The sequence below is a fragment of the Hesperophylax consimilis genome, chromosome 23 (genome assembly GCF_061612785.1).
Source record: "Hesperophylax consimilis isolate HC1 chromosome 23, BYU_Hcon_1.0, whole genome shotgun sequence".
NCBI lineage: Eukaryota > Metazoa > Arthropoda > Insecta > Trichoptera > Limnephilidae > Hesperophylax > Hesperophylax consimilis.
This window is the reverse complement of record NC_142858.1, coordinates 20,491,027-20,779,384: the sequence shown is the minus strand read 5'-3', so window position 1 is coordinate 20,779,384 and position 288,358 is coordinate 20,491,027. Positions and strand designations below refer to the sequence as shown.

The window sequence follows — 288,358 nt, the reverse complement described above, 5'->3', positions numbered from 1 at the left end:
ACTCAATACAAATCAATACTGTTTGCCAGTTTTATTACATACATTAATAAAAATACATCCAAACATATAATACTTCGCCACAAAATTTAAAACTTCATTTTGACGACTTTACACTTTAAACATAATTCAGTATTCAATATTATCGAAGTATTATAAATATTATTTTATTTAATTTTTTATTTTATTTTATATTATAGAAACAAACGGTACATGATTTACAGAGATGAAACAATATATAGGAATAAGATACTTCATGTTGTGTATTATGATATGTTTCCTTGTAATGTCTGCTAGTGGTATGTTTATTCCTTAATTACCAGGTGACTTGTGTAGTTTATAGGTGTGTGTGTGACGTGTGTAATGCATGTGTGAATGTTTGTGTGAGTTTGTATGCACCTTTATTCGAGGACCTTCACAGGCCTTTAGACCCAGAATCCGAGGACTCACACGAATCCGAGGACGTCCTCGGATTCAAAATGCGAAAAACTGAATATGTACCTATAATCTATGCGTTCTGACTGTCGAAATTTTGGGCCGATCGGAGAGAGTCCTCATTTTCGTGGCGAAAAATATCGTGTTTAATTTGGCTAGTGTTTCATTAGTACGGATGTGTGACCACCAGGGCGGCGCCGCTAATGCTGGAAATCACACACACACCCTAAACCGAGGACTCTCTCAAAGTCCTCGGTTTCGTGTTAAAAGGTGCCGATTGCCGGAATGTGAACACCAGGAGGCGCTGCAAGCTCGAGTGTCAAGAAATCTCACCTACGCCCTAAACCGAGGACCCGTCGTTCGAAATTCCTACGTGCATGTGTATATAATAAGTATTGCACTATTAAGATTGTGCCGACAAGGAATTCAGTTTTTGACTGTTGAAACAAAATTCAATATTTCGTTTAGTTCGTATTGTGAACTATGTTCTGTAATACTGTTTAATTCGATGCACGGTATTGTAATATTTAATAAGTAATTAGGACACCTGATCAAGTATTTGATTAATCCGCGTCATATATTCTTCTTTCACTCCATTCTTCGTTAATCCGCTCTATGACCCTATTACCTACACCTCACAAAAACGCCTCTGTCTGAATTAAGGACAAGGGAAGAATATCGCCACCTGGATGAGTGATGTTATCAAGCGGGTTAAGGAGGAGCTGTGTGAAGGGTTTTATTAATGCGGATCTTGAAGAGTCGGAAAAAATTACCAAACGCAGAGTAACATTATCATCAAATAAAACATACAAAATCGTTAAAAAAATTTATGGTTTTTTAGGTAGTCTGACAAAAAAATTAAGACAACAAAGTCGTTTATAATTAAAATTATTGAACCAATATAATAATGAATTTAAACAAATATATGCCAAGAATATTCTTATACATCATTTTAAACACAGAAAATCTCCCAATGAAACTCGGATACATGACACAAGAGCCTCAAAAAGGATATACGAGATGTTCCAAAATTGAAGACAAGTTTTGGCCAAAGAAACCACATATATCTGGCAACCAAACTCTACAACATCCTTCATCCAAGTTTGAAAAAGATAGAAAAGATAAATAAGTTTAAGGAAAAAATCGAAACATGAGTAGAAATTAATACAGACATACTATAGAATGTATTAAAAACATAAACCTACCAGTCCGCCTCAGCACAGGACCACCTAGTGAGGAGGACTAAGAACAAACAGATGAAACATTTATATTTATATACACTATCATTTCTTGTATTTCTCATCAAACCTGTAATTAAATAGTCACTAATAAAAAAAATAAAAAAAATTTACTAAATGAAGACAATGTAAGCGAAACTCAATAAAAAATCTGGAAACAGAAAAATCAGAAAAAGATATTGGCACCTCTAGGACTCGAACCCAGGACCTCTCGCTCTTCAGGGCGAATGCGCTAACCACTTCGCCAAGGTGTCGATATCAAATTCGTCGTTGTTTGTCCTGGCTCGAGTCCTAGAGGTGCCAATATCTTTTTCTGATTTTTCTGTTTCCAGATTTTCGATTGAGTTTCGCTTACATTGTCTTCATTTAATTAAATGTTACAATTTGAGGTTTTACTCATAAAGTAGCCGATCTGCGGTTGCACCGGGCGGCGTATTTCCTTTTACGTGTTCAATAGGATTCATCATTGCCTCGAAACCCGCATGGGTTTGTAACGCCATTCTCCTTCCAAACCCGTGTTCAATATGAGGCACGCGTCCTCCTACTGAACACGGGTTTGTAACGCCATTTCTCTTTACAAATCCGTGTTCAGTACGAGGCATGCGTCGTCCAATCGTTTATAATTACCATGCGCATTAATTGAGCACTACGGATCCCTGTTGGTTTCGAAAGATTTTTGTTTTTTAACGCCCTAGTGGACTTTTACATGGAATTTTAGTAATTGTAAGAAAACAAGACAAATGGATATAATTAAATTTAGTGCAAATCAGTAAAATATCAATACGATGATTCAATATATAATACTGCTCTTAGCCTGAAATGATAAATAAAAGAAAATATTTATTTATTAATATAAACGCCATAATAGGCTTTAACATTAAAGTGATACATTGTATTATAAGTATGCAGTGGTACACAGAAGGGAAAAATTATTTTAAGTATTAAGGACAAAATAAGAATGTGAGTACTTAGAAATATTATCGCTGAAATGATACAGTTGTTATTAGAAGTACACTGAGATAATGTTGAAAGAAAATAAAAAAGAACTAAGTACTTTTGTTATTTTGATTGATTAATATAAGACATAATATAAAACAAAGTATGTATGTATGGAAAATCTAGTATTTAGATACAGGATACAATTATTTAATGTGGGTTACATAAAAAAAGAAAAAATATGAAGTACTCATAAGGTAAAGAATGTTATAATAATATAGAACGTTTTATGTAATTCCTTGGGCCTCGACAGTATTTTGTGAGAGGTTTAAAATATTGCCGTTTTGTAATAAAATCCCAATAATATAATATTTCTAAATATATCCGAAAACTAATAACCGTTTTGGAAAGGTTATGAAATGTCCTTTCAAATTTTATAATTCACAATAAATATTTAATTTTAAACATATAAGTATTTTGCATGCCAGCATAAGGAAGTTTTAAAAATGACTCATCTTACGATTTTTGTAACTAAAATTACTGATAATGAAAAAAAACGCATTCATATTGTGATAGACTAACGTATTATAGACGATATTGTCATCTCAGTTTTTGTCGTGCCATATAAAAAATAATCAATATAAAATGCTCAAAGTACATAATTATTTTTTCAAATAGCGTTTGGAAACTTAGGATTCGTTTATGTTGGACTTCTTAATTATTTTGCGGTAAATTTTTAGATTTTTTTATAAAGCGTCATTTTTTCTCTTTTTAACACCGTTAAGATCATATCCTAACCATGAACCATGAAAGTAAGGGAGATACAACGATTTCTATGAGACATGAGATTAAAAATGTGTAAAAAAGGTGACTTGTTTTTAAGTAGAATAGATCAAAATTATTACCATCAAGTATATCTATTCATACATTCGCATGTTTTTAATTGAGTATTGAGATTATTATGAACTTTAAAATTATATTTGTTTGAAATGTTTAATCAGGTATTGTTAAATCAAGGCTATCAGTTGTAATAATAATTTTGGATTAAAAATCATCATTTTGGAAAATCATAATTTTGAATAAATTATAACATAAAAAAGTAACTGTGTGCTCACAATTTCTGCGTTATAAACCAATAAAACAGAATAAATAATAATTTTATTTACTCGTCAGGTATATAACATTATAATAGAGATTAAAAAAAAATAAAATATGACGAGTTGTACCTATTAAAAACCAAGGATAGAAATAAAACTACTTTCAAAGATGTATACGTTATGTGAGGTAATCTACATAACTAGGTACCTACAAATAAAAACATAATAATATTTTTTTTTAAATCAATATTTTTTGGCAGGAGGTTCATTATCATCAATATTTAATGCAATTTTGTGAATACGTTTTCTCTTGATCAATTAAGACTTGGCTGGTCGTCCTGATTGAATCCTTCCTGTAGCCGCATGATAGACCCTTTCTTTGCGGCGAGCGATCGATATAGGTTGTACATTAATTTTTCGAGATCTTTGCCGGCTATTTTTTTTTCCACAATATATATATATATATATATATATATATATATATATATATATATATATATATATATATATATATATATATATATATATATATATATATATATATATAGAATAATGTTCTCGGTTTACCCGCGTAAAGTAGTCCTTAAAAGGACTTTTTAATTTCTGACGTTTCGGACAGATCTCACTGTCCATCTTCAGAGGCCTTATGTCCTGAATTTCGTCTCAAACTGAACGCTTTCGCGTGTCTGTTCGGTCCGGAAGTCAAGATACAAGTGGGTGCTTATCAATTCTTATGTCTAGGACGAAGTATGCGTGTTGATAGTGATTTGACGGTAGAGGGGGTCAGGACATAAGGCCTCTGAAGATGGACAGTGAGATCTGTCCGAAACGTCAGAAATTAAAAAGTCCTTTTAAGGACTACTTTACGCGGGTAAACCGAGAACATTATTCTACATCTTACACCCGTGAAAACCTTAACCATAACATATATATATATATACATATATTTTTTTTATAGTAATACCGCACAAGAGTCCCAACTGCTCCCGTCTGGAGCCAGTGAGACTATGGTATCCCCAATTGGAGTATGTTGTGAGGCTGAGGGTATTGGGGAGGGGAGGGAGATGGGGAAGAGGAAAGTGGGGAAGTACCTGGCTATTCAGATCTGGTCACCAAACACGGCTAAAGCCATTTCAAGCAACGTTTCAATTCTGAATGGTGGTCTTACACCAGGGCGATACTGAGAGTATCTTCCACTCTGGAACGTACCGCAAATATACTATATATTATTTAAATTAATTAATTGTGAAATAACACAAATTAATCAAATAAAATTTATTTGCGCACGCCGGGTTCAAACCCGCGACCTTCGGATCTGTAGTCAAAAGCGTGTACCACTAGACCACGCCGGCATAAATGATAGTATAGATACTCAAATTAAGCTTTGACAAATCACATCCAAACTTGGTAAGAATTTTTGTATGTTGAGCATTTGAATTCCTTTCCAAGATATTAGTAATTCTTTGCCACTGGGCTTGAATATTTCAGGCTAATAGCAGTATTATATATCAAATCATCGTATTAATATTTAAATAATTTACACAAAATTTATTGCATTCATTTGTCTTGTTTTCTTACAATTACAAAAGCCCACTAGGGCGTTAATAAATAATAAATACCTAATAAAAAGGTTCCTAGATTATGCGTTTTATTGCCCATCCTTAATACATAACAATTTACACATACAAAAAATGTCTCGAAACAAACATGGATCCGTAGTGCTCAATTAATGCGCATGGTAATTATAAACGATTGGACAACGCATGCCTCGTATTGAACACGGATTTGGAAAAAGAAATGGCGTTACAAACCCGTATTCAGTAGGAGGACACGTGCCTCGTATTGAACACGGGTTTGGAAGGAGAATGGCGTTACAAACCCGTGCGGGTTTCGAGGCAGAACTGCCTCCTATTGAACACGGAAAAGGAAATACGCCACCGGCGCGCGGGTGGAGGGGTGCATTGCCTGTCGGGTGTCAGCCGTAATGATCTCTTACCAAATTCATATATATTTAGATAGGCAATTCAATTTTATTTTGAACCTTTTTTTAAGTTTTGTGCAAATTTATATTTTAAATAAAATATTTAGCAATACGATGAGGCGTATACTTTTGTTGCCTGTTCACCGAACGAGCGAACGTTAGGACGAGCCGCGACGCTTCCAAGATACGTGTAAGAAATTCGTTCCACACTATTTCGAGGACCCAAGACCTCCAAAAACTATAGACCACTAAATCGAGGACCTTCCGAGATCCGTGTATTTTACGTATGTGTAATCCTGAATACGTGGACAGGCCTCGGATATGGGAAGTCCTCAGTTACCGGCTGTGTATTCCGGTTTTTTGAGGACCGTTTTCTAGGTGCTTACCGGGTGTATGATGAAACCGAATAGACAGCAACGATCACGATTAACTTGAGTATACGTATAAGTGTAGAATACATGTCTACTTTATATAATATAACAGGACCTCGAATTCGGGTAGCCAGTTGAAGTCCTCGAAATCGGGATTGGACAAACAAGGGTGTGTGTGTGTGTGTGTGTTAGGGTGTGTGTGTGTGTGTATGTGTTTATGTATGTATGCGCATTGAATAGTTTAGATAATTGACAATTATTATCAAGTTTAATGCGTAGAACTCCATTTAAAATTAAAGTATTTCTTTTACACAATCAATAATATTATTATTCAATTTACTAAAAAAACTGTTTATAAACAAGTTATGTTGTTAAATTATTATTGCAAATAACAAAACACTTAAAATAACATGACTTTTTGTAATGCCTTCACAAGGCGAAATAATAACTACACAGCTGAATTTTTTATATATAACCTTTTTTTATTTAATTATGGAAAACATAAAAAAGTTTATATATTTAATTATGGAAAACAATATTAGCGTTTTATTTTCCATAATTAAATATATAAACTTTTTTATTTAATTATAAACTTTTTTATTTAATTATGGAAAACAATATTAGCGTTTTAAAAATAAACACACAATCATAAACAGAAAAAGCAACATAAAAACAAAAACTGTTTATTTTTTAAGCTTAAAAAATTTGAGAAAAACTTTGGATCTACTTTAAAAACTTAATAAATGTATGCAATAAAAAATTACATTCCTTATAAAATAAACAAGTTGAAGTACAATCATTTTGGACTGCTTTTGAAGATAATTCTAACATGAAAATATATATAACATAGAAAATTCAGGTATTCTACCTTACGTAAATATTTTTTAAAACGAGGAAAAAAAAAATTGATTTTAGGTATGATTTTAGATTTTCACGGCCAAAAGTATTATAGTGATTTGTTTTTGGGGTAATATGCCGTGTTGCGCTACCTCCTTATTTAGCCAACGCCAAACACGCAAACCCTTCACCACAACCTTAGATTACACATCTGCCCTGATGATGGTCACTGCAATGCTGTCCGAAACGTTGACTAAATAAGGAGGTAGCGCAACACGGCATAATACCCCAAAAACCAATCACCATAGTTATTGATATTTTTTTTTTTCATTTTTAATCATTACGACTTATTTTACTTGTTACGATTTTTTAACTCTCATTATTGTTGGTAACAGAAGTCGGGGACGCCGGATGGCACGATCAAGTGAATCAGATACTTGAGTCGAGCCATGTCAAGAGACGGAATAACAAAGATAAGAGCATTATGAGACTATGTATGAATGTGAATTAGGCAAGGAGTGTGTATCAAGACCGAGTTGTTTGGCGGTACGTCCTCTCTGCCTACCCCTGCGGGGAAACGGCATGATTGTTAGTTAGTTAGTTAGTTTAATTCAAGTTGTGAAATAGTGGAATTTATTTTATTTCAAAGAAAATTTACATCGGATGATACATTTTGAATGTTATTTATAGAGTATCTATTTGCGAAACGAACATTGTTCACGAGCAAAAAAAAATGCACACTGATTTTCATTTTGATTCATAAATCCAATTTATTTTTAGAATATACGAGTACGATTTTGCGTTAGGACATGCGCCAAAAAGTTTGTACGAAATAGGTCAAAGCACCGATGTATATTACGGTTACAGTATCTTTATTATATATAAGCAGACAATTCGGGTATGATAAGAGATTTTCACTTCCAAAATTATATTCATGATTATTTTAGGGTTATTATGTGTTGCAGTTTATTATTCCACAGTCAACGTATCGGACAGCATGGTTTGTATTATTAATTGGTTGAATTCATTGTAAATTTGAAATATGTAAAGAGTAGGTATAAAGTCGCATTTAGATAGGCAAACATATTATTATATGATTATGTATTTAGGAAAAAAGTACAAGGTTTCGCCTTAGAATCTTATATAAGAATCATAGCTATACACGATTCAGTAGTTAGATAAACGAACAAGCAGCTTATTAAAGTTTTGATGCATGAGACAGCATAACTGTAACATTTCTGAAATTATAATACAAAGCATGTAACAGACGAAATAGTTTTAAATTCCAGAAAGTTTTCCAAGTCGTCAAGATTGCACGAGAACAAGATGCTAACATCGTGATTTTGAAATTATTTTTAAAGTTATTTTCACGTGAGATAAGCAAAAATTAGTAGTGATATCTGACCTTGTTGAGTTCATCTTCAGTGGTCTGGTTGGACTTCTGAGAAGGCTCCGGACTCGCCATATTGGACAATGGCTCACCCACTCCCCCTTATCTCTCAACACACTGCAAAACTTTAATTAAAGGATTGCGCCAGATTGGATCAGGTTACAGGAAACATGTAGCGGCCGTGCTCAAATGGAAACTACATTAGTGTATCTTTATCAACAGATATTACGGGACATGAGTTTGGGACTAATAAAATATCGTTATGGTTTCTATATTTTGTTGACTATATTAGCAATTTATTTACGGCGTATACCAACGAACCAACCAACCACCGTATTCAAACATTCGCGGCCACGGGCGTGCATCGACAGAATAATTTTTACCCGCGATCGCATTTAGATAATAAAATATTTTACACCTACAAAGAAAAATGTTGGCAATTTTTTTTTTAACCATTTAAAGACTTTTTATTGCAGTGTAAATTTTCGACATGAACGTTGAACATTGAAGGCATTGAATTTGTTCCTAATATCGGTGATCTCACGATAGTACAGCTGAGAGCCGCGATTAGTTCGAAACTCGCGAGCTTAAAACATCAAACATTTAATTAGCAATTAGCACGAAGGCGGCCGTTGCGTCAGGGTGGAAGACGGGGGACTTAATGTTATTCAAGTTGTAGACTCCAAAGTTAGACGTTTTGAAGTGTCGGAAATCATGAAACGAATAAGAACTTCTTAGCGAAGGGTTTACACGAAGGATTTACACGAAGGAGTTACACGAAGGAGTTACACGAAGGAGTCAGAAGGTAGAAAATTGTAAGCGCAATGCCACGGATTTTGAAAAAGAAGAAGAACAAAGGAAAATAGATAATTGAATTAAATAAAACGAGACATCCACCACTGATATCCCTAATCTAAATACAACGACCAAAAGTTTATGCCGACCAGACATGCAATCTGTATTAGCAAGTTTTAATTGAATAAAGCACAACATGGGAAACGATAGCAATTTGCAGGAAATCTATCGTTAGCTTTTATTGATTATCTACTACCCGGAGTTCGACAAAGGTTCGGTGCGGATACTGGCCAGTCAGTTCGGGTTCCATGGGTGATACATCATCTTCGGGACAATCACTATCGATGACTTTCCTGCCTATCTCCATTGCCTACGGATCAATCGAAGCAATCCGGCACGCGAAGGAATACATTACGTGCTATGGCGGATTTCCAAGGATTTCTGAAACCCATTGTTTTAAACGAAAAAACGAATGAACCATGGTAAACATAAATAATACGGACATATGTCTAGTGTGGTAGTCGAAAAGCATGTATAAAACTGTATACAAATATATTTTACGAATAAAGGAAAAAAAATATTTATAGTATATAAATATTTTTTTGAAATGTTGGAAATGAATTTTTCGAGGCAATACTAAAGTAGCGTTATGACTCAATGGAGTATCTGATGTCGATGTAGATCTTGAATACTCACATGTTATTTTATTTACACCCATTTAAGTGATTTTTTATGATTCACGTATTTACCGCAAAAGAGTCTTAACTACTCCTAACCATATGTAGGTAGTCAGTGGGTTTATGATATCCCCAGTTGGTATATTTATAATCAATCAAACCCGATACATGGATTGGAAGCCTGTTACTACATAAATTGGATGATACTGCAAACCAGTAATTGGGTGCACATTCTCGGGGCCGGCCTAGTGCAGGTGCAATTGGAGCAGTCCGCTCCGGGCGCCGACATGCCAAGGAGCTGATAACACCACAGCACCATTGAGGTTTTTACCCTGCATATTATTTATGTTATTCGACATCATACAATAGCCTAGGACCAGTAAGACTATGGCACTACAATGGGGAACTGTTGTGAAGGAGACGAAGATTAATACAACTAATTAAATCTAATATTACTGTTTTTGATACTAACAATTTATGGTGGAATTCCATTATAGTGATATATAAAATAGGTTCCATGCTAACTCAACACAGTGACAATTCAACACACTTTTAAAAAGTGATATAAAGTCATTAAAAACTATGAAAAAAAATGTTAACCTAACCTAACCTACTTAACCCAGTTGATAAAATTTTTGTTTCATCACTTTCCATGACTTTATATAACTTTTTAAAGATGTGATGAATTATCATTTTGATGATGTATCCGGTCACCATAAAATATGTGATGAAATCTAGTTTCTTGACAGCCTACAGCTATCAAATTCTCTTATTTATCATACCATTCTGAATGGGTTTTTTTACCAGAGCGATGCAGATAATAACTTCCACTCTGGTACCAAACGTAATTTAAAAATGAAGTATGTAAGTAAGTATATCGGGTTGGATATTGGATACCTCCCCCTCGCCTTCGTGCTGTAGAATAACGTGTTTGTTTCAAATTATTGTCACCTTGAATGATTGCTACGACATGGCATGGCGCCTCAAGGAAAGATTTGATGCTAAGGTGGTTTTAAACTGTGACAAGAATTGGAAACATTTTTTTTTTGCGTATGCGAGCTCTACTAACCAAAATACCTTTTATATTATGTTACACTTTCCATAGATTATTCTACATCAAAGTATAATAGCGGGCTCATCTCCAGGTGACAATTTCTTCCAGCCAAACCAGAATTACAATTGGAATGTCAAATTATTTTAATTATATAACGTTTTCCACAACAAAAACAAAAATACTCAAATGCGAGACTTCATTTATTCAATGTTTTCTATTAAGAGTGGAAGGTACCTATTTTAATATCAGCATGATTGTGCAATATATTGTATCTTGATATCAATTCAATTTACTATTTGAAATATATTTTTTTTATTTTTTTATTACAAGATAATACATTACAAAATGATAAGAAAGTAATAATGTATTATTCCCAGTGAGTTTATAAAACTCATTTCGGGAAAGACAACATTATATTAAGGACAAGACAAATAAATAAAATACTTCAAAATAAATACATTAAAATAAATAAACGCAGATGTTATTATGGAGTTCCAGAGAAAGATTGTGTTAGTCATTAATGAAACTGCTAAGGAAATAGCTTTTAAGAGCTTTTGCCAATGTTTTTTGTTCGTTGCCGGAAGTTTTAAATTACTAGGTAATGCGTTATATTGTTCATATTGTAAGAAGTTAATTCCAAATTTGGTCGTGCAAGTAGATGACGATAAATGTATTTGATTTTCTGATCGTGTTTTGTGCTGGTGTATGTCAGAATTACAAGTATACAAACTTTTTCTTCAGTTAAGAAAAAGTTTGTATAAAAAGAAAATTGTTACTGTTAAACCATTTACAAGCGTTGATAATTTCGTAAATCAGTTCCGTTTTTTGAACAAAATTTAAACTTTAAAGTTCCAATGACTCACGTAAAACTTTAACAAGATCGAATTTTGTCGTGAGAATATAGTGTTTTAACTGTTTTTTTTTTTTACTTTCGAAAAAACGTACGATAGTGAAGGTATTTTTATGTTGACGAATACATTTTTAACAGCCATTTAAAATGTGGAATTTTGATTTGCCGCCAAAACCATATTTTCATTTTTATACGTGAATTTAGGGGCGTTGACGTCACAATGACGTTGTAGCCAGTTGGATCCATTTGGGAATATACGGTTTTAGATCGTTTTTAAAATCAATAATTATTAATGAAACTATTAAACATTACACATATTTAGTATGTATGACGATCAATATCAGAAAATAAAAATTTAATTTTCCTCACATTTTTAACGGTATTCATAGTTTGTGAAAATATCCGATAGTAGTTCTGAAAAATAATAAATTGTTCCTACCATATTACTAATTGGGTAATTACAAATTATGAAATACATTATATGAAATTGGTATTAATAATTTTGTATACATTGGTGATCAGTAATCTAAAATATTTACAGTAGTTAAGACAGCAAATAAATAAATAAAAATCCAGTCATTTCCTATCAAGTTTGGATCCATGCGTCACTAAGAAGGTAGAATTTTTCAAAAATAGTGCCTTATTGAAACGAAGTTTTAAATTACCGAATGCATCTGTTTGTTGTCTGAATACCGCAAAATAATTCCGAGATTTTTTTTAAAGAAAGACACAAACAATTCGGGTTTCGAATAACTTGAAAATATTTTTAAATGTCCTACTACCACAACAGTAAACGGAAAATGTTGCTTGTGTCGTGATGTAGGACTTAGCCAGCCGAAGAAATGAATGGTTCCATGATAACTTAACACAGTGACAATTCAACACACCTTTAAAAAGTGATATAAAGTCATTAGAAACGATGAAAAAAAATTAAACCTAACCTAACCTAACCTACTTAACCCGTTAATAAAGTTTTTGTTTCATCACTCCAAGAGATTTTTCAACTTCGTTTATCCCGAAATAATGGTTCAGGAAAATATTATATCTTGGTTTTAAGCTATCGAATATATGTGTTATCTTTGAGTAGGTACATCAATTTATGAATCTAAACATTGGGAAAACAATAAATAACAAAAAAATACAAAGTTTACAAAGATATATTTTGAAAATAATTTTCTAACACAACTATTTATTTATTCGAGACACAAACAGGATACTTATAAAAATATTAATTATGTTTTACAAAATAAAAAAGTACAATTATAAATATCCCTAGACTAATGTGTCTGCAGCAATCAAATTAGCACATACACATAAGCAAACATGTAAAACAATAACAGTATTTATTATACAAAACATAAAACTTAATTACAAAGATTGAAGCACATAATAAGTAGAAAAATTTAAAGAGTACATATTAAAAAAAAATTCTAAACCACTAAACAAGTTTTTTATTTTTTGAAGTGAAACTTCTTTACGCGCGTCATGCAATTTCGAGGAGTAAAACCAACTCATGACCGAAACGAAAATGCGGGACCGATTAAAGTTCATTTGATGTAGTAAAAGTTTTGAAGTAAAATATAAATGCTTCTTAGCTCATCTCGACAACTGGCGTTGGTGGTGTAATGGTCAGCATAGTTGCTTTCGAAGCAGTTGATCCGAGTTCGATTCTCGGCCATGGAATATTATTTTTTTGTTTTCAAGGAATTTTTTTTTTTTAATGGTTGACCATAATATCAATCCACTAAGTAATATTTTAGGCCTGTAGCATAATTGAAAAGTTAAAGAATGATATAAAATTTTTTATGATGTTAACGATAAAAAAATGAAAAAAAAAATGGGTGTGTCAAGCCTACGCAAGACAGAAGTGAAACTTCTAGTATTCTTCTCTCTCTCTCTTTTCATTTCATTCTCTCTTTTTTTCTTTCTATTGACATATTTATAAGTAGCATGTGATAAAAAAAATTAAAAGTTATAAAAAAAGAAAAAAAAAATTAGTTAAAGCGGGGATCGAACCTCGGTTCTTCACGACCACAGTCGTGCGCTCTGCCTGTAGACAGCGAAGATGAGTTAGGAGAGTGAGTTAAACTAGGTATATAATATTTACACCTTGCTAATGTTTTCAGTATTATTAGGGCTTTTTTATACTAATTTTCATATATTTATTGGCAGGTAGAGTAGAAATTAATATTGTTTAGCGTTTGCCAACGACCATACCATGTTGAACACACCGGTTCTCGTCCGATCACCGAAGTTAAGCAACATTGGGCGCGGTCAGTACTTGGATGGGTGACCGCTTGGGAACACCGCGTGCCGTTGGCCTATTTTTTATTTTAATTTCATGTTTTTTTTATTTTTTTATCATTACTATAATTAATAATATCATAAAATTCTTTAACTTTTCAAGTATGCTACAGGCCTAAAATATTACTTAGTGGATTGATATTATGGTCAACCATTGAAAAAAAAAATTCCTACAAACTTATTAATGTAATTACGATCTTTTTCAAGCGCGTATGTAATGATTATTTTTATCAACCTCGCACACACCTTGCTAATTTTTTCAATATTATTAGGGCTTTTTTATACTAATTTTCATATATTTATTGGCAGGTAGAATAGAAATTAATATTGTTTAACTTTTGCCAACGACCATACCATTTTGAACACACCGGTTCTCGTCCGATCACCGAAGTTAAGCAACATTGGGCGCGGTCAGTACTTGGATGGGTGACCGCTTGGGAACACCGCGTGCCGTTGGCCCATTTTTTATTTTAATTTTATGTTTTTTTTCATTTTTTTATCGTTAACATCATAAAAAATTTTATATCATTCTTTAACTTTTCAATTATGCTACAGGCCTAAAATATTACTTAGTGGATTGATATTATGGTCAACCATTAAAAAAAAAAAATTCCTTGAAAACAAAAAAATAATATTCCATGGCCGAGAATCGAACTCGGATCAACTGCTTCGAAAGCAACTATGCTGACCATTACACCACCAACGCCAGTTGTCGAGATGAGCTAAGAAGCATTTATATTTTACTTCAAAACTTTTACTACATCAAATGAACTTTAATCGGTCCCGCATTTTCGTTTCGGTCATGAGTTGGTTTTACTCCTCGAAATTGCATGACGCGCGTAAAGAAGTTTCACTTCAAAAAAACATAAAATTAAAATAAAAAATGGGCCAACGGCACGCGGTGTTCCCAAGCGGTCACCCATCCAAGTACTGACCGCGCCCAATGTTGCTTAACTTCGGTGATCGGACGAGAACCGGTGTGTTCAAAATGGTATGGTCGTTGGCAAAAGTTAAACAATATTAATTTCTATTCTACCTGCCAATAAATATATGAAAATTAGTATAAAAAAGCCCTAATAATATTGAAAAAATTAGCAAGGTGTGTGCGAGGTTGATAAAAATAATCATTACATACGCGCTTGAAAAAGATCGTAATTACATTAATAAGTTTGTAGGAATTTTTTTTTTCAATGGTTGACCATAATATCAATCCACTAAGTAATATTTTAGGCCTGTAGCATACTTGAAAAGTTAAAGAATTTTATGATATTATTAATTATAGTAATGATAAAAAAATAAAAAAAACATGAAATTAAAATAAAAAATAGGCCAACGGCACGCGGTGTTCCCAAGCGGTCACCCATCCAAGTACTGACCGCGCCCAATGTTGCTTAACTTCGGTGATCGGACGAGAACCGGTGTGTTCAACATGGTATGGTCGTTGGCAAACGCTAAACAATATTAATTTCTACTCTACCTGCCAATAAATATATGAAAATTAGTATAAAAAAGCCCTAATAATACTGAAAACATTAGCAAGGTGTAAATATTATATACCTAGTTTAACTCACTCTCCTAACTCATCTTCGCTGTCTACAGGCAGAGCGCACGACTGTGGTCGTGAAGAACCGAGGTTCGATCCCCGCTTTAACTAATTTTTTTTTTCTTTTTTTATAACTTTTAATTTTTTTTATCACATGCTACTTATAAATATGTCAATAGAAAGAAAAAAAGAGAGAATGAAATGAAAAGAGAGAGAGAGAAGAATACTAGAAGTTTCACTTCTGTCTTGCGTAGGCTTGACACACCCATTTTTTTTTTTTTAAGTACAGAAATCGTGGAGATATTTCTTGAAACACGTTATATTATTTGCAAAAATATCTATGACAGTGTGTATTTTAGCAAGATCATTGTATGATCGAGACATTCTAGACATAGGATTAAAATATCCAGTGTTATTGGCAAAAATTTCGGTCCAAAATATGTTCATATTTCTAGTATATTTGGGCCTGACGTAAAAAGTGATTTGATTGACTAAGTTACTATTAACACGATTATTCACAATTTTGTAAAGCATTAAGAGGTCATTTATATTTCGTCTTTTAACTAAACTCTCTAATTTGAAATATGTAAGTCTTTGTTCATACCCATTTAGAAGATGGTAGACACCTGATCTATACAAATTATCTTTTTTTTCTTCTCATGCATTAAAAAAAAAATGGTAGCGGGATCCCCGAAGTTGTGAAAGTAATTTCAGAACTCAATCTATAAGCTATTGACATATTTGTGCACACTAGTTACAAAGTGTTCAGGCACGTGCCGCTAACTTCGCACAGCGCTCTTGGCGACATAGTTCGCCGGCAGATCAAAGGCCACGCACTCAACACGCAGAGCGGGATATACATTGTTTTGTATATTATGAAACTTATCAATAGTACAAAAATACCCACAAGCAGAAAATCATTAAAGTGTATATTTACCGTCTCAAGTATCCAACGTAAACCCGAAAACTTATTTTATTTTTACATATTATTGTATATTCAGGTATGCCTATAGGTACACTTAATGTAATATAACCACACACGTGCCACTTAAAAATCGAATTTAAGTTAACATTGTAAAATTTACATACACTTTAAGTCAATGAGGGTTGTCGATATTAATGTAATGTAACCACTTAAACACCTGCCACTTAAAATGCGAATTTAAGTTAACATTGTATATTTACATGCATTTAAAATGAATGAAGATTGTCCATGTTATTGTATTGTAACCACTTAAACACCTGACACTTAAAAATCGAATTAAAGTTAATATTGTAAATTAACATGCACTTAAAATGAATGAGGATTGTCGATATTATTGTAATGTACCCACTGAAACATGTGCCACTTAAAGAACGAATTTAGGTTAACATTGTAAATTTGTATACACTTAAAGTCAATGAGGATTGTCGATATTAATGTAATTTAACCACTTAAACACCTGCCACTTAAAAAGCGAATTTAAGTTAACATTGTATATTTACATGCATTTAAAATGAATGGAGATTGTCCATATTATTGTATTGTAACCACTTAAACACGTGACATTTAAAAATCGAATTAAAGTTAATATTGTAAATTAACATACACTTAAAATTAATGAGGATTGTCGATATTACTGTAATGTACCCACTGAAACACGTGCCACTTAAAAAGCGAATTTAAGTTAATATTGTAAATTTACATACACTTAAAATTAATGAGGATTGTCTATATTAATTTATTGTAACCACTGAAACACGTGTTAACATTTATATTCAAATACACTTAAAATTAATGAAGATTGTCAATAAATGTATTATTTTTACTATTAGATCAACTTTTCTAAGACTTTGGCACTAGAAAATGGTTGGACCCAAATAGGGTAGTATTTGTTGGTTATACCCATTTGGTGTTAATCTCCATACTGAATTGCATTGGCTAATCTTGCGAGGTGTTAAACGATTTATTTCCCACCCCCCGCAAAGGCCAGATCCGCCTCCTTGCGCCAGTCACTTCCGCGAGCCCCCAGGGCCGGATTAGTACTATATAGCTAAGATTGTTATATTGCTTACTACACAATGATTTTGAGTCGTAAATATATTTAGTTCTGTTATTTATGGTTTTGATCTTTTTTAAGTTAATGTAGGGATATCTAAATAATAAATAAAATCAGTCAAATAATATTCTGTAATGGCGCTGCAATCACCGATGATATTAACATTATCATTTTTCGAGCGTCTGAAAATAAAATTTAATTTAATTTTAAGTAAAGTACATGCAAAATTGACGAGCTGATAGTTTAATTATGTGTAGATGGTTCAATTATAATTTGAAGCTTTTTTCCAGCTGCTTATATTCTTTAAGCATATCACTTAAAGCCTAAATTTACGAAATTAACTACTAAATTTAACTACTAAACTTAACTACTAAATTTAACTACTAAATTTTTGTATGTTAGGTTGTGTTAGGTTACGCACTTTCCGTGAATTTTGTGTACTTTTATTAAAATGAAAATACTCTTCTGATAAATCTCGAGAATCGGAAAAAAACATCTGTCATTGGCTGCCCATATACTGTTTTATAAACCCTAATATTCTACTATTCCGACTCTTGAACAACAGAAAAAAAAACATCTGTCATTGGCTGCCATTTTATACTGTTTCATAAACCCTACTATTCTACTATTCCGACTATTGAACAACAGAAAAAAACATCTGTCATTGGCTGCCCATATACTGTTTCATAAACCCTACTATTCTACTATTCCGACTCTTGAACAAAAGAAAAAAAACCGTCATTGGCTGATCATATACCATCTGACGCTCGATTTTTTATTTAGGGACTTCGGCTGCTCACAGCCCATATATCAGCTTATCTCTTTCTTGCAAAATCAGACGGTCACCGCGAGCGTGAGCGGTTGACGAATCTCACCTGTGGACCCACCGACGTCTGATTGCACCTGTGAGGGACTTCCGACTCGGAGAATCTGATTCCACTTGTACATACTTGTTTTGCGTTTATCTGATGTGTAAAACTAACAATGTCCCATATACACTATTAACACTTATACTAACCTGAGCATAGTGCTAACTAACCCCTCTTGCATGGACATTTGAGGTCTAGAATCGTTATACACCTAGAGTCTTTTATCAATATAATAAAATAGAGTCCTGTTGTGTACCTTGAAGGAGTAACCATTTGTACTTATACCGGGGTGGGAAAGTGGTGGGAGCCTCAAATGCCCATATACCGTTTCATAAACCCTACTATTATACTATTCCACTATTCCGACTCTTGAACAACAGAAAAAAAAATCCGTCATTGGCTATCCATATACCATCCATACCATCATAAACCCTACTAGAAGCGCAAGAGTAGTCTAACCCTCACGTTGTCAGTTATTGACCTAATCTTCAGCCAAAGTTGGCACACAATAAAATACAAAATCAACAACCTTCATTTAAAGATGGCGCCGTAATCATCGCCTGTGAACTCGATATTTTCAAATCTTTCAAAATAGCATTCTTTAAACATCCACAAAACAAACATTGAAGTTGACCATTAAATAGAACACAATAAAAACATGCAAGGTGTCCGGAAATTCGTAGTAGGTACAGACGGGAAAATGGAGAACCCAAATAAAGCTTTTTTTTATATGAACATTTATTATTTTATATAATATTTTTGTTTTCGGGAAGAATGAATGCAAATCTTGCAAGCGGAAATTAACCCACTTACCGACATCCGATCCATCTGAAACTCGACAAATAGACTCGTTGTCGATGAAAATGCATTCAATTAACTTTTGGTGGCTATCATAACAAAATTTCGAAATGATCAAAAAAAATGTTTTTATGGGTTTCCTATGATGTAGATCAGGGGTTCCCAACCCCGTGCCCGTTCGTATAATTCGTATGTGCCCGCCACTATTCGACATTGAAATAATTTTTTCATAAACATTAATTAAAAATGTGAATATTTTTATTTATTTGTTAGAGTTTTAATTTTTTGAGTGCCTAGGAGTGATAGCATTCTTCGCCTGGAACCGCGTTGTTGTCATTTTGATTGCGATTGCTGCCCCGAGTTTGTCGATTAAAAATACTACCTACCGATATTTAAGAATGTGCTCTAGAGTACAAAAAGGTTGGGAACCCCTGATGTAGATACACCAGTCTCCCCACTTATACTACGATTTTTCGGACGCCGTGTATGTTTACATGAATAAACTTTGTTTTGTTAAAAGCTTTCAAGCCACATTTTTTGGGAATGTCACTTTTCAGTTGTTTCATATGGAATAATTGTCATAGAACAACATTGTAAAGTAATTTTTGCTGATTAAGCCATTTTTAATACTAAAATCTAAATTCAAAAGTTTGAAATTTCACAAACCTCACATTTTTCAAAATTATAGTAATAATAATAATAATAAAAGTGTTTATTCCGGTATGTGGGGAGGTTAGTGCAGTCCCACACATTCCATATAGAGATACAAAAAAAAATATATGATCAAAAACAAAAAGATAATAGAAAAAAAAACAGAATAAATTGAAAGTAAAATAGAATAAAATGATAAAATTATAAATAGTATTGTAATATTTTACATAAAAATTTTAGTAAAACATATAACAACTTTTATATGAAGTTTAAGATTTTTAATAACTTTAACGAATCCGTAAATATTTTTACCGTCTCAGTATACATTATGTGAGATGGCCATCATAGCCAAAGCACTTGATGAAGAAGAAGAAGAAAATAGAAGCGACGATGGCGCAACGTAAGTGCGGTGACCTCGAGTTGACTACGAATCGTATGGTATTCACTAGCTTGTCCGAAGCACAGCAATGCCGCTACGATGCTGAGTAGCGTGCGTTGCAGTATGTAGTTTCATACAAAGAATTCTGAATGGCACGAGCTCCTACGATGTTGGTCTGGTGCTGGGGTTATATGTGTGCGATATGTTAAAGCTTCATGCCACATCCCACCGTTAACTGTTTTAAATGCTGACATTTTTTTTAATTCTGAGTTTTCGATAGTCTACTGGGTACCCATCAGACTATCAAAAGACTACACCCTTAACTAGTAGTCGGACGATCCAAGGTCGGTACCCAAATCGGTTAACCGACTTTACCAAAAATTCTCAGTGAAAACGTCTGTTTTCAAAATCTTTGGATAATACGTTTATTTGTGTTTTTTTTTTTTTATAGTGTAATTTAAAATATTTACTCACCGAATGATTGGAAACGGTATTATTAATAAAAAAACAATTATTCATTTACTATTGTTAATTCACTTCCTCTAAAACAGCCATAAGCAGTAAAACACAGTAAGAAATGAAACTTTAAACAGCTCTACTGCAAAACTACAAATTTGCACATCCAGCACTTTTCTTCGGGACCGTCAATATGTAAATGACATTTTCCAACAGAAAAATAAAGGTGAATTAATCTCTTAACTACGTTAGTTCCAAAACTGTACCTGCCCGGTAGTAGGATTTTTGGCATTGCACGCATTGGAAAAAACACCTGTTTTTATTATTTCTATTTTAGAGACCGATAATTCGTGGTGGAATTCCATTATAATATATTATAATAAAACAAATAAAAAACTTTATTCCACTTAATTTTATTTTGACCGTAACCGGTTTCAGCTCGTCAAAGCCATCTTCAGACTGGTCATTGTAACAGATTATCAAGGTGAAGGGCACGTTGCGCGCCATTTATAACGGGATATTAAGGTTGCAAGGCACTTTGTCGCCTTTGTAACAAGTTATGTGGTAACATAGTGTAGAAGTAAAAGAAGGAAGGAAATGATTCCAAGATACAGTATTTGTTTCTACAACTTTAGATACATGAGAACTCTTTAAATCAACAGTAAATATCTCAGGGGTGTGCATCATCCAAAGGATTCAATGCACGGTTGGAAAATTTAAAATTACATTGAGAGATTGACAATAAGGTTGGCGACATTAAAAGTCTGACCAGTCTGAAGATGGCTTTGACGAGCTGAAACCGGTTACAGTCAAAATAAAATTACGTGGAATAAAGTTTTTTATTTGTTTTATTATAATATATTACCTGTTTTTATTTTAAAACGAAGCGCTACATCATAATTGCTTATCTATAATTTATCAATGTTTGCAATTGTTATTAGTTTGTCTTTCCATGTGCAAACGAATTTTTTGTAACTTATTTTGTAGTTCTACTATACACGCTTACCTGTTCATTAACGATTTACTGTCGATCTTAAAGACAAGGTTCCATGGTACATATATAATTCTTCTGCATCAAATCTATACCAAAGATCTCTGAAGATTAAAATAAGGTTTTATAGTTGGACTCAATTTAGATTGCTGTGTGTTATCATATTAAAAATGCTTAATTTTTGTCCTCAGATAAATGATTGAATCTAAAAAATATATAGGCAGTACGATTATTTGAAGTTTGGCTTCATTCCATCATTATTAAACAAACACCTGCCCATGTGCTTTTTATGCAACATTAATTAAGCAATGACGCTGTGAAACTATCCAAGATGTAGGATAATCTGCAACGGTGTCATCCTGATAAAATAGATGAAGATTTGAAACCAGGTAAAGAAGAAACACTTTAGAAATCACTCGCCGAGGAGATTTAAAGTTAAACCTGACTAAATTGAAACAAACTTTGAAATTTTGATATCAAAGGATCAGGTTCTTCCAACTCATTAAAATAAGTGTTTTTTGTGTTTTTGTGCTCGACTCCCCAGATTGTAAATTCTGTGGTAGAAGTGGGAACTTTAGATAATATATTTTTTTGGTTGTTCCTCTCTAAACAAATATCCTCTCTTCTATCGAGTCTTATCTAAAATTGCCTCCCCTCCATTTAACATCTCATCTCTTCTAAGTCTGAATTTGACTCCTAGCTTCCATATAATTTTGAAATTTGCCCATTTAAACAAAATAGATGTATAAATTCACCTTCTCTCTTTCGATAATTTGAAATGATGGCCTAGAACACCCTTGAAGGGTGAAAGCCAGAAATAATTCTAAATATATATGTATACTTAGATATATATAATATTACTAGATATGTATTTTGTGTTTTACTTAATAATAACTACAAAAAACCTATATATTTATAAACACATATTTTTATTTAATTTACAACTATAAAGTAAACCCTATCAAAGGGTAAGATTCAAAAACACATTTACGTTGCTAAAATCAATATTTGGAAAACAGGAGGTCCATAGAAAACGGAAAAAAATCGGCATGTGGTCTAGTAAGTTTGGGGACCTCTGCTCTCAAGCTACCATTATAATTCCAAGTAGACACCAGTTGAGTAGGTAACTCGGCCGAGTAAAACCACAGCCCCCTTGAGATGATTTTTCACAAAAACGGCGCTAGACAAACCAGAAGTGGAAGAGAATACAGTTCTGAAGCTGAGAGTTTATTGTGAATTAAGTATATTGTTTAAATATCAGAGCGAATTATGTACATTTTTGTTCAATGAATAAATTTATGCCAATATCCAGTCTAATTATCCATGTAATACATTGACAAACTATGTAATGTAATTAAATTTATTCATGTCAACTAAAATACTGATTTTGGTGTGGTTTATTAATGAATTACAACACACAAACTACCCCTCTACACAAACTACCACTCTCCGAATATTCGGAGTTGGAGTCGGCCTCAGTGTACTGGTACCATGACAAATTCAGTGAAACTTATTGAAAGACCTTTGAGTTTTTTTTGAGCCGGTCTGAGATACTCATTCCAAGCATTACAATAGTCTTTATTTTAGAGGATACTCCATACAGTCACTGATCTCCCTCTTTGGTAAAATCAGACAAGCTTGGGTTTTTGAGATGTTGAAATTGACCTGGTGGCCCAGGCACGAACCTTCTAGAGGTGGTAGTTAAATTTTTATCTCAAAACTTCCCCAGTGCTTGTAGAGGGCTTGTTAAAAGAAAACTCTTGTTAACGGTGCTGTCATAAGCATAGTGATGAATTGGGGCACATTCAACGTGATCATTATGACAGCACGGATATCTGTGGCTTATATTGCATTGTTTTGGCGTGGAGAGGAAAAAGAACCATCAACTAAAGTCCGAATCGGTCTTCCCTTGAGAAAGAACGCAGTACTACTATGCATACATAGGATGAATCTCGTAACTCGTAATCTCATAATCATAGTAACTTCCCGGGAAGCGCCAGGTTCAATTTTTAGTACATTTTATTTGTATTTAAGTTAAGTATTATTTTATTCTTTATGGCTGTCTATATCGTGTTCCCCTCAAGCTACTGCAGATCATGTTTTCCCTAAGAGTAAATGTTACAAAGCTCAGGCACTCAATAAATCATATTTTGTAATTAACATTCTTTAAAAATATACTAATAATAAAAATAAAGCTAGACCGGTCAGTGGCTGAGTTGACATAGCGTTTGGGTCCTACCCAGGCGTGGTGTGTTCAATTCCTCGGCTGGTTAAGTGCTCCATCATAACACAAGCAACATTTTCCACTGTGGTGGTAGTGGGAAATTTTCAAATATTGTTAGGTTATTCGTAACCAGGGAATGTTTTTTGCTAAAAAAATTAAACAAAAAGATAATCTGAGGTTATGCTTGGTATAAAAACGGGCTTAAATGCTGCTGTCGTGGAACTTAGGTGATTTTAGGCATTTAAAAAGATAATATGTATAAATGACCATGACTATGAATAATTAATATATTTGATTTGGACTCTTGACTCTTTGGATGAATTACCGCTGACTGATAGAAGTGATTGATTAGATGAATACATTGATTAGTAATGAGGGGATTAGGAGCCAGACAAAGGCAGCCAGCATTACAATTACAAACTACCCACTTAAGTGAATCTTTGTTCAGGACGTACTGTGACTAACGTATGACCGTTGAAATCCAAAATCATTAGATGACGTTCATGATTGCGAACAGGGAACAAAGGTCACCGACAATTAGCAAATCTGCAAAAAAATTAGAACTAAAACCACTTAGGGTGACCTATGGCAGAGGTGTTAGTTATCCCGGTAAATGGTACCCGCCTCCCAAATTGAAGTACACTGCAAGGTAAATTCAAGATGTAGCTGGTGGAACCCTACTGAACTAGTACGACTGGGACAAATCGCAATGCATGCAAAAACTTTTAACACAGTGCATAAGTTCATCTGCCTTTTATTTGTGAAAATCATAATACTAAAATAATTAATCTAGAAAGTGGCTGATAATGTGATGTCATCATGTTATGACAGCCATTAATGACAGCTGTCAGCGAAAGCCATAGACATAAATAAACCACTCTCGCCATAGATATACCACTCACAGAAATAATCGAATAGACAATATTTTTAACTCTTCAGCCAATAGACTAAATAAAGAGAATAAGTCAAGGTTTGTGAAAAAGGAAATTTTTCACGAACCTTGGTAATGTATCCGTGTTCTGAATTAAGTACCAACCTACCTATATGTTTTCCAAATGAAACTGTTAATAAATTATAAATATTTATGAAAAGAAGAAAAAAGCTATCAGACGATAATAAAAGACTAAACATTTTTAAATACCGCATACGATAACGAACGAAAGGTAAGTAAAAATGATAATTATAAAATAAATGCTAATTCTTTAAATATATACAGTAATACCCAGTTTCTTTGTTTTTTTGCTCACTGATCACCCCCCTAAGGAGATTCAATCATTTCTTTCTCTTTTCCTGTAGCTGCCGAATCGAACAAAAAAAATATTTTGACCGTTTCTTTGGTTTTTTAATTACTTTTCTTGTACTTATTAGTACTCTAAATAAAGCACTTTCCCGGGAATTGTGTATATTCCAACCGAATGAACGCTTATAAAAAATTTCCGATAAGAGGCGGGAAATTTATCTCGGAAGCATTGGAATGAAATATATTTATGTCATTCTTCATCAAAATATTTCAATCGAATCCATCATTACCTAGACACCTGGACAGTGGACTTTGGACCTAGCCACAATTCATAGCCTATAGACTTTCAGCCCGCCATAGACTCGCGGATTTACCAGTGTTGCCAACTCAGTTCCTTTAGAGCTAGATTTGGCTCTAAATTGAGGCTGGCAGTTCCAAAAAAGTGATTTCGCTTCTTAGCTCATTTTTCAGATAATCTAGCTCTTTTATTTATACTAAACTGGTCAACGAAAAATGACAATTTAATAGTCATTTCTTTAGGAATCGGGTGTTGAAATCTTGGTTTTATACCTCAGAATTTCTCTATCCGCGATCTCTACCCCTCCAAGGAAAAGAAAGGCTACACAAGGTTTTAGCTCTTTTTTAACTCGTTTTCGAGTGAGCTTTATTTAGAAAATCGAGTTGGCAACACTGAGCCCGACCCGTGCTGTATTCCGAGCAGCGAGCAGCGCGCACCGTTTACCACCGTCGTCACCGAAAAGTCATTCAGTCAAAAGTAGTTCGCCTCGTAAAGAACGTGTCGGTCTGAACGCGTTTCATATTCACAGTTATATTTCGTCTTACTGAATGAATTCGGCATCTTTAGACAAAGTAACATTTTTTAAGCGTTTTTCTGTCATCTATTAAAGTTTTAGTGCACGTACTACTCTTGTGAGAGGGTATCCTAGACAGGTGTTTCTGTTCATCATCTGTTCTGGTAAGTGTTTTTGGAATAGTTCCTACATAATATTACGCACCTAAGATAGTTTTTCGTTACGATAGTTTTTCATAACAACCGTGACACGTGGATCTAACAAATCACAGTTTCTGCCTTGCGTTAATATTTTATGTATACAACGATCAATGAGCATTACAAATGTCATATGTATTCAACCATAACAGAAATTTGTGTCAAGATGTAATGTTTTTATAGTTTCTTATTTTCTATAATAAAAAACCGTCGTATTTTGCTTGCTTCCTGAAGTAAAGTCTATCGTTGAACTGTAAGGTACAACGTCAAAGAGTGTGGAGTTATGTTTTAGAGGTACAGTTTTTTTATAAAATAGATTTTTCTTAAAATAGGATATACCATTAAAATAAAATACGTACAACACTAAATGTGATAAATACGTCTGTCGAAAACTAAAATAATCACTTCTTGGGAAGCCCTGATTTGATCTATGTGCAATAATAATGAATTCTAGACATTTTTCAACAAACAATCCTTGAGAACATCTAGATCGATGTGACCATTGGTGGATACTAGGGAAATTGGGGATATTTTCATTTAACAATCTTTATAATATTACAATAATTAGTTGTGTGGTTAATTGAATAACATAAATATGATGTTCTGGGCCTGGTCTCATGTGTTTTGCGGTACCACTATAAATAATATTTTGGCGAAGTGATATGTATATATATTTATTGAATATTATATTATCTAGTTACTTATGTAATTCTGTTTTCTCACATTCAAAATAATGATGCCGAAGATTAGCTCGAATTTTAATGTACACCATTGTATTGAAATAACTGATACATCATTATCATTCATTATTGTTACTGAGATAGAATCTTTAGCTGAATTAAGATATTAATTATAAGATTATAATACCAAGGTCTTTCAAGGACTTAAATTTAGTGAAAATAATATTTTAAATTATTTAAAATAAAAGATGCGCAATATTAAGTTGTATTGAGTTTGTTTTTATCTCCTAATAATCCTAATAATATTGACAGCAGGCCTTTGGCCTATTTAAATCTTTTGTTCGCTTGGTTTAGGTCTTTTTTTGTTCGGTTGAAAACAACATTGTAGAGACTAGAAAAAATAAAGGCCCAATAACTGATCCTTGAGGAACTCCACTCGCAATTTTGGTACCTAAGTTCTACTGCTGAAAAGCGATTTGTGCTTACGGTTGTATAATTCCATTTTATTTACACGTATTTCTAGAATAATGTTTTGTAATTTGCTAAATAGGTAGGTACCTACCTGTCTTGTATCTACATTTCTTGTTTGTTTTGCATATTAACTAATTCCATTTAATAATAAAAGTAGTTTCATTTAGTAAAAAATGAAGCAGAAAACGCGGTTATAATATTAAACAACTTACTCATGAGTATTTAATTCACCAAGAACTAGATACAAAATCACGGATCATGTAACTAGACTAACTAGGTAAAAAAGTTTTGAAAAGGTGTATAATTAAGGCGAAGCTTAATGCCAAATCACTATTTTGATTAATCTGTACAACGAATTGGCGTACATTATGAATACCAAAACACATGCGTTAGATAAATTGAAGGTTTTCCTATCGCTTCGCTAAAGTAGAATACAAATAAAAAATAAATTATTCAATAAAAAATATAAATGTAAACTACTAAAAAAAATCTTTTTTCAATAGAAATGTATGAACGCATAAAGGAAACAACTTTAAAAAATACGGTATTATAGCCATGATTATCTGTGACAGTTTCACTTGATTAACTTTTTTGCTTTCTTACAACTTTATTCACAAAAAAATTTAAAAAAAAGTTTTTTTCTTAAATTCGAACGTTTCTAGACTCCTTTTTGTCAAGCGATTTTAATGCCTATTACCTACGATATAAGGTATACCAAGAATATACACATTTTTGGCTTGTAGCTTCCTCTTAATTGTGCATCAACTGTTAAGTGCCCCTGAGGTGATGTCTCACAAAAGCGGCGCTATATAAATTAGCCAGGAATAAATAAATAAATAATTGTTTCACATTTGTTTATATATGATGAATACAATCTTAAATATATTTTCAAAAAGACCTATAAAAGTAGTCCAAACGTAGATGTGATTTCCACCTTGGAAAATAACTTGCGAACTATTTATAATGGATTATGTTTGTTTGAAGGAAACGCTAATAAGGAATACGGAAATTATTGTGATCGACCTGAATAACAGTAATATTACGTGACTAGACATCTAGACAACTTAAAAAGGTGTTGTGTGTAAACACTATCATGTTTATTTACTATGTGAACACATTGTCCTTTCAATGAATGATAATTAAAAACTTAGCATCTTGACTTTCCTCACCCGGATCACAACGATCACCGGATAATAATTATTAATTACTATGACAAAATAAAGGCACTTAGAAGAACGGCTACTTTGACAACACCACGGCTTGGTCAATGTTTTTATGAATGCTTTAACATTTTTACACGGATTCTTAAATTTGACTGATTCTTTTTGTTTTGGGGGCGATTTCGTGGGAGAGATCGACACACGTGATGAAACCGGTCCGCGCTGAACTTTGGACTCGGATGCCCGATATAAACCACAAGTTCTGGGCGCTCTCCACAACACAACTAACTACTGGCAGCTTTGCTAATTATCACGCATAAGAAGCATTATTTCTTAGAAAAGTAGCTGGTTCATTTTATACATCACATTGTTATTGTGTGCTCCAATGTACATCTTATAAAATGTACATAAATTGGACCATGTTACGCAAAAACCATCCAACCCATAAATTGGCTAGCTGAAATAATAAATGGTTGCGGATTTTATGTATGAAAAAATATTACAATGAAGAAGCATTGTGTATTGTGTTATATTCAAAATCTTGATTGACTAGTCCTGTTTTAAATCGACCGTTTTGCATTTCGTATGTCTGTAAATTTGTTTGTACGTTCCGTTTCCGGTTCAAGACTGACAGGAAATTTTGGTTTTGATTTATTAATAAGAGAAAATTAAAGACATATTTTTTGACGCGAGGTCTAATATTCACAAAACTACTAAGTAGTTATTTTGTCAATGAGGTAACATTTTATAAATATGTAGGTTGGATGCCAAATTTATAAAATGATGTTTTTTCAAAGATTTTGTATGGTCTCCCGTGTCAACGAAGTGTTTTCTTCTGGTTCAAAATCGAGCACATACAAACAAACCACGTGAATGTCTTCTGCAATATTTTATGTATGAAAATAATTTGAATGTGAAAAAAGTCCAAAGCTGCCAACCCACGTGGATGTTTCTAATATTGAACTTTTCGTTTAGCTGTCTACAGTAAATGAAAATATCACTATTGATGAAATAGGATTCATATAAAAGTCGAATTTAGCAAATTGTGGGTTGGATGGAAATGCATAACATGGTCCAATTAATTTTTATGTTTTACAAATTTTCTTACGTAATTTCTAATCAGTATTTTTTTTCTGATTTACCTTGATCTACCGAGTCATTTAAATATTACATTATTAACACTTTTCAAAATACATCGTTCAATGACCGCGTATGTCGTGACATTAGTTAATTCGTTCGTTAAATTCCTTTATCAACATATTGACCGGTCAGTGGCTGAGTTGGCATCGCGTAGTGTGTTTAATTCTTCGGCTAGCTAAGTCCTCCATCACAACATTCAAGCAACATTTTCCTCTAACTGGTGTGGTAGTAGGAGATTTTCAAATATTGTCAGGTTATTTATTCACAACCGAGGAATGTTTCTCTTTCTTTAAAAAAAACATTCATTGTTTATTGTTTGCATAAACAATAAAGAAATAAATAGTTTGATCGCGTACCAGATTTTACAAACGATTCGCAATACCCTTTTTATATAATATATATAAAAGAGAGCGATAATTGAACTTGAGTTATATTTAAGTAATTCAGTTCAGATATGTTTAACTTTGTCCTTTTTGAAACAGAATCCAAATCGCTGTTTATCTTGTCGTGAGTCAGAAAGAGAGACTTTTCACGGTTGAGAGGGACTCTCCGTACTACTGCACCAACCGCAAATTCAAGGCTAAACCTATTTTAAGAAATTAACCTAATATTTATAAAAATCGGGATAGTTTTGGACTCGGTAGGTGACTCTGATGTAAGAATTGAACTTGAAATTATTTAACTTTCCTACATAGAAGGCGGTTTGTGGCAGGACAACGTCTTATATTATAAAATACATTCCAAGTGGTTGAGTTAAATTCTACCTGGTTTCTAATCTTATTATATAAAAATTTAGCTTGCGTATGTCTGTGCTCGCAAAACTGTAAAAATTGTCGACTGATATCTTTTTAAATCTAAAACTACAAAGTTTAATAATATTATATTAAAAATTTGGACTTTACAACATTGAGACACAACCCACGAAAAAGTGTGTGTCTTGTAGCTTCCTTAACATTTAAAAGGAATTCATTGAACATTTAAAAATCTCTAGAGTAAACATTGTTTGGTGTTGTCGATAAATTTGTCTTAGGAAGTCGAAATCGCTGAAGCTTCTCGTAGGATAGGCATGAACTATACTATTAATATTAACGCTTTTAACAAATAAGCTGGTAACATTTTATTTTTTACTTTATAAATAAATATTAGCGTATTATAGACTAAACGTTGCCACACACTTAGAACATTGAGTTGGCGTTGCTTGTTTTTTTATCCTGTATAAAGACCTAAAATTCCCACCACACTAACAAACTCAAATAGTGTGTACTATAAACATGTATTGAATCAGTTAAGCTAATAATTCTTACACCTTATATGAACATTAAAAAAATTAAGATGCTTACCTAACTTATCTCATATATTGTAAACATGAAAGAAATTTCCACAATGCTATGTAAAAAGTAATTTTTTCCAATGATATGATTTTATTGTATGTATTTGTGTTATATCAAAATGACAATTCAACACACCTATGAAAAGTGTTAAATACGTTAAACAAAAACTATGTTAAATACGTTACATAATATGTAAGTCATTTTAATGACTTTATTTCACCTTTTAAAGGTGTGTTGAATTGTCATTTTTTAAATTTAATTGTCATTTGGGGAGTTATCATGAGTTCCATGGAACCGAATTAAACCTACAAAAAAGAGAGGAATAGCGGGTGGCGTGGCATGGTTTTTTTTATACCAATCTACACTTTTATTCCGATATTGACATTCAAAACAAGAGCAAGTTGACTGTCTACATGAGATTTCTGTTTTCATTTTTATAAACAAATTCCCGCAATTTCTGTATGGCCATTAACGATTTTGGCAGAGTGATGGGTTAATGAATTAATAGGCACTTCAATCGATGGAATATTGTAATCGAGGGGTTATATTATGAGATAAACCGAATCCTTTGCATAAAATTCTAATTATCGCAAAGATACCAGCGATTATATTCGCGTCGATAACAATCTGAATTGATTAAAAATATTAATAAATGATAAGGCACTGAACCATTGTACTTGACTGATCTCTGCTTGAATGTCAATAATATAACTAATAGAGACAACTCTCGCTCAGGTGAGCCAAGTAAGATGCACGAACATACTACATACATATACTGTAACAGACAACGCTATATTTTTGGGCTTGATATATTTCAGCTTATCTCTTGCCATACGTTCCATTGGTAGTGTATAGCGAGCGATGTACTAAAATAGACCAAGCCATAATGCGTATAGCGTAATGTGTCGCCGACGCCCTATAAATATTGCAAAATTTCAGGACAGAGCTTTCAAATAACTTTGTCCGAATTCTTAACATACCATTATGTTTGAGCCCTTGAAGTGATTTTATCACAAAACGGTTATAAATAAAGTTAAATGTTTATTAAAAATAAATTAAATAGCCGTCACGGGATGCCTGGCAGATGGAAAATGGAAGTAAACAAGCATTCAAATTTTGATTTATGATTTTTTATATAAATTTTGATAAATAAATATACTACTTATGTTTACAAGACAAGGTTTTTATGCAAAGCAAAAAAGATAACAAATTATTAAAAGCAATAATTATTAGCCTGAAAAAAAAATTGATATATATTTTCCGAAAAAATAATGTCGCTGACGGGAATCGAATCCGCACCCTTCTGATTACCGGTCAGGTGCACTAAGCCACTGTGCTACGTCGGCTTATTTTTAACTGCCAAATAGTTCAATAAATAGATACTAGTATTTTATTCAATTACAAATTATAAATTTATCATCATTTAGAAGTTGCTGCCATTAGCAACAACCTATCTTTGTGAACAAGGCTTTTCATTTTTCATTCGAACATTATTTGAACAATAATGACAATCTGCTGAAATGATCGATATTAAATGAAACGACTACAATATCTACGACGGACGTGACTTGCGCATGTATTCTATGTATGTCAAATGCATAAAATATCCGACAACAGATACACGGTATATATAAAATAAGGTCTACACAAAAGAAGAGATTAATATTTTTTAATTAAAAAGGTGCCACACCAAAATAAGCTTGCTGAATTCGAAGAAGTTATATATTTATGTTTACGCATTGTGTTGATTGTTAGAGAGAAGGTAGTCTTGGGCGTCTATGCATCTATTACCGTATTATTCATAGGTATAATCAGTACTGGGGCGTAATGCTATTTGATATTCACGGTCGCTAAACCTGTTTCATCGCACTTGCTTTGAACGGTCTTTAGTTTAGAGGAAGTGTTGCAACAACAAGAGCAAATACCTCACCAGTTCTGGTGAACTTTGTATTCTTATTAGATTATTTTTTAAATACATCTGTTAGAATTTTACTTTTGTTTTCGGTAATGAATGCAACCGATATTGCAAACATTGGAATTAAGTATCTAACTGCTCAAAAAATTTTATGTTTATTAAATTAAGAAAAATGGTAGAACCTGCAAATTACGTGACTACTTTTTAAAAATTTATCGATAGCCTCGTTGTCGATGTAAATAGATTCTATCAATCACGTAAATACGCGGACATATATGGATTACTCTGAAATCGGATGACAATGCCGCAGTCAATATACGAAATAAATGTTGGTCCTACCGGATCAGCATTTAACGAGATTAGTAGAGTTGTCGACTCCAGTTCCCGTGTAGGAAGAATGAATGAATACTGAATCCTCAGTCAAACCAAATTTTAAAATATATATTAGAAAAACTTCGGATTTATTTTTTCAATTTTATGCACCGATTCTAGTTTGTTGTTTGAGTATTTAGTGGGCCAATTTCGGTCAAGATCAATTTTTTCCTTACTTCCGGTGAAATTGATCAAACCTTTTCAAATGTTGAGGCGAACACATCACTTTTATTTACCTGTCTAAGAGTCAACTGTCACTGTCATCAATTCAGTGATGTGTTCGCGTCAACATTTTAAAAAGTTGACGTGAACACATCAGTTTTATTAGCCTGTCTGGGGTCTAGGTTATTTTTTTTTTGGAACCAACAGTCATAATATTTTGAATAGTAAAATATATTACAAATAGCATGCTGTGTAGTAAAATATTGTATTTTACTACACAACCAACAAAAGGTTTTAAATTATGTGTCTTAATTTAGTGAGTGTAAAGTAGAACAGAGTTACATTATCCTATGTATTTTACTACACAACCAACAAAAGGTTTTCAATTATGTGTCTTAATTTAGTGAGTGTAAAGTAGAACAGAGTTACATTACCCTATGTATTTTACTACACAACCAACAAAAGGTTTTCAATTATGTGTCTTAATTTAGTGAGTGTAAAGTAGAACAGAGTTACATTACCCTATGTATTTTACTACACAACCAACAAAAGGTTTTCAATTATGTGTCTTAATTTAGCGAGTGTAAAGTAGAACAGAGTTACTATGGGTTATTATTAGTTATTATATTTAGCCTATGGGTAGGGGATGGTGGGAGGGAGAGAAAAAGGATGGATCTAGTTTTTATTTTTTGATTTTACGTTTGCACATGTGAGGTGCTGTGTTAAATAAGTCGAATTGATTTGGGGAGACCCTTTGATCTCTCCAACTGGTCACTCTTGACCCATCGCCACTCGTGTCACTCCTGGACACACTGATCCCAAGATTTCCATAAACCCCTCATACCTTTTTCCTTCCCTCCTTCCTTCACTTGAAAATACCCTCCACAAAATGTTACGTGTGTATGAAGCGCGGTGAGTGAATGTGTTTTTTGTTTTGAGTTAGTGTTACTTTGAGAGATGTTTGATGTGTTTTGTCTGATGGCCACTCTTAATTGCATTCTTTGAAGTAGTTCCGGACATTCAATCATAGTTTGGCTATTTTTTTGTAAATGGAGTTCTCCAAATATTTCACACGTTTAAAATATTAATGTCGTTTATTGAATTAACATATTAATGTCGTTTATTGAATTGATACACTTCATTTAATAAATACTGTTATTGCGAACTTTTAACTTGATTCATGGTGTTGCATAGAAAGAGGCAGAGCGCTCCTCCTCTGGTATTGTCATCTCATTCTACACTAATTAAATGAAGTTAGTTTTTGTATGCCCCAATGCTGCTTTTAATGTACATATTTTTCTTCTTTGCCAAGTAAAAAGTCGCATGATATTTACGACATATCAATCTTAATTTCTGTGGTTGGTGCATTTATTTTCAAACTTTTTCAATATATTTGGTCTTTTCGCTTGGCAATGGCAAATTTCCGATGGCGCGATTTTCCACAAAAAATAGCGTATTAATTATTACAATTTTCCACAAATTTAGGTTGTGTGTCTGTAACTCCGGTTCAATGAACTCTAAAACTCGACATTTCTTTGAAGTTAAGTGTCATTTCCAAAATTTAAGTTTATGTGCAAATTTAGACATGCGATAAATACCCGCCTATAATATAATATTTTTAACAGAAATCTCTATTCAATTGCCATTCAAAATTGGAACTGATTACATTACATAGATGAAACACGAATCGAAAAAATGGTTCAATTTTTCCAATTAGTCCAATTTGAACTGCTACTCACATAATCGGCGAGATATTAGCACACAATAGTGCCTCTTTAAATATCCCATTGTGTTCCCAATATTATAAGTTCTTTTTTATTATTCTTTGCTAAGTTAACTAAACCACTCGAGTGGTTGCTATCCAATTTCGAATAGGTGATTTTTATTAATTAAAATTAATTATAAATTTAACGATTTTTTAAAGAATTTTATAAAATCTAAAAGTACAGGATAAACGATGAAATTAAGGCGGATTCATTGACTTTAAATCGCAGAAACCAGTTCATATGTTCCTGTACGAATATTTGGAGATTAGATATTAATTAAGGCGATGCCATACGTAGTAATTCAAAATCATGTGTTTTTGGTTTGAAAATTTGGTCGCCTAGAAATGTTTCAGATGCTTTAATTAAATACTGCGAGTAGAATACATCTTGGCCTTTGAAATAATCGAATATTTTTTAGATAAGTCTTTTTATAAGCCCCGAAAAAAATAATGTAAAGGCCTATGAAAACTGCTTTAAAGTTCAAAATCTCCCACTTACGAACCCATTTTCGGTTATGATTTTATTGTATAATGTGGAAAATTAAGTTATTTATAAAATGATCGGAAAAAATTAAATATTTATGCCTGAACATCCACAAAATAAAATAAAAGGCACTTTTTGGCCATGTTTTTTTCTTGCATAAATCAAAACAGGCGGATGGTGTTAAGCGGGAATTTAAACCTTATCGCCATCTACGTAAGGGTTGTTATTAATAGCGGTTCAATTTAAAATATTACACGACGTAGTGCATCGCCTTAACACGAAAATCGAACACCCGGAAATCTCCATCGCTCGAATAGTTTTAAAGTAATGCCTCATAAAGTGTTTAATGTATGTGTGTTGTGTGTTCCAGTGAAGGGGGAAGATGGCGGAAGCGCACTCCGCCGTAGCCTTCTCCTTCGCCATCACCCACGAGGGATGGGACGTGAACTTTGACCGCGAGGTGCTGTACCTCGTCTGGGAGTCCGGCGTGCGCTCGTGGAAGAAGCGCCTTGCCAGGTTCAGGGTGAGTACTCGTACCCAGTACCTAGCGTACTACCCAAAGATATTAGAAGATATGCTATGTTGGCCGCCGGACCGTAGGCGGAGTACTACCTAATTAGGGTACTTTGAATACTATCGGGACGTGTACGCACAGAAATCTGTTCTATGTATTAGTGCGGATACCTTAGCGTAAGCGAAGGTGTGCAGTAGTATTGGTGAACAAAACCGGCGACACTGGACAAAACAATTCCACACAGTATGAACTGCTCATAGCACATCTCGTTCTTCTAATATCTTTGGTACTACCTAATTCCAAAGGCGGCTTGTGACTTTTGGGTGTACTAGAGTGCTAATATTACGAAATGGCATTATTGATGTTGTTTGGCCGTGCGTCGCACGGATTTCCTGAAAATCTTCATACAACAAAAAAGAGTTAAAAAAAATTAATAAAATCGTTTTCAGCTACAACAACATCAATTAGGCCATTTTTGTAATATTAGCACTCTATTACACCCAAAAGTTACGAGCCGCCTCTGCCTAATTCCCTTTCTTCGTGCCTTGAAATGTATATAAATATAGTCTTGGTGATTAAGAAATCGTCTCCGCTCTTCAAAGTACTTCAACTTTACTGTTTCACAGAAATTCAAATGTAACATTGTCATCAAATGGCCATTCAGCGCCATTTTGTGTTTTTGACATTTGAAAGTTCTCTTTAAACGCCGATTCTCGGTGCCTTTCAGCTTTCTATCAAATTGTAATAATGTGACATACTTAACAACGTGATAGTTGTCCCTTTCTGCTTATCACAATTTACTCAAAAGCTAAAACTTACTTTTCGAATGGACATTTAACGGAAACCTTTCCAAATACCTCGGCGACCCTGACGATCTAGGGGGTTTTGCCCTGACCTCCTGGCAATGAGAAAGTGCATCGAGGAATTCGTACTTATTTGAAATACATCGACGTCGATGATAATAACGGAAACGAGTTTTACACATTTTGTATTGTATAAACAAGTCGTTTATAATGATTTATTGATCAATATATTGAATGGAAGGATGTCTCGTGATTCGTAGTCAATTTTTATAATCAATTGTAACTTCGACATTCTCTTCGGTGGTAGGCAAAAAGGTTTACGAAGGTACGACAAGAAATTAAGTACCTATTGGCACTGTACTTGTTTGTGACACATAGCCTCGTGGGCATTATATTTCTTGATCTAGTTTTCCGTACAATATTCTACGCATTATTATGGGACGACTTCAATTGTTCTGGAATATGAATTATGTTTTATACGTCCAATTTATATCAATTGATTTATACTAGTTAACCTTAACCACTTTGAAGGGTATTTATTTAGTCATACTTCATGAAATTTCTAAACTTTTCTAGACTTTAAGACTGTTTGTTATCGATAAACTGATTTTCAAACCAAGGACATTCCTCTTCTCGCATGGCTGTGGGTTAAGTAAAACTGGATTCTCGAACCCATACACTGCAATCACTCGTCACTCCTTCCCGTCCTACTCCAATCGTCTTTCAAACAGTCTCATTTCTTCCTCGGTCTTCTTGTTCGCTTACGCTGGGGCACCTCAACACTCGTGTACCGTCATCTGGCATTCTTTCATTGTCCAACCAATCGCAGTCTCAGGACCTAAAGCATCTTAAGGTGGTATCATGATGAATTAGAGCTGGGTCGTTCACAACCCACTGGCGAAGTGTTCGGATACTTTTACACGTGGAAAAAATGCTATAAAGTAGAAAGAGAGATCGATTGAAAGTAACCGTACTTACGTTTGACATAGGTAGAAAGTAGGTAAACGATAGCCTATTTTAGATTTCAGGTAAACACCATCTGTATTTGTATGTCACGAGAAAGAGATTCGTGATGCCCGGTCTACAAAATTCAGATATCTATGGTCGCTCGCCACAGCGGCATTCATAATTGGACACGGGACTGGACGATCGAATCTTTTATCAAAAAGTAAGCGACACTCGTTGGTGTTTGGGTTACTATTAGCGGGTAGATCACAATCGACCCAAACCTATGATGAATGAACCCGAAAATTGCATCGAGATCGGTGAAGTATTCCATGCGAATACTATTTTCACCTTTTAAAATTGTATGTAGGTACCTACATTCACACAACAGTGTTATGGTACATAACGTAGTCAACCGTGAATATCTGAAATCAGATTATGTCATGTGACATATCGTTAATTATTCAATGCAACAAGTAATGTTGTTGTATTTTGGTGGAATTTGGCGTCACGGTTACGTCAGCTTAGTTCGGGAAGAATGCCAATGGCGGTTTTCCGAGATATCAACACTTTATACTTGATTGCTTTCAAAGTTCAACGAGTCGATGACTTTACAGATTTATCTCACGACGCAGTTCTACATGCTCATCAAACTCCTGACCAGGGATATCATAATAGCTTAGCTAAGTCGCGTATTTTTCACTCTCATTACTTGAGTTATTCGCCGCAATTATCCAATCTCACGACTTATCGTAATGAGCGTTTTACACAGTACTTTTTTTTGCCAAATTTCCATTTAAGGTTTCGGGGTGAAAAAAGTATATATAGTTTGATAAAAATACTGTAACAAGTTTTATTACTGATTGTGAGCGTGTATTACTGTTCAATATTTCGAATTACGTTCGTACTTTTGATGATCGGTTGCCGGCAACACTAAAGGCAAATGACAGATGCTGAACGGGGATCGGTGTGGAAAAAAAAACATCGTGTAAAACGCGCATTAGTAGTTCTGAAATATGACCCTTGATATAGCTGCCACTACAGGCGTAAATCTTAGGCGTATCATTATCGATTTGTCTATTATATCAGTGAAAAGGTAAACAGACAGAAGTAAGCTCATTTTTATCTTACTTCAGATGAAGTTTGATCAAAAGTTGTATGTTTGATTCTAGAGAACAGATAATCAATTTCATTGGCTTATCTATTGGGGTATCAGTTGAAAAATCTTATTAAAACTGGCGACATTAGGTTCCTTTCAATTCGAGATTGGGTGGATTATCTATTCTATGTATACAGGGTGTATCGGCACGTACCCGACAAACTTTAACCAGCTATTTCTTAGCACATTTGGAGTAAAAAATGTTATGGGCACTTTGCTGTCCGGTAACATTTTTTTTAATAAAAAATTTTTCATTCATATTTTCACTACATGTCACCACTGTTTTATCCTTTATCAAAGTTTGAAAACCCATCCGGCAATATTTTATTCGAATTCGTTGAATAATGTACGTACGTACCTACATTGGCGCGCTTTTACAATCACAATGAAATGGTATGGCACCATTCGTCTCATTTTTAACTATTATTATTTAGTGTGTATGAAAGAGCGAAGATGCTTTTTGACACCCTTGATAATAACAGCCGTTGAACACGAGAAACAATGACAGTGACGGAGTGTGGATTTTTTATATTTTTTTTGTTTTTAATTTTTAAAAAATGTTACCGGACAGCAAAGTGCCCATAACATTTTTTACTCCAAATGTGCTAAGGAAAAGCTGGTTAAAGTTTGTCGGGTACATGCTGATACACCCTGTATACACAGTAGCAAATTGGCTTCCAAATGAGTGCGCCGAATCCCAGCTTGCTTGCCACATAACACATTACGAATGTTAGCTAATGCGATGAGCAAAGCAAATGGATTGAATTGAGTTTGAAGGACTTTTATAATAATAGTAAAGTCAGCACACATTCGTTCAAATTAAGTACTTAGGTCATGCTTACCAACAAACAATACCTTATTGATTATTCATCAACTTCCGTATCTTATGCCTAAAAATATTGGGTAAACACAGGAAATATATTGGACCTAAAAACGTGGTTGATTAATTCTTGATTCACTTACATGTAATTTACATTCACCGATAAAATACAAATATTATACATGGTTTGGGTAAACAATGGGGGTTATTTAAATATTACAGCATTAAAATATTCTGTGTTCATTGTGTCTTAGTATATAACCCAGTGCCCAGTTTTATTGAAATAGTTGACGGCCTCCGTGGTGTAGTGGTTACGAATCCCGAGTTTGCGGGTTCAAATCCCTGATTGGGCACATAAATTATATTTGATTAGTTTGTATTACCTATTTCGAAAAGCATGAAAATAATATATGTATTATATTGGTGAAAGACCATTATTCAAAATTTAAACGTGGCTTGAAATGGCTTTAGCCGTGTTTGGTGACCAGATCTGAATAGCCAGGTACTTCCTCACCTTCCCCTTCTCCATCTCATTCCCCTCCCCACTACCTTCAGCCTTACAACATACCCCTATTTGGGGATGCCATAGTCTCACTGGCTCCAGACGGTTAGAAGCAATTGGGACTTTTCTGCGGTATTCACATAAACAAATATAAAAACAGTCAAATGTGGTTAAATTGTGGTGTACGGCCATTGATGTATTATATTTAGACTGGCAGATAAAACCCATTGCCGTTGTTGGAGAACATCGATAGTTATTTTTTAAAATAACAGATGACGCCACTTCCATTGCCAACAATCCTTAACTGTACGGTCATTCAAATATAATATATCAGATGAGGCATGAAACGAATGAATGGGTTACTTCTTTACTTGCAACTAACTGACCTCCAACGCTCTAACTAAAACTATCGAATCCGTTCTACGCGCACCGCATATCCCGTTCTTATAGTGGAGCACGTTTCAACGAGATATTGGTAAGCAAGAGCGCCTCTAATTGTATAGCTCTATGTTTACGGTTTTATTTTTCGGTAAGTAAAAGTTATACTAGAGCAAAATCATCTTTATTATGGAAAATAATTGGACCAGTTTGACGAGGTATCATGTAATATGACTATTTTACTTAAGCATAGTTTTGAAAAAGCCAACAAATTTATTAATAGATGTATTTAAAAATATAATTTGACTGAGGATTGAACCATCCTCCCCATGGGCTGGAGTCAACCGCGCTAACAACTGAGTCAAATCCCGATTGCAAAGATTTCGTATATTAACTGGTGTAATGTCGTCCAATTTCAGAGAAAAGCATGTATGTTCACGAGTGTATGCGTCATTGACACAAAAGTTGATAGAATGCATTGTCACCGACGAGTCTACCTGCCGAGTCTCAGCTCGATTGGATGTCGGGAAGTGGGCTGATTTCCGCTTCAAAGATTTGCGTTTATTCATTCACGAAAACGAAAGTGAAATTCCAATATATATATATATATATATATATTTATTTATTTATTAAATACAAATTAAAGATTAATGAATCCTTGACTGTCCAACTGTGAAAGTTTCCCTTTTCAGGACAATCAAATTGATAGGTTTAATTCATATTAAGTAGGCATTTTTACATAAAAAACATATGTTATTGAAATTCTACTCCAATGAAGAGTGCTAGCTCTTGAGCTTGGCGTAGGAGTTATTTCACAATTATTTCATGTTTATATCAGTAATTAACATAAATACAGTACAATAAATATAAACTTAAAAGAGGATTGCGACGTTAATTTTGGTTGTAACATGAATTGAAGTTATAACATTTGAAAGGTGATATTAATTTTTTTAAAGATAAATTTGACCTTTTTTTTGAATAAAATAAAATCTGGTATTTTTTTCACTTCTTCGGGAAGACTATTAAAATATCTTATGCCTTTGTAAATGTAATTATTGTGCATTTGTTGATTTGAAAATAGAGGAATTTGGATGTTAAAATTATTAAAATTATTAATTTAATTACTTGGTTATTATAAGTGATAGAACAGTGAAATTTTCGTTCGCGATAAACTCATTACGAGTATTATTTTTCGGTACTAAAATAAATAAAATATTATCTGTAGTTTTCAAATGTGGCTGAAAAATAGATTGTATGGGAATTGTCACATCTGTTTCACCTTAAGGATGAGTTAAATTTAAGTTTTTTTATTACAGTTTCTTTATATATTTGTAATATTGCATCTTTTTTATAGAGGTCTTCAATATTTGGTACTTCGAAAATTTTGAACAATGATGCTGAAGAGAATGTTGGTTGTTTTTTCAAAATTACTTTAATAATTAGTTTTTGTACCACTTTTACAGAGCTTAAAATTTTTTTATATGCACCTCCCCACCCAATGATTCCATACTGAAGTAATGATTGGACTAGTGCGTAATAGACTTTTTTCAGGTTGTTTAGCTTGAGAACATTTCTTAATTTTTTTTTTTTTTTTTTGTAATTATTTTTTATTTTTAATAATATGTTTACATGGTACATAATTAATTTTACATCTTGTATTTTTTTACTACTCTTCCATTGAAAGCATTTGCTTGTGTAATGTATATTTTTAATCTAATGAATATATAGATACATTTTCTAATGCGCTTAACAAGTTCACATATGTGTCTGTTCCATTTCATATGTTGGTCTACAATTACACCGAGGTACTTTATTTCAGTTGTTTGGTTTAGTATGGTACATGATTTATTACAAACATCTTTGTTACATTTTTTGTTGTGTATTATTATATGAATGTTGGGGTAGGTTTAATAATACAGGGTTTTCCAATAAGAGGTGTTATTTTGATATTAAATCGTAAAAGATCAATGGTTTCGTTGCTTGTGTGGCACGTAGCGCCGTCTTGTTGAAAGTAAACGTTGTCCAGATCAATACCACCCAATTCCGGCCATAAAAAATCATTAATCATCTCTCGATAGCGCAATCCATTCACCGTAACTGTTGCTCCAGCCTCATTTTCGAAAAAGTAAGGTCCAATGACTCCGCCGGACCATAAACCGCACCAAACAGTCACACGTTGAGGATAGAGAGGCTTTTTCAAAAATAACTCTTGGGTTTTCCGAGCCCCAGATGCGACAATTTTGCTTGTTGACGAAGCCACCGAGGTGGAAATGGGCCTCATCACTCAAGATGATGCATTTGATTCACCCAAGTGAATTTTTATAATTTCAATGCGTTGTTGAAGCGTGTATCGTTCTATTTTTATTAATGGCGTAGTTTCTACTTGTCAAATGTCAAAAAATGACAGCTTCAAAGGTAACATCTACCGAAATAGCGGGCTATTCAAAATAACACCTCTTATTGGAAAACCCGTTATAAGAGATAAGTTAGGTGAGCAACTTTTTTTTTCATTGTTTCTACAATGTGTAATAATTATATGAACTTACTAAATATTATTTGTTTATCCGTAAGTTAGTATATGTTCATATAAAAAGAGTTTAATAATATTCTTTAAATATGTATCTCTTCTGTATAAATTGTCATTTACCTGATCAGTTTTGGGCTTATGGTGACGATACCCCAAATTCCCCATATTGTTTTAATGATTGTCGTCTGTCTATCGCATACTTACGCCAGGATTAATTTATTTGAAATATTATTTATGGAGTAACATTGCTGATAACAGTCATAACCGAAACTGCACATTTTCTAAATGACGAACATTAGTTCCTTATCTGACTTCTCTTACAATAGTATTCATATCTAAATTGTGTTATTATCTGAAAGGTAATTTTATAGAATTTGCGCGTTTTGTGTTAGTTTACGTCCATGGAAGAAAATGTAATCCTTTATTCTTTCTTTTGTATTTTTTTAACAATTAAATTCATTCAGCTTGCAAACTATACAATACACTACCAGCCACGATTAGACAAACAGAGTCAATAACCAAATTCAAACATGAAATAAAGAAATGGATAACAAGTATTGGGCGTCCCACTATCGCAAACATCTATAAATCAAATTACACGTAAACAATAACAACAATTCAAATACAAAATAAAATATTAGAATCAATAATTTTATAAAAACTCCTTTGTAACTACGTCCTCCAACTAAATGCATTTATATTGCATATATATATTTACAATATTGTCGTACCTGTACCTACTCTTTCTATTACCTGTCTATTGAATCCATAGTTTAAAATGTATACAATTTTGTAATTCGTATTTTGATTTAGTCATGCATGTAAATATTCTTTAAGTATCTGAATACGTCTATCTCGACACAGGTGTACCCTAGTGAGACAGATGTCGATAAATACACGTAAAAAACTTTATATTGATAGATAAATAAATTTAAAATATATATATATATATATATCTTACAGCTAAGCCAAAAGTAGATAGAACGCCGGAAAAGTCGCGGCAACAAAATTATTACCATAAACGCGCTTTTGTATTTTTGGTCATTTTCAGGGTTAGATTAATATTCAATGGCAACCAACGGTTAACCATGGCAAAATGTTGACACCAAAATTTAAATAAGTATGTAAATAAACGACGGAATCCGAAGGTGGTCTTGGGAAATCAGCATTTGAATATCTATTTAATATGTAAATAACTTTTTTTTATATTCAAGACATTGTATAATTTTACACCTCGGCATTCAAAATATACAATATTTATGATTTGCCTAATAAAATGTCAATTGGTGCGAAAAACTACACTTTGTTTTTCTTTCAACCCAAGTTGAGTGTTTCGAGGCTATCACGAAAAATATGAACTTTTCTTCCAGTTTTTTTTAAAGTAAGACCCTTTGTGTGTTTGTGAAGGTTGCTTGTTAGCGATTTCCAAAACAACATAATTATTTATTAGGACTGTAAACAGCTCGTAATATTATTCGCATCTGATTCGACAGTGGCTTATCTTATTTATTTAGTATTAACATCTCTTGTAAATAATTGACTGAGTTATTCTTCATAGCGAAGTCCTGTTTTAACTCGTCTGTAAATTTCGAAGGTTTACTGCCAAAAAAAAATATTAAGAGATAGCGATGTTTTTAATGTTTATGTATTATAATCTGTCTGGAATTATATTAGGTCCCCTCTTATGTCGTGAAGTAGAATTTTATCTACTGTTATTTTAATTTTAATAATAGATAAGAAAAATATTGTAAAAGCACTTATTTTTGTTTATGTGAAAATGAAATACTTTGTATACACCAATTTTATGGCGAAACTTAATGCTAAATCACTATTTTGATTAATCTTTATAACGAATTGGTTTACATTGTGAATACTAAAAAATATGCTTTAGATAAATTGAAGGTTTTCCTATCGTTTCGCTTGAGTAGAATACAATTAAAAAAATTACTCAATAAAAAATATAAATGTAAACAAAAAAATATTTTTTTCCATAGAAATGTATGTACACATAAAGGAAACAACTTTTAAAAAATACAGTATTATAGCTAAGATTATCTGTGACAGTTTCACTTGATTAACTTTTTTGCCATCTTATGAAATTATTTACAAAATAAATAAAAACTAGTGTTGTGCTTGAAATCGAACGTTTTTAGACTTCGTTTGTCAAGCGATTTTAATGCCTATTACCTACAATATGAGGAATTCCAAAAATATACACATTTTTGGCTTGTAGCTTCCTCTTAAGCATTTTGTTTAAAAAACAACATTAATGATTTTTTTTTAAATTAACAGTTACACTATTTCCCAAAACCGGGTTTACTCCAAAACATGTTTGTGTAAGTTACCAACTTTTGGCAACGATTTGTTTTTTACATTCCGGTTAAAGGTGGTGGCCGTGTTGGGTCATTTTAATATAATATTGCTTTAATAAGTAATACTTTGGAGTAGGTATGTTACCTTTCATCGTATATACATAAAGTAGGTACTCTGGGCCTCGGTTATCGACGAGAAGTCATTCCACTCGAACCCCGCGGTTCGACCCACTCGTCGTTCGAGTGGAATAACTTTTGACGTTTGGCGTATGTAATTATGTACATCCGACGAGACTCGAGAATAAGAATGTCGACCAATCTATGTACTTTCGACAGCGATTGCGAGCGGCCTGGTTTGCGATGGAGAATCGATACCCTATTGATGCACCGATATGGTTTATCTGAAGGTCGCAGTGTCTCCGCCTCGGGCACTGCTCGATGAGAAACTTTCCCTTATGATGTTGTCGATGTTAAAAAGTGACTCTGCAGTTCTTTACACTTTTAACACACCAATAAAAACATGACATGTACATGTAACACTTTATAAGTAAAAGAATTCTCGGTTATTTTATCATCTAGACACACTATTTATTTATTATTTATTTATTGGATGATTTATATAGCGCCGCTTTTGTGAGATATCACCTCAGGGGCGCGTTGGGTAGGACACGATCATTCCCAAAACTTGTTAAATAACCTTGTTTTGCATCACATTAAATATTTTCAAGTAGATCTATTTGAATTTAGATTTTGTTTTCTAGAAAGAATGAATACATTAATGAATTAATGAAATGTAATCTTAAACCACTTCCCGAAATACTATCGACCTGAAACTCTGCAGATAGCCTCGTTGTCGGTGACAATGCGTTATATAAAATATTGGTAGTACTCACATACACACGCGAACGCACATGCATTTTTCTGAAATTTGATGAAATGGTAAAAAATTGCATCTGTCAATATACGAAATAAATAGGATTTGGCTTAAGTTATTGCGGTTTTCACTCATTTTTGTCGGTCTCTGAGGAGAAAGGTACAATGCTTAAGTCAAGCCAAAAAATATGTATTTAAGATTTAAAATAAATTTTAAAAGTAACATCACAGCAGTTAAGAGCCAATCCCGGGGAGGAAGGTTCAATTTTAGTCAAACAAAAAAAAATAAAGATGGATCTATTATTTAAAAAAAAATGTTTTTCACGGGTTGATTTTTTAATGTAATATGTAATATATTTTGGTTATATGATATTGGCGCAAGCCCGTAAAAAAAAATGTGAAGAACACTTTCTTGGAAATGGACTATGTTCAGAACCTTGAAATTCACGAATTGTGACATTACTTATAAAGATTAATCCTACCAAATTTAAACGAAAGAAATATACATTTCAAATATGGAATCATAATAATTTTCTGTAGGTATTATAGGTAGGTACTTTATCGCTTGTCTGATTTGTGAAAATGACAAATTAAAATATTATATTATACATAGACGGACACTTTATCTGTCTAAACTAACTATGTCTGAATTATTTACAGTTTAGTTTCAATTTTGAACCGACCACTTTTACAGACAGACCCACAAACAAAATTATTATTAAATTATTAATCAATTATCATTGATTATCAGTAACCAGATAATAATTTAGCTCTCTCTTCAGCGTCGTGAATTAAACAACATTGCTTTAAACAATTCAATTAACTAAAATAATCGCGATCACTGATTATTTATAAGCGGCCAATTGACGTAAGTAATGTGGGCCACAGTTGATAAAATATTATTAGTCTGGGTGCAAGTTCACATTCCTTCTCTACGACGCACAGTGGACCGTATAGAACAAGCAAACTTGACAAAATAAATTGGTTGTCATTAAAAACTAACTAACCATCACGCCGTTTCGCCGCTGGGGTAGGCAGGGAGGACGGACCGCCAAACAACTCGGTCTTGGCACACACTTCTCGCCTCATTCACATTCATACATCGTCTGATACATACTCTTCTATTATTATCACTCTCGACATGGCCCGACTCAAGTATCTGATTCACTTGATCGTGCAATGTCTTCCTTGGGCGTCCCGACTTCTTCTAACATTCGCATTTGCGTCATATATTCTCCTTACACTCCTTTCTTCGCTCATGTCTTTTATAGCGTATTAAATTGTCATTTATGAAGTGTCATAGTTAAAAAGAATTTTCGCTCTTTTTTAATGATATACATAATATATAGCCTTATTTATGATTTTTAATAGCACTGAAATTTCAGTTGTTGTAGAATACATTTTATGAGTGCATTTTGAATGGGTTTTTTTTTATAATTATGTAATTTAAATCAGTCCAAGCTGAAAATTAATCATCTAGGTGATTTTACCTATATGAGTAGACATTATTTTGAAAATAATAATAATTTATTATTATTGATCTTACATATTAAATTGTACTTAAAAATGTGAATACCAGTGATAGATTTCCACTTTATTTGGAAGTACTTAACACATAAAACATGGGTAATGAGAACATTTCAAGTACTTACAAATGAAATAACCTTTACAAAACTCGTTTCTGAAAAATGATAAAAGTTGTATTGTGGTGCAGTTGGGTGAAAGTTGCGGTATATGAATTATAGTTAAAAATAAGATATTATTTCATTTGAACTCAACATTTGGCTGGGAACTACTGGGATAAACATAGTAAATGTCTATTTAATACATTTTTTTTTAATTGTCGAGTAAAATTTCACATTCTCTTTCAAAATTCAATATTTTGTTTACTAATCAAATTTTAGTAACAAAATTATCCTTAAATAGTAGAAACATACCCATTGTAATAATATTTATAACAAAATTACAATCCACAGCACTGCACACAGAAATATATGTTGTCGATTGAAGCACTAAAATCAAACCAAAAAGCAGTCGGTAATTGGAATATCTCATTACCTCGACTTTGGTCACTCGCCGTTCCTCCTGGCTTGTGACTAATTATGAAATACTTAGAATATTTTCTGTTTAAATATTCCTTAACGTGTTCCAATAATCGATTTGTTAATATCGTTTATGACCTTTGTCCAGCTGGCTTGTTCTACACGGTCTTCTGTGCGACGGCGTGCTCATGGTTGATTGTTTGATAAACATTTATTTTCGCTAGTACGAGCTACCTACTTTCATGATCTTCAGACAATTTAATGCTGTAGAAATTACATAATTTGTAAGTTGTCAACACGAGGAAGCTAGCAGTCTAGTTCTGATTCCAATCAGATGTATGCCAAAAATAGGAGGAACTGGCAGAGGAATGACGAAAGGAGATCTCCGAGTTGAATTAAGCAGATTAAGTACGTGAGAGTTGATGGAATAATAAGTCGAAGGCTCCCGACGAAGACATTACAAGAGCAATGAAAGTCAAATCGGGGTCGAGTCATGTCAATAGTCATAACCGAAGAATAAGTATGTGTTGATGAATGAAAGAAGGTGTGCCAAGACATCAATGAAGAGATTGTGTGATGATCAGTTAGTTTGTTTAGCTAAATATCCACGGCAGGGGTGCAAATTTAAACAACCTAAGCTTGTAACGTTATCGTCCGAACTGTGGTTTCTCTATCTTTTATAAGTAATATTGTACTCTTTGTGTTCCTAGTTTGTTTTCTTATACTTTCCGATGATATCTAATGTCCCCTTTGAGTTATTTGATGTTCTCTAACGTTCCTCTTGCTCCTGTTGCAGAACAGCGTCCACAACGGCGTGTACCCAGCTCACCTGCACTCGCTATGGGCCGTGTGTGCAGTGTTGGGAGCTATTCACTTCGGTGGCTTCACGACGCCCTTCGACCTTGTCAATCGGATATCTGGCTACATAGACAGGTGACTATACCACTGCCATCTACTGCCGCACTACACACTCTTCTGCTATGCGATCTGATATGTCACTTAAATATGTATTTCTCATTGATTCTTGCGCCGTCACTAATGTTTTTTTTTTGTTCGTCGGATATGTTTTCTAAAATATATTACGCTTCTCATAGATTAATGTAGCGTAGCGTCGTTAGTTTATACATGCTTTTCAGATAATAGTATGTGTTCCTCGAAGATGTTTTTAACATAGCTAGTTAGTAGTTAGATTTATATTCTAAAATACGTATGTCGGTTGATGCCTGTCTTTCAAATATAAGAGTGCGTATAAGCAGGACAAAATTTCCGCGAGACGAGCCATGAATTACGGGAAAGGAATAAAGCAACCGTAAGCGGCATTTCGCGCCGTTTGCGCTTGCTTCGTTCCTTTACCATAATTCGCGGTTAGGCTCGCGGAAATTTCGTCGTTTATACGTAGCAATATTCGACAACCAAAAACACAAAAAACATAAAGTTTCTCGTAGATTTGTGTGTCACGGCGTGGTCCTCTTGTAAGTTGAAAATTCATAAATACAAGTCATTAAAATTTAAGTGACGAACCTGTATTCATTGTATGTGGTAGTTTCAATTTTGGTATCAATTATTTAGATCTAAACTTGGTGCGTTTTTACCATAGCCCATTCAATTATACAAAGTATGTTTTGTAATTAATTGTACGTGTATAAATTAAATCTGTGGTGTCTAATATAGCCTACGTAATACATATTTTTGAAATATACAATATTTACGTAAATTCGGACAAACATTGAAAAAAAACAGTTTGGTTTCTGATCTAAAATTCATTGTTCCAATTCCGTAACCATATTTATTTATACTCTATTTTAACGGCTTTTACACAGGAATATTTTGCAATATTATGTACAATACTATTACTATTATACAGTTTTTTTATATCCATAACTGAACTGCCCCAGCAACAACCTTTTTTAAGTGATAAATGGTGAAGATGTCCACTGAAGAATCCACATTATTACTCTGCATCAGTATTCTGGGCAACGAGGAGTACAAATTTGGTATTTGGTGTAAGCTGCAAAAAATCCAGATTTCTAGTACAACTTTGGTGAATATATGATAGTTATGTTTGATAGTATTATAGTATTATATTTGACAGTTATGTTCTCGTGGATTCTTGTTACATTGCATGGTCAGTCGATAGTAATCAACATAAACGCGTTTCTCTTAGATGCTTGTAACATAACGTTGTGATTTTAATCCCGTTTGCAGATATGTATTTCAAATATGTTGTCATCGTCGATTCTTATACATTAATATTAAGTTTACCCCCGTGTGTCACTAGATTTTTGGACTAAATCCAAGAGCCTACCGTCTAATGAAGCAAAATATGACATCTCGTTGCATAAAATGACTTACAAATAAGGCGCTCTGTTCCGTCAGCTCCGGTAAATATTAAAGTAAAAATAAACAACTGACATGCTGGTGGAGATTTAGATCAATTTTAATTTTGTTTTCGGGAATTAATTAATGCAAATCTTGGAAGCGGAAATTAACCCACTTTCCGACATCCGTTCGAGCTGAAACTCGGCAGATAGGCTCGTTGTCGATGACAATGCATTCTATCAATCATTGATGGCAATCGCGCATACACACGCGGACATATACGCAATTCCATTTACAGCAGTTTATATATGAAATAAACATCGGTCATACCCAATTGGGATTTGGCTCAGTTGTTAGTGCGGTTGACTCCAGTCCTTTGGGAGGAAGGTTCAATCTTTAGTCAAACCAATTTTTTTTTTGTTTTTGTTTTAAAAGACATTTTAAACTCAATGATTTATGTTTAAAAAAGATTAAGGTTTGATTTTTGTATTTGCAGCTGAAAATAAGATATTCAGGTATTAGGATCGATATAATAATATAGACGTTCTTTTTTTTCATCAATTTGAACCGTATAGCTCGAATAAAGTTAGCAGTAGCCAATAAAATTATTCATAATGTATCTTTGTTTGGATAGAGATATGTTTGTGCAATATCTGTGCTCACCTTAGAGAGAACCGATAATTTGGGCTACAGCAACAGTGTACATATATTACATATGCAAGCACGCAGTTAACTCTCTTTAGCAATGGTGTATTATTAATATTGCTGTATCGCAATGCTCCCTTGGTGGATGTGGTACAGTATTGCATAGCGCAACACTCCGCTGCCATATCCGTCCTGTTCACTGCGTTTCAGTTATTACTGTATCGGTAAAAACAAACACTCCCTAAATACGAGATATTCTCAATTACGGAGGTGTTAATTAAATAAATAAAAATTACTATATATTCTGGGAATTATGAAACAAATAAATTATGAATAAACAAATAAACTAAAAAAAGACGAACATTCTCTGATTTCATTTAACCTTACAATATTTTTATTTAAAATATTCCTGTTTTTAATTTAAAAGAATTTAATTGAATTTATTAATTTTAAGTTTAGTATCCCCTTGGAACAGGTTAACTACACTTTGTTTTATTTAAACCTCAAGAATACATACACTTGAGGAACGACGTAGGATATAAGCGACCTGTGCTTCGTTAAAACAAAATGTAAATTCAGAGCTCGACCGTTGCGAACTTGTGAGTCTGGTCAATTTTAGAGTACCTACTCGAAACTAGGCATAAGAACTTATTCCAATGACATGTAATTCACATACAAATTATGTAGCAAACTCGCCAATTTCTCGCCTACATAGATAGAGTTTATCAAATGAATATACCAATGATATTGACATTTTATATGTAACAAATTCGATGTTTAGAACATATTTAAACATTTTTTTTAAATCAATGTATTGTTTCTGATAATTTAGTATTTATTATTATTACTTTATTTTTATTTTTATCGAATGCAAACTAACGTAATGCAAGATATTATTTTTGCATCCATCGTTTAAAATCCTTATTTATTTATATATTTACGCCCTATTGGGCTTTTACAAAAGTAGTTAACAAGTAATACAGGTGTGTTACATAGTTTACAATAAATTATGATTTTTGATTAAATTAAGGTAAATTCAAATTAATAGTGTGGATTACGGAAAGCTAAATATGTATTAAGGAACCTAAACAAAAGTGTATTCACTACAGAGTTGTGAATTCATACATCTCAGTAAAATGATTAAAAATATTTCGTTTTATGACTAATACGGAATCTTTAAACATGTCTACAATATTCCCAAATTTATTTCCAAAATGGTGTAGTCTATTTATAGGTGTATGAGCTTATATGTGCAAATTGTAAACTTTTCTATGTCCTTTGAACCGTTCAACCAACTAACGTAAAATTTAATTGATTTGACATTTTTACGACCAAAAGTATTATCGTGATTTATTTTTGGGGTTTTGCGCCGTTTGCGCTTCTTCCTTCTGTAGCCAACATTTTAGACAGCGTTACAGTGTATATCACTAGGAAAGATGTGTAGATTATTTTTATGTACTCAAAAGTTTGAAATTTTGTGGCGGGTTTGGGTACCGTCGCTCTGGGCACCATTTATTGGATAACCAACACCTCTGAAATAGGCCAACCCACAAGTGGTTCGCTACGTTTGGTGATTTAGCGGGGTTGCCCGGCTTCATCGGGTGAGGTGTGTACACACTGATCCCTAGATTCCTACCCATCCCTCATTCCTCTTTCCTTCCAAGAACTTCCTCTCCTTCCTTTCCTTAAAACCCAAAAACCCTCCACACAGCATTGAATGCTGTGCGGAGGGTTTTTTGTTGTCTGCCTCCGTAATTAGGCGTGCTCGATGCGTTTTTGGCCTTCCCAGGACTTCGTAACAAATCCAAAGCAATGGCAGGTTTCATTCGACCTAAAATTATTTACATCGATTTTTTATTAAATATACAAACACATTACAATAATTTACAAATGTAAATTTTTGAGGCTAATTGCGAAGAGATGATATTTTTTTAACGAAACTGACCAACTCAATTGAGAAATTATTTGTCGTGTTTGAGTTGGGGAGTTATATATACAGGGTGTATCGGCACGTACCCGACAAACTTTAACCAGCTATTCCTTAGCACATTTGGAGTAAAAAATGTTATGGGCACTTTGCTGTCCGGTAACATTTTTTTTTAATAAAAAATGTACTATTCATATTTTCACCACATGTCACCAATATTTTATCCTTTGTCAAAGTTTGAAAATTTGTCTGGCAATATTTTGTTTCGTTGAATAATGTACGTACGTACCTACATTGGCGCGCTTTTACAATCACAACGACATGGCACGGCACCATTCGTCTCATTTTTAACTATTATTATTTAGTGTGTACGAAAGAGCGAGTACACTTTTTGACATCCTTGCATTAGCAAGTTATTAAACAGCTGTTGAACACGAGAAACAATGCTAATGACAGTGACGGAGTATGGATTTTTTATTTATTTTTTGTTTTTAATGGAAAAAAAATGTTACCGGACAGCAAAGAGCCCATAACATTTTTTACTCCAAATGTGCTGAGGAATAGCTGGTTAAAGTTTGTCGGGTACTTGCCGATACACCCTGTATTATTATTATCTATATATTATAATACAAATGAAATCGTCAACTTAGGCCTAGTTGTTTGAACCCGTCCCATCTCATTAGATTATTCACAAATTATTAACAATTGGGACGGGTTGTTTAGAGAATTTGAATAATTCATCAAATTTCACAGTTAATTTTCAAGGACTTTGAAAGTTATATTCAAGTTCTATTATTATTTCAGTTCTCTGAAGCAACTGGCCCATGTTGATATAATAACAGAACTTTCACAGAACTTGAAAATTAACTTTGAAATTTTCTGAAACAACCCGTGCGTGGCTTAATTTTGATTTGAACGCCGATCGAATTATGATTAGCTGTCAAGCACAACATATTAACCATTACCCTTGACTGCTGATCATAATTTGATGAAAGCCTGAAAAAAAACTGAATATTAATAAAAAAAAACGGAATGTTAATAAAAAAAACGGAATGTTAATAAAAAAATTGAGCTGAACTTGTTGGAACTTGGATCACACCAACCTTCATTTATCACAGTACGTAATCTATTTATTTTCAAGTATTATGGAATGTAATGTGTGCAGCACTATTATTGTTATTTGAATGTGGATATCAGATTATTCTGCAACGCACAGCGTTATCAAAATGAATTGTGAAAGTAGTTGCTTATGTTATTTCCATAATAACTTATTGCACATTCCAGCACTTCTTCACTCTCTGGTATAGTGTAACATCAAAGCACTCGATTTTTTTTGTATTCAAAACCGGTAAAACGAGAACCAACGCAAATATATATAGTACCTAAAACTGGTTTCAGTACTTCGGTAGCAAAGAATATTTGAAGAGGTCTTGCGCATCGATCATTTTGTTATTGCTTTGTTTAGAATTTAAAATTGTGTCATTCTTTGTTACAACCACGGAATTACTTCGTATACACTGCGATACACAAGAGCTAGAAGAAGCAACGGGAAGTTTTGGAAGAAACGGGAAGGAGCGATAAGAAGTCAGAAAGAACCAAAATAAGCAAGAAAGAGAAAGAGCAAAATTAAGTAGAAGCCGTGGGCCTAAAAAGCCCTTGACGGAGCAATTCGAGAGCCATTTGAAGCCAAATGATGAGGGGGAAGATGTTTGCAAAAAGCCAAGACCTATTTAAAGTTTTTTTACTGTTTTTTCGAATTCTGTGTCTCATCAAAAACATCAAAAAATCATAAGCCGTTATAACTGCGTTAACAACACAAAAATAAAATAATAATAGTTCATTATGCACCACTGTGCAAAAACTTGCAATTCGGTTCAAAAGTTTCTCTCCGGGCCTTTTTATAACCATGGTAGAAGCAGCGCGAATAATAACATAATGACAACAATGCCTTATCCATCTCATAATACCTTTCTATCCTACATTAACATATTGGCCCTCGGCCAGCGGCCCGTAACCCCGGGTTCGCCACCCAAAAGGGGTCACGAATCATAATAATGATTGTATGAAGCATACAAGATCTTACACTAGTCGAAGGTTATTACAGTTATTTTCACTGACAAGTAATTAGAAGAATCGTGACTGAAAAAGAGTTTCCATTGTTATTTAAAAAACCTGATGAAGTTACATGTACATACTATGTGAGACAGTTTTTCCGCAATGAATGCCTCAAAAACTAAATATCGCCACAGACTAAACATATAACCGGATAATAAAATATATCATCAAGAATCAATTTTTGACTTTTAAGTCAAAATATTGATTTTGCCTGTACGCTTCGGTATGCAGGCACAAGTTCACACTAATTTTGTAGCTAATTTAGTGTATTGAATAAAATGTTGAGTTAATTCCGTTAGTCCGCCTCGGAACAGGAATACCTAGTGAGGAGGACTGCGAATAATATACTTAACTTTGTAATTATAATTGTCGTTAATAAAAAAAAAAAAAAAAAAATTGCGCGTTTTTTTTATATATAACGTAATAATATATTCGTAATTTACTCAAAGTTTATCAGGAAACCCGTTAATTCATTCGTTAAGGCCTGCAATCGCGTTTTTAACCAGATTACCAATCATTGAAGAGATTCTTAATGAATTAGCAATTTACTGATTTTTCTTCGTGTAGGTTAATTAGGTTACGTTTATGCGCTTTTAATGACTTTTTAAAGCTGTGTTGAATTGTCATTGAGTAGAGTTACCACGGAACCATTCATAACAAATGGCTTTGAGTTAAAATGTTGTATCTACAAAAGATAATTTGAAGTTATGATATAATAAAAACTATTCATTGTTAGAAACAATATAAATAGTGTTAAACAAAGGAGATGCTTCAAGTATCAAGAATATTTTATTAAACTTCAAAACTCATCATTTTGTAGTTACATCATTTTAACTCTAAGCCATCGATATCTTTGATGATGACTACCAATACCTTTTACACATCGTCCTGGTCATATTATGACCACTCTCTTACTTCACGCATACGTGCATAATAGATATTGCAATCAATTAACACTAATCGACTCGCCTGTAAATTCCATAAACAGCCACTGATATTGTGGTTTGTGGTTTGGCTCGGTATTTCAGGGCACCTAAACAACAACAAACTTCTATCAGTGGCTCACTGTGTCTTCAGTTGCTTTACTATTCCGCAGCCAAGTGGGGGAGTAAGTAACATTTTTTTTTAATAAAAAATGTACTATTCATATTTTCACCACATGTCACCAATGTTTTATCCTTTGTCAAAGTTTGAAAACCCGTCTGGCAATATTTTATTTCGTTGAATAATGTACGTACGTACCTACGTTGGCGCGCTTTTACAATCACAACGAAATGGCACGGCACCATTCGTCTCATTTTTAACTATTATTATTTAGTGTGTACGAAAGAGCGAGGACACTTTTTGACACACTTGCTAATAACAGCTGTTGAACACGAGAAACAATGCAAATGACAGTGACGGAGTGTGGATTTTTTATTTATTTTTTGTTTTTAATGGAAAAAAAATTTACCGGGCAGCAAAGCGCCCATAACATTTTTTACTCCAAATGTGCTGAGGAATAGCTGGTTAAAGTTTGTCGGGTACTTGCCGATACACCCTCTATAAGTTATCATTAATAATTGACTGAATAATTGGGATTTCTATAGTTTAAAAGCCCATAAGACAGAAAAATGACCCACTTGGTTACATACGTTTTGTTTGGCATCTTGGCCTGTCAAGAGTTAACATAGACTTGATTATCGTGAACGTGATAGCCCGGTGCCGACTGATGAGTAGTGCGAGGGTTTCCCATATGAGTATCTATACTACTTATTACATTTATGCACGACTTTATACGATAATACCATCACCACAGACATCTTCATGATAATATATCTGACGCTATTCATTAGAAAAGTGTCGGTTATCCAAGGTTTCCAACGGTGCTTGTTTTGGAAAGCGGTTTTTATGACTGTTATATTAGTTCCACACGCTTAACAATACTAGGTATGAGCTATGGCCTAAAATTTTAGGCATTTAGGCACAATAAATGACTTATCTGTGCTACACAGGCAAATGAGTATCAGGCTATTCGCTGGTTCGGATCACGGCGTGCGCAAGTAATTTTAATGGAATTAAATTGTGTTATTTCACATTTAATACAAATAAACTTATAATATTATATGTATTATGCTGGTCGAGCGTTCTAAAATGTTGCTTTGGTGTAATACCACCATTCAAAATTGAAACGTTGCTTGAAATGGCTTCAGCTGTGTTTGTAACCAGATAGGTAATTCTACACCTTTTTTATTCCCCCTCCCCCCACACACCCTTCAGCCTCAAAACACAGCCCAATTGGGAATGCCATAGATTCACTGATCCCGGTAGCAGGGAGCAGTTGGGACTCTTGTGTATTTACAAAAAAATGTTCCCAAGAAAGGTTGACTTAAAGCAAATAGATTTTGCCGTTATTTCTACATTTCTAAGGTGTTTCACAAAATTTGAATAATTCTTTAAATTTTAAAGTTAATTTATGAGCTCTATTCAAATTCTGTTATTATCTTTATGGGTGAGTTGCTTCGCAGATCTCAAAAAAATAACAGAACTTGATAATTAACTTTGTAAGTTGATGAATTAACAACCCGTCTTTAATTAACTATTCTGTTTTTTAACAGGGTTAATACCCCTTTCCTAGAGAGAGTCACAAGCCTCCCGACGTACCTAATACTAAGTTACGTCGTAGTTAAATGGGCGGGTACCTTTGTTATTATAAATATTATATTGTATTGACATATGATAACCCCTCGCCGGGCGATCATCACCAACATGACTGGGCCGTGCAAAGTCCAAACCCGAGCCGCCAACTCAAATACCAACACGACTTCATATTAACGCAACATCCCAACACAAACAACTGCATAACTTACTTTTATTACTAACGCAACCAACCTTTTATTACCAACTAGCGCAGAGCCGTTAAAATCACCGGACATTATAATTGTAGGATTGATAATTATTGCATATATAAGCTAAAAAGCGATGACCCTTGAAAAACAAAATCCGTGTTTATTTATCAAGATTTACCTTATAGAAATTTATACAAAAGAAATACATTCCATCAAATATAGCATTTATTAATTTTCTGGTATAAAATATAATTTTTTTATTAGTAGGTAAAGTACATACTAAAGAAATGTATACAAATAAAATCTGGTAAAAAAATGTAATATTGTATGTAGTAGATACTTTATAGATTTTTCGTTTATTATAATCAGTTTCAATTTTGAAAATGACACTTAAATTGAGGGCAAATCCGAGTTATGTAGTTCATTGAGCCAGAGTTACAGACATACAAACAAACTAAATTAGTATTTTTTTATTACCAATACTCTATCTGTGATCTGTACAAACTGACATAATAGTAGGAGGGAGGCAACTTTTTACATTTGGTGTATTAATATTTCTGTGCCACGCGTACCGTCGGTAGACCGACGACGACGACGTAGCACTGACGAGATGGACCGATGGTCCTCGTACGCAGCGCGTGGCACTACTGCTCTTCAATCATCCACCTAAATATTGGCACTATTTCCAGAATTTAATATTTTTATCGGTAAACGGGCAACCAAAGATATTAGAAGAACGAGATATGCTATGTTGGCCGCCGGACCGTAGCCGGAGTACTACCTAATTAGGGTACTTTGAATGGTATCGGGACGTGTACGCACAGAAATCTGTTCTATATATGTATTAGTGCGGATACCTTAGCGTAAGCGAAGGTGTGCAGTAGTATTGGTGAACAAAACCGGCGACACTCGGCAAAACAATTCCACTCAGTACGAACTGCGCATAGCACATCTCGTTCTTCTAATATCTTTGCGGGCAACCATTACACTGGCAATTGAACACACTTTGAAAAGTGATATAAAGTTTTGAAAAGTGATGAAAATGAGGTTACACTTCTAATAACCGAATGCATTGGAACCATTTTATCACTACTCTCCCTCTGGCTGCGATCTTTACAAGCTGGTGGATATTATTGAAGAAGGAATATTTTATCGTGTGTATTAATTTTATATACAATATTTTAAAAGTGTATTCTAGAACTACTAGTGACCCAGATTGAGCAAAAAAATGTTTACTAAGCTTGCTTTTGTTTACGAGTGCGGCACGTCTGTTTGTCGTGTTAAATATAGTGATGAGGTACACATGATAAGTGGTTTCACTTCCTCCATAAGGAGCAATACGAGAAGGTTATTATGCCCAATATCGTTAACTCCTGCGAGCTGGTATCGTAGCTGCGAGAAAGCCCGTCGCTTGTGATAAGCTCCGTTCTGGGGTCGCTGTCGAAAGTGGAGCATCTCTGAATAAGCAATGATAATCAGAAACCAAGTGTGTATATAGTACACACATATAGTATTTCACACTTTTCACAACTAAGGCACGAACTAAACTCCTTGGCAAAAATAAAGTTACATCCCGGGACTATCAATAGTATTATACAATATTAGAATTATAATACTCTCCAGCCTTCGCATTCAGTTCAAGTTCGAGAATATCGTACCAAAGTACCAATGCTGTGTTTTGTCATAACCATGTTGAGATTAGCTCAAGATAACGGCACTGGTAGGATATGAAATATTTAAAGATTGATGTATATTGTTTTTCTAATTCAATTTTTTACTGTTTTACATACGTATTGAAATTATATACATTGTCAATATAATATATTATACCTAGAAATAATCGCTTCATCCGTGTATGTTCATCATCGTCAGTATGTGTATGCTTTTTTGAATTGTTGATGATTTATAATTGAGAACTCACCTACATAACACGTATCTAATATATTTTTTGCGAAGTCGTGGGTTTGACATTTGACAGTATCTAGTTGAAGTATTACACGATCAATGAATTAATTTCGGAATCAAATTTGGGGAGGCGGTAATGGGTACCGCCGGCCCGGGAACCATTTATTGGATAACCAACACCTCTGACTTAAGTTACCACAAGTGGTACGCTGCGTTTGGTGACTTAGCAGGGGTGCTCGGGTTCATGAGGTGATTTTTTTCTAGGTTGGGGCGGGTCGGATCACAAAAGACTGGTTGAAGAAAACCTTTTGACATCGCCTTGTGGGAGGGATGATTCACACGTCCGTCACTCCTTGACCTACTGACTCCCAGATTCCTACACAGCTTTCATACATATTTCCTTCCAAGAACTTCCTCTTATAACTTTCCTTAGAAATACCCTACACACAGCAAGGGTGTGTCAGGGCGTTCCCGGCAGACTTTAACCAGTGATTCCTGGGCTTATTTCGAGTAAAAATGAAGATATTATTTTGCTATCCGGTGTATATTTTTATATTTCAGTGCGATTTTTCGGAAACCTCGATAATTCACGACGCCTTGCAGATATGAAACGCCGAAATTGATTTTTATTGAAGGCAGTGAAAATGAAAGCAAACAAGTCTTAGAAATAGATCCTTTGCCAATTTTAGTGAGAATAGAAGCAAATATACCGCACAGAGTTTTGGCAGCCGGGCGGAAATAGCCGAAGAGTCACTGGGTTGGCAGAATGAATCGTCGTTCATCGTAAAAAGCATCGTCCCGTCTTGCCACGCTTGATGTGCAAGAGTAGGTTTTACCTCCCCGGGCGCGCCAAAGATATTTCACATCAAAAATGCTAATGCAAATTTTCTAACAGCATGTAATTTTTATTTTCTTATCAGAATCTTGTGCTCAATTGATGTATTGTATTTATATATACCTCCAATTGATCTCCAACTCTCCCAACGCTCTAACTAAAACTTCCGAATACGGTTTACGCGAACCGCTTATGGCGTTCTAATAGTGGAACAAGTTTCGACGAGATATTTGTAGGCAATAGCGCCTCTAATTATAGCTCTATGTTTTACTAGTAGCTTACCTGCCCATTCGCATAATAGGTAGATATGTGCATACCCAGTTATTAATTAGGTTACGTTCACGTTTAACGGGTTAATATTGGTATGTGATGGACGTTGCAATGTTTATGATAAAGTTATTTTATCTAAAAAAACTCAATTTTTTTTATTTGGACCTTATTTAAAAAATATGTTTTCCTTAGATTTTCATGAATATAATAGATTACCCCCCTTAAGCACGGTGTATACAAGCCACGTGCTTCAACAAAAATATATAAATCACATTTACATAACATAATAATGATGCTTTTTAATCGCAATAAATCAAATATGGAAAACAACCAAGACTAACAACTAAGACAATCAAATCGAAGCAAGTCTTGTTAACCTTGCAGAGATTAGAATCTATAAAATTATCGTCGTTTCAATCAAAGCCTGCGGATTTAGTAAAATCACTGACAATAATTAGCTAAAATCGATTAAGTTCATCGATCAAGAGCACAATGCGTCGTTACGATATATTAGGGGATAAGGTATCTCGCGATAGGTGTTTGTGTGAAGGCAAGTCTTGCAATTCTGCGATAGCGTGATGAACTGTCGACCGTTGTACCCGGGCCAAAGCGGTGTCTCCAGTCTTCAAGGGGCGCGCTGTGTCCGTCTCAGCTGATTGTGATATCGACGAACGGGTTTTGGCCAGTTTCACGGACGCATATTTATTTTCGGTCTGTTAGGGATTGCGATACCACAACTAAAATACGGTGCCGATATCTCAAAAGTTGTAATCATGCATATATAGCGGTTTTATTACATACTACGTCATTGTATTATTTTGATTAATATAAAAAAAAAACTGAACATAATCTCTTCGAAGAAGCAGAGTTCATTACGCGATTAAAATCACTTTCAATTTATTACTGCAAATCACATGTATATTTCTATATTTAAAACTGTTGATTCGTGATGACATTTCATCATAATATTATTATAAGGAAATATTTTGTTTCACTTATTTATTTGTAATCGGAATTGCTTCACCCAACGTACACCTCCTATCATAACATGTGTCACTTATACCTGTGTAACTGCAGTTCTGTATGTTTCAAGTAAATAATATTAATACAACGTGTAGGTCTTTGTTTATTTAACCCCTCAGGTATCTGGCATATTAACCCTTTTATTATTTGTCGGAGAATTCACGTGTATTTCCGCTTACGAGTATTTCTGTACGCATCCTAAAACTAAAAACGGTTTTTGAAAGGTGATGAAATAAGCTTTCAAATTTTAGGGTTAGAAACAAAACATGTCATATTTGAAATACATATTACATTTTTTAATGCAAAAATATTAAAGTTTATAAAATCCCACCTTTAGTATTTTCCAAATAATTATAAGCAATAATTAGTCGCCTGAAATATCAATACAAATTTAAAATATCTCCCGAGTGAAAATAAATGCCGCCAACGGGGATTGAACCCGTACTTTCTGATGTCCGGTCAGGTGCTCTGAACCACTGAGCTACGTCGGCTAATTTTTTTTAATTATTTTCGGACTTGTCGGACTAATTATTGCTTAAATTTTTTTGAATTTAACCTTCATGCCATGCATAAAACCTTGTCTTATAAACATTAGTTTCTCATTAAAAATAATTTAGTATTTTCGTATAAATGCTTAACTAAAATTACAGATAACGAAAAAATACATATTTTATTAGACAAATGTATTATAAACATTACTGTCATCTCACTTTTTGTCGTTTCATATAAAAATTATTTTTTATTTATTTATTAATCTTAAGTTAGCTCACATCTTCGTGTGTGCTAATAGTTTTATAAACATGTACATTGTTTGGCAAACATAATCTTTTTTTAAATATTTCAATAAAGTCACAAAAAAGAAACATTAATAATTGAGATAGACATATTTTCTTAATTCATAGAGGTTTGTTTCATAGAGGCGTAAATTTTAATTATTCTATAAGTAACTTCTATAATATAAAGTATAGTGTTTTCTCTTTCTAACACTGTTTAGAGCAGGGGTTCCCAAACTTTTTGTACTCTAGAGCACATTCTACAATATCGGTAGGGTGGCGGGCACCACCAAATATTTAATCGACAAACTCCCTTTATAACTTCTCATTTTCCCATAATTTATTTTCTTATATTTATAATTTATTAATAAATAAAAAATTCAAAATAATAAAATTACTATTTAAATTAAAACTCTAACAAATAAGAATAAATTATTTTTTTAATATTTTTTTTTTCATTAACATCAATCAATCAAAGACACAATCACGAATAATCTTTCAATAAAATAATACAATTACCATTAAAAAATTAAGGCTATAACAAATAAATAAAAATAATTCACATTTTTAATTAATGTTTAAGCAAAAAATTCTTTCACTGTCGAATAGTAGCGCACATACGAATCGTTCCGCGGGCACCATGGCGCCCGCGGGCACGGGGTTGGGAACCCCTGGTTTAGAGCATATTTATCAGTAAGATAGTAAGGGTAGCACATACATTTCTATGAGACCATATATGAGCTGTTCCCAAAAGCGAACAAATTGACTCCACTCCACTGGTTTGCAAAACCGAAAAAATTAGCCCGAGTTAAAAATGAGTAATTTTTTCAAAAATTATATTGTTATTTATAATAATAAAATTTGAAAGCATATTTTATCACCATTCTAAAAAAGTTTTTGGTTTTTGGAAACTTTCTTAAATATTCTATTCATTCGGATTTTATTGCAAAGCGGATTTACTTCGACCTTCCGTCAAAATATGGCAGAAGCCTGAGGAGTAAAAGGTGTGTTGAGTTATCATGGACCACCTAGTATTCTTGCTGCAGAATCTTCATCTTCCATATTCGTCGAACGTCACAGCGGTGCTGCCAAGGTCTGGTATCTATGTATAGGAACATGAGGATATTGTGTCCGCCCTTTATTAGCAGCAGACACATACCTGGACGGATGACGAACCTCGTGCTGGCACTGTTGGTGGACGAGGTGGACTCTCTCGCTGCAGCAGCTGGTCCAGTTTCTTTACCACCTAGGATTCTTACTGTAGAGTCTCCATCTTCTATCTTCGTGTCACCTGTTCCTTATTACTTCATTTTACTTAACTTAACTTCACTTTATGTTTGTAATGTTTATATTTGTTGTAATACCTGCATCAACTGTAAAGCGCCCCTGAGGTGATATCTCACAAAAGCGGCGCTATAAAAATTGTCCAATATTATTATTATTGTAACCACCTGATGCCTTGCTGCAGGCGTTATCATCACTAGTCTACCGCAGAGTCCGAGACGGGAACCGGGGCCGAAGTCCACGAGACACAAACACAAAACAAGGCCGCCCGAGCGCGGCAGACGCAGCTAACGCGTTATTTGGGACGTTATCTCTTGCTCATCGCTACCGCCTGTCTTTATAAATAATAATAATGGACAAACAGCTCTAAAACAAACATACTTAGGTACAGTTCAGATGTAAGCGTTACGTGCGAAGAAATTAACGAGTCTAGGATTTTTCCACCTACGCTGGCGCGTGAATCCCGCGAACCATTACATCCATTCTTCCGTTTATAATTTGTGTTCATATCCCACTGAAGTCTGGAGTACTGGAGCCGGGATAACACCCTAGATAATTTTATTTTACATGCAGTTACTTCTACATCTGTAACGTACCAAATTTCTTGTGACATATATTATTTCGACGAGTATTATTATTAGAAGAGCTTATATTCGTGTAAATGAGAAAAAAATCTCTTTTTTTTAAATAATTATCGTCTTACGTATTAGATTCTTACAGGCCCGTTGAACGTGTATGTGGTAGAGCCGGCCTTGAGCCTGCTTTAATACCGTTTCAACCAAACAAACGCTATGGTAATAAGCCATGTTTTTCACTTTTTTAATTTTATTTTTTTATTTGAAACCACACAAGAGTCCCAACTGCTCCCAACCGTCTGGAGCTAGTGAGACTATGGCATCCCAATTTGGGGTATATTGTGAGGCTGGTGATGAAATAAGCCTTCAAATTTTATGGTTAGATATAAACATATAATTTTTGAAATCTAAAATTTTTAATGCTGACATAAAAAAACTTTTAAAAAATATGTTCACCTTACGTTCTTCGTCTAAACAATGAACTAAAATTAAGTATAATATTTATTTTTAATAAAAGTTGTACTTTATAATTGTTCGAGTAGTACGAGTAGTTTGAGTCAAAACAGTACTGCTACGCTCAGTCATTTATTTTATCGGCAAACAGTGTTTTTTTTTAAGAATAATTCAGGTTGAATCTTGAATAGCTGCGACAGATCTCCGGCCGTGTGACGTCACCATAGGTGCGACGGTCGCGCACACACACACACACACACACACACACACACACACACACACACAATGCACATGCACACTTACTTACCCACTCACACACGGATTCATATCGATACCTCAGTTCCAGAGTCTAACTACTAAAAAATTTGCAGTTTTGAGTAAGTATGAGGAAAAGCTTAGAATACCAATATCTACAGTTCCAAAATGTGACAAGTGGTAATCTGTGGTTGTTTTAGAATGACGGTGGCTATTAGTCTTTCGAATTTTACGATTTTAAATTATTCACCAGTTTCATACGTAAACAAATATTGTTCAAGAAATATCACAATTGGGTACTTTAGTCCATTCGCTCACGGGGCAACTGAAACGAAAGTGAAACTGGTCGGCAACTGCCGGTAGCCAACTGGTTGCCAAACAATCTTCTCTCACGGCGCAACTTAAGTTTACGATTTCACAAATTATCTAAGCTTGTTTAACCATAGAATGAAAAAGAACACTTTAGCTGTCATCTGTTATACTGCGATAAAACATTTCTGCAGAATCAAGTGATGCTGAAGCCGCCATTATTTTTTTCTTACATAATCAGGAAGCCTATAGTCTGCTGCTGAGCAAATTTAATATTTTCCTGCTCGGACATAATCTGACCCCTCTTGTAACTAAATTCCGTGCAGTTGAACACATCTACCATTTTTTATGAGCTATGTTATTATAACCTTCTTGTAACTAAATTCCATGCAGTTGGCCACATCTACCATTTTTTATGAATGTTATTATAGCCTTCTTGTAACTAAATTCCGTGCAGTTGAACACATATAACATTCTTTATGCGTTATGTTATTATAGCCTTCTTATAACTAAATTTAGTGCAGTTGAAAATATCTACCATTTTTTTATGAGTTATGTTATTATAGCCTTCAAATTCCGTGCAGTTAAGCACATCTATAATTTATAGCCTTCTTGTAACTGAATTCTGTGCAGTTGGACACATCTACCATTTTAATGAATGTTATTATAGCCTTCTTGTAACTAAATTCCGTGCAGTTGAACACATCTACTATTTATAAGAAAGTATTGCCAACGGCATTCAAAATAGCTACAACGAGTATCTAGATATAGTAATTTATTATGCATTATGAACTCTTGGATTGTGTTTATTCTCTTCATCAGTGTGTTTATTCTCCTACATTTCTATCGGCAGTTACTTTTGCATGTTCCATGTAATATATTGCCGTTTAAAAACCAATTTTGGCAACTGTTGCGTAAGCAAATATTTTAACTATGTTTATGCAATTAAAAAATACCATTATTTATTGCAAATAGTATTGCATTAAAATATTGTCTGATAATTTGTTTATATTTTGATTGATAGCGAGCCTGGTCTGCGTTGCTAAAATAGACTATTCTCATTGTCTGAGTTATACGTCTTATTATTTTATCAGTTTGTACCCAGGCAAAGTTCAGATTGTGTAGGAATATATATTTATTTAAATGAATTACAACAATAAGTAAAATAATAACATCGGGTTTAAAGGTACACAATGATAGTGAAATTACATACCCAGGCTCAACATAATATTATTAAATGGGCATTAACTTTTTTACAACATATTTATTCACTTAAAAAACAAATACCAGGTTTATTTTATATATGTATATCACATACGGCCAAAGGTTTACCTTCGTAGTGATATATTTAAAATATTTTACTTTTGGGTATGTGTCTCAGTGCGTCATCTGTCTCTGCGTAAAAATAACAAACAGAAAATTTCAACAATGTGAAATGTGACAGGCATCGTCTCAAGGTTTGATGTTTTTGGTTATAAAGTTTTAAGCGACTATATTAAAACAAAATTATATATTTACAAAACCGCTTTAATGATTGTCACACATAGCATTAAGACTTTAATTATACTTAAGAATGCTGCGTGTTTTTTGCGATCTGTTACTTTAGTTATTATTTTTTTGATAAATTAATGTTTTAAAGACAAGATTTTATTTATGTATAGTGAGACGATCAGGCGAACAATTATTGCTTATAAAAATAATTGTTACTTTAGTGTTTTAACATACATGCAAATTTTTTTTATGTGAGTACTTTACAAGAGCCCAAATGCTCCCAACCGTCTGGAGCCAGTGACACTATGCCATCCCCAATTGGGGTATGTTGTTAGGCTGAAGGTAGTGGGGAAGGGAAGAGGAAGGTGGGAAAGTATCCGGCTATTCAAATTTGGTCACCATTTCAAGCAAAATTTCGCTTCTGAATGATGGTATTTGATTAGAGCGATACTAAAAGTATATACCACTCTGAAACGTGCCTCAAAAATACAATATTTTGTTTAAGGCGATGCACTAAGTCGTGGAATATTTTAAATTGAGCCGCTATCAATAACAACCCTTACGTAGATGGCGATAAGGTTTAAATTCCCGCTTAACACCATCCGCCTGTTTTGATTTATGCAAGAAAAAAACATGGCCAAAAAGTGCCTTTTATTTTATTTTGTGGATGTTCAGGCATAAATATTTAATTTTTTTTCGATCATTTTATAAATAACTTAATTTGCCACATTATACAATAAAATCATAACCGAAAATGGGTTCGTAAGTAGGAGATTTTAAACATTAAAGTAGTTTTCATAGGCCTTATACATTATTTTTTTCTGGGCTTATAAAAAGTCTTATCTAAAAAATACTCGATTATTTCAAAGTCCAAGATGTATTCTACTCGCAGTATTTAATTAAAGCATCTGAAACATTTCTAGGTGACCAAATTTTCAAACCAAAAACACATGATTTTGCATTACTACGTATGGCATCGCCTTAACCACTTATTGCTAGGGTTTCTTAATAATTTTTTTTTTTTTTAAATCAGGTTTTTTAAATGATTTATTCAAAGTTTATACATTTTTCAATTAAAATATAAATAAGAACGAAATAAGCAGCTCAAAAACACGACCGATCTCAATTCAAACTGAGTAAAATACATCGCTAACTTCCACGAGCGTTACTCGTGTTAGCTAAAAATAGAACACTGCAAGTCGAAACCGGGGAGTTTCACTCGGGCTAGCAGAAATTGGAACGCATTTAGCGCGCGAGCGTGACTCGTTTAAAAGAATGAAGCGGTTAAATGAATAAATAGTGAAACAACACAAATTAATCAAATAAAATTAATTTGAATCTGCGAACTCAGTATTCATAGCCAAGGATCGTAAACACTCAACCATGGAGGTCTTCAAATACAGCTACAACTAATTTATACTCTCAAAGTTACTGTCATGGTTGCGACAATTTTTTTGTAGTCCTATGTTAACATTTGTTGTAGCACATAAAAAATCATTATGATTAAATAATTTTTTATCTGCTTTAATATTTAAAATTACTATTACAACTGTTAGAGATTATAGCTGTTTTTCTCTGGCTATTAAACTGCATACTTTGACTGTTCTGTTTGTTTAATGGTCACAGTTAAAGCATGTAAAGAAATCGGTACGACAGATTAATGTTTACATTCATTTTATTTAGTTTAAATTTTATTATGTAATGAACAACCACCTGAAATTTAATTGCATTTTTTGTTAATTAACATGTTCCCATAAGTGTATGTGAATGACTGCGCTTTGCCATCAAATCCTAGAACTCTTTATATTTGATTATTATGTTCATATTATATTATAATGTATGCGAAGATCTCCAAGTTGCACCATAATCTTTGACCATGTTATTTATTTTCTTGAATTATTGTGCCCTTGGAACAACAAAGTTCTATCTGACACTGCAATGATACTCGATATTGGGCTCTAGAGAGTACTACTTTAGGGTTCAATAACACTTAACTTTGCGAGTCAGATAGAAACTAGTTGTCCAGGGCCACGTTATGTTGTGCGATAACCAAAATGATTTTTTTTTCTCCTTTCTCTTTTCTGATCGCTTTTGCAACCAACTCTTTGCCTAACATGCACTTATGTATTTTTAAAGCATTGGCGTCAAATGATTTATATGTATAATGTATACCATCATTCAGGATAGCCACGCGTCAAAATTAGGAATTCAAATCTGGCGACTTTAATGGATAACACATTCAAAGTAATTGGATGAAACATTTGGTTTTTTCTCAGAGCTTATTTCCCAAGCCCTTGTTCATGAATACGAACGCTTAATGTAATTTTTATCGCTTCCTTTTGTCAATCAGATCGACGCTATTTTGGGAAGTGGTGTCATGTGCGCTGGCAGCGCTGGTCATGTGGCTGACTGTGATCTTTGCCATCCGCTACACACTCAAGGTGCTGTTCATCTACAAGGGCTGGATGTACGAGACACGTGGGCCCGGAGGGAGCGTGTCGTTGCCCACCAAGCTGTGGATCGGCGTTGTCAGGCTACTGTCTGGCTGGAATCCTCCCAAGCTCTACAGCTTTCAGGGCTCGCTGCCGCGCCTACCTCTGCCCACCGTCAACGACACCATGACACGGGTAACTTTGATAGTTATTTTATGTTACATATTATGGGCATTACAAGTTATCCAATTATTATTATTCTTATCTGTGTAACATTACAGACATCATCACATCTGATTCGTTATTAATGTACAGTTGTTACAGTTTGCATGAATAATTAAAAACATATTTCAAATATGTACCTACGGTTGTGGAACTACGGCAACTCCATTTTAATGTTGTTCGGCTGGAGGAATTGGAGGAAAATAAAGATCGGTAAGCACCTGTTTATTCAGATACGACCACTAGAAAACTACCCGATGAGGGGTTACTAGGGGGATAGATCACGGAGTGATTACGACTCTTAATATTCCTTTTGACCTTTCCAGCAACACTCAGATGTTAGTTATTGCCTACAAAATATCACCCAGAAGTCAATCAAAAAACTTTCATTTAATAATAATAATATTTGGCTAATTTATGTAGCGCCGTTTTCGTGAGAAATCACCTCAAGGGCGCTGAAAACATGAGACATGTTTTTTTACCCCGCTTTGGAGCGGCAGTTTTAAGCAACAATCAATTTTTAATTTTGGTGGTATCTTATTAGGACGGTACTGAGGGTATCATTCCCTTCTTGAAAATATTGCCAATACACTATCATGTTAATATGATTTTCAATTTTGATTTTTTTTTGATGCCGACCGTTATAGTTTCCTCAATAGACAATGTCTGTTCTGAGGATTGCAATTTTGTTTATAATATTATCCATCTAAATTAAATAAGTCATTTGCCCACACTTGGGCAGTCAGCTCCAACGTCAACTTCAGCAGTGGGAATAATGATATTGTAATATATAGTATTAATTGCTTTCATTATATTTATTTCTTATCAATCAAGATTATGCACAGGTACTTTATCTTATATTGCATCAAGTTTTGAGCCACTCCACATTTTACACAGTAAAAAATTTGCCAAAAGATTTAATCAGATATATTAACTACCATCTTATTTTGATAACAAAAATATTTAATACCTACTAAACTTACTGACCAGTAATAAAATTTTCGTAAAACACATTCATGAATTCAGGGTACAAAGAATTGCGCATTCGTATGCCCATGAAGTAAGATTGACTTCACTTATGGCCTTGTGCTTCATTGGTAGTTTTGCAATATGGATTATTGATTTTTTCTCATCATCCAAATGTTTTTTCCAGTATCTGCGAAGTGTCCGGCCATTGCTCGATGATGAAAACTACAACAGGATGGTCAATTTGGCCGATGAATTCAAGAAGGGCATCTCCGTGAAGTTGCAGAGATATCTTGTACTGAAATCATGGTATGAATATTCAAACAATTTGAATACCTAACTAATAAGCAGAAACGCATATTATACTTCAAATAACTAATAATTTAAATAGTTAACACTTTACAATGTACAGTAAAAATAACAAGTTTCCATTGTAAAAATGTAATATGTATTTGTACAGCGCCCTTGAGGAGATTTTGCACAAAAATGGCGCTACGCAAATCTCCCAAATATTTATATTATTATTAAGAACTTCAATGATAACGAATTATAGTTTTTTTGTTCTGGTGCCAATTCCTTGTAACCATCCCAGATTCTAGGTGGGAATGAATACATGTATGGAATACCTTGAATATGTTATGTCTTGGGAATAATTGGAGTCCTCTCACATTTGAAGAACGATTTTGGCTTTGAAATCTGTAAGGGCCCCCCCGTTACTGCTGTTTCTTGACCCGTTTCAGTTATAGATCAAATCAGCTGTCCAGCACATTTGCCAAGTCATGCCATCAAAAGTGAAACTGGACAGTTCAAATGTAAAAAAAATGAAAATGGTGATAATCTTCATTTCTCACCCATGTCAGAAATTTGTACACGTATTTATTTAAGATTACTCAATTCTTTTTTTTAAATCTAAAATTATTGATTGTAGGTGGTCCAGCAACTACGTGTCTGATTGGTGGGAAGAGTACGTGTATCTGCGAGGTCGTTCCCCCCTGATGATCAATTCCAACTTCTACGGCATTGACGGTCTGCTGATGCACATGACCACGGTGCAGGCTGCACGTGCCGCCAATGTCATCTACCTGTGCCTCAAGTTCCGTCGCCACGTGGACCGCCAGGAGTTGGAGCCCATCATGGTGCAAAGCATGGTGCCGCTGTGCTCCTGGCAGTATGAGCGCATTTTCAACACGGTTCGCGTACCCGGCGTGGAGACCGACAAGATCGTGCACTACCAGGAAAGCAATCACATCGTGGTCTACCACAAGGGGCGCTACTTTAAGGTGGTCATCTACGTTCGTGGTCGCCTGCTCAAGCCTGCAGAAATTCAAGTGTAATTATCATCATTTTGCTATAGGCCAGTTTAAGTGCCACCTCATCAAAGAACTGTTTTCACCAACAGATGCAATCGGCTTAGTCTGAATGAGGAGGACAATTACACCCTATGCAATGAACTAATTGTTCAGCTGTATTTTTTTACGTGTGTCATTAATTAAAGTTGGTACACAATTTGAATGCTTGTTTACTCAAAACAACGATTTTAGGGTTAACATTTTTTGCCAGTACGCTTGATATATTATATTTTAATTGTACCTTCTGGGGTCTTATTAATAGTGAACATTATTTGGTTGATTGCTTGCAGGCAGATGCAGATGATCCTGGATGATGTGTCAGAGCCGCTGGATGGAGAGGAAAAGGTGGCATGCCTGACAGCCGGCGAGCGCTCGCACTGGGCGCATGTGCGACAAACCCTCTTCAACAAGGGCCACAACCGCACCTCGCTTCACCTAATCGAGACTGCCGCCTTCACAGTCACCCTTGGTCAGTTCTTCATTTTTGAATGTGTTTTAAATTTCATCGCTTTTTATGACCATCGCATCGAATATTGGCACCATTATGAAATGTGTTACATTTTATCAGTACCCGTTAAACACCAATTCTCGGCTCATTTCAGCGTTTGATTAAATTGTGATCAGCGTCCAGCATAACGCCATGCCACTATGCTTGTCAGCTGATCACAATTGAATTAAAATCTGCCGAGAATCTGCATATAACGGAGACCGTTCAGAATGGCGCTGATTGTCGATTTAATGGCCATCATTGAGTTTAAAACTCTTGCCATATTACTGAAGTGCCATTATTGTGGAATATCACTTCAAGGGCGCTTTCTATTATTTTTTCTTTATGTCAAAATTATGTTATTTGTTCAATTTTCTTACTTAGCAAATACAGTATTTTGTACAGGGCATCATTAATTGTGTACTGCCTTATTTCTATTGCGTACTGCCTTATTTCTATTGCGTCTTTATCTGTTATTATCTGGGTTTTTTTTTAAATCAAATATTTGTTTTTTGCTCTAAATTTATTTGTAATTTAATCCTTAGATTGTATCATCATGATTAACTGATATTGGCAATGTTTTAAATTTTATTTTGTATCTTATCTGTCCATTGGCATTCTGATTTTATTAATAACAATTCAGAGGTACTTGTGTATTAATTGCTACCTATAGTAATCTTATATCTATAAAATTATTTAAATACCCTTCATAACTAGTAGTTCTTTGAACATTAGATTTTGCATAATGTTGATTTGACAGAGTGCACAAGCGCGCTCTGGCAGATCAAAATGGTACTATTAATAATGGCTACAATCTTGACAAGATTGTCCGGACCCGGAACACACAAAACAAATTTAAGCAGACGAAATGAAAAGTGGTCGAGTTGAAACAGGACTTTACAACACTATGAAATTTGAAAGACAGCATGCGCTCACATCTGATTTCGCAATAAATTTAACAGTAATTAAGTGGTTTTAAATTTAATATAAGTTAATCCTTTCTTTTCTCTAAATAAGAATCCAACGGAGCTTTAAATTGGTTAATATTAGTAGCATCGATGACATGTTCTGGAAGTTTGTTCCACGCATCCACTACTCTATTTGGAAGGGAGTGATTCCTAGGATTGGATGCGAAAGGTGTTTATTAATTTTTTTTAATGTCCACAGAGATTTATATTTTTATTGGTGGTGAAGATTTCTTGGATGCCAGGGCAACTATAATCTCCAAATAAAATTTTGAAAGTCTCAATCAAGTCACCCCTTTCTCTTCATTCTTTTAATGTTAGTAATCTTGGTTCCTTGAGTCTATCTTCATATTGCCGGTCTTTTATATTTCTTGGTATTTTTGTAAATCGTTTCTCTTCTCTCTCTATTAGATCTATATCTTTCACAAAATATGGACTCCATATTTTTAAAGCATATTCCAGGAGAGGTCGTACATATGTTTTATATATTTTTAACATCAAGTCCGGTGTTAGGTCAAGGAAGGTTTTCCTGATTAAATATGTTATCGAATTTGCACTTTTAACAATCTCAGCAATATGAGGTTCCCAATCCAAGTCTTCTGATATGGTAACTCCTAGGTCTTTTCCTAATGTCACTGCTTTTGGGGTGTTTCATTTAATTTGTATGCAAGCTTAGGGTTAGTTTTTCCAATAAGTAGGACAGTGCATTTTTCAGCATTGAGTTTTAGAAGCCAACCATTTGTCCATTGATATACTTCTTTTAAGTCGTTTTGCAGTTGCTTGTGATGTATATGTGGGTTGGCAAAGAATTTTTTATTGTTTGCAAAACAGCTGGAATCTGATTTTATTGTGTTATTTATATTATATGCTCAATTTATGTAATTGTTGATTTATTTACATCAAGGTGAAATAATACATGTGAACCATGCGGTATAATAAAACATTACTTTGATGGCCTACGTAGTCAACTTGTAAGGCTCTATTTTATGAATACCGAGATTGCGGGTTCAAATCGGCGTGAAAAAGTGAATTTTATTTCATAAATTTTTTTATTCTTATAAAATACTGTATTTTAGTATACTTGCAGCACGTTCCAAAGTGGAAGATACTCTCATTATCGCCCTGGTAACAGACTTCTATTCAGAGATTCAGAATTGTAATGTTAGTTGAAATGGAATTAGCTGTGTTTAGTGACCAGATCTGAATAGCATGCACTACCTCACCTTCCTCTTTCCCATCTCCTTCTCATCCCTACCTTCAGCCTCACAACTTACCCCAATTGGAGATCCCATAGTCTCACTGTCTCCAGACGATTGGGAGCAGTTGGGATTCTTGTGCGTTTACATAAACTATTATTATTATTTACATAAAGCGCAATTGTGATATAAGAATTTATTTATCTTGTTTTAAAAAATATATTATTTGAATTAAAATCATCATGTGTTCAAGAATGTTTTAAAACCTTTTCTTTTTGGCTCTGAAAAAATAAATATACATGAAGTTGACAAATATTATTTTTGTATTGTGTACAATAACGCTGTAGCGTTAATATTTTGTATTTAATTATTATTTATTAAACAAGTTTTTTATAAACTAAACAATGCGTTGCAGACGGTCAGTAAAAAAAACACAAACAAAGCTTTTAGTGTACTGATAAATTGGGGCAAAGGTTGCAATGACGGAACTCTCTAGGAATATACACTTAAATGGCGTTAGATTAGCAAAGATAATATTAATGTGTATTAATATTTTTAGACAAATTTTTGTTACCTTCGCACCGCAGTGGATAGTTAATATCCGATCTACACTGAAGAGGTAAAAACCTAGAAGTGTGTTGTGGGCGTGCCAAATATGCTCAATTTCCTACTAGCCGTAGTAGTCACCGTGACTTGTTCAAGGTACCGCACAGCAGATCAGATGCGTGTCATGAGGAATGGTGCTATTAAATTAAATTTCTAAAACAGTGGATATATGTAACTACTAACTTTTTTGAATATATATATAATAGATGATTAATCTGTTGCAAACTAAAACACATAATCATTTTTATCAACCTGTCTGTTGTCTTGGAGTCGAAAAGTCTTACACAAATTGGCGAAATTAGTTTTCTTTAACCTGTTAACTGTGGATGGGACACCGGTGTCCTCCATAAAAATCTTGGAAAAATGTCTTTTTAACCCTTACATAGAAAGGGACTGTACGATGCATATGTTTAGAATCGCTTGTTCGAATATTGCTTTAGAAAATATTTTTGATTTGATGTACGCAGCTTCTCTGACGGCTTTGGAATAAATTATGCGGGAATTTTCAGGATGTCATTTTTTCTCAAGATCACGGACGTCACGATGGTCAATTGGTTAAATGGGTGTAGATCACTAATCTTGGGATGATTAATTTATTTATTTTACTTTGTTTTTACAGAAAAGATCGAACAGTGTAAAGAAAGATTAAAAATACAATACAGGTGTTTTCATTGTTTGTTTATTTGTTGCAGATGACATCCCATATGAGTTTGACGAGAGCCAGCCCAGCAAGCTGGACCGCTACGGTGCGATCTTGCTGCACGGCAAGGGATACGACCGTTGGTTCGACAAGTCTTTTACCCTATGCTTTGGAAACAATGGAAGGGTATGCAATATACAACTCTTTCATATATATATCTCTCTTTTGAAATTTCAATTATATAAAAACATTAAGAGGAATGCACTCGTTTTTTTTGAGTATGGGCAACAAAAGATGCAGATTTTTCGTAATTGTGAAACAAATTTGGAAATTATTTGTGGCTAAGTGGAGGTTATTTTTGAAAAATGTGATTTGTGGAAGAACATGTTTTTTTTTCATATTCCGATAGAAATAATTTATTTTTACACATATTAACTATTTTATAATATTGTTTTTTTTTTAGGTTGGCTTTAATGCGGAACACACATGGTAAGAATAAGACCACTTTTATATTGGTATTATACAATATAATAATTTGAATTGTTCTTTTTTTTAGAAAAGGTTTAGGTAAAAAGAGATTCAATTTTTTCATTGATTTATTAACCACCTCACTAGGCTCAGCCTGTTCCTGTTGATATAATGATCATACTTTAAAACGTAAATTATCTACTCTAACATAAAATTCAATAATTTATTGAAGATAAATAATTCAAATTTGTTTGGTAAAGACTGAAGAATGTCATCTTTGATAGAGTAATAATCCATACTTTTTTAATTATGTATATAATTCTACTGGTCAAAAAAAGGATTTTTATTTACCTGAATAATTAAAGATTCTTGGTTCGATTCCTGATTACGAGTTAATTTGTGTTTTATCTCTACTTTTTAGTACTTACTTTAAATACCCCTCGAATAACTTTCCCAATCCATCAGATAATAATGTAACATAATATGTTGTTTTAAATGTTAATAACATTTAGAGTTAATTGTTAAAACTAAAACCTTTGAATGAAATATTCTGACATAGGCAGTGAATAGACAATAAAAAGTTACCGTTCTCCAGACTCTGAGGGTACTCGGTGACTCGGTGGTAGTATCGAGAGAAGAGTGACAGTGGTAGTGATGACCTCTCTATATAATGTGTCTTCTATTCAATCTCTCTAGGGGGGATGCCGGAGTGATGTCTCACCTTTGGGAGATAGTAATCATGGACGAAGCCATATCCGACCTGTGGGTATTTCCAAAACCTGACAATGTTTCGCTTACCTTAATATAAGTCCTACGGTTTATGGAAGATAGCACCAACACTCAGTACTTAATATTTCAGCGCCTTGTGGAATGGGAATCTATAATTATTATTACATATATTATACTATAAGCTTGGTAATATTATTTAAATATGTATGTGTAACTATGTGTAAAGGAGCTTAATCTGTATGTTGCTTTGTATCGTTGTACAGCACGCGACATCGCGTATTACACTTTGTACCAAAAGTGAGGTTTTAATGCTGTTCGCGCAATATATATGGGATTGTTAGGTATGCATCCACAGGCTTAAAGGACAAGTGTAATGTCAATACCAAATCCTGCAAATGTCCTACCTACCTTTTTACCCATCCCAAAATGTCACCATATTAAAAATATTGTTGCGACACATGTAAAATCTGACAAGTGGTGTCAGTTGCTTATCAGAGTTCGGAGTGATAATTAATATCAGACAGGGCGAATATACATATAATTTGTGAAGTGAAATCAACTAATACTCCTGGAGACGTGTGATAGTCATCAACGGGTGAGTCCATCTTTCCTGCATTCCAATCTGGGCTTATCTTGTGCTCCAGAAGCCCAGATTTATACCTTTGATTATTGCACTGTCCATCGGGTTTGTCGGATGCATATATCGTCCCATAACCTATCATTCGGAGTAGTTTGGGACTGGTCCTTTGGGCGTGTGGCATATCACACCACCTTTAAAATATATAGTGGAGTCGTAGCTTCGCGACACCATTTTTGGTTCTTTCGAGCCGGATTACCAACGGGGTATTTAAAATTAACATATTTAAAGTTATAAATAAATATTATTTCCTCTTTATACTTTGTTAATTTGTATGTACTAGGTTGCATTTGTAATTATTGTTGTGTTTAAATTCCTACATACAATTAATCATGGCGACTAGCGATAGTACTCAGGATATTAAAATCAAGTTAGTAGAATCGAAGATTAATTTGATGCATAATCGTGTTAATGAATTATACGAGAAAGCGAAAAGTATTGCGGACAGGGAGACGAGAAGTTCGGAGGATTTTCTTAAACAAACGGTTAATATAGCTACATATTATGCACAATTTAACACATTTTGTGATGAATTTCATACACTTCAGTTGAAAAAGGATTCAAATTACAATATGAATTTCGATTTATGGAGTAAATTCGAAAATAAGTACTGTTTTGTAGTTTCTATACGCGAAAGCATTATAGCAAAGCAAGATTCATCACGCGATCGACAGAAGTTAAATAATTCACCATTAATTAAGCTCCCACCGATCGACATGCCATCGTTCGATGGTAATCAAGAGAATTGGTCGATATTTTATGAAGCTTTTAAATTAAACATTCACTCAAATGAAAATTTGAATACGTCGCAAAAGATGCAATATCTGATAGGGAAACTCCAAGGAAAGGCGTTATCAGTTTTTGCGGGAATACTTCCGAACGAACAAAATTATTTTTTAATTTGGGAAGCTCTCGAAAAGAAATATCAGGACAAACGCGTGCTAGGTACCTTTTATCTGAACAATATTTTGAATTTAAAATTATTGGCACCTAGTAACCCAAATGAGTTAAATAATTTTATCGAAAGGTTTGCGTCTTCCATAGCTGCACTCAAGGAATTAGGTATTGATGACCTAACCGATTTTATAATATTACATGTTGCACTGAAAAAATTAGATATACAGTTGGTGCAAAATTTCGAAATGTCTATACGGGAGAAAGCTATACCTACATATACCGATTTAATAGAATACATTCGGTCGCATGTCAAAATCCTAGAACGAACTGGGCAAAATGATAATAAAGTTGTTAATAATAAAAACAAAGTTACGCATTCATTCGCTGTGGTCGAACCGAAGTCAAGTAATAATAATCGTAACAGGTGTCGGAAATGTAATCATTCTGATCATGTTGAATTGTTTAAATGTGAACAATTTAACGAATTAAGACCAAATGCTCGCTTTCAGTTTGTGAAATTAAATAATTTATGTGTAAACTGCTTAAGCGATAAACATAAAACTGTGAAATGTCCATCTAAATCGGATTGTAGAATTTGTAAAAAACGACATCACACCGCTCTGCATTTTGAGAGCACGGTGAATACTGAAAGTCAATCGAAAAACGAAGCCATTACATTAATAGCGCGTAATAATAAACATTATAATAATTTTTCTGCGGGTAATATAGCTACGAATGTACTACTGTCAACCGCGCAGTTATTTGCTTATGACAATAAAAATAATCAAGTAACCGTAAGGTGTTTAATTGATTGCGCCTCGCAACAAAATTCAATCAGTTTAAACACTTGTAATGAATTAAATCTTAAAATAATTCCTTTAAATAATTCAGTAGTTAAAAGTGTTGGTTCAGTAGAGACACCAATATTGGGACACGTTGCGTTAAAAATTAAATCCCGCGTTTCAGAAGATACTTATAAAATTAGTCTATTAGTTGTCGATAAAATAACTGATAAGCTTCCTACACAACATGTTGACACAAAGTCATGTGAGCATTTAGTGGGTTTAAACTTAGCGGATGAATCCTGGAACGTTCCATCCGATGTTGATATCTTATTAGGTGCACAGTTATTTCCATATATTCTGCTGGGGAATAAGGTTTTATCTAAACATAATACGAATGCACCACCGGCTATACAGACAGTATTCGGGTATATTGTAATGGGTGAAATACCTACGTGTACGCCGGAGGTTTCGTGGACGTTCGGCCCCATAACCAATGTAGATTTATATAATGCGTTATCCAAGTTTTGGACGATGGAAGACATGCCTATTAAGTCGTTGATGAGTGCTGAAGATGCAGAATGTGAGAAAATGTACCTCGAGTCAGTCCAACGGGATGAATCGGGAAGGTATATTGTATCTTTACCGTTTAAGATAGATCCTAATAATTTAGGTGATTCGCGCCGTGTCGCGCAGCGTCGATATGAATATTTAGAACGGAAATTTAATACGTCGCCAGAATTGCATTGCAGTTATAATGAAGTAGTTTCTGAATATCTGGAAAAGGGATATATGAGGGTTGAAGTTCCGTCTTCATCTAATATTGATGAGGGATATTTCATTCCTCATCACGCAGTAATTCGTAAAGATAAATCAACAACTAAAACTCGTGTTGTATTAGATGCAAGTACAAAGACCAGTTCAGGGTTATCACTTAATGATATTTTGTATACAGGTCCAAATTTGCAATCTAATTTATTTACACTTTTAATTAAATTTCGCTTATTCGCTGTAGCATTAACCGCAGATGTTAAGCAAATGTATCTACGTATAATGGTAACGGAAAGCCATCGAAAATATCAAAAAATTCTCTATAGATTTCACAAAGATGAACAAATTGGAGTTTATCAATTTAATTCACTCGCGTTTGGGTTGAACTGTTCACCATTTCTAGCAATGCGAACTATACGGCAGCTAGCGAGCGATGAAAGAAATCGTTATCCGAAAGCGGCGGAAGTTGCAATTAATGATTTATATATGGACGATTTTGTATATTCTGTAAATACTATAAGTGAAGGCATCACTTTGGCTACAGATTTAATGGCGATGTTCAAGTGTGGAGGATTTGAATTAGTCAAATGGTCGAGTAATTCTCCTCATTTACTGGCCCAATTACCAGAGTCGCACCGCGCGACAATGGATTTTTCGGATAAATGTAGCATTTTAGGATTAAAATGGGATCCGATATCTGATTGTTTTCAATATATGATATGTCCGACGGAGGAAAAAACTATATGTAAAAGATCAATTCTTTCCACAATAGCTCGTTTATTCGATGTATTAGGTTTGGTTGCTCCGGTAATTTTATATGCCAAATTACTTTTACAAGAGCTGTGGTTAGAGAAAGTAGGATGGGACGAGGAACTACCCCAAAGTATTGTTAATAGATATGTCAAATTCAAGGAAGAATTACCGATGCTTTCTAATTTATATTTACCTCGATATTTGGGAGTAAAGGAGGACTGCACGATAAATATTATCGCCTTCGCAGATGCGAGTATGAAAGCATACGGTTGTGTAATATATCTTCATGTCACGGATAAGGGTGGCAACACTACAATGAATTTGATATGTTCTAAATCCAAGGTGGCCCCTCTGAAAACAGTATCGCTCGCTCGATTGGAATTATGCGCTGCGCTTATTTTATCTAGACTCGTTAGATCTATTATAGATACTTATAGAAATCGCGTTTCGATAAACGATATATTTGCTTTTTCAGATTCAAAAATAGCACTTTCTTGGATTCACTCGTCCCCGCACCGGTGGCAAACTTTTGTAGCTAATCGAGTTAGTGAAATTCAGGAAAATTTACCCGCGAAACATTTTTATCACATAGATGGCGTTACCAATCCTAGTGATTGTTTATCACGAGGACTACTGCCTGCTCAGCTGGTCGATCATTCTCTTTGGTGGCACGGTCCGCCCTGGGCTGCGAACCCAGTATCCGAGTGGCCTGTCGAAAGATTTTCCCCCTCACGAGAGGAGGAGAATACTTTGGAATTGAAAAAATCGCATACATTTACGATAACGTCAATAGAGGAAAATTCTCCGATATATAATCTCGCTTTAAAAATTTCCTCATGGCCAAAACTGCTGAGAATTGTGGTATATATTTTACGATTTATGCGAAAGTTATCACGCTCAACAGTTATAAATTCCACGGAATTAAACATTGCTGAAATGAATGTATTAAAAGCTTTACAGAATAGGTATTTTAGTGCCGATATACAATTAATACAGAGGGATAAATTATGCTCACCTTCAATCCGAAAACTAAACCCGTTCCTAGATCATAATGGCTTGTTACGTATAGGTGGTAGATTAACAAACGCGAATATACCTTTTGAAAACAAACATCCAGTACTTCTGCCAAGACAGGATCATATTGTCGATATAATTATAGACTTTCACCATCGTGTGAATTGTCATACTGGTGCACATCTCCTTATGTCAATAATTAGACAGCGTTATTGGATCTTATCGGGGAGAAATCTAATACGCAAAAGAGTACATGCTTGTAATTTCTGTTTTAAAACTGCACCTTCTAATATTATACCGCTAATGGCAGATTTACCTACAGCTAGAGTTCAGGAAGCAAAGGCATTTACACATACGGGTGTAGATTTTGCCCTACCAATAAATATAACCCTTTCTAGGCGTCGTGGGGTAAAAAGTCAAAAGGCATATATATGTCTATTTATTTGTTTAACAACGAAGGCTATACATATGGAAGTGGTATCAGATCTAAGCACGGACAATTTTTTAAACGCATTTAAGCGTTTTCTATCCAGACGCGGACCGGTTTCATGTATGTACAGTGACAATGCGACAAATTTCATAGGCGCAAAGAATTGTCTGGATGACTTATATAATTTTTTAGAGGAAAATTCAACTAAAGAAGTTCTTCGCAATGAATTTAACATTCGGAGAATTGAATGGAAGACGATTCCACCCCGCGCTCCTCATTTTGGAGGATTATGGGAGTCAAATATTAAATGCATTAAATCGCATCTGTATAGGGTTGTGGGTACTCAACTTTTATGTTATGAAGAGCTTCTCACAGTTCTGACACAAATAGAGGCTGTACTTAATTCACGGCCATTATGTTTATTAAGCAGTTCTCATTATCCAGAAGCTCTTACTCCGGCTCATTTTCTGATGTCTACCCCGATTCAGCATCTACCTGCTTATGATTTGACTAATGAACGCATTAGTCTACTGAAAAGGAAAGAGCTTTTGGACCACCTCGTTCAATCTTATTGGAAGAAGTGGCATATAGAGTATCTTCACTCTCTGCAGATGAGAAAAAAATGGAATAGTCCCGCGAATAACATTCTAGTAGGTACCATAGTATTGGTGCATCAAGAGGATGCGCCTCCACTTTATTGGCCGGTGGGTGTTGTTGAGGAGGTGTTCCCTGGTAAAGACGGAGTGGTTCGTGTCGCACGCGTAAGGACCCCTTCCGGGAACTTTAAACGACCAGTCGTAAAATTGTGTCCTTTGCCTACACAATAATTATTATTTCTTTATTTCATTATTTTATAAATTTTCGTTTTAACTTTGCAATATTAATAGCGTATTGATAAGAATATTTATATTTCATCTTTCGTTTTACATTTAACTTTTTACTTTATTTGAAAGTACTTAAAATTTCGGAAGGTACTTTCAACGCCGGGAGAATGTTCGCGCAATATATATGGGATTGTTAGGTATGCATCCACAGGCTTAAAGGACAAGTGTAATGTCAATACCAAATCCTGCAAATGTCCTACCTACCTTTTTACCCATCCCAAAATGTCACCATATTAAAAATATTGTTGCGACACATGTAAAATCTGACAAGTGGTGTCAGTTGCTTATCAGAGTTCGGAGTGATAATTAATATCAGACAGGGCGAATATACATATAATTTGTGAAGTGAAATCAACTAATACTCCTGGAGACGTGTGATAGTCATCAACGGGTGAGTCCATCTTTCCTGCATTCCAATCTGGGCTTATCTTGTGCTCCAGAAGCCCAGATTTATACCTTTGATTATTGCACTGTCCATCGGGTTTGTCGGATGCATATATCGTCCCATAACCTATCATTCGGAGTAGTTTGGGACTGGTCCTTTGGGCGTGTGGCATATCACACCACCTTTAAAATATATAGTGGAGTCGTAGCTTCGCGACACCAAATGCCTAAAACTTGCTGCTAAAACTGTATCGCTTTAAGCTTTCATAAAATGCCAGGAATAATACCTGTTTTTTTTTGCAAGGCACTATTGTGTGTGTATCAAGTGGCCCAGTGCCATTGAGGTGGATTTTTCACAAAAACGGCGCTATACGAATCATCCAAATATTATATAAATATTATTGCGCCCGACTGTATCGTAAGACAATTTATTGACTATATTATGTGGCTACGCAAGGTAAATATTAAACCTAGAATACAATGTGTGTTACAAAACAGTCCAATTGTAATGTCCGATGAAGTTTCATGCTTCATATGCAGTGTTGCGTGCCGAACAACGATATGTGTATAAATTCTCACTTCAAACACTTCTTCAATGTATATTTTCTGCAACCCAAACCCTGTGACTGACTTTCCCCAAACCTAACAGAACCTGGGCCCGGAGCAGTTCCCTTTAACCCTCCCAATAACTATCGGCTTTGCCGAAATAACATTTTTTTATTTGAATTGGCCGCCAATTGTTATAGGGCTGATGCTCCTGTGATGGGTCACCTTTGGGAATACGTCATATGGTCCGAATTGGAAATGGGGTAAACTGCCACTTTTTACTATCTTTTCTGAATCTCGCCGGTGCAGCTCGGTGTCGCCAGTGCGTACTTCCTCACCTTGCATGCTTCTCACCTTCCGTCTCTGCGGAGAGACCACTGACTGCGCTGGACACATTGAGCGGCCTTGGCCTTATATAGTTACACTACAAACTATCATAATCTTAGCCCGCTGACAGACTGCGAAGGATTTTGAACGGAATATAAATTCCTTTGTTCACAATTGTCATAATTTAGTTTTTAACAAAATGGTTGTTATAAATAATACCACCTTATCATTTTGAATAAGATTTTTATTTTTAAGCAAATAAATTAATTGCATTTGCACAAGCGAATCATCTTCCCGCTGCTGGCCTGCTTCCGGCTATGCTCTCAGTTTGTATATCACCGGGACGGTCCCGGGCCGCTACCGGTCTAGGTGTGCCTCCCTGCGTATTTTCTATACAAATCAGCACCGGCCGAAGGAAAACGACCGGCAAACTGGCTGCAGTCTGCCAGCGCGCTTAGATTCAAGTTACCTCCCTGAACATTAACACCCTTGTGGAGGTTTTTTTTTATATTTTGTAATCTAGTCTTGTTACACTTTACACATTTATCGAATTATGAATATTTTGCTCTAATAATGCATCGCAGTGCTTTTCTATATTATTCATTTGTGTGTTTACCCTGGTATGACAACTCTACTATGACCTGAGTATGGAGTTAAGCATTATGTATTTCACACCTCAAATAATGTCTGCCTTTTTTATAAATTTTGCACTATATTATTGTTATAAGTTTGACAAAAGTGATGTTTATTTATGATTGTATTGATCGAGAATGACTTAAAAATAGCATTATTTCTGGCCTGGGTGCCGATCAAGCTTAATGTGTTGTGATTGAATCATGTTTATGTTTGTTACATATGTGTACTATAATTTTGTTTTATAGTTACTTTCATAACATCTAAGTGCATTTTAATATGAAATTATTTATATAACTGTCTAAAAAAAAATCCATAATAGATAGCATGGTGTTTAAAAATTTTATTGCTTTAACCGTAAGTAAAAACCTTATTTTATTGTTTTGATCGAGTCTGCACTCAAAATGGCGTTGTACAAGCCAAACCAGCATTGCTACAAATGTTTTAACTATAAATTCTAAATGGCTTAGATAGGAAAATGCCTGAATGATTTTTAAACTTTAATTATTTAGATACAATTTTAAAATCAAGTGAAGGCATTTTCATATATTTTTTTCCTAAAATTGCAGTATGTATTTCATACAGAATTTAAAATATTACAGTCTAAGAATTATATGCACTAAAAACTTTTGCGTGCTGACTATTATTAATATCGTTGAATTTGACTAATCTTCATAATAAATGCACTGTTTTTTAATGGTCGGGTGGCTTGAATCCCCCAAGTGCTAAATTAAAGTGTCGACGCAAGTCAGTTTTGCAATGTGAAAATGTGTGAGTGGCAATATAAGTGTGGCGTTGTTTTGGGTAGATATGATGCGAATGGCAACTCCAAGGGAGAGGTGACAGTAAAGCCGCCCACGCCCACCCGCCTGCAATGGGACCTCACCAGCGACGAGTACAAGGAGGCGGAACAACTCTCCTACACCGTCGCCAAGAAGTTGGTCAGCGATCTGGATCTGAGGATCGTCATGTACTCTGGATATGGAAAAGGTTAAAATTAAACTTTTTATTATTTATTATCAAATTATCTTTTCGTAGGGTGTGGAGGTTAGTGTACAGCCACATAACCCGTATAATATGGGTTCTATAATAAAACAGAACATTGAAGAAAAATGTATTTTACCATGTTTTGTTTTGTGACAGTTCTGTTTTTAACCACTTACCCCATAATATGTAAATGCAATTGAAGAGATAAACTGATAGAAGTGTGTCGGGGAAGGGTTCGTGTGCCCGAAGTAAGGTCAATTTTATTTTAACATCATTCATTCACTAAAATTTACATACAATCAACGCCTTAGTTTTTAGCCATTGTTGTGAAATTGGCAGTTTTCTCTGTTAGAGCACACTTCTATGGATTATAATATATTTGTTATATTGTTCAGTTTATTAATAATTCAATAAATACTTCTATGCTATGTTTAAGTATCATTTACAATTAATTATAACCTCTCGCCTCGCAGGTTTCATGAAAAAGTGCCGAACGTCTCCTGACGCCTACATCCAGATGGCGCTGCAGCTAGCGTACTACCGCAACGCCGGGCGATTCAGCTTGACGTATGAGGCGTCCATGACTCGCTTGTTCCGTGAAGGCCGCACAGAGACGGTGCGCCCCTGCACCATCGAGAGCGCCGCCTGGGTCAAGTCCATGGAGAACTCCAAAATTCCTGTAATTGCCGTTATTATCCACCCTTTTGATCTGTCAGTTTTCAGTTTTGAAAAACCTTAATGTTTAAGAATAATAACTCCCAATTTATTTAATAACAATTTGGATATTCTAAAGCGGCATCTCCTGCAACTGTTTCCACAAACAATACGTCAAATATTAATCAAAAAATGTTGGTTTCGTCCACATTTCGTCTCCTCTCTTCTTTAAAACATTGGGGCGTGGAGAGGAGGCCATAGACATTTTCTAATTATTTTGTAGATGTCTGATGAGGAAGACGTGTGTGCTATCATTTTTGATGTCAACTGTTATTATGAGTTTTGACGAGGAAGACGTTCTTGCAGTTTAAGCGATTGCAAAAATTATTGCACCAGGGAGGAAACACAGATTTCGGGTTCGACCATTTCTTCAACCTCGAAATTTTAATTTATGTCAGCAACAATTAAACTGATTGATCAGTTTTGTAAGATCTAAGTAAGAGAAAATAATGTACAAATAAAAAAAAACTGAATAAAAAAAAAAAAAAAAAAAAAAAAAAAAAAAATTGAAAATAGAGGTAGGAAACATGGCACGATCAAGTGAATCAGGTACTCGAGTCACACCATGTCAAGAGTCAGAATAACAGATGAGTATGAATGAAGCCAGGAATATGTCCCAAGGCCGAGTCCTTTGGCGGTCCGTCCTATGCCTACCCCTGCGGGAAACAGTGTGATGGTTAGTTAGAAAATAGAAGACAGATTTGGTTTAGGTAATTTCATCCGCGTATCGGAAATGGATTTCAAAAATTAGTTTTATTTAATCCGCCACAATTAAAAATATAAACAATGTGGCGTAGCAATTTCTCACAACTGGGGAATAGAAACAATCATCGGTATGAAGTTACTTATTTACAATTTATTAAACTCATAATTATTATTTTCGCTCATTGCCCATAACCTCAAAAACTCACATGTTTTAAGCTCTGTAACGAATCAATATAATAAAGTGCGTGAAATCATTTGTAACTATGTATAATTGTATGCATAGCAATATGTTTGGACATTTCTGATAGTGGTCGTCTAATGCTAGATACTTGTTCGCATCTGTAAATCGAGAAACGCTTCTCTGGACGAGCCTATTGTCTTTTGTATGTCATACAAATTTATTCCTTAAGTTTATGTTAAAAAATTATTTTTTTACAGCAAACAAAAGAAAAATTCCCGGTTGATGCCACTATCATTTATCATTTTTTTAATCTTCATTACTAAACTGCTAAAAGAGTTTGTCAGCAAGTCAATAAATAAATTATTTAAAACTTGGGTTTTTCGGTTAGGGATTTGTGTTTCTTGAATCTCTCAAAAACAAGTTTAGTATATTACTTTGATTCTGGAAAGACAACTTCTGTCTCTTTAACATGAAGTTTACAGTTAACAAGAACATTATCACACAAAGAATAATTCCTTTTTAAGTTTAATTTCTGTTGTTTTTACCTATAAGCAGTATATGTGATAAATCTAATGGGTCATAATGGAGAAGTATAAACATAACTTAAGTTCATTTGTCAATATTATGTTTTTATTAAAATAAAAACTGATTTATTTGGAATTTTTTGTGTTTGTAGGTGGATGAGCGCTTGCGCTTATTCCAGGCGGCAGCAGCGCGGCACCAGTTGGGCTACCAGGACGCCATGTGCGGCAAGGGCATCGACCGCCACCTCTTCTGCCTCTACATTGTGTCCAAGTACCTGGAGCTGGACTCGCCCTTCCTGCAGGAGGTGCTCAGTGAGCCCTGGCGCCTGTCCACCAGCCAGACGCCCCATGGTAACCAACCAACCACCCTTCACTCAAACTTCCATTATATGTACATATTGAAGTACATGAAAACTGTTAAATTATCAAAATTACATTATGTACAGGTCACACAATTAGAGTCGAGTCAAACAACATAAAATACTGAGGATTGTGGGTATTGGTGCAAATGTACACAATACCCACAATCTTGCGTGAATACGTATCATCAAATTTGAATATTCGAAAAGTTTTACAGTGTTATTTTTAGTATTAAAAAAATGTTTTTTTTTTAATTTTCGCTGGAATTTTCTTTATAGCGATACCTATACCTTACCCGGCATCTCCCAAGTTTCAACACTCTTCTCGAACAATATAAAAATTTGGAAATAACAATTCTGCATCTTTACATATTTTTAAATACATCCATTTCAATTTCGATTCTGGTTTCTGGAATGAATGAATAATTAAATGAAGTAGAATCTCGAAAGTAAAATTAACCCATTTCCCGACATCCGATCGAGCTGAAACTCGGCAGATAGATTCGTTGTCGATGACAATACACTCTATCAACTTTTGGTGGAACTCAATCGCGTACAGATCCATTTCTCGGAAATTGGATGACAATAATTTACTAATTAGGATTTGGCTTAAGTGATAGCGTGGTTTACTCATTTTAGTCAGTCCATGGGAAGAAAGGTTCTTTATATATATATATTTTTATATAACAATTTTTTACTATGATACATCTATAACAATAGATGTATTGTAGTAAAAAAACTTTTATGGTTGATTTTTTTTTGTTTCATGCCTTTCATAAACTCAAGATGGATGCTAGAGATCAGTTTTTAGTAGGATATATAAAATCAAATTACTCAATGCAATGATGTGAATATTCCAGGACAAACTACGAAGATGGACTTGAAGAAGTACCCTAACTGCATCAGTGCGGGCGGAGGGTTTGGTCCAGTGGCTGATGATGGCTATGGAGTCTCCTACATCATCGCCGGAGAAAACATCTTGTTCTTTCATATCTCCAGCAAGAAGAGCTGTCCTATTACAGTAAGCATCTAATCTTTTGGTTTTAGATGTCTTTTCATCCCATCCAAAAGGAAAAGTCACTAAATTATGTTCACTGCTTTATACAACCCAGTAAACATGTACATTTGTATAGAATATGTATACACAGTGAGAAAACCATAATGGTGCTGCCAGACGCAAAGCTCACATCAAAAGTTAATGTACAGCGCATCATCTTTTCTACCGACACACGACGCTATCAAATATTTCTTCCTATGGTAGGAGAGGGGGTCAGTTGAATTCGAGAGCGGCCGAGGAACATAATTTCATCTGTCAAAGTGACAACTTTACTTACTGACAGCTTGAGCACGTTTTCGAAATGGATGATACTTGTCGCCTATTGCTGGATCTGTTGGACAGCTCATCCTCAGATGATGATGCCGCCAACTATATAATTATAAATGCTATTTATAAACTTTTTAGATTTTAAACAATCTGCGCGTATATAGCGCATTTTCACATAACCTCTCCGTCGAATCAGGAAATTCGCAGTTCGCACGCCGATCGACGAAAGCGACATATAATAAATTATTGTAAAATAAGCTCAAGTCGATTTCCAAAAATGTCGAAGGCAAAGGCGGCAAGGACCAACACCAGGGCAGGGAACGAGAAGAGAGCACGAGAGCTGACGAGAGCAAACCAGATTACCCAGGAAAACAATTGAAAACAATCAACAAACGAACAAACTAGAGGCTTCTCTATGTAGGTATCAGGCCGTCCAACTTTATCAAAAAACCGAATGATATTACCATATAAACATACTGAGTTAAAAATATGATTAATTTTGAAAGGGCGAAAATTTGTTTACTTCAAATTCAAATATTGATTATATTTATATTTTAAATATATGTGAAGTATGTTTGCCAAATAAAGTTTTTTTTTATGTTTCTAAATTTACTAGCACACATGACGATATGAGCTAACATAATAAATAAGAAATGCATTATTAGGCTGCTTATGTCATGGCTGTCAAAGGGAACACGGAACTTAGTTGGTAGCTCCGTAATTAAAATGACCCCCTCTCCTTTTTACGGCGGAGAGGGGGACGCATAACTTTTCAAATATCGCGTCGGGAGCGGTTACGTAAAATAAATTCGGTTAGCGAAGTTCAGAACCACACTTATAGCGCGTTATCTTTTTACGTGTGTCGGGTCTGTATGGGATTGTATGGCGAGCGCTATTGTGCTTTATATTATCTGTTGATGTGAGCTTTGCGTGTGGCAGCACCATAAGTCTTGTGAGAAAACCAAAAGTTAGTTTAAAGACCATGCACATATATTATGTAATATTTGTTCGCAATAGGAAAATGATAGGAAAGGACACATATTAAGTGCTGAAAGGCAGGACCAAGGGATGATTGGGATCCTAATTGGTGGTTGATCACCTACGATCTTCTGATCAATGTGGTTTCATTTGAAATCTCACCACAATTATACATAGTGGGACTGATATTGCAATTCGATTATAATCATATCTTTCGATCTGTTATTATTATATGGTACTAGCAGTATTGATTCCCGGTACACCGGTGCACGTGCGTGAAACTCTCCTACCTTTACACTGTACAGACAGGGGTACTCTTGCGAGGTATCACAAAAAATGGAGTTAATTTTGAATAGATGGATGAAGCGTATGTGTGGTAATTGTACGACCTTGTGAAAAATTTGGAGATTCGAAAAGAATGCAATGCTGGTGTAAGCCATTAATGATTAAGTTTAAGTTAGTAACGGATGAACGAAGAAAGGAACTAATGAAGAATATAAGATGTGAATATGTTTGGTAAAGAAGTCGGGGATACTGGATGACATGACACGATCCAAATACTTGGATGGGCCATGTCAAGAGTCAGAACAACAGAAGGGTATGTATGAATGTGACTGAAACAAGAGTGCGTTCCAAGAGAGTTGTTTGGTGGTCTATCCTCTCTGCCTACCTCTGCGGAAGAACGGCGTGAGGGTCAGTTAGTTAGCTAACTTTTAATTTGAATGCGTTCAGTGTCTAACCAACTAAACTGTTCAAAATATCAAACCTTATTAATTAGGTTCCTACATATACTAAGTCTACAGTCTAACCCTACATATACTTTTTTTTACAAATTCCCAGTTCCGTACTTAATTTTATCATAACATAATGTGATGTGGAGTTATATACTAAACTTAACTTTTTAATAAACTAAAGTTTTTGGGAAAAACAAATAACAAAAATACTTTTGGCCGTGAAAATCTTAAATCATAATAATAATTTTATCATATTGTGTTATTTGATTGCATTGCAAGCATCTAGATAATCTCAAATGATTGCCTGTTATGTTTGAAACATGTAATGGGTATTAATTAATGAACTTATTTTTCCATTTTCAGGACTCGCAGAAGTTTGCCTCTGAGGTCGAGGAGGCATTAAAAGATATTAAAAAAATGTTTGAAGAAAGCACAAAAGTGAAAGAAACGAACGGCGCTAAACGTAAATAATGTGATTCTGAATAATTAAATACTTATTGGTTATTTCATGACAGTTTCATCATATCATAATATTTTTCAATAATGGCTTTGGGTCATTGGACTTACATCATAATTACTGATTTGAACAACAAAAATATTTGATTTTCTAATTATAACTTTTTTTTAAATTATTTCAATTGTAATAAAAACTGTCATGAAACCAGCAATGATTTAGTAATTAAATCATAGAAATAATATTAATTTAGTTTTTGTAGATGATAATTCAACAGCAATGCAATTGTTATGTATAGATTAAATAAAACATTAAGTTGTTAATATATATATTGTCATGTGAACTGTGTGAATGCGTTAAATCAATACATAATTACACTTTGCATTGGATAAATGGACTAAAGTTTTAAATTCGGTGCCTAGGCTTCTATAATGATGTGAAAACACAATTTATTTATTTTGTTTATTTTGTGATTGCTGTAATTTCTCCTGATCTATCTACTTACAAGGGTGCTAAATCATATAGTAGAATTTATGTGTGAAAAGGAAAAGATTTAAAATGAAGCCATCACTCGGAGGAAGAAGCTGGCAGGTACTGCACCGATGACCTAAATGTACTAGTATCAGACATTCTACAGTGATTGCGTTTATTCTTCATTTGGTAATGTTTGATGTTTCATTTTGCGGTTATGGTTTTGATGTTATTATGTAATTTTATATTATTATTAAAGTTTATAGAATAAAAAATCAGATATATCTGAGAGTATTGTTTACTAGTTAATTATTAATGTAAAAAGTATATTGTTCTAGAGCATAAGTAATCCAAAGTTTGGCTCGAGGTGTGAACCTCCCCACACGCAACTTTTAGTCAGTATTGTGGACTAGAATTAAATGATTAATCAAGGTTAGAGATCCACTTGCAGGGTAGTCTTCTTCTTCTTCTTGTACCTACAGTTCTCAATCGTACAAACCACCCAAAAGCCTTTCACTTAGGCTTTACAGACTTACTACCTCAAAATGAGATATTTTTGTAAAAATATACCTATCGTAATGTAGGATGCAACTTATTGTAATAGATCAAATTTAAATAAAACATATTCAGAAGATATTATTTGGGATTAAGGATTTTATGTGTTCATCGATGCATTTTTCTAAAATCACTGTTTTTTTCTAGCTTCGTTGTACTTTAGTTTTATATCCATGGAGATCTATCTGCTTGAAAATCAACTTTTGGCTTTGTCCTTTTAAACAAGTAATGTAGCACCATTGTTATGATGAAATTTAAACTATTTATTTATTTACGTAGGTACTTTAGATAGACAGAAAGATACAGTTTGAATGTTCTGAAATTTTTACAAAACATCTTTAATCAATTTTCTAAATTTTCACTTATTTATACTTCAAAGATTGACCATTCATAAATAATGGAAAAATAATATACATAGAATAATGTACGACTTTTTGGTCAATAATCTTAGTCAAGTTATAATATGAACATTAGTATGATAATGCAATAATTCTTGTCTGCGCGCTATTTTCACATTCAGATTATGAATGCTTTATCGAAGACTGTCCATATTTAACATATTGTAAAACAATTTAAAATTATGAATTAATAAAACAATCTACTTCTGTTTAAATATGTTTTCTTCATATGCCAATGCTTCCTACCCCTTTCCCTCAACACCCCCCCTGTTGGGTCTTCATTTACCGATCAACATAATATATGAAAATGGCAATATTTTTATTTGCAGGTAAATTGACACTTGCAGAAAGCCATTTCTTTGTGATTCTCTTTCGAATAGACCAATCCAAGATATTGTACTGCACACCTATCTATAACTTACTGACCCATAATTTTTTGTCCATTGACATTGTTTGGAAAACATTTTTTTTTAAATATTAGTATATTAAATAACATACTACCCGAAAAACAATGTCAGATCTGCAAATTGTACTTTTGCAATAGAGCTGTTTAATTTTTTTTTTAAATAATAAACTTATGTTTATAAGACAAGTTATTGATTAAGGTACTAGTACATATTGAATTATTTGGCGGGTTGCAAATAAGCCTACATAGCTCAGTGGTTTCAGAGCACCTGACCGGACATCAGAAGGCACGGGTTCAATCCCCGTTGGCGGCATTTATTTTTACTCTGGAGATGTTTTCAATTTGTATTGATATTTCAGGTGACTAATTATTGCTTATAATTATTTGTTAGAGCTGTTTAAAGTTTCATTTCTAAATTTTAAGAAATGTAGTGTTGTTTGACATATTGACTATTCATTTAAATGGAGAAATATATTATCAAAAACAGTAAAAATGACATTGTTTGCTAATCAGTGTCTGTATTTCCTTACAAAATTGTGCTTTCGAAATTCAAATGGGATGGAGATTTAATAGTGCGGTTTAGTCAAATCAACACGCTACCCTCGCACCCGACCCGCACACCGCCACTTCCCAAGGTTCGCCCTTCTGACTGTCGTTTCCTTTCATCGAGCCCATTATTTGATCCCTTCCCAACCGACCTGCACTCCGGGTGGCTCAGTACCCTAGCCCCATATACTGTTAATATTGTTGTCATAAATATTCTCACACTCTTTTATGCAATTAATGTTTAGAACTATTACTCTTTAAATGATGTTATATGTTATAAAAGATAACAATTAATATTAACTATCATTGATGGGAATAACCTTCAAAAGTTATTCTAATAAAATAACTTATTTTTTTAAGAATTTTGCTAACAGACTTATTTTCTCAACTACCTAATAGGAAATAGGCAACCTTGTTATATCACTATTGTATTCTTTTGTCTTAATATTATTTTCACAATGTAGCATAAGGCTATTATGAGAATTCTCAAAGAATAATAGTGTGCTCTTTGGATGAATTAGACTTAAATAATTATATAATTAAATTAAGTACCATCAATGAGAATTACTTTAGCCCTGGCGGGCAACTTTAACACAAATCGGAAATAAAGTTTAAACTTTTAAGTTAAAAGTGTGATCTTTTTCAGATTTGGGTTGAAGTGATCCCCATCGAAGGTATCGAAAGAAAAAATTACTATTATTTTTTTTTGGTAAAAATGAGAGAGAAAAATATTTTTAAAAGTACTGGAGTCAATTCCGAGGCACACATCTCTGTGTCTCACAAAGGGGAGGGGAATAAGGTTTGGATCAATGCACCTGGAATAAAAGTACCCAATTGTTAAAATCAGCCAAAAATAAAATCTATAATTTTATTTATTAACTTGTATGTAGAATTATATATTTATTTATTTTATCCCATAAACACGAGCTCCTGGAGCTCAACTTATGGAGAAATAGAATAATAATGAACAAATTATTTATAAGTCTGCATATTGTTATCATTTATAATGTTAAATAATAAATAAAAAAATAAAAAATAAAAAAATTATTTAAGTACTTAAAACAGGCATCGTGCCCAAAAATTTACATACATGGATGTTTAAATACATAATGATAAAAAAAATAGTAACAAAATGAATAAGCTAAATATGCAGAAGTAAATGACAAATAAGAATGGGTAAAAGGTAAATACAAATATGTTCATAAACGATTTGTTATTGTCACACCTGTACTGGTGAGACGCTGATTAGGTAGGTACAATGTTGCTTCTCTTTAAATAAAGGGCTTCATCACAATATCAGCTTAATATGATTAAAGGTAATACTTTTTTTTTAAGTGTTTAAATTGGTCATTAAAAATGTCTATTTCATTATTAGAGCCATGTATAATGTTATAATTTCTTAATATTATATATTACAATATATATAATATATATGCAATATATATATATATATATATATATATATATTACAATCATATAATATATATGCAATTTATGAATATAAAAATGTATTATACAGGGTGTCCGGAAACTCGTAGTACAAGCGGGAAACTGGTGAATCTACATCACATTTGGAGTCGATTTTGTAGTATATATTTTTTTTATTTGAGCTTTCGTTATCGAGTAAATCGAGTTTGAAGTTGATTTTTTTTTTTTAATCAAATTCTTATAAATTATTACTGAAGATCAAAGTACCCAACTAATTAAAACTATTTGAAAGTAAAACAAATGAAGAAACTCGGATTTGAAGCATTATTTTGAAATCATCCTTCATTTAACCCGGTGTAATCATAAAATATTTCTGCTCTGCAGGGTTAAAACATCTGTTATTCAACCCTAAACACCAGAAAAAACTTTAACCCTAAAATAGCCGAAAAATATTTTTTTTGGTTTTTTTTTTTTTTTGAAAATGCTCAAATCAAAAAACTTTATGTTTTTTTGGGTTCCCCATGTGGTGTAGATTCTCCAGTTTCCCGCTTGTACTACGAGTTTCCGGACACCGTGTATACATTTATTGAGTGTATCAGGCAAGGGTGGTCCGTGACTTATCAGTGGGCTATAGTGCTAAGATTGAAAAATATGTCATTATTGATGTTGTTGTAGCTGAAAATTATTTTTTTTAAATTTTTTGCATGAATATTTTATTTTTATTTTTGGTTTTTGCTAAAATAAGAAATCTTCATACAACTCAGCTATAACAACATGAATAATGCCATATTTTTCAATCTTTCAGCACTCTGTCTCACTGAAAAGTCATCAGGTATCAGGACGTACCCAACAGACTTAAAGACAAACTTAAACTTAAAAACTAGTGATTCCTGAGTTTATTTGCAATTCAAAATGTGCATATTGTTTGGTTATCTCTTGACATTTTTTTCAACCCAAAGAAAAAAATCCAGAAAACAATGCACTTTTTTATGAATTTTTTTAGATGGCAACTAGTATTGGTATTATACTGGGTATTTAAAAAAATACGAAAAAATCGATATAACATTGGAAGGGTTAGGAATCGGACCACCACATATCACAGCACTTCGTTTTATCCACAGCTGTAAAATTACATATGAGTATGAGTATAATTTAAATCTGAAAAGTTGTAAAATATCAAATATCCAACAAGAGGTACAAAAACGATTTTTGGCCATTTAGTTTTTATTTATTTTTTGGAATAACTTTACTGAGTAAAACCTCAAATTGTAATATTTAAATATTGAAGATAATATTAGTGATTTCTAAACCAAAATCTGAAACAGAAAAATCAGAAAAGGAAACAGTCACATCTGGGACTCAAACCCAGGACCCTTGTCTTTCCGGGACAGTGACAGACATATTCGTATAGTGCTTTATAATAATATGTTGTTTATTGCATCGCTTAGAAGTTTTTATTATTATACATGTGATTACACTTCAGGCCTCCACGCAGAAAAGTCTCACATTGAACTGGGCTGTAAACCGTTATTTTACTTTTGGTCTTACTTTTCTGCGCGGCGGTCAGCAAATAGCGTTTTCAATACCGTGCCCGGCGGGAGAAGCAAATATTCTAACTTAAAATATTAATTGAACTATGAAATCTTAATCAATTTTCTTTTTTTTTTAATAACATCAATTCTAATAGACGGTTAGAATTGGTAAAAAATTTACTGGAATTCCTTATTGAAGAATTAAATTTTTTTCCATACAAAATGTTTAAGCGACGTGGTTCTCACAGTTTGAATGACGTCACACCCACACCCCGCCTCTTACCGCTCGGATTCCGCTCGTTTTGGCGGGCTTAATAAAATTTAAACTTTGAGAATTAATTTAATTATGAAAACAGACTTTAAAAAAAAAAATACCAGTATTTTAGTTTGAATGCGAACATTGATAAAAAAAATTTAAAAAATGGACTCAACTTCCTTAATTGTTCAGAGGTGATAAATAGGTATGTGTTTTTGTATTGTATGGACTTTAAAAAATGATGTATCAGTGTTTTATATTTACATATATATTTTTGTTATAATGAGATTATCTATTGATCAACATATCTTCACTTTTTACCCTCCCTAAATCAAGGAGCCAGTCGTTGACCAATTTGCGCAAAACATTTGTACTTTTCGTTTTCCAAGCATTAGGCATGATATTAAATAATTTAGGTCCTAAGTACGAGAATATGGTCTACAAAATTCACCAAGTCAACATTTAACATATCAATATCACCTATTGTATCAATAATACCAGTATTGATTTTCCACAGTTTGAAACCTTTGTATCGGAGAATTAGCAAAATAGTTGCACCTCACACTGCAGTGGAATAGAGTATTGTGTCGTGTTGTTCTAGTGGGTATGTTCGGAACAGTTAAATTTAGAGTTTAGAATGAGAAAGTTAAATCATTTATTTATTTGAGGAAACTTTTCTCAGTTTACGACTTTAATAAATAATGTTTTTTTTAAATAGTTAAGTTATTGAACATTAATAATATACCCTTTGTAATAGACCCAGTCCACTAGGAAACGATTTTAATTTTCACAAACAATTTTTTTTTTAATGAAAATATTTTAAAACTTTAGACTCTATTTTTGAAGTATTAACCTTTACATAAATTGCCTGTGTGAACAGACCTTAAGATAACGAAGACATGAAAAACGAAAGAAAACTCTAATCTATGGCAATAATTTTGCGTATTTCCATAGAAAGCGAAAATTGTCTTTGAATTATAATTATAGTAATTTTACCGTGACATTTCGTACGAGCTGTTTAGTTGCTGAGAATTGAAATTTAGTTTTAATATTAATTAGTGCAAGTATAAGTTAAATTATTTGTACACCGCTACATACAAACACGCCAATGGTAAGTAATCTCACTACTGAAGAGCTTTAAATCATCGAATCCATAGTCCTAATTGATGTTGTTAGAGTCAAGACGTATTATTAGCATCCGACGAAGTTGATTCGTTTCAACAATACACAAACAACAAACAAGGCTTCATTATTTGTGCCTTATGCCTGGGGATTCCATGTTATGCTGCATATAAAGCGGATATTAAAATGCAGGACCAATACAATTGACCTGTCCTGCATTATCTACATAATGATTCATCTGAAACAGCTGATCGAGTTCGATTCACTTTACTGTTATGCTATGATGTTGTTGTTCTTTCGGTTGACATTTAAGTTTCTTGCTATTTTTTCTTCCTCGCGATGAATTACTTGAATAATTTTTCATAATGCGTTGTGCACGCCATTTCCTTTTGTGTTAATTTTCTTGACGTTTTATCTAATCGAGCATTGTTTTTACACGTCAAATTGTTAGTATTTGTTATTTTAAATGTGTAAATATTTTTGTTGCATGAGAATTCGTATCAAAATGCATTGTGTTCAATAAAAATTACTTAGGTACACTATAAATAATTATCAAAATCTTTTTTCCAACCCAAGCTATAGGTTTTAGGTTCTCAGATTGGTAATAATAAGAAAAGAAAAAATAAACATCCTAAAAACCTATTTTATAATACATTATAGGTTATGGTTCTATCGATATGACAGATGGCCGCCAAACAAAAGACATAAAATATTAATTTTGATTTTAAAGTAATAGCCATCAAATTACACTACTTTTCATCTCTGAAAACTGAAATAATTGTTTCTTATTATAGTTAAGTTGAATCAAAGTGTAGTTTTAATAAATATGTGTAAGAAGAATGGAAGTTGTAGCAAATTGCACTATTTTCCATCTCCGACAACAGAAATAGTTGTTTCTTATTGTAATTTAGTTGAATCAAAGTATTGTCATTGAATTAGGTACTTATTGAGACTCATTTTTTTACCTCAGTTTGGAGTATCTTTTTAACCTTTGGAACACCAAGTTCCTGCGACTTAATACTTCGGTAGTCAGGGCCGGCCATGTCCAGGCGCAATTGTCTACTCCATGTGCCGACTTACCAAGGAGCCAAAGTGCTGATAATATCTAACAGCTATTACAGCGCCCTTGTGACGACCCTGTCCGTAGTGTGCCGATAGTAAAAATCACAAAAACTGAATCTATTAATGTCAGATTACCATATAGATATGCCGGCGCTCAACATATACAAATTTATCATATCCAATGGGTACTTTGGCGCTTGAAAAATTAAGGAAAGGAAGGAGTGAACTTGGTTATTTCTTCATCATTTCATTCAAAGGCTCTTGGGAGTTTTATTTAGGGTCCGTATCCAAAAATATTATACTCAAAACCTCACCCTCAATACCTCCATGGTCGAGCCGTAAAGATCCTTAACTATGAAAGTGGAGGTCTACTGTGGAGTGCATTAGCTTATAACGAGTGTAATATTTGGAATGAAATTTCCTTCACTGACAGTGAATTGCCTTCCAGTAGATTGGGACCCCTGGTGCGGTGCAGTAGCGGCTAACACCAGTATGCTGCTTCTACAGAACGAGGAAGGGTCCCCCCCCGACACGGAGGGGCAGAGCGCCTCCCAGAGAGAGTCAGCCGATGACTCTGCAGGTACTATATTAATGTCTACTATGGGTAGCTACTAAGCTATGCCCAGTAGAAAGGTAGGCTTGCCAGGAGACAATTTCATTCAACCAACCCAGATTAATATATAAAAATCTTGTGTCACTTTGTTCGTACATGCTAATCTCCGAAACCGCCCAACCGATTTCAATGAAATTTTGTAAATGCGTATGATTGGTTCCAGCTTGAAAAATAGGATAGTTTTGGACCCGATATGTGGCGAAATCTCAGTGTTGTTGAGATTTTAATTATTTTTAAATTTTATTTAGATTTCTCGTCCAATAATACATACAACCTCAAATTTTAACTTCCCTACACCAAACTACATAGAAGGTGGTCTGTGGCAGGACAAAGTCTGCCAGTGCCCACTAGTTATTATATATATTTATATTAATATTCTGTCATTATTCAATTTGTTCGATTTTGACTCGCATTTCCCCACATCACTGTACTGTATTAGGGTCTATTATGACAAGAACTGCATTTGTGTAGCGACAGAATTACTAGATAACAGAGGATTTTCGGAAAGCTGGGATCAGGTGGAAGGGGAAATGGTATGGAGATGTTTGTTTTGTTACGGTTTGAGATGGTTTACGTAGTTCCTGTGAGCACTCAGGCCAATGGCCTGTTGTGCCATCTTCTATTTTACCTCATTCCTTTGACAGTAACCGAGTCCTTTTGTTAATGTTTACCTGGGTTGTTGTTGGATATTAAGCTGTCTCCTGGTTCCATAATGTTTTTTCCCAGGTACTTGATCCTTGTTCCCATCAAGGTTAGACATAAGCACCATAGATAAATTGCAGTTTCTTAGTCTCTATTGATGTTTTCTACTCCCATCAGCTGCGTGTGTCTTTTGAGGTGGCAGTGGTTAGTAGTCTTACCAGTTCCCTCATTGAGTTTTTGTCCATTTTGAGTATTTGTTTGGACCGTTTATGAGCACTTTGGATTATATCATTCCGGGTGCCCTCTCCCATTCCTTCCACTTTCCAATATGTAGTTTTTTATGGCTCTTTTGTGCGGAAAATGCGGGGATTCTGGGCATTTCTAGATTATCCAACCATATTGAAAAATATTTTTTACAATAATTGTGGGAACGCACTATATTTCGTTTTCGTTTGTAGCAAATTTAAAAAAAAAGTTTATTTCTAAAGCTTTTCGTTCAGAAAATTACTAGAAAATAAAAAATAAATGCTAATTTCAATAGAATTTTCTTTCATTTTGAAGGTAAAGGAACTTAGTAGAACTCTTGTAGGTATGTTAGAACATATGTATTAGCAACTCTGGTCTACATTCACATTTGATGAAAATGCTTTAATGCAGGTTTTTGAAAACCGGTAAATTGTTTATCAGATGCGATCATTGGTACATTTTTATACTTTGATTCAATCCGATAACATTAGTGACGAGATCTTAACATAAATCTTAACAAATAAAGCTGCTTCGTTACTTTGCTGAAGGTCCCGAAGAAATGTCTACGACCCTGTCCAGCGAGACCGACTCAGAGTCCACGATGGTGTCTTCGGGCCAGGTGTCATTGTCGGATAGCCAGGCATCAGACCCGCACAACGATTCCACGGGCACGCTGGTGCCGCCAGCCGCGCTCAGCCCCCGGGCTGAGAGTTCGCTGTTCATGCCAGAGCACAGCGGCATGATGACCATCATGCCCACGCGCGGAACCATGCTGCCGTGGGGCGCACACAAGGAGCGGCCCAGCCACCCACCGGCCGCCGTGGACACTGACCTGAAGCCCGGCGAGTTCGTCATGCGGACATTGTTCGTCGAGTTCACCATTCAGGCTGAGAGGAAGATGGAGATTGTGATGACTGAACCATTGGTAATAATTTATTTATCTCATCCATTCAGTGATTGATGTCGGTCGGTGGTTGAGTTGGCATCGCGTTTGGGTCCCACCCAGGCGTAGTGTGTTCAATTCCTCGGCTGGCTAAGTCTTCCATCACAACACAAGCAACATTTTCCGCTTACTGTGGTGGTAGTAAGAGATTTTCAAATATTGTCAAGTTATTCGTAACCTGGAAATGTTTGTTTGCTTTAAAACTAAAGTTAAGTTAAGTAAAGGTGATAGGACTTTGAGTCGTTTAATTAAATACATAGGTATATAATAATGCCAAGTCTGATTTTTCAAAAATTACTTATTTTTCCAATGAGTATCAGTCACTTTGAAACAAATTCACTGGAATGTGTAAAAAACATTGTGTCTATCAATATTTCACAGAATTTTTAATGATATTTATTATTTAGGTTGTGTGTCTGTCTCTGGTTCAATGAATTCTAAAACTCGGATATTCATTGAATTTAAGTGTTATTTTCAAAATTGGAACTGTTTCTTTAAGGAATTCAGACAAAAGATAAAGTACCATCCTGTAATATAATGTTTTTAAAAGAAAATATTAAATTGTCCTTTTCTAAATTGAAATTAAATTATCCTGTGATTTTTCACAGATCTGCACAACTTTATTATTCCGTCTTCAGTTCAAATTCATGTACCACATATTTCATTATAATAAAGAAAAGGCTTTTTATAGCGGTGGCAAAAAATATCCTTTTTGGGAAGGAAGACTTCCCAGACTTAAACAAACTTTTAAAGACTTAAATTATTATTATTTTTTTGGTAAACTAATGTTTAAGACAAGATTTTTTATGCATAGCACAAAGGGTAACAATTATTTTATAAGCAATAATTATTAGCCTGAAACACTCATCCACATTGAAAAATTCCCGTTGGCGTCATGCATCTTTTATCAGGAGATTTTTCAATGTGGATGAGTGTTTCAGGCTAATAATTATTGCTTATAAAAATAATTATTACTTAAATTATTAACAGAGCGTAGCAAAGTCCTGTTTTGACTCAACCACTTTGTATTTTATCTGTCTGTAAATTTCTTTGTGCGATAGTATCTTTCTATTACTCCAGAGCGGATGAGTGTTGCGAGCTATCAACATTAATCAAGTCGGAGTAATAAACATTACGCAAAGTCTACTGTTTCCAGAAATACTAGGTTAAGAATAACATTTAATTGCTCAATCCTTCATGGTCACTTTCATGCTTTGCATTGCACTATAAAGCTATGCATACACACAATGTCAAACCTGTGCTTTGTTGACAAAATAATTTGTAGTCAAACCTAATAATCAGGTCAACAGATAAACAGTACAGTCATACTACTGTTTACGTAAAAATAAACATTTTGTCGAGAGGCTTAAAGTATGGCGGCCCGAAATAATAATTATGCTCAGAGGGAATGGGTTAAGAAGTTTTCCAAGGGAAACCGTGACATTTTTCAAATTCAGTCATTGAGGGACCGAAAACCAAACTTCTTACGCCTACTTGTACCCCAATTGAATGCCATGTATGACCGTATTATAAGTGTGGAGATCCGGAAAGAATGCAATGCTAATGTAATGAAAGGGATCCTTAGATATTTTGGACATGTAGGATGGATGAACGGAGAAAGTAGCTTATATGAAGAATATATGACGGGAAAGTGAATAGTAGAAGAACTGGACGGCCGTGGAAGACACAGCACAATCAAGTGCATCAAATAATTAAGTCGGGTCATTTAAAATTAATTTAAGACAGAGTTGTTTTGCGATCCATCCTTTCTGCCTATTCTATTTTTATTCAGTCTGTTTGAATATTTGTAGGAGAAACCCCTCTCCAAAACACTACAAAGAGGCGAAGACCCTCAACTGGATCAAATCCTTTGTGCCTTTGGGACGGTGGCGGAGCACTGCCTGCCCTCCCTGCTGCGGGCCCTGTTCGGCTGGCTCGAGAGGCAGATGCAGCACTCACTGCATGTCAGCGACCAAGCTAAGAAACCACAGCAAGAGAAAAATAAAAGGTAACATTATTTCCCATTATTGTTGACTTCTCAAGGAAGTACTAATTAATTTTAAATAACTATTTGTTGGCTTCATCGCGGCTGTCTTGCCTGATAGTTCATTAAAGATTCCTCATAAAACTAAATGAATAATGATTTTTGATAGTGATCCTTACTGCAACTATATGTGATGTCTAAATGGCAAGCAAACTAGTTTTTTTTTCAGAATGTTTTGTAGAAATTGTTTTGAAATCTAAAACCTTCTGGACAATTAGGGTATTTGAAGAAGTAAAGTTAAGACAATTATTCCATGATTTCTCATTTAATTAATCAATTATTATTATTAATTGGCTGAGCTTAGCAAAGTCCTGTTTTGACTTGACTCATTTCATCTGACTGTAAATTTGTTTGTGTGTTCCGTGATAGTACCTTTTTATTTTACCAATGCGCACGAGCTTAGCGTCTGTTTCGAGCTGGCAGGATGGAGTAATCAACATTACGCAAAGTCTACAAAGTCTCAGAACTAGTAGTTATTTAAAGAACTTTGACTTACTGGTAGTATAGGGAATTAACAAGTAAAATGACATGGTTAGAGTCTTGTCTCATCTTCTTCCCTGTGTCCTATCGCTTTGACAATCCTCTTCCAGGTGTCTCTGTTTTGGGCTACTTCAGCAGCTTTCGTCCATAGTAGGCCCAGCCTCTCCCCGCGCAACCTCTGCAGTTGCTTTCCCCAACTTTGCCCAGGGCGGCTACAGCATATCTCCAGTATTTATTGTGGATGTTGATCTTCTGGCATTCTTAATTCATGTCCAAGCCACCTCATTTGTGACTTCTCTGGTGGAGTAGCGGAGGTTCTATGCTAAGCAAAACTGATGGTCGAGGTTCTCACTTGGATCACATTTTGTGACTCTTGCCACTCCTCTCAAAAATGTTACGGGTAATGATTGTGTTATTATTACGGGTAATTATTGATTGCAGCATAATGTACATCGTGTCGGGCAGCGGGCCCGTGGCTGAGGCGGTGGAGCGCAGCCCGGAGGAGCTGCAGGCAGAGCGTCGTGACCTCGCCGTGGAGTTCCTCTTCTGCCTTGGTCTCATTGAGGTGCTCAAGCAGCTCACCTTCCACCCAGGCCATGAGGACCTCGTGCAGTACATCGAGAACCTGGCCTTCAAACACTTCAACTACAAAGAAGGGTAAGTACCTACTCAATAAATTAACAGAGAATCTAACATAGTACACAACATATTTCTGTTAAGTTTGCTGACTTTTGTGTGATAAATACGTTGTTGCACTATGTTTTCCTTGTCACCTGACAATTCGCGGCAGCCGTGCATTTCCTCAAAAACTCCTCAAATTTGAGCCTAAAAACTACAAGCCCAACATTTATCAAATTGCTTAACACAGAGACAATAGGAATCCACGAAAACGCCGTCAATATTAATCTGCCCCGATGGTGGACACCGCAAGCCTGTCCCTTTGGCTCAAGAAGAAAGAGTGAGAGCAAAACAATAGCTTATTATCTGAAAAGTCAAACAATGTTGATACAACAATAACAAGTGTTACAGTGATCACATAAATTTTTTGTTCCACAAAATATAAAAGTAAATACCGATTTTTAAACTCTTAGCAGTGATTTTTTTTATTCAACTAACATCTAAAGTAATTTTCATATATTAAGTTGCAGTTGCCAAGCCAAAAGTACGGTAATTTCTTTTATATTTAACCAAAAATCTCAACTGTCATCACAGTGTAAACAAACAGAACGAAGTCACTACTACTATCATAGATATACCAATCACTTCACCTCGCTTATATCGTCAACATGAATAACGCCTGCCAAGCATGTTCTGAACCTACTATTTCCGCCGAGTCTGTGTTTGTGTGCACGCTGTGCAAAGGGACTTATCATCTGCAGTGTAGTGGAGTAGCTGAGAGCTCCTACCGTCGCCTAAGTAAGGAGCGGCGTGCCCAGATTAAATGCAAGCAATGCTTATGTGTCGTGCCTATTGTCAAAGCCAGCGGTAGTACACCCTTGGATAACGAACTGCTCACTAAACTACTAGAACAAAACACACAAATTCTCGCCACTCTAGAGCGCATGAGCAAACAGTATGAGGAAATTCTACTCCGCGTCTACCAATTAGAGGACACAAATAAAAAACTTTAAAAAAAGAACTGTGACCTTGAAGCCAAAATTGACGTAATTGAAAGTCAATTAGATCAAATTGACAGGCAAAACAGATCAAAAAATGTAGAAATTAGGGGGATCCCTGAAATAAATGGGGAAAACCTACAAAATATCATTTTTAGTATTCAAAAAACTACTAACCCTAGTATACAACCCAAAAACATTGATGCAGCGTACCGCGTCACCCAAAAAGTCACCAAAGAACAAAGGAGGCATATTATAATAAGGTTCAAAACAAACAATGACCGTGATGATTTCCTGAATGATGTAAAAAAGTACAACAAACAAGCCACCACCAGAGAGGACAATCTCAACACCACCGCCATTGGAATTGCAGGACCCAGCTCACAGGTATACATATCGAAACACCTGACATTTCGAGCAAAACACCTATGGTTTCTTGCAAGAAAGGCTACGAGTGATAACTTATTTAAATTCGCCTGGACCAGGGGAAGTCAAGTGTATGTACGAAAAGACTTTGGAACTCCTGTCATTATTATTAACCTTTTGAACGCGTTAATTTGCTCCGTTTTATCCAAACCCGTACGCGGTACATATTTTCAAATACCTATGCACGCAATTAAATGTCAAATTATAGCATTCTGGCATGATTTATTGGACTATATAGACAGAATAGATTATTCTCCACAATATGAAAACAAATCCTCGTATGTCAACACTCTTAGATGTTTATAAAAACAAAAACATAAAATTTCATACAAAGATGTACCATATCTTTTGAATGTGGTCCCGCCATTCACTCGGCGTGTGTGTACTTAAGCCACTGCGTTGATAGACACAAGTGGGACACCATGATCACTTATCATTTTTAGTTATGAAAAGTTATGAATGACATACTAGTACTAACGCCATCCGTTGACAAAAATGTAAACTAAAGGACTAAAAGGCGCGAAGAGGCGCACTTGATTATCGATCTTTTTTTATGAAATACAATTTTATTTTTGAGAAATTCTTGTAGATGTCAGCATCGTGATAGTTCTACGAATGTCCAAGTGAGCAAGAAATACATTTATGACGAAAGAGCGCTGGAATATCGGCCATCAAAGTTTCCGTATCAACTGTTGATACAGCCGCGTGTGAGTATGGACTTTTTGCCGTAACAACAGTTGATACGGCCGCGTGCAAAGAGTTAATGACAAAACCAAACACCTCTTATCTCCCGCACCCAACAACCTGTAGGCTAAAATTACCTAGCTACATAACTTACTTTTATATATTTTTGATGTACCTAAAATTCTTTATAATAATCAGCAGTAAAATACTGCTAGTTACTTCCAGCCCAAAGATATTCTATATGAACACGAGAAGTATGTACCTCATCACTGTCTTAAATCTTAATCTCAATCTCTTCAATACATGTAAATATTACTTTAAATAATGCGTCAAATCTGCGACATATTTTATTAAAATTTCTATTTTTTTTTTTAAACAATATAAATGGTGGAAATAGCTGATCAATTAGATAACTTGCCTGTACTTCCATGTACAGAGACAAATAATGCTCTCGTAGTTCAACAAATATTAACTAAATCTGCCCTAAAAATATTCGCAATGAATGTTCGAAGCATAAACCGAAATTTTATTGAATTGTTGTTAGTACTCACAGACCTGAATTCTGACTTTGACATAATCATTTTAAGTGAATGTTGGATCAATGAAAATTACATTCCTAAAAACATAACAAACTACACACACTACAACACACGGAATAACCTAACTCAAAATGATGGAGTCATCATGTACATAAAAAATCACATATTTCACTCAGTAAACGAAATCGTAACCAATCACTCTAACTGTCTAAAAATTGTTATAGATAAACATGTAACCATTTTTTCTATATATCGATCACCTAGCACATCTAACATAACCCCTTTTCTAAAGTCCCTAAATCACTCCTCATCGTGCGTGAATGATTGTGATAATATCCTTATTATTGGTGATCTTAATGTAAATATAATTAATTGCATTCATCCTCAAGCCAATGGATATATAAATCAATTAACTCTACAAGGTTTCGTTCCAGCCATCACAGCACCCACCATAGTATCTGTCTCTCAGCAAGTTGTATTGATTATGTATTTTCAAAATGTAAATTAAAAACCAGATCCCTTGTATACCAATGCACGGCCACAGACCACTACGCTACCATAACCTCTCTTTTGCACAAAACACACAAACCGCTGCCGCGTGAAATCTCACAAAAGAAAATATCCTATAATACACTATTTCAACTGGTCTCAGAAACATTGGTCAAATATTTACAAACAGAATGATCTCAACTCTACCTGCAAATCTCTTGTCGACACACTACATAATCATTTAACCAATGCCATATCCAACACAACTCACAAAATTAAACGCCATGGCACTAAACTCAAACCTTGGATAACTGCTGGTATAATTCATTCTATCCATAAGCGTGATAAACTTCACGCAATCTGTAAAAAAAATCCCAAAGACTACGAATCTAACTTATTCTATAAAAAATACAGAAATGTGTGCAAAAAAATTACCTCAAAGGCCAGAGAAGATTACTATAAAAAACAAATCAATAACGCCGAAAATGACAAGAAAAAAAATGGGATATTATAAAGGACATATCTTACACCAAACAAACGACAACACCCATCAATAAGATCAACATTGGAGCCATTTCACTTACTAATACAAGTAATGAATCTGAAAAAACGCAGACCATTTCAATGAATTTTTTACTTCAATCGGTCCTAACCTTTCCAATCATATCTTGGCCAGATATAATGTTTCAGAACATGACCTTGCTAAAGAAATATCCCTGGCCCTCTTGAGATATAGTCCATTTATTTTCAATCCCACCACAGAACTAGAAATTATAGAAATTATTTCAACATTAAAAAGTAGCCACTCAACAGGAATAGACATCTCTACTAAACTTACTAAGCACCTGAAAGTTTTTATTTTGAAGCCTCTCCAGCATATTATAAACTTAAGCCTCCAATCTGGCATATTCCCAAAATATCTTAAACATGCTTCAATAATCCCCATATTCAAATCTGGTGACAGATCCTCCCAATAATTACAGGCCAATATCCCTATTGAGCACAATTTCCAAAATCATTGAAAAGGTAGTAAAACTAAGACTCCTCAAGTTCCTTGGAGATAATAAAATTCTATCAAATAACCAGAATGGTTTTCGCAAGTATCGTAGTACCGCAGATGCAATTGCAACCTTTACCAAACTGATATCTGATAACCTTGATAGAGGCAATAAACCTCTTGCTGCTTTTTAGATCTGTCTAAAGCTTTCGATACAATTTCAAAACTACCTTCTCACAGAGACGATACTCACATATCGCACCTAAAATATTCAACGCACTAAATAATGACATCAAAACATCAAGATCAATTACTAATTTAAAACCGGTGTCTATAAACGGATATCTGAAATTTTTTTTAAGGAACATATGAATCCATACCATCACTAAACGTTTTCTTTAAGGGAAAAATGAATCTATACCACCATAAAAAGTTTTCATTTTTAAATTACCATAATATTAACAGAAAGATTAATTATTTTTTGCATTAATTATTTAAATTGGTTTGACACCACTGAAAGGTTTCATTTACTTTAGGATTGCTTCAGTATTTGTTAACCGCTTCTGTGCCAAGAGCGAGTTTACTCGCATTCTTGGCCGTGCCCAGCAGGCCAGCCATAGAAAAATAGCGAGTTTACTCGCTCTTCTTTGAGCCTCTGTATCATACATATGTCCCGTTTTTTTTTTTAAATATGTTTATCTAAGTGAAGGGAAGCAAAAACGTCGAATATTGAATAAATTTGGTAAGTCATTTAAATATCCTTTCAAGGTGTAATGTTTTTAATTTTTAAAAATAAGATTTTAAAATGATTTATTTTGATTAAAAATTCACGGCCTGCTGTGCACAGCTACACTTCTACCTACTGGCATTTAAAAGGTTAAGAACAATATTGTGACAATAATTTTTCACTCTAATATTATTAGCCGGAGTTCAAACAAGAATCTATAATGCTGAAGAATAATGTATCCGTACATGTCACTGTAACTCGCACATAATTATCAACAGTTTACCAGATTTTTACATTTGCTTAGCTAGTAATATACATACTCATTTTGATGCTATAGGTATATAATTTTAATAACTTCTTGTACATATATATATATCCCGCTACATTTGTTGCGTCCGACCCCTAAAAACTCCATAGCATTGCAGCGTCCACCGACTTACAGCGTCCGATATACGGACGCTACAATGTTTTGAGCTCAAAATTGGCCAGAACGATGCTTACCCGATGTAGAATCGTATGGCAAAAATTTTTGTGGAAGCAAAAAATCTCTCAGAATGTCTGGAAACGAATATTGAACGGTTGACATTTTGCCGACAGGTTCGCTACACGATGTATATATTGAGCAGTGTATGTTTTTATTCATTTCTACGATCTTGCCGCGTCCACGAAGTAATATAATTTTCGATACATAACGACGATCGTGCTGCGTCTACGCATTATGTCGATAGTATTGCGTCCTCGAGACGGATTACGAGTAGATATTATTTTATATACATAACGACGGTCGTGCTGCGTCCACGCATTACGTCAATAGTACTGCGTCCCCGTAGCCGCTCATGAGAATATACTATTTTTAACACATAATGACAATCGTGCTGCTTCCATGCATCACGTCGAAAGTATTGCGTCCCAGTGAACGATCTCGAGTAGATATTATTTTGAATATACGACGACGGTCGATATAATTTTCGATACATAACGACGGTCGTACTGCGTCTACGCATTACGTCGATAGTATTGCGTCCTCGAGACCGATTACGAGTAGATATTATTTAACATACATAACGATGGTCGTGCTGCATCCACGCATTACTTTGATAGTATTGCGTCCCCATGGCCGATAACGCTGAAATATTATTATGAATACATAACGACGGTTTTGCTGCGTCCACGCATTACTTCGATAGTACTGCGTCCCCGTGGCCATTCACGAGTGCATTGTTATGTATTATTTGAGCGTTTGGTTGAGTAAATCATCAGATTTGGCAACATTGGGTTAATTTACAACGGTGCCGCTTGACACTCAGAACTAAGAAGCGTTCTGTGTGGTTTTTAATGCATAACGACGATAGTGCTGCGTCCACGCATTACTTCGATAGTACTGCGTCCCCGTGGCCATTGGCAAGTACATTGTTGTACATTATTTGAGCGTTTGGTTGAGTAAATCATCAGATTTGGCAACATTGGGTTAATTTACAACGATGCCGCTTGACTCTCAGAACTAAGAAGCATCCTGCGTGGTTTTTAATGCATAACGACGATCGTGCTGGGTGTACGCATTACGTTGGTAGTATTGCGTCCGTTCACGAATAGTTATTATTTTTAATACATATCGATGGTAGTGCTGTATCCACGCATTACATCGATAGTATTGCGAACCCGTGGCCGATCTAGATTAGGTATTATTTTTAATTAATGAAGACAATATTAGCGAAACTCAATCGAACATCTGAAACGGAAAAATCTGAAAAAGGCACTGTCACATTTGGGACTCGAACCCAGGACCTTTGGTTTTCCATGCCGTGACTCAACCAACTGAGATAATGTGTCCCTATCCGATTCGGTCATATTTACTGTAATATACTTCGACTGAGAATTATCAACAGTGTGGAAGTTACTCCCAGTATCACCCGGGTGTAAGACCACCATTCAGAATTGAAACTTTGTGGCTTTACCCGAGTTTAGTGACTATATCTGAATAGTCAGGTACTTTCCCACCTTTGTCTTCCCCACCTTTCTCTTCCTCATCGCTTCCCCTTCCCCACTTACCTACAGCCTCACAATATACCCCAATTGGGGATGCTATAGTCTCACTGGCTCCAGACTGGAGCAGTTGGGACTCTTGTGAGGAATTCAATATAAAAATAAAAATAAAACATAATCTTAATTTTCTTAACGCATATTTTTATTGGCTGCTATCTTTATGTATGATTGCAGGATTCAACTCGAACTAAATGCGTGAGCAGGTACCTAAGCAATTCCTTCAGAAACTTGATCAGGGTGCTTAGGGTGTGAACATCTTGGAATAATTATCGATAATAACATCAAATGGAAAAGTCAAATTAACTCCACAGTAGACAGAATGAGAAAACTCATCTTTATATTTTTTCGACTTAGAAATTCTGTATCATTAAAAATACATAAAGATATTTATTTTGCACTTGCACATTCTACACTACTACAATATATGGAATCGTGGCTTGTGGTGGGGGGGGAGGGTGCATATAAATCTTGCCTACTTCTATTTGTGACAATTCAAAAAATATTATTTATTTATTTATTGACGCCCTATTGGGCTTTTAAGTACATAAAAATTACAAATTTCCTTCTTAGCAACAGTATAAAACAAACAATAGAAGATCGAAATAAAATATAATGATTTCTTATACATTATTTACATTTAAAAAGTGGTGGACTAATTTGGCTTTAAATGTATTGAAGTTTAAATTAAATATGTCAGCGACATCACTTAGTTCATTGCCCAACCTATGTATTCTTTCTAACACAGAATTCGTAGCGAAGTTATTGTTGTAGAATAAAATATTCCGTCTAGTATATTTTGGAGGTATATGTAAAGATAGCAAGTTTATAGTGTCAGGGCAGTCTAACCTTGAATGAACAATTTTATATAATAAAAGAAGATCAAATATTTTTCGCCTTTCAGATAATTTCGATAAGTTAAGTTTACTGCGTAAATTGACATAATTGATTTCAATAATAGGAATACCAATTTTGAAATTAATAAAACGTAAAAATTTATTTTGAATTTTTTCAATTTGTAAACAATGAGAGTTGAAATGAGGACACCAAATGGTTGCATTGTATTCAACCTGACTTCTAACCAGAGACGTGTACAGTAATTTTATAGTTTTTATGTTATTAAAGTCTTTAGCGATTCTGAGAATAAATCCAAGCATTTGTAATCCCTTACTGGTAATGCTATTAAAGTGATTCAAGAAGCGTAATTTGGAGTCAAAGATAACTCCAAGGTCATTGAATTCAAAAACTCTTTAGATTGGCATTGTTAATTGAGTAGTCGAATAATAAAGGGGTTTTAGATCTATGGAAACTGATCGTTTGACATTTGTTGATATTAAGATGTAATTTGTGTACGATGCACCATTCATAAAGTTTATTTAAGTTCATTTGTAGAGTTAAACAATCAGAAGAATTACCGATCGATTTAAACATCTTTAGATCATCGGCGAATAGAAGAAAGTGAATATTATCGAAAATTAGTGAAATTTCATGAATAAATAGTAGGAAAAGAATTGGTCCTAGGTGGGAACCTTGGGGGACCCCACTTAAGGCAAAAAAAAGTTTAAGAAGTTGTGGAGGTAATTTTTACAGATAATTTTCTGTATGATAAGTAACTTCTAAGCCATTCGAGAAAGTTGCCGCTTATTCCCAAGTGTTCTAATTTTTCCATTAAAATGCGATGAGAAACAGTATCAAAGGCTTTGCTAAAGTCAGTATAAATTGTATCAACTTGAAGACCCTTGGACAGTGCATTAGAAATAAAATTTTCGTAAAGCAATAAGTTAGATGACGTAGATCTGTCTGGCATAAAACCATGTTGAAATGTTGATATAATTGGTTTAATTTGATGCATGATTTTACTTAATATAATCTTTTCAAAAAGTTTAGGTAGTGATGACATAATACATATGGGTCTATAATTTTCAATTTGACATTTATCTCCTTTTTTAAAAATAGGTGTTATAAAGCTACTTTTCCAAATTTCAGGAAAACAACCTGTAGATAAGGATAAATTGAAAATTATAGTAATAGGAAGAGCTAGAACATGAATACAGTTTTTAAGTAATATTGAGGGAATCATATCTGGCCCCGAATTCGACCTGGTATCCAGCTGTTTGATAAAAGTCACAACATCATCTACTACCACATGGATGTTATGCAAGTTGAGTGAGCTTTCGGTAAATTGGGGTTTATCAGATAATATGTTGTCATTGTCTTCAACATATACACTCTTGAAGAAATCTGCAAATAAATTTACAATATCGTTTTTGTCATGACCCACTTTTTTCCCATAAAACATTGTACCGGGAAAGTTAGAGTTATTTTTCCGAAAGGAGTTAGCGTAATTCCAAAATTTATTAATATTTGTTAAAATAGAATTTTCAACATTGTTGGTGTATTTCTTGAAACATACTTTCGATTTCCTAGTACAATCTTTACGCAGAATGGAGAATGCGATATAATCATCTAGCGTTCTATTTATTTTATAACGTTTGTGGGCAATTTTTTTATCGTACGTTAGATTAATTAGTTCAGAATCGAACCATTTAGGGAATTTAGAAGTGTAATATTTTTGTAGGGGTACAAATCTATCGATTGCTTGATAAATTACATTGTAAAAGTATTCTAAGGCCTCATTTAAACTTGAACTTTTACAAGTGAGATCATAAGCCCAATTATAAGTAGATAAAAATTCTATAATCTTTGGGTAATCTGCTTTTTCAAAATTACGCTTGACAATCGTGGGGTCAATTACCTTAACATAAGTATTGAGGTAATTGATTATTAGAGGGGGTTGGTATTTATCGAATGGAAGAATCATTTCATCAGAGGCATACACATTAACATTAGAAGAATTTGTAAAGACAAGATCGAGAATACGAGAATTGATGTTGTACACATGGTTTTTCTGATGCAGATTTAAAAAGTTCGACATTTCTATAATTTCATGGGAGCCATGATTGATGTTGTCCGGACTCGAGGACGCGATGTTCTCAATGTCCCATACAATATTTGGGAGGTTGTAGTCACCCATCAGAATAAATGTAGCATCAGGAAATTTTCTTCGCATAGTTTCAACTTCAAGGTGGTGCTCCTTATATGTTTGCAGGCCGGAGGATGGTGGTATATATGTGCAACCGATTATAAGTTTTTCATTTTTTAAGGAAACCATTACAAACACTTGTTCAAGATGTTTGTGAAGGCATTTCAGTTTCTTCGAATTCAGTTTGGTTGATACTAACAATAGTACGCCGCCACCTCTTGTTTTATTGCTGGAACTTTGACATCTGTCGTTTCTGTAAATGAAATGATCTAAAAACCCCAGTTCTTGATCGTTTATGCCAGCATTTAGCCATGTTTCAGTAAGAGCATAAATTTCGTAATTCATCGTTGGTAATGTACATTTTAGTTCTTGAAGTTTCGTTGTCAGTCCTCTTACATTTTGATAATATATTATTAGTTTGTGGGTCAGTTTTTTGGATTTAATTTTACAATTGTTGGGTGATTATTAATGTACTTGATTGTAATGTCTTGCTCACCCGATGATTGCCTATTTTTTAGTTCGATTCGCAAATTATTTAGATAGTTCCTTTGAGCAACTGATTGATCAGGGTACATGCGGATGTTATTCTTCAGCAAGTGTTTTTTGCCGAGTAAGATTTTCGGCCATTTAGACTCAGGGAACTCGACTTTTACACCCCTCGGTTTATTAGTATCCCTTTTCCCGATTCTGTAAACTTTCAGGTCAAGAGAATTGGTAGAGTTGTCCAGGTCGAAAATGATTTTTTTTATGCTGGTAGTGTCGTCTTTCATAATATCAGTCTGGGTTATTGCTTTGCTTTCGGGGAAGTTACATATTATAATATTTTTTTCCCTTAAATTTTGATCATTCATCTCAGCAATAATATCGCAGATGTTATTTGTTTGCAAATTAGTAGTGGTAACAGCAGAAGGAATATTTTTGTACACTGATAATTCGCCTTCTAGGGTAGCCATTCTTGCAGCCATTTGGCCTATGGACCCTAGGATATTATTAGTTTTGGGCATTATTTTGGCAATATGCTCCTTGGTAAATTTGTTATTGGGATCCATCACAATATTTGTTAGTGCATTGATGGCATCTTGTGCAAGGGATATGTATGTCTGCGCATTCATGATGAGTTCGGATTTAGGTTAATAAAAATTAAAAATTAATAGTAGGTTGAACTCCCCTGATTACTGTCTGGAATCAAGTTCACAAGTAGTAATGAGTAGGTATCAGTACCTACTACGGTCACAAGGCGTGCGGAAATGCAGGTTACCTGCCTTTGGTGTAACAATAATATTAAATATTGAATTTAAGTAAAGTTATTATTATTTGTTATTAAAACTTGGTGCTTTTATTTTATTGTTGAGGACACAAAGAAATGAACAGATTCACAACTTTTACACTGGAACACAATGGCACAGGAATAGTGTGTTAAGTTTTATTGTAAATATTTTGTGGACAGAAATAATTTGTGACTGGTTTAGTTTACTGTTGTTGAGTGAGTGTGATATTAATAAAAATTATCTTAAACAAGCCATATTACTATCCAACAATACATGTTTCCCAAGGTTTTCCCTCTCACAAAAATTGATGAAAAATACTCGTACATTAAGTACTTCAATTACATAAAGATTTCTTTGATAAAAATAATATTCCACAATTAATTTTAAGCAAAATAATTATTTATATTGGAGGACTAACCGTACCACTAGTTTGAACTACAACAGCACAACATCACTATTTAACGGTATAATTTTTTTTAATAAATTACTCCTAGATATATCAGAGAAAAATTATAACAGTTACAAAAATAATCAATTTAAAATTCTCTAATACCACCTCATAACTTTTCTTATTGTTTGATATTATTTATTTTATTTCAGGGAAATCAACAGTTTACAATGTGGTTCATTTATACATGTGTAATTTACCTAACTGAGGAATCAATTACAGATTTCCTCAACATACTATTCTATAATGTATCTAAAAATTTAAACACTTTACTTAAATTTATCTAAAAAATATTAAATTTATCGAAGAAAGCAAACACTTTGTGGCTTGACATTATACAAATGAAACAAATACTTTTTTTTAAACCACTTTATTTTAATTTATATTTCGTCGACCGGTTTGGATTGAACCCAAATATTGTGTTAAATAAATATAAAGTGGTTTAAAAAGAAGTATTGTTTGCTTTTTTGTAAAAAATATAACGTTATTCAAGAGGGAGATTATTAAAACAGGAGATTATTAAAACAGAAGATTATTATAAAATAATACTACATAATATATGTCATTACATTTTATGCAGTTTGGTACACGTTTAATACATTTTTAATTGAGTTTTTATATTTATTTTAGTGACATTGAAGATAGAATCAGAGAGAATGTTATTATACATATGTTGAATATATTCTTCTAAGACAAGAATTTTTATTTGAAATGGTTTTACAGTGTTTTTCTTTAAATAGATTACATGAGCGTGTGTGCCGTGTAGGTACTTTTCAATTATGTTTAATAAACTCCACATATTATGTTTCTGCTTATCATTCTTAGGTATTATTTAAAAGCTTAGAAATAACGTTTCCATTCGGAATGGTTGTCTCACACCAGGGCGATACTGAGAGTATATTTCACTCTGGAACGTGTTGCAAAAACACTTTATATTGTGTTAAATGTATTAATTGTGAAATAACACAAACAAATAAAAAATTATTTGGGCACGCCGGGTTTGACCGTCAGATTACGGGATTCGGATTGCGAGTCGAGAGTCTTACCTCTCAACCACAGATGCTGTATTTAATTGATTAATTCACTATGAACGTGAAAAGTTCACTAGAAGAGTAAGAAATATTTTGTGTTGTTTATTTATTTATTAATTTATTTATTACACCTGATAGACTTTTACATTCTAGTTTAATAGTTGAGTATCGCAGTTATTATAAATTCTTCAAAATTAAAACTATAGAGAAAACAAAGTACAATGAAAAAAAAATTTACAACAAAAGCGTATAATAAAATAAGATACATTGGTAAAAATGATAAGAAGTCTCACATAAGTAGATATTCAAAATGAACAAAAGATTGCAAAAAATATAGATGTCTATTTGTTTCGATATATAAAAGAATTGAAATAAACAATATTTATATTGATTATTTTTAAGGTGAAATATATCTCCCATATCAGAATAAGTCATGCAATCCTAAGGGGTTTTATAATATAAGGGGCATAACAACGGCCTAAATGTACCTTTTGAAACTCTCAAAACAAATCCAAGAGTATTAAGGGCCTTATATACGGAAGACGTAAAAATGAAATCGACCTTCAAAACGCCATGTAACAAACAAATAATATACACTCGGACGCCAGAATAAATTATTCAGTATGGACGTGAAACCTTTATTAGAATAGTCAGCAATATACGGAAGACGTAACAATTGAATTAGAGTGAACGGACGTGAAACCTATATTAAAAGGAACCTTCAATATATAAAATTATACACCCGGACGTGAGTATGTACGTGACGCTAGAAATGTATGAAAGTGTAATAAACATCAAAACCTGCATTATTATGAATATTAAAAAAATATGATATTAGCGATTATTGTGAGTAAAACATAGTGCAATATTCACAAAAACAATCTAAAAAAAAGAACTAGAAGTGCTGGACGCCCAAAGACGGATTTACGCACGGACGCAATAAATGTTGTGGGACCTGGGAAAAATATATATATATATATATATATTTTTTTTTTCTCCTTTAAATTCTTTACTTTTTACTGTATGTCTTATATTCTATACTTTAAAAAAAAAATTCTATTGTATTTAAATCTTTTGACATATTCTTTCAAATTATTTTAATGTATTTTACATACTATCTTAAACTATATACTCTTTATTGTCTTTTAAATTGTATACTTTTTTGGTGATCAGGGGTGAAGGCACGAAATGAAAGAAAGTTGTGAAGGTCACATGTGTTTTATTGATGAGTCAGTGTAGCCGTAACGAGAGTTGACGCTGGACAGAAGAATATACCGGATGCTGGCTGACGATGTGCTGGTCAGGCGCGGGTCAGTGAGTCGACGCCAGGCGCTGGTGACCGGGACTCGATGGAGGTCAGGCACTGGCGAAGAGCGTAGGTCTTCAGGCACTCCAGTGCTGACGAGACGGCCGAAGGTGCGACGGACCTTGAAGGCGGTTGAGCGGGAACGGCGTGACCAGTGAGGATGCAGCGTGTCCTCGTGGTGGTCATGGTAGCGTGGAAGAAGCGCTGGTCAGAGACACTGGAACCAGGGCGCTTGTAATCCGAGTAGTGCTTGCCAGGAACGGCGATCTGGACAAGGCACTAAGATGATGTCCCGATAGAGTCCATGATGATACGGGCGAAACCGGGTACGTTGTCTTTCGCGCTAGTAAGAAGAGCGCGGGCGATCACTCGTTGAGCCTCGTAGACTGACGGCTGGTAGGTAACTAACTGACTGACTGACTCGCTGCGTCGGGCATATTTATACTACACGGCCGACGGCGGCAGTAGGTAGATGGATGGCAACTAAATCCTAGGCACTCGCACAGACTGGATGTTTCAGGAACCTTCGATAGCGTGGCAATTATGCATAGGCGGCAGACTCGTTCCTTCTGGCGAGTTCTCGTAATGTGTAAGACTGATAGCGCGATAGTATTGTCGCGAGTAGATACTTGAAACAGGTAGGTTGCTTTGTTTTGATTTCGGCAGCGAGTACGTACCTAAGTAGGTCGAGCGGTTTATTATTAATTATTCAATGGATTATTCTCGACGCCACAGACACCCCCTTCCCAGCAGCTTTGCTGAGGGCTGCGATAGAAGAAATAGCTCGGAGACGAACGTCTTTTAAATTGTGACACTTCACAAAAAAAAATTTTGCAAAACACATGTTCACAACACAGGCTAAAGATTCACTCAGATAACCATGGTGGCACTACTATCCGCGCTTGTGCGGAGATGGTCTGGTGCGTGATGCTCCGTGATGCCTTAACTGATCACCCATTTTAGACGGGGTTACCGGTGAGTTGAGGTAACACTATCACGTCAGGCTGCAGAATTACGTCAGGCTGCAGATCACGTCGGGGTCACCACTTTGGTGATCAGGTGGTGAAGGCACGAAATGAAAGAAAGTTGTGAAGGTCACATGTGTTTTATTGATGAGTCAGTGTAGCCGTAACGAGGGGATGACGCTGGACAGAAGAATATTCCGGTTGCTGAGATGTGGTGGTCAAGCGCGGGTCAGTGAGTCGACTCTGGGCGCTAGGTGACCGGGACTCGATGGAGGTCAGGCACTGGTGAAGAACGTAGGTCTTCAGGCACTCCAGTGCTGACGAGACGGCCGAAGGTGCGGCAGACCTTGTAGGCGGTTGAACGGGAACGGCGTGACCAGTGAGGATGCTGCGTGTCCTCGTGGTGGTCATGGTTGCGTGGAAGAAGCGCTGGTCAGAGACGCTGGAACCAGGGCGCTTGTAATCCGTTGTAGCGCTGGCCATGGACACGGCCGAGGCGCTAAGATGATGTCCCGATAGAGTCCATGATGATACGGGCGAAGCCGGGTACGTGTCCGACGCGGGGCGCGGGACGCGCCGATCGTCACTCGTGAGATTTATTCACTGGCCGCAGATTGATAACTGATGACTGACTGACTGACTCGCTGGGTCGGGCTTATTTATACTACTCGGCCGACGGCGGCAGTAGATAGGTGGATGGCAACTAAATCCTAGGCACTCGCATAGCGCTGGCCATGGACATGGCCGAGGCGCTAAGATGATGTCCCGATAGAGTCCATGATGATACGGGCGAAACCGGGTACGTTGTCTTTCGCGCTAGTAAGAAGAGCGCGGGCGATCACTCGTTGAGCCTCGTAGACTGACGGCTGGTAGGTAACTAACTGACTGACTGACTCGCTGCGTCGGGCATATTTATACTACACGGCCGACGGCGGCAGTAGGTAGGTGGATGGCAACTAAATCCTAGGCACTCGCACAGTATATTATGCATAGGCGGCAGACTCGTTCCTTCTGGCGAGTTCTCGTAATGTGTAAGACTGATAGCGCGATAGTATTGTCGCGAGTAGATACTTGAAACAGGTAGGTTGCTTTGTTTTGATTTCGGCAGCGAGTACGTACCTAAGTAGGTCGAGCGGTTTATTATTAATTATTCAATGGATTATTCTCGACGCCACACTTTTGATATTATTTTAATTTCTTCTATATTTCATACTTGATATATTATTTTTTGTACTGTATATTTAATCAACCACCATAACACGGGCATGTGCCTAGCTTGGTGGTTTTAACACACCTAAAAACTGTAAAAACCAATAAAAACACTGAATAGCGAAAAAAAAAAAAAAAAGTAATATTTCAACTTGTGTTTAAATCCTTTATTTGGTACTCTGTTTCTAGCATTCAATCCAGTCCCAATGCAGCCAACATTCACATAATCGCTGATCTGTATGCTGAAGTCATTGGGGTCTTGGCCCAGTCTAGGTTCATGGCGGTTCGCAAAAGGTTTACGGCTGAGTTGAAGGTACTTCATAATCTTTTTGTTTTTTGGTATTAGAATTTGATTACATACGTGCATTTGAGTATGCGTTATGCATATTTGAGAATTTTTAGTTGTTGTTGGTGCATATTTGAGTTTTCATTATCATTAGTGCTTAGTTCAGCTATTTTATTCTTCATAATATACAATGACAAATATATAATACAGTTTTTGTCTTTTCTGAGGAAACATGTTATTTTTGGAACCTGTTCTCTTGAAATGATTTTTTCATAAACTGTTTATTTTTATTCACAATCAAAATTTGCCAAAGAACTGAGTTCCAAAAGGTATATTCCTGTTTTATCTTTTAATTTAGGCATGTATTTTTGCATTGATAGTGCATTTTTCGACATTTTAATAGTGCATATTTCAACATGTTGATAGTGCATATTATAATGGATGCCTAGTTGTTATCATCATTATGGTGCAACATCCCAGGGTGGGATTTGGCCTCCTCCACAAATATTCTCCAAAGTCTGCGGCCCCACACAACTCGCCTCCAGTCCTATATCTATGAAATCTTTGAACAGTGAACATAAAAATAATGTTATCTTTAATATGAAGTAAAAACTTGCTATAATAGTGTTTAAACATATTTAAATAATACATCGTTGTACGAAGAAAAGGTTGACAAATCTATTGAAATTATAAGTTTCTCGTTTATCTTAAATGAATAAATTGCATTTTAACTCTCAAAAAGTTTTTGACAGAAGTAAAATCACTGTAAAAATAGAAGTATCCGCAATTGGAAACAATAAATCAAAAACAGTATAAGAATACACAATATATTTGGATGTAGATGCACAAACACATGGAAAAATAGTAAAAATGCACAAAATAAATATAGAATGGGAAAGGGTCAGAGTATTTGATGCATTTGACATTAAACGCTGTTATAAATGCTACGGTGTCAACCGTAAAGGGACTGAATGTAAAAAAGACTCCTTTACATGTCCCAAATGTACAGGTGGTCATAGAAGTGAAGAATGCAAGGTTAAGGAACAGAAAAGTGTAATAATTGTATCATTACTAAGAGCAAGTTAGAGATTCTAATATTAAGGAGCTTTGAATGTCCAGTGTATAAGAGGAAATTCAAAAGAAAGAATTCAGAAGAAATCTGTTTTTATAAAAAGCAACCAACTGAAAGGAATCACATATTTAAATATCCAGAGTCTGAGTTAATTTTTATTCATAAAATTATGAATAACAAATTGCCTTAATACTTTAAGGAAGAAATAGTATTTAATAAAAAATATTCATAATTATGAAACCAGAAATGTTAATAGAATTAGATTGCCCCTATGAGAAAAACAGCATCACAGAATTGCTTAATGTATAAAGGATTAAAGACGTAAAATGAAATGCCTGAAAGTCTGAAGAATGAATTGTATTTAAAAAAAATGTAATTTTTCTGCAAAAATATAATTTCATAAATAACGAAATGTTATCATGTACATATTAATTTTATAGAAGTAAAATGTTATGTCAACTTACTCAATATACAATTAAAAAAATATCTTTAAAAGTCCTGCGTCCTTCCTGTCCTGCCGCAATCCTCCTCCGCGGAGTCTAGCCACCTCTAGCTCGGTCCGCCTCTGGGTTTTATCAGTTATAAATAGTTTTAATCTTACTGGGCACACTAACAACACTTCATGTTTCCAGGAACTCAAGAGCCGGGAGCCTTCAACACACACCACTCAAAGTATTATCTCGCTCCTAATGGGAATGAAATTCTTCCGTGTTAAAATGGTGCCCATAGAAGAATTTGAGGCATCATTCCAGTTTCTACAAGAGTGCGCCCAGTACTTCCTGGACGTCAAAGACAAAGATGTAAAGCACGCCCTCGCTGGACTCTTCGTTGAGATATTGGTTCCAGTTGCTGCTGTAAGTATCTTGGACTGGTTGATTTATAATGTCACCTTTCTGTTTCAAACGGCATCAAGTTAAAATAGACACAAGAAGAATAAAGTACTAATTTTGCATTATATTTTTTTTTCTAGTCGGTGAAGAATGAAGTCAACGTCCCATGTTTAAAGAACTTTGTTGAGATGCTGTACAGCCAGACTGTGGACTACAGCATCAAGTCCAAGCACCGGCTGGCCTTGTTCCCACTGGTGACCTGCCTGCTGTGTGTCTCCCAGAAGACATTCTTCCTCGCCAACTGGTACTACTTCCTCGCCATGTGCCTCCACAACCTGAAGAACAGGGACCCTAAGATGTGCAGAGTGGCTCTAGGTAATCTCACTAACCCCAACCACCAGATTCACATATTTATCTATCTATCCACCACTGCATACCTTTTTTTCTATAATTGTATGTTTTGTTTCAGAGTCCCTCTACCGCCTTTTGTGGGTTTACATGATAAGGATCAAATGTGAAAGCAATTCCGCAACACAGTCCCGCTTGCAGAGCATCGTCAACTCTTTGTTTCCTAAGGGATCAAAGGGTGTTGTCCCTAGAGATACTCCCTTGAACATTTTTGTAAAGATTATTCAATTCATCGCTCAAGAGAGACTGGACTTTGCTATGCGCGAAATAGTGTTTGATCTTCTGATGGTGGGTCGACCCATCAAGATGATTTTGACTCCAGAGAGGATGTCCATAGGCCTACGAGCCTTTCTGGTGGTGGCGGACAGTCTGCAGCAGAAAGAAGGAGAACCCCCCATGCCCCGCACCACGGGCACCATGCCTTCAGGAAACACTCTGCGGGTGAAGAAGACATTCCTCAACAAGGTGCTAACTGATGAAACTGCCCGTTCCATCGGAATGAGCGCTTACTTCCCGTATGTCAGAAGAATCCTCGTTGACATCCTGAGAGCTCTGGATCTGCACTACGGCCGACCTCTCATCATGACCAACACACAGAACATCACCAAAGAGCAGGAAATAAACACAGGCGACAGGAAGCCACGGATTGATCTATTCCGCACTTGTGTGGCCGCTGTGCCGCGGCTGATTCCGGATGGGATGAGTGGGGTAGAACTGGTGGAAATGCTGTCTCGTCTGACGGTGCACATGGACGAGGAGTTGAGAGGACTCGCGTATCAAAGCCTTCAGACTCTAGTTGTAGATTTTCCTGATTGGAGACAAGATGTTCTAGGGGGATTTACCCAGTTCTTGGCCAAAGAAGTGCAGGTATCTATTATTCTTATAAAGGTAATATTTAAATATGTATGCACTAGCCCTCAGTGTTGTGACTTTTATGTTTCATTCCAGGATACATTTCCCCAACTAGTGGACAATGGATTGCGCATGCTGCTGCAGCTGGTGACGAGCTGGAAGAATAGCGTGGCTCCCTTGGCAGTCGGCGTGGCCCCTGCAGTTCCCGAGCCCTCGGCCTCCGTGGTGCGCATAGTGGAGGCGCTGGCCATCGCCATGCTGTGCCAGTGCCGCCTGTACCCCAGGAAGCTGGCTGTTCATATCCTGAGGTCGATTTTGCTTCCTTGGCATTATTCTTATTTGTTTTTTTTGGACTTAAAGTTATCGCAATCATGCTTGCACTCACAAATATCGAGTTCCCAACAATTGTCCCATCACCCATATAGTCCCACTTCTAGCTACTAAAAAAATCGCAGTTTATTTCATCAAGTCAAGAAAATGGTATGTCGATAGAATAATATAACATTTATTTATTTTATTTTCATGCTATCTTCTCCTTCTTTAATTTGTCTGATAGAGATATTTATACCATAATAAGCAGTGGCGGTTTTCTCTAAAGTGCGTTTGTGCGGCGAACCCCCATTAAAAATATGAGAAAATAAAACATCCTTGTTTTATAATAATATAAGCACATTATAGATAGCACGCTATTAAAATTTCGCCTTCAAAACCCGCGCCACCGAAAAATACGATGCCTATTCCAAATTTGTGCGAGTTAAAATCCGCGCCAAACTCTCCATACAAAATAATCTTAGCCGGTACAGACCCTATGACGGTGATATATACAAAATTTGGTCTTTCTTTGCAAAAATAAGACAAATTGTGTGCGCCGAACACGCGTTGTGATATCACGTGACCTCCGAACATTGACGAATGTAACCGAAGAAACCCGAGAACTTCGCGGCCGACGTTTAACCTTTGAACCATAGGGATGCAAGTTAAGTGTTATTTTTTTATGTTATATTATGGTATTTAACTTTGTAGTCATTTTTGTACATATTTTTGTTTTCTTGTTTCTGCATTTCTCCAACCGTTTGCTTATGGCATTTGTAAATCTACTACCTATTTTTAAATTTATTTCGTGCCACCTTTATTTGTTTTTTTGATGTTTTAAAATATCTATTATATATTCTACGAAATTATTCTTCTCTAAAAAACAATAATAATTAGCAACGTACCTACATTGAGTGCTATAAAAACATTAAACAATTTAATTCCTATAAAACTTTTCTCATTATCTAATAATTGTGTCTAGGTAAAGTGATTTAAAAACAATAATATGTAGGTACCCCTCCCACTAACTTTATTTAAGTTGTGTGACTGCTGCCGTATTCGACTATTTGACGTAGGACAACAGTAAGTAAATTTTAATTAGATATGTTTATCTTCTCTTGAATTTCTGAACCCCCTGTTAAAAAAACCACGAACCGCCACTGATAATAAGTAATTGAAATTAAAAAATTACAAATACTTAGATATGTTCTAGACCAGGCTCAATAGCAAATTTTCCATTGTCCATTGCCCAAAGTACTATTTAGATAGGGGCACTAGTAATACTTTCGGAACTCTGAATTTTAGTTCAGCATACTTAAAAAATCCCAAATTTGCTATGTATTTACGCTGCATGTTGATTTCAGGGAGGCCAAGTTGCTTTTGGAGAAGCTGGGCAGCCTTGAGGAATCGAGTGTGGTGGACGCCATGGACGCATGCTGCCCTCTGCTGGCTGAGCACTGCCTACCGCTGCTGCCGCCCGTGGAGAAGCAGGCACTGGCGGCCGCCTCGCAGCTCGACCTGCAATGGTTCTGCGACCGCACACACACCGTCTGGACACCAGGTGATTATTTCAATATGACTAGTTACTAGTTGAACAAATCGTGTGATTTCTTTTTTGAAAATATTAATGGTTTATAATAATTAAGTATTTAAGTACCTATTTACAAATCTAATAATTTCAGAGGAGATTTTGGTTTTGATGTTATTAAATAACAGAAAATTAGAAACGTACTTTGATGGAAGCGAGGTCTACTGTTCACAGAATTACTAGTTTATTGGATAATTTGTGGCATTGTTTTTGTGAAAAATCACTTTAATCCCTAAGGCCTCTGGCATATTTTATCAGAAGGTCGAGGTATTTCCGCTTTGCAATAATACCAAATAAATGGGGTGATTCTAAACACATCCCATAATTAAAAACCGTTTTGAAAGGTGGTGAAATTCGCTTTCAAATTTTATTATTAAATATAAACATACCATTTTTGCTAAATGTGTAGAATTCTTTAGATTTAGTCGTTTTCACCTTTACAAATCCAAATTAGCAATTTTAGTTTGTGAAAAAGTAATTTTTATGCAATATTTTATCAAATACCTTTGTGAAATTTGTTGACTTGATTTTTTAAAATAAATGCATTGTTAATGTAATTTTGAAATAGAAGCAAATTTGTGGTTGTTGACCCACCTTTTACAAATCCATGTTGATTTTTTTTTTAATCTATAACACCAACTACATAAGGATATATTTGGTTAGGTTATTAACTCTTTGCACGCGGCCGTATCAACTGTTGTTACGGCAAAAAGTCCATACTCACACGCGGCCGTATCAACAGTTGATACGGAAACTTTGAATGCCGATATTCCAGCGGTCTTTTGACATAAATTTATTTCCCGCTCGCTTGAACATTTGTAGAACTATCACGATGCTGACATCTACAAGAATTTCTCGAAAATAAAATTGTGTTTCATTTAAAAACATCGATAATCAAGTGAGCCTCTTTGCGCCTTCGAGTGCCATAGTTTACGATTTTGTCAACGGATGGCGTTAGTTCAATTTTGTTATTATTTTGTGACATAAAATTTACGTGTCCAGTTTTAGAAAAAGTTTTCATAACAAAAAATGATAAGTGCTCATGGTGTTCCACTTGTGTCTATCAACGCAGTGGCCTAATTACACACACGCCGAGCGAATGGCGGGACCACATTCAAAAGATACGGTACGTCTTTGTATGAAATTTTATGATTTTGTTTTTATAAACATCCAAGAGTGTTGACACACGAGGATTTGTTATCATATTGTGGAGAATAATCTGTTCTGTCTATATAGTCCAATAAATCATGCCAGAATGCTATAATTTGACATTTAATTGCGTGCATAGGTATTTGAAAATATGTACCGCGTACGGGTATAGATAAAACGGAGCAAATTAACGCGTTCAAAAGGTTAAAGAGTGTAGTAAGATGATGTGCTGGTGCTTTTGGGCATTGTTTTAGAAAAATTGGTGGAATTTTATCTGACACCGCAAACTTATTAATGTCAAGACAATAATTTTTTTTTTTAACTCTTCATCAATTTTCCATGTTGATAAAATGTTTGTTTTTTTCAAATTTATATAATAGAATCCCATCGTCAGGCATAGTAAGTTTTCTGAGTTTGGTCTAATATCTTTGTACAGTAGGTTATAACAGTAGGCCGTGTTGGTTACAACTAACTGGTTCATTTGGAAGTGGCATAGTCTGAATAGCTGAACGGTTCTTAAGTTGAAAATAACAGTTATTTCATTGTGACTTTGTTTGTAGGGATGTATGATGAGAACAACGGAAAGAACAGCAGCATCAGCGGCACGGTGGGCGCGCTGGGCGCCGACCCATGGGGAACGCTGCTGTTTGGGCTCATGCACCGTAACCGTGTGCCTGCCACTTGCCCCACAGCTGTGCACCACGCCTGGCCCATTTTGTATGCGCGCATCAACGCACTATATGTGGTCATCGATCCCACGTAAGTCATATGTCAATGTTTTTTTTTTTAATTTTTGTGTCATGATTTTTTCGAATTAGGCCACTTTTCAATTACGAGAATTGCAAAAATAATTTCATACATTTTAATACTGAATTTTTCTCAAGTCTAGCTGTATCAGCAATGTTTTTGTGAGCAATATTGAGCAATATAAGAGAAACTTATCATAATATATGTCTCACCCACCGTAGTATTCAAATGGCCCGATTAGAATTGTAAAATGTCCGGCTTGACTGTTTTTGTTCTGTTTGTCCACAGGCCCGTGAGCGACAATCGCGCCTCCCTCCTGCGCAGTGCCACGGCGCCGCGCAAACCCGCAAACGAACGCGACATGTACATGCATGTGTGGAAGAACTACCTCACTCTGGCATTCCGTGTGGTGCCGGCCACTCCTAGCTCCGTGGTGCGTTGCGCCAGCCCCGACCTCAGTCTCAGGTATGTCCTCAAACTAGCAATGACTTGGATTCACAACTATAATGCATAATTACATTGACACAACAACTTGTCAATGTTTTCACTGCGGTTTCTATTAATTTTACATATTCCTATATATGTACGCATAAACTACTGTCAATTCTGTCTTTATGTGTCCCGTAGAACGATGTTGTGTTTCATAGTTTGTACGTATTTTGGTGTTTTGTAGATGTACCTACCTACCTACTGTTGTATTTGGTTTGGCTTATTTATGGTTGGTTGGCTTTATTATATCTATTGTTTGTTTTACTAACCCAGAGAGTAGCAAATCTTACTTTTAACTCTTTTACTCCAGCCCACATAATTAGCAAGCAGCCCTTTGATCCACTTTATGAATGATATGTTCTATAAACTTAATGAGGTGTAAGCACACCTAACAAGAAGTTTTAAAATTACAAAATATTGAGTTTGATCACCGAAAATTTAAGAAAGAATTTCAATATATTATGAAACTGCTTTCATAAATTAAATGATTTTATACTAGTATTACAATTATTAGAGAATTCCAATTCTTTCAGATTACTACAAACATTAAAATTAAACTCAACACGTTAGAAAAAGGTTAAACTTTGCAATATCATGTTACAAGATAAATAAAGTGAAGACCTGGTACTAAAATGTAATAATGATTGTTAATAAACCAAATTATTGTTGATAATACCAAATACCCTATAATATGAATAATACGTCCAACTCCAGTGAAATAGTGGCAATATCAACAACTCTAGCTGCTAGGAGGCGCTAGTGTAGCAGGTTACCATCAGAACATATGGGAAATGTCAGAAGTTGGAAGTATTATTATATTATAGGATATTTGATAATACTAACATGCACGTCTACAAACTAACAGAATAACACTTTTAATGTGATATGGTGGAACCTTACTTGATCCGGTTTAGCCCATGAGCGTTGGATGCCTCAAGGAGAAGGTGAATATTTGAAATGAATGTGATTAATTGATGGTAGTTTTCCAAATGTCCTTAGCCACATATTCCAAATGTCCGGACCACCAGAAAAGGGAGAATTTTGAACACTGAAGACTTTGTTAACTAAATTGTTCTATGGTACATTCACAAGTATTGCTTCTGTATTATTTGTTGTCCTGCTTTATGTTTTGATTAAAATATTATTATATTTTATTATTATTATATTTTATAACTTCCACTCCTAATCCTCTCATGGATGAAAGACTGACTTATTATTATATCGACTCCAGGAACCATTTCACAAATAAAAACGAAAAAGGTATTGTCTTTAAATTGAAATAAGAAACTTCAACTAAGTTTCAATTTAAATTCAATTAATTTTATTTCTTCCCCTTACCATATTTGGTTACACGTGACTTATGACTCAGCTAACAGTTTGTAAAAATGTAAACATGTTTTTTATTATGTATGACCAAATTTCCAAAAGGCACTTGTGCGATTTCGACAGTTTGTGCTTTTGAATGCACTTTAGTTCGTTATTTGTTATTTTATTTTAAAACTATCTGTACTCGTTCAGTCTCCTTCAACGGAAGCAATCTTCTGAACAGGCCTTCCATTGATATGCTTGGTGTAACTATAAGTGACCAGCTCAGGTACGGGTGCTCCATCGAAGCCAGAGTAAAGTTGGCCTCTCAGAAGCTGGGCGTACTGTACAGGGCCCGCAGATACTTTAATAGTACACAACTGCTCACCCTGTACAAATCGCAAGTGCGCCCTACTGTCGAATTTGGCAGCCATCTCTGGTCTGGAGCCCCAAAATACCTGAAAAAACCCTTGACTCTGTGCAGAAACGGGCGGTCCGTTTGATAGATTCCCCAATCTTAACAAACGGACTGCAATCTTTAGAGCACAGGCCTCAGGTAGGTATGCTGTCCTTGTTCTATCGGTATTACAATGGAAGATGCTCTGAGGAACTAGCGTCTATGATCCCTTCGGCACCGGTGCGTAGTCGGGATACACGCCAAACGCGCGCCCAACATTTGTACACGGTTGACATTTGTCACATGAGAACGGGTCGCTTCTACGATTCGTTCTTAAGTTCAACAGCTCGGCTGTGGAACGAGCTGCCGGCCTCTGTGTTTCCTCCCTCCTACAACATGGGACTCTTCAAGACCCATGTTCACTCCTTCATCTCCACAAAAAGACCCCCCACACAGCATCCCCAAAGATGACATAGGCCCTGAGGGAAATTATTTTCTTCAGGGCCTCCTGTGTGGAGTTAATATAAAAAAATAAAACCCCGCCACGTGTTGATGTGGCTCAGTCTGTCTGTGCAGATAGAGAAACAATAGTGCGTGTTGCTTTTACGTCCAACAGATGGCACTGTTTTTCAAGAAAAGTATGTTTTTACCTGTAGCAGGTGACATATATTTAATATAGATATATAAAAACACACAAATATTCTAACGCAACGTTGTGTCAAAATTTCAAAGCAATAGGTGAAGAACTTTCGGAGATTTAAGTTTTTGAACAAACGAACATTTACATTTTTATTCATACAGATAGATTGTGTGTCAATCTTAAAGGAATATGCCACATGTGGTCTACAATCCATTACTAAATAATTAGAAATAGCTTGCGCATGATTATTTTCACTCCATAAACAGTTAAAATGCGTTGTTCTCAATAATAAATTTTTGTAATACAGTCAAACTTGGTTTATAACGAGTTCACGGCTATAATGAGTAATTACAAAACGTTATTTTAGTTCAAGTTTATCTTCATATATTTGTTGACTGTTATAACGAGGTCGATTCACTGATATACCGAGCAAATAATTTTGTCATAACAATTTCTGAGTACATGAATTGGTCGACAGGTCTGAAAATATAAAAAAATTTATTCAATAATTATTCCCGGAGTAAGTAGTAACAAACAAAGGGGCGGGAATTTCCTATCCCGTTAGGGACGGATTAATATATTTATGGCACTACCTGTGTAAGATTGTCGGATATGTGAACCATCCATCGCGCAATGTAAAATTGTCATAAAATCTGCTCAAAAGTCATGCGAAATTTGAGCTTGGCAATTTTGTTCCCTTTTTACGACTTCTTTTGTATTACAACTCATCGTCAATTTTGTTTTAAAAACCAATAAATATGTTTATAAAGGTACCTAGTTACGAGTACCTACATCCCTGCACGGGGTAAATTTGTGATAGAGATGTACAACTTTTTCAGCTTTGGCTATTTTTCAAACGGGCCGCGACCTACAAACAATTTTTTTTTCGTTTCGCTGAAATTCAAGAGTTAAGGTTTACTTTGATATTTTTTTTATGCAAATCGGTTCTTCAATTTTGGTTCCTTTAGGAAATTCAGTGTAAATTAACCAAAACTCCTTAAAACAAATGTCTCAGTCAGGGTTTTCAAGAGTTTCGCCAAACATTTAGATTTTTCTCTACAGCGAAGTGGGCGGAAACCAAAACAATCCCACAAGCTAGTTATTTATGACAAGTGCGATTTTACAAGCGGTAGGTACAGTACGCACAAGCTAGTGATAATAAGTCGATTTAGTGATTTTTTGTTGGAAGCCATGAACCAGGTGATGATAGTTATAATGCGTTGGTTGTTATGTAGAGGAAATTGAGAAGCATGAAAGTGAAATCTTTAAAACAATCATGATAATAAATTTGAGTAAAATAAGTTTATTTTTCTAATTTATTTTTAATAGGTAAATACCTACTCGTATTTTGAAAATATACTGTACTTTGGCGAATATATTGATAGTAGAAGCAGGTAGGTAGGTACTTACAACTTTTATATAACCAATTTTGGATATAATAATTAACGGCTATAAGGAGCAAATTTAGTCGGTCCAGTCGTGCTCATTATAACCAAGTTTGACTGTATACTTAAAACTTTTTCCACTTATTTTATTTTTTTACTATTACCGGTTTCAACTTATTATAGCCATCTTCAGACTGGCCCAGACAAGATGAATGATGTCTGAAGATGGCTATTATAAACTGAAACCAATAATAGTAAAAAAATAAAATAAGTGGAGATATTTTTGTTATATGTTTTTGGGGTGTTATGCCGTGTTGCGCTAACTCCTTCTTTAGCCAACGTTTCGGACAACATTGCAGTGTCCATCATCAGGGCAGATGTGTTATTTTAAAAATAACACATCTGCCCTGATGATGGACACTGCAATGTTGTCCGAAATGTTGGCTAAAGAAGGAGTTAGCGCAACACGGCATAACACCCCAAAAACATATAACAAAAATACTTTTGGCCGTGAAAATCTTAAATCATATTTAAGTGGAGATAGTTTAAAATCCTTTCAATATACAATGTCTCGGGTAAAATGTGCTAACTTGGGGGTGATTTTAGTTGATTTTAGAAAAATTAAAATAACTTTTTTTCGAAATTCCAATGTTTTAAGGTAGTTTTTAGGCAAAAAAGTTCTAAAATTTTTTTTGAAGTGAAACTTCTTTAATGAAATAAAAACAATATTTTTTGTTTAAAACCACGAATTTTTATTAATTTTAAGACCGACCGGTTTCGCTACACTCGAGCATCGTCAGGGTACAAAATTAAACTAATCAATAATACAAAATGTGTCATTATATATACATACAGAGGGAGATAGAAAGTAAAACCAAAATGAAACAACAATATATTAAAAGAAAACAATTAGTGTACATATATAAATAATAATAGAGAATAGGCATTAATAATTGTAAGGTGAGATAAGGATAGGTCTGGGAAGTTTAAGGATGAATTAATGCCTATCTCTAATGTAAATTTAATATGTTTATGATAAGAATTTATAAGGTTGAGGAAGGAATTTAGTTGACGTTCCGTGCCTGTCCATATACAAAATATGTCATCGACATATCTTTTCCGCAGAAAGACCTTTTTTATAAGTGGTGAGTTACCGGCAAGTATTTTACTCTCCAAGTTATTCATGAATATATCGGCAATCAAAGGGCTAGTGGGAGCACCCATAGGTAAACCTTCTTTTTGCTGATATATTACATTATTAAATAGGAAATAGTTTTGACTTAGGCACATATTAAATAACGACGTGAGATCATTTATAAAGTCTTTGGATAAATTAGAAGTATTTAATAAGTCTGATATTAAACATTTACTTTCCCCAATGGGAACATTAGGGAACAAATTAACCACGTCAAACGAAATGAGTTTACAATTATTAGAGTTTACAATTATCAAACTTCTTTACGTGCGTCATGCAATTTCGAGGACCGGAGTAAAACCGACTCATGACCGTCACGAAAAACCGTGATCATTTCGCTATAGGAGCCTAGCTAATATTATATACCTAGTTTAGGTCACTCTCCAAACTTAGCTTCGCGGTCTAGAGGCAGAGCGCCCTACTGTCGTCGTGAAGAACCGAGGTTCGATCCCCGCTTTGATTAATATTTTTTTTTCTTTTTGTGATTTTTTTAATATGTACGAGGAAAAGTGATAAAATGCTCTCGTACTGCGACTTTTAAATATTTTGACTATATGATATTTTGGTCGAAATATAGCTTACAAATCGAGCCGGTAGAGTCGCTCGGGGTATTTTGATTAATTATTTTTATTTTGAATCATTAAAATTACTAATCAAGGCCGATAACGCGACTAATTACCCTCGCAGACGTGCGTGACAAGTTTTTTTAGTAAAAAACACAGCCGTAAGTGAGTTCTTCAAAATTTGGAAATGTTTTTCAAATTCAGACTCCATACGGGTATGAGACTGTTAAAACACGATAGATCTTTTCCAAAACGGACAAATATACGGAAATATTTTGAAAAACGACAGATATGACTTCACACTGCCGATATATCTTCGATTCGACCCTATATAAAGCGTTAACGAGACGTTATGTGATATTATTCATTTGCCGTGTTTGAAAACGAAAATTTGTCCGGGACAAGTCAATTGAGGAGTACACGTTGTATACGCGGTTCTCGTCGCGCGAGATACCTCTCCTCGCGGTCTAGAGGCAGAGCGTTCGACACTCGTTATGCAGGACCCTGGTTCGAATCCCATATTTTTATAACTTTTTTTTTTTTTATCACATTCTACTTTTAAATATGTCAATAGACAGAAAAAAAGAGAGAATGAAATGAAAAGAGAGAGAGAAGAATACTAAAAGTTTCACTTCCGTCGTGCGTAGGCTTGCCACACACTGTATTTTTTTTTTTACTTCTATCATCATGTATTATCTTCTATCACCTCCCGACACCCTGTATAATTATAATTAAATTCTACCACGAATTGTCAGTCTCAAATATGGAAAAAGGAAATTTTTCCACTTTTGCTTTAGGGTTTATGGTTAGTAATATAGGTAATTTCCAGGTTCATTATTTTAACAAATGTTCATATTTAGTTTTTTTTTTTTCAATAGTTATTTTGTAAAGAGTTGTTTATTGCTGACTTCTGCCCTTCCACTTTAGATTTTTGCATCTTACATTCCATTTTTTCAGTCAATAAAATTCAAAACATTTATTTATCAACATTTTATATGCTGTTTGAAACTGCACTGGGGAAGATTTTATTTAAAAAATGGTTACAGATTACATATTTCTAAATCCCCCGACTACCATATATTGATGGAACAATGGTGACCGTTATGTCGGTACTGAATTAGATATTTAAGTTATTCTATAAATAATTCATAAGTTTACGAAATACATTATCGTATCCTTTTCATATATTGAACGAAAGTGAGATCGATTTGGCCCTTGACATTGATCAAATAATGAATATTCTTTGGCTCGCATCACATTTGACAGAAAATAATATACAGGGTTTTCCAATAAGAGGTGTTATTTTGATATTCAATCGTAAAAGATCGATGGTTTCGTTGCTTGTGTGGCACGCAGCGCAGTCTTGTTGAAAGTAAACGTTGTCCAGATCAATACCATCCAATTCCGGCCATAAAAAATCATTAATCATCTCTCGATAGCGCAATCCATTCACCGTAACTGTTGCTCCAGCCTCATTTTCGAAAAAGTAAGGTCCAATGACTCCGCCGGACCATAAACCGCACCAAACAGTCACACGTTGAGGATAGAGAGGCTTTTCAACAATAGCTCTTGGGTTTTCCGAGCCCCAGATGCGACAATTTTGCTTGTTGACAAAGCCACCGAGGAGGAAATGGGCACTCAAGATGATTTGCATTTCAATGCGTTGTTGAAGCGTGTATCGTTCCATTTTTATTAATGGCGTAGTTTCTACTTGTCAAATGTCAAAAAATGACAGCTCCAAAAGTAACATCTACCAAAATAGCATGCTATTCAAAATGACACCTCTTATTGGAAAACCCTGTATGTGTCTTCGGTCATAGATGACATATTGTTAATCTTTATATTTATCTCGATTGAAAGAATGCTCGGCTTGTAATTAAAACGAATAAATTATAAAATTCATGGGGCGTACAAATTAAACCCATTTCCAGCAAACGCTTGCACTTATTTGAAAGGTCAGTAGTATAAATCTTAGTTTTGTAGTTTTTCGAATTCCATCACGTTTGTTGAATAGAGCCATTTTTAATTTTTACATTTTAATAGTTCCTTTTAAATGCCGATTCTCTGCCTGTTTCAACTTTTAGTGAAATTGTGATCAAATCAATCAACTGACAAGCATAACTGTTATGCTTGACAGCTGATTGCAATTTGATTTGAAGCAAAACGTGCCGAGAATATGAGTTTAACAGTTATTCCTGCTTGAAATTTTTCACATTAACTGAACTCAAATTTGTTTTGAATTTAAGTGTCATTTTCAAAATTTGAACTGATTTGTAAATAGGTACCTACCTATGATCATTAATAAATTAATAATAATTTATAATTGATATGTGAATTTCTTATGTTTAAATATCGGGTTCATATTTTTATGGCACTACCAGTGTAAGATAGTCGGCTATGTGAACTAGAACTGTATCAAAATAACGAGTCCACGATACCTATTGTTTAAGATGTATTGACGCCTAATAAATAAAAAGGGTGAAGTGTTTACACTTCCTAAGTGACATTACGTGAAATTTAAAATGGTCTTTTGGTTATGCAACTCCTACTAGACGTTTTTTTTGGATTTTCCCATCCAAAACAGCCGATGACTAGCGCCAACAGACAATCAAATGTATCAATGGCAAGCAAACTTCCAACGCAGGTCGTTGGTTATTATTCGTATTATAATGTACCTAATATTTCGACAGTATTGGCGGTTGACGCCTGATATATAAAAAGGATCAAAAGATTTCACTTTGTGAATTATATTATGCCTAATTTGAAATGATTTTTCGGTTATGTACCCAACTACTAAACGTCTTTAGAATGTTCCCATTCGACAGGGCCGCCAAGTGTAGCGCCAAGTGTCAAGTAAATTTATCGGTGACAAGCAAAATAATGATATTATTTTTACAAAAGGACTAATTATATTTTCAACACCAACAAGCCAAACTTCCAACGTTATTACGGGATTGTTGTTAATGTGTGGGACGCGGGGCGTAGGAGACATAATAAAGCAATGACCCGGGAATCACACGGTAAGGGGATTCCTTAATACGATTATGATCTCTTTTTTTGTTTGTTTATGTTAGTTAGTGTCGTTTCAATCTCTTGAACGTTTGGTTTGATTGTACTTACAAAGTGAAAATAGCATTTAATTCAATGACCAGATAAATTTATAAGGTTTTATTTATTTATAATATTAATTATAATAGTATATAGTAACACAATACCTACAAAAATATACTCTGACCTAATAAAATTATATTTAAACGTTTGTTACTAACAATAAAGTGAAGATAACAAAGTGCATACTAATATTTTTTAAAGTTTTAATGAAGATTGACTTCACTAGTATAAATAAACACGTGAATAAATTGTGAAATTTAATAGATTCTTGTAAATAATTGTGATGAATGAGGATTCATCAGGTACGGAGCAAAAAATAGTCATATGAGTTAATAAATCACTATAAATAATAAATTATAGTTGCGTCAATGTCGACGTTATTTTCAACAGTTGAAAATCGTCAACGATAACGGCGTTGGCGTTGGATGGAATTATCGTCAACGCCCAGTACTATTGTGAATCACAATGTAAAATTGTCATAAAATCTGCAAAAGTCATGCGAAATTTGAGCTTCGAAAATTTGTTACCTTTTTACGTCTTGTTTTGTACTACGACTCATCGTCAATTTTGTTTTAAATACCAATAAATATGAAGGTACCTGGTTATGAGTACTTACAACCCTGCAGGGGGGTAAATTTATGACAGTGATGCACAGCTCTTTCACCAGAGGGGCCGCTTTGCTTATTTTTCAAATGGGCCGCGACCTACAAGGGGATTTTTTTCTTTCTTTTGTTGAGGGGGGGGGTTAAAGGTTTCTGTTGATTTTTTTGAATTTCATTTTTTTATGCAAACTGATTCTTCAAATTTGGTTCTTTAGGAAATGCAGTGTAAATTAACCAAAACTCTATAAAAAAATATTCTCAGTCAGGGTTTTCAAAAATTACCCCAAATATTTAGATTAGCTGCAAGAATGGGGCCGCATGATGTGCATCACTGGTTTGTGATAAGTAATATTTTACAGGCGAAAACATAATAATCCCGCCAGTTATTTATGAAGAGTGCAATTTTTACAAGCGGTAGGTAGTAGGTACAGCACGCACAAACTAGTGTTAAAAAGATACACAATTTAGGGCTATTTTTCTTGGAAGCTTTGAACCAGGTGATGATAGTTATAATGCATCGAAATCTTTAAAACAATCAATCATTGATAATAAATTAAAGGAATAAAGGTGTATTTTCTAATTACGAGGGTGGTCTGAAAAGTTTCCGACCTCAACGCAAAGATGGCGGTACTCGTCAATAAAAGCTAGTGAATATAGTTGTGCATCTTTTGACAGTTACTCACCAAATTTTCAAAGAAATTTGACAATATTTGTTTTTGAACCGCAATGATATTCTATAAATACTTTCAGTCTCACAAATCGTACAATTATAATATCCCATAATTTTTCACGAGTCTGTGCTAGTTATTAATTACGTGAACAGTTAAAGTGAAGCCATGTTTTATTGAATGTATGCTTTATTAGTATTATAAATATATGGATATGCTTCAACAATAAAGTACAATAATATTCTGATTATTACTTAATATATAATATGTAAGTATTACATTGAGAATAAGAACATTTTTTTCAATTTTATGATTGATGTCATTTTTCATAAACTGTTAAGTACAATTATAATTGATTTGTCAACATTAGTCACTAAATTGATGAAAATGAAATATTGCTTTAACAGTTTGAAATTAAACATCAATTAATAAAACCTTCTGAGACCCAAATTAATTCCTACAGTGATAACAATGAACAATATTGAACAATGCTTATAATTCTTTATGAAAACACAACTTGTTTTTCTTATATGTCTATGGCCAATGATTTTTTTTTTTTTATATACAAGTTATTTGAAACCTAAAGTCAGACAAATTTGTCCATTAAAACAATATTCCATTTTAAATTCGTCTTTTTTTTCTCCATTCATTGAAACTATGGTCAAGAACACAGAACGACTGTTGTATCTACTTAATCCTAAGGTTTTTATCGTAGAAAACCTCCACAGGGTGCTTGCAAAACGGAAAAAATACTTAATTTTTTTTTTTAAACTTCCGAGGTTGCATTGTTCTACCACAACTCTGGGTCTCAGAGGTGAAATGTGTGGAAGTGAATGTCGGCAGAGTCTGTAGGGAGACTGGTATTTGGTAGATAGTAGGTATATGTGTTGAGACATTTTGCATGCACACACGTTCAGTGGCACAACAAGCGAGAACCCCGAGGCTTGGCTGGAGAACAGAACCAACCCGGGCAGCTCGCTGAGTACCTCGCTGGAGAACCTCAGTCTGCAGAGCTCCTCCACGGGCCGTTTCACGCTGCCACTGTCATATGGCCGCAAGGACAAGCAACACAAGCGCACCAGGTAAGCGCATGTCTTATCACTTTCTGCCATTAATCTTAATTTGCATGACTAATACAGATGCATGTAGATACTTTTAACTCACTTGTTAAGTTTTGCATGCTCATGTAGTGTTATGTAGGTACAAATCAGTTCCGTATCCCATTGGCTTAGTAAAGGGATCATTTTTTAATGAAAATTTGTTGGAATCAACAGGAAAACGAATGAATTCCAGAAGTTGGCTGATTGATTGGTTGGCTTAGGTAGGTGATTTTGTAATTTCCATGATATTCAATACTATATCTCGCTGTGCACGGTGCACTGTTGTGAACTCGACTTCATTTAGTTACATGTACCACGTTGAACATACTAGAAGCAAACAAGGCCCAGTTGTTCAATGTCCTGTAATTTAGTTGGTTTAGCTTCATTTCAAATCCATAAACACAATATTGTTTCATTTTTAACCTTTTCCTGGAGAAAAAATCCAATGACTTACCCTCACGGATGTCTTTTTCAGGGAAGTTTAGAAGTTGATTAAGCATTACTTGACCATTCTAGTTAATAACTTATATTTCAAAGATTTCAAACATATTAAAAACAAATTTCACTCTGATTTAAAAGAGTTAAACACATAAAATTAAACATTAAAGTTAACATATAAAATTAATTATGTTCATGGGATGATAACCAGGAAATAGTTAAATTTAATATCCATCCATATTACTATCATGAGAGTAAGGTTTAGATTCCACCTGCATTAAATCATGTGCACGTTCCATGCAACATGCCGTGTAGACACATTGAGATGACAGCCGAGTGACAATGATGATCTGATGAGTCTTGCCGTGTGTTCCAGTTCCTCGCCCGATAGCCTCAGTGGCGAGCGCAGCGACAGCAAGTCACCTGGTGGCGGTGCTTCACCGTGCGCTCTCTATAAGCTCGCCGTGCCACTGCTGAAGTGCGAGCTATCTGACGTCCGAGACGTGGCGGTGCACGCCATTGGACATGTCAACTCAGATGCCCTCAAGTGAGTTTATTATTTTCTCTGCTAGGCAGCTGGCGAAGTATGTTTGCTGACAATTTTTTTTTTTCAGCAAAGATTTCTTTTTATTTATTTATTTATATATACGCCTAAAAAGGCTTTTGCATAGAAGTGATACATGATGCAGTGTACATAGGAGAATATCTGTATTATACAGGAGATACTGACAGTAAATAGATGTAATCCATTGTAAAGAAGGTACAAAATACACAATTGTAAAATTGTGATTACAAGTATGATGAGAAAATATTAAGAAATAATTAAAAGAAAAACTAAATAAAGAAAAAAAAAACTTATCTAAAATACAATAACTGAACTAGACTTGAGCTATTCTTTTAGTTTTTGAAAGCGAACCCCTCAGGTCTCTGGCATATTCTGACAGAGGGTTTAAGTATTTGAAAAGGAAAAAATGTTTTTGAATTTGGTATTTTCTTTTTCTAACAGTGTTTAGATCATATTTCTTACCGTGACGGTAAAAGAGACACAACTATTTCTATGAGGCCATATGAGCTGTTCCCAAAAGTGAACAAATTAGCCTGAGGGGTTAAAAGCTGCAGTTTTTATTCAATTACAAACTTGTCATTGTTAATTATGTTGCAGAGTAATTGCAAGAACAATGTGATAACATTACATAGTTGGCTCCTTTGTGAACTCATATTTGTGTATCTGGAAGTAATTAATATCTTCCCTTTAAAAGCGGATGTTGCTTATCTTCCACACACTTTGTGTGTTCCACAAGGAGTCCTTTCTCCAACTTTTATTATATAAAATCAGTTGAAACAGAATCGATTCAATGCATTCCTTTGCAGAGATCTCATGGAAGAGTTGATTGGGTTGATTCGTGAAGCCGTGGATAGAAAGCAGGAGAACATGAGGCGACGTCGAAGAAGGGATGCGCTTCGACTGCATCTGGGAAGAGTTCTGCAGATTATTGCGGAGAACGGTACCTTTGCAAGCAGGTATGCATACACATTGTAATTTTATTATTTCACTAACTAATTCTGAATCATCTTCAACGAGAAGATTTTACTAAATTGCCTTTATCAAAATAACTACATATTGAGAACTTGTATTTTAGCTACTGCTTCCGTTACAATATATTTTTTTTATTTTCAGTCTTTCCCAATAACAGTGCATTTCTCTTAGGTATTGATCATGTATGTGTTGCAATTTATGTTCCAGTCCCAATGTCCTGGAGAACGGCTCGCTGCATCCGTCCTTCGTGGAGTACATTGACGGGGCGCGGCTGTGCCTCGAGGCAGAAACGGAGAAAGATGCGCCGGCCGTGCAAGAGATCAAACTGATCTTCTGCCATTTCGTCAAGAAGATAATCAAGAGTTTCCCCTGTGAGTTCATACATCCATAAGTGTCGAAAATTTGATCTGTCCTGTACATGAAATCCTGCTAAATACTTTTCTCCGGGATTGCAGAAACACGATAACGGGCCGTTTATATGAATTTTCTTGTGTTCAACAGCTCGGCCATATAATGGTATGCCGGTCTCTTCAAGACCCAATTCACTCCTTCCTTTCTTCAATAAGACCCTCCATACAGCATTCCCAAAGATGACATAAGCAAATCATTTCCCTTATTTTTTTTTTTTTTGAGCTTCACTAGTATTATGGTAATCTATATGTCAATGTGTTTGTTTCTTTACAGTGGAAAAGTATATGAACTTGCTGAAGAAGGACTTGCGGAAAAACCTGTTCCAGCTATTTGCCGGTTGGTCGGGTCACTTTGGTAAGGCGCTGGGTACTCTGGTGTCCCCTCCCCTCGTGCCCCCTGTTCCTCTCGACACGGACAAGACTCTGCAGTTCGCAGCCTTACAGGTGAATACAACCACTTATCGTCCATGCTAGTTCAATACCGTGTATGTACCAATATTTTCAAAGTACATTTAGGCATTTTCAGTTGAACAGCGCAAGCCACATTGATTGGTTGTACTTAGTTAAAGTCAATGAACAAATCCCCAGTAGTTAAGCAAGCAAGAGCGCGTATATCCGTAGATAATTTTTGTTCCTCCTGAACATTTTTTACAAATGATTCTACCGCTGTATTGCACTTATATTGTTATGTAGGAACTAATGTGCTATTTTTATACGTAGACAAAATGTATTAAATAATTTTCTAAAAACTCGGCCTGATTACAGGTTCGCTTAGCGAGGCGGATTGTGTCCAACTTTAAATATACTATATTAAATGCCATTTTCTTATTACTTTTCTCATATATAATTATTTTCATATTACTGTTCTTATTTAAAATTAACACTAAAAGTAAATAGCATGAAGAATACTTAAATGTGTCATAAATTTATTATTGTAATACTTAAAAATAGTGTGCTGCAACAATCCCAAATGAGAACCAGCTTAATACTAATGGTTGTGAAATCATAAAATGATAATAATATTTTCATATTTTATTATCCTCTATAATACCGGGACATCCGTGACGGGCGAAAAATGCACTAAACAGCCTTAATTTGGCTTTCAGTTCCTTGATTGTTGAGGCATAGTCAGCTAATCATATTGTATCAGATTATATATTTATAATTCTCATTATTTCAGGCTATGAGCGCTCTGCTGTATTGTGGACCTTGCTTCGCCCCCAATGGGTTGAGTGAGGATGGCCTGTTCTACCCGTGGCTGCATCAGCTGCTTGCTTCAGAAGATGAAAAGGTATGCATTATAAAGTCACATTTTTTACAACCATTTATAGTAGACTCTGCATAATGTTAACTATTCCGATTTAACAGCTTGTGTGACAGAGCAACAATCAGTAACTGTGTCTGAAAAATGTTGAGTTAATATCAGCATAATGAACAAAATTATAAAACTTAGATGGTTCCAAAGTGAATGGTAGAAGAAGTGAGAAAGCCTAGGAATACATGGCACAGTCAGCTAAATAAAATACTTGATTTGGGTTATTGTTTGTACGTACATGTATGAAGCGAGGAATTTGTATCGAGAGTGCATTCTGTAGTGGTTAATTCTCTCTATGTACCACCTAGTTAATTAGTTAGTTAATATTAACCTGGAAACTATTTCAGATCTACGAACTGGGAAAGGAGACCGTTGTGCTCCTGTTGGATATGAATGTGGACATTGGTCCGCTGCTGGATTGGGTCATTGACAAGTGTTACACCGGTGAGCCGCGCGTAGCTGATGGGGCCTTTCTCGCCCTCGCCACCATCTTCAGTACCAAGTAACTTATTGTTCATTATTACAATATATTTCTATTTATTTGTGATAAAATAATAAATCAATTTTGCAATTATCGTTATTATCCAGATGATTAAATCTAAGTGCTTATCGGGGAATGAGCAAGTTATACATTTTTTTGTATTTTTACAATTAAATGTACCTCGTAAATCAGGGCAGCTGATTAAAAATTTCATAAAGAATGTTGTCAGCTAAATTTTTGCTATTTGTTTTTGGGGTGTTATGCTGTGTTGCGCTAACTCCTTCTTTAGCCAACGTTTCGGACACCAAACTAAGAAAACCACTTTAAATAAAAAATGATACGTTAATGTTAGCTCAGAGGGTTGGAACTGGCAACACGGTATCACAACCTCATACATAAGCTCACATTTTAACACAACCTCAAATAACACATCTGCCCTGATGATGGACACTGCAATGATGTCCGAAACGTTGGCTAAAGAATTAGTTAGCGTAACACGGCATAACACCCCAAAAACAAATAACAAAAATACTTTTGGCCGTGAAAATCTTAAATCATATTTGTCATCTAAAATTCTTTTAGCTGATTTTATTAATTATTACATTGGTGTTAGATCTCTAATTGGGTACATAGTTCAGAATTTCTCAGAATTGTTTGTACATTGAATTCTTTAAATTCTTGTGTTTCAATGAAATATTCGGGCCCTTGAAGACTGAAATTAAGAAAAGTCTGATGCCTGATATGAATATTATGCAATATGATTGTTATAATTCTAATTGTCTTGCAGGGAGTATCCGTGCGACCACTACACGGCCGTCATCAACGTGACGCTCATGTGCACTGGCTGCCCGCGCGACCGCGTCCACGAGGCAGCACTGCAGTTGCTGCAATTGCTGGACAAGCGCTTCTTTGGCAATGTCAACCCACTGCCGGCTGATGGAGATCAAGCTGGTGAGTTACAAATTAAAGTCATCTGATGTTGTGGATGGGAAGACAAAGGATAGAGATGTTTGAATTTGTACTTAAATTCTTGCATGTGTTCAAGTGTAGTTTCATCTATGAAATAAAATAATACTGTCTAACTTTTGAATAACCCCTCATGCCCCGAAAAAATATTCCCGCTTAGCATTCAATTTCAAATTTTTAAGATATTTCAAAATAAAATGCTGTTTTTGAAAGCAAATGAAAGACTATCAGATTTTAGTAATACAAACCGACATTTGCAATTAAAAATATTAAAATTTAAAGATAAAGTTTTTAAAGTAAATGGATTTGTAATTACCACTTTACATGAAATTAAAAACGTATTTAATTAAACAAAAGTATTATAAAAGTTATTGTCAAATCACTTTTTTTTTTATTTTATATAAATTTGGAAACTTTGATATATGAATATATATTTTCAGTTGCGTGGTGATCTCTCTTTCTAACACTGTTTAAATCATGTATCTCATCACAATACAAAATGAGATTTTTATGAGTGCGTGTCAGACGGGTATATCATTTGAATTCTACTATCCTAATGTTAAGCATGTTCCCCTGAAGGTGCAGACCAAGGCAAGGGCACACTGGACGTGCTGCTCTCCACCACCTACTGCCGCTCGCAGCTCTACTTGTCGCGCCAGCTGTCTCAGCTCCACCCAGAGCTGACCATGCCTATGTTCTCAGGTTTGTTCAAGTTACTCCTACATTACATTACAGCACCTTTGAGGTATTTTTCACAAAAATGGCGCTATACAAGTTATCCAATTATTATTATTCTATAAGCTGTCATAGCTCAGTGGTCAGAGCTGTAGACCGGAAATCGAAAGGACACGGGTTCAAGTCCCATTGGCGTCATGTATCTTTTATCAGGAGATTTTTCAATGTGGATGAGTGTTTCAGGCAAATAATTATTGCTTGTAAAATAATTATTATTCTACTGCTATGTCGACTTTCTCTTGTGTGCTCGAGAATATACCGTCTTAATGTGTGGTGTTTGTTTGCAGAGATAACCCACAGATTCCAGACAGCCCGCTTCGAGGTGCGGCAGCTTCTCCCGCAGTACATGCTGCCCTGGCTGGTCAACATTGAGCTGGTGGACCCCAACGTGCCTCCCGCAAACCCATTGTCATACTTTCAGGTAGCTTTAAATTTTACTTTATTTACTTCTATATATCGTCGCATTAATTCGTAGAATGCATAACTCCCAAATGTAAAATTTTACAGGAGGCACAAAAAACCTCGTAGTGAAAAAACATTTCGAACATAAAATATATTTGGAAATTTATTTTCAATCATTAAACTTTTGTAAGTTAAGGCTTTCTATTTCAAATCGGAGTTAGGAAGTTTACGTAAAAACCGAGAATGGAGATACGCATTTTACAAAAGATACATACTTTTCTGCGAACAGTTTTATGAACAACCTAGCGGAAAATTTGGGAGATAGGAATTTTACATTTACAAAATAAAACACAACAATGTATGTGTATGTCGAGGCAGTCTATTTAGATGCATTTTAATGATGCGGAAGGTTATCGTTAAAGGAGTGGTAATTCTTTTCTAATGTCTGTTTTAAGTCTTGTAAATGCTGGTACTTTTCCTTCCTTAAGGGATTAAATCTGACTCTCAAGTGAAATCTTCAAACTCTGGAGATCATTACAGATTCGGCGACGGTTTTGTGCTGGGTGAGATCTACACTGACCGGGAGTAGTCGTGTCAGAGATGATCGTTAAGTGACGTTTGGAGTTGATGAAGGAGATTGTAGAAGAATTTGATCTGACATTGTCGATCACCCTTGTTGTCCTGTAGAAATAAAACTGATGTACTTACTAGGGTTTGCAAGACCCGGGCAAAGAGTAGCCATGACAGGAAACGTTGTGAAAGAGACTCCTCAGAGTGTGAAGATAGGTGGGAGAGACTTGAAAGTGGAACTGGTGAGCAAACATGTGCTTTAAGCGTAGAAACTCTTCATGCTCAGCATCACTTTGGAGTAAAGTGAACGCTTCATCTTGCCCGGCTGGTCGATCCCGAGGCGAGAAGAAAGGACGTCGATAGATGCGTGCGTTCCTGCGTACAATGCAGGACAATTGACCCTCCACCATCATCCCATGAAGCGGGTAATCTTAATGTTGTGACAACCTGGAGTCGCTTGGCAGTTGATGTTACTCATTTCGGTAGGAAATGTTTACTCACATTTATCGATTGCGGTCCAAGTAGATTTGCCGTGTGGCGGGAAATCGAGTCAGATAATGCGGCTTCGATTATCAGACATTTGGAAGAAGTGTTTCGGGAAAGAGGCCCGCCCAAAGTAGTTCTCATGGACAATGGTACTGCATTTTGTTCCTACAGTGTTACAGATAAGTGTAAGAGATGGAATGTTCGTCAAAGATTTTGCGCGGCATACCGACCAGCTGGAAACGGTATAGTTGAACGACATCATCAAACAATAAAGAGAACTGCAGCCAGAAGTGGAAGCGATCCCCTGCAGGCAGTGTTTCGGTACAATCTTTGGCTGCAAAAAGTCAGGATGATCGAGGATTAGCGCTGTCTAGTATAGTTCACACTTCACACTCGTTGAGACACCCTTCTGCGCAAGTGAATATAGAAGAGGAAGTATTGACTGAGCTCTAAGTGGGCGATCTTCTTGCGGTTAAACCAGTAGATGGGAGATGCACATCGTGCATGGAAGGGTGACAGGACTTACTTCAGTCAACAACATCGAAGTAGATGGCATACCAAGACATGTGCTTGACCCGCGGAAGATGCCTGACAGAGAACGGACTGTGTCTGAGGAGAGACGAGATGGAATTGCCGCACGTTCCACCGTAAATATTTTGGGTTTGTTTGAAGAGGACAGTGAAGAACCGGATCCGGATATGCATCAGGAGGAGATCCACTTGCAAAGAGATGGTGACCTTGAAGAAGAGATAATCACAGAACAAGGACCTATTAGGTATTTACGAAACCGCAGAGGCACATAAAACAAGAGAGCTACGGCAGAGCGTCACACGGTGCAGAAGACGTCAGTTTAGACTACAGATATAAAACACTATTCGTGACTTCACAATTAAAATTAAGGTTATAAAATGTTCAAAATTGATTAATCAACTTATCTCAGTTAATTTCACGGTAAAACTATTACACCGTAAATAAATTTCCTCAGTCAAAAACACAACAAGCGTGCACGGCTCACCGGCCAATACTGAATTAAGGAGTTACGAAGTATTCGCGAGTAAAAATGGCACCATAATTTTACGCAGTTTCCTAATTTGTGTTTATCTAAAAGGTTAATTTTTTTTTAAATTTTCGAGTTTTACTAGTCGATGCGGGTCTAATTTTAACACCAGATGGCATTAAAAACGTATTTTCGAAAAATTTGGAGTTACGCAGTCTACGAATTAATGCGACGATATGTACCTACATACCATTGTACGTACATAATTATATTTGACTATCTTTTTCCTTGTGAGTCTAAGAACATATTATCTATCATTAAAGAAGAAGATAATACTAATAAATCAAAAAGAAACATGAAACCGAACAAGACAGAAAAATAAAAAGATAACAGTCACAGCTAGGAATTGAACCCAGGATTTCTTGTCTTCTGTGTCTTGTACTGTTTCGTGTTTCATTTTGATTTATTGGTATTATTTTCTTCAATGTAATATTACATTGATGGTCAAAATAAGTTGTTCCTGAACATATTATCTGTTTATTTGATTTAATTTCTTTTCCCAGTATTATACATCTGAGCCGACACGAACAAATGGTAGAAGAGAAGGAATGGGCTCTGCTGAAGCAACCGTAATGGTTTTGAATAACCTTTTCTACATAACAGCCAAGGTATTTACACTTATGTTATATTTTCAACCAAAACAAACAGGTATTTTACCAATGAATTTCAGACATATTCTGTTGCTATTTTCTATGTATTTTCTCTTATCCAGTTACATTGTTGTCGAATATTTCTGTTATTTTAGATACTGGTAATTTTTTGTAATCATACCTACTATATTTTAAGCAATTATACTGTACTGTAGCATTAGTAAATAGACTGGCTCCCCAGTTAAACCCGAGCATATTTCTCTGTTAACTGAGTAATTAAATTAGTTAATTAAGAATGTTATGTAACATATTATCCATTTATATGTATAATTTAATAAAAAAATAATATCAATGCCCTCAATATATACATAAAGTTATGATGGTTTTTGAATTATAAACATAAATTCACAACTGTTGTTTGTTATTTTCAGTTTTCAGACTACCATCCAAAGGAGATAGAGGAACTGTGGGCTACCCTGTGTGCCTGCTGGCCTAACAACCTCAAAGTCATCATGAGGTACCTCATCATCATCTCCGGAATGGCGCCCAGTGAACTGTTGCCTTACGTAAGTCAAGTTTTCTTTAGTGTTCTCCCTTTTCTAATAGGCTTAGTTTACTACAGTCCTTGGAGAGGAATGTTCAATCCTCAGTCATACAAAAAATAAATAAAATTGAAATTCGCTAGTTACCGGCCCAATGGATGGCGCAACTAGATCGTAAATTAAAAATAGATGTATTATAGTAAAAAAATCTTTGTTTTTACAAGTCGTTTTTTTTATTTTGAAATTACATAAAGATAACTCCAGCAAAGGGCCATCGTTCACCATTGACAAAGAATGTTTATCAACCTAAATTCTTCCACGATTATCCTCCTTCTCATAAGTCTCACATGAAAACAAAAACGATTGAAAATACCAGAATGTCAAAAGTTTTTAAACAAACCATAGAAATTGAAGAATATGCCTTCTTTCTATATCATACTCTTTTAAAACAACATAAGATGCACAGGTGATGGCTCACCACGGATCTTGCGTGAGTCCAACTATACCGCTTTTGATTTAATAATCAATCAATGAAGCTTATTTTGTTGTTTCAATACAGACTAGGATTGAATCTAATTCTAACAATGTTTATTGTCTCCAGGCGAAACGCGTGGTGCTCTATCTGGCGCGCTCGCGTCCGGAGCGACTCCTTGACGAGATGATGACGGAGCTGCAGACCGTTGAGACACTGAACTGCCTCATCGAGCGCACAGAGACGCCACCGTATTACCGCTTAACAAGCATGCGCAAGGCGAGCTCGCACTCCGACGGGGGTACCGCGGGTGGCAGTGGTCACAATGGCGGCGAACCCGGCGTACGCGGTGACCTCACCGTGGAGAAGGGCACCATCCACACCAAACGACACAGTGGCGAAGATCCCATCAAGCAAACGTAAGTCTATACATTTCAAAATCATCAATAAATTAATAAATCAACAGTATCAGTTACCCATGGTTAAAAATAAATCCTTCATGACATCGACAATACTAGTCCCAGGCAGAGATCGTACGCATGTCATCGACGACTGTCCTATTAAATGTTCTTCAATCAAGATTGTGAATTAAAACTCAAGGAAGCTTCGGTCACAAGCTGTTTATTGTTGAAGAGAAATCAAAAGAACACTGATTATCTACTAAATTAAATTGACTAATAAAATGGTTGCTATGCTAAAATGAATGTGACGTCTGTTGGCAATATTATATATAAACCTTAACCGCATTTGGTAAAATTTGTCTAAAATAAAAAAATATATTAAAATAAAATAATTATTAATAAGGATTATCAAAATAAACTGTAAAACTCATACATCACGGCTTAATTCATAGCTTAACTTACATTTATCAAATTTTACAGTAAGCACAAAAAAATTGTTTTTTTTAAACTATCATGAATTTTTAAATTTAACACATAAATTTTTATGTTATACCTCTTTTCTATACAGTGAAAAGTGAGTGCCTATGAGTCTATGAGTGCCTCTGTCTATACAGTGAAAAGATGAGGGAGCTATATAGCATTTTAATCATACAAGATTATTAAGCATCTCTTATATCAAGGCTGCCCAACCCCAGGCCCGCGGGCCACAATGTGGCGAATGAATTATAGGGCCACTTATGGTGAACCATTTTCAAAAAACCCGCCAATCCGCCAATTTGAAAAAGAAGTGTCGCGGGCCCGCAGTAAAACAAACAATCCAGCTTGCGCGCGGTCACCAGTGCTTCCAACGAAGGCGATTTATTGCTATTTAGGCTACTCAGAACGAGAATCAGCGACGAAAAAATCTAACCTGTTGAACTTACTTTTTAAACAAAAATACACCGGATTTTGATATAATATTTTTTGCGTCCGAAATGGAATCTTGTAGCCACCCCCCCCGCCCCATGGAATTCGAAAAATTGTTGTGGGGAATCACATATGATGTTTTTGGCTGCGCGGAATTTTTTCTCAGCGAAGTTCCAAGATTTCAAATATTTTGTGGGGAGCACTCATTTTAGTGGCCCGCCAGTGATTCAAAATCGTCAATTTCGCACAACTGTTAAAAAGGTTGGGCAGCCTTGTCTTATATGAATACATTGTATGCCTATTGCAGCCCCAAGGCGGACAGCGTGCTGAGGTCTTCAGTGCGTCCCTCCGAGCCACCGGTCGCTGAAAAACCGGCACGTGCTTCCCTCACCCCGGCAATCACGCGTACAATGGAGGAACCGGGCTCTCCCAATACGGACACCACTCTGGTAAGCTTTATACTAATACAGAGGAACTCCAGTCCAATTCTTTAATATATAAACCCCAACAAACCGCACCAAATCTACAGCGAGTGAGGTGTGACTTCACGGTGACTGATTTTTGTCATTTGATAGATACTCTATTTGATTTTGTATGCCAAATTCAAGTCATTTCTTATTCTTAAATTTAACTGTTTTTCTTGTGAAGCTGTGTGGAGTGCATGGAAAAACAGGGGTAGTTGGCTTCCCCCTTGGGTGACTCTAGCAGATAAACAGCATGATAGTTTAAATTCAATTAATTAATTTTGGTTTTTGATCTAGAACCAGTCGTCTGACGACTTCCCCAGTCAGCGGACGCCCACGGGCTCGCACAGCAACCTGCCCATGGACGGCAAGCCGGACAACCCCCAGCCGCACCCACTGCCCATGCCCGAGTTTGGAGGCTACTTCGCACCGCTCACAGAATACCTGCCGGACAGCGCACAGCCAATCTCTGGCTTCCACAGGTTCATATTACATTTACTACAACTTTTATTCATTTGTTACTACTCGCTCAATCTACGTAGCTTTAGGGTTTAAACCACATCACATTTGATGACCATCAAATCAACCATTTATAAATTTTGTGCATATTTACAGTCCCTGTCAAAATGCTGTTTCTCCATCTGTTTCAACCTTTGATCAATTTATGATCAGCTGTTAAGCATAAAGGACGTGCTGTTTTAATGGTCATTAAATGTGATAGAGTTTGAAATAACCCAAGACTAGTGTTCTTCTTAATCCTTTTATCCTTTACTCAATAAAGCCACCCCTAAAATGGGAAACTGTCCAGTTAGTGAAAGTGGCAGATTATAGTGCATACACTCAAAATATCCTAAAAATTAAAAATATAACAAATGTTATAAGCAATAATTAGTCGCCTGAAAATATCTCCCGAGTAAAAATAGTTTATATTCGTATGGATATTTCAAGCGACTATTTATTGCTTATAATAATTTGTTATCCTTTGTGCTATACATAAAAAACCTTGTGTTATAAACATTAGTTTATCATTAAAAAAAAATTATAGTATAGTATGTTTTTATTTAATTATAAAAAAATATATTTCTTATCTAGTATAAACCTTTAACAACGTATTTTCTTATAATTAAGTGTGTAAGGGTAAGATAACTCAACCCAATGGTGTACATAATAGCGGATTATAATGCCGTCATATGCAAAAAGGCAGCTAGGAGTTTTTTTTTAAATTCCTAGTTATTTTTTTTGCTTATAACAGTAGCATAGAAGTTGTCAGATAATCGAGCGGCGAATTACTCAAAAAATACTGTGCATGTCGTCAAATCTGTCAGTACCTATCCAGAGTTACCTAACCCCCTATCCACTCGAGTGATTTTAGGCATATTACTCTATGTTTGCAAAAACTTTTTGAGCAATCGCTTGACATAATATGCCAAATTTATGGAACATAAAAATATGAGTTAAACGGTAAAATCTAGGTGGATTCATTGGATTTAAACCGCAGTAAGCAGTTTCATATGTTTCACTATTAATATTTTGAGGAATGGTATTAAATAATATGGTAAATGTATACATATGATTAAATCGCTTGAGTGGATTAATCATTGACAAGAATGATAACTCTAATATTTATGAATAAAAAATTTATTTCCTAGATGCAACGTAGCGGTGATGCTTCTCTGTGATGTGGTGTTGGATGGAGTAGAACTGGATTGGTCCATTCACGTACCACTAATGCTGCACATTATATTCCTCGGTCTGGATCACACCAGGTAAATAATTCAAAAACATCATTCATAAAATGGGTTCCCTTATAACATTGGTATTGATTTTATAAATTAATATCGTTATGTATAATGAACACTCTAGGGCCCTGGTACATGACCATTGCCGCCAGCTCCTTCTGAACCTGCTGATCGCCGTGGCAGCGCACAACGACCACCTGACGGTGGCGCGCCTTCTGCTCAACAGCCAGACTTCCCGACTGGGACTCGGCCTGCCGATACCCCCGCTCCAGATGGTGGTGCACATATTCACCGGTAAGAACACTATTTAACATTCATGTATGTAACTCTGTGTGTTTATTTAAAATCTTTTTTTAATCTAATAAACTTTGTATTATGACTGATTACAGAACCAGACCTCGTGTTTGACAGTTATCTGCAAGGAAATATTCCCAATTTATCCACCGTCAACAACGGTCAGGGGCAGTCTGATGGTAAATTATTTATTCTTCTTCAAAATAAGTTTAAAAGAAATAGTTGTTCCTGTAAATTATTTATTTATTTTATTTTATGGAAATGTTAATCTAGCCATCCATACCATAAAAAAAGAAAAACAAGCAGTCCCGGTGTGCTTTTGCCCTAATTAAAATATCTGTAGATTGATGAAAACCTACTTCACCACCGACTTAGTACCTTACTATCTACCGACTTGGTTCTAGCCCGTTTAGTAAGCACTCTGTCTCTCTTAGGCTGCCTGACACCGTATATAGCCATACAAAATCTGTATTTAATATTTAAGCAAAGAATGAAGACTTTTGGAACATAAAACACGCCCACATCGTATTTCTTGTGTTCTTTATTCAATGCCTAAGTAGAAACAGAATTGAATATAAATATTGTCCAAAACATTATATATTATTGTATTATATTATATTGTATGATTTATTCAAATGGATCTTTTGTTGTTACATAATATTAAGCTTTACAATGCTGGCCATTTCAACGCAATCTATCCAGTCACATGTCGTGTTTTGATACAATGCATGTAATTGGGATGTACTTCAATTTGGGAGGTGGGTTTGAGTACCGCTTCTCCGGGAACCATTAATTGTGTAACCAACACCTCTGCCATAGGTCACCCCAAGTGGTTCACTACTGCCGGTGATTTGGCAGGGGTGCCCGGGTTCATCGGTGAGGTGTATTCAGGATGCACCTGCCCACCAGCTGGGTGGCGTACCAGATCAGGAGAGGCTGGTTTGGGGAGACCGACCTCTCCAACTGGTCTTTCCTGACCCATCGCCTTGTGCCGCAGTGGGAGAGAAAGATCATTTGTCCGTCACTCATGTGCACACCGATCTTTAGATTCCTACCCACCCCTTATACCAGAACCTCCTCTCCTTCCTTTCCATAAAAAGACCCTCCATACAGCATCCCTATAGATGATATAGGCCCCGAGGGAAATTATTTTACTCATGGTCCCCCTGTGTGGGGTTAATGTAAAACAAAAACAAAAAAATTGTTTATGTAAGTGGTTAATGTTTGGTTTCTAATAATGTAATACTTTTTTAGTGGAGAGTGTAGGCTACCCCTCCCTCCCGCCTGTGATCATAACAGCGGAGCCCGAATCGGTGGCCGGTCCCTCCAACAGCAGCAGGACTCCAGCCGCTCCCGAGTCGCACAAGTCCACAGACAGCATCACAGCGGAGATCGAGCCGCCCAAGGAGTCGCCGCTGAACATTTCTGCTACCGGGCCACCGGCACCACAGCCCGGCCCCGACATGGCTACGGCGGACGTCATTAAGTCGCTCATACACTTCCTCGCCACACGGCCGCACAATACACCGCTCTGGAACTACGAGGACATCACTGCTAAAGGTATGTACATAATATATTTTATCAAAAAAATATATTCTTTGGCTATTTTTTATAGAACCATTTTTAAAGAGGCGGTTGATGCAGAACTGGGAATACTTACAAATATAACCATATGGAAATAATTAATACGACTTGGAACTGATACTATTTTCTTAATAACTTACAAGTTTTTGTAAATTGTACTGTCTTACCAGATTTTTATATATTTTTTTAAATTCTATATAATTTCCCCAGGATATCTATTTACTTATATTCAGAAATGTGTTTTTTCTTTCTAATGTTATAAATTATATTATATAAATTGTCTATGTATGAAATATTTTTTTCAATTATATTAACCAACTAAATTAGCGACCTTCACAATAAAAATATGTCATATGAGGCTTTCCTGTGAAGGTCCTTTATATATAACTCATCACAATGATCATTTAACACACCTTCAATAGTTACCTATATAACCTAGTTTTTGTTTCATTACTTTTCATGACTTATATACATATAGACATACCACTTTTTAAAGGTAATTTACTTTACTTTGTAAAGAATTGAATTGTAATTGTTAGTATGACTTTTGAATATCGTAAATATATCATTTTGCAATGCGCTTTTATAAATAAATATATTTGCAAGTTACTAAATGATATTAAGATACATTATTTTCTTATCCGAGCGAATAAAATATATTTTAGTGTGCTAAAAGCATTTTTTAGGTTCAAAATAGCATAAAATCGAGATAAGTGCGATGAGCAACTAGCAAATCCACAGTGGATTCACCGGTACCCGGCGGGTACAAACGTCAGAAACATGTGAACACCATGGTTGAAGTCAAATATGTGCTTTTTTAAACTTATATCATTTTAGTATAAGCTATCTTGGTGTTGCCATTTGAAAAAATTTAAACAATTGCAGTGCCATCAATTTTTGTCTACTATTAAATCTCAGATTGTACGTAGATTTAAATAGCTTTAGATAATTATTATTGATACACATATATTTACAGATATGGCGTTTTCTAAAACGGTTCAGATTAGTGAATGTTTAACTAGAGATAAACTGTCAAAATGATTAAAATAAAGCAAGAACATAGTATGTTAAAGTTTGCACAACAGTGCAAAAATAAAATGTATAGTGTATTAACGTACTGCAGGTGGTTTTCAACATAATATGTGAACTTCGTACATATAAAAAGAATCATTTTAAATTAAAATAAATATCATTCTTAGCCCTGCTATTTCAGCATTACTGCGTAGCATCATATTTTTCTGCCCTATTTATTATAATAAATAATAATAACATAACATTTATATAGCGCAGTTTTGTGTTGTTTCACTTCAAGTGCGCTTAGGTGCCCCGGGTGTTATTGTATATTTTTGTGTATGCATATATAATAATGATGTAATGATTAGGGCGGAGTGATTTTTTTTAATTTTAAAAATCCCTATATGTTTAAACAGTAATCCTATACTATATGAGAAAAATCATGAAATTTTATTGACCTGTGACTACATCTTCAGGCGGCGTCTTAAATTTACAATATGTATATTTTTTTTTGGTACTTATCATAGTAATTCGGTAACACGTTGTATTATAAATGTTTTGGTTCTGCAACACAGGACACAACAAATCTTTTCTTGTGTTGGGCATTTTTTTAGTAAATAAGTGTCACATAAAAAAATCCATGCGCGGGAGTTATTTTGAGTTTTTGCATTTCGCATTGATGAAAATTTATGGATGCTTGTTTTACGGAAGTCACTTTTACCCATTTTTAAATCCATTATTACAGCTTTGTAACGGAGTGATTTCATGTATATAGTCATTATTTATTTTATGTATGAAGTCATACTTGCTACCAATGAAAATGTAATAACTATTAAGTATACAAGTTGAAAATGGCGAAACTTGGCGAATTGTTTATAATATTTATGTTTCCAACCTACCTATCCTTTATTGTAGGATTGTTAGTTTTTTTTGTCTTTTAACTCCATAGATGAGACCCTGAGGAAAATAATTTTTCTCCCAGCATATTTCGTCTTTCGGAATGGTGCGTGGATGGTCTTTTTGAGAAGAAGAAGGAGTGAACATGGGTTTTGAAGACACCCATGTTGTTAGGAGAAGGAAACACAAAAGCTGGCGAATCTGTAATCTGCCTTAATTTAGCATTGTTGATTTAACCCATTGCATTATAACTTGTATGTGTGTAATTATTTTCTTACTCTTGCCTTTTTATTGGGTATAGCATAACTTTCTTACTTTCATACCATGAAACTCGTAAATTTTTTAAGGTACCAGAAACTAGACATATGGGATAAATTATGCCATTTTTTTTAATCTCAGTCTTGAAGGGACCATAAAACAAAACTTCCCATTTGCGAACCTTATATTTGGTTTCACTGCATTTGTATAACAGGCGATTTTTTACTTTATTCTGCATAAAATGTTGGCTATATAGGATAGGGCGAAATTGCTTAACATTATTATTTTTGGTAAATCATGACAGAAATTTATTTAATTATTTAAAGGCAGATATTATTCCTAAACAGTTCAGTACTCAAAGAGTTAGAATATGACATTTCTTATTGAATGTTACTTACGTTTTATTATTGATTAAATGTGTTGTTTCAGTATGGAGTGTCCGCAGTTGTTGCCAACTGAACACATTACTGCAGCACGTGCTGAAGGTGTTCCGGGAGTCGCTCCCCCATGCTCTCATCAGCGAGCGCTGGGCGCAGACGGCCCTGCAGCTTGGGCTCTCCTGCTCCTCGCGCCACTACGCTGGGCGCTCTCTACAGGTACGCACTACATACACTGACACTTTGCACAACATCTCGTCACATTGTCGTTTTCTCATTTGTGTCATATAAATATGTGTGTGGTGGCAACTAAGAAATAAGATATAAGAAAAGATCGTTTTGTAAAATCTAGCGATGAAAGTTTTGCACTACATCTCATCACTTTATTGGTTTCTCATTTTTGCCATATACATATAATATGTGGTGGCAACAAATCAAGAAGAGGTGTTATTGTTTTGTAAAAACTAGCGATTACTTGCGACTTTGCGAACATGAAAATGAACTAAAGCGATTGTGTGTTGAATGATTGATTTCAGGGTATTTACGATTTGATATTCTTGCAGGTGTTCAGATTCATTGGCGTGGCCATGACAGGTCGTATGGTGTCTGATATCCTCTCTCGTCTCGTCGAGACCGTGGCTGAGCAAGGGGAGGACATGCAAGGATACGTCACCGAGTTACTACTGACCCTTGAGGCGGCTGTGGACTCTCTGGAATCAAACTTCAGGCCCCTTGACTTCATGAGGGAAATATTCAAGTCTACCCCCAACCTCAATAACAAGGATGCTCAGGGCAACATGCTATCTTCTGGAGGTATGATTCTTATTTATAATGCACTTTTTCAACATTTAATCATTTAAAATAAGTTCTAGAGGGGGATCTGCGCTGCTTTCTTAATGAAATATCTATTTGCAGGAAAACGGTCTCCGGGTGGCTGTGGAGGTTGCATGACAAACCACACTCGGAGCACTAGCTACTCCGTTTCCTACTGCATGAGGAAGAACGCACAATCCTCGCCCAATGACAACAAAGGTAAACAAAAGTAAAACTAATGAATTTTAATGATTCCTTCATCGATTACTTGTTCATTTCTCATGGTTTAACGGCTTATTCCAGAAAGAGGCAGAGGATGTGCCGAGCAACTGAATAGCAAGATTTGTCCAAACCTTTGTCGCTCCCGTTCTGCCCAGTCGCTGAAGATGCTTGGAGACTCTGCTACTCAGGTAGGTTTCAGAATACAACTTGTTGTTTTTTTCCAAATTAATCTCTCATAATAAGAAATGTAATTGCCCTAATCAGTTTTTTGCCAATGAAATTGTCTGCTTGGTCCAAATATTTCCAGTGAAGAGATATAATAATTTGATAAAATTTATAATGTACAATTTTACAGTGTTACATATATGTATTGGAAACAAAAATGTAAATAAATCGCTGAAGAAAATCATTGTCTTACCCACTGATTTGAACATATAAATATGCTCATTGATGCCGTGCATTGCTGTGTCACCAAAGGTAGGCTGTATGTAGTGTTTCAAGTTCAGTAATGAATAGTGTCCATTGAATATTTGAAGATAGCCACTTATTATCATCTTTTACTGATTGTTGTGGCCAACTAAATAAACGAGCATACAAGTTCTTTCCCATTTCTTATAAATTAGTCAGATTTAAAAAATTTTATTTTTTGATTTTTTAAAAATTTTTTAGTGCTTTCACACAAACGAAGTATTAAATTCTGTTAAGTCCAAATACAAAGGGGGTTACCTACGGAGCATCGGACCATTATATGGTTCATTGTTTTTCGTAGGGGAGGCTCAGCTTTTCAAGACTGGTACTTAATTCCTGTGTCACCAAAGAAAATTAAGATTAAGCTTTCTTAAGCGTCTTTCAGTTCCAAACGTGAGGCCACTAAATTGATTGAAAATTTGTAATATTATGATTTTAGGACGACAAGTTAACCATCCTGTCCACGCTGTTCTGGGTGGGAGTGTCGTTGCTGGAGTCGGACTACGAACACGAGTTCCTGCTAGGTGTGGGACTGCTGTCGCGTGTCATGCACCGTCTACCGTTGGACCGGCCTGACGCACGCGACCGCGTAGACCGCCTCCAGTCTCAACTGCGTTGGCCCAACTTCCCCGGTCTGCACGCCCTGCTGCTCAAGGTAACCACATGCTAATGCTAAAGAAGCTTCCAGACATATCTGATACCAAAGTGAAGAAAACATGGCTTTCTAAAGCAGATTCCTCCAAAGTGGGCGATATTGCCACACTAGGGGTGCTGGAGAGATCCAAGGGGAGGGTGTGGCCATAGTAGTAACGGGAGGTAACAAGGAGTAATAGAGGGTATTGAATGTCAGGAAAGCAGTGACGCTGACACAACTTTGAAGTTTTCAATTTCGAAAATGACACTTAAGCATTACATTCAAAGCAAATTTGAGATCATTTAACATAAATAATTTCACACAGGTATAATGCACATCACAGATAACCAAAATTAGTATGTATTTTTTTATTTATAAGTACATGTTACATGATTAATAAATTTATTTAGAGAAGATACATTAGAACACCATACTAGGCAGCTGCCTGTTTCATGGTGCCCAATGGAGGAATGGTTAGTTAGAATTTACGTCTAGTGTAAACATATTTTGGTAGAATAATAAAATAAAAAAATTTGGTAAAAAAAATGTTTTCAATAACTCACAAAGTTTTCTATAAAATATAGACAAATATATAAAATAGTACACATATGTACATACATACACATGCACACGCAAGTATATATACATACATACATGTATATATGCATATACATATACATACACATACACAACATACATATACTTACATACATGTATCATATTCCTCACACATGTAAACAATATATACACCTCTATCTGAGTACGAGAAGCAGGTTACCGACACTATCCCACTCACTCATCAAGAAATCCCCAAGCGCCTTCCTGAAACTGTCGTATTTGGCAATTGACTTTATTTCTATTGGTAAATTGTTGAAGATTTTAGGAGCAAGAAAATTAAATTGTGACTGCGCCATTGAGGTTCTTGTTGTTGGAATAGTATATGTATGATTTCTTTCTGTTGATATTTGGTTGTGTTCCAGGGCTGCACCCACCCAACCACCTACGAGCCCGTGGTGGGTCTGCTAACGGAGCTGACCCCGCTTCTGGAGCTCAGCGTGATCGACCCCACCCAGTGTCTGGCTTTCCCCATGAACGTGGTGGCCCTGCTGCCCTACATGCTGCTGCACTACGAGGACGCCAACGAGACCTGCGTCAGGGCTGCCCACCACATTGCCCAGGTACGCACAACTCTATTGGGAACTCTCATCCTTACCTCATGAGACGTTTGACAGAAAGTGAAGAACATCGGAACTCTCAGTGCCAGTATCAAATCAATAAATAAATAGTAACAATTATTTTATTGGATAAATAAGAGTCGCGTGTTATTTAAGTAACAAAGACAACTATTCAATATGGATAGTGCACTCTACTAGTAGAACTACTAACGGGACACTGCCACCTCAGGAGACACATGCAGTTGTTGGGAGTGGAAAATACCAAAAGATGCAGGAAATATGAAATGGATCAAGAGACTCCAATTCACCTATGAATAACCAAAGACAACCCCGGTAAACTTAATCAAAGGTACCGGGTTACTGTCAAAGGAATGAGGTGGCCTGAGAGGAACTATGTAAACTGTCTCCGTTTTATTAAAAAATAAATAGGTAAAAATGATGGCGGGATATAACACTTTAAAAATAAAGCAGGTGCCTAATATTATTTACATTCATCAACAAAATTCACCAACCTCAGAAACATGGAATGTGAAGGTAAAATTAGGTTTGTATCTTTTTAAAATTTATACAATGTACATTTTATAAATTGAATCTACCTTACTTGATAATGATTATGTGCACTTTAAAGGCAATCAAATAGGAATTTGTTTCCAAAATTGTTTTGTATACAGGGTTTGTTGACTTTTGCCTGAAGAATGGCGATATAATCGCTTGCTTGTTGCCAACAATAAAGAAGTTAAACTATAGCAGAAGTCAATTTGAGCACTGAAGAGTACTAATCAATGTGATGTTTCATTAGGTGTCGGTGGAAAAAAGCAAGAAGCTGGAGAACTTGGCCACGGTGATGACACTGTACAGCCGCCGCACCTTCAGCAAGGAGAGCTTCCAGTGGACCAAGTGTGTGGTGAAATACCTGTGGGATACCTACGCGCACCTGTCGCTGCAGATGTTGGCCTTTCTGGTGGAGGTGCTCGAGCGCGGTGCACCGTGCCTACAGCTGCCCGTGCTTTCAATCCTGCACTGCATGCTGCACTACATCGACCTCAACACCAGCATGTCGCAACCCATCAACGCCGATCTGCTGCGCGTCATCGCCAAGTTCATTGACGTGAGTGGCTATTTTCTTTCTCGCTTCTTTTTAATCGCTGTTCTATCTCTGAGGATTGTGAACCCTGCTCCTACTGTCCTGGTGAACTAGGCTCTGTCAGATATTACTACACCGATATCTGTACACTTCAAATAGAGTCAATAAAATAAAATCAGTACCATTACTGTTGAGCTGTAGACGTGTTTGTTTTGATGTAAATCACATTAAATTAAAAACTCGTATTATATTTAATATCGCCGTATTGAAATATGTGAACATGAGATGAGGAAGGCTACAGGAAACCATCACATGTGGCCCAATAGCTAACTTCCAATCTTCTATAAAGTATTGATAAAAGGATACACCTAAAGTAAAAGCAGGTTTTACTGTACTTGCTTCAAGCACTGGCAAAATGTTAGCCTTTTGCAGCCGTGTGAAGTTTGTTTCAATTTGTAATTTGTGTTTTAGGGAGGGAACAACTACAAGGAAGCGATGAAGATCCTGAAGTTGGTGGTAACACGCTGTTCCACATTGGTGGTGCCGCCCCACTGGGACACCAACACCACCTCCATGATGGACACTGAACTGCAAATCAAAAAGGTATGTAAAACAAATCAACATCCCGCCCTTTCGACGTTGTCTCCAGTCTACAACTATTTAAATAAAACTCCGGCACAACAAAACACTTGAACTTTATTGTGATAGATACAATGAGCTCAGAAGGCTTCTTAACAGGCAGTAGGAATAATTTGAACCTCAACTTTGAACTATTTACAATACCCTAAGTAACTCCATTACCGTAGAGTAACACTAGTATAGCTCTTATTTATGATTCCATAGGGTTGGGCAACTAACTGGTTGAAACACGTGTGTGTGTAGGCATTCCACATAAACAGCTCCTCCACGATCGATTGATACCGGTACCGTTCCAAAAACATTTATTTTCTGTCAGGATTTTTTCCAAGACAAATTCACACTCATATGAAGCCTGTTGTAAAGGGTTAAATAACCTATAGGATGAAGAAATTCTTAAAATATCTTTGTTACAAGTCATTTGTAAGATTTAATAACTATGCAGAGGCAGCTTCATACTTTAAAATTGATTCACTGAGTGTACGGAGGCATCATAAGGATGCACTATTCCTGTATAAAGTATTTAATAATAATATTCAAGGCCCAGAGTTGCTAAATAAGATTAAACTCAATGTACCTGCGCATTCAACACACTCTTCTGTCCTGTTCAGGGTGAATCAATGCAAAACGAACTCTAAGCAGAATTCTTGCCTGAACAGACTATGCAATAATTACAATAGCATATTAGAATAGAAGATTCATAGTATTATTATTGCTGTTCAGACGCAAAAAATTGTCATTACAAAGATATTTAAATTTAAAGAGTTTTACCGAAATTCACTGTAAAATTTTGGTACCTCGAAGTGGCGAAGTGTAAGAGCTTGCATTGTGCATTATTTAATTCACACTTAACCAACTCATAATAATCCAAAACTAATATTTGAATACGCCAAGTGTCAAACAATTTAGTATTTTTATTGTTAACTTTGTGGGTATCTACCTATACCGAAGCCGCAGTGAGTAGTGTATTGGCCAGTATAGTACCTACTAACATATTGGTTCCGAGTGCGCTGAGATATCTAGGCTGTCCCATTAGCCACATCTGCAAGTAAATAATTACAACTTTTTCTTTCCAAAAACCATTCTTAATATGGATGCTCAGGCATATATTTGTCTCGCAAAGGACGCAGTGAACTTACTGACCAACATGATTATGGATCCCAATAATAAATTCACGAAAGAACATATCGCTAAAATTATTCCTAGAACCAATGACATATTAGGAACAATTGGCCAAATGGCTGTTAAAATGGCGAATCTTGAGGGTGAATTAACAGCTCTTAAAACTGCAACCCCTAATGTGTGCACCCCCTCAGTTTCACAAACTCAGAGTGTCTGTGATATCCTCGCCGAAATCAAAGAACAAAGTTACAGAGATAAAAATTTGATTATTCATAATATTCCTGAGAATACATCGTTATCTCAGACTGAATCAATAAATAGCGACATAGTGTCAGTGAAAAAAATAATTTCAGATTTAGATATGTCAACATTAAATCTTGACTTGAAAATCTACAGATTGGGTCAAAGGCGTGCCGATAAACCAAGAGGAATTAAAATCGAGTTTCCGGAAGCTAAATGGCCGAAAATACTACTAAGCAAGAAACACGCATTAAAAAATAATATACGTATTTACCAAGATCAGTCATTTATGCAGCGGAAACCATTGAGTGACCTAAGAAATGAATTGGAAAATAGAAAATCTTCTGGTGAAACGGATATCACGATAAAATACATAAATAATAATCCGTCGATAGTCAAATCGAACCCAAAAAACTAAATTCTAAAATAAAAATATTTTATCAAAACGTACGTGGACTAAGAACAAAATTACAGGACCTGAAATCAACCTTACCTACTCTGGATTACGATTCTTACGCTTTCACTGAGACATGGCTGAACAAAAACATTGATACTACGGAATTGGGTTTCTTTGAACACACAGTGTACAGACAAGATAGAAGCAATAGCAATAAAACTAGAGGAGGTGGTGTGTTAATATCCGTAAATAAGAAATTCAACTCAAGAAAACTCAAATGCATCTACACTCATCTGGAACAACTATTCATCATGGTGTCTACCAATAAGGAAAAAATTATTGTTGGCTGCTTATATATACCCCCTTCTTCTGATGCTCAATTATACAAAGACCACTACCTCGAAGCTGAAACAATACGAAGAAAATTTCCAGGTGCCACTTTGATATTAACAGGAGACTACAATCTACCTAATGTAACGTGGGACACAGAAAACAATAAAACTTCATGCACGGACAACATCGATCATGGTTCCCATGATATAATCGAGATGTCAAATTTTTTAAGTCTCCGGCAGTTAAACTATGTCTACAATGTTAACGCTCGTCTTCTCGATCTAGTGTTTTCCAATTCTTCTTCTGTAAAAGTATCCGCATCTGCTGAAGATATTCTCCCAATCGACAAGTATCACCCTCCTTTAACGATCGAATGCTACAGTTCAAAAATAGAAAAAAATCCATCTCCATCAACAAAATTAAACTTTTTCAAAGCTGATTTTAAGCAAATCACAAATCTTCTATTGTCTACTGACTGGAACTTTCTTGACTTTGAAGAAAACCTAAATGTAATGGTAGACAAATTTTACTTAATTTTAAATAATGCAATTGAATTGTTTGTACCCGTCACTAAAATCACTGTGCACAACTACCCAAAATGGTTTAGCAACGACCTTATCAAAATAATTAGAGACAAAAAAATTGCTCATAAAGTTTATAAATCGTCATGTGATCCTAAAGATTATGTAAAATTTTGTGAACTAAGAAAGACAACTAAAAATATGTCCAAGTTATGTTACAAAAGGTGTATCGAAAACTGCGAAGAATTGGCAGCAGCTAATCCTCAGAATATTTATAAATTTGCGAACATGCTCAATAATAATGACTCTAGTATTCCGTCAAACATGTATTTAGATAATAAAATGGCCGATACCCCCCAAGAAGTCGTCAATCTGTTTGCTGAATTTTTCAGCAAAGTCTATGATACTGCAAACAACTCTCCATTATTCGATACAACTACAGCTAACAATGACAACAAGATCGATTTTAGCCAATGTATATTCAAAGAAAGCGATATTAGAACTAAATTAAAATCCCTTGATATTAATAAATCGGCTGGTCCCGATAACATTCCTCCAATTTTCTTATCAAAATGCTTATCAGTTTTAACATTACCTCTAACTAAACTTTTTAACTTGTCTCTAAAAATTGGTACCTTTCCACAAAAATGGAAAACCAGTTTTCTATTTCCAATCTTTAAGAAAGGAAATAGATCAGATATCTCTAACTATAGACCTATATGTATCCAATCGTCAATCCCTAAACTATTTGAATCTGCTCTGCTTTCTAAACTCTCGCCTGAGATTAACAAAGTTCTTTCACATCGTCAACATGGTTTCATGGCAAAAAGATCTACTTTTACAAACTTGATGATCTATCAGGAATACCTATTTAATACAATGCAAAAGCGTCTTCAAACAGACGTAGTGTATACTGACTTTAGTAAGGCATTCGACAAAGTCTCACATAAAATTCTCATACATAAACTTAGTGCCCTTGGAATAACAGGGAATATTTTGAGATGGTTTGAGAGTTATCTGCATAAAAGAAAAATATGTGTTAAACTCAACTCACACTATTCACACCAGTTCGAAGTCTTTACCGGCGTCCCACAGGGGTCTCATTTAGGACCAGTACTATTTTTATTGTTTATCAATGATATAACTACGGTTTTTGATGGAGTCATGATTCTCTTATTTGCAGATGATCTCAAAATTTATAAAACCATTACAAATATTCATGACTGTTACGTACTACAATTTAATCTTGTGAGGCTACAAGAGTGGTGCACCCACAATGAACTATTTCTCAATATTGATAAATGTCAAACGATAACTTTTTCCCGAATCAAAAATCCCATTACGCATCAATATAGCATCAACAACATTTTCCTAAAAAGAGTTGAGAATATTAAGGATCTTGGTATTATTTTTGACAGGCAACTAACATTTGTTCCTCATATAAACGAAATAACCAACAAGGCCATGAAATGTTTGGGTTTTATATTAAGGACAACGAAAGATTTTAAATTAATAAATTCCTTCAAACTGCTATTCACTGGTTTAGTTAGAAGTAATCTAGAGTATAACTCAACAATCTGGTCTCCATTTTATAAGATTCACCAATTAAAAATTGAAAGAGTGCAACATAAATTTCTGCGATTTATTAATTATAAATTAGGAATCCCAAACGAATATCTTAATTACACTTTCCTCATGAACTTATTAAATTTAACCGATTTATCATTGAGACGCACAGTGTGCGACTTAGTATCTCTCTTCAAAATTTCGAATGGCAGACTGGACGCCATTGATTTGACGAGTCTTATATCGCTCCGTGTACCTACGCGCGATACTCGGCAGACCGCTCTATATAATGTTCCCATATCTGCTAACAATTATTTTCAAAACTCACCTATTCAAAGACTTCTCATACTCGGTAATAAGTATAGCTCAATTGATGTTTATCATCATCAATCAGTATACAAACTAAAATACAGTATACTAGAATGTTTGTAACAGATTCATAATTTTTTTTCAAACGCATATTTTATTGTTTCATTAACTAAGCTTTGTTTTGTAAAATTCCCAATCGGGCAAAATAAAGATTGATGATTACAAAGATGGTTTACAACAAACTGTAGTGTTTATCTTTATAATAATAATAACAAACTTACCTGTCTTGTGTGTATTACCTACTTACATTATTGTACTCTTGTAACTACACTATATTTATATAAACTTATCGAACTCATTGTCCAAATTCCAATAACACCGTAACTATATATTTGAATTGTATCTACTTAACTACCTACCTATATCTGTTATATTTTTCTCAAGTTTATGTATTAGTTTAACCTATGTTCTGTAAAAAATTCAACCGACGTACTTTGTACAATAAACTTTGCTTGCTTATGTTTATAAAATAATAACACCATAACAATAACCCTACACATTGTTATGTAAGTTCATACTCAATTTATTATGCTATGTAATTAAAATATTTTATAATGCTACTGAACAACAAAACCCATAACATGTATATGTAAAAGCCTTCTAGGCGTTAATAAAATAAAATAAAATAAAAAATATTATCCAAGGTGGATATTTTCAGTTGCGAACTTACCTAATACAAGAAGTCCATAAAAGAATATTTCTCTGATGGTTTGTGAATAATGTTGTCTCTATTGTTTATATTTCTATTATGATTTGATTTATGTGTATCTACAACCTCTCTCCATGGCTATAAATGTTTTGTTTTGTAAATTTTTCGTTTTATATAATCTTTAGTTTTGTATAAATTTTTTTAATTCATATTGCTTTCTTATAAATTTAATTTGCTTATTCCCATTATGCTGTCTCAGTGGAGGTAAAGTCACAAAGAGGAAATCCATAATTGGTTTTATTTTGGCTTTATAATACTTATGTACAAACTGAAATAAATATAAACTGTTGATTTCCCGAAAATTAATAAATAAAAATATAATAAGAAGTATTTGGAAGCCAGGTGGCTAGATGGTGTGGAGGCAAACACCGTAGCTTGGAGAAAAGAACTGGAGGGAAACAGTAGGAGATTAGCAGGTGGTCAAGAATATTTAAATGTTTTATAATTCTAGGAACTACCAGGACGCACAATGGACTTCACATTTGACCTGTCGCAAACTCCGGTCATAGGGCGCAAGTACATTGCTAAGGGCAGCACAGGCCCCAACTCACTTGCCAGCATGAATCTGACTCCAGAGAAAAGTGGTTCCACAGCTGGCAGCGGGCCCAGCTCCGTCAGCGGGACGGTATCCAGTGTGGGGCTTTTAATGGGCGAGGAAATGGGCCCCAGCAGTGTGTCCAGCGTCGGGACGGAGGACTCAGGAGAGGCTGCCGCACCTGAAAGCGTGCTTTGCCACTCGCCACGCCGCTCCATGTCACTGTCCCCTGCTGACAATACCAACATCAGCGGATGGAAGCGCCCCTGGATGTCCCAGGTATTTCTTATTCCTTGTTGTTCAGTTTTTCACATTTTGACTATCATTTTATAAACATTTCTTTGTAAGATTTATACTTGTATTTCATGGACATTTGTTTACTAATATCGCCATAATTTTATACCAATTCTGTGAGTTATACAAGCTCGGTTAGGGTCTATGAACCTTAGATCTTTTGAATCATATGAAGATCTTTTGAAAAAAGGAGTAAAGAATTAAAGTGATAATTCTACAATTTTCATAATTTATATGTAATACAAATTTTTTAATTAATGACATTTATTTTCCAGGCTCGTGTCCGAGAGTGTCTCGTGAACCTCCTCACCACATGCGGCCAAAGGGTCGGCCTGCCGAAGAGCCCATCTGTAAGTACTGATGTTGGCTCTGTCGCTCCTTAAACTTACTGTCTATTTGTTGGTCTTGTCTATAATAACCTGTTCTTTACACTTGATGCTGCCACATAGGATGACCTAATATCCACTATATATTCTAAGGTAAATCAAGTCATAGGTGAATTCCAATATTGTTTTACATCACCAATCACGTTAGAAAAACATATTTCTTTTAAAAGATGCCTTCACGACTAAATTTTGGTAAAATATATAAGACAAACTTCATTTGAGGGGTATTTTTGCAATACTGACTTATTTCCAATTTTGATCAAATTTTACCTGTGAATCCTATATTTTCTAAATATACTATTGCAATACGATGTTGCAAAAGCTACTAACTCCCTTAGAAAAATAACTTCTTACAAAAATTGTTTTATTCCATCCAATTTCGCTATCAATACAGGCTTATTCCATTTTAGCCAATAGAAACATAGCAATGGCTGCCTAGTTGATTTGTATGAAAGTTGCTGTCAGTTGTGTTGGCTTTTCAAAATCAGCTAATTTCGGAACAGTTTGTTGCAAAATAGGATTATTCCAAGATTATCTTGCAAAACAGACTTATTCCGAACATAAATTGTTAAGATGGGTTGTTTAACTCAATTTGAACAATTTATCAAATTTCAATGTTGACTTTCAAGTTCTGTGAAGGTTCTATTCAAGTTCTGTTGTTATATCCAGTTGTATCACTAAACTGAAATAATGACAGAACTTGAATAGAACCTTCGCAGAACATGAAACTCGACTTTGAAATTTGATGAATTGTACAAATTCTGTGAAACAACCCGTCCTAAATATCTTTTACTTTTCAATATTTATTTATATTTTGTGATTCAAATCGATTATTATTAAAGTAATCTCTTATTAAGGTTAAACGCAATGCTCGTTGTATTCTACGTGTTCACAGATGGCGTTAATTAATTAATTTTGTTTAAATACGCTTTTGCAAGGTATTGCTTTACAATATTAAGACAAATCATTTGTTTGCGCCCGTATATACGCAATATGAATATGAATCAATAGTTTTGTTCGTTTAAAGACTTAATTCTTTCGAGAAAGGCACACAAATACAATATTTTACCGATGATTCAATCCAATATTGTATTTGTATGCCTTTCTCGATAGAATTGAGTTTTTTTATGGACAAAATTATTTATTCATATTCATATTGCGTATATGAGGGCGCAAACAAATAATTTGTCTTAATACTGTAAAGCAATACCTTGCAAAAGCGTATTTAAACAAAATTAATTAATTAACGCCATCTGTGAACACGTAGAATACAACGAGCGTTGCGTTTAACCTTAAGAAAAAACACAGATATAAAATCAGATATTTGACACTTTTATCAGTTTTTCATTAAAAAGTTCCGGTGGAATAAGTTTTGCAAAAATACCCCTCATTATTATGTTTTTAATTTGTCTTTGAATAGATGATTTAGATAATTTGTATGTTTTTGTTTGTGCCGATTCTATTATTCTTTTTTATATAATCTAAGATCAGTGTTTAAAAGATATATGTTTGTAACTTTCCCCTCACAATACGGTCACTCTAGTTGCTAAGTTTTCTGATGTGTTAAGTGTTTTTGTTTGGTCTCATCTGCACAAAGTAAAATTTACATTAAATATTATTCATTCAATAGGCTTCCATCTTTAATCAGCTACGGAATTTACTTGAAAATTAACATTAGTTTACCGCTTAAAAAGTTGACAGACTTTTTGTTTTCAGTAATGAAAACCGAGTTTTATTTTTAATCTATCGTCACAAGAAAGCAACATTGTTGTAACTTCCACTACATATCTACTTACATCATTTCTTAGGTGTGTGTGTTTTTTTCGATATTCTACAAACATTCTAGGTATTAATTACCACTGAATTAAATAGTTAGTTTTAAGATATGATTTGAAATTTTCACGGCTAAAATAATCATAGTGATTTATTTTGGGGTGTTATGTCTTGTTGCGCTTCCTCCATCTTTAGCCAACGTTTCGTAAAGCATTACAGTATACGTCATCAGGGCAGTTAGTTTTACCTCCGTGCAAATATTTTGGCTGTACAGGTTTCTTTTGGTGATTAGTCCTTCTCTTTAAGTATAAGTCACTATCTAATATACAATTAATCATAGATGTAGAGAAAGTACCTACAGTAATTTGATTACTCAAAGTGATTACAGGGCAAGCCAGGACAGTGGCAATTCAACACACTCTTTCAGAGTAATGAAAAAACCTTGTTTAATATGTTAGGTTAGATTTATAATACTGTTTTTTCATGACTTTTCAAAAGTGTGTTGAATTGCCACTGTCCTGAGTTGCCATGGAACACTCAAAATATACATTATTGGGATGTTTAAGCCTGTGACAGACCACGCTATATTCTCGTGGCTTGACCTATTCCAGCAAATCGCTAGCCGATATGCTGAAATGGCGAGCGATATATGAAATGGCGAGCGATATGCTGAAATGGCGAGCGATATGCTGAAATGGCGAGCGATATATGAAATGGCGAGCGATATGATGAAACGGCGAGCGATATTCTGAAATAGGCCAAGCCATGATGCATACAGCGTAATCTGTCAGCCCAATTAATGACACCAAAAAATCAAACGTAACACAATGAGATTTTATATTAAATATAATTATTATACATATTTTTTGTCTTACAATATTTTATAATATTCTTTAACATAATAATATCATTATTTATTCACAACATTACTATGTAAGCACACAGATTCTTCTAGGGGGTGCTTACGAAAAACTAGAATATATTATAAATCTTATTATTTTATTTTATTTTGCAAAAGCTGTTAGATCCTATACATTGTTAAAAATGAGTAAAAAAAAATATAGTTCAAATATTATTAAGGTTTCATGTAGGTACATATAGTTAAAAGTTAACAGATATTTCGTGCTAAAAGAACATGTGGAAAATATCCACATTTCTTACAAGGCACTTAATTAACCTAGTAAGTCTTCCGGGAGCATCAGCATTGGATAAGTTGAAGTTGGCGGCCTTGTGTATAATTATCTGGGACATAGAATCTAATTAATTCAGCCAACCAGCCTGGTCTGATCAGTCCTGTCTGGTATTGATAACAAAGTTATAAAACGTTCAGAAGTTTATAAGTTATCATCAGTAATGTTACATCCCACCTAGAATAAAGGCTGCAGATACCCAGCATTCCCGAGAAAAATGTTGTTGGAAACATCCATGGGTACTATCCAGACTTTCTCACGTAGACTACATAATATTTATGCACAGTCTATGTTATGTAATGACATGTTGTTTAGATTATAATCGGATTTAACTGTAAAATAAATAAATAAAAACTACCATTTTTAGAAGAATCGACAATATGTAGTTAAATAAGAAGTATAATAATTAATATCAATCAGCACGATATGTTATAACCATCAGTAAACAATATGTTTACTTGTACATTTACACAATTTATTTCCAATTCATCCACTGAGAAGACGCTTCCATCCCACGCATTATGTTGTGTCGATCCGACAAATTTTAATACCAAGAATAGGGATCACGACTCACCTCGCAATTCCAGATTTATTGAATATCTGCACCGTTTGTTGAAATATTTACTGGTGTTTACTATTCCAGCCACATGTAACAAAAGCAGAACTTGTTTATTTATATTATTACTGCTTTTTATTATGTGTTTTCAGATACTTCATAGACTTCATCGCAATATTCACTTAAGGACTTTGTAAAATTGTGTAATAATGTTGTTTGCAGGTGATATTTAGTCAAAGCTCGGAGCTGTTGGAGCGCGAGTCCTCCATGGCGTCCAGCCTGGAGGAGGTGTCGGGCGCACACGGCGACTTCAGCGGCGGCTCTCGCAGTCACGACGCGCCGCAGGACCACTTCGGGGTGTTTAAGGATTTTGACTTCCTGGAGTATGAGAGCGAGAGCATCGAGGTAATCATATTTACAATCATCATTATTTCCTTTTCCTAGTATTTACTGGGGAAGAATCACCTATCTGTAGCCGTTTTTGTGAAAAATGACCTCAACGGCGATGTGCGCCATATATAATACATTTTTACAGTGCTCTATCTTATTACTAACTATAGACTATACAGAGCATCATAACAACTTATCGCTAACAGATTGCATCCACAGTTCGTCGATCATTAATATAAAACTGTATGTACAATGCGTTTGACCACTGAATGTGATGCTGCATTAGAATGTATTGTTTCATAGTGCTTTCACACAAACAAATTACTGAATTCCGTAAGTCTAAACTTAAACTTTAGGGTGCACAGTTTATGCCCGTGGTGTGCAAGCGGGTTCCCTACGGAGCATCGGACCATCCCAATGTACATCTATTATTATTTATTTAAATTTTACACCCAGTTAATATATATGACATTACTTACCCGGGAGGTCACTTGAGATTAACACTGTTTATTATTTATTAGATACAATTTGCACGTAGAGGGCATAATGTTGTCTTCTTTTCACACAAAAAGTGTACATTTGAAAGCTCTATTGGATTCTTATTTTTTAAATTTTAAAATAACTCAATTACTGTTTAAACTTATTGTGAAATCAGATATGAGCGCATTAGCAGAATGCCTGCTCATTAAATTATAATGTATGTACGATGTTCAGTATACGACGGCTTGTTTGTGTTAGTGTCGAAAAAGGCCGTGCCTTTCGCTACAAATCACAAATGTAGCATCAGTACTATCTGTTGGTACCCCTAATAATTAGTACAACTTTACTGATTGTGTGTTCATAAAAATATGGAAATTTGGCAAATTGCATAAATGAATCGGTTATTAGTAGGTTTGCTAACCAACGTCGGCTGAAGCCAGTAGCTTAACCATTCTTAGCAACAACTTACCACATCTGTAGAAGGTTTTTATATTGCCGTTTTTCCTACTGCCTTCCCTGATTAAAAAGTATATGCACGTCACTGAATTATTGTCATAGTTAACAATAGTGACACAAAACCATGATGAGAAGATGACCCTACTGCTGCATTATACACAAAGAACTTTGGTAGTAAACAAATATTATAAAAATGTAAAATATTCATATGTATGAAGAACGAATAAGCACTAGAGCCTTGAGACCAAAGATATTAGAAGAACGAGATGTGCTATGAGCAGTTCATATTGTGTGGAATTGTTTTGCCCAGTGTCGCCGGTTTTGTTCACCAATACTACTGCACACCTTCGCTTACGCTAAGGTATCCGCACTAATACATAGAACAGATTTCTGTGCGTACACGTCCCGATAGTATTCAAAGTACCCTAATTAGGTAGTACTTCGCCTACGGTCCGGCGGCCAACATAGCATATCTCGTTCGTCTAATATCTTTGCTTGAGACAGTTACATGTAAAATCTTTCAGTCCCAGTAAAACATCCCAGTTTGTCAAACCTACAATGGACAAAAAAGTTTTAAATACAATGCTATTAAGCTATTGAATTCTTTTATACTGATTAAAAAATTGTGCCTACTGTGTATATATATGTATCTATGCATTTTGGTCAAACTGGAATTTTATTAACTTCAATAAAATACTGATTTTATTTTATCTGGCATTTTCATAATACATATTGTGTAAACAAAAACCTAGAACAACCACTCTAAATTGCCATCTCAACACAGGCGTTACACACCTAGTGAGATGGGCAATACGTCATTGTAATAAAATGTTAAAAAAAAATTAGATAATAATAAAAAAATGTACTTAATGTAATATATATATGTTACAGGGCGAGGGCTCAGACAACTTCAACTGGGGTGTGCGTCGCCAGCCGCTAGGCAGCGTGGGCGAAGGCACCGGCGAGGCCGAGGGCCCGGGCGGTGCCACCACGCCCACCCACCCACCTCCCCCGCAGCTCCCCCCCGCACAGCTTTTGACACCCAAGTCTAAGGTACTTATTTATTGTATACCCATTGCAGGGGTGGAAGCTGTCCGCCAAAGAGGTGCTTCTTTAACCCTGTACTTATGTTTAGGTGGATGAATGGTATTGTGCCTAAACACCACCAGCTTTAGGCACAATGATCTTGAAGCACAGCAACAGGAGTGGAGGCGGCTCCCAGATGTGACCAAGACTCTCCAAGAGTTGTTTTAATATTAAAATACATTTGATTAAAGAAAAACTATGCAGAATTAGGCCAAATGTAAACATCATTATTATTGCGTATCAATGACCTATACACGCTCCCAGAAGCCTAGAAACTAGATGTTATGCTAATCTTGCAATACTTAGTTGTAATATAATTAATAACTCCATTGATAGCCCTTTCCTCTTGGAATGCTATCGCTTATACATACCCGAAAACTTCAGCCTTAGTCGGTGCCATGACTTGTTCAAGATACCACGCGACAGAACAGATGTACTAGCACAACATAGCATAACACAAGGAATTACGCTGTTGAATGAAATTTCAGAAACAATAGTATATCATTTTTCTCTACATAGCCTTAAGACTTTTTTGTATAATTATCTTCCCAGAGTGTCAGAATCAGAAAATTGTACGGTAATTGGATTAACAATCTATTATATAATATATATTTTTTAAATGGTTAGTTGGTACAATATATCAATTTATGAAGATGAGAAAGAAATAAAAGCGAAGGGATTTATGCGTAATGTTCAGCATATTACTAAACATTGGGAATAATTTTAACTAACGTCTTTATGGTTATATAAAATATATACAGTGTTTCATGTTCGTACTGCGAGACTTTGGAGGGTGATTATTCATGAAAATCTAAGAAAAAAAATCCACATAAAGTCTTTTAAACAAAGCAGTTCTAATTGTAACTTGCAATTGCAGTAAATAGCTGACGGAGCACGGAGAAATAGTAATTATTATGGAGTTACGTTTATACAAACATTTTTTCAACTGCAAAAAAATAAAAATAAATTATTTGTCATCTAATGGAAAAAAAAAATTAAAACGTTTTTGCTGATGACTTATTCCCCCGCCCCCCCAATTTTTGCAGTAGGAGTGTGGAACACTTTTGGTTAAATACATTTTAAAATGATATTCTAAAGTTTGTACTTTTATTTAACTTTCGCCATAACATCTAAGCAAATAAAGATGTAATTAGATTTACCATTTACCACATTGTGGTAATATTGTAATGATAATATTTTTTTCAGCATGTGGGCGGTGAGGAGTCCTCAGATGAGGAGGTCGGCTCCGAGTCTCACCTGTACGAGAAGTACCTGCAGGAGTCCAGCTGTACGCCGCTCGGCATCCTTACACCCCGCACGCGCACGCACTCGATGTCTAGCGGCTCCAGCGGCGGTGACGTCACACCGTGCAACGCCGTGTCGCCAGGCCTAGTGGGGCGGCCGCTGTCCACCATATTTCGCAACCCAAATGAGGACGTGTGGCGCCAGTCCGTCACCGGTCTACTGCGCTGCTCGCCCAACATACAGCCCATGCTGCTGGTGCACCGCCTCAACACGCTGCTCAAGGTAATTTACCTTTCCTTTATCTGTATTCGATAATATATTTAATTGAAACTGAAAGTTACTACTCACGGCGTTTCCTGTCTCTGATTTTATTGTGCGCGATGCGATATTCGAGAAGATCGTCCAATGACGATTGTAATAGATGGGGTGAGATATACAAGACTGTAAAGGACCAGAGGTCCCGATTCGCAGAGGCGGAAGATGTCGCTCCTTCAGTGGCGTGTGAAGGAGAATGTGCAGTCTCTGTTTCCGGGTCTGGTCTAAAGAGGTAGAGAAGTCCGTGGTCCAAGATAAGGCGAGGTTCAGAAGAGAAAGAAGGCGAACAGGGGCAGAAGTCAGAGCGAGGTGGAGGGCAGAGCAGAGAGAGTTGTAGAGCTGACCATGTTTGGTGGTGAATCTCCCTTTATAAGGGCTTTGTGCCCATTTTAAGGGCGATTGTCAGAATTGCGCACGAGCAGAACGCGATGATGGCGTACGGCCGTTCGCATTCTCTATGCAACCTCTCTGTCTGCTTCCCTCCAGCCACACTCCGACGTTTTATTTATTATCAAAGAGCCCATTACAGTTTTAAATAATACAGTACAATTATAGTGTTTATCGGGAACCTGGGCAGAGCGGGAGCTAGTTCCCGCAAGGCAGTTTTGTATAATTATTTATTTACTAACGGACCAAGTCATGAAGTTAAGTTACATGAAGTTAATACAAGGAGAAATGTTACAATAAAGATGCTATGACAAAAGTCAGATATTATAATTTATCGGGGACCTGGGCCGAGGACGAGCTAGTTCCCGCTCCTTGGGCTCAAGTTTTGTTTTGTGATGTGTCTGTATATCCAGTATGCCCGACACAACGATTATTAATTCGCATAGAAGCACTTTGATCTTTTGTGTGAGTGCATGCCTAACCCATATTCGAGCACAATATTCAGTCACCGAGTAGACCAAAGCAATCGTTGCTGTTTGTTGGGTGTTTGAATTGCAAACGCAGCCTAAGTCTAAGGCTGGCTTTACACACTTAATTTTTTTTCTTGTAAGTCGCTTATGTAAGTGACTTGTGTGCAAATTATCAATATAAACGACACTGTAAGTTATTTAGTTAATAAAATTCTCCTTCACGTTACGTTTTCAATGTACTTTTTATAATACAGTAGAACCCCGTTAATTCGAACCCCGATAATTCGAACCCCGATAATTCATTAAGGTCCGAAAAAAATTGTTTTACGCCGAAATATGTGGTAGTTTTATGAATTTACACCAAATATCTGAATTCAAAGGGTCGGCTGCGACAGAATTCAAACGCCAAATTTCAATTTACTCGGAAATATGACATATTTTTATGAATATACTTCAAATATCTGAATAAAAAGGCCGGCCGCAGCGAATATCTGCCGAGAAAATTCGATTTACGCGGAAATATACCGTATTTTTACGAATTTACATCAAATATCTGAATTTAAAGGGAAGGCCGCGAATTCGCAATTTACGCGGAAATATATAGTATTTTTACAAATATCTCAATTTAAAAGGTAGGCCGCGACCGAAATCGGCCGCGAAATCTTGATTTACGTGTAAATATATAGCATTGTTACGAATTTATTGCGAATATCTGAATTTAACGGGCCGGCCGCTACTGTAATCGGCCGCGAAAATAAAGAAATAATTGGTATTAATACGAATTTACTCCTAAAATACCACCCGGATTTGAAGAGGTGGCCGAGAAAATCAATTTTCGGCGTAGGTATTTTTTTATTTTTTTTTCATAAAATTTCGAATTACGTGGGAATTCGTTAATTCGAAATTTGATTTTTGATGTCCCATGGATTTTGAATTAACGAGGTTCTACTGTACCAATGTTATAAGGGAACCATAGACATATGAATATTAGTAGACCTGCCCTAAGTGATTAAAAGCGTATTATCCCCACTCCCCATACCGGTTCCATTGGAGCCGGCTGTGCTCGCGTATGGCCTCAAGTGAAATTTGAAAACGTGACGTCATCATTCTTGTGCGAACTATGGTCGAGGCATCATCGGTTCATTTTACGAAATAACACTGCAAAATGTTGACTTGTGATATGAAAACTTGTAAAAATAGATGTGAAAAAGAGAATAAACCCAATTGTCGTATTACATTCCATAAGTAAGCATTATTTTACTTTATTTTAAGCTTATTCACACCGTATTATATGGATCAGTTTTAGAAACATATACTATCACATCACAATGTAGCTGTTTCTGCTATCGTGGTACGAGAACACGCCGTCAGGTGGAATGCAGGAAAACACTTCTTCTTGTTGACATATAAATTTATTAATTCACAATATATTTGCAGAGGATCTTATTTTCCTCTGCTAAAACTTAAACTGAAAGAAATAAAGGTCTAGTTTCCTCTATTCTTCAGTTTTCCCTAGGTTTACATAAACCTAGTAATTATCTCACGACTGACTGCCTAGGTACGCATGTACCTACCAGTTATATCAATACTAGCTCCTGCCTAGGTACGTCTGTACCTACCAGTTATAGCAACACTCTAATACTGTCTCTTTTTCTGGGAGGTATCTGTATTTAAGCTAAATTCTTGAAGGACATATTACAAAAATAAAGTTGTTCCACCCGCTCGTCGGAAAACAACATTCTTAAACATAAAATAAAATGCACTTAACTATTCTTAATGATACAAACGTGACTTAAACAATACAAATATTTTAAAGGAATTATTTTAAGGGAGGTGAAACTTTATTTGGGGTTTTTATTACTATGGGACAGGGGTGGGAAAGGTATTGGCAAATATTTTTAGGCATAATGGTTTAACTAGGGTCATCATAAAATAGAAAGCGAACAGCTCTATTTGAAAGCTGCCGCTGCTTGCAGTAAAATGTCACTAATTCTTAAATCATAAATGATACACAAACAAGACAATATCTTTATAAAAATACCAGGCCAAAGAATTGTTTTATTGTAGGGTCGAATCTGCAAATGTGGGAAGCTACACTATCTTTAAAAATACGAACTGTGAGAACTGGCCTGAAGGTTAAATTTTACTGAGCAATATGTAATAGTCGCATTCTGGAAGATACATACCTCCTCCCGTGAAGTACTTCACAAAATAGGCTAAGAATGCGACTGTTATCTTTATTAGGTACCTACTGCATGTCTACGAAAATTACCAGTTAAATTTATTAAAATGTCTAAAATACAAATATTTATGCTGCTTTTAAAACTAGAAATTCCGTGGAATATGTAAATCTTATGACTAAAAATTGTGTATTAGGTAATGTCTTAAAACTAGAAATTCCGTAAAAAATGTAACTCTTATGACTAAAAATTGTGTAGTAGGTAATGTCTTAAAACTAGAAATTCCGTAAAAAATGTAAATCTTATGACTAAAAATTGTGTAGTAGGTAATGTCTTAAAACTAGAAATTCCGTAAAAATGTATATCTTACTGACTGACTAAATGGTTGTAGTAGGTAATTTCGCATTCACCCCCACCCTTAAACCCGCCTTGAGCATGTATGTATGTAATATCTTGTATTAATTTCTTCGCACTTTCTAATGAATTTACACTATCTAAATAGTCGTCCATGTAAAGTTTTGTTTTTATTACATCGACGGCCTGGGGATACTGAGATAAAAATTGATCCGCGTTTTTATTTGTTACCAATTGCGCCGAACAAGGTGATGATTTTGCTCCAAAAATTATAAGAAGGGAAGAAACCGCGTCACGCGCCTCTTCTTTTAACGCTTTTTGTAATGTATATAAATTTTTGCTGTCAGATACTTTTAAGAAGTCTGTGGTATGATGGAATATTAATTTGAACGCAATCCATTCAATTGGATTGCCGTTAAATGTGGGAAGATCATTAACTTTGGGCCTGGTATTATATAAAGACATTGCCTTACCAATTGATTCCGCGAGACGGTCTTCAGTTATAGCAGGTGTTGGTCCCTGGAATCGGCCCTGCGACTCTGGCCACTGTTGCCCGTCGCGTTGCTCTGCTAAGTTGAATGGCTGCTCTGATGTAGGCAGCTCCCAGCAGCTACTGCTTGGCTGCTGATGCTGCGTCGACTGCAGCTGAAGATATTGCCCTACCAAAGGCGGCTGATGCGATGTTCCTCTGGGTGGGAGTAGCTCGTACCGCCCGCCCTGCCGCTGCTGCTCCAACCGCTGTCCCAAGTGCAGCGGAAGAGCCTGCTCTGTCCGAGGCTCCAATTGCGGTGGGAGAGTCTGCCCTGCCAAGGGCTGCTGGTCTGAGGATCCTTTTGGTGGGAGTAATGCGTACCGCCCACCCTTGTGCTGCTCCAACCGCTGTTCTAATTGCAGCGGATGAGCCTGCTCTACCCGAGGCTCCATTTGCGACGGGAGAGTCTGCCCTGCCAAGGGCTGTTGCTGTGCAGTTCTTGTGGGCGGTTGTAGTGATAACCGCCCATCATGGAGCAGTTCCTGTTGCTGCTCCATTTGATCTCGAAGAGGCTGTTCATCGTGATTTCCAAGTTCTGATGATGAACTGTGATGTGACTGGTCCACCCAGTCATTGACTCTATCCTCGAGAGTCCGTTGCGAAGTCCTTGATGCAGCTTCTAAAACGAGCACCGCATGTTGCTCCTCTGCTTCCAAGACTGACATTGCTGCAGCCATCTTTGCTTCAGCCATCTCCGTAAGTAGGCGGGCCTTTTGTCTCGTGATGTGCACCCTGGTTGCTGAAGCTTTTATTTGAGCCTCCATCCAGCTGCTGCTGGTTCCCGCCTTGCTGCCGCAGACAGATGACGTCTTTGAGTGCTGTCCCGCTTCCATGATGCTGCTGTTCCCGATGCGGCTCGAAGAACCATATGTTTCTGCTATCGTGGTACGAGAACACGCCGTCAGATGGAATGCAGGAAAACACTTCTTCTTCTTGACATATAAATTTATTAATTCACAATATAATTGCAGAGGATCTTATTTTCCTCTGCTAAAACTTAAACTGAAAGAAATAAAGGTCTAGTTTCCTCTATTCTTCAGTTTTCCCTAGGTTTACACAAACCTAGTAATTATCTCACGACTGACTGCGTAGGTACGTCTGTACCTACCCGTCATAGCAACACTGCAATACTGTCCTTTTTCTGGGAGGTATCTGTATTTAAACTAAATTCTGAAGGACATTTTACCAAAATAAAGATGTTCCACCCGCTCGTTGGCAAACAACATTCTTAACATAAAATAAAATGCACTTAACTATTCTTAATGATACAGACGTGATTTAAACAATACAAATATTTTAAAGGAATTATTTTAAGGGAGGTGAAACTTTATTTGGGGTTTTTATTACTATGGGACAGGGGTGGGAAAGGTATTGGCAAATATTTTTAGGCATAATGGTTTAACTAGGGTCATCATAAAATAGAAAGCGAACAGCTCTATTTGAAAGCTGCCGCTGCTTGCAGTAAAATGTCACTAATTCTTAAATCATAAATGATACACAAACAAGACAATATCTTTATAAAAATACCAGGCCAAAGAATTGTTTTATTGTAGGGTCGAATCTGCAAATGTGGGAAGCTACACTATCTTTAAAAATACGAACTGTGAGAACTGGCCTGAAGGTTAAATTTTACTGAGCAATATGTAATAGTCGCATTCTGGAAGATACAGTAGCGATTCTCAAGTGTGCTCATCGTTGTTTACTGGGGTAAGTAAATTATGAAACATTTGTAAAAGTTTCTTAACTAAATACTCTGATACTAACTACGACTCTGAAAATAGAAGCTGCCTTACTTTGCCGAATTTGGACTTCGCAAATTAGTTCATAACTTGGCGAGTAATTTGGGCTCCCATGTAAAAATGTCTATTCATTCAAAAGCAGATTTTACTTTTAAGAACTAAATGGTAATATTATAATGCGAGATGCCTATTTACTGTCAGATTGATTTATTGACGAATCAGCCTTACCCCCTTCGTTCTTCAACAGTTGATTTTACCCCTCGCCATTATCTTCTCGTCTATTAATTCCTATGTCTGTGAAGGGAACCCATTTTATGAATGATATTTTTGAATTATTTACCTGGTGTGATCCAGACCGAGGAATATAATGTGTAACTTTGAAATTTGATGAATTGTTCAAATTCTGTGAAAAAACCCGTCCATATTATTTTCATACCTACCTTACCTACCTTTTCAATAACTTATTTTATATAGAGAATATTTAAATATTAATAAACCTCTAATGAAACTTGTAAATTAAGAAAAATCACTAGCAAAAAATATATTAATGAATGCAACGATACTCGTGTCTTCTGTCACTTTTCTACTTCCGTGATTGGTGCGAAGCTTCTGAATATGTTAAAAGTATACTCTTAATGGTTGCTATGTTTATTGGGGAACCTCAGCCGTTACGCCACTCAGGATTATAAGTAAATTTGAACACAATACAATTGTAGAATACTGTACTCATTCACTGATCGTTCACAAATATGATTGTGTTGCAGGAAGTGGTCAGCAAGACGGTGTTCCTATGTGAGGAGGGCAGTCGCTATCTGTCGACAGGCGTGGGTAGTGCCCTCAGCGCCGTGGTAGAGCTGCTCAACGCCGAGGAACCGCCGCTCATCTGGGCCGGTGCCAAGATGCTCGAGTGCCCCAAGCTGCACGACTCATTGCGCTACGCCGCCCTTGAGATGGATGAACACCTGGAGACCTACTTTGATAGAAAAGACCATGCACACGAGGTAACGCTAGCCACATCCATCCAATTTTAATGTTTGTATCCATTGAACAGATATCCCAAGTATAAGTGTGATCTATGATACCGATTGAAATAAAACTGATTCGTACACAGCTCATTGAAATTGATTATCTGTTCAATTTTACAATTCGGAAAGCGGGTTTGGGTACCGCATTCATTGTATAACCAACATCTCTGGCATGTCAAGGTCTTGGCGACGGACGCTTCTGCCCTCCAAATGAATAGGAGGCCTGTTGAGGGAATCCCTTGCCCTCTCCAGCCGGATTCTCTCAACCCAACACATTGTACTGTAATGGGAGGTATGGATTCATACGTCCAGGGCACACTTGCCCCCAGATTCTTACCCAATCCTCGGGCATTTTTCCTTCCCAGAATTTCCTCTCCTTACCTTAAAAAGACCCATACACGGCTTTTTAAAAAATAATGGTTTTCGATATTTGAAAACTTAACTGTGAGTAAGGCAAAATTGAGCTTTCTTCAAGCACACGGACTCGTCCACAAGTTACCTAAATCAACTTAAAGATTATAAACTAACATCTTGCATTAATTTCAGTCTCAATATAAGTTAATGTTCTTCCTTATTACTTGGCGACTCGGAGGGTCTGTTTGTTTGACCGTGGTGTGTGTGATTGCAGTGCGTGGAGAGCGCACGCGGCTCAGTGCTGTGCGACGAGGTTGGCAAGGGCCTCTACAAGCTAGTGTTCCAGCTTTTGCTGCTACTGGAGACCAACAGCAAGATGATCCTAGCTATCTACAATTCGGCCATCGCCAAAAACGTAAGTGTTTCCAATGTTTCATTACATTAAATCACCAGAAAAGAGAGTAAGCTTAAAAGAATTTTCTCTGCTTAAACCTTGAGCCTTCGTTCAAGTGTATGGGTGAAGTCGCCTCCCTTTGCACATTTTTTTATCTGCCGACCAATAATAGTTTTAAAAATTGTTTAATGTTGTGAACAGATGTCACTTTGATTTTACCATAGCAACCATTTTGTTTTATTTGTCAATTTAGTAGATTCCTATTTTACCATAGTAATCGGTGTTTTTTTTGTTTTCTGCATTTTCTCTCTTCAAACTCAAATAAACAGCTGGTGACTAAGCATCATCAACATAATTGTGTTTTAATTAATAATAAAAGGAAAGGAAGTGTGATTAACATCACAAGGAGTGCCATTATTTAAATTTTTGGTCCTTCGAGCAGGATAACCGATAATTTTGAACCAGCGTAATAAAAAAAACAGGTTGTATTATACATTGCCAGAAAAGAGTTTTTGAAAATTCATAAGAATTTGTAAAATAGAACCTAATGTGACATGTAGGATGGAATTAAATTTCTATTCACTTAAAATACATATACATTGATTGTAATGAGAACGATTACAATGGATACCTACTATAAAAAGAAAGAATTTAGAGCATCGATGGTTCTTTTTTAAATTTTTAGAATAAAATAATGTTACATGTGGGAACGAATTGAATTTCTAACCGCATAAAATACAGAGACACCAATTGTAATCCGTACGATTTACAATTGATATTTTGGGAATAAAATAAGGTTGCAAGTGATTTTAAATTGAATATTCTACTCACATAAAGAGACATTGGTTGCTATCAATATTATTAAACAATAATAATAATTAATAACCATTGAGAAGTCAAAAATCTTTAACTGCTTTGTTAAAATTAAATTAAATTCATCAGATAATAATCTCACAAGAGAAATTTAAATGCCATCAACAATACAGAATATTCGTTGCAATATGTATGTAATTAAATATATTAGAATTTCTTTGAGGTGATTGAAAAAAGTAAAACCATAGATGCCTACACTATAATAATCATAGATATGGTAGGTAGACGGTACTTGTTATGAAATAAAATGATTTGTTAAAATAATATTGTTATGTAAGTACCTACCTGAAATAATAATATCTGAACCTTGCAAATACATAAAAATCTGTAAAGATTATTTCAGTAAGACGGTCCCTAACCAGAAAGTTTTTCACATTAAAACAAATAATTTGATTTATTTATGCAATTGGTAATATATAATTCATCTCTCAACGACTCTTTTCTATTTTGATTTCACTACAGATTGACGAGTGGTCATTTTAATTTCAAAGTAAAAGGTTTTAAAATGCTATTAATAATGGAAACCATTAATAAGTTATTAAATAAACTGGTCGAGTTATATGCTCAGCTAAATGATTTTAAGAAAAATCTGGATTGTAATTTGACAGAATTAAAATTACAATTACATAAAATTGAATTGTTATTGGATACTAGCTATACCCTGCTACAAGTTGCTGTGTCTCAGTCTGTGCAGAAAAATAATGCATGTTGCTTTTAGGCCCAACAGATGGCTCTGTTTTTAAAAAAAAGCTTTTTTTACCTGTCACGGGTGAAATCTACACAATATAGGTTTATAAAACACACGCATATTCAAATGCAACGGTGTGTCAAAATGTCATAGAAATCGGCGAAGAACTTTCGGAGACTTAAGATTTTGAACAAATGAATAGGTATTTACATTTTTATTTATAAAGCTTTATGGTGAAATCCAATTTCAAATTGAACTTTTATGTGATGATTTTAATCAAAACGAAGAAAGGTTGGAGTTTTTATTACCATGTTCTTACTCAAATGAAAGAATTGTTGTTGTATAGAGAAGTGAAGATACGTAAAGGAAAAAACCACAATTCTTTACTGCATAAAAATAATAAATCAATTCCTAATGATAAATTAAATCAAAATGCATCCACTGTTTTAGTTTCAAATCATTCAACTAATGATCAGGGAAAGATTATTCTCTCTTGCACAGAAATAATTAACAATAAAAATAACATTGGTGATGTTTACAAGGCTAGAGCTCTTACACACTCATGCTTTCAAGGTAGTTTTGTCACCGAACACTTTGCTGAAAAGTTACTAGGTTTGAAATATAAAATCCTATTCCAGGAATTTACATGAAAATTACGAAAAATAAAAAAGGTTTAATAATGAAAATAAACTCCATTAATAACCCCTGTAATAAAAATATGTTTTGTCTGGTATTGCCAGAAACAACTACATTCATTTGTTACAAATGACATTTCAAAAAAGCTGAATTACCAAGGGATTACAAATAGCTATTCCTGAATATAACAATATACTTAATATACTCAACGTGCAAGTAGATGTTTCGCAATAAAGTGGAGACCAGAGGATATATCAGTCACTGAGCTGGTCACCATGCATTTTGGAGACATCCAAAAGACAACTGTTAAAATAGTATTTTTTATTTATTTATTTTTTGGTTGTCTTTCGCAGAAAATGTGTATTTAGCAATGGTCTGATCTGATCACTGACTTTTAACCCATTGGCATCCGAATTGTTTGGCTAAAAAATTGTCCTTCACATCCGAATTAATTTTGTACCAAAATTTTTGTGCAGTGGTGTACTAAATCTTGCCTAACTTCTAAACTAAACATGCAAACGAAACAATCTTTTTTAATTTACTTGTACATTGAAACAAGGTATGTAAAAAACATATGCATTGTAAAAAAAAAAAATTAATATGATTAAACGAGGATATGAAAATTATTTTTTTTCAAAAACCATTTTTTTTTTAAAATTGGATTTAGAAAAGTTGTACATTAATCATACTTATTTCCATAATATATATTTTTTGCCATTTAGGCTCTTGTTAGCAGCCCACCATGCGATTTACGAACAAGCTTGTCAATTCCCGAACCACACGCCATTTTGAAAAAATTCAATGAAGCTGAAATATAACAAAATTTCAATCGTAAATATCAGGAAATAATTGTACCAACGGAGTCCTGCCAATTACTACGAAATAAATGCTTAATTATCTACAGAGCGATTGGCATTTAAAATTTTAAACACAGATGTCAATAATGTATCCCTTTTTCGTTTTTAAGCCGACAGACATCAGACCCGCCAGGACAGCGTCGTTAGATTTTAAGACACATCGCCGTACACACGCCAGGAATGCGTCGTTTGAGGCCAATGGGTTAAATAAATAACTTATCTGGCATAAAATCCTTGCTTTATTCATGCACATTGTCTCATACATACTCTTCTGTTTATGCATTCTATCTCTTGACCAGGCACGGCTCCCGCTAACGTTCACTCATGCACCGAACCGCAAAAAATTGATCAACATTTTGTAGCTCATCGCATGAAATTGCGCACAATCTTTAAAAATTTACAATTAATTACCTATCCAAATATACGAATTTGGTAGGGAATAATAATAATTGCGGCCAAAAGCTTTACTCACCGTGCGCGTGCACCAGTTATACCAGCTAGGAACCGACGTACATACCATGAGTCTTGTGTGATATTATCTTGTCACAGAGCCTTTGGGATAGGGAACATATTTGACATTGTTATTATTAGCTATTTGTGTTACAGTTTTTATTTTTTTTTATTTTGGTACAATATTTTACATTTCATAGTACAATCCAGTAATGTTGGCCTCACTGGGTGGCTTACCCGTGCTGATTTAAAAAGTAACCATTTTTTTGTGTGTTTTTTGTCACTTAATGGAAACTTCATGTTTCATTAGCTCAGTAAATTACGTACTTCACAGATATAAACGTTTCCACTCGCAAGTCTACCAGGAATCACATTACATTCTCGACACACAACTCGTAAGTCTACTGACAGTGATCAACGCACATTATTCATTCAAATGCGATATTTACCTAAATTGGACAATGAATTACCTTACTTTGGTTCATAAGCCGGGGGAACTATATCGCTACCGATCCGATTGGCCGTGTTACAGACGGATTGAAAGGGTATCTATAGGAACGACGATGTTAATAAAAGGTTTGGATTACATGAAGGAGAGAAGATGAATGTCGATAACTAACTGACCCGTATTACAAATGAAGAAGTCGGTGAAAAGATTCGTTCTCATTTGTAATGCTATGATCATCAGCTGGGTCTAATCCGCCGTGTTTCTCTCTGGTGAAATGTTTACTGTGTGTTAATTATTGTGATATTATTTATTACATACAATTATTCTGATATCGCTATTTTTAGATATAATTGAATACCCTCGCTCTTTATGAATGATGTAATAATAAATGTGGACTATATTAAAAAGAACAGTAGGAACGAAGAATTGATCTTCATTATAAATAAATAAGATAATCACACTTAAATAAATTATGCGTATTACGTTTACTGTGAATTGCTCGGTGAACCACCAAACATTTATGGCACCAGCCGCGCCTGCTCTTGACTTGACCCAATTCAAGTATAAAAATAAAAATATTGTAAAAACTTTGTAAAGTCGTAAGACCAGTTTAAAATTGCGTAACTCTGTTTTATTTGAATTTGGAGAGAATTTAATGTTGTTAAGTTTTCAGAAAAATCACAGTTTACATAAATTGTATGCATGTACTATATATAAGTTGTTGTTTGTTTAGGCGGCAGACGGCAGCGGAGTCGTGGTGTCAGTGCGCGAAGCGCTCATCAACTGCGTGCGCGCCGAGGGCTTCTGGGGCAGCGAGCCTCCTCTCGTGGCGCTCACCCACCCCTGCGAAGACTCCATGCTGGTGCTCCTGCTCAACCAACAGAGGCACGTATACAACCTTATTACTCATTACATCTACCAAACCAAATCCTCATCTGATCATAGAGGCACAATGTTTAAGTTGTTGCCAAGTTCGAAGGATGAAAAACCATCTATCTATAATTCACAGCAAGTTAATGTGGCATTGTTTTCTAAACTGTTGTGTATTGCAGGTGGAATGCAGCACTAAACTTTATACGAGAGAGGAATAGTGAACGCATCCTTGAAAAGGGAGAAATTTTAGAAGATGACATCACAAGTCTACTTCACATCTATTGTAAGGCCCTCCTGACCAACCACCCAGGTATGACTGATATATTTTATGGCAATATCAAGTAGCATTTCAATTCCGTATGTTGGTCTTTCATAATGACTATACTAAGAGTATCTTTCACTATGGAATGTGCCGCACATATACTATATTATACTATTGAAAATTAATTCTTCTTCCAGACATGGTGGTCATTACCCGTCCCATAACTGATATATCAGAAGACTTATCCTACTTACTGGAGAACCTGTGCAAGGTATCCATGGCCCTGAAGGCGCCCCACACCGATCGGATTCACAGTGTCTAGACATAATATATGTACAACACATTGTTTTATTTTATATTTTCGACCTGTAACCAAAATAAAAAAAATTGTGGTGAACTATTGATTCGCAAAGACCGGATTACCCAGTCCAATTATTATTATTTTTTAAGCTAGCGAATTGTATGCTATGCGCAAATATTGCTACTGTGCATATATTGTTTGTGTTCTATTAGTATTAATTAATATTATTATTTAAACAAATTACGGTATTCAATTACTTTTAAAACTCATGTTTAACAATTTTCTAATCACTTTGGTGTTTAAAAATAATATATTTACTATTGTAAGTTTCTGTTCGTCTCCTTCATATCTATTCTTTTGCAATGTTGTAAATTACAATAAATAAAAATTCTTGGGTTTGGTTTTTTTCAAACTCTCGTCAAATTTCAGCACCGTTTGTAATTTTTGACATTTTAATGGTCCTTGTTAAGCACCGATTATCAACCTTTTTCAGCTTTTGAACAAAATTCTGATCAGCTGTGAAGAATAATGGTCAAACTGTTATGCTTGTCAGCTGATCACAATTTATTAAAAGGCTGAAATGGACCGAGGTTCAGCTCTTAGTGAAGAACATTAAAAATTGCGCTGATTAACGATTTGATGGTCATCAAATATGATGAGAGTTCGAAACACACGTATTTTGATTCATTTTAAATTTTCACAGTATGTAACGATTTCAATCGTATTTGACAGCAAATGTATTTTTAGTATTTTTTTTTTGAGAAATATTTGTTTATTGTCTATTTAATTCTTTGCAAGGCATTTTATTTTTTCAACGTTATCTTCAGGAGTGACTCACTTTGTCTTTACCATGAGTCTTTTTTCATTCAATATAATTTTTATATAACCTTTTGCACTCAGCAGTCACTTAGCAGACGCCATGGCCATGACCATGGCAAAATTGTAAATGATTGTTTTTTTTTAATGTCTTTGTTTTGTATTGTTTGTTTTAATTACTCTTGGTTTGTTCCATAAACATTTGCGTATATATAAAAATTGAAACTGTTAGAAACAGTTTTACTCGTAACAAAATTGGAAATGGTATTTTCCTTATGAGTATTTTTATTTTATTTTTTATTACTTTTCATTTTTTCCATAAATTCCATTTCTGCGTGTGTTTAAAAAAAATATATTTATGCATACACATGTACAGGGTGTTAAGGGACTTACTTTAACCATTGATTCCTGACATTATTTGGAGTAAAAAATGTAAATGAAATTTTGAACTCCGGTGACATTTTTGATTTTTAATTTTTTTTTTCGAAAACAATTAATAAAATTAATCCATAATAAAATCCTAAAAATAGCCAAAATAAATAATTCATGCCACTATCGTAATAATCAGTTTAAATTATTTCTTATTTTTTTATTATATGAATGGGATAAAAGTGAAGGTACAGTTGTCTTACAAATTCCCCAAACCAAACGAATGTGTTTTCGAAATATCAAGTTCTCTCAATTTTTCCATGATTGGAGTAAATTTTAAGTAAAAATGTGGTTAGCATTTTTGACATTTTTCAAATTATTTATTATAATTTAATTATTTGGAAATAGTAATGTTTATTTTAAATGCATACACCAGAAAGATAATTTCATTGATCACCCTGGTATATATTATGTTCTTCCTACGGGAATTATTTTCTTGTTTAAAAAAGGGCTTATTTTATTTGTGAGGTTGAAAAACTATCCCTCTGTCGCCAAAACGTTATTGAAACCTTGTTGAAAACTTTTTATTTATTACGATTTAGTTTTTAGGTATCCTACAAGTGATTATTAGTATGAAGCTAGTTGTTGTGAAATACACCAAATTTATTTCTTTTTCTTTATATTCTATATTATGTAAGTTTTCTTATATTTTCAGTTTATTTTATGATAGAGAGATTCAGTAAAACCCATTTATTTCAAATTCAGGTACAGTATAGTCATTTTAAAGAGATTCTTGCTTGTGTAGTGGTGTACTGTATTGTAGGACTACTGTTGGCGGGAGTTCAAAACTATTTTGAACCAATTTGAGCCACTATCGGTGTCCTCAAATATATTCGAATGTGCGCTCTTTAAAATGATTTGCCTGTACGTTCATTTTTTTGTAAATTTCTGACAGGAATTGAATGCCAAATCTAAATTGAATAACTTAACTAAGATAAGATGAAAGTTCAATGTGGTTTTACTGTAACAATATTATTTTTTTTGTTGAATTCTATATATTTATAAATTAGAGTGAAAGTTCGCCATTTGCAGTTAATTGAAGCCTTGCAGTATTCCAATTGGGTTGATTTGAAATGTGCACCAAGCCTTTCAAGACTGGGAGCACATTTTTTTCTTAAAATGCAAACATTTTAGTATTTAGAGCTTAACTGAAAATTTAAGTTAAATGTTTATTTACTCAGCAGTATTAGTGTAGTTGGGAGGTCATGGAACCTCCCAACAGTTATTAATATATTCTAAGTTATAGGCGTCAGTAATCTGAAGGGGTACTTGACCCACACCTGTTGAAGCACTCGACATATCACACACTGTCTACACGGGGGCTCGCTTCCTCCCATTGTTACAAAGATCGTTAGAAAACAGATCCTAATTACGCTATTATCCTACTCTTCCCTCTATCTAATGTCACCTAGCGTCACAGGCCAGGCCTAAATTATTATTAACCTCACATGACAGGAAAACTTATTATGATGGCATACGACGGGACAATGACAGGGACTGAATAAGAAACAAAAACTTATAATGTAGTTTTATTAAAAAATGTCAACCTGCCGATACATAAAAAAATAAATAAAAAGTATTCATGAAAAAGTCATGACATAAATTCATATATGTTTGTTTTATTCAACTTCAGATATTTAATTCTGTTTTATTATTAATATGCAAATATGTATTAGCATTCATGAAATAAAAACAATTACCTATTTACTTATCATGATTATTTTTTGGGTTATTATGCTGTGTTGCACTTCCCCCTTCTTTAGGCAGCGTTACGCAAACTGTAACGCTGTTTGAAACTTTGGGTAAAGAAGGAGGATGTACAACAAGGCATAATAATGAAAATACTTTTTTTTCGCTATGAAAATATCAAATCACATCTTCCTATTTACTGTTTATATTTTATATATGCTATTTTCGCTGCAAATACATCACTTCTATATCAGACAACAACATAAGTTAAGCTGAAATTGCATTAGATGATGACAATGACGATGGAAGTAATAAATCAGATTTTATTCAGTGAAATGCCCTTGAATCGAGGATATAATATAATGAAGTGAACTAATTTAAATAAACGAGATGCTCAATTTATGCAAATTAGTAGTAAGCATTTGAATTAATGAATTGATGAAATTAAATACTTTTTTGGCTAACATAAAATACCATGTTACAGTAATGGCATTCGAGAATTTATAATTAAAGTAAATGTAAAAAAGAAACAAAATTCTGGACATCTTTTTCATAAACATTCGTTTTTTCGCATTCTAACTAAGGTATCGTACGCTAATGAGCAACATATGTCACCGATCAGGCAAAAGTCACCAACCCAGATGCACAAGTTTTGAGATATTTAGATTTGAATGTTATAGAAATAATCTTATTTGAATGCTTTTAATTTTTTTCTATTATTATGCAGGTAGATAAAATTTTGAAATTTCCAATACATAAACTTTATGTAACATCATTTTGGCTTTCAAATTTGCAGTATGTATCTCAAAAATATGTGTTGTGGTTTGTTGAATTATGCATGGACGGCGACGTTTTTATAGCTGTAGAACCAATGTATTCATGGCTGTGAGTTATCTGTACAAAAACATAAAAATTTTATGACTCGGCCTTCTTTACATAGGTTCGAATTATGAAGGTGTTCAGCAAACCATAAAATGAAAATGTTTTTGAAGCAGTTCATTTGTGGTGGGATTCAATAATTTCAATTATTTATTTTAAACCAGGTCAGTTTCACAGACCGTTGCTACAGACCTTTTCAGATCATCAAGACTGATCTGAAGGTTCCCATGGAATGATGAAATAAATAAGTGTAACAGAGTCATAATTTTTTTTAAACATTGTTCGCAATGGAAAATCATAATCAGCAGGTGAACTACATAGAATACCATCACCCTTTGAGGGAATTTCTCAAAACCCTATCTCATTACATATGGTATATCATCGTTGCGCTTGGAAAAACAGCAAAGTGCCAGATTTCAGCAAAATGTTTTTTTACACCAAAAAAATCTAGGAATCAGGCCCAATGTGGCTACGTGCTTAAGTATAACCGTTATCGAACAATACTCGTTTAAACATTATTTGTTGACACATTTGAATAGAAAACTGGTAACTTTTTTTGCTTCCTCTGTAAAATTTGGTAAAACTCACATAGCCGGTCTTGCAAGCGCAACGATGATCTATTATGTAATATATTAGTGTGACGCAAGATACTTTATAAATTTGCATAATACATCACTCCTTTTCACTTTCATAATATATTCACGCTAATACACATGGGATTTCACCATACGGACTAAAGATATATTAAAAAAAAAATACAAAAACGCCCTTTCATACAAAACTAAGCTAAATAAATTTTCCCTACAAATGGAATGGTTTGTTTTTTTTTATGTATGAAGGTTATACTAAAAAAATAAGTATGTAATACCTTGCCAGATATAAAAATAAATGGGTATATATTACAATAATCACTCATTTTGTTTATTTTATTTTTTTATCTGCTGATTTGCAATCACCCTTGGAAAGATAACCAAACTTCTAAACTAATTACATACATTATTGGTTTAGAAGGATTTGAAGCCATAAATTTGCAACCTTTGTTTGAAAGATTGCATTACAGAAGTGCTAAACGATAAATGAGGAATTACTGTACATAGTTGATAGTTGTCATAGTTGACAACAAGGTCATTAAAATATTACAACAAGATTGTAAGTACTTTCGCAAATCAAATATTACCAGCTAAAGATATCGGTACAGGTTCACATAAATAGTGGGACAATCCTGAGGAATACAATCATTTTTTCATATTAATTAACAATGTACATAAATATCATAGTAAAGACCTTGTCCTTAATGAGGTGAGATTTTCCCAGGTATAAATTTTGTTGTTGCATAAAATGAAAAGAAAAATAAAAGGGAAAATTCGGCAACACTTAACAAATGTGTTAGTGTTATTCTTAAACCAATTCTTTTAGACAAAAACAGTTTTCATATTATTAGTTATAGTTATAAAATCTTTTATATTGATGTATTATGATGATAGTTTTCCTTCAATAAGAAATTTACTTTCAGCTGTTATGTTACGGATGTTTTATAGGATATCGGAATAAAGGTCAAACCTTTAAACATGCACAAACAAGTTGATTAGATGACTATTACTTACACCTTTTTGCGATAATGGAATCTTAAATAATGTATTGAAAAACTGGATCCAAGAGGTTACCGTGTTAGGTGGTCTCATTACATATTTTTGATGGGAATTACAGCAAACAGGATATTTTTAGGCTTACTTTGACAATTCACCTAAAGGAAAACTTCAACATACTTAATACAACGCAATACGCTTCATAACCTTAGTAGTAGGGTAACAACGCCACGCCGCAACAAAGTAATAACATTCTTAACATCTAACCCCACACCAATTATTCATGGGAGACTCTAGCTAGACCACATATAGAAGTATGTGTCCTGCCACACTGATATGTACTGCAGAATTGGGTTGCAAATGATCCCTGCAAAAGGAACCTTCTGCGCTGTTTTCCTCAAAAAGTTGCTGATTATCGACCCACTGTACTTGGTGTACATCGGTGACCTGAGCAAGTAGTACAGGAGACACAGCTTCCGCCGGCTTATTTCTACTCGCTGCTCGTAGTTCAGTTGCTTTAGGTCTTCACCGTACAAGGAGAAGCTAGACAGATCCATGGCCAAAGAGAAAAACCACTGCTTCCAAGTGTCAGTACCGAAGCAAGCCATGGAGCCGAGATGGAGCAGGGGCTTGAGCACGTAGAGGGTTTCACCTATCAGCTTCGAGTTCTCATGGGCCCCGTCCTCGGTGTAATCGTCCATGTGGAGCGGTTTCCAGCTGCGAAGTGAGGGGAGGGGCGCATGCTCCACGCGGCGCAGCACGCGGCCGCTGCGGCGAAGGCGGAAGCCCTCCTCCTGCGGCTGCGGAGTAGCCTCCGCCACCCTCTTACGGGTGAGTTCGGGTAGCGGCGGGTGCTGCACGGGACGCTCCCGGTAGCGGAACATCAGCACCAGGTTGGCGGCGCACTTCACCAGCTGTAGTAGCGCTACGGCGCTCCACTTGCCGCGTGCCCCCCAGCGGCTGCGCGCGCTCATCTCCACGAACACCTCGCTGAAGTGGAGCACCGTCATCCAGTACTTCAAGTTCTCTTTCTGTTGATCCTGCCCGTACTCCGCCTGTGACTTAAGGATCAGAGTGTCGTTGTACAGGACGAACAGATTGGACAGCGAGTAGATGAGCTCGGACACGGCGGCCGATTTGTTTAATTTTCCGGCCACAAAATAGGTGGACCATTTTGCCAAAGTTTCCATATCTGTTATTAGGCTAGGATTAGCTATTACCCATTGTTTGTAAGACTCTAATAACTCTCTTATAATAGTAATCGATGCCATAGCGGACGAATTAGAACTTGACGAAATTATGATCTGCCGTCACAATAAAAAATCAGTCAGCAAGTAAAAATGTCCACTAAACTACGTCTAATCAACTATTGAACATTCAAATGTAAACTTTGAACTCTAAACCACTTTTATAATACTCCCGTTTGACAACCTTGTTTGGCAAAAATTTGGCATTTCGATGTCATAGATTTTGACTTTCGTAAGTAATATTTTTAAAGTGCCAAAAATGTATTTAGTATGTGGCCAATCACATGTTTTAATCTCTCCAGTAAGTTCCTACCCACTTTCACAAAAGTAAGTATCATATTTCTACCATCCATTGATTGACTTCGATAGTCGTGCTCTGTGTTTGACGAATTACCTACCTGCTGTTTACAGATAAGAAATTATTATCACATTTTTGTTTTTGATTATTTGTTTGTTTATTTAGTTTTCGATAAATTTGTCAATCAAATAGACTGTATTTTTTTTTTGGGTAATTTATTTATGAAAATGGAGGAAGACGAAAATCATCCTCCTAACCCCGAGTCCATATTTAATATTGCAAATGGCTATGAATCTGATGCTAGTCATGTTTCTAGAACACTTACTTCCAGAAAATGAAGACCATCCCTCTGTTTTCATGTACCACCCAAAATTAAATTTCTTTCTCATTCCAATGAAACCTCAAACTTTAAGTCGTAAGAATCCCATAATACCAGAAACTAAAAGTACTGAACTAACTTATTCCCTGTCCTCATTGGCTCAATGACCAAAGAAATTCATGACATACAACCTTAAAAGAATGGGCCGAGTGAGAGGTATACCAACCGATCTCTCAGAATCTGAAATTTTAAAAGCACTTAATGATTCTCATATTAAAAGCACGTAGATTAAATTACCAAGACAGATCTAATGGAACCACTACATGGAGACCCTCGCAATCGGTTGTTATCACTTTTGGGCCAAACTTTGCCATCTCGGGTATTTATTTATTACAACGCACTCCTTGTGGAAGTACCTATATACATTTCGGACGATCCAATGTTTTAAATGCTGCCATTTTGGAAACTCGAAACCCATAGGTCGTTTCCCTCCACGTTGTTTTCATTGCGGAGAAGACCACCCTTTTGATCTTTGCCAAAAATTATTGAATGATCCATTTTGCATTAACTGCAAGGGCAACATGATATTTAAACAAGCAATGGCTTCAGACAACATTTCCTATTTCCAGACATAAAAATCATTTGCAGAGGTAACATCTACCTCAATCCCTTTCAACCTACCTTCCTCTAAACCTCCTCCATCATCTTCCCACCTGGAAACAATTTTTAAACCACTAAAATCAAAACCAAAATTTGTTGGTTCTATTGATAAAAATCAACATAATGTTTTTTTGTTTTACCCGAATGGGAATTATAAATCTCAGACACTCAATGGGAGTGCTTTAAATAGTTCCCCCTCTTCCCTTATTTCCCCTAAAGTCGCGAATGAAAATTGTGCTTTTATTTATTTTTTAATTACCCTCTTAATTTATATTCTTTCAGACAATAATAATGCACCGTCCAACGCTGCCGATTGTATTAAATCTTTATTATCATGTCTTCTCAATGTCTCCGAAACTGAACAGAATACTCCAGTGGAATATCAGAAGTCTATTCTCTATTACATTTAAACTTATACAATTACTCGCTGAACATGACATTTCAGTTGCCGCCATTTCCGAAACGTGTTTCAATTTAAGATTTCTGGATATCATTGTCTTAGACATGATAGACTGGATGGTAAAGGTGGCGCTGCTCTAATTATCCACGACTATATCCTTTTCAAACAACTCATTTTTTATACTTTCTCTAACAATTTTCAGATAGTAGCAGCCGTTGAATCTGTTATTACAATATATATTTATATATTACTTTCCTGTATATGATCATGTACATAATATTAAATATTCAGTATTGGTTATTTATGAAGGGAAAGAACTATTTTAAAGAATACCTGACATCATTAAATAAGTTCATTTGCTTTATTATTCTTTTTTTCATTTCAATTCTGTTTAAAATTTCTTTTTAAAATAATTATTTAATTTATCTTTTATTTTCATCGCTTTCTTATTTTCAGTTAAACCTATTTAACCTATACCTATTTTACTACTGAATGAATCATGTATATAATTATACACAAATTTCGACTACCATAATACGGACATGTGTCTAGTGTGGTAGTCGAAAAGCATGTAAATAACCTGTATCCTAATATATTTTTATGAATAAAGTAAATTAAAAAAATATATATATATATTTATACTCCGTATAATATATATATCCCTCCCTCTACTATTTTTGTTGAAAACGAATGGTCATCATTTATATCTCAGATCCTTCCCCCATATATGTTACAGGGTGACTTTAACGCTCATTGCCCCTCTCGGGGTAGTGAGTTATCAAACCGTTCTGGCCGTAATCTTTTAGATTTTATTGATTCCTATAATTTATGTATTTTAAACGACGGATCTTTAACCCGATTCACCCCCCCCCCCCCCTCAACAAAGGAAAAGTTCTGTTGATTTATCTCTCTGTTCATCTTCGGTGATGCGTAAATGTTCTCGGAACATACATAGAGACCCCTTTCCAATGACTATTTCCCTATTATAATTATCTTTCACAACCTAACCACCTCGCATTTTTACGGTTAACAATAATTTTAAATTTAAAACGAAAGGTGCGAACTGGAGAACTTTTTCTTCCAAATTAGACTCTCTTGTTCACTCCAAGTCTTCTCTTGGGAGCATCAGAACACAATGTGAATTATTTCATAGTATAGTATAAATACAGCAAAAAAATTCATCCCAAAGCGTAATGTTAACATTAAAAAAATATTCGACCCCGTCGTGGGACGAACAATGCACTCGTACTGTTAACTCTAGAAAATAAGCAGTTTCAATTTTCCGGAAATCCATGTTTTTCGAAAAAATCTTATCAGTGAAATGCGCCCAGGCAGAAACTAAACGTATTTTGAAAAATAAAAAGCGGTCTGGATGGCGAAAATTCTGCGTTTCCTGAAACTCTGTTTGGACCGGTTCAACGGTTCAAAAAAACGGTTCGTAATATGCTCCGCAGGGTACCACATATATTCCAGAAGAAATTATTACAGGGTTTTACCTGTAATAATTTCTTTAATTTTTAGACTACCCCTCCTTCAGTTGCCAGATGTGAAGAAATGCCCTCTTTTATTTCATATCACCTATCTCATTCTAACTGGCTCTCCTTTCTCAGTTAGTGAATTAAAATGCGTAATTAAATCCCTTTCTGACTCTTCTTCGGGTGCTGATGGAATATTATATAGCTTTTCTAAAGCATTCTCTGACATTACGGTTAAATATTCCTTAAGAATTGAAGTAGGATTTATTCTAAATGTGTGGAAAGTTCAAAAAATCCTCGCGGTTTTAAAACCAGGGAAAAATCCGTCTGAAGTCTCATCCTATCGGTCTATTGCCCTTTCGTCGTGTTTAATGAAAGTAGCTGAACATTTGATGAAGAACAGATTAGAATGGTTTGTTGAAAATCACAGTATTATCTCTCCTAATCAATACGGCTTCCGGAAAAAGAAATCAACTATGAATAATTTAAGTGTGTTTACAACAGATATCCGTATTTCTCAATCCCTCAACTCTTGCACATTGTCCACATTTCTAGATCTTTCGTCAGCTTGCGACAGAGAATTAATTGATGTTTTGAAAGAAAAATTAATAAAAATAAATATCCCCATAAAGTTTGTTCAATTTACTATCAACTTGCTAACAGACAGATTCATTATTATCCACTCTTCCTCAAAAATATTGAAGCCTAATCGTAATATGAAAGATTGATTTTCTATTTTTCTTCTTATGAATTTTATATTATTATATTATAACATTTCGAGGTATGAAAACGTAGGACATATTAGCCAGTTGGTAACACACGTCACTCACGGTACTAAGTACCAAAATAGAACACGTCCCTTTTTTCATTCCGATTAAATAAACTGTATGAAAAAAGTTGTCATGTAAAACATTACTCTACATTTTCGATGCCTTTTTTCAGTCAAATCATAGATTATATTGGTTTTCTTCTCATAAAAAAATTCTTTCACTTCACTAAGAATGAAATACTTTATTCTGATGTACCGTAAACTGTGCGAATGTTAGAAAATATTTAGCCCGCCTTGGACCACCGAGCAAGAGATCTCTCTGAATGAATCCTTATTCGGCTCTAAAGACCGTTTGGGATTCGTCCAGATGATCAAAACCAAAACGGCCAGCGCAGGTATAAAGTCTTACGAGCTTTGTGAGTCCAAGTCTGGCTATCTTTGGAAATTCCATTTGCAATGAGGCTGAACCGACGAATCCAGAGCAAAAAGACATGATAGACGACATGACGCAGGCCAACTTTTCTGGTGCTCATATGATAGTGTACGACCTGGCCAACCCTCTATTTAACAAGGGCAAACGCTAATGTGAGTGGAAGCAGAAGTGCGAGGAAGACATGGCACGATCAAGTGAATCAGATTCTTGAGTCGGGCCATATCAAGAGTCAGAATAATAGAAGAGTATGTATGGGACGATGAATGAATATAAATGAGGCAAGGAGTGTGTGCAAAATCCGTCCTCTCTGCCTACCTCTGTAGCGAAACGGCTTGATGGTTAGTTAGTTAGTTATCAAACGCTAATGATGATTTTTTTTATGATAGTCCATTAATGGCGCGATGCCTCAAAAGAAATGGCATGGACCGCATGGGCTCATTGCGGTTAAACCGAGAATTTGTGCCCAATTTATTTATTTATTTATTTATTTATTTATTTAGACGCCGTAAAAGGCTTTTACAATATACATGATTTATGTTTACAGTGGTTCACAGGAGCGAAACAGTATTATGTTAAACAGAATAATTACTGAGAAATTATGTTGAAAATTAAACAAGAATAACATCTGGTATACATAGGTACAATAGCATTTTTATTTTCAATCCGTACAGTAGTTTAGTATTGAGGTTATTGTTACCTTCAATATTGGATTTGGTTGAATTTGCTGAGAACTAAGAGTTAGCTCTATTGAAACAGGGCTGTCAGTAAGACATCTCATAACAATTTTGGGAAAAATTATCGTTTTGATTAAGTATTTAATTTAATTTAATTTAAGTGCCATCTCAGGAAATACGAGTCTAGCGACCGGGATTTCCAAGCTTTCGATTTGTAAATTTATCGACTCAATTAAAAAAATCGTACTTCCGATTTTTAATATGGATTCTGCCTACCGAAGAAGCTACAAGTATGTGTACAATTAATTTATATTTTAGGGTTGGGATTTATGATGCCCGTACATTTAGTGCGAGTAAAAAATGGCATTCTAACTTATTAGTTGAAAAGTTTATTAATAATAAAAAATGATAATTTTTATCGCGCTGTTTTAGTAAAAAAATCACATCGAAGGCACTCCATAAATAATGTAAGATTGAGTGTACTTTAAGGTTATGTATGTATTTGATGTGAAAGACGCAATCGGCCCGATTTATAAATTTAATATTATATTCGGCATTGTTTTAGTGTACAGGCATTTATGTCCGCGGGGATGATATATTTTCTTTTTTATAAAATATTATCTTCTATTGGAGAATGGCTTCACGGAATAATGAGAATTACTTCGCGGGATAATGAGAATGACTTCACTGAATAATGAAAAATGTGAGAAGATTCCAAAACTCCAGTAGGAATATTTAAGTATAGTATTTCCTTATAATTGAAAGTAGGTACGAAACTTTTGTATTAAATTTAAGTGTAGATATTATAAATTTAACGTCTTATGAATTTCATTAAAATTCGTATTCATGTCATTATAATAATATTGTGTTCATAAATATACCACTATTGTGTTGTAATCTTCAAGTAAACAATAAACATGACAGTATGAAAACACTGGTTTTAGAAAAGCAGTATTTACCTACAAAAATGTTGCCATACCAATCTACCAAACTTTTTCTATTGAAATTTTAATGAATTGACGTTTTTGGGGGTTTTTGTGTCAAAAATAGTTAGAAAAGAGTGGTTTATTTATGGTTAGAAAACAATGTTTACCACAATGAACATTGCGAAAGTTACGTATCTAAAGATCAAATGTTTACTTCGGCGAAGAATACCAAATGAAGGAGGTCAAAATAGAAATAAATGAGAAGTTGTAAAAAATACGTAGTTATCTATATGTTTTAGTAATAATTACGAAAATGTGAATATATCATCTTTTATTTTGAATAAAAGAATAAACAACGATTTCTCGTTTTTTTCGCATAAAATCATAAATTATACCAGAAATCCCAGCTCTTACTTTTATTTTAATCCCCCCCTTGTTCGGTTTATCCTTTATAATATATTGTGTCCTATTCCCTGCTTTTCTTTCTTTATACAGGATCATCACTTGATCAATGCAAAATCATTTTCATTCTCGTGCTGCAGGCTGTTCATTTTAATTTTTCCTACGATTGGTCTTACTTTGTAGCATCTATCAGAATCATCTAAATTATTATTGGTAAAGAGTTAAATTTTCCGAATTTGTTTATAAGGCCTTAACGGCATTGTATCCGCTCTTTCCACATAGCACAAAATCTATGAAAATTAACGAAGGCATTTCAACAATTCAATAGCTAGAAAATCATGAAACTCCTTTTCAATCAACTGAATTGATTCTCCAATGCATTGAACGTAGTAAAAAAATGTCTATCCTGTTATGTCTGCTATTATACAGAGAGAAAAATACATAAAATAACATTCGAGAGGAGAATCACCATCAGGCAAATTAATGGAGAATTTTTCAACAGTAGCTCTGTGGCAAAATGAATTCCTTTTCCATTTGTAACTCAGCTCAAACTTGTTCATTTCGTTGGTCTTTTGGCAGCCGAAGCAATCTAATTCCTGGACCTAGTTTTCCTTGCTGGTGGTATAACTGTTACTGGTGTCTTAGCATGAGAAGAAAAGGATGGAAGAGATGGTATAGATGACAATGTAATAATAATATCATAATTGGATTGGGAAAATTTACTATAAAATTGTAGTCAGTGGAAAGTCTTTGACTTCATTTTTTGGCTCGACTTGACTCCTGATTGTCTGGAGCATCATCAGAGTCGGAACTGCCGAGTAGGGGCAATTCATTTTCATTGTCTACATTGGAAATATTCGAAGTTTCCGATTGCACATGCGCTCTTGGTACAAGGGCTAATATTTTCGCAGCCCGTCCTTAAGTCATAATGTCCAGGAGAGTGGTATATTTATGATGTCCAGTTGGCAATTAATGCATCGAGTAGGAGGTTGTTTTGACAAAAGGGATTTGATAATGTTCATTGGGTTGACCAAACACCTTTATAAGTGTTTACAAACTGGAAAATCACATAAAGATATGTAATATTATTTTACAATTACTAAACAAACATTATTTAGCAAATCAAATCAACATTTGAAACAAAAACTGTTATTAAAGTAAAAAATAAATTAATACTTTGCTAAGAACACATGAACTTTTTTTTTTTTTTTTATAGTCGGAGGCGGTTTACTTACGTTCCCCGCGAGCACTTAGGCCATAGGCCCATTGTACTATCTCCCATTTTACCTCATTCCCTTGCCAGTAACCCGGTCCCTTTTATGAAGTTCACCAGGGCTGTCATTGGATATGTGGCGATGTCTTCTGGTTCCACACTGTGTCTTCCCAGGTATCTGAGCCTTATTCCCAGCAGAGCGGGACATTGGCACCATATGTGAATTGGAGTCTCTTCCTCCTCTTCACATTTCCTACAGATGTTGGTGTTTTCCACTCCCAACAGTTGCATGTGTCTCCTGAGATGGCAGTGTCCCGTTAATAGTCCTACCAGTTCCCTCAGTGAGTTTCTGTCCATATCGAGTAGTTGCCTGGTTCGGTTAGGGTCCGGTCCGTTTATGAGTACTTTAGATTGCCTCATTCCAGGTGCCTTCTTCCATTCCTTCCAGTGTTGGGATTTGACCCACCTCTTGATATGTAGTTTGGTGTGGCAAGCTGCTACTCCTACGGCCGGCTCAGATCCCACAAGTGGTGCTTTTGCCCCTTTCCTTGCTAGTTCGTCAGCCCGCTCGTTGCCCTCAATACCTTTATGTCCTGGTACCCAGAGCAGGGTTACTTTATTGATGGTCGCCAGTTCTATTAGGATAGTCCTGCATTCCATCACCAGTCTGGAGTCGCATCGGTTACTTTCCAGTGCCATTAAGGCCGCCTGGCTATCCGAAGATATGTTTATGTTCTTATTTCTGTACCCGATACTCATATTCTCCTGTGCGCAGGCTAAGATGGCTTTCATCTCAGCTTGAAACACAGTGCAGTGCATTCCTAGAGGTATACTGAGTTCCCTCTTAGATCCCTGTAGACAGACCCCGGCCCCTGTTCCTTCCTCCATCTTGGACCCGTCTGTGAACCAGATTAGTTCCTGTTTGGAGTTTGGACCTGGGACCGAGTCCCATTCCTCCCTTGTGGGGTACGTCACTTTAAACAGCTGTCCGAAGAAGTATTCGGCTTGCTTGCCGTCCTGCTTCATCCCAGCCGTCGGACTAATTGCCCTCAGTCTTATTCCTATCTCCGTGTGACTGTTTCTGGGCAACTCTCCTCTCCATTGGCCATTGCAATGTAACCTGTAGGCTGCCGCCATCGCCGCCCCCTCTATTTCTATGTTTAGTGGGGGTAGGTTCAGCAGCACTCCCATGGCTCGTATTGGAGTGGTTCTCATGGCTCCTGTGATGCTTCTGCATGCAAGTCCCTGTATGTGATTGAGTGTGACCATCACTGTTTTCAGTGTTGTTCTCCTCCACCAGACCAGGGCTGCGTGCATGATCTTTGGTTTTACAACGGCTGTGTAAAGCCATTGCATCATTTTAGGTTTGAGACCCCACATTCTGCCGCAGATTCGCCTAGTTGCCCATATCAGAGCACAGGCCTTTCTGCCTACAGTTTCCACCTGGTTTTTCCAGCTCAGTTTAGCATCTATGATGACTCCGAGGTACTTAACCGTGTTAGAGGGTTCTAATTCCTTTCCATAGAAGGTTGGATTGCTCCATCCTTCTAGTTGACACATGAACTGCTGTGAGCCAATTTTTTGCTATCGGAATGACAAATAAAAGAGTTGTTATTGACAAGTTTTTTTATTTTCCAACTTTCTTAATGATAAATAAACATTATTGAAAAAAAAAACCCTCAAAAATATACAAATTTCTCTTACAATTTTTTTTGCAGAACGTTCATCATAGTGAACAACATCCAATTTAGGGCTAATTTAAAAAAATGTTGAGATGTGAACAATAATATGTCCCTTAAAAAAAGTAATGGAATAGTTAAATAAAAGTTTTTTTGTGTCATTATGTTTGTACTCTTTAAAGAAACAATAAATAGTAAAAAAGTTTATGGTTTTTGAAATAATCCAAAAATTCCATTCCGTGATTCTAATATTTATATTTCTGGTTGTCTTACCTATGTAGAATGATGGACAATCATTGCAACATAGTTGGCAAATGCCTGAGTGGCTCAATTTATGATCTTTATCTTTAGTGTTTTTTAATAATTTACCTAAGGTGTTATCAGTATAGAACGCGGGTTTAATGTGGGAAGGTAAATTTTTTGCACTAACTAAAGAAAAATTGGATATATATAAGAACCTACGCCATTGAAAGGGATTTAGATATATTTCCAGTAAACCGCTGTTATTGCCGGAATTCCCGCAATTACCCGTCCCCCTTTGTTAACCTCCCACTCAAACACCTAAATTATATTTTTTGTGTATCTGTCAATATTTTGTATCATAGGTTAGTTTTAATATTCTCCTGACGAAGGAAGGGTGCTTCCGGTAGAGTGCAATTAAAATTAAAGTGGTCTAAAACAAATTTATATATTTTATTGTAAATTATGACGAGCCACAAAGTAAATGCTTATTACAAATATGTAATGATTTATTTATTTACGTCCTAGTAGGCTTTTAAATTAATTAAATTAATATTACAGTTGTGTAGCAATAGTTCATTTTTATTTATTTTTTTGTTTAAAAAGAAAGACAAACATTCCCGGGTTACGAATAACCTGACAATATTTGAAAATCTCCTACTACCACCACAGTAAGCCCTCGTGGGAGACCACCTTTCAAAATTGAACATTGCTTGAAATGGCTTAGTTATGTTTAGTGACTAGATCCGAAAAAAGCCCCGTTTACTAGATACAGACAAATTACAAAATATAATTAAAACATAAAAATAAAACAAGGAATTATTCTTATTTATATTGTGCTACCACAATAATATGAGCATTTGCTTGGTTTGGGGTATATTAAAAATAAATAAATAAATAAAGTTACATCCCGTTAATGAATGTTGCGCATATTTAGATTAACAAAGTGGTTTACACTAAATTAATCATTTAGTCTGGTGAGGTGTTCAGGACAACGAAATGCAATCCTTTTTAACAAATATGATGAATCAAAAAGACTGCTTACAATTTTGCATTAGAATAAGCATTGTGTATTAGAATTACAGAACTGATGTACTATAAGTGTATATAAAAGCAGTTCTGTAATTCTGTTTTTTTCATATGTGATAATCGTATTGTAATCTAAATTTCTAATCCCATAATTTTATTTACTTTTGGAAGAATATTATCTAAAAATATTTAGGCATTCTGTATTGTTTATATATACATAAAAATCAACAAATTGTATAGATAGCCTCTTTTTATTGGGAGCTAATTGAGGTTTTTTCTGTTTTGATTTATTTTTGCATATTTACGTTTCCTTAGATTTCCCTCACATCTCATAATTATGAATGATTTCTAGTTTGTTCAGGTTTCGTACATAAACCAAGTTGTGTGAGCAATCTGTCTACCCTCTGCGCAATCTCAGCCGGAATATGGGAAGGTATTGTACAAACGAGAGTGGCAGAGGTAGACAGTTGCGATGTAAGGTGATATGTAAAAAAAAAAAATAGTTTAAAATAGGAGATGCACATCTAGGTGCCTCTGCTAGTTTATAGTACGCCATTAGTGAAATTACAAGTTTTGGCATTCATTGCATCAACCAATGGTTGTTTTTTTTTGTGAATTAGCATGTGACGCCTTAAATATTCCTTTCGTGAACATTTATAGATACATTCAGAACAGGAAAATGGTTTTTCTCCAGTATGGGTAAGCATGTGTAGTTTTAAAGACTTCTTGTGAGAACATGAGTGGCTGCAGTAGGAACAGAAATAAGATTTTTCCCCAGTATGGGCAAGCATGTGACTTTTTAAATCTCCACTTCTAGAACATGAATAGCTGCAGTAGGAACATGAAAAAGGTTTTTTACCGGTATGTTTATGCATGTGAAGTTTTAAAGATCCCTTTCGAGAACAAGTATAGTTGCAATTGGAACATGAATAAGGTTTTTCTCCAGTATGAATAAGCAAGTGACTTTTTAAATCTCCCCTTTGAGAACACGAGTAGCTACAATAAGAGCATGAAAAGGGTTTTTCTCCAGAATGGGTAAGTTTGTGAAGTTTTAAAGTTCCAGCTTGATAACATGAATAGCTGCAGTAGGAACATGTATAAAGTTTATCTGTAGAATGGGTAACCATGTGACGTTTTAAATTTCCCTTTTGCGTACATGAATACCTGCAGGAGGAACATGTATAAGGTTTATCTCCAGAATGGGTGAGCATGTGAACATTTAAATGTCCCCTTCGAGAAGATGAATAGCTGCAGTAGGAGCATAAATAAGGTTTTTCTCCAGTATGGGTAAACATGTGATCTTTAAGATGTCCCTTTTGAAAACATAAATAGCCGCAAAGGGAGCATGAAAAACTTTTTTTTCTAGAATGGCTGAGCATGTGAAATTTTAAATTTTCTTTTAAAGAGCATGAATAGTTGCAGTGGGTACAACAAAATCTTTTTCCTCCAGATTTGTGGCTCAAGTGCAGTGGTAATGCTTGCTTGCATGCGCAGGAGTAGTTACAACTTGAACATGAATAAGGTTTTTTTTCAGGATGCATCACCAGGTCCGTTATTGAGTCTGAAAAAAATAACTTTTAAAATGCATATTTTATAAATTATAAAGTAAATTCAATCATGTTATTATTAAGTTCTGAAAAAATTTTAGTTTTCATTATCGAGATCTTTTGGCATTCAATGCCACTATCAAACTTGCAAAACTCAATAATAACAAATAATTATAAGCAATAATTAGTCGCCTGAAATATCAATGCAAATTGAAAATATCTCCTGTGTACTGGACGGGAGTCCGCACAAACTGTAGATTTGGGCGTCGGTTCCAAACCGTGTCTTCAACCGATGGGAATGCTCCTTTACGGCCGATGATGATGATAGTGGTATAAATTATGAGCAATCTGCCTCCCGCACCCGGTGCTCGGTGATTGTTGGGCACTGGGTGTGCTTTCGTCTCTGCTCGCTTCTGGCGTTGGCGGTTTTCCTGAGTAGGGCCGGCTGGTCTTGATGAGGTAACGCCAGAAGGTTTGGAGCAGAAGACTTGGCGAGGTGAGGCAGTTGATGGGCAGGAGTCACTTGTTGATAATAAAATGCTTGTTTTTGGTGGTAAAGATGAACTGATTTTTTATTTTTTATGTGGCTGCTTATATGCAATAAGCTTGACTCGCACCCGACATTGGGCTGTGAGTCAAAAAGTGGTGGGGGATTCTATCCGCGCCAGTAATGCGTTTATATGCCCCGGCAAAATGTCGCATATTCATTTTGCTGGTGGTATGGTCGAAGGCAGACGTTTAAATTTGCAAGTATGTAAAGATTTTACAGGCTCGCCTGAGTAACAATTACATAGTAGTTATAAGAATGTGTATCTTCACAACTAGATTTTTAGTTTGCCAAGATACAACAGAAAATAAGAAAAGTTTGTAAATAAAAGTGTAAAAATGATCTCGAAGCAATCAAATTTGTAAATATTATTATTATTATTATTAATCTTAAGTTAGCTCACATCTTCGTGTGTGCTAATAGTTTTATAAACATATAAACATGTACATTGTTTGGCAAACATAATCTTTCTATAAATATTTCAATAAAGTCACAAAAAAAGAAACATTAATAATTGAGATAGACATATTTTCTTAATTCATTTTTTAACTTATTAATATTTTCTATCACAGCAATTTCCTTCGGGATTTTGTTATAGAGTTGAACGGCCTGGTACATCAGAGATTTTTGGGTGCTTGTTTTTTTTCTTGTTGGCAATCTAATTTGCTTAGAATTTCTCGTCCCGTGTCCGTGTATCTCGTTATTGTAATTTATTTTTCTTTTCAGTTCCTTAGACATCATCCCTATGTTAATTTTATGTATAAAAATAAGTACATTCAAATACACAGTTTGCTTCACCGTCAAAATATTCAGCTCCTTTAACATGTCTCTTATCCGTGCTATGGTTATGTTAGTATTTTTCTCAGGTCCCCCGTAATATAGCGCTCAGAAAGAGAAAAGATTCACTATGCTACGAGGTTCCTGGATTTTTGTACAGGCAAAAAAGGTAAAATTAATTGTAAAAAAATGGTTATACAAATATGTTAAAAACAGCATTTTTAATATCTCCTCAGTGGTAGCACATAGCAAATAGTGTTTATTTAACTACCGCCGAGGAGATATATTAGTACAAGTAAAATATAGACATTTGCAACATTTAATAAATTGATATTTCCTAGTAAATTGTACATAGTAAAACATTGAACATCGTTCCGCTCAGCAGAGATAGACGCGCGATGCGGTATCGATGCCGTTCGGAGTCAAAGTTTTCAGGCCGTTTTGGCCGAAAACGGGACAAAATGAACAGTGGCGGGGAGTGATGATTTCGCCAGTGGCGTGGGGTAGGCACATTTTATAAATGTAAAACATATTTCTATGAAATTAAATAATGTGGCCAACAACGTCCGTTACATCCTGAGTAAAAATAAATGCCGCCAACGGGAATTGAACCCGTGCCTTCTGATGTCCGGTCAGGTGCTCTGAAACCACTGAGCTATGTCGGCATATTTCCAACCTGCCAAATGATTCAATATGTACTAGTACCTCAATCAACAATTACTGCTTAATATAATTTTTCAAACCAAAAACCAACCAACAACCAACTTTATTTTTGTAGGAAAGGCTTTGTTAGTGCTAAATTTCTCTGACTAGACGACGTTGAGACATAAAAATATTTCACCAATAAATGAAGATAAAATCCAACCTGAACCAATAAAAGTCGGTTTTTTACAGGTGGAAAAAATAACATAAGCAGTAATTGTTGATTAAGATACTAGTACATATTGAATCATTTGGCGGGTTGGAAATAAGCCGACATAGCTCAGTGGTTTCAGAGCACTTGACCGGACATCAGAAGGTACGGGTTCAATTCCCGTTGGCGGCATTTATTTTTACTCGGGAGATATTTTCAATTTGTATGGATATTTCAGGTGAGTAATTATTGCTTATAATAATTTGTTACCCTTTGTGCTAAGCATAATAACCTTGTATTATAAACATTAGTTTATCATTAAAAAATGATATATTTTACCTGCTGCTTGGGCAATACTTTGGGAGTTCTCTGAGCATTCCTTTTTAACATCAGGCAGGTCTATGTCAATTTCCGTATAAGGAATTCCGCCTCCACCTTCTTCTAGAGGTCCTGGCTCTGCCTTGATGGGAACAGTCTCCACATTAATGCTAGCTGAAATAACAACAATTCATTTAATTTTATTTGGTTTTACACCCAGCTGGACTTTTGCATGGATTTTAAAAACGGAATATATCTAGTGAGCTTAATAGGTATGCAAGACAAGCCGAGTATTACATCAAAAATTACTGTTGTTGGTGGTATATAAATGATTATTTGAATTTAGAGTTGGATTATATTACGTTGTTTAACCAAGCTCCTGTTGAATAGTTACTTGCTTGTTAGCCTCAGCGGGTACAAATTTCCACTGTAGACCGCCCATAAGTTTTTTTTAACTTTTAGAAAATTCAATTAAAATAATACTGAAAGTTGTATGAAAACTAATTTTGTGTCAGGGTGTTTGTAAGAAAATAGCTTTTTAGCGTCGGTCAGTTTATTTATCTTACATACAGGGTTCACAGCTTATAGTAAAAAACAATGATCACTTAACGTTCTCAATAGCACTTAAACACAGCGTGATAGCCACAACAGAGGACCCGGGGGTCTCTTAGTTGGGTGGAGATTCTCCCGACAAGTTATGTCCCCGAGGGAGCTGTTACTTGAATTCCCAAGGAGGACCCGGAGGGTTCTCTCGACTTGGTACTGGGGAGTGTTTAACTGGGCAATGACCACTTGGATTCTGTTGCTTAGTTAACTAGGAGACTGGATACTCTGCCTCCATACAGGCTTGCACGGTGTTATATACCCTTTGGGCAGGGCAGTACCGGCCGCTGGCGGAGGGGTGGGGGTAGCTCGGCCAATGGGGTGTCTTCCTGTACGGGGAATGGGCTGTGAGTGGCCGAGCGAGACGGCGCTATGCGTGTGAGGGAGAAAGTATTCGGATCCGTGCGTCGGTCGAAATACAGCGAGCTACAATTTTAATTTTAATATAAGTAGACAGAAACGAACGTGGCTGAATCTTGATGTATCTACGTATATGTAGTAGGAAATATGCACCATTTTATAATCTATATGAATTTTTAGAATAAAAAATGTGAAATCATTTTTTTTTGTGTTAAAAAATGTGTAATTGTGGAAATACGAACTGTTGCCGGCATAATGGTCCTGAAAACATTCCTCCAATCTTCTTAATGAAATGTTTATCAGTCTTGAATTATCCTCTTAATAACCTTTCTGGCCACTTTGTTCGCTTTTGGGAACAATTCAAATGGTCTCACAGAAATGGTTGTGTCTCCCTTACTGATGGTGAAAAACATGATCTAAAGGGTTTTAGAAAGAGAAAACACCACGCTATATATTCAAATCTAGTAGTTAATCACAGAGAAGAATTAAAATGTGCACCTTTATGAAACCAAAGGTTCCGAAAAAATGGAAAACTAGTTTTCAGTCTCCAATCTTAAAGAAAAGTAATAAATCTGATATCTCTAACTATAGACCTATATGTACATATACAGTCGTCCATCCTGAAATTATTTGAATCTGCTCTGCTCTCTACACTCTCGCCTCGATCGACAACAGTTCCATGGCAAAAAGATCAACTCTTACTAACCTGATGATTAATCGGAATATTTATTCGATACTATGTACAAGAGTCTTCAAACTGACCGAGATTTATTAAAATAGTAAATTAAAAATAACAATGATTAATAACAGGAACTCCAATTTAAGATCTCAACTTTACTTTTTTTATTGGACTTAATAAACTTATCATTTGGGCCACAGTAAGCGACTTAGGTATCTTTTCAAAATAGCAAATGGCAGATTGAACGTCATGGACGAGCCTTATTACTTTGGGTGTACCTACGCGTAACACACAACTGACTGCTCTGAATTTATTTGTTTTTGAATTTTTATTTGCAATATTTTTGGAAAAATACATAACGTACAAAAAAAATATACCGTTGAATTAAAAAAAGGGAAGTAAAATATATATATATGTGTACACAAATTATTATTTTTTTAAACTTATATGGCACAAATCTTAAGATTAAAAAATAATAAAAGATTATTATAAAGTTTTGGTCCTTTATAAAACACGCTGTTTTGGGTGCAATTCCTTTAGTTTTAATTAATAACCATATATAAATAATTCTTCACGAATTCAGACAAATAAAATTATATTTTACCTGCTGACTGGGTAATACTTTGGGAGTTCTCTGACCATTCCTTTTTAACACTCGGCAGGTCTATGTTAATTTCCGTATAAGGAATTCCGCCTCCACCTTCTTCTAGAGATTCTGGTTCTGCCTTGATGGAAATAGCCTCCACATTAATGTTACCTGGAATAATGAAACAACAATTCATTGATGGGTAATAGAAAGAAGTAAAATATATATGTATACAAATCACTTAAGTTTTGTTTTTGGGAAACCTAAAAATCTTTGCTCTTTCTCGTGGGGTAGTTGGAAATATTTTTATTTATTTTTTATTTTTTTTCGTGGTTATATTTATTGAATTGAATATAATCACATTTAATACGATATAAGATATGGGTAGTCCCACAAAGCTGTGACAATCAGCTTGTCTGTAGGTTCTACCATTTAATGTTATAACATAATACACATTAGCTCAATTTTAAATATTAATACCAAATATAAGGTTTAGGATAGATAAACGTTTTGTTCATTTACTAACCACTTTTTTGTCAGTTTAGGGCAGGGTTCCTCATTATTTTTTAAGCTAAAGTTTTCGTTAAATTTGTTATAAATCACAGGGATCAAATAGTCAAGTGTTCTGCTACCATACTTATTTGATATTAGTGGAATTTTTAGGCCTTTTTTTTCAGTAAATCTTGTTTTGTGACTATGCACCAATGACTTTTTGGACGCATTTTCTCCCGCATTATCCATAATTATAATAAACCAGAGAAGTATAATAATGGTACATATTATTAGTTTGGAGATAATTAAAAAGCTTGTAGATCATTACATCACATATTATATGTTGTTTAGTTATCATCATATTTAAATTTTGTAACATAATTTTAACTCTAGTAAAAATATTTAATTCGATCATCCTCAACCTGTAGTTTATCATTTTGGGCTTTGTTACATAAGAATAAAACGCTAGGAATGTTACTAATTAGATTCTTAAACGTCCATTCAACTTTGGTGTGGTAAAGCTGGCCTCGAGCCTGGTTTAAGACCATTTTAACCAAACAAACGCCATTAAGTCGTGCTTTTCACTGTTCTGACCTTACGCGCCGTGTAATATTTACACCACATTTGTTCAGCAATAAATTGAATGAGGAGTTACAATAGAATTGTATACAAGGCGCGTTGTTCTGAGATATGATTTATTTCTGATCCTTTTCAAGAATCCAACTTTTTAGTTATGTATTTGTCAAATTTTAATTTATCATCTAATATTACACCCAAATATTTTATACTGCTTACCCTTTCCATATTAATGCTATCAATTTTGGTATTGTCTCCTCATTTCCACCTTTGCTAATTTTTAACCATTTGTTTTATACAGTTATCTTGTGGTCATTAGGCCGCACCGAAAGTGATCAAGGACCGCACCAAAAAGTGCCACCCCTGTGTTAGATAATCAACAAACCAATACTTTCTTTATCATTAATTCCATTATTTCTTAAGTTTTTATTTATATTAAGTCTAACAATACTGCAATAATTTTACTGTTTTTATATCAAAAATTTTATATTTGTGTATTACATAGTTAATAGCGGTTTCACAAGAAAAATTATTTCTAAAACCAGATTGTTGTCAAACTAACAACTGCTTGGCCTCAATATATTCAGTTAATTGCTCCTTCACAATGTATTCGAGTATTCATTCATATTTGGGTTAACAATTTATCAGTTTAAAGTTGTCAAATTTAAACTGATAAATTTGACAACTTTAAGCTCGGTCCAGACATGTTCTTTTGTCCGTACCGTACCTCCGTTTCGTACCAGCGTCGCGATCAAGAACGCTAGTTTGGACGCCCGTTCGGTACGGTACGGTGGTACGGCATCTCGATACGGATAGAGGTACGCTCCGATCCATCGCGAGTCGGTTTTTCGGCCCGTTCAAAGGCGATACGGTACGGGTCTGCGCCAGTCTGGACGTGTTCGCGGCGTCTTACATCTTTCTCTGTTTTTGAACAATTCTAACTCCCACCAACGTCGCCTTTTTTGTTTTTTTTTCGTTATATTATTGTGAATAACAATGAAGGACGCGCAAGCAATCGTCAAATTCTCAAACACTTCCGCAGTCGACGACATGGTGGGAGGAAATGGACACGCGATGATCGCAGTGACGTTACGGAGATACGGGCTCTTGATCGCGACGCGGATACGAAACGGAGGTACGGTACGGACAAAAGATGATGCGTCCAGAGTTTTTGGATCGCGACGCTGGTACGAAACGGAGGTACGGTACGGACAAAAGAACATGTCTGGACCCAGCTTTAAATTTATCATTTTATTTAATTAAAATCAAATTTAATAATATAATTATTAAGTTCTGTAAGTATTTTTTGGTTTTTGTTATTGTTGCAGGTGTTTCGGCTGTCAAGGCCATTTTGAAACTGTCATTTTTAAAAGTCAGTTTGAAAATGGCCTTGAGCGCCCTTGAGGTGCTTTTGCACAAAAACGGCGCTATATAAATCATCCAAATATTATTATTATTAAAGCCGAAACAGCTGTAACAATAACAAAAACCAAAAAATACTTGCAGAACTTACTAATTATATTATTAAATTTGATTTTAAGTACATTTAAAACAAAAAAATGGAGTTCTATGAATTAAACACAAAAACAATAAAAAATAAAAATAAATTAATTTATCAGTTTAAAGTTGTCAAATTTCTTTGGGTTATTAATTTTCAGACAAAAAGTTATTATAGTTGTCTTCCAAGTTTTGGTAAATACTCGAGGCGTGAATAAATAAATAATTTTTTTTAAATTAATTTTTAATGTTTTCTTAGTTCGACAATTTCCTGTAAAGTAATAATTTAAGGGTAAAATCAAAAGTACCGATGAATGACAACAGGGGAAGTAGAAAACAAGTAGCTCTTGTGACTTCATGCATTTGAAACACCCTTGTGATACATATACGCAATGAAACTTACTAGTTGGCGGAACACTCTTAGCATACTGCAAACATTCCTTCTTCACATCCGGGAGGTCGATTTTCATGTCCGTAAATAGCATTTCATCTGTGCCTTCTTCCTGGGACTCTGGTTCCATCTTGATGGAAACACTCTCTGGTTTGGGAAGGTTCATGGCACTGCTGTTTTAACGTCCTGTTGTATAATGGTAATTGGTCTCAGCTCAGTAAAATAAAATAGTAACAAAACATTAAATAGTTAGGTCAATTTGAGTGTTAATAACGGAGTCTCAAACAGATCACAGATAAACGAAATTAACTGTTTGCGGTTATAGCGCCCTTTATATTATCGACACACTGTAACGTGTGCAATAAACGAGCGCTTTTACCAATGAAATGATAGAAATTATTGTAATTATAAGTCTTTTGCCATAATAAGTAAAGAACTGTCAATTTGATGTTAGTGTAGTTTTGCGTGGGTCGAAACAGTGGTCTCATTTATTATTTACTTAGAACAAATTAATAATGTAAATAAAACCTTAAATAAACAATAACGGTTTATTACATAAATATGAATTTAAGGGTCAAAAATTAAACACACTTGTTGACGTCTATTATTGAGTGTAAATGCAAGACAAAAGATGTTGTAATAATATTTATTAAAAATAATCAGGTTAACTCTTTCGCGCAGATTAATTGAACTCACTAGGTTCGCTTGGTTGTGACAAATGACAGTGGCCGTAAATCAACAGCAAACATACTCATGTACTCTCGTCAGTCATGCGTTAACCTGGTTGATGTTGGGTAATTCAGTATCTGTATCGTGAATTCTGTAAAAACTAATCAATCAAGTGTTAAGCGATATATTATTAGAACCCATACCCACGCTCGTTCATGCCCAATGGTTTTACTTTCGTTCGAACATGTCTCAACTTGTGTACCATCTTATTAAATGCTTTTTAGTTTGATGCAAAAAAGATTCTAGGTCTGTAATTCTTGCTCGATGTTTGACAGAAATTCAGTCCAGTATGTCTCAACATGTAGACAAAGCATGTTAGTCACCCATCTTGATTCCCATTAGCTTGTTGTCCTTTTCATTGGAGAAAAAGCAATGGATTTTGTTAAACTTTTATTTTTCCTATTTATTTATGAGTGTAGTTTCCATTTCTAGAATGATAATAATATTTGGAATATTTATGTAAGAAGGTTTTTTCATTTTAAATTCAATAATTTTATTGTAATATTTTTAGAGCAATGCAATAGGATGATTATTGTAATGTTTTATGCTTTAGAAAATGTATTTATTTTATACAGGAATTTGATATTTTTATATAACATTAATTATTATTATTACAAATAATAAATTAAATTACGCATTATGTATAATAATAACAATTTATAATAATTGTTATGAATATTTATATTTTTTACTTGTAAAAATTTGTTTATTTAAAAAACAGAATATCGTATAGTGTAAATTATTCTGTACGTTGAGATCATCATTTGTCGTCATCCATGGCTCAAGACCTATGATTTGAACCGACTGAGCGGCATCTCGTGTCGAGCTGTGAGCACAACGACGAGCATAGTTCCAAGTCAACATTCTAGATAAAGCCAAACCACCGAACATGAACGAGCAAGCTTTACAATGTACTACATAGCTTTGCAATAAACAAGTATCATAATTAAGGAGATCAAGCCACTAGTACACGTTGGGGCCAACCCGCCAACATATCGGCGCGGGCGCCAAGATCCTTTGATGTGTTCACGAAAACAGACAATTATCGGGTTGGCCGGCCAACGCGTGCATAATGTATGTACATGTTGGGCCAAATTGTACTAGTAGCTTTAGGTGTTGATTTGTCAACATAGAAATAATCTACTTATTATGTACGTACAAGGCGAAGGGCAGTGGTAAATCCAAAAATATTAAAGAAACGTCACTAGAAAAATATTAGCGCTTGATTTCTTAAAAACGTTGCTATAAAAATGTGACGATAATTGAAATAATCTCCAGTAGTATACATTTAACATAATTGTTGTAATATCCTTTAGAAATGCGGGGTAACAATTACTGAGCGGCAAGAGAAGAGAATGTAGGAAAACAAGGAAAAGTTGATGCCGCATGCCGTAAATTCTAATGACATATCCATATATCCATAGACAACAGCCAATTAAAGAAAATAATCACAAAAGAAGCACCGGACAGTTCTTATTTAGCCCGTCGACCCACGGGTAAGTAAGCAATCGACATAAACCGAATGCTGCATTTTGAATGGGTTTTAGGGCATTTTGATTGTCTCGATTGCTTGCCGACCCGTGGGACAACGGGCTTAATCTGAATTCTGAATACTGCACACAAAAATCCGGAGCCAGTAGAACTAGGGGTTCCATGACAACTCATAATATGGGAACTAACCACATGAATTTTCCTGAACAAACTTATAGAGTAAGTTTGGTCAGGAAATAAGAATAGTATTATATTTATTAGATATTCATTCAAACAATACGAATATATTTGAAAATGTAAGTCTTCTGGAAATATTTCTTAGTGATTCCAAAATCTCAAAATAGGGAAAACAGCGCGGTTTTGATGTTAGATTATCAGTTTTCCGTTAAAAAAATAACTTTACTTTATATAATTACACATCATAGATAGAAAACCATAATTTATAAAACAATTTACTTATTTCTAGGCTTTAACTCCAAGAATAATTACAATATTGACCACAACTGGCTAAAACACTTCTCTGAGGTAAGAAGCCAATACAAAAAAACTATATTTATAATACGTGATTAGGATGGCAACATTTCGTCTTACTCTCGGCAACATTGGCAATATCTGTCAACACAACAACTTCTGCCATCAGTGTCTATGGTTGTCCGCAACTCGACACTTGACGACTCGATTCGGTTTATTTATGTGCTCGACCATCGACTCTCGACTACATAACATACGTGTACGTAAACTATAACTGTACACATAGCTCACTACTTACTACATATACATGTACACTTAAGTACACAGTTATCAATATCAGTGCTGAAGTTTACAGTGTGAAGGTGAAGGGTGCCAGAAAACGCTGAGTTATAACGACCCTCGCGAGTGACTTCATCTTACCGTGTACTACAGTGTGCATTACTCTAACCTCTCAGCGTTTGCATCAATGTGTATTTTGTGTCCTGCTGTGTATCACGCAGGGAAGTGTATTGTCTGTCATGTCTAAAAGGAGCATCGCATACATCAAGCCCGAGGAACCTAACTTCTTGAAGCGAATGAAGGCTGAGATTGGCTACAAAGAGGATACTTCCATTGAACTTAAGGTAAGATTGTATTTTTTTGAATCGATACTAAATTCGTTTTACCTGCTTTGCGATGTTTACGTTTTTGAAGGTTAAGTTTATTGCGGAGAAGAGTAACGAATGAATTGTATATTTTTAACCTTTTTTGTTTAGAGATTGTAAATACATTGATTTGCTGTTGGTCCATTGTTTTGCAGTTATTATATTTTGACTTGTTACGCATGTTATGAGCTTTTTAAGTATGTTTATAACCTCTCGCGTGTCTCTGTTTTCCGGTGTCAATGCTTCCATGCATCTCCCATGGCTGTAACGGAGAGTTTTTCTACTGATGTAGCGCATTTTTAGAACCAAGCACACAGATTAAAGCGGATTAGAGAATGTATCCTCATCGCTGTACTAGTTGGCTGATGTGCATCCTGATGAAGCGTCTCTTGACCATTGTAGAGTGCTGTTTCTGGAAGCTTTAGGCCCCAAAATTTAGGGTTCCACGACTAAAAAATTAAATTAACCTAACCTATCCTGCTATAACACCTTTCACAAGTGTTCTGTTTGGCCCGGTTACCAATTTTAGTTTCCTGGGCATTCCATCCATCACTCATCCTGCTGTCATTTGTTATTTTAGCTCTGTTTTTGTTTTTGTTTTTTTAATTTTAACGATTTTAGTTGGACGGAAATGATAATGTATTAGGTAAAATCACATTCAATGGGCGAAAGCCAAAATAACTAATAATAATAAAAAATACATTAAATATACATATAATTTTATATTGTTTTACCCTATGACGTTACAATATATAGCATGACACGTCACCTATATTATATTATTTATAGTGTTATTGATATTCAAGACGTCGTCTACAACGTGCTAATGCATGCAAAACAGGGAGGTGGAGAGATGGATTCAGAAATTACGGAGTGGTTGATCCTCTCAGAATCGCCCTGATTAAAAACCACCTTTCAGAATCCTCACGTTGCTTGAAATGGCTTTTACCGTGTTTATTAACCAGAATTGTATAGCCAGACTTTTCCGAACCTTCATCTCCAATATCCTTCCCATTCTCAGAGCACCTTTTATAAGTCTTTAAAAATTTTTTGATCCTGGAGTACAGGAGTGCTTTTGGCTGGAGCAGTATATTCTTATCAAATTAATGAAATTAACCATCATTATCCCTTTTCCTACCCTATTTACCAATCTGTTGCTAAGCCTGGTATTTCCCTGAGTCACCCGATGAGTATGTGCCTGGTGCCGTCAACACCAAGTGTTCTAGATTATTTGTCACGGTCGTCGTTCCTGTCCAACCGTCCATGCTTCCTGGAAGACGGCCTATAAGGATATTTACGTTAGGTTGGTCCATCAATTAAAAAAAATCAAATTTGATATGTTTCTTTTCTTTTGGTGCTCTCTTTTCTACTGGAGGTTTGTTAACTTCAGCCGATAATAGCATTCGTACCAGTTAAGTAATAACGGAAAAAATATGTTTTGAGTGTTATTTTTCTGTTCTCATATCGAAGGTCGGTTATTGTCAGGGCATTTCATCACATTGCAGGCTGTACTTTGTAACGACTCAGCGGGACCTACTCGTGCATACACCGCATGTCACGAAAGATTTGAGGCTACGAGGTTCAACGTCTTGGATCAGTCTTCCCCTGAATTATCAGTTGATTGATTTTGTATGTTTCATGTTGTGATTCTGTCTCTGAGCTTTACAAGATTTACTAGTGATGGGTTCTCATCGCTTTTTACCCTTGTCCCATTCGGGTTGAAAATCCATCCCTTTGACAAACCGCCTCAAGACGTCCCTATCCTTGGCTAGTTCAGCAACCTCTGCCCATTGTAGGCCTAGCCTCTCCTCACACGGCTTTTTCAGAACAGCTTTCCCCAACTCTGCCTGAGGCGGTCCATCGGAAATCTTCCCTCTGGAATTGCCGTTATAATTTAATGCGGAAGCCGGTCTTCTGGCATCCTGAGTCCATGTTCTTGCTATCTCGTTAAGAAGAGTATCAATAGGGATTCGAGGTTTAGTGCTTCTCGATACTATTTTGTGACTCTTCTCAAAAAAATGGCGGCTTGAACATACTCTCTCGATGATCATCAAGTAGAGTCTTATGATTTAAAATAGAATTCTTTGTCAAATTTAAGAATATTGAAATTTCGAAAAGATTCATAGAATTCACGTGCGAAATTGTAATACGAACAGGATTCTAAAATAATCCAAGGCCAATGAAAGGGCTGTGTGGTCTGGACATACAACATCAAATGAATTGTATTATTTTAATATGTTGAGCGGATAAATAGAGAAAGGAGTATCGAGAGAACAATTATGTAGATATAATTCGTAATTGGTAGATACTAGATACGTCTAGTATCGCCTAAATAAAACATCACCAACCGGAATCGACACCTAGCTTGAAATAGCTTTACCCGTTACTGATAACCTGATCTGTATAGCCAAGTACTTTTGAACGTATCTTCTTCTCCACCTATTTCTTCATTCAGACTCACAACATGGACCCACTGGCTCCGAGTAGTTGGGACTCTTGTTACCTTCAATCACTTGTCATTGTCCCCCGCTTTATGTCCTCAGTCTTCATAACAGTAGAGGGTGAATTGTCTTCTGTTATTTTATTAAAAATATAAAGCAAATATACAAATTAATTGTATGTTACATAGCATTCCTAATAGAATTACCCAGTTAGTAGAGAAATATTCTCGGATTTAACTGGGGAACTAGTCTATTTAGTAATACTAAAACGTAATAAGTGTAAAATATAATTGATTAAAAATAGTTATAACAAATATCCAGTTAGCTAGTTGTCCCACGGATCGGCAAGCAATCGACATAAACCATATTCTGTAAGATCCTGCGCAGAAAAGTCCACACTGAACTGCCCTGCAGACCTATTACTTTTATTTTTCGGAATTAATTAATGCAAATCTTGGAAGTGGAAATTAACCCACTTCCCGACATCAGATCGAGCTGTAACTCGGCAGATAGACTCGCTGTCGATGACAATGCATTATATCACACACGCGTGGACATATACGCGTTTCTCAGAAATTGGATATCATTCAACAGTTAATATTAGAAATGAATGTCCGTCCAACCCAATTGGGATTTTGGTTGATTTTTAAAGAACAACTTAAATAATCATTTTTGTATTTTTGCTATCGGATATAAGTTAGTCTTTGTACACATTTTAATATTTTAAAGTTTTAGGATATAACTTTATTTAGTTGTCTATTGTGGTCTGTTTTACATATAATTATTTGCTGTATTATTTTATTTGATTTCTCTCTAATCATCTTGCGTCTCACGTATTATATGCTAACGTGTCCCCTGGTTGTGTTGTTTCTCAGCGTGAGAACCTTCCGCGAGGACCCGAGGACCTGCCCGAGCTGGAGGACTCGGAAGTGCCGCAGATCGTCGTCTTGGCACCCGGAGACCTGACGGAGGAGCAGTTCAAAGCCGAGAAAGCCAGGATCAACCAGGGTAAGCGATAATTTCTAATACTAGATTTTTCGGCAATAGGCTGACTGTATATTCTACTCGCCGCCTACGAAATCAGTTCATTTGAGAATGGGGTATTTCCACAAACTAGGGATACGTCTCATAGAAATTGTTGTCTCCTTTAGCGTCACTTTAAAAAATATTATTTAAACGGTGTTAGAAAGAGAAAACACCACGCTTTGTATTCAAATATCAAAGTAAATCACATACAAAAAAATTATTTCAAAACATAAATTTTTAATTCTAATAATACAATTTGAAAGTGTGTTTCATTACCTTTTAAAAACAGTTTTTAGTTTTCCTATACGTTCATAAATATTCATTTTATTTGGATTTTATTGCAAAGTGGAAAAACTCTCATCTTCTGACAGAATATGCCAGAAGCCTGAGGTATTAATATGCGTGGAAGATTTGAAGTTGATTCTGACCGTCTTAGCAAAAATGTGTAACTTCATTAGTTATTGATTTTATAACGATATAAAACCCCAAATTCCTGAACGGTTCGAACTGGCTACGTCATTATGTCGGAGGCAACGCTACTACAAAATTGAATGGGATGACGTCACTAATGCCCTCCGCACGAACATATCGTTTTGGCCGCAAATCAAAAATGGCATATTTTAAATTTTATTTCGTCAACATTTTCTTGCGTCCAAAAAGTGTTTCACTGTTCACTTTTAGTAAAAAAAACCCAAGGTTTTAAAAATCTTTACTGAACCATTAAAACGGCCGCCATACTGAACTGGAAACGGAACGTACAAACAAATTTACAAACTAGACGAAACGCAAGAAGTTCGAGTTAAAACTGCTAGGCCCAGTCAACAATACAATAAAAATGAATTTACTATCGTAAGTAGGTACCTAATTTTTTTTTTCGCAGTAAAAAAACCTGAACACATCCTAGTTCGTAGTAGGTAGTATCTTCCCCAGAGTGGAAGATACTACCAGTATCGCCCTGGTGTAAGACCACCATTCAGAATTGAAACGTTGCTCCAAATGGCTTTAGCCGTGTTTAGTGACTAGATCTAAATAGCCAGGTACTTCCCCACCTTCCTCTTTCCCTTCCCCACTTACCTTCAGCCTCACAACATCTCCCAATTGGGGATGCCATAGTGTCACGGGCTCCAGACGGGAGCAGTTGGGACTCTTGTGAGGTATTCACTATAAAAAAAAAAATATATATTATTAAAAGCCGGAATTCTCTTCTTCCTGCTGGTTGCGACCTGATTCTTGATCCATTGCTGTTTTACTTTTTCCTCAGGAGGAAATATCTACCTTGAACTTTTCCTTACTATCTATAATATGTTTACTTCGAACATTCGTAGATAATGCAGCCAGAGTTGACACCAATAAAACACTGATCACACAGATGCATACAGCATGTTTCAAAATTGTTATTCGACATCTGATATAATACATACTAAAGGTGTGTCAGACAGAAGGATTTTCACAGACTTGCATATTTGATAGTTCAGAATTGCTTTCGTATTATATTTCAGTGCAGAACTTCTGTGACTAACTACCATATGTATTCCTCATTGCCCAGAATAATTATGGAGGGAAATATTATACCAAGTCAGTGGACATCAACAATTTATCAATTAACAAATACAAAAGATTTTTACTGAGACAGTTTAGTTATTTATAATAAACAATATGTACTGTAACATTTTTACTATTCACATGTAAAAGCCCTCTAAAATGGGCGTTAATACATAAAAGTGGTTTATTCTCGTAGAACAATAATAGACATTGGTTTTAATTGTTTTTAACGTGAAGTGTTTTGAATAGTGGGTTCGTGAAACTTCGACGATGTTGAACGAATATTATTACATTCAACTGCTGTTCGATTCTAGAAACTAATTTGCTATTTTCAAGGGAAACTTCAAATGACGAAAAAATACAATTGCAAATTGGCAACATAAATAATGAAAGTACTTCCCAATGATTTTCATTAAATAAAATGATTTGATCTTTCTGTTTCAAATATTCGTTTAGGAATCGCTAATATTGTCTTCAATAATTAAATATTATAATTTGAGGTTTTACTCATTAAGTTATTCCAAAAAATAAAATATTCATCCTAGACTTGCAGGTAAAGTCGATAGATGTCGCACATTAAAATTAAAATAAGATATATTTATCTAAGACACTGCCTAGATTGCATTTAGTTCGAGTTGAATCTTGCGATCATTCATAAAGATAGCATCCAATAAAAAATTGCGGTGAGAAAAATGAAGCAATGTCGGTAGTTCTTATTCGAAGTATGATACAGTTAAATATGACCGAAGGAGATAGGGTCCTTAGCTCAGTTGGTAGAGCGGTGCCCCGGCAAAGCAAGGGTCCTGGGTTCGAGTCCTAGATCTTTTTCTGAATCTAGAATTTAACCCATTTTTCTGTTTCAAATATTCGTTTAGGAATCGCTAACATTGTCTTCAATAATTTAATAAAATGATATTACATGTATTTTTATTTAGAAATGAAAAAGTATAAATTCTTAAAATCATCCTTACTGATGAGTAATAAATGTAGTTTGGGGCGCTTGCGCGTCCCTTCCACCGCTTGTCATCCGATCATGCGCGCTGAGGTTGGAGGGGATTCGGTATCCATTTTGAAAAATTAGTATAAATAATTACATGGAATCGGTTAAAATGGCGATTTTCGTAAGAAGTGGAACATTCGTACGAAAACTCCACCAAATATTTTTATTTTTATTTTGTTCACGTATTATTAAGGACATATAAATTTGAACTGAATTATAACGAGTGGCTGGAACATTTAATGAATTTATTTAATACTATAAACGCTGACTGAAAAAAACTCTGAAATAACAAAATTCCTAAAATTGCTATTTAGTTTAACATTTATAATTTAATTTTACTAAGTCATTAAAATATTTTTTTAAGTCACTGTTAGACAAGTGGTCGACATTCTCAGTATCACCTTGGTGAAAGATCACAATTCAGTATCGATTTTTTGAAGTGGTTTTAGCCGCGATTACTGACCAGATGGACCAGTTACTTCCTCTTCTTATCTCATTCATCTCCCCATCTCCTCGAACCTCACAAAATGGGGGTTACCTTAGTCCCTTGTGAGTTTTATGATCACACGATATGATTGAGACGTAATAATAACCCCTAAGTGTTGTACAATGTGGCAGAAAAAAAATATTATTTTCATTCTCCGTGTGAATTTTTATCAGTATATTGCACTTGGTATTTCTGCTCTGCGTTCTGTTTGTTTGCGTTTGCTAGCTATTTGTTGGTGTGCCTGTTGTTTCCCCCACCACGGCAACCTGTTGTCAGTGGGCGGGCGCACCCCTCAGGGGGGGAGCAGAGCCACCCCGCGGCCCACGTAACTCAGCCCGGTGTTTGCAAAAGCCATCAAGTCTCGCTAGCGCCGATTCACATTCTCCCCGACAATTATGATAATGATAGCTCATCATGATAATTAGCTGTAGTTTCTTTTATTTTTTACTTGTTAAGAAAGACAAACATTCCCTTGTTACGAATAACCTGACAATATGTATTTGAATTCCTTCTATATCATTATTATGCTTGTGCATTGCTGAACGACCTAGCTAGGAGAAGAATTGAACCCGCGATGTCTGAGTGAAAACCAGACTCATTTCTCAACTTGTCATTGGTCATTGATAATTTCTTTGTTTTGTAGTGTGGGGAGGTTAGTGCTATTCCACACAGCCCATATTTCACTCTCTTTATCTTTTCCTTCAAGAGCCCCTGGCGTTCAAATTTGAACATATGCCTCCCCAATTCTACCCATTATAGCAATACTCTTCAGATCGTCAGCCCATAATATTATACACCGTGTCCTCTAGAAGTACAAGAGTGAAACTGATATGTCTTCATAACATAGAAAACCCAAAAAACATACATATGTATTATATTACTTTTCATTTTATGTAATACTATATATAATCGTATGTATTTTATTACTTTTCACTTTATGTAATACTATTGTATATATATGTATACCTATGTATTTTATTGATTTTCATTTTTTTCGGCGACTAAAGGGTGAAAAAACTATTATATTCGAATCTATGCTTCAAACGAAAAATTCCAACATCGAAATTGAATTACTCGGAAGCTCAAACCGTACCGTAGAAAGGTGTACCAAATGTGATCTACCATGAGTTTTCGGATATCGCTATGTAGACTCAAAAACGACTCGCCCCATTTCCCTGAAAAATTCAAAGTTTGTTATTATTAGTGTATGGAGTGTGTTCTGTTGGAGTTGTTTACTTTTTTCCAAATATTCATAAGGCCGGGTACACGTCAATGTATGTATATTAAATGGCAAAAAACAAATTGCGTATTTGCACTCCGTTAATCGTAAGATCAGATTCTCAGAGTGGAAGATACTCTCAGTATCGCTCTGGCGTGAGAATTGTACCACCATTCAGAATTGAAACTTGCTTGAAATGGCTTTAGCGATGTTTGGTGACCATATCTGAATAGCCTGGTACTTCTCCACCTTCCTCTTCCCAATTTCTTTCCCCTCCCCTCTACCTTTAACCTCACAACACATCTCGAATGGGGATGCCATAGTCTCACTGGTTACAGACTCTTCGCAGCAGTTGGGTCTCTTGTGCGGCATTCACGTAAAAATGATTATAAATACCCCTCCTTCGATAGCCTTTTTCACGTTGTGTAGCATTCATTTCTACCCCAACCAGCATTTTGCCCCCTCTTATTATTGGGGTGGGGGGGTATATTTTGGTTGCATGAGCATTTTGCGTGTTTATTTGTTATTTTTTTTTAGTTTACAGAACATTTTCTGAATTAATTAAAAAATGTTACATTAAACATTAAAATTGTTTTTCGTTTTCTTTTAGGTTCAATAATAATAAATTATTGATTCAAGCGAAAAATTAAACCCATCATACTTATACAATATCGCATATTTACAAAGATAATTTTCTAAATAAAACTGCACCATTTAAAAATAATAGAATCATAGACAAACTTCAATTCTTTCAACTCTAAAATGTAAAAAATACAATGTGCAATTCAATTTACATTTTCATATATATCCTTAACCTAAAAACATTAAAATGTGTCTACTTTGCACTCTTTAAAGCAATTGCTACATTTGAGATTGTGGGATGGGGAGGTTTTGCATTTTCTATTCTCCGTCCCATGATTTTATCTCAAAAACTATTGCTAAGGATAATATTCAAATTACACCCGTCACACCCCCATCAGAGTCACTTTTCAAAAAATGTAATATGTTATATTATTCAATTTTACATTAAGATATTCGTCAATTATACATTAAGACTATTCTCATATACATATGGAAAAAAGCACACGAAAATATTCACACCCGTTACTCGTCACACCTAAAATGTGTAATTCCTCCAACAAAAACAGCATTCGCCCAGCGACAATTCTCTTATATTGCTCCCAAGATATTCAATTCACTCAATATGGATACTAAAAAATCGGAAACTGATCATCTTTATATAAAAAAATATTCAGAATTGGCTATTGGTAAAGGGAAGGAACTATTTCAAAGAATGTCTCGTGTCATTAAAATAAATGAAATGTTCTTTTATTCCATTCTATTTTTTTTCTTTTTTTCACCTCTTTTTTTCTCTCTCTATCTCTCTCTCTCTTATCTCTGTATATCTTAACATCTTAACTTTGTAATCTAAAACATTATGACTACCATAATACGGGCATGAGCCTAGTATGGTGGTTGTAGACAAAAAAATAATTGTAACAATTAAAATTTATACGAATAAGGAAACACAAAAAAAATATTTTTAAAATTCATTGTCAGCAATGTAAATAATTGTAATAGTTTTTTTTAATTTCACATTAAAAACATACTGAAAATATAAACCTCTAATATACAAATAATGATCATATAATAACACACCCCCCATACAAGCTCGGATTAATTATTGAGGTACATCTTACGTATTGTAACAGTCTTTCTCAAAGTGGGCGATAACGCCCCCTTGTGGGCGTAGGGGGTAGCCCTTGGGGCCAGAAAGCTCAAAGAAAATTAGGAACGTTAAGAAAATCTAGAGGGGAAAATCTAGATTTAGTGCTGGAGCGATGTTGCTAACTAAAAAGAGAAATCGGCTGCAAGTTGCTGAACGCGGCGACTTACGGCTCTTTTTTTTAGTGAATGGTAATGTAAAATTATTTTCCGACTTTATGTCCGGGTTAAATATTGCCCACATGAAAAACTAAACCCTTTCACACACTTTTCCACAAATGATCATCTAGTCAATTCACATTATTCAAGTGCATTATATAAGTGTAATAAATACAAAAAAAATACAAGGACAATACGTCAAATCACCAGATATTAAATGGGAAAATAATTCACCGACTCCAGATATTTTCATATCAGAGGGTTCGGCTCGGTAGAACTCCTAGTTGGACCTATAAATCCTACTGATCCCTCAATATAAATATTTACAAAATCTTTCGTAATCCTACACTTATTTAAAATGACTGATTTTTGCGTTTTTATGTATAAATTCTTTGACAGATCTAATACGCCTAAATTTTGAATGAGAGAGCCATGTATAAGTATAATGCCAGTTGCCGTAATAACAAATGGTAATATTTTTGTAGTCTCAGAATGCCAAATTCTTTTAATCTCTTATTAATATTATTATTATATGTTTTTTAACAGTAATTTTTGCTTGTACTTATTACATTTTTTTATACAATACATACGACATATGCACCGTTATTCTGACTCTTGTCGTAACCCAACTGAAGTATTATATTCTCCCTGCAACAGAATATTCAATATATCTCAATATTTTATTATTATTACGTTTAAACAAAAATGTGAAGTTGTTTTCGGTAAAACTTTATTGTTATTCTGTTCTATTTTATCTGAGAATACATATTCGCTTTCTGTAAATGGTTATAAAGGGTGCCATTGAAAAGTTATATATAAATAATCATCATTATATTTACGTCACGATCTTTAAGTTGGTGCACATGTCATAACATATTATAGTTAAGTCATGCCTTCGCGTTGCCAACAGAATAAATGGAAAATGGGTTATGCATTGCATAGGTACCAATGGCTGAAAAACCAACGCTGACGCATTGGTGCCCGGATTCCGTTAGGCGCTTGGGTTGGTACTGCGTACAACATGGGAGTACCTACACTCAAGTAATAAATCACGTGTACCAACGTGCATCGTGTGGGTAGGCAGAAAGCATGATATTAATAAGGCTAATTTTTATAGCTTCACCTTTGTATAATGTATACAATATTATACAGCAAAATTACTCTACTTAAATTTGAGTTGATACATTATTGTGTTGTTAGCACAAGTTCGTTTAGTTTAAGGCGATGCACTACGTCGTGTAATATTTTAAATTGAGCCGCTATCAATAATAACACTTACGTAGATGGCGATAAGGTTTAAATTCCCGCTTAACACCGTCCGCCTGTTTTGATTTATGCAAGAAAAAAACGTGGCCAAAAAGTGCCTTTTATTTTATTTTGTGGATGTTCATGTTCAGGCATAAATATTTAATTTTTTTTCGATCATTTTATAAATAAAATTAATTTGCCACAATATACAACATTACCGAAAATGGGTTCGTAAGTAGGAGATTTTGAACTTTAAAGCAGTTTTCATAGGACTTACACATTATTTTTTTCTGGGCTTATAAAAAGACTTATCTAAAAAATACTCGATTATTTCAAAGGCCAAGATGTATTATACTCGCAGTATTTAATTAAATCATCTGAAATATTTTTAGGCGACCAAATTTTCAATCCAAAAACACATGATTTTGCATTACTACGTATGGCATCGCCTTAAAGTAGCAAAAAACTTTCGAATGGTGAGCTCAGGTAATCAACAACAATAATCGGGGCAAAGCCGAGTCCGGTCAGTGGCTAAGTTGGCATCGCGCTTGGGTCCCACCCAGGCATCGTACACCAGGTATCGGTCACGACCCAAGACACATTTTACGCTTACTATGGTGGTAGTAGAAGTTTTTAAAATATTGTCAGGTTATTCGTAAAATAATTGTATTAAAAAAGCATTACGTAGGTACGATTGTTAACTGTGAGTTATAATAACCATACTTGTCGAAAAATTGTACGGGAAGCCAAAATCATTGTCAAAATCAAATAAGAGATAAAATGTGTGTTAATCTGGCATGTCGAGTAGTAATTTAATAACAATAGTAAATTCATGATGGGTGTGTGGCGGTCTATCCTTTCATGGTGGTTAGTTAGTTAATTCATCAAAACATATTATTAGAGACGTGTTAAATAAAATGGTATCAGATATATCGATTGTTATGCCTGGAATAGCCCCCCCCCCCGCTCTTAACCCCTGGGCGCCGCCCAAAACGGTACCTAGCCAGGGCGGCAAGCACAGAATAACTACAATCAAATATGTTCATCAATGTGACGTTTCAATAGGCATTCGAATTAATTTGATTTCTACCCCACTCCCTACTGTGGCGATTATTCAAAACTAAATTTTACGAAATAGTTATAATTTATACAAAAAATGGAGAAAAAGTGAATACTTTAAGCCTGTGAAAGACCACGCTATATTCTCGCGGCTTTGCCTATTTAAGCATATCGCTCGCCATATATTCCCATTGTAATTGTATCGCGAGCGATATGCTGAATTAGGCCACAAGCCATGATGCGTATAGCATAATCTGTCAGCCCCATTAACCCGGCAACTCAAGACAGTGGTCGAAAAGTGTTGAAAAAAAAACTCGGTTAAACAGGTTAGATTTATAGCCCCTTTTACCATCACTTTTAACGACTTTATATCACTTTTCAAAAGTTTGTTTAATTGCCTCAGTCTTGAATTGCCATGGAACCAGTGAATGCGTCATATTTTGCCGCCAGCTGGATTAAACGCCAACCTTCTACAAATCTTCAGAGCACATGCTCCAACTGACTTCCAACAGAACGCCATAGGACTCAATCGTAACAGGAGATCGGTAGATACTTTCAGTATTGCCCTGGTGAAAGACATCATATTTTTTATCTGAGATCTGAATAGCCTGGTTCCCCTACTCCCTTCAGCTTCACGACATATCCCTATTGGGGATGTCATATTCGGTGACCGGATAACTCCTCAAAATGACAATTCAACACACCTATAAAAAGTACTATAAACTAATGAAAAGTGATGAGTTAATTAAATAGTTTACATATGTAACTATTTAACCTAGTTTTTGTTTCATCACTTTTCATAACTTTATAGTACTTTTTATGGGTGTATTAAATTGTCATTTTCAGGAGTTATCATGGAACCGTCATATTCACGCTGTCTCCGGATAGTTGGGAGTAGTTGGAACTACATATTTTGCTGTATTTAAAGGTGGTTTGCTGTATTAAACGGGGTGGTAGTTGGTACAATGATAATGCATTTTTATTTTTAAAAATTTATTTATTATTTAGTACAGGATATTCATATTGTACACTTGTAAAATGTTTTCACTGTCCAACTAGGAGTAATTCCCGTTTTAGGAGAGTCAAAATATAGTAGATATATTTAATTTCTGGAAATTTGTTTACTTCAAGGGCATCAAAATTTTAATTCCTGTACATAGCTATTTAACAATGTTTATTCGTTGCAATTCATTTAAATTTTATTATTGCTTTATTATTTAGAAAACTGATAATTAGAATCTAGCCTTTCGAAATGTCGATTTTGCCCATGGTTGCCACGGGTAAGTATCGGACCGTGACGTCATTAGCCAGCACAGAACAGCCAACTCCTAGATCCTAGACATTCTCTGCGGAAAGAATTACATAATATTATTATTATCACCGAACTCCGTGGCCGGTTGGCGGAATCAGGTCCCGTTCCTCATTTTTTTCATGTTGCCAACGCGCCGAACATTGATGCGGTACCTACCTACCTACTTATACTTGTATTCTCGGAGGTACGTACGCCCCCCGGCCGCGCAATGGACTGGCCCAGCGTTAGCGGGAACCTTCCGCTGTACAGACTGCTCCTCATGGCGAGGTCGCTAAGAACGTCTATTTCTAGCGGCGCTTACGCCCTTTCCCCGCCGTGGCCGGCCACGTGGTCTCTTGGCGCTTATGACCTCTTGGCTCCCGGCTCGCCTTATCAGACTGCTTGAACTACGTATAGATATTATATTTTCGCTTTGCCCAATTCGCAGGTAGGTAGGTAGTATGTATATCTACTTGTTAAAATGGAGCTGAGACGTGTGATGAAAATGCATTTCCTCAATGTTGTTGAACTATGCCAAATTTTGGTGATTCACAGTTGAAATCACAGAAAAGATAAAGAGATAAACTGAAAAGTGTTTTCTCCAATTTATTATTATTCACATAATATTATTCTATAACCTAATGACTTCTACCCGACCTTTGACAATGAAATTGATCTTCTCTTCAAGAAAGAATAGATATAAAATTTACATACACACAATATTTAATATAAATAGAATAAAGACAAAAAAACAAGATATGCCCTTTTTATTTGAATACGGCACAAACGTCCCAACTGCTCCCAATCGTCTGGAGCCAATGAAACGAACGCATCCCCAATTGAGGTATTTTGGTACGGATGGAGGTAGATGTGTGGGGTAGGTGATGAGGAAGATGAAGGATGGAACTATTCAGATCGGTTCACCAAACATGGCTAAAGTCATTTTAAGCCATGTTTCATTTAAATAATTTTTGATCTTTCACCATGGCAATGCTGAGAGTGTATTCCATTCTGGAACGCCGCAAATATGCTGTATTATAATATTTTTAATCAATTATTTATTAGTGATATAGGTATCACAAATAATTCATTAAATTAAATTACTTGCGCATAATGGGATCTGAACCCGCGATCTCCGGATTAATAGTCGAGAGGCTTCAGACGAGGGCTGTCAATGTCAGCGTGTTTCGCGGTACAAAAGTTTGTCAAATTGGGTTTTAAATTTTGAATACCAATCTGTGTTTCATGTGGAATGCACGAAAAAAAATTACCGATATAAAAATTATCTAATTTATTGAAATTCTGGTCAAATTATTCGTGTTTCTGTTAAAAACGGGACTGCAGGCTTTTAACGAATGAACTGACAGATTTCCTAACAAACTATCAGTAAAACACGAAAATGTTTATAGGATGTCGTTTATGAACACGTGTTCATAAAAAATCTTATATTTTAGCATTTTCGTTGTTACATTAAAGTTTCTACGAATTGGTTACCTACATTAGTAGTCAGTGGTGAACTGGTTTCCATTAAAAGCTTCATAGATGACATTTCTAGTGTTCATTATCTATTCAGTGCTTCTATGGGTTCTTTTCTTCAGTAATTGAAATAATGCAATTAATAAAGCCTGGTTCGGGTGCTCGCGCCCCCCTCCCAACCCCGCCCGGTGCGTTGCATTGCCCGCTGGACAGAGCTGAGCCAAGCCCCCGACAATGCGATCAACCCCCCTTGCATAATTCACCCTGGGAATGATTCATCTAAACATCACTCGCTCATTATGTTACCTGCCCTGTTGCTTTCCCCCATACGGTTGTTCGGTTACACCGGTTGGGAGGATTGGAATCAGAAACCGAAACCTAATTTCGGCTTCTGTTATATGCCGAAACTATAACCGAAACTTATTAAAATGGAAATTATGCATTTTTATTGTGAAACTTGTACGAGTTACATTAAAGTTAGTGTTAAATATAATAGAGACCAATTTAATGAGTGCATTGGTTTAATTTGAGCCTTTTTGGTTCATTAAAAAAATAAAAAAAATCTTTAACCTTATCCCTGAATACCTAAAAACCGTGAGTCAACCCCATTCCTTTAAAAAACAAATTACGAAATGAATCCTTACACACGGAATACATTACAACTACAGTACCCATTCATTCTACACTCTATCAATTTAATCACCTTTCAGACAAAACATAATAAATCCTTATTCCCTAACTTAGCGGTATAGTATGTACATAATTAATTAGTGTGATCTATTTACTAATAATTTCTCAAATTTTTCATCTTCTTATAATTCTCTAACTTCTCCATCCTCTTCTTGCAACCCAAACTAGCTATACATCATTTTTCTTATTTCCTTTTTTATATTATAGTAATAAATAGATTCTACGTCCGCAAACTGTAAAATTCACCCGCTATAACACAGGGTCATCCCTAGCATGGAGGGTGATATATCACAAAAAACCACATGTACTTTCTAAATCATGTATCAATAAAATAAAATAAAAATGTGTTATATGTAACAGTTCCTCAATGTACGCTATATATAAGAAATTACAAAAATACGAAAGATCTTAGAACTTCTAACTATAGTGAACAAATAAGTCTAGTTTTTGATAGTATTTATGTTAGATTAAACTTTGACAAAATCAATCATATTTAAAAAATTACGAACTCTGAACTTTTAGACATTTATAAAAACTTATTTTTAGATTATATCTAGAGATATACACACGCGCCCGAATAATGTCGAACGTGATCCGACGCGTTACAAACGCAGTTTTCGTCTGAACCGAAGTTTAGGTTAATTTTTAGCCGAAACCGCGGTCGAAACTCATTTATTTGCTGAAACATTTATGTATCGGTCGATGCAAATGTCATAATTTGACGACACCACTGGGTGTCAATCCCGTTCAATGCATAAGCAACGGCAGGTTAGGTTAGGTCACTTCTTTAGAATGAGCAGGGCGAGTCATTTTGGCTAATGACTTCATTATGTTGTTCTTAAAATTATAACATTTAAATTACACTTTTTTACATACTAATGTTGAGTTACCTACAGACAGTTGTATTCTAATATTATTTTTGATGATAAACTAATGTTTATAATACAAGGTTTTATGCATAGCAATCTGTAATCACTTTTCATGACTGTATCACCTTTTAAAGGTGTGTTGAATTGTCATTTTCATGAGTTATCCGATCACCAGAACAGACTTCACTGTCTAGTGAGGCGTTCTAAAAAACCACAAAATAAACGGGTTGCCGGCACTGAAACTTGACCTCCTAAGAATATCTTATCAGATTGAAGAGGTTTGGATATAATGATTTGTTTTTAGTGCATTTAATTGAAATTTTTCAGGTTTATTTTATTATCACCCGTTCACATTTTCACCCTTTCACGGTTGACGTTGGCTTCATGAGAACGGGCCGTTTTTGTGTAAGTCGGCTCGTATGTGGAATGAGCTACCGGCATCTGTTTTTCCTCCCTCCTATAATCCGAGCCTCTTCAAGGCCCGCATTAACAAATCCCTTCCTACAGCCCCTACCTTATTCCGCCTCACAACGCCGCCCAACCGGGTGGTGACATAGTCCCCCTGTCTGTACACTGCACAGGCAGGGACTCTCTTGTGAGGTGTCACATAAAAAAAAAAAAAATTACCGGAAGAATCCTGTTTAACATAAATAAACACGTGTGTTACGGGTGTTTGATGAAATGATCAAACCTTTTAAAAAATCGAAATCCTTATAAACAATTTCATCAGCTGTCTGATTTAGGACTAGAAAAAAGTTTTATGTATATTGACAACAGTTTTCTTTCAAATTCAACTGATCAACCGTCCTTACCTATTAAGTACATATTATATTGCTTAACACATTTACTGAAATTTCAATCATTGCAAAACATTTCCTTTTTTTGTTCTTATTTTCCTCTCCTGAAAGATAAGAGAAAAGAAATAACATTTTCCCGTTTATAAATAAATAACATACATATATATATTTTTAAAGGTATATTATTTTGCAATCTTTTAAATAGTATTATATGTTTTTTGCTTCACTACACTAAAATAACACTGAGATATAAGTATTCAACTTTTTAAGAAAGCAATTTATTACCTGAAGTCACATGGCATTGATTCATCTTAAAATTTTTGGCAACCATCATTGAACTTAAAAATTAAACCTTGTTTATTTTTACATTTTACAAATTTGTTTTTCAAAACGTATTTTAAATTATCGTAAAAAAACTTTTGGGAGACAAAATATATCGTCAAAGTGAGATAATTTTCTATGAACTACTTTCTTTTTTTCCTCAAACGCTCGTAACATTATTTTTTTTTTGAATATCGAATGATGTTTTTTTCAACGCTCATAGTGGGATTTAATATGTATATCTGCGCGCATTATATATATTATGCGCGCAGGTTCGTCCCTGTACCTTTAGTTTCCCAGCGAAGCTGTTAACAGACGTGTATTCTTCAACTAATTTGAAGACGTTTCAAACAATCCAATATTTTGATTCAATTACATGATACGCCATTTCACGAAAGTGGAACAGAGAGCGCGACGAACCTGCAGTTCCAGAATAATATATATCCAGAATAACACCCCCCACAAAGGGGAGAGGAGGAATTGTTGAAAAATATTTTTTACGAACTAGGCTCCGTGGTCGAGGTGTAAGGCTCTCGACTAGCTGGCCGAAGGTCGCTAGTTCCAATCCGGCGTGCGCAAGTAAATTTTGTTGATTATTTTTTGTTATATTATTCATTTAAAAAAATTATATATAGTAGGTAGGTTCAGAATTGAGACGTTGCTTGAAATGGCTTTAGCTGTGTTTGGTGACCAGATCTGAAAAGCCAGGTACTCCGTAGATGCCATAGTCTCACTGGCTCCAAACGTTGGTTCAATCCTCCGCCAGCAATGTCCTCCATCATTGCACATCAACATTTAGTTATTATAAGGGTTATTGTAACTCTTTATCGTTTTATGAAAAAATAATTTTTTTAATAGGCAGTTTACAGAATTTATACGGGAGCGGCGATGGTAATTTTTTTTAATTTCAACACATACGATGGTGTTCTCTCTTTCTAAATTTGTTTATATTATATGTCGGACCGCAATAGAAAAATAGATAGAACCAGTTTTATGAGGACCATGGGGGTCACTTGGTGACATATTTATATAACCCTGCGTGACCCGAGTGGTTTAAACTTATTGTTATGTAGGAATTCTGTTCTGGGTTCGGAAGTAAATATACTGTTTTTATTACTGGGTACACACAAATATAGCTCGAAACCCTTCGTAAGGGGTTGGTAAACAGCGTTGTTGAATGTCACAGTTTGATTGCTTCAGGGGCGCACAGACCTATCTGTAAATCTGATCGATTAACGCCTGTAGACAATTAGCTTTGCCGCTTATCCATGACGGAAGCAGATATGGCATATCCCATACCTCCCTCGGGATCGGAGCAACAGGTCGGAAGCTGACAGCCCGTCGAGTTTTTCGGAATTTACAATGGTCGTTTATGTCGTATTGTTCTCTCATTATGGGTCAAATAACAAGCTTAGTTTCATTTACGTGATGCGGCTTAAGGCAACATAAGACTAATAACGGGGGTTTACTCGACGCTCACATTTTAATTATTTCTGATGAACGTATTACTAAAATCTCAAATATTTATAGAGGGATCCTTACGGGAGTAAGTTATTTATATTTAAGATTAATAAAAACAGGGTCATACCATTAAAATATTTTACGTAAAACGTTTTGAAAATTTTATAAACAGTTTTTCAACTATAAAATTAGCGGTAATCATCGGATTTTATTTTTCTAGATGATGAATTAGTAACTTCCCGAGGTATCCCTCTAGAAACAATTGAGATTTTAGTAATACGTTCATCAGAAATAATTTTAAAAAACCCCCTCGAAAAGATCGATTTTCAATGCCTGCTAGGGTTAAGTCGACCGTAGGTCCATCCATTTCGCCGGACCGCGTGCCGAATATTGTTTTTACATAAGTTCATCACTTATGTCTTTAAGATTCCCACATTATTTTAGAGATTTGATGGGGCAAATTCAACCGCATGTCTCTTCAATACACATCGCCGCGTATCGGATATTTTTGTGCACGGCTGATTCACTTACGTCGTTAAGATTGTGGGTGTATTTTAATATTCTCTCTTCTTAAGCTTGAGGTGGTTTTGCCTTTCTGATAAATTAAGCATGGAAGTACATAATTTTATTATTACTAGATAATTTTTAGATATCTGAAATAGACCTTCCTCTTGTTTTGAAAGGTGTGCAAAATATCATTAGTCTAGGAATAAAACTGTTAATTCGAATAAAAATGATATCCACACCGCCTGTCCCGTGTATGCAACGCGGCTGTCCGCCCGATCGCTACCAACACACGAATTTTTCATTTTTTGTGTCGCATAATATTCGCTTTTCACAACCATATAGCGTAGTACGTATTAGATGTAGTTGCCGAGCAATTAAATCATAATCTATGTAACGCAATATTTTGCATCGGCTGTAATATTTTATACTCTCGCTCGGTTGAAAAATAATAAAAGCACACTTAAATAGCATAATATTTGCTAAATAACATTGAAAAAAAATTTCCAAGAAATGTAAACTTATAAAGTTGGTGTCAATGTTTCCAGATTATTTTGAAAATAACACTTTATCGTTTGTATTGAATGTTTTTCTGCCATTGTCTTGCGTCTTATCCCAATTTTGAACAAAGAAACCTAAACAAAGGCATATTATTAATTCTTTATATTATCAAACACATCAAAACAATACCGAGAAATGTGATATGTTCCGATTTAAAAGAAATGCCAATAAGATTTACATCACGTCGAGTCGTAGTCCCCAAGCCTGCCAATAAGATTTACATTGAATTGATTAGGTGTCCTGTTCAACAAAGAGTTTAGTTTTTTTTATATGTTTGAATAACTTAATGCTAAGTTAGTTAGTTTAGTCAAGTTAATTTGGGCACACAGACACGCCTGAAAACACCTTTCTACGTTTATCATAAATGTATACCGCGAGGAGTCCCAACTGCTCTCAGTCCGGAGCCAGTGGGACTATGGCATCCCCAATTGGTGTTTGTTGTATGTTTGGAAATAGTAAGGAAGGGAAAAGAAATATTGGAAAGTACCTGGATTTTCATATCTGGTTTTTTACCAATCTGGAAACTTTTTTTAAAATTCTATATCATCGCATTTATTGGATAACCTCTGCAATAGGTCATCCCAAGTGGTTCGCTAAGTTTGGTGACTGGTTTATGGGGTGGGGTTTGTCCAGGTATTGATGGCAGATGCGTCAGCCCACCAGCTGCTTGGCGGGCCGCATCTGGAGAGGCCTGTTGAGGGAGATCCTTTCACCTCTCCATCCGGGCTCTTCCGACTCGCACCACAGTGAGAGGCATGAATTCACTCCTGGACACACTGACTCTCAGATTTCTACCCACCCCTCATACTTCAGAACTTCTTTTACTTAAAAATACCCCCACCCCATACAAGATCCCTAAAATGATATTGACCCTGAGAAAAATCATTTCCCCAGGATCTCCGGTGTGAAGTTAATGTAAAGTAAAATAAAGAAAAAAAACATTAGCAAAATTAAAAAAAAAAAAAAAAAAATAGGGTAATTTTTTTATTTCAGTTCTTAATTATGGTCTTTCAGCAGGTAAACTAACTATATAATATTATTTGCCAACAGAAGAGGAGCAGAAACCGGCGGACCTGTCGCAGCGCGTGATATTCAAGCGGCGCGAGAAGTCGGAGAAAGCGGATAAGGGCGACAAGGCGTACCAGACCACCGAAGGCTGCTGCGAGAAGCCACGCAAGAAGAAGGAAGCGCCCAAGCCCAGACCCATCGTGTCCTTCGACGATGACTGCGACGATGAATAGCGTCTTCTTTAACCGCTCCTCAAGGTCTGTTCACATTCCCTTTTTGCTGTCTATATTATTTTTTTAATGTTTGTATTTTTTGTGTTTTTTGCTGTCGAAAATTTCTATGTTCCTGGGTATCGACTCTCCAATCCAGGCCGCTCGCAATCGCCGTCGAAAGTAAATTGTCTCGTCGAAGGTACATACTTACATACGCCAAATGTCGTTCCACGCGAACAACGAATGGGTCGAACCACTCGTTGTTCGAGTGGAATGACTTCATCGAGATTCGAGGCCCTGATCTGTAGTATTATCCTTTTTAATTTTTCCAGAAGTGTTGGAGTTAGTAGATTTCGTATCCCTGTTGGAAAATTTGCCTTTGTGTATATATTATGTAATTTAAAAAAAAACGCTGTAAAATAACCGTCAGCTGAAATACTTAAATTAAAATTTTAGGCTTTCGGAAACAAATGTTTCGGTATTTTAATTTTTTTTATGAATTCCCTATCGATTTTCTACTTTCCTAGAGTTTTTCGTGGCGAAATTGTGTAATCAAAATTTTAATGTATAGATAATATCAATATAATCAAAGATACTAATTTAGTTTGTGTCTGTAACTCCGGTACACTGAACTTTAGAACTTTTGCTATGAATACAATTATCATCATTTTTAATATTGAAAGATACCAAAATAATTTAATTTTAATTAATTCTATATTAGAAATGTTTATTTCTTTTGTTTAAATTTAAAAAAGTAAAATATAAAATTTTATTAAATAAAATATACATTTTATTAAATAAAATATACATTTTATAATAGATGCTTACAAACTGTTTTCCATTTTTTCCTAAAAAAGTTATTAGTATCTTCTTGATTTAACCTTAAAACTAAAAGATTAATACAACAGCCATTTTTAATTTACTAAACACTAATTATGAAAAAAATATTACGTTTTTACCAGTTGTGGAATTCGAAATCCCAAAAAATTCAGTTCTGGTTTATCTGATATGAATTCGATGGTAATTGATACGTAGCGATAACGAGCAGGATCGGATTCCCTTCTGCTCCCGAATTTATATTTTGATTTGAAAATTCCCACTCTAGATTTTCCCATAATCAGCCTGATCCGGGAGTCAAAAGGTTGGTTACCTTATTCGACCGACCGGGAATGAAAAAACCGTAATAATAATAATACGGGAACCGTTGCAGAATAAATTGATTGCACATAATGGCCAATAAATACAATGTAGTAATAATAATAGCAACAAACTCGGCTATCAATTACATAGAAACCGCACAGAAAACGATCTTAAAGGTAATACTAAAAAACATAGACTGACTGATACAGACCAAATATTCAACAGCTGTGACGTACTAGATATACGCCAATTATACGTTAAAACACTACTAAACTCACAGACATAGGAATTAATAGACGAGAAGATAATGGCGAGGGGTAAAATCAACTGTTGAAGAACGAAGGGGGTGAAGCTGACTGTGATTCGTCAATAAATCAATCTGACAGTAAATAGGCATCTCGCATTATAATATCACCATTTACTTCTTAAAAGTAAAATCTCCTTTTGAATGAATAGACATTTTTACATGGGAGCGCAAATTACTCGCCACGTTATGAACTAATTTGCGAAGTCCAAATTCGGCAAAGTAAATTTCTTCTGTTTGCAGAGTCGTAGTTAGTTTCAGAGTATTTAGTTAAGACACTTTTACAAATGTTTCATAATTTACTTACCCCAGTAAACAACGATGAGCACACTTGAGAATCGCTACATTGTGATGTGATAGTATATGTTTCTAAAACTGATCCATATAATACGGTGTGAATAAGCTTAAAATAAAGTAAAATAATGCTTACTTATGGAATGTAATACGACAATTGGGTTTTATTCTCTTTTTCACATCTATTTTTACAAGTTTTCATATCACAAGTCAACATTTTGCCGTGTTATTTCGTAAAATGAACCGATGATGCCTCGACCATAGTTCGCACAAGAATGATGACGTCACGTTTTCAAATTTCACTTGAGGCCATACGCGAGCCCAGCCGGCTCCAATGGAACCGGTATGGGAAGTGGGGATAATACGCTTTTAATCACTTAGGGCAGGTCTACTAATATTCATATGTCTATGACTAAACTACATTTTTGACAAAAAAATAAATTTCAACATACACAAAATAACACTAAAAGACCAGTAAGACAAGCGTACAAAGAAAACATAAAAACTCCGACAGTAAATTCAAGCTTTGGACAAAGACACTACCAATACCATGCTATAAAAGCTTTCAACAGTGTAAAACTTGAAATTAAAATTGAGGAAAATAAAAATAAATTCACACACAAAATTACAATAAAGAACAAAAAAGACAATATTACCAAAATTTCATAGCATAAAATAAAAATAAAACCTACACGTAACACACAAAACCAATATAAACACACATCACTCACAAACACACAGGATTATTTTCAATGTATTATTTTTTAATTTTAAGTATATTATTATGTATTTTTAATTTTAAATGCATAATTTTCTCTTTAAATGTATTATGTAGATTATATTTTCATATTATAAAATGAAGGCCTCAGCACGGGCAAGCCACCCAGTGAGGCCTACATTACTGGAAAACTTGAAATGTAAAAAAATATTGTACCAAATAAAAATAATAAAAAATAAATGTGGCGATACTACGGGTATATAAATTGGAAGGTTGTTAACATATATAAACAAAGCAATTAAAGCTGTATGCCATCTTTGATATTTCTTTCCCGTTATTGATTTTCTATTGGTGCATTCTGCATTAAATCTGTCATTTATTTTCTACCAGCGTAAGTCTCCGCAGGCGTTTACGCAGAGTTTTTCGAAATCAGGTACAGACAGTAATTTTCCTATTATTTTGAACTACAAGTGTCAAAATTTCATCCAAACGTATCAATATTCTACTTTAAAATGAGAGGAGAGAGGGTTTTCGAAAAGTCTGCAAAATTTGGCAAACTCGGAATAAAACTGTAGATTTGTATAATAAAACAAAGCCTCACCGCCCTCCACACAGTATGCATAGAAGATGTGCATTCTGCATGTAGAAGCCTAAATGGGAGTGAACAAATAAATTTTAACGAAAAAGAATTTCGATAGGTAGGTATTTGAAAATGTTTGATAAGTTTCACCCGAAGTAAGATAAAATTTAACTTACTTTTTATTCGCAGACACGCCCACAAATAACTTAAATCGGTTTATTTAATATAAACGAATCCTATCACAACTGAAGCCCACTTTCATAAAATATATAAATGAGGTTCTTTGTAATTTATTGGAAAGTGCGGTTTTTACCGTTACACACTTTCCATCGGTTGGAGCTTTGGCTGATTGGTATTAACTTATTAACACATTGTAATCGGATCACGTATTAATACGTTTTTAGCAAATTAATGCTAGAGAGCAGATCACGTATTTATACGTTTTTGATAGATTGTTAGTGGAGCGCGGGTCACGTTAAAATACGGGTTCCAATATACTTGAGTTTTCGCTATATAGCATCTGTAGGGTTGTAGCCATGCAATAATAATTTTTATTTTACATTTAGAAATAATTTTTGTGTATAATTTGTAAAATAAAGGATGTTATGTAAAAAAAATATTATTTTTTTCAAAACTTTCCTACTTTATGTGAAATTCTGCACTAGTTTAACGATGAAGAATACATTTATAAATATAATAAAATAAAATGAAATAAAATAAATAATTTGCAAAAAGAATTATTGAAATCAAACAAATATTTTTGAAGTTATCGCAATTTTTCTAGAGGTCTACGTTAGCGCGAAATTACGCGAAAAATCACCCGTTACCAGCACTAGTACGCGGCCGAAAACTGCCCGATCAAAATGTGTTAAGTCAATAAACCGCCCAATGTTGCAATGCGATCCTCTCTAGTATGATTTTGTTTATTTAAAATTAACCCCACACAGGAGGCCCTAAAGAAAAATCATTTAAATCTGGACCTATGTCATCTCTTGGCTTGCAAGGAAAGAGAGGGAGTTCTGTGAATATAAAATATGTGAGGGTTGAATAGAAATCCAGGGATCAGTAGTGACGTACATATGAATAAATCTCTCCCACTGCAACGCAAGGCGATGGATCGCTCAGTTGGAGGTCAAAGGGTCGGGGGATCTGGCCCGGGCAGTCGGCACCCCTGTTGCTAACCACTTGGGGTGACCTATGGCAGAGGTGTTGGTTATCCAATAAATGGTACCCGGGGAGGCGGTACCTAAACCCAAAATTGAAAAATTGATGAACTTATTGTAATTTTTTAGGTAAAATGATAAAATAAGATTGGGTAATCTGCTGAAATCAACGAGACATGTTAATGATTGGATTAATTATTTTTCGTTTTGATTCATCGTAAATTAGTTTTTCAAATCAACTTCCATACTAATTGGTTTTCTTTAATGTGACGCGTAAAATTATTTACGTTTAATGAACTTTTAATTTTTAAAGTTAGAACTGATTGTGGGTAAACTGATTAGAACTGATTTGGTATCATGGGTAATGATATTGCGGATGCCTTGGCAAAACAAGGAGCGTCCAACCCTATTATTACCCTCGTAAACCACATTCCCCTATCTGACATTTTTTCCATCATCAAAGATAGATCCCGCAATGTTTGGTCGGAGTATTGGCACATTGCTAGTCAATCCAAGGGAGCCTGCTATGCCTCAATACAAAGGACTATTCCATCAAAACCGTGGTTTCAGCAATTCCCTCATTTTTCCAAAAAAGAAATTTCTTCACTCATTCGAATGAGGATCGGACATTGTTCCGTTCCTTCCCATCTTTTTAAAATTCACGTTGTTGACTCCCCAGATTGTACATTCTGTGTTCTAGAAGTGGGAACTTTAGATCACATATTTTTTGGTTGTCCCTCTCTAAACAAATATCCTCTCTTCTATCAAGCCTTATCTAAAATTGCCTCCCCTCCATTCAACATCTCATCTCTTCTAAGTCTGAACTCGACTCCAATTTTCATTATAATTTTGAAATTTGCCAATTTAAATAAAATTAATATTTAAATTCACCTTTCATTTCTCAATAATTTTAAATGATGGCCAAGAACACCCTTGAAGGGTGAAAGCCAGAAATAATAAGAAAAAAAAAAAATAACTGATTGTGGGAACAAAGCGATAAAGTAGGTACCAAAATTATTTTATTTTAATAATAATTTTACATTTGAAATGTGTATTTCTTTTGCATAAAATTTTGACAAATACAATCTGAATCCGTAATGATTTTAAGTTTACTTCCGGTGTTCATTTGAAAGGTAATTCTGATCGTCTCTCTAATTATTATTTTGTTGATAGGCAAATATTCCCGAGAATATTTTTTATAAATACTTGCAGCTTCACGAATCGCACATTTATACTATCCCGTGATTTTTTACGGCTCTGTCTTTTTTCTGCCTTCCAGTTTGAAATATAGGATAGTTTTGGACCATTGATGTAATGTAATGTATTTGGTCTATGTTTTGGACCCGATAGGTGGCACTGTAGTCGAGATATAAAAAAAATATTATTTAACCAAAATTATTATTATTGTTTTTCAGATTTCTCATCCAAAAACGGTGACCGGATAAATCATAAAAATGATAATTCATCACATCTTTAAAAAGTTATATAAAGTCATGGAAAGTGATGAAACAAAAACTTTATTAACTGGGTTAAGTAGGTTAGGTTAACTTAGGTTTAAAAGTTTTTTTCATCTTTTAATGACTTTATATCACTTTTTAAAGGTGTGTTGAATTGTCACTGTGTTGAGTTATTATGGAACCCCAAAAACACATACAGCCATAAATTTTAACTTCTCTGCATAGAAGGCGGTTTGTAATATTATTATCCCCTCATGCTAATTTCTTTGGTTTTGCGAAAAAACTGTAATTACCCGTAGAGTCAATTTGTTAGCTTTTGGGAATATCTCATATGGTTTCATAAAAAGCTTTGTATCTCCCTTACTCTTGTTGTGAGAAATATAAACTAAACGGTGTTAGAAACAGAAAACACCACGCGTTGTATTCAAATCCAGATAATAATTCAAATGTATACCTCTACTATGAAATCGAAGCTTCTGACAATTTCGCAATTTGATTATATGTATATATTTATTATATATTAAAAAAAAATTGTATTATAATTTTTTTTAATATATAACGACAAAAAAGAGAGGTGTCCTTTATGTTTATTATACGTTTGTTTAGTAAAATGTGTTTTTTTTATTTATCAGCAATTTTAGATCAGTGTTTAGAAAAAAAAAATTAAAAACTTTTTTATCTTTGTTTTCACAATTTTAATACTAAAAAAAATATATTTTGTTTCTAATAATCAAATTTATTTCATCTTTTTTAAAAATAGTTTTCGGATAATTTCAAAAATTTTCAATTTATTTGGATTTTATTGCGACGCGGAAATACCTACACACAAATGCTCCCACTTTCTGACAGCATCTATACAGCAATATCTCAAAGGCCTGAGGGTTAATACATTTTTAAGGTAGTTATGATTTCGTAGTTTTAAAATTTCTTGAGATACTGTAGTATGACTAATTGTAATTTTAATGCCATTGTAAATATTTAGTTATACGACAATTTAATGTAGATAATATTATAACACAGAAACTTGGTAAGATTCCCAGTAATATAATGAGGGTTTTATTTTCTAAATTGCCTCGATTTTCAGAATCCGCACAATGGCCTTAATCCTCTTATCTTCGAACCTGTACTGAAAATCATCAGAAATTACAGTTTTAATTACCTTTAGCCCGGGTAGTCCCGAAAGCACCCCATTAGTGGCAAGTCATTATCATCAGTCTCTCTCGCTCGCACTAGTTGCAGTGGTACTGGCCGTTGGTGCATTATTTGTTATGAGTGTTATAGAGTTCAGTCAGGCTTCAGTACTCCGCTGTGACAGTGGTGCTCCGCAGTGAAGTGGAAATAGTAGTTTGTCATAAAAATACTTTTTATAGTTTTATATTCGCAAGTGAAGTGTTTTAACGTGCGTTGACCTTACAAGGTATGCAATCATATTTAATTACTTATATTTTATGTTTTCCAAAATGACTATATTGTGTTTTTTTTTAAATGTGCAGCATGCTTGGATTCAGTTTTGCCTCCGTTAAATCGTTTTCGGTTTTGATGATTCTTAGCGGTTTTCACCCATCCGGAGACTGCAGGTTGTCTGCCTATCTCACATGTGGGAAACAAAAGAATATTCGTAGGTTGATTAATGAAATTTAAATGTTAATCATATTCTCAGCATAATTTGGAGATTGATAAGGTTATGTCAGCTTCCCTTTTCAGGGTCCTGATCTATTCTTCGTCTTTCTATTACCTCTCAAGGAGATATACAGGTTGTATCGGCACTAACCCGACAAACTTTAACCAGCTATTCCTTAGCACATTTGGAGTAAAAAATATTATGGGCACTTTGCTGTCCGGTAGCATTTTTTTTTCAATTAAAAACAAATTTTTTTAAAATTTCCACACTACATCACTGTCATTGGCATTGCGTTTCGTGTTTAAAAGCTGTTATAATCAAGTATGTCGAAAAGCGTCTTTGCTCTTTCGCACACACTAAATAATAATAGTTAAAAATGAGACGAATGGTGCCGTGCCATTTCGTTGTGATTGTAAAAGTGCGCCAATATAGGTCACACGTGCATTATTCAACGGAATTCGAATAAAATATTTCCAGATGGGTTTTCAAACTTTGACAAAGGATAAAACAGTGGTGACATGTGGTGAAAATATGAATAGTAAATTTTTTATTAAAAAAAACGTTACCGCACAGCGGAGTGCACATAAGATTTTTTTACTCCAAATATGCTAAGGAATAGCTGGTTAAAGTTTGTCGGGTACGTGCCGATACACCCTGTATTAGGCATTATTCGCAATCAAGTCATTATTATGAGTTGATTTTTATAATATTTTATGTATGAGTATACAGGAAAGATCCTACCCGCCACACTCTTCCTACCCGCCACACTAATATTTTAACGATATTTTTCTTATTTATAATCCGCGAAACAAGTCTATTTTACCGTCATCCAGAGTGTAGTCCTAATATAAATATTGCTTAGAATTCTATAGCACGCCACTGGAAACTGTTCGTTCCTAATAAGGCTCAGCAGTAAGCCTTCAAAAAGAAGAAGAAAATTGTATGAAACGTAGATTACGAATGTTAATGTATCTTCTTCTTCTATATAAATTAATAAATGTTCGTAAACGTTTTTAAACATCTTAAATCTCCTAAAGTTCTTTCGATTGCTTTGAAATTTTGACGCAATGTTGTATTTCTGTTTTACACAGACAGAGTGAACCACAGCAACGCGTGGCGGGGTACATCTAGTATTAAAAGTGGGTACTCCTGAGGTTACAGGGACAAAACTAGAGCGGAACCCTTTTACAGTTACACGACTCGTTTAAAATGGAGCAAGAATCTCGACAAATACCTTTAAAGATACACTAAAAAATTTCATACCTATAACATGAAGTAACATAACAATTTTTTTTTTAAATATTTTTTGAGCATGCTTTGCTATTTTTTTCTTTCGATAGAATTTCGTATAATTAACGTTTCAGTTCTACAAATGTATAGATATTATTTTCAAAAACAACACATATTTTTTTGGAACATAAAGAAATATGTTATAAAAGGGTAGAAATTCAGAAAGCGGGGGCTTAAACAGACAGTTACTTAGCTGCAAGGAGATTAAACCAAGCATAGCTAAGCATTACGAATATATTTTATTAATATTTAATAATTTCCTCTATAAAAATGTTTAGCCGAGTAAAGTCGTAATTCGACGCTGGGAAGCTCGACTCGGACAGTTTTCCACGCTGCAACCCGAAACTAAGAAACGCGAACTAGCCAATGCTATCTTGCTTCTTTTCTATTCTTGTTAATATAGCTTTCTGCAAGCGAAGCAAAGCAATCGCTTGGCCTATTTCGCTATTGACGGGAATTTATGGCGAACGATATGCTGAAATAGGCCAAGCCACGAAAATATGACGTGATCTGTCAGGCTTCAATATTCAAATTCGCGGGGTGGCTAATATCTTTGAAATGTTATTTTCGATTCAAACCAAGTGAGATCCCTGAGGGGTAGCGCCTTGTTGCGTATTGTAATTGCCCAGAGCCAGTGGAACTCCTATGGTGAAACGTAACATAATTTATAATTGTCGCTTTCGTGAATGGCGCTAATTAAAGTATTTTAGAATTTTTTTTGTTAATTATGCTTCAAAATAGTCAGAAGATTTATTTGTTGGTGCTTGAACATTTGTATTTATTATTTATTTTTATTTTATTTATTTTAAATACATAAACGGCTATACTGCCTTTTATAAATAAACATATAATAGAGTACAAAGTAAGAAAAATAATATTATTACATTATGGTAGTTTTAAACTTAAAAATAACATACAATTATTTTGTGTATCACAACAAAAATAACAAAAAAAGAACAATGAGAAATATCATCATTTCATTTCAACATGTCCATAATAGTTTAACTCAAAAAAAAAATTGTGTCTTACCCAACTTAAGACAATCCAATAACGACATCTGGAAAATCACTGTGATTACAAACTGATTTTGTATTTATTGAAAGTTTTAGAACTCGAATATGTGTTTGTCATTTGAATTCACCCTTCATAATATTGATAATACGGCATCCGTGTTCGACGGGTAAGACTCTCGACCAGCAAGATGGAGGTCACTGGATTAAATCCCGGTGGGCGCAAGCAAATTTTATTTATTAAATTATAAAACACACTGAGTAATACACCACTTTCAGGCAGATAAAACTAGAATAAATTATAGTTACGTTAAGTTGTAAATTTCAATTAGAAAAACTTTGTTTGTCAAAAAAATCTGTAGGGCACAGCTTGAAATAGTCTCATTTAAAAAATAAATAAAAATGTCACCTGCCGTGTGGTTTCTAGTCTCGAAAAATAGAGCAAGGGTTCCTTCGCAACTCTCAGCAAGTAGCAAGTGCTTGCTCCATAGCGCTATCATTGCATGGCCCACCAGCCCGGCAGAGAGGCACTTCAGCTGGCAAGTAACGGCATCCCACAGGGTCGCTATTGTAGGCCTATTAATTAGTCAGTCGTCCTCTAGCCGGGTCTGGGGGCGGATCGGTTCAGGTTGTTTGTGTATGTGAGAAGATGCTTTCAAATTGATCTGTGTTGTTTGTACTGTCTTTTTTTAAACCTATTTTGTAGGTTATATATACAGCAAGCTGAGTGAAGCCGGAAAATTTCATGGAATTTTGGGATGTCAAATATGTATAAAGTTCGCACTTTCTCTAATCCCGTAGGGACTAAATCCAGGGGACTAATCCCTAATTCGGGGAATGATAAATTGTAGCCTGAATGAATTATGGGAGAAGAAAGAGATAGGCAATGTTTGGGAAGTAGCTGTACCTACATGATCACAAAACATACCAATAGTCAGTAATAGAGACTACATATTAAACATCGATTTTAATATGTAGTCTCTGACCAGGGTAGCGATTCTCCAATCCGCGCCGCTCGCAATCGCCGTCGAAAGTACATACATTGGTCGACTTTCGTATTCATGAGTCTCTTCGAAGGTACATACTTCGACGCCAAACGTCAAAAGTCATTCCACTCAAACAACGAATGGGTCGATCTCATCAAAATGACAGTCCAACACAATTACAAAAAGTGATATAAAGTCATGAAAAGTGATGAAACAAAAACTAGGTTACATAGTTAGCTATTTAACCTAGTTTTTGTTTCGTCACTTTTAATGACTTTATATCACTTTATAAGGGTGTGTTTAATTGTCATTTTGATAAATATCATGGAACCGATTGATCATTATTTAGATATAGGACTGATTGCTAGTGGAATGACTGCTGAGCGTGGGCCTGGGGCTGTTAACAAAATTAACCCAGATTTAGTAGCTTGTAGAGGTGTTAAAAACAGGTTCATTCCAAATTATTTCCATTAGATGTTTATACTAGTCTTTTTTCCTTTTGCGGCATTCTGTTTTGACATTTCAAATTATCATCATAGAAACGTCAAAAACATCAGAAACATAGACAATATTCACATGGCTGCCAATATAATCATCTCTTCAACCTTTCGACTTTCAAGAATATGTTTAAATGAAACATTCGACAAAGTTTGTCGACACGAACGGTAATTTTTTTGTTTGTAGATGACGCATAACGAATAACATGATCGTTAGTGGAGAATAGAGACCCAGGACGATACTGACGATCTTCTACTCTTCCGCTATGTAATATTCAACTGTCAAATAACCGACTATCGGATAATCGCGATTCAAATGTATTTTTCACATAGACTTTCAAATTGATTGAGTTTCGAAGAGCGTTGGAAGCGACGTGATCGTCTCCCTTTCTTTAATTTGGCAATAAATTAATCTGGCAGTATCTACAGTCATATCACTATTCAGTCCTCTAAAATAAAATCTGCCTTCGAATTGCTGGCTGCATAAAAAACCTAACTTAACTTATCCCAAATCGCGTAAACAAAAGTTCGGACTTGTTTCCAAAATTTAATATTTCGTTACACTCTTTAGTTAGACACTTCTACAAGTGTGTTATAATGTGCTAACTTTGTTACAAAAAAATCAGTTCCTGCGTAGAAATGTCACAAAATGTACTGCGCTGCAAACCTTTGCCTTAGCTTTACTTTTCTGCGCAGGGTCTGGTTATTTCAATGTGCGCTCTTCGGCGGTCAATGTACGACTGATGTCGTAATTTATTCATAGCATCCTTGGTCTTCTCATGGTTTACGTCCAGCTGGTCGAAATGATACCCAGATTTAATGTTAGGGTTACCAATTTGGATGTCTATGATTTCTCATCTGAAATAGGCAGTTCTATCGAGTCCAAAAAAGTATCTTCGTTACTCTCATAGTATTTCGCAACGGAATTTTCGTATATCATTCTTCGGAGTAGGCAGATTCTCAAGATAAAAAATACACCGTATACTACCGCGATTCCTTCGAATTTTCAATTTCCGAGCCAATGATTTTTCTAAGCCGGCCACAACGTGGTATCGTTACTTGGGACACGGTTACAAAATAAGCATGTCGTCACGTAATGAAATGGAAGGTGCCACGTGGAACCAACAAATTAATATTGCCCACCGTTAGTTCCTTCACAGTCACAGCAATTATTACCGTCGCGTCGTGTGCCAAACCACAAATATTTTTAAATGCATTTATAAAAAAAATAAACAATATATAATATAATTGTGATCTTTGGTACATTAGTCTCTTTCTGCCAGGGGCGGGCGGTGAATTTTTAAAAATTATTTATTCTCATTAATTTAATCACGCTTTTGTCATTGCTAACTTAATTCATGCATGTTTAAAAATGCCCTATAGTCCTGCTACTTACAGTTTCCCCTTAGTAACTTTCCTTTTAGTCATAGTCTTTTTAAGTTAGTGGGAGAGCAAATGCAAGTTGCCGTATTTTCCGTGTTATAAATTTCCTATTAAAAACTTAATCTCGTGTTTTATGCAAAAAAAAATACTTAAGGCTGTTTGTTGTAAGTCATCAGAAACATTTATAATCGTGTAAAAATGAGGAAATACTAATAGTTTTAGAAATTACATATTTTTAACTGTAAAATGGGTAAGTGGCATAGACATATGAATATTAGTAGACCTGCCCTAAGTGATTAAAAGCGTATTATCCCCACTCCCCATACCGGTTCCATTGAGCCGGCTGGGCTCGCGTATGGCTTCCCATGAATCAAAAGAATGTGACGTCATCATTCTTGTTCGAACTAGCGTCGAGCTACGGTCGAGTTCGTTTTACGAAATAACGCGGCAAAATGGTCGGTTGCGCTATGAAAACTTGTAAAAATAGAAGTGAAAAAGAGAATAAACCCAATTTTCGTATTACATTCCATAGGTAAGCATTATTTTAATTTGTTTTAAGCTTATCACATCGTATAATATAGATCAGTTTTAGAAACATATACTATCACGCGATGGACGCGAACAACAAAGCCGTGTCCACAAGAATCAGGGATGTGCCTTCGCCTTTTGCGCTTTGATAAAATATGTATATATATATATATATTTTTTTTTTTTACTCGCCACGTTATGAACTAATTTGCGAAGTCCAAATTTGGCAAAGTAAATTTCTTCTGTTTGCAGAGTCGTAGTTAGTTTCAGAGTATTTAGTTAAGAGACTTTTACAAATGTTTCATAATTTACTTACCCCAGTAAACAACGATGAGCACACTTGAGAATCGCTACATTGTGATGTGATAGTATGTGTTTCTAAAACTGATCCATATAATACGGTGTGAATAAGCTTAAAATAAAGTAAAATAATGCTTACTTATGGAATGTAATACGACAATTGGGTTTATTCTCTTTTTCACATCTATTTTTACAAGTTTTCATATCACAAGTCAACATTTTGCCGTGTTATTTCGTAAAATGAACCGATGATGCCTCGACCATAGTTCGCACAAGAATGATGACGTCACGTTTTCAAATTTCACTTGAGGCCATACGCGAGCCCAGCCGGCTCCAATGGAACCGGTATGGGGAGTGGGGATAATACGCTTTTAATCACTTAGGGCAGGTCTACTAATATTCATATGTCTATGGTATTACGTTGTTTTCGATCATATTCAATTATTAACCTATCAACTGTGGGAGGGACTCCGGAGTCCTCCAAACTAAAATCGAAGATTTTTTTTAAATCAATTTTAACCCGTGTTTACAAAGGAACTGTATGAATAATACGGCCAGAATCGCTTGCGCTAAATATTTCTTTAGGAAATATTTTTTATTTGATAAACGCAGCTTCTTTGACGGCGTTGGAATATATTATCTTCCACTTTAGAACGTGCCGCAAACATCCTTTAAATTATTTTAAATTAGTAAATCGTGAAATAATTCAAATTAATCAAATAAAAATTTTATTTGCACGCTGGGTTTCGAACCCGAAACTTCCCGCTTGCTAGTTGAGAGCGTTACCCCTCGACTACGGAGACCTTCATATCTATGATTTGTAATTTTTCTCACGGACACGGGCGTCATCACAGTCAACAGATTAATACCTTCTTTCTATGTTGGTTCATCTTTAAAATATATTTTTATTCAGCTGTTATTATTTATCTAGCATCGATAATATAACTATTGTACATGTTGTTTTCTCTTAAACTGTGCTTTTATTTTTGTACATTATTTAAACCCCTGTAAGTTGTTTATTGGATGCTGTTCTCACAAATATACTTTAATTATTAACCCTTTTGTCTTTTTCTTTTGATTTCTTCCATTGTCCGTATATATTTATATATACATAATTTATATGTATAACTCGTATATTTTTTAATAATATTATGCATAGTCTTAGAATACTGTTATTATGTCGGTGTATATAATACTGTCTTACTAATTTCTTGCAGACATATTATGATGCTTAAATGTACCTAAAAAAATGTTTATGCAAATATTATACCCAAAAAATAAATAAAAAGCACCTTCATCGACAAAATACTCCCAAATAATACCCCACACCTGGCTATGTGGTGGTGAGAAGTACCTAGCTATGTAAATCTGGTCACTGAACACGCCTAAAGCCATTTCAAGTAGTTGGGGCGATACTGAGAGTATCTACAAAAACAAGGAGCAAATAATAATGTAAATGCTACGTATTATTGTGATGAAATAATGTTTGAAATAATTCGCGTAAATTAATTTTAATTAAAAGTGATAATTACATTATTTTATTATTAATAGGAAAAAAAGCGGTTGTGACAACCCTAGATCATTGTTCGAATGTGGCCGTTGCTTAGAGTAATAATATAGCCGTTGTCAAGTGTGCTTGTCGCTGTTTACTGGGGTAAGTAAATTATGAACATTCGTAAAAGGGTCTTAACTAAATACTCTGAAACTAACTACGACGCTGCAAACAGAAGAAATTTACTTTGCCGAATTTGGACTTCGCAAATTTGTTCATAACGTGGCGAGTAATTTGCGCTCCCATGTAAAAATGTCTATTCATTCAAAGCAGATTTTACTTTTAAGAAGTAAATGGTGATATTATAATGCGAGATGCCTATTTACTGTCAGATTGATTTATTGACGAATCACAGTCATCTTCACTCCCTTCGTTCTTCAACAGTTGATTTTACCCCTCGCCATTATCTTCTCGTCTATTAATTCCTATGTCTGTGGTAAGTGGGTTTATTTTCGAAGCTGAAACTTTTGCAAAGAAGCGCGCGCATTAAAACCTTCAACTGTCGTTGCAATCTGTTATTAAGAATAATTAAGACTTTTTGGGAAACGCCCTTTTATTGTTGATCAGAATAGTTTAATGTACAACCAGAATGCATTTCAGATTAAGGCGATGCCATACGTAGTAATGCAATATCATGGGTTTTTGGTTTGAAAATGTGGTCGCCTAGAAATGTTTCAGATGCTTTAATTAAATACTGCAAGTAGAATACATCTTGGCTTTTGAAATAATCGAGTATTTTTTAGATAAGTCTTTTTATAAGCCCACAAAAAAATAATGTAAAGGCCTATGAAAACTGCTTTAAAGTTCAAAATCTCCTATTTACGAACCCATTTTCGGTGATGATTTTATTGTATAATGTGGCAAATTAAGTTATTTATAAAATGATCGAAAAAAATGTATATATTTATGCCTGAACATCCACAAAATATAATTAAAAACACTTTTTGTACATGTTTTTTTCTTGCATAAATCAAAACAGGCGGATGGTGTTAAGCGGGAATTTAAACCTTATCGCCATCTACGTAAGGGTTGTTATTGATAGCGGCTCAATTTACAATATTACACGACGTAGTGCATCGCCTTAAGAGAATGATACATACCTCCGAATAATTTTGAACGGCACGTCTCTGCTGCACTCCATTGCATTTTGTTGCCAATTGCATCGCAACGGAATTAATTAATTTTTTTAGTATAAGAGACGATTCGCCGATTATACTCGCCGTTGTTATAAACGCTTTTTGCCATCGTCGCCCGAAGTTGCCGCTGTGGCTATCGACCCGCTTTAAAATGCCATATTTTAAAATATCCACAATGTTTTTTTACCCGAAACCGTTTTTTGGCGATGACGAAACCGAAGGTTCCTAGCGCGCTGGTTACTGGCTACACCATTATGGTATTGTAAAACGCGCAGAGCAAAGTAGATTCTATCTGCTTTCCCATGACTCCGGCGAAGTGGATTTTTTGACACCGTGTCTATTTCTCATCGATTTTGTTGGCAGCACGGGACTTGCTCCGAAACATGGCCAACCTGGGAATATTTCAAACGAATGCTTAGGAATGTAATATTATACGGCAAATTAGATTATTTAGCAACGCACCGTGTTTATCGAAAATCGAAAGCTATGATATCACTCAAAGTACTCGTTACGTAATATTTCAACTCGTTAATTAATCCTTAATTTCTTCTCAACATCATATTAATTTTAACAATATTGGGACTATTATGTCAATTTGGGAGGCGGGTATGGAGACCACCGCACCGGGAATCATTTATTGAATAACCAACACTCACAAGATGGTTCGCTTCGGTTGGTGATTTAGCAGGAGTACCCGGGTTCATGGGGTGAGGTTTGTCTAGGTTTTGGCGGCGGATGCGTTTGACCACCAACTGCGTTGCGGTTCAGATCGGGAGATAATGGTTGAAGGAGACCTTTTTACTTGTCCAGCCGGACTCTCTCGACCCATAACCTTGCACTACAGTGGATGGCCCTGAGGGATTTTTTACTCAGGGCCTCCCTGTGCGGAGCTAATGTAAAGAAGTCGGTTTCCGATTGAATTTTTTTAACTGTACACTTAATTAAGTAGTTACGGATCTTATTAACGTTCTATAAAGTTCTTCCTGACCGCAGAGCACAGCAAGTGTCCGGGGATTGCCAAGGGGGTTGACGAGGCATATTCCCCCAGCAAACCTCGTTGTTGGAGGATGGGTGGCGGTAGGAGGGGGGGGGGGTTGTATATTGTGAAGAAATGCCATGTTATTACTATTTCGCGCTGTGAGAATATTGTGAACTAATAACAAGCGTGTTCGTAGGTTAATATGGCAACCGGAAAAATTGAAACAGCAACAAATCAGAACACTTTAAAAGGGATGAAATGTGCACGCAGAATACTTAGTGATAAAAAATAGTGTTAATTTATTAAAAATCTGGTCAAATTATTCGTTTTCCTGTTAAAAACGGGACTGCAGGCCTTTGAAGAATGAATTGACAGAGTGCCTAATAAAGTATCAGTTAAAAGCGAATTTTATGAGGATGGCGGACCACGAATTATCCTATTAAATCACTTTTACAATAGGATAATTTTACTCCTTGTGATGAATTTTTTTTACTAGGTTAGGTCAGGTTTTTAGGCTATTTAGGTTAGGTTAGTTTTTTCACGCAGGTTCTTCTTTCAGTATTATTTGTATTTTTCGTGTGAATGCACGACTTTTGAGCAGCGAGCATTTTTTTCACCTCCATTTCATAAATGATTAATAGAACCACGAACGCAATACAGGGACAAGGGGTGACCTTTCATTCGGTTCCATGGAAGGACTAGCTATTGGTTAGGGTAAGTAGCGGGCACTGCACAATGGTTCCTGTTGCTGAGAGCTCCGCTGTGACCTCTCTTTCTGTTACATGCGCCGTTTATTAGAAAGAAGGAGAGAGTTAATGACAGTACCCACGCCTACAAAAGTTATTTTATATTTCGTTAAAATAACAAGTTCTTATCGTTTTCAGTTTTCATAATAAACTGGTATTAAGGTATTATAATTATTTGCATACCTGTGTTCTTAACTACAAATTTGAGCCATTGAACATGCAATTTGAATTCGGCGGGATCATACCCATTAACCCTGAAAAATGTAGTACAATGAGTCGTTCATTAGGGCTGTAATTTATTTATTTATTAAGTTAAAAGAACTTTTACATTTCAATTTCTTAACTTAAATAAGTACATACAGGTAGTTTTCTAATTTTGTTCTGATAACTTAAGATTAAAACGTTTTTTTTAAATACATTTATACTCTCCGTTTTAAGGTTATCTGGAAGTATATTGTATATCTGTAAACCCTCGTGGCCAATGCCTCTTTTGCCACTTTCAGTCCTTACATTAATTCACCGGGACACGACGGTGGCACAACCACGGAGAGCACGGAGAAAATGTTAAAAAAGTGACAACATTTCAACTTCCTGATAGAATTTAAAATATATCGAGAACACGTAAAGAAAAATTATAAAAATGCTTATTATATAAAATAAATCATAGTACGCACATTTGGTTTGGTGTCCCAACTGGTTATGCTGCCGTCTGTGGTCTCTCGGTGAATTAGGACCCCTAAGCTATGGAAAACGATATTTCCTCTTTGCTCATATTGTGCACAAAATTTACCCCTATATTACCCCTTTTTTATTTTTTATTTAATACATGTTACATTGTTTTGAAATTTACATAAAGTAGATATAATGAATCACCATACTAGGCGGCTGCCTGTTTCATGGTGACCAATTGAGTGTAATTACTTTGTATGAAATATGAAATCTATTGTAAACATATGAAATTAGTAACTATAGATGAAGCTAAAATTTTGGAAAAATTGTAATAAAAAGTAGAAGATAGAAATTAGAAAGGAGAAAGAAGTAAATTAGCATTAGATTGTAAAAATGTACATAATTATATATATAATTTTTAATATGTGTGCATGCAAGCACACATGTGTATATAGCAGCAGACATACCTATATACATATAACAACACATGTATACATACACCCATATGACGCATCCTCACGCATATAAACAATATATACACCTCTATCTGAGTACTTGGAATAGGCTACTAACACTATAACAATCACACATCAAAAGAATCCCCGAGCGCTTTCCTGAAACTGTCGTATTTGGCTATTGATTTTATTTCTAACGTTAAATTATTGAATATTTTTGGAGCAAGAAAGTTAAATTGTCTTTGTGCCATTGAGGTTTTTATTGGGGGAATAGTATAATTGGATTTGTTGGAATATCTTGTATTATGGGTCGATTCAAAAATATTTTTTTCGTATGTTTGAACTTATAGTAGGAGGATATGTTTTTGACGTATAAGGATTTTATGTTGAGTACTTTGAAGTCGTTAAATAAGTCCTTCGTGGGGTGAATATAGTGTACTTTGTAAATAGTCCGCATTATCAATTTTTGAGCTTTAATTATTAATTATTAATCTAATATCGTGTTAGAGCATCCTCCCCAGACTACTATACCGTAAGATATAATTGATTGGCATAAAGAAAAGTATACCGTTTTTAGTGTATTTTTATTTAGAATATTTCGTAATGACCTGAAGATATATGCCAGTTTCCGTATACGGTTTGTAACATTTATTGCGTGATCTTCCCATCGTAGTTTATTGTCAATTATTACACCCTTATAATAATAATAATAATAACTAGGTTAATATTAATGAAGTTACTTTCCTCAGAGCTTATTATCGCATGACATTGCTGTGTCGGATGTAACCTTATTATTATAATGGGTCGATTTCCCACACATTAGTCTTTCTCTTGCTTAATTTTCTGAAAATTTTCCACGAACTTTTACGAAATTACATCATTTCCACTGTTTTTATAATTTTCACAATTTCTACTATGTATTTTCATACGTTCCACTTTTTTCAATATTTTCGCAATTTCTAATATTTTAGAATTTCATCTATTGTCACAATTGTCAATATTTCTGTAATTTCCATTATTTCCAATATTTTCACAAAATCCATCATTTAAACTATTTCCTTGATTTGCGCTATTCCCATCGCGGTCTCCCCGCTGAAAATTCCGTTCTCTCTTTCGTCCGTAACCTCTCTTTTTGTAACATTCACCACTCGGACCTATCAGCGTTAAACCTATACTTCCACAAAAACAATAATATCAAAGTTAATTATTAAGTTTTTAAAAGTGACGGTGTCGCCAATATAAGTAATAATTATACTACAAGCATCTAGCTGGTACCTATTACCATTTTGAGATGAATCAAGTCACGCTACAGGTTTAGGAAGGCATGGAAGGGGTTCCTCTATGGACACGATATACACACCTTCCTGGTGAATAACGCAGTATAGATAGGTTGGTGGTACCTGCCTAGCCAGCGTCATACAGTATAACAAGTAATAATCGCTTCCAAACAACCTTGGGCCGTGATGGCGAACCGAGAGGGAACGTTAGAAAGGTCCCGAAGTCTGTTCCTAAAGCGGTTCCGCGCATAGCCAAACTTATACCAGCTTTACTTTATAAGGTGTTACAATGTGGATGACTGTCGAAGGAGTGTGCAAGGATACTATATTTTACTGCCTTATCTAATTTCATTCAGCCTTCCAACTTGCCCTTAATCTCTAGGTTCCGATAGTCCGGCTGGCTCCGGGCAGTATTCGACTTCCTAAAAAAAATTAAAGAGAAATTCGAATAGCTTTTTTCCCCAACATATGTAATGTAATTATTTAATTAATGTTAACTAAATTTAATAATTTTATTCTGCAAGTATTTTTTGGTTTTTGTTATTGTTACATCTGTTTCGGCTTTCAAGGCCATTTTCAAATTGTGGTTATAACCACGTTTAGACGACTTTTAAGATTCTATTTTACCCCCTCCAAATTTAAAATGATTTATTACCGGTTAATCCGATTTACTGAAAAAATAATTGTGACAATAGATTTCATATATCATCTGTGGGGTATTTTGAAGTATGTTTTCATCAAATTAATGTTCTAATTACTGTTAAATCTTAATTGTTTAATAATTGGCTGCTATTAATTTATTTAAATGTGTTATACTGTTAGTGCGGGGAATAAATAATTTTCCTTACTTTTATTAATTAATGTTATAATAGGGTCATTGGTTCTTTTATTGATTTCTAATTGTTCAAGTAAATTTAATCTAAGGTTCTTTCTTTTTAAATGTAAGAGTTTAAGTTCATTGTTGTCAAGCGGGACGTGATTATTCACTAAGATGTTCTGCGAATTTTGAAAAAGTGATTTTATTATTATAACATCTTATATGTTCTTTGAATCTAGTTGATTTAGCCATTCCCGTCTGTCCGATATAAGTAGCGTTGCACTCGGCGTGGTCACATTTTAATTCAAATATGCCACTATTATTAAGTTTAGGATTTCTACTTTTAGAGTTTTTAAGGTTTGTTCCTATGTTATTATTGGTTTTGAAAGCTATATTTAGACCGCATTTAAAAAAAAAATCTTTTTCTATTTTTATGGATATTGGACCGATGAATTCGAGACATCCAATTTTTTATAATTTATCGGATATATTAAATTAATTTTGTTTTTATATTTCTTGTTTTTTATTATTTTTTTAGTGTTATTTATGTCATAGCCATTATTAACTGCGATGGTTTGTAGTGTTGCCTTTTCTGATCTGATTTTATACTCATCCCATCGGTTTACCACCCTCCTCGGTGTATTGTCCTTTTCTATTATTTTCATCGTAATCTAACATATTAAGTAGCCGATATCCCCAGAAATCGGTTATTCAATTTGCCATTTGCCAAAAAGCTTCTGCGAAAGCCTCGTCTCTGATCTCTAAATAGTAGTTTGAAATATTCATTTAATTGTAAAAAAAGAGACGCCATGTAATAGAAAAAAAAATTAAATAGTAATTGTAAAAAGTCGGTTGAAGGCGGATAGGATTTTTTCTATTCTGTTCTATTTTATAATGCATAAAATTATCTTAAATTATTTTTCTTTAAGTATTAATTTTGGACACCTTTTTAAAAACGCCGAACCCCTTTTCCTTGGCTGGCCCGCGATTCCTTATATCCAACATTACCAATTATTACCAATCCGGTAACCTTGAATCTATGTGTAGACCTAACGCTGACCTAACAAACATCTCACCAACTGCATTAGCGAAGTGATACTATAATACATATCACAGTATGCACTTGCCAACTACCATATATATATATATTAGAATACATTGATATGTTATACCTACCTACGCGTAAAAATATAATAATATGTGCATATTAGTAAAGTTATAGTATTGCGAATGTGATTACATGTTGCATGCATGTTAGGACATGATGTACACCCGTGGAATATAATTCGTATATATAAAAAATATTTATTGCACAAAAAGAGTACAAAGGGTATAACTTATAGGTCACATCCCATTTCTTCCAGCTAACCCAACAAATACACATTATATCACATAACCCAACAATTACATGTTAACAAATAAATAACAGTAAATAAAAAAATAAAAAAAACAGAGGTATTTAATTCATGTAAGGTATTCATTCAAGGCGTAGTGACATTTGTTTAAAAGTAATGTTTTTAGTGTTGATTTAAATTTAAGTGTGTCGGTTATTTGTTTGATGCTACGTGGAATGTTGTTATATATTTTAATGGCCATGTAGTGTGGTCCTTTTTGAAAAATAGTTTTGTTCGCTTTTGGGATTAATAAGTTTTCTGTGAACCTTGTAGCGTGTTTATGTGTTTTTTGTGGGAAATTTTCTGGAGATGATCGTACTAACAGGCATAACTCCATTATACAGGGTGTATCGGCACGTACCCGACAAACTTTAACCAGCTATTCCTTAGCACATTTGGAGTAAAAAATGTTATGGGCACTTTGCTGTCCGGTAACATTGTTTTTCAATTAAAAACAAAAAAAATAAATAAAAAATCCACACCCCGTCACTGTCATTGGAATTGTTTCTCGTGTTCAACAGCTGTTATTAGCAAGTGTGTCAAAAAGTGTCCTCGCTCTTTCGTGCACACTAAATAATAATAATTAAAAATGAGACGAATGGTGCCGTGCCATTTCGTTGTATTGTAAAAGCGCGCCAACGTAGGTACGTACGTACATTATTCAACGTAACTCGAACAAAATATTGCCAGACGGGTTTTCAAACTTTGACAAAGGATAAAACAGTGGTGACATGTGGTGAAAATATGAATAGTAAATTTTTAATTAAAAAAAAGTTATCGCACAGCAAAGTGCCCATAACATTTTTACTCCAAATGTGTTAAGGAATAGCTGGTTAAAGTTTGTCGGGTACGTGCCGATACATCCTGTATATATGTCCGTCACTGTCAGATTTAAGATTTTTAAAAATTGGTCTGTAGTTTGTAATTTTTCGTAGGCACCTCTTTTTGATGATAAAAACATCTTTGGCGTTTACTGAGTTTCCCAAAAAACTATTCCGTATTTTATGTATTTTCCGTATTATGAATTATTATTGGATTCTTTTTTTTATTTCATAATCATCTGACGTGTACCCGGCGTTGTTCGCGGACTTATGAATTTTTATGGTACCTATAAATAATATTATTTTATTGTAGTGAGTATTTGGTTCACTTGGCCGTTCTTTCTCGTTCGTCGTCGACTTCTTCACCTATTCATACAAAGTTATACATTCTCCTTATAACTCTTTCTTCGTTCATCACGTACGCCTCATTTTACCAAAAATAATTATTCAACGTATGTCTTTCTCGGGCGTCCCCGACTTTGTCTACCATTCACTTATGTAGTATTCACTCAGTATTATTAAACCCACATTGTTACTGTTAAAAATCCACATTATGTCGACTTCAATTCCACTCTGTATCTCATTCCAGTGCAGAGATAATGTGTTAAAGCTACATCGGACGTCCCCGATTTTTTCTACCATCGACTGCTTTATTATTATATTATATTTAATTCGACTCCATAGCAGAGATAATGTGTTAAGTCTTTCTCGGCATTCAAACTACTATCTTAACCCTTTCACACCCGCATTATTGTTTCCACATATATAAAATATGTAAGGCTTGATAATACCTCAGAAAATTATTATAAAATTTTGGTATTTAATTTTTTTTTTTAGAATTTTTTCTATGTTAATTTGGATTAACATTGGGCGTCAGAGGGTATTTTTTAAATAGTAACCTAAAATAAACATAACACAAAAGTAATACAAATAACTGTTTCATGTCAAAAATGCAAATTTACAATGTAATGATAATCTCTAAGGTTCAAAAAAATAACATTTTAACTAAAATTCATTGAGAAATAAAGAAATAATCAAGGATAATAAATCTTTAAAAATTCGCCATACTAGTCGAAAACATGTCCGTCACTACCAGTGTTAATTTGAATGAACATTGAAATTCATTTACAATATTCTGGCAAATGACTGTGATCGGTGAATTGAACTGATGTTATTATTATAGAACACATCATAATGCGTTAAAATTTGTAATTCGAGTATAAAATATTGATATCTCACCTTAAATGAAGTAATCAATGACAGCAGAAATTCGATGAAACTCACAATCAGCAGATGTCAAAATATTTATCGTTTTTGCGGCGGGAATAAAGATTTCAACCGAGCGGAAAAAATAAACACCACAGAAAAGACTACAAGCTATAAGAAAACGAAAACATGACTTTTCTAAATGGCTACCGTTACGGTAAAAAAATTCACAAAGTTCATGTTAATTTGAATTAACACTGGGGATGAAAGGGTTAACGTTCCTGACACTAATAAGAAAAAAATGAATTTTTAGTGAAATCGGTCCTGTAGTTTGTGAGTCTAAAGGGGACAAACAAATAAACATTCATTTTTTATATATACAGATAGAAAATAGATTAAGGCGATGCCACACATAGTAATGCAAAATCATGTGTTTTTGGTTTGAAAATTTGGTCGCCTAGAAATGTTTCAGATGCTTTAATTAAATACTGCGAGTAGAATACGTTTTGGCCTTTGAAATAATCCAGTATTTTTTAGATAAGTCTTTTTATAAGACCAGAAAAAAATAATGCATAAGGCCTATTAAAACTGCTTTAAAGTTCAAAATCTCCTACTTACAAACCCATTTTCGGTTATAATTTTATTTTATATTGTGGCAAATTAAGTTATTTATAAAATGATCGAAAAAAAATTTAATATTTATGACTGAACATCCACAAAATAAAATAAAAGGCACTTTTTGGCCATGTTTTTTTCTTGCATAAATCAAAACAGGCGGATGGTGTTAAGCGGGAAAATAAACCTTATCGCCATCTACGTAAGGGTTGTTATTGATAGCGGCTCAATTTAAAATATTACACAACGTAGTGCATCGCCTTAATCTCAAGTTAGAAAACAAATACAAATTTTCAAATTTAACCGAATATACGTAAATGCATTTTTGTGTATTGCGAACATAATATATAATATATGAATCATCATAGTTTATGAATTAAGAATGATTAGAATTTACATTTAAAAATGTTATCAATTTGAGGAATTTTTGTTGAAATTTCATTGAATAGTCGGATAGCCCGGTATATACATACAAATGATTTTGTGTTCGAGATTTTTTTCTGGTAATCTATCGAATTGGCGTATCTCGTTATTGTAATTGTTAATCATTTTGCAATCTGGTGAAATATTTATGACGTAAATTTCTTTGTTCTTTTTAGTTGTCAGAAATTATAAACTTTCGTATTTGGGGATTAAATAAATTAGACATTTTTTTCCAACGATTCGAAAAGTATCTATGTAGGCTATGTATAGTGTACACTGACTAAATAAAAACCGGTAGAAGTGTGTAGTGGGCGTATTTGTGTGCCCGAAGTAAACTTATTTATTTCCCACTAGTGCTAACGAAAATAGCAAAATAATTTTTTGAACATAATTATAATCAGTTTCACTGGCCTGTCTGGGACCTAGGAGTCGTAAGATCTTATGAAAATTGGTAACAACCGTATTCTTACAAATCGGTCCCTTTATAGGGATTATCTGCACAGTGGAAATATATATGTTGGGCTATGCACATATTACACTTGTACGCGGAGAAAAATGAGCATTGCTAATTTATTATGAAATTATCGGTAATCCGTTTAAAAACGGGGTTGCATGCTGTTTCCTGATAAACTTTTAGTAAAATCCTAATACGTGTTCACGCACCTGCGTTTGTTTTGATAATATATAATGTTGAAATGCAAAAATGTTAGGATTTTTATGAACGTATTCCGGCATCGTGACGATCAGGAAACATATCAATTCATTCGTTAAGGGCCTGAAATCCCGTTTTTAACCGGATTACGAATAATTTGAAGAGATTCTTAATAAATTAGAATAAATTTTATCAGTATTTTCTTCCTTCTCTGAAATCTGCGTGGAACTTGGTGATATACTTTTATCATTACTACGGCAACACCAATATACTAACTTTGTTTGAAATTAGTTCTTGACATTCAAATTTCTTCACATTTAAGTTTGGCGGTTAGTTTTAATCAACCAAGGGGAAACAACATAATGCTTGAATTACACCTGCCGAGTTAAATAAGATGGAAGTTTGAATCAATTATCTAAACTATCATTCCTAGTGTAACGGTGACAAGGGAGGATAGAACTCCAATACCTTCAGAGTTTGACAGCAATTATGCGAACACGTTATTATTGTTTTACTACGTGATCCGTATTATTTATCGTTTGGAGTGAAATAAAATATTATTTTTTGTAATTATAAACTAATGTTTAAAATATTTCAGAAACAAATGAAGATATAATATGTCTCGACGCCATCTAGTGAGAAATTTAGCACTAACAAAGTCTTTCCTACAAAAATAAAGTTGGTTGTTTACAGGTGGAAAAAATATAATAAGTAGTAATTGTTGATTGAGGTACTAGTACATATTAAATTAACTGGCGGGTTGGAAATAAGCCGACATTTCTCAGTGTTCAATTCCAGTTGGCGGCATTTATTTTTACTCGGGAGATATTTTCAATTTGTATTGATATTTCAGGCGACTAATTATTGCTTATAATTATTTGAAATAAAATAGATCAACGTCTGTTCGGCGACCTCTCGATTAATTCAATCTTATCTGTTTGATAGATAACCTCATAAGCGAAAATGATTCATATTGGTTAACATCAATGCCTTGCATCTAGCTTTGTAAATATTATGCATTAAGTATATCCATGTATTAACGTCAAGACATTGTGTCTCCACTTTTTGGAGAAAATTAATCATGAACTAGACTAATAACCCAAATGTGTAGGTACCTGCATAATATGTGCAAAAATCTTTCTGCGCTTCCTACGTAGAGCTATACAAATAGAGGCGCTAAGAAAAGCAGTGTTATTTTTCAGCAAAGCTGTGGTACTTTGCAATGAATATTGTGAAAACTTTTAGAAATTTTTCACAAGAGGCATTAGAGACGCCATGTTTTTTTTTTGTTATTCGCCATTACCATATTTACAATGGGGTTTTTTCAGACTTAATTTTAAATTCTGTACATAACTGAACTGTCTCAGCAATAATCTTTTGCATTTTTATAGTGATAAATTGAATTTGTCCACTGAATAATCCACATTATTACCCTCCCTCCATTAGTATTCTGGGTTATAAGAAATACCTAATTATTATGGTAATTAGTACCAGAACTTAAAAAATATAACGTAAAGGTATCGAACGGAAAACATAAAAAAATATGAAAACGTGAATAAACTTTGGCGAAAATGCCCATCTATGCGTCTGATTTGTTCTCCGTTGGAGTCTTTCTCTCTCTCTCATGAACGAGACGTGTGACAGAAAGTGACGTCCTAACTGAGCTCTCAGCGGCAGGGCCATACCTAAATAATATATGTGATATGAGAAAAAAATTGTACACACATTATGTATATATATATATATATATATATTTTTTTTTTAGCTTTGATAATTTTATATACACACTCAACAATTATAAACATATACGTTTTTTTTAATAGTGCTACCCATCTCAAATGAGGAATCCACTCTCGTGTGTGAGGTATGTGTGAGAATCAGAGATGTGCAAAATGGGTATCCAAAACCATTTGAAATGCAAAATGGAAATGGATCAAAAATTTTCCATTTGAAAATGCAAAATGGTTTTTAGAAAAGCATTTCAAATGCAAAATACCTATTTTCAAAATGCATTGAAAATGCAAAATGGTTTCTCAGGTCAAACAATTAAAATAATTATAGAATTTTTAAACAATTTTGTTATTTAATAATGGACATCAATGTAGAACAAACATATTACATGATGGTAAATCCAAAAACACCTCGACTACAGATTAACATAGATTAACACAGAATAACTTCATGGCCCCATGTTCAGTATTTGAAACCACAAAAAAATTGCGCGGGACTAATGTTGTTGCTAACGTAAAAACATAGAAACTGCTATCTAACATTTAATATTACAGCGTCATGGCCCCATGTTCAGTATTTGAATCAGTATTTTTTGTAATGGTATCACTCAATTGCTAGGGCTCCTACCAGGGAGCAACTTGACAAATGTAAATTATCTCTCATAGCGAGGTAGGACCGACTGGTATTTGGGGCTTACGAAAAAAAGATGAGTGGAGATAGTAGGAAGAATGTTGCAAAAAAGCATTTAAAATGGAAAATGCATTGAGAAAACCATTTAAAATGCAAAATGGAAGAGTCCCAAATGCCCGATGCTAGCGGAATTAAGGCATCCCCAATTAGATTCTGAGGCTAACGGAGTGGAGAGGGGAAAAATATGGGGAGGTGAAAGGTTGTGAAGTATCTGGATATTCAGATTTGATTTTCTAAACACGGCTAAAGTAATTTCAACAGGGCCATTCCGAGAGTCCTAATTACAAGTGCTCGCGTATCGGCGTCGCGTAGGTACGTTGGGTTGCAGCGTTTCACGTTACCATCCCCGTGCCCTAAGCGGCTGACAGCTGCCTCGCTCGAGTGGCGTGCATTCATTCCTGCCATGCTTACAAGGGCGATACTGAACGAATTAAGGCGATGCACTACGTCGTGTAATATTTTAAATTGAGCCGCTATCAATAACAACCCTTACGTAGATGGCGATAAGGTTTAAATTCCCGTGTAACGTCATCCGCCTGTTTTGATTTATGTAAGAAAAAAACATGTCCAAAAAGTGCCTTTTATTTTATTTTGTGGATGTTCAGGTATAAATATTAATTTTTTTTTCGATCATTTTATAAATAACTTAATTTGCCACATTACACAATAAAATCATATCCGAAAATGGGTTCGTAAGTAGGAGATTTTTAACTTTAAATCAGTTTTCATAGCCTTTACATTATTTTTTTCTGGGCTTATAAAAAGAGTTATCTAAAAAATACTCGATTATTTCAAAAGGCCAAGATGTATTCTACTCGCAGTATTTAATTAAAGCATCTGAAACATTTCTAGGCGACCAAATTTTCAAACCAAAAACACATGATTTTGCATTACTACGTATGGCATCGCCTGAAAAGTAAATTATAATTGATAATCTTTATTCAATTTTAGCATCCGTGGTCCAGGGTTAAGGCTCACTACCTCAAATTTCGGCGTTTGATTGATTTGTATTATTTCATAATTTAATAATATAAGGTTTATTTGCGGTACGTTCCAGAGTGGAAGATACTCTCTGGGTCGCCCTGGGGTAAGGCTACTATTCATTTTGAAACATTGCTTGAAATGGCTTTAGCCTTGTTTGGTGACCAGATCTGAATAGCCAGATACTTCCCCACTATATTCAGCCTCACCCCAATTGGGTATGCCATAGTTTCACTGGCTCCATGCGGTTGAGAGCAGTTGGGACTCATTAAAAAAGCACAGGTATATTATCATTGTTGATGTATTTATTTATTTGCGATAATTTGTTTAAAGTGTCTTGGTTGGTAGGTTGTATGTCACTTCGGTGCTCATTGGGGGTAGTTGGTTTTGGTTGGTACTACGAATGTATTTAGGGTATTCGAGCCGCAGGAGGGGAGCAGGAAGTAAGGCGGGTATCGCGGTAACCCCGGTACCCGCGTGGGATCTGTGCGGAGTGAGTAAGTACCTATTGGGTAGATGGGTAAGTAGGTATAGTATCCACCTTTTCGCTACGTAGGTACCATATTATTTCAATTTCCACAATGACTGAGATATTCATAGCAACGTTCTCATAGAACGTTTCTTTAACTCTTACTTACGAAATGCTCTTGGAATGTTATTCTTTATTTATTTGATGTAAATAATAATATTATAAAAGTAACGTTTCTCCCGCGCCGGTTATTTACGTATTCGTAGTAGAGCAGGTACTTTTATTATACTAGACGTTGCAATATGTAAACAGGTAGGTACATACCTAATTAATATTTCAATATCGCAGTAGGTAGGTATTAGAAATGTACAAAGGTTGGTATATTCACGCTGAAACCCGTGCAAGTGTACTTGGGCAAGTGGAAATAGGTAGGTACTCGTTTTAGGTACCTAGGTTCTAGCGAAACTTGGACATCACGAAATGGTTATTGTAAGGGATTTGATCACAATCGTGCGAGTGTGTCGGCCTGGAGTGACCCTGCTTCGGCGGAAGGCGGGACTAAGGGCCTGCCACCGGGTCCAGGGTGTGAGGGCCCCCGGGACAGGCCGCAGCCCTGGGAGCTGATGGGGACCCGCTGGTCAGGGGTCCCCGCTGATGAGGATCAGACCCCCTGGCCAAGTGGACCCAGACAGTCCCATGAGGTGCCCAGTGCCATCATCGGATGGTGGCGGGCGCGCCGCGCGAACGTTGCGGAGAACGGCGACGCCGGGCGAACGTTGGGTAAAATCCAGCCGTTGTGTGCGAGACTACGTCGGCAAACTGAAGTTCGGGCGATTCCATTCCGCCGTAGGGGGTGTGAGCTGGCAGGACCCCGAGTGCCAAGAATGTCAAACTTCTACCTAACAAACATCTGCCGCTTCGCTTCTCGTTGTTTATAACTAAATAGTCATTTTTTTTTAATTTTAAGTTTTCTCGCCGTTATTAGGTCGATTGTTAACTACGTCATAATCGTCGCGATTACAACATAATGAAAAAAATATGTCGGTATCTACCTAATACCGAACAGTTGAAGAAGCGTAATCTACGTTATTTTCCCGATTTAGTAGAATATGTATATATATATATATATACTAACATGCTATATACATACATATCTGTCGTGCTATATTTATTAGAATATGTATTATACCTAGTATATAGTATTATTAAAGGTCGACTGACACTTCATGTACTTTACCTTTGTAATAATGTTGTTTATATGAAAAAATGATATAAGGCGTACACAAATTAATTTCTTTTCAATATTATGAATCTTTCACCACAAAGTTAATAGTTTTTAAAAATATAATTATTATTTGCTGTAAACTGACTTTGTTTTTGAAGGTTATTTTTGAACAAAATTTCGCGCTCAAATCTAACCCTTTGCGAGGTGTGTTCCTGTGAGTGTTATGTAGGATTTGATTAGAGATGGGTGGATGCCTGTAAATAACCCTCCTGACAGGGACGCGAGTCGAGGCAAGTCGAGTCGAGTCAAGGCGAGGCGAGGCGAGGTTAGGCGAGTCGAGAGCGATGAGCGTGCCTGTGTGCGTCAGCCGAGAGCCGAGAACCGCGCAGACGACAGCACCGCCGCGCGCCATAGACTTACGAACCGCCATCGGCCATTAGTCCACCACGAGTCGAATCAGGCGGCGGGAAGCAGCGCGTTGTGTTCAGTCCCGCGTCCTGCGTCTTGCGTCTTGCCTAGTAAAGTTAGTGTCGAGCAGTGTTTTATATTATAATGCTCTTGTTAGATTCGCGCCGGCTGTCGTAGTCCAGGTGATTGCATTTATTCACCGTGCCAGTCTTATTTACGTCGTGATTATATCGCCGATTTTTAATCGAGTACGCATGTAGAGGCCAAAGCAGCTGTTCCGTGCGTAGCGCTGTGCTGTTGCAGGAAGCGAATAAGATGCTGGTGCATGTGACGGTGTGACGCCGGCACCTCTACATTGCCCGCCTAATTGCTAACCTACCTAAAATCTCCTAATCATATATATATAGATAAATCTGTCGAATGGCTTTAGATTAGTGTTATTTCTGTGAAATATAATCAAAAGTAAACGGGTGAAGTACTGCAGGCTCACCGCAGTTGACAAGTTGGCCGACTTTCCTCGGGATGGATACACCTTTTCGGGAAATTTGTAATAATAAGTGTAATAGAGTTAATAAAACAACAGTTTCAGTTAATTTGGTCGCAACCTTCAGGCACAGCAGTGAAACAAGTTCTGTGTGTGTATGAATGAAAGGGGAACCGTTTCCGAAACGGTATTTATTTCGTGTTTCTGGCAGCATACAACCTAACCTAATCGCCAAACGCCATTTTGAATTATGAAATATTTATTATAAGCCCTAGATTTGAAAATCTTTATAAACTTACGGATAATTTAACCTACAATATATTGATAACAAAGGTTATATTTTTAGTAACTTCTAGGTTATATTACAAAATAATACATAAGTGTCATTTTTCATAAATGGTTCGCGCCTTCCCAAGTGAAGATATTAGGGAAATGCGGTATCTTTATGTGTTCTCCATCATTGTAAAAAAATATTACTGTTATTATAAAACTTAAACATTTTTAATCAAAATATGTGGCGGAATCGTCCGGACACGTGGCGTACTATCCTCGTCCAATACGTGTTTTTAAAATTATTTTCAAATTTGTAGATAACTCGGCCGCAATGTCTAAATGTGTGAAATATTCAGAAGTAACCTTTGCTTCCTATAATTACGTTTCGCTTTTTGTGTTGTGTATTATTTGTAATAGATGTACTGACAAGTGAACTTGTTTCTTTTAGGTCTTGATGTTCCTATTGTGATCACCAGCCATGAACGGAGAAATGAACGGAGATGTGAACGGGACCACGGAGGAGAGTATGGACGCCTCATCCCAGGGATCTGCCTACAACTCGGCAGGAGCTGCAACTAGTGAAGCCATGGCAGTCAACAACCACTCAGACAGCAGTAACCAGGACGAAGATAGCAACTTGGGGGCCGGCAGCAATGGGGAGCTCAGCAACGGAGGGGACGAGAGCGGGGAGGGGGTGGTCGGTCAGCCCGACAGCACTGCAGCCGACGGCCGCAGTCCGCCTGCACCCAACATTCAAGAGCAGAATGGAAGTAATACAGAGAGCAAGGAATGTGCTGACTCTTCAGACAAACAAAGTGTTAAACGTAATACACAAAGTGTTCCCATCGGTACTGTGAATGAAGATAGTGTAGATATAGATATTAATGTTGTTATCGCAACTACTGTCCGATCTCGTGACAATAATAAGAATAGTGGTGTCAATAGCCCAGTAAGTGTGGTTGAGGATTCTACTAATCATAATGCAGGCTCAGAATCTGGTGCCAAACCATCGTCAGGCAGTGCTAATGCTAAGGCAAGTGACTCGAGTGAAGCCAATCCGGCTGCCATTGCCGGTGTTGTAGTTGACAGTGTGGACAATTCCAATAATAAACCTAATAGCAATAATCTACACAATGCCATTGGGGCTCAGCTCTTGGCTAGTAGGTCCCGCAAGAGGGGACACGGTGACCTGGAGGGTAGCAGCCTACCGCTGAAAAAGGTTCTGGTGGACCAACAGAGTAACAAGGTGCTCGGGGGGATTGTCGCTGTGGATGACAAAATGGAGGTAGACAGCACCACCAACGTGGACAGTTGTGACAGTATGAGTGGCAACGGACTCGCCAGCACTCAAGGGGTAACCTTGCAAAACAACTGCACCAACAGTGATTCGGCTGAATCTGGAGGCAACATCAAAGGAGACGGAGATGGAGATTCCAGCAGCGAGGAGTCAGAGCAGGAGCAGGCGCAGCATGTTCATGAGATCCAGTCTGACTCCGAGGATGATGTGAGGAGGGTTTCCAAGCCCGGGGAAGGGGTATGCTATGATACTAAATAACTAACTATATTATTATTACATACTCTTACATTATTCTGACTCTTGACATGGCCCAACTCGAGTATCTGATTCACTTGATGGTGCTATATCTTCCTCGGGCGTCCCCAATTTCTGCTACCATTCGATATATATTTACCTTACACTCCTTTCTTCGATCATTCGCTCTACATGCCCAAACCATCTAAGTGTCCCTTTCTTAATCTTACTCATTACGTTTACATCAGCCTTGCAATTTTTGCGGTTCTCCACATTTCTCACACGATCATACATGGTTTTACCACACGTACGCCTAAGGGATCTCATTTCAACAGCATTCAATCTACTTTCATCCTTTCTCTGCCAGTTCCATGCCTTACTTCCACACATCAGGGTAGGTACAAGCTCTACATTGTGGACTGTTAACTTCTCTTCTTTGGACAATTTTTTGTTAGCGCCTATCATGTTCAGTCCTCCAAAAGAAAAGTATAACATAAACACTCAGTAATAGCGAAATACTTCCCGAAGACCCAAGAGGAATCATCCGATCAGAAAATGGACGGGTGAAAGGGCATCAATGTTTTCTGGATCGACTGTTAAGGTGAATATAGAATAGCTTCAATGTTAGTGAGAAGCTTGGCAAACTCCTCAAATGTTAGGGAAGTGTCACTAACTACTCTTACTAATTGACGGATTTAATTCCAGATTCCCACAGTCTGTCAAAGTGGGGACTGGCTGGAGAATTAAATGTCCACAAAATGCCTTTCTGGGCAAGGTAGTTGAAATTACTTACCTCATGAAATTAAAAATTGAGGTAAAGAATAGAAACATTTGAATACCCCAGTTAGGTATCGTTTTGCTCCTACAAAATTTGTGCCGCAGTCTAGGTCTGGTAAAGGTCTGAAAGATGTTCTTATCATATAGCTAACAGTACTAGGTTGCCGTAGCGTATTTTTGGTTTTCTTTTGGTAAATACTCTGAAGACAACCGGTGTGCTTAAGTCTCATATTAATTTTCCTATATATTTTTATTTTGATTTATAGTATGGAGTTCCTACCGTGTCTACTTTTGTTGTTATTTTTATTATTTTTTTCCGCAAGTAGGTGGGCGGAATATAGACGCAACTACGTTTATTGATTGTTTATGAATTCTTGAAGTAATAACGCCTTCTGAGACTAAAAATTCTTATGATCAGGAACGTGTGAATAGGACGGACTGGAGGCCAACGTCCACTCTATTATTAATTTCTCTCTGATTCTTGAAACCTCACTGTTCCCGTACCTTGGTACCCATCATCGAGAGGCGACACTAAATACGGATAACTCTATTTTTTCTCTCCTTTTTTGTGTCTATAAAATAATACATGTTTCAGGAATCTGATGATCTGGATTCTGATGAGGATTCTTCTGAAGAAGAAGATGAGTGCACTGATGGTTCTGATGGGGAAATACCAAATGATGAACATGTCAGTATTAATTCTGACACTGAACCAGAAGCTATAGACGATGACTCCTCTAAAGATAGCAACCCCAGGGAAACAGGGGAAGTTTTGTTGGTGGATGATATGTCCAACCATGGAGACGAGAAGAGGAACAAAAGGAACAAGATGAAGTCAGATGAGGATGTTCACGAAGTTAGTGACAATGATGATATTGCAGATGGTATCCCAGCGGAGGCTAGGGCGGTCATTGACATGTATCCCGGAATGAGGCATAAATTAATGGATGTCACCAGGAAGCTCATAACTAATTCCAAGGAAATAGGGAGACAGGGGATGGCGGGAATGAAGGATGATTCAGAAAATGCTATTATTGTCAATGACACTAAGGATCTGGCGGGTCTGGCTAAGAGTAAGGTTTCCGATAAGGAGGCTGGAGAGAAGAAAGAACCCACAGTGGTTATTATTGACACCAACTCATCAGTGGTAGGCAAGAGTGCAGCCCAGCTGACTAAAGGGACCTATTCGGCTCTGCCAATCGATGCCAGCACGGCCTCGTTATATCAGAGCATCGCAGCCCGCGGCACCACCGTCACGCCCGTCGCCACCAAGAGCAACACTATGACCATCAGCACTAGCACCACCACCACCCCCACCACCACCACCCCCATCCCCATCCCTATCTTGCCTTCACTCACCGACGACATGTTTGTGGTGGAAGCGCCCTCCTTCATCGTTCCATACGTATACGAGAAGCCTTCTGTGAAGCCGTTCAGGGAGTTTGTTGACATTATGGGGAAGGAGCTCGATGATAAGAGATTAAAGGAGGAGAAAGAAAAATTAGAGAAGGAAAAACTTAAACCTGAACCAAAAAAAGATAAACCTGATGAAGTGCCTGCCCCCAAAACTGGAGAGACAGAGACAGAGGCTCCCAAACTTGCAGGAACAGAAGCAGTCGTCGAAGAGTCGCCAAAAAAAAAGAAATCAGATAAAAAAGGTAAATTCTACTTTTAGTTTTTCACTTTCAATAGTACAATTATATTATACGTTTCATAACTACCTCCTACTATCAATTATCAATGGTTATGTAAGGACCGGCCGCTCGAAGCATGTGAGTTGCTCCCAACTAGCAATAAATAATTAAGCAGTCAAATGGGCAAAACAAAACTGTTTGAAATGATTTGCGTTCAACTTTAATTCCATCAATTTTAAGTATTACCTTACTTGCTAGTTGAGAGCGTCTCACTGAGAGTTGTGCAGACCATTTGTACGAAGCTATTGAGATTTGACAGTAATGATATACTCAATATATATGTAAGCTTGGCCTGTTTCACCATATCTGTCTTCACACATTCCTAATGGGAAAATCACCAGTTTCCCGCTTTTACAAGTTTCCGGATACCATTTATTATCACATAGTGTGAAGTTTGCCCAATTTATCCTGAAAACCCTTGATTATATATTAATTATTTTTTATATACCTACCTACCTAACATAAGTTGTTTTTTTAACTTTTCAGCTAAAAAAAGGAATGACGATGATGATGCCTCCTGGGATGGAACCTCATCATCGGAGTCTGACGATGACGTGATCAGTGATGATGACACGCCTAAAACTATTATCATTAAAGAAAAAGAAGATGACTCTCTAGACGGAATTAAAGATCCAACAACAACTACAGACCTCATAAGTGAAATTAAGAATACAAAATCGGATAACTATTTTGATAATTCTCTAGGAAAGTTTTTCATAAATATTGGTGTTAATTTAGTACAAGAGTACGTTCAAGCAGATCTGCTTAAGCAGCAGAAACGCAAATTGTACAAGGAGAACAGGTCGGGCAGTGGGAATGTCAAGGGAACTGAGATGGCCATCAAGTCCCTGAGCAAGAATCTGGAGTTCAGTCGGGACAACAACGCACCCTACAAGTTCCAGCAGAAGAAGTGCGAGTTCTGCAGCTTCAAGAGCGAGTCAGCTCTCGCCATGGCCCACCACATGGAGACTCCACATATGAAGAATAACATTTACAAGTGTAACTTTTGCGCCTTCGAGATCCGCAGCCCACATGACATCCTGTACCACATGGAGGCGGAACACAACACGCGCGGCCGTCTGGAGCGTGCACCTGCCTACCATCAGTGTGCCAACTGTCCCTTCGAGGATAACGGCAAGGGCAAGCTGGCACGTCACTTAGTGGCCTGTGCTAAGAAGTTCAAGCCTGATCATAACCTGGGTCCGCCGGTTGAGTGGGAGCCGCCAGCCAAGATCCCCAAGCAGATGACCCGCGCACGCCACACCATGATGAGCACGTACCAAGCAGCCTTCACCAAGACAGCGCCAACGCCCGCAGTGAACTTGGCTGCACTGTATCGTGGGCGCGGGCGGCCCACGGCGCCGCTGCCCACTCTGGCCAACTCCGGGCCCCGGCCCATCCCTGGTGCGCCACTGGTCCGCGGTGGGCTGGTCTACCGGCCCAACCAGGCACTGATGCTGCCCACCAATTTCCAGTTGTTGCCGGTAACATTTTTTATTATTTAAAGTATTATCCCGTTAAACTACAATTAAGCAGTTTGTAAATATGTATACGTATTATATCATTTCTAATTATAAATATACATAATATTCTTACTAGGTACTTATAAGATAAGATCCAACTAATGTATTAGTCAATTGAATTTTATATTTTTTATATTTTTTACAATTCTTTTTTTATATTTTCTCTTTCTATGTAAATTACGAATTGCAGATCTAATTTCCATTCACCGAATATGCCATTTACCCTTCAAAGGAAGTTAAAATCAGTGGTATTTTCAAGCATTCGGTAGAATTCGAAATTTGCTGTCGCTCTTATTAATGTACATTCCTTTGTTCCATTCCGACTAATCTGTTTTTTTTTTGTCTGTTAAGTTTATACAAAAAAAAATATTTAAGCACTACACTTACATTCCAGTAAAACCTGGGATAAATTTTTGGAATTTGGGAAGTAATGTTAAATTGTAGGGCAGTTAATGCCATTTGCCTAATTTAACAGCATTGTATTTTATGTTAATTTTTATTTTGCAGGGTGGACAAACCACTATCAAGGCAAACCCGCTGGGCACTGTACAAGGCAGCACCAAGACCGTGCAACACCAGCCGTCCATCAGTATCACCCCGTTGCCCCGTGCGCCGGTGCAGGCCCCGCCTCCGCTGGCCCCACTGCCCGGTACACCTGGCGGCCCGCCATCCAAGGCCACCTTCGTCATCTGCGAGATCTGCGATGGCTACATCAAGGACCTGGATCAGCTACGCAACCATATGCAATGGATACACAAGGTCAAGATCCACCCCAAGATGATCTACAACCGCCCACCACTCAATTGCCAGAAGTGCCAGTTCCGGTTCTTCACGGACCAGGGGTTGGAGCGCCATCTGCTGGGCTCGCACGGGCTTGTCACCAGTTCCATGCAGGAGGCGGCCAACCGTGGCAAGGACGCCGGTCGCTGCCCTGCCTGTGGCCGCGTCTACCAGTGGAAGCTGCTGAACCACGTGGCTCGTGACCACAACATGACCCTCAAGCCGGCTCATCTTTCCTATAAGTGCACCGTGTGCACGGCCACCTTCGGCATGTACAAGCAGTTTGAGAACCATGTTTACTCTGCGCACAGTGTGGTGGCCAAGCGCGTCACAGAAAAGAATAAGAGCGCCTCGCCTAGCCCCGCCGGCCCCTCCAAGCAGGCTGTCATCACGGACTCTCTTCTGAAGCCGTTGAAGATTAATGATGAAATTACCATCATTCCGCAACCCAACAAGACGACCTCTAGGAATACTGATAAATAGGGTAAGCTATTTGCTTTCTTTTAAATATATCTCATTGTACCATGTTCTGTTTCTGAAATTGTGTTCAAGAATGAAAAAATATTTTTTGATTTTGCTGTATCTAAAGAAAATCAAAATGGTTTTTTTTTTCTCTTTATATTACTGTTCTGTTTCTCCGCGTAGTTTTTTTTGTATATCTTTATAATGACTGCTGTATTTATTGCAAGTGTGCATCATTCTTAGAAGATGGCTATCCAGTTACCCAATGAGTGATGCCTGATGTTGGTAATGTTTATTCAATGCGCAGGAATTGTGTCCAGTGTTAAGCTCTCCCATACATTCCGCTTTGAAAATCACAAGGGTTCTTCCCGCACTAAATAACTGTTGTTTTATCAAAGAAGACATTTTCTTGACTTGATCTGAAATAAACATTACCCATGTCAGGGATCGAAGTTAGGATCTTTAAAAGTGATTTTGTCTTCTTTAATTTGATAACGGTTTTTAGATGGAAGGAACACCAAAGAATAGATCTTGGCTGAGTAGCTCCCGGGTATCTTGCGGGTAGCTCCCGAGTAGCTCCCAGTAGCACATTACACACATTTCCTGGACGAGGGCGCAAAGGGTAAATAATTCCGTGATCTGCGTTTTCCTTTTGCTGCATAGATTTGTGAGTGAAATCGCTGTTCTCCCACTGGACCTCTGAGGTCGCGTGCGAATACTGACCTGAATACTGACTCACCTTCTGTGCGAATACTGACCTAATTTACTGTCCTGAATTATGACCTTGTGCGACATAGGTTAGGGTGTTTCAAACTCTTGTCACATTTTATGACACATTGGTAATGTTGTTTTATGCTTGTAATTGATCAGAATTTGATAAACTGAAACGAACCATTCAAGTGTCAAAAATTCAAAATGATGCTTATCGTCAAATTGAAGTTCATCAAATATGAGAAGATTGAAACACCTTAACCTTTTAAATGCCAGTAGGTAGAAGTGTAGCTGTGCACAGCAGGCCAAAAATGCGAGTTAACTCGCTCTTGGCACAGAAGCGGTTAACTGTAATATATTATGTTCATTGCGACTGTATTATGTCTCTGATTGCATGTGTCTCTCTTTCTTATAGATGTTCTTGTTGTTTGCAGGTGGCCTCACGGCAAGTCTTGCGAGATGGAAGACAAGACCACGCCGCAACAGTTTGTTGAATGTTTCTTGTAGTCCTTATTTAATTGTGTTTTCTGTTATGTACATAAATTCAATGAAATAGTACGATGTGCTTTGAAATGTATAGTTTATTAATATTCCTACGTTATATTTATTATTATTATCTGAAACACCAAAGACAATGCAGTTGCTGGTTACCGATGATTTTTTTATAAAACATATTGAATAACACTGTACCTGTAGAGCGTAATGTGTAGAACATTGATTGAGATAGGTCCTTTTACAACCACCGCCTTACGGCACGATACTCCCTGAGGGTTTGTCTTCCTCTATACTGCCAGGGGGCGTTCAGTAATCAATCTCTGGCCTTATATATTATATACATACTGTCTGAGCCGGTCCCCATATACTTTTTAAAGTTGTTTTTGCTTCATATTTAATTTTGCAGACATTTGGTTTCTTGTGCACAATTCAGTTATTTTTTAATATATATAAATATCCATTCATAATAATTAATTAAAAGTGTAGAATGAATTTTATTTCGAGTAAATAAATAACAAGGCGAAAAAAAAATTTGTGAGTTAATTTGTGAGAACTGTAAAAATATCAATATTTAATTCTGCTGATTTAATCAAATATTATACACTTATAAATTATACATGGTGTCCAGAAACCTGTGAACAACTTTAAATTTAAAAAAAAAACATTATTTTTGGCAAAATATTTAGTTATTTAGAATAAAATGTAATTTATTTTTATCAACAAGTTTCAAACAGTTTTTTGCGACTATCGCCAGATGTTCAAAATTTCCAGAGTGAATTTTGCAACTCAATATCACAAATAATCTAAACTCCTTCATAAGTTGGGCTTAATGAACACCCTCTGTGCGAGATGTACTTGCTGTCCGCAGGTGGACCAGTAATCATTAAATGCGTCAATGTTTTGCACAATAATTGGTGATGTGATTTTGTTAGCGAACATCCAAAGGAGTAATGAGCTGAGTTTCCTCAAGGGACCGGGAGAACACTTCAGTTGGTCTTCCCAAAACAAAACATTTCCAAATAGTATTTAGTACTCAATCCCTCTCCAGTTTCATTGTGTAAATAGTAACTTTATAATTTAGCACGTGTATCCTTTGGTCTCCATTACTCGAGGCACATTTTACAGCTGATACGTTAGGAATATTAAATGCTTAGGATAGTCTAATATAAGTTATTTTTATTTATCTGGAGCTCTGGCGCACGCCGCCAACTTATTTCTTTTGTATGCCCTAAGTTAGGTATGTTTTATACTGGAATGAATCGCAATGGATGAATACTATTATCTCATTATCGTTGATTGCAAGTTTTTATTATTTATATAAAATAGTAATCGATTCTAAGTATGGATTTACTCTAAAAGTTAAAGGTCTAAGTTTTCCATACAGGGTATGTGTATGTTTGTAAGTTGTAATTATGTTTGTAACGCTATGTTCTGCATTAGCAATTCCACTGAGAGCTCCCGGTGGCGCGCCTGTTGCGCATTCCTTAGTCCAATCAGTCACACTGAGAGCGCTCTCTTCTTGAGGATTAGCTGATATGTGATAAACTAAATACGTTTAATTATAATATGGCATTATATAACAAATACTTATATTTTTTTTAGAATACTTTAGTTGTGTTCTCTTTTTGAATTATCCTCGATAATAATATTATTATAACTCCGTATAATATTATATTATACACGGTTAAATGTCGTTTATACAAAAATTGTTTTATTTGTGGTTAGATCATTTTCATGCATTACTCTCAACGGCCTGGTCTTCCAAAATCTCCCACCCTCAACTCCACTGGGCCCTGAATTATTATTAGTGGGTCCCAGATTTGCCATTGCGAAATCAAGGCCAATTGTTATATAAAATAATTGAATTTTTATAAATAAAATAATTCACATACTAAACACTTATTTTATATTGAAGTTTGAGAAACACTTAACCTACTTAATGTTTTTTATAGTTAAAAAAAGCTATAAACGCTAATATTTATAGTATATAACATTCAACTAATCAAAATCATTTGCTCAAACACAATTCACTAATTGAAAATGAGTGCTTTAAATGTTTTTTTTATATTTAAAAATGAATATATTTCTTCCTACCCTCGGCCCTTTATTTGCAACGGTTAATCCGGGTCCTAGCCATTAGTTATCATCTCCATCTAAAATTAAATGTACCTTAACTAAAAGTGAGAATGAGTATCAAAAACTCTACTTTATATGAATTAGACACATTGCAATAAAATTAATATTTTCAACATTAACTGCAACACGTATTATAATGATAATTGATTTAAGAAATATGTTGTCTTCGTATTGAAAGGGTTACTGAAATAAATGTTGAGGTAAAATGAGGGGTGTAGAATCACAAACTCCAATAATGTGAAATTGTGCGAAACCGAACAACATTATTTTCTCATTTATTCATGTTGACAATTTATTATTCTTTGTGATGTTTAACTGACCTAAACCTTAAAATATTATTACACAAAAGGGAGAACAAAACACAAGCAGCAGTGATGGTGACATCCAGACATGCCCAAAAATCAAAGTTAATACGATCTTGCGCAGTTTCTCACATCCCATAAGTTTTACGGAAAGTTTAAAAACAAACAAATATATCTTAAATATAATGGTCCATCAACAAACTCTGCGTTTGTATCTGACCACAGCGAAACGGAGACTGAGTTTGGTGCACTTTTTTGTGAGTTTTTACACAATTATACTAATAACATTATAATAGAATATAAATATTATTTTTGCGAGCGCTGGGTCATCCCTGACTCAACACCGGAGTTGGCATGGCAACCTTACAACAATATCAATCATTAATATTATTAATATAAATGCAGATTATGAGTTTTGATTCTTTACCCCTCAAATGTTAGTTTGAGTTTTACCAAGCAATAAAATTATACTAATTACTGACAAATACCCTTTGGTCTCCAAGGAAAATGGGAAGGTATTGCAATGCAGCAGGTGGACAGACTTTGAAGTTTAGATTAAATTTAGTGACTTGATAATTGAGCGCAAGTGCCGGCTAAGCCACAGCCGACCATTGGTCTATTTAACAAACCCATAACACTTATTATATTGCTCATGTAAATAGATGTGACGGGATGTTCAAACAATTATTGGTAAAATATAATATGAATTGTACCTTTTAAATGTATCTTTATTTGACTTCCTCTACCCTTTTCCCTGATAATAGCATTACATGTATTCCAAATTACCTTCCTGCGAACTGTATCCAAATTTCTCTGATAAACAATAAACAGGGTTAATATCATGTGACCTCCAGGTAAGTATGGTCCTGTATGTTAACTCCCTGTACAGAGATATGAACAAAAAAATAAAATTATATTATAAAAAAATATTATATTATAAAAAAAAATAAAAAAAAATAATACATGTACATTGTAATGCAGCGTCGCATTCACTGAACAAGTGAAAGGGACCAGTCAAAAGAATATGGCGAACTGTGGGAGATGCACCTATGGCGGGAGATGATTATTGTATATATATATAATTTTTTTTTTTCTAAGACAAATTTTTACAATTACAACGGATTGTGAACAAATTGAAAGTGTTGCTCAACAAGATTGGTGATTTTTTTATGTTTTTATGCTAAGCGTATGTACATTGTCAATTTTTTTATTATGTGGTTATCGTGGTGTACTAAAATAAAAGTCTCGATTTATTCAGTTGGAGCGTTTATTTAAGAATGCACAAATAGCAATTACTACACACAACAATGCGTTTATTTTACGGGATAAAGACGAGTAGGCACTATATTATTTTGGCGTGGAATGCAAGCGATATCTGGGTCAAGGTTACGAGAATATTGGGAATACCATAGACATATGAATATTAGTAGACCTGCCCTAAGTGATTAAAAGCGTATTATTCCCCACCCCTCATACCGGTTCCATTGGAGCCGGCTGGGCTCGCGTATGGCCTCCCTTGAATCTTGAGAATGTGACGTCATCATTCTTGTGCGAACTAGCTTCAAGCTATGGTCGAGTTCATTTTACGAAATAACACGGCAAAATGGTGGCTTGCGCTAGGAAAACTTGTAAAAATAGAAGTAAAAAAAAGAATAAACCTAATTGTCGTATTACATTCCATAGGTAAGCATTATTTTACTTTGTTTTAACCTTATTCACATCGTATAATATGGATCAGTTTTAGAAACATATACTATCACGCGATGGACGCGAAACACGAAGCCGTGCACAAGAATCAGGGATGTGCCTTCGCCTTTTGCGCTTTGATAAAATACATATAGTATCATTTGGAACTCCGTCGTATTAATAAAGGATAATAAACCAATAATTTTTAAATTTATTCCACTTTAATGGCGTTATTACTAAACGAGTTTTGAACTTTACACAACTCATAAACAACACTTAATATAGGATAAATGGTTGGTTATCAATTCTGAAAAATTGGTATGTCTGGAAGTAAAATGTAGATACAGTGAGCATGTTTGGAATGAAAAATGTATGTGTCATTATTTTTTTATCTATTAAAATTAAAAATATTATATTTTTCTATCGCACGTCGCCACCGATCACATATTATCTTTCATACTATCACACATCGCAACGGACCACGTGTTAGGTACGCGCTTGTTTCGTATGTACGGTACTGCTGGAACGAGAAGGAGTGCATATCACGTAATGCGCTAGGTTATACCGAGTGGCGATGTGTGATAGAAAATCATGTTTTTTGTTTTTAATTGTAAAAGTGTCATCGGAAGGCAAAATGATGTCCAAATTTTTACTCCAAATACTCTTAGGAATCACTGGTAAAAGCTGTGTGTATATAATTTCATTTGTTTTTTTAGTTGTTTTAGTTGTTTTACTTTTCTATTACCTTCTTAAAAGTGAAATGTTATATATTTTCTTAAAGATTTCAATATTTTATTATTAATAGGTACAGAGCGGTTGTGACAACCCTCCAACATTGGTCGAATGTAGCGATTCTCAAGTGTGCGCATCGTTGTTACTGGGCAGTAAATTATGATCATTTATAAAAGTGTCTTAACTAAATACGTAAACTAAATATTCGACTCTGAAAATAGAAGAAATTTTTTTTGCCGAATTTGGACTTCGCAAATTTGTTCATAACGTGGCGAGTAATTTGCGCTCCCATGTAAAAATGTCTAGTCATTCAAAAGCAGATTTTACTTTTAAGAACTAAATGGTGATATTATAAGGCGAGATGCCTATATACTATCAGATTGATTTATTGACGAATCACAGTCAGCTTTACCCTCTTCTTTTTTCAACAGTGGATTTTACCCCTCACCCTTAAGAGCGTTGTTTTCGCGGACGAAATTTCGACTCCCGCAAAAATAATTATTGTCCTGTGTCCCTCTCTAACGGAGCGTGCAGCGGGGAACGGAGAGGGAGTACCTGGCTTTTAGTACGGCTGACGTTGCAAGCGATCAAAAAAAGTTAGATAATATGAGATTAAATAAAAAAGAAATTAAGTTCAATGCTTGAATATTTGCACGAAGTCGGTGAAATGTCCCTTTCGTTTAGTTCATTCCATTAGCAGCACAGACATACAAGGGCTTCCGACCTATTATTTAATAGTATTGGTATATGCGCATGTACACGTTAGGCACTGACAATATCACGCATAAAAGGCCAGTAAAAGAGAAATGCTTTTTTTCTTTTGTGCGTGAATATATTTGCATCTAAACGGGGAATCACCCTTTTGTTTAGTTCATTTAAATTAGCAGATACGTGTATTATTGTAGGAGATACGGAAATTGTACACGTGCATCGTACATGTGGCCACAGACGAAATTATAATAATAGTAATAATAGGTGTATAAGTTTATAAATTAGATAAGTACATAGAATTAACAGCAGTAAATAATATATGAACAGTAAGTAATATAATTGTAGAGAATAGAAATATACACTTACTTAAAATTTGTGTAAGTGCACCGGTAAAGGCCTTACCTTTGACATAATCATTTATTTTTTTAATTTTTACATTACCTTTGAAATTTTTGTGAATCACATTTTTTTTATTTTATCTGGAAGAAAGTTATAAAGTCGTGTCGCTGTGTATATAATTCCGAACACGCACTGACTTTATCACTGGGATTTTGGTCGAGATTATTTTTAAGTGTTGTGTAAGAAGAATATTATGTCAACAACAAAATTAAGTAATACAACTATAAATAAAAATAACCATAAAAATAGCAGCACAATAACAGCAAGAATAATAGCAACAAGCATATTTTATTAAAAAATGTTCAATGAATCGGTATAATTATTTCCGTCCATTCTAGGCAGTGAGGAATACATTTATGGTAGTTAGTCCCAGATTTTTTATACTGAAAAAAATCCTATTTTATAATCTACACAATACATGTGCACAAGGTGAAAAATAAAAAAAAGTCGGACAGGTAGTAGTTGTATAGTAAGAACAGACTCCAATATAAATAAGCAAATAAATAATTACATAAATAAAATTTAATTAAAAATTTAATTTCATAAAATTTGTCAGTCAACCACAAAATTTTCCAATTTCAATTTTCTAACTAAAGGCATTACTTATATGTTATATAATGTCGGGTGATACGTCTGACATTTTCTGCGACGATATTTCGGGTTCAATCACATCGGTACTAAAAGAAAAAAAAACAGGCATCAAACCGTGAAAACAAAAGACCGCATATTATACTGTCAAG

General features: G+C 35.2%; 4 protein-coding genes, 1 long non-coding RNA gene and 4 other non-coding genes across 13 annotated transcripts; 5 read left to right on the top strand and 4 right to left on the bottom strand.

Annotated features, from left to right (window-relative positions):
- Positions 1–13,861: 13,861 nt before the first annotated feature.
- On the top strand, positions 13,862–13,980 carry LOC149412436 (5S ribosomal RNA). The gene has a single exon (XR_016304613.1). It is a non-coding gene; the product is annotated as a 5S ribosomal RNA (ribosomal RNA).
- Positions 13,981–14,302: 322 nt separating this feature from the next.
- Positions 14,303–14,421, top strand: LOC149412435 (5S ribosomal RNA). Its single transcript, XR_016304632.1, has one exon. It is a non-coding gene; the product is annotated as a 5S ribosomal RNA (ribosomal RNA).
- A 427-nt stretch (positions 14,422–14,848) lies between these two features.
- LOC149412434 (5S ribosomal RNA) lies at positions 14,849–14,967 on the bottom strand. Its single transcript, XR_016304631.1, has one exon. It is a non-coding gene; the product is annotated as a 5S ribosomal RNA (ribosomal RNA).
- A 322-nt stretch (positions 14,968–15,289) lies between these two features.
- On the bottom strand, positions 15,290–15,408 carry LOC149412433 (5S ribosomal RNA). Its single transcript, XR_016304612.1, has one exon. It is a non-coding gene; the product is annotated as a 5S ribosomal RNA (ribosomal RNA).
- Positions 15,409–25,882: 10,474 nt separating this feature from the next.
- whd (carnitine O-palmitoyltransferase whd) lies at positions 25,883–94,199 on the top strand. 2 transcript variants are annotated; one of them, XM_089646018.1, is made up of 15 exons: positions 25,883–26,128; positions 36,012–36,164; positions 49,313–49,449; positions 69,874–70,150; positions 71,331–71,452; positions 72,072–72,473; positions 72,783–72,961; positions 76,439–76,572; positions 76,850–76,875; positions 84,882–84,944; positions 86,450–86,631; positions 87,102–87,307; positions 88,905–89,103; positions 89,972–90,132; positions 92,511–94,199. In XM_089646018.1, the coding sequence occupies exons 2-15, from the start codon at positions 36,024–36,026 to the stop codon at positions 92,616–92,618; spliced, it is 2,337 nt and encodes a 778-aa protein (XP_089502144.1). In that variant the 5' UTR covers positions 25,883–26,128; positions 36,012–36,023; the 3' UTR covers positions 92,619–94,199. The 2 variants fall into 2 exon arrangements, with proteins under 2 accessions (XP_089502144.1, XP_089502143.1); XM_089646017.1 differs by lacking the exon at positions 84,882–84,944 and adding an exon at positions 77,551–77,616 and having other exon boundaries at positions 92,511–94,198.
- A 4,991-nt stretch (positions 94,200–99,190) lies between these two features.
- On the top strand, positions 99,191–193,437 carry fry (microtubule binding protein furry). Its single transcript, XM_089645876.1, has 49 exons — positions 99,191–99,304; positions 100,826–100,957; positions 102,427–102,803; positions 104,633–104,829; positions 105,787–106,002; positions 122,323–122,446; positions 124,124–124,345; positions 124,462–124,696; positions 124,791–125,596; positions 125,678–125,889; positions 127,258–127,454; positions 129,191–129,389; positions 129,666–129,842; positions 141,647–141,817; positions 142,642–142,791; positions 143,015–143,178; positions 143,492–143,661; positions 144,398–144,508; positions 144,880–145,034; positions 145,801–145,964; positions 146,559–146,681; positions 147,002–147,135; positions 149,733–149,837; positions 150,251–150,385; positions 150,963–151,252; positions 152,448–152,589; positions 152,902–153,086; positions 154,254–154,370; positions 154,468–154,637; positions 154,733–154,816; positions 155,892–156,197; positions 158,820–158,986; positions 159,331–159,580; positions 159,683–159,799; positions 159,884–159,990; positions 160,710–160,925; positions 161,885–162,082; positions 162,879–163,187; positions 163,635–163,766; positions 169,508–169,870; positions 170,161–170,235; positions 174,013–174,195; positions 176,008–176,169; positions 177,409–177,729; positions 184,189–184,425; positions 185,078–185,218; positions 189,883–190,034; positions 190,202–190,332; positions 190,482–193,437. Exons 2-49 carry the CDS (start codon positions 100,870–100,872, stop codon positions 190,604–190,606), a joined length of 9,312 nt encoding a protein of 3,103 aa, XP_089502002.1. The 5' UTR covers positions 99,191–99,304; positions 100,826–100,869; the 3' UTR covers positions 190,607–193,437.
- A 148-nt stretch (positions 193,438–193,585) lies between these two features.
- Pex16 (peroxisomal biogenesis factor 16) lies at positions 193,586–197,427 on the bottom strand. The gene has a single exon (XM_089645877.1). It carries the CDS (start codon positions 197,253–197,255, stop codon positions 196,278–196,280), a length of 978 nt encoding a protein of 325 aa, XP_089502003.1. The 5' UTR covers positions 197,256–197,427; the 3' UTR covers positions 193,586–196,277.
- A 9,053-nt stretch (positions 197,428–206,480) lies between these two features.
- On the bottom strand, positions 206,481–219,008 carry LOC149412429 (uncharacterized). The gene is made up of 5 exons (XR_016304567.1): positions 218,863–219,008; positions 216,987–217,160; positions 214,037–214,189; positions 211,812–211,964; positions 206,481–209,309 (listed from the first exon to the last, which is right to left on the bottom strand). It is a non-coding gene; the product is annotated as an uncharacterized LOC149412429 (long non-coding RNA).
- A 22,304-nt stretch (positions 219,009–241,312) lies between these two features.
- Positions 241,313–284,811, top strand: MEP-1 (zinc finger protein MEP-1). Of its 4 annotated transcripts, none has more exons than XM_089646150.1 (6): positions 241,313–241,450; positions 274,128–275,213; positions 276,583–277,645; positions 278,168–279,165; positions 279,712–280,468; positions 281,592–284,811. In XM_089646150.1, the coding sequence occupies exons 2-5, from the start codon at positions 274,158–274,160 to the stop codon at positions 280,465–280,467; spliced, it is 3,873 nt and encodes a 1,290-aa protein (XP_089502276.1). In that variant the 5' UTR covers positions 241,313–241,450; positions 274,128–274,157; the 3' UTR covers position 280,468; positions 281,592–284,811. The 4 variants fall into 4 exon arrangements, with proteins under 4 accessions (XP_089502276.1, XP_089502277.1, XP_089502275.1 ...); XM_089646151.1 differs by lacking the exons at positions 241,313–241,450; positions 281,592–284,811 and adding exons at positions 272,887–273,104; positions 280,952–281,577; XM_089646149.1 differs by lacking the exon at positions 241,313–241,450 and adding an exon at positions 272,888–273,037.
- The last annotated feature ends 3,547 nt before the right edge of the window (positions 284,812–288,358 follow it).

What these genes read in the sequence shown, in the direction of transcription:
- Pex16 (XM_089645877.1), bottom strand. Translation starts at nt 197,255, where the DNA reads ATGGCATCGATTACTATTATAAGAGAGTTATTAGAGTCTTACAAACAA.
- MEP-1 (XM_089646150.1), top strand. Translation starts at nt 274,158, where the DNA reads ATGAACGGAGAAATGAACGGAGATGTGAACGGGACCACGGAGGAGAGT. An exon ending in TTTCCAAGCCCGGGGAAGGG is followed by an intron (nt 275,214 to 276,582) that starts GTATGCTATGAT and finishes TACATGTTTCAG; the next exon opens with GAATCTGATGATCTGGATTC. An exon ending in CCAATTTCCAGTTGTTGCCG is followed by an intron (nt 279,166 to 279,711) that starts GTAACATTTTTT and finishes TTTATTTTGCAG; the next exon opens with GGTGGACAAACCACTATCAA.
- whd (XM_089646017.1), top strand. Translation starts at nt 36,024, where the DNA reads ATGGCGGAAGCGCACTCCGCCGTAGCCTTCTCCTTCGCCATCACCCAC. An exon ending in ATATCTGGCTACATAGACAG is followed by an intron (nt 49,450 to 69,873) that starts GTGACTATACCA and finishes TTTGTCAATCAG; the next exon opens with ATCGACGCTATTTTGGGAAG. An exon ending in CGCCTTCACAGTCACCCTTG is followed by an intron (nt 72,962 to 76,438) that starts GTCAGTTCTTCA and finishes TATTTGTTGCAG; the next exon opens with ATGACATCCCATATGAGTTT.
- fry (XM_089645876.1), top strand. Translation starts at nt 100,870, where the DNA reads ATGCTGCTTCTACAGAACGAGGAAGGGTCCCCCCCCGACACGGAGGGG. An exon ending in CTGGCTGTTCATATCCTGAG is followed by an intron (nt 125,890 to 127,257) that starts GTCGATTTTGCT and finishes TGTTGATTTCAG; the next exon opens with GGAGGCCAAGTTGCTTTTGG. An exon ending in GGCTGATGGAGATCAAGCTG is followed by an intron (nt 145,965 to 146,558) that starts GTGAGTTACAAA and finishes GTTCCCCTGAAG; the next exon opens with GTGCAGACCAAGGCAAGGGC.